The sequence below is a fragment of the Numenius arquata genome, chromosome 2, assembly GCF_964106895.1.
Source record: "Numenius arquata chromosome 2, bNumArq3.hap1.1, whole genome shotgun sequence".
Taxonomy (NCBI): domain Eukaryota; kingdom Metazoa; phylum Chordata; class Aves; order Charadriiformes; family Scolopacidae; genus Numenius; species Numenius arquata.
In genome coordinates, this window is record NC_133577.1 from 127494030 (window position 1) to 127729029 (window position 235000).

The following is a 235000-nucleotide window of genomic DNA, read 5'->3' on the forward strand; positions in this document are numbered from 1 at the left end:
GGAGGCAGCGTCCAGCTCCCTTCCCTCCTTCCTTCCCTCCTTCCTTCCCTCCTTCCTTCCCCTTTCCTCCCCTCCTTCCTTCTCTCTTCCCTTCCCTCGCAGCACAGCCCCGGTTTCAAGCTCAACTCGGTAAGTCCCTTTTCCTCCCTTCCCGCCCCCACCTTTCCTTTCTCAGACAGGGGAGGTTTGAAAAGGGCTTCTCCTTCTCTCCTTTATTTATTTTTTTTTTCCCTTTATTTTTACTTTATTTTTTCCCCCCTCTACAAGCTGAGCGGAGACGCTTCCCGACCCGCCGCGGCACCGGGCATCTCTCCCGGTCGGTCGGGCAGCGCTCCGGAAAGGTTTCTTCTACCCCATAAATTAACAAATAAGAGAAGAAAAAAGAAAGGGAAAAAAAAAAAAAAAATAACCCCTAGAAATCCCCCTGAACAGCCAGTCCAAATTAAGGTGAGGTTAAGGAAATGCGGATTAGCAAAAAAAAAAAAAAAAAAAAAAATAAAAGGAAAAAAGAAGGGAGGAGGGTCGTTTTATTTCGGGTTTCTCGGCTTTGCTTTATCGCCCAGGACCGTTTTGAGCGATGGATTTGAAAGCGGACGGAAGCGAAGGCAAAGCATCTCGCGGGCTTTAAACCCCAGCCGCGCCGTTTTCCTCGCACCCCGCGGAGAAGGGGAAGCTGCCGTCGGGTTTAGAGGCTTTCTAAATTTTATTTTACTTCTTTTCCTTTTCAAAAGCAGAAAATTACCCCGGGACTTGGATAAAGCAGAAAACGCAGCTCGCCAGGCGGTTGGCGTGAGAAGAGGCGGCAGAATTAACCCCCAGTTCCTTTGGCGGGACGCAGGGGCATATCCCGGCTTCCCGGGATTAAAACCGGAGAGATTTTTCTCCGGGAAGCCTCCGGCTGCCTCTAGTTTAGAGCTGTCCCTGTACCCCCAGCACCCCCCGAAATAAACCTCTCGTGTCCACAGCCTGCCGCCCCCCCCCCCCCCCCAACCACTACCACCTCCCCCGGTGTAACCCGGGACGACTCGGTTGCTTCGCACGGTGGCACACCCCGCTCTGTAAATAGAGGGGGGGGCGACACTCATATTTAATGTCCCAAGCACCCAACTTGAGATAGCACCGGGGGAGGGAGGAAGCTGCACGATTTATTTTTGCTCTAAGGGGGGGGGGACGGACTATCTCACCCCAAATTCCCCTGAGGTGCCCATATAGGCACGCCTGAGATGCTGTTTACCCCCCATCCCAAGCACCCCCGAGATGCTGCACGCATCCCGGGGCGGGGGGGGGGAAGCGGAGCCCCCCAGTCGTGTGTATGTGTGTCCCCCCCCCCCCCGCCGCACCTCGCTCCCTACCTGTCCCTGCGGGGAGGCACCTCCTCGTCTCCCCCCCCCCCCCCCCTCCTTGAAATTAAAACACCCCCTTGGCTCTGTAGAAAATAAAATAAAATAAATAAAATAAAACCACCAAAACCCAAAACATAACCAAACACCCCCGGGGGGGGAGAAGGAAGCGCTTTGCCCGAGCCCGGAGCAAAATGCCGGGGGGGGGGAAACCTTCCCTCTCCTACACACACACACACACACACACACACACACACACACACACGCTTCCTTCCCGAGAGCCTGTTTCTCCTTTCCCGTGGCCCCCAGCCTGCCGGGACCCTCTCCGCCCCCCCGCCTCCTGGCCCGGTGGCCGGGGATGCCAGCCCCGGTGCGCCCGGGGGAGGGGACACCGGTGTCCGCCCGGCCGGGGCAGCCGCCGCTACCGTCCTCGCCAGCGGCACCGCGGAGCTCCGGTTCCTCCGGCTCCGCACCCGCGGCCGGGTAAATAATGGCGAAAACAAGCAGGGCCGGTGGTTATTAATTATCCGGATGCATTAAAATCCGTCATCCGGAGCCCGCTGCCTGCGTACGGACACGTGAAGGTAAGAGGAGCTTGGATGGATGGATGGATGGATGGATGGATGGATGGATAGATAAATAGATAAACAGACAGACAGACAGACATCTATTCTCCCCTTTCTGTTCTGAAGACGTTCCATGCCAGCTACCGCGCGTTTCTGGACAGCCCCAACCATTTCCAGGCTCCCTCCCGAAATACCATCCTCCCAGCCTGGAAGGTGAAAAAATTCCTGCAAAGGTGGGAAGGAGGAGAGAGAGGTAAACGGGGGGGGGGGGGGGGGTGCCAGGGGAGAGGAAAAACTCTCCTCTCGTCCTCGGGGCACCGAGTCCTGCCAGAGCCCAGGAGGGCCCGGCCCGGCCCGCGGATCTCCCCGGGCGCTGCGGGGAAGCGCTTCCCGGCGGAGCCGGGAGTTGCGGGGGGAAGGTGCGGGGTCCGGACCCGGAGCGGAGCCATCTCCCTCCTCACCTCAGCCTGCCTTAACGGCACAGCTCTCCTCCGCGGCTGCGGTAGCTGTGGTTTGGGTTTACAAGATCTAAAAAGGAGGAATATCATGGGGATAAGGGGCAGATCATCTCCCTGCCTGGATTCGATTAGAAGCGTAGTGTGCTTGTTTAAGTATTATATACCAGATAATTTTAACATAAATATATACAGCGCTAAATGTACAGTGTATACTATGTACTATAGAGCACAGATAGCACCTAACATAATCAAATCAACATGGGTGAGTGTTATATAGGGGAAAAGCATAGAAACGCGGGCGTCCTGCTGCTCGCAGACACCGCCTGCGCGCACGGACAGCGCGGTATAGAGAAATACAAGTGATACGCGTGTGCGGATCTGTACATACAGAGGTATACGCGCATAGGTAGGACGCCAGGCACGGAAAGGCCCCGATCCCGCATACACGGAGAGATGGATTCCCGTCCTGACATTAATATTCCACATCCAGATATGACAGTGCCGTGTCCCGTCTCCCACCCCCGACCATCCCAACCTCACTCCTTCGCCCCGAACACCCAAGGGTAAAACAGCTTTTGCTCATCCCTCTTCCCAAATTCCCGGCCCGGGGGGGAGTGGGGAGGGGGGGGGGGATGGCTGGTGGAACCCTTTCCCCAAGGTCAAGGGGAAAACTCGACTCCCCCCCCCCCCCCCAAACCCCTCCAAGCGATGGGGGGGGGGGTGTCGGGTTGAGTTTCAAGCCGGCGGCTGCTGCCCTTTGAGCCGAGATCCCCATCCTAATTCCCTCCACGTGGAGAAGGAGTAAAAGGAGGAGGCGAAGGAATTAAAAAAAAAAAAAAAAAAAGGAAAAAAAAAAAAAGGAGAAGAAGAAGAGGAAGGTGTGAGGGGGACACACACACACACACACACACCCCCCACATACATCCAGACACACAAATCGGAGTGTTCACTGACCTGGGCAGATGCTTTTTGTTCTGTCCCGCTCCGCTGGAGCTCTCAGGGCAGGAGTGCGGGAGGAGCGGAGCCGCGGCGGCGGCTGCTGGCATGTCGCAAGCTGCCACCGAGGGGGAAAACCTGGGGGAGCCGCATCCTCCCGAACGCCCACCCTTGCCCTCCTCCTCCTCCCTCCTCCTCCTCCTCCTCCTCCTCCTCCTTCGGGCTGGGCTGAAGATCAGAGCTCTTCCGGGTTGGGAAAGGGCAGAGAAAGAGTGAGAGAAATATGATGGGCCATTTCTTTACACACCCATCCCGGGAATCACACGGGGCGGGGAGATGGAAAAGGAGATGGGGGGGGCGGGAGGGGAACGACAGGGGCAGGGCCGGGATTGGGGGGGGTTGGGGGGGGGGGGGGGGGGGGGGAGAGACGCGCCAGGTACTGGGGCTCACAGCGGTGTGTGCGTGATGTAACCCGTCCCGGGAGCGACTGTCACCGCCGTGAGCCTGCAACGCCTGGGAAGAGAGAGAGAGAGAGAGAGAGAGGAAGAGAGAGAAAATAATTAAGCGTATGATCATACAAATAAGGCCGGGGCTCACTGCGCTGGCATCGAAAGCTTTCGAGGAAAAGCGGTGACATGAGCTACCAGGGGCTCTTTCTTCTCCCCTGTCCCCCCCTTCCTCCGCGGGAGGGACTTTTCCTGACCCTTTATTTTATTTATTTTATTTATTATTATTCTTATTAATAATTTTTATTTTTTATTTTCTGTGAGTGTCTGTGTAAGGCTCCAAGAGCTGGACAGAAAAAAAATAATATAATCCACACGCATCCCCTGGCGCTCCGAGAACGGGGGGGGACATTGTCCCCCGTGTCCCCCCCCGCCCGCCTCTTCAGCGGGACGAGGAAGGCTCCCGGCCGCGGGCAGGAGCGCGTCAGCTCCGCAGGGACACCCCGACCCTGGGGGGTCGGTCCCAGCCCGGGGATGTGTCCGTCCCCCCACTGTCCGTCCCCCCAGAACCGGACGGGCTTGAACCCAGGGCCGATCTCCGCGCAGAGCGAACGGGACGGGCGGGGGAGGAGGAGCTGCAGCCCCATGCCCGCTCCCCAATCCCCCCTCCCCGTGAAGACCTGGGGGATTTCGAGGGAGGGGTGGGGGGGTGTGTGGAAATAAAAGCCCCCCTCCAAACTGCTGTAGGGCCGGAGGAGAAGCCTGGGAGCCGGGCTGTGGCCATGCCGCAGACTCCGGGAGATGACCCAAATTTTGCACCTATGAGGAGATGGAGGGGCCGCGGGGGTGGTGGGGTGGGGGGGCTGCTTTTCTACATTTAACCCCCGACTCGTGTCAGTCCCCAAAACCCAGCGTTGCAGCCCAACGTCCCTTCCCCCCCCCCTCCCCCCCCCCCGCCCCTTCCATTCCGCCCCCGCCTTGATCCACGGGCAGATTTTTCTCGCAAGGAAACTTCCCCGCAGTTCGGTGATGCATTTTTTTATTATTAAGGGTGGGTGCTCATTTCTGCAAAGCCCCCCCGGCGGGGAGTGTGGGAGGTCCTGCCAGCAAAGCCGGACAAGACACGGAGGACCAGCCTTGGCGGGGGGGGGTGGGGGTGGGGAGACACACATCGCCAGGGAAAACATCCTGGGGTGTCCACGTTGTTCTACCGGGATGGGAGAAGAAGTGGGGAGGGGGAAAAAGTGGGGAGAGGGAGGGAGAAACACCCCCCCTCCCTTCCCTATTTAACATCAAACCCCACATCCACCAGTGGCGTGAAATGCTCCCACGGGAATGAACCAGAAGTGCTTTATTCCCAGGGCTAAACCAGGTGGGAGCAGCGGTCCCTAGGCCCCACGAATGGGAGACCCACTCGTGTATTGTGTGTGTGGGGGGGACACGACACACGACAACACACGCGGATGCAGAGCAGCCCCCCTCCTCGGCCCTTCTCCGCGGTACCCGGCGGAGATCCCGCGCATCCCGGCGGCGCTGAATCCCGGAGTAACCGGCGCTTCAGAAACGGGGGCGAAAATTGATCACTTGAGGGCGGTGCGAAATAAATATATATATATTTATATATATACACTTTCTTCTCCTGGAGGGATATTGTGCTTTTTTTTCTGCTGACGTTGGGAGTTCGCTATCTCCGCTTCTAGAGTGACTCTCTGTAAGGTGAAAGGTAACGCGATCGCCTCCCAATTCTATCTTTAGAAAACACATTCAATTAAGATAATAAGTTAAAGCTCATTAGAGCTGCGAAGGGAGCCTTCCCGCCGCCAAACACCGATGGAAACAGCCCGGGCACCCCAGCAGCGGCGGGGGAGGCGGGTTGAGCCCATCTTCCCTCCCCAAGAAATGCGGCTTTTGCTGGGGAAAGGCTTCGAAAAATGAGTATTTTAAAGCCACGAGGCTTGTGTGGTTTGCGCTGAGGCGAGCGGAGGAGCCGGGGCTAAATCCTCGTAGGGAACTAAAAAAAATAAATAAGGAATACAGCTAAGATCAGGCGGGGTGTGTGTGTTCCCCATCACCGGGAAGGGAAAATCCCTGGGAAATCTGCTCGCCACGATTTCTGCTCCCTCAAAATAGTGCTGCGGGAGGGAGGCGAGGTGAACGTGGAAGAAGATGTTGCCGGATCCCTCCAAAACTGCCCAGAAAAAAAAAAAAAAAAGAAAAAAAAAAAAAAAAGAAAGAAAGAGGGAGGGTGAAGGAGCTGCATCTGGGATGTCTGAGCATATCGTGGAAGTGGGGAAACGAAAAATCAAGGATCCTCCTGCAAAAACCGTTTGGGAAGCCCATGGAGATGGAGTCCCTGAGCTATTGTCTCTATTCCCCCGGCTGGGGCTTGCTGGGGAAGGGGGGTGGAATTTGGGCAGAGGCGCAGGCGCATCCACACTCCCAGTCATACCTCCCTCCCCCCCCCCGCCCGCCTCGCCTCCCGCATCCACCCCGCATCGTGAAGTTCATTTCCAGCTATGATGGTTGGTGATTCAAAGGTTAAACATAACTAATGAGGCTTTAAATGGCACCCGGGGTTTATCATAAATATCACAGACCTTCCTGGATGCCTGCAGTTTGGGTCCGAATATACATTAAAAGCAACAGTCAGGTAGCCAGAGGTCATTTAAATAAATAAATACATGCACATATATATTTTTTCCTTTTTTGTGTGTATATATAAATATATGGAATATATATGTGGAATATATATATGGTGCCTGCAAATATATATGGAATATATATGCCATATATATGATATATATGGTGTATAAATATATGTGTGTGTATATATATATTCCTTGTGTTTTCCAACTAACTGGGGGAGCCTGTGATTCTCCGAGTGCGTGTGGCTAAACCCACCTCTCGCTCTCCCCCTGGCACACATTTAGACGAGTATACATCGAAATAAATACCTACACACACACACACACACACACACACAATCGATTTCGGTTCCGCCTGAGCCAAGATTTGCAGTCGGACCCTCCATAAATATAATCCATACGTTATTGTTAGCGATAACCGCTCCGCTGGTTGCAGAAAGGAGGTGAGGGATGTTTTATTCGCTATAATTAAACTGCCTTGTCTGCTCTGGAGAGAAATCCCACCCTCCTCTGCCCCCACCCAGGAGAAAAGTTGTCAATAATCAATAATTCCCCCCCTCCCCGGCTGTGAAACCAGCCGGTCTCACTCTCAGACAGGCTATTTTTTTTTAATATCATCGTGGCAATCATCATTTCCAAGGGGGGGGGGGGGGGGGAGGAAGAACCCTTCCTCTTGATGCCCCCAAATCAGCCCGGTTTGGCATTGATCCCCTGCTTTGTGTGCGCGGAGTATATTCGCTTTAAAACGATTTCCATTAAACGCAGCCTCCTACACGGGTAGGATCGACCTAATGACTTTGTGTGAACGGTGGGGAGGGGGGAGAAACCTCGGAAATTAAAATATTCCCCCCCCCTCCCTTCCCTCCCTCCCCCCGACACACACCCGCACCCTCCGTCCGCTTCTTCCAGTCACCCGGAGCAGGGACTTGGAAATCAAGTCAAATCCAGAGCCCAACAAACAGCCCCGGTTACACATTTCCTACCCCTTACAGCCAAGGTGCAAAATATATTTATAAAAATATATAAAGCACGTGGAAGTGGGGAATTTTAATTAAATCTTACTGCGGCTCTAACAACATGGAAGTGATATTTCATTCGGAGCCCGCCTCTTGCTTGTGTTTTATAGCGTTTTCTTGCCTCTGACTTTATTTAAAATATTAGACGAGGTACAGAATTATAAATGACTCTTTCCTTATCTGCGCTGCTCACATATCCAGGATCAGAGGAGCTGATTAAGAAAGAAGTCAGAGGCAACGTTGGATTCATAATGATTCGGAATAATGAATCCTTATCTCTGCTTTCCAGATTATCACCCTTTCAGCTCCCAATGTTTTGTTACACGGGATAATTTATTGCATCTAATACATCACAATGAATCTGATGGCGGAAAGCGATGGGCAACGTTGGGCGAAAAAAAAAAAAAGAAAACCCAAAAAAAACCCCCAACAAACGGGGGTCCTTATTTTAGTTTAGTTTTATCCTGAGGGCAGCGAAAGTGATTTTTTTTTTTTTAATTGGTAAAATATAAGGTAAATCTGATAATGATAATAATAATAAGAAGAAGTTGAGGAGGTGGGGGGGTGGTGGTGGTGAGGCTCTTTAATTAGTGTGTCACTTTCAGACTGAAATTAAGAAAATCGACCGGAGCCTCTCCTCTCGGTGGCTGCGAGATCCTAATTTTACATGATTTATTTTTTACTTAAGGGGGAGATAATGCATCATAAACATTGAATAAAGCACGGAGCCGGGTTAAGATAAAATACAATTTGCATCCCTTTTTTTTTTTTTTTTTAAAAAGGGAGGGCTGCCAATAATGTTCAATTTCTCTCCCCGCCCCGTTGCCAAATAAATACATGCATAGCAAAAAAAAAAAAAATCGATAAGATTTCTGGTAAGAGTCTCTCCCTGTGTCTCTGCCTCCTTTTCTTTTTTTTTTTTTTTCTTCTTCTTCCTTTTTTATTTTTTTCTTTATTTTTTTTTTTTTTAAAGGCATTTCTCATAAACTAGAGAAACTCCGCGGGTTGCTTTGTATGCAAATGAACGCTGCTCTGTGTTTCTGGCTGCAGAAATGAAAAGGGGCGGGGGGGGGGGGGGGGGGGCAAGGAAATTCACCTGAAATTATTGATATTCGTGTGCCTGAGGAGGGGAAGATCTGCTGATATTTTGCTGGATTTGAAATGTATTCGTTTGAATCCTTCAAGGGAAGCAGCAGCCGGTGTTTGCCTCCTCACCTGCGCAGGGAAAAGATGATTTTTCAAACATTTTCTGCGGCAAATAACCCCCTTTATTCCCCTCTAAGGGATGGGTTGGGGGGAGGATTCCCGTAGCAATAACAACTCAGCCCAAAAGTTCATTTCGGCTGAACAACCGCCTGGGTCAAACCCCATCACGGCTCCAGCCACCCCCCCCAAAAACCCTGCCGAAGGGCTGGGGAGGGGGATGCTCCCCACCCGCGTTAGAGCATCCCCGCCTCTTAATTTCTTGGACAACATCGGAGAGAAAATGGTGCCTAAAAATCCTCTTCGTGGTCAATTTGCAGCTTCTCGCTTTTTTTTTTTTTCTTTTTTTTTTTCCTCTTTTTTTTTTTTTTTTCTCTTCTCTTTTTTTTTTTTTTTTTTTCCCTCTTTGTGTACAATCCCTCCTGATGCTAAAATTTCTGGGGACAGGTGCTGGCAGCCCTGTTCTGCCTTGGTTTAAGTTTCCCTGGCTCCTTCTCATCCCTTCTTGGCTCTCACGGCACAGGGACGGTGTTTAATCATTAACCAGGTCTAGCACGGTCCTTTTTTTCCAGGAAGCGGGAGCCGCTTCTGAAACGAGGTTGAAAAATAACTTGTTTTTTCCCCTTTGCCTAAAGGGAAAGGCTCCCACCCCGGGTCTTGAGTTGGGGGGGGGGGGGACCTCTCCCCCCCCCCTCACCCCGCCCGTGTGTTGCGAATGTACCTCTCCCCGCTATAGGTTCATCATTTTGTATGCGGTGTTCCACAAATGCCATCCAAACGGGAATCTCTGCTTCCCTCCTCTTCCTCCACCGTATGTGCCGTGTAATATTTGTCAAGGAATTTCAAGTATCAATTATAACCGCAATTTTTGATCCCCCCCCCAATCTGAAGTGTAGATGATTTGATAGGAATATACATATATACAATACCGGTTCTCCCTCAGATGAATTTATTGGACCACGTCCCACCCTCAGCTGAACATTCAATATTCCAGCATTATCTCCGCACTTAAACTCGCTTTCTCCGTTTCTGTGCCAAGATAAATTTGCATAATATTTGCAGTTGTAATTAGCTGATGAACATCTCCCAGCCTTCCCCTTTGTTTTCCGTGCGTTTGGTCTTCAATTGATGCCACTTTTGATCTTTAATATTACAGTAGCCCGATAGAGTATTTTATATCTTATCTGCAGCGCAGGAAAGTCGCGCAGAAAGGGAGCGAGGGAAAAACAAAACAAAACAAAACAAAACGAAACAAAAAAACAAACACGCACCACCCCACCCCACCCCCCCCCAAAAAAAAAAAAAAAAAAAAAAGACCAAACTGGGGAGAAAGGAGAGGGAGGAAAAGGCTCTGAATGAAGCTGAACTAATCAGAGTTTCGAAAGGGTGCTTCAGATGCCTGAATCCGCAGTTACGGGGCAAATGCGATAAATGTTGAAATTAGAGCCATTTAAAAGAATATAGGGCTGGATCAGGTGAGGTACCGCCAGCATCTCCGCATCATCCCAGAAGGGCTGCGGGGGGGACACCGGGCGCCGGGAGGGACGGCGAGAGGGGGGAGGTGGGTGACAGCATGTGTGTGCCCCCCCCCTCCCCCACCTCCGGCCGGGTTTGGGGACCTCGGTGTGGGGGGATGCGCCCCCCAGGACTTTTAGGGACTGGAGCACTAAAGTTGGGCTTTGTTGTTTTTTTTTTTATTATTATTTTTTTAGAGGGGATGAAGGGAAGATGCTTTTCTTCACCCGGCAATTGCACCGGTACCCCTCAGCCCCCTCCTCCCCGGAGCATCTCGAGTGAGCAGCGCACCCCCCCCCCCCCCCCCCACTCCCCGGGTCACCTCCGCTCGCAGAGCCGGGAGTAAAGGATGTTATCACGTCGGGAGGGTTATTAAACCGCTAATGAATGAGTGTCTGTGAGACTCTGGACGGGCTGGAGAGACTGCGGGAGGGGGGCCAGGGGGGGAGAGGAGGCAGAAAGGCTCGATCTTCATGCCAATCTCTGGAACAAATAGCTAACATTTAACGTTTACACCCTGCTTGGCGACGAACTGGCGCTCCACGGACCCCTGATCCGGGCTAAAATGTCCAGAAAGCCTTTGGAGAGAACAAGTTCCTAGCTATCAGGTTCTTCTGATCTCTCTCCTCCTTTCATAGGGCTTTGGTTTCAGGCTGGACTTGTCCAATGTCTGCTTTACCGCTGCGCGCTCCTAAATGAGTGTCAAGGAGGCGAATATCAAATAGCAGAGAGGTCAAGGCGATTTGGTTAACCGTTGGCTGGGCTGATGGCTTTAAACTTGTGTGGGAGGTTGGGGACGTGGTGGGGGGACGTGGCGGCAGGGGGCGGGGGGGGGGGGGGGGGGGGAGGGAAGGAAAGAGGAGAGCCGAGGGGAAATAAACTCGAGAGAAAGGCAAGCACGGAGGGGGGAAGGAAGAGGATGGGGATGTGGGGAGAGATGCCGGGGCTCGCAGAGCCCCAAAAAGGGCAGGGCCAAGGGTTTCATGGTGGTGGAGGGCCATGGAAAGCCTTGGTGGAAGGTTTACTGGTGGCCCTGGCTAGGCTGGGGGGGTGTCCCTGTCCGCTGTGGGAGCATTTGCAGGATGTGTGTATTTTAATGGCACCCACTTTTGGGCTTGCGCGTGCTTGATGCGGGTGTTTGCTACGGGATGCTGCGGGGTGAGAGTGGGTGCCCCCCAGAGGAGCAGGTTTGAGGATGGGGGGAGGTTTGTAGTGTGTGGGTGGAGGAGCCACGCAGTGTTTGTATGTGGGGGGGGACCCCCAAAGCTGTACCCGAGAAGGTGGGTTTGCGCAAAGGGTGGGTGAGGGCAGGGCTGGCCGGGGGGGGGTCAGTAGCCGGGTGTGGGGCTGTGGTTCTGGGGGTGACACAGGGCACGTGTGTGTCGGCGTGAGGGCTGTACGGGTGGGCAGGGAGATGCCGTATGTGTCTGTGCATTCGGAGGAGAGAGGGATGTATGGAAGCGTTTTCCTGTGGCGATGGGGGGCATGGCAGGATGGGGGCAGGTGAAGAGGCTGTGCACGTATGGAACATATAGGGACGGCTGTAAAGCAACGGACTCTGCCTGTAGCTGAAGCACGAGGTGTGAATCGGCTGCGGGTGAAAGATGGGGCTGTACATAGGGCTCAGGCAGGGGTGCGAGGGGCTCGTGCTGTGCCGACGAGTGGGTGTGAGTGGGATGACCCCAGGGAGAACCTGGAGCCGAGTGATCCAGCAACGTTTTTTGGGGGCAAATCCTCTCCCTGAACGCTCTTCCACTTCCTGGCACGGGGGTGGCAAGAGCAGCTCAGCAGGCAGCGGAGAAACCAAAGAGAAATTTTACTTTCCCTGTAATAATCATCTGCTTAAAAAAAAAAAAAAAATTAAATAAATAAAAAAGAGAGAGAGAGAATTTCCTGGAAGAGAAAGTTTCCTATTACTGAAGTGGCCAATGAACAGAACAAATACTCGAGGCCTTTTCCAGCCACAGTCCTCAGCCACGAAGCCCTCCCTTCCCCGGCAATCACATTTCGCTCCCGACATTAACAGAAAAACTCGCTCCGGTCCCAGGTAATGTAAAGCTCGTCAGCTGGATCAAGGCAAACAATCGCCATAGGAAATGTGTGCACAGCTACACACGGCTGAGCAGCGCCGGGGCTTGTAACCACCGGCCAGTTTGCAGTAGCTAAAAACCAAGAGGGAGTTAATCGTGGGTTTAGTTCCCGTGCCCTTGACCTACGAGTCGCGGAGCTCGGGAGTGGGGCGCTGACGGGAGATACGCAGGTGAAGCCACCAAGGCCCTCAGTCTAAAGCTATAGCTTCCATATCGTCCCGGCTTTTGCATTTTGAGCGTGTTATAGGGGAACCAAATCCTCCTGCTCTGCCTTTTGGAGCTGCACGAAGGACTTCGGGGTGTTCAGCCCCTGGGCCGTCCTGCAAGAGCGAGGGATGCCATGGGGGACATTTAAAGGAAGCCTGGGGAGGACGGGAGAGAGGACCAGCGAATGTCAGGATCAAATATGCATTTTTGGGTTATTTAATGAATTAATTTATCATTCTAATGCTTTTCATTTGCTTGGCTGCTCGCGCAGCACGGAGCCCAGCGCGCACGGGGCCACACGTTGCGTGGGCACGGCAAAGGTGTGTCCCTATGGGAGAGATGCCTCATGTGTGTGCTTGGACACGAATGTACAGGTAGCGTGTGTGCAGGGGCCGCTTGTGCGTGTGCACACCGACGCTCGCAGTTCTCTTGCAATATATATATATATATATATAAAATATATATATATTCCATACGAGGCTCGGAGCTATACATCTCTCCATCATGCCTGCATACATCCACATACATACACCCACTAGCGTTGTGTTTCCGGAGACATTCTCAAATAGAGCAGTGTAATTTCTCCGCTGATTTTGATTGACATGCTGTCCCTGGGATCATGTGTTAATCCCTTCTTCACTCAAGCCTTTTCATAACTCATTTCTCTCTGCTAGATGGAGACTCTGATGGTTACCGAGGCAACGATGATAGCACTAAGCCATTTCCCTCTCTGCACGGAGACCATTATTCCGCATGCATAGGCCATTTGCAACAAAGGTCGCCACAAAGTCATCCACAACACAGCACACGTTTATTAAACTTTTATTCTTTTTTTTTTTTTTTTTTTTTTTTTTCCCGACAGAGAAACTAGCCGGCACGTGTGCAATCTCTCCCCCCTCCCCCTTTCTTTTTTTTTTTTTTTTTTTTTTTTTTTGAGATCTTTGTAATATAGGTAATAATAACTGTAGCAGATATTATTGTACCCAAACTATATATCACACAGATCAAGGGTTTAGAGTTCCTGGTCCAGAAAGATCACGCTTAGATGGCGAGGTTTTGCACCAATGATTCCTATTTGTCTTTTGTTCCCCTATCAAATAGTAACTTTAATAGCAGTTGGAGGAAAAAAAACCCAAAAAAACCCCAGCCAACAGCAACAATACGAGAGCGGTGTGAGGTGAATATCTGAATGTAAAACCCACATGGAGATTCGCCCTGCAAAAACCAAGCACCTCCCCAAACCAAATAACTAAATAACCATTGGCAATGACCACCCCCCCTCCGGAGTGATTTTCTTTTCAAGTCCAATTTCTCTCTGGCTCCTTACCTGGGCTTCCTGGGTAAGAGGAGTTCCTGGGAAGTTGTAGGGGGTCCTTCTCGTGGTGTTTAAAGCTGTTTTAAGGGTGTTAAAAGCCAGCACCGGCTGTAAGAGGACAACGGGTTAATGTGCTGCTGGAAAGGGCCCCCGCTAACCTGAGGTGCTCCCTCCCCACCAGCTTTGCCCATATGGGGCCAAGCTGCTGGATTTTATTTCAGCCCCATCCTTTGCCTCTGGAGACCGAATGCGATGCGTTGCTTTGGGCTGGCTTTTAGCGAGCAGCCCTTTCCCACCAGGAACGGCGCCGATAAAGGCACAAACGGGTTTTCATGGATTTGTGAAATTAGCATTGAGGCCAACAAACGTCCACACTCGGTGTCTGCTGGCCCCACCACCTCTCAGTGCCTGGGATCACAAGTCCTTGGCCTGAAGTTATTTATCACCTCTTTCTGCCTCTGTTTTAAGGCAGTTAAACATCTCTGGAGGTCTAAATGTCCAACCACACCAGGACAAGAGACCCCCACGCCACTGCAATGGGTCTTGCAGCCGCGGTGCCCGATGGCAGCAGGGACGGGCGAGGGCTGGGCGGCTGCTTGGACAGTCCTGCGGCATCAGGTCTGCCGCGGATGTGAAAGAGGAGGAGAAGATGGCCCACGATGATAAGCTCCCAGGAAATTTCTATGGTGCCTCCTACTCTTCTCCGTCCAGACAGCTGCAGCACCACTCCAGGATCTTATCTCTCCATATTGCTGCACCTCTCTGGCCTCCCTCCTACAGTGTCCTGCTCAGCTTCGTGCAAAACACACTCCTAATTGCACTGGCCTGGCCCAAAGCTCTGATCCCATCTGCCCTCTCTGGCTCCCGTCACTGGCTTCGCTGGTTTTATCACCTATTTCATATAAATTTTTGATGCTGCCTCTTTAAAGGCAGGCAGAGGTCAGCCCAGCCCCAGGTCCTCCACTGTTTCTCCTTTTATTTTTAGTTTGGGGATTTATACAAAAGTAATAAACAACCTTTAGAGATTCAGCTGCTTCTCTTGGATACATGGAGCCACTGAAATGACTGGGAAGTCCACATGAGGCCTGCCTCTGCAAGTGCATGAAGTCCTGAGCTTGGAGATCCACCTAGAGGAAAACATCTCCCAAAAGCAAACCATCACTTGGAGACACCCGCAGTGGTTTCCAAACCAGGCTTGTTTACAAAGTTTCTGTTTTGCAAGATATTCAAATAATCGGAGACAAACAGGAGTTGGGGTTAAACCTCCCAATCTGCTGTTTATCTGGAAAATCACTTTCCCACCATGATGCAACCACCATGGAGAAGGGTGAAACACCACCAGGTCCAGCTGACACAAGGGAGTGTGGTTTATGGCATGGGGTGAAGCGGCTCCTCTGCTGAGGTGGTGATTTAGCAGAGGTGTTTGGAGAAAGCAGCTGCCCTGGATCCTTGGTGGTCAGCGTCCAACACCTGCCACGTCCACCCCTTTGAGCTGACAGGGAGCAAGAGCGAGGCTTGCTCCGCTCATGCGACATTATGGTGGGGGGACCTGAGAGGGACTGATCCTGCAGACAAGGTCTTGCTGTAGGAGGATGCACTGTCTTATGGTTCTTTTTAAAGTATTCCCAAACCATGTCCACCCTTTCTGAATAAAAGCCCCTTCCCCATCCCACCATCCAGCACTCTGGCTGCTCTGGCACCACTCCTTCCATGGAAAAGTCTTCATCCTGCTTGGCTTGATATTAAAAAAAAGGGTGGAAAAAATACATTTATCATGATTTCTGCTCATAACGAGCTCTCCCAACTCATGCAGGGATGCTCGAGGCTGGAAAACGCAGAGGGATATTCGCTTGTGATGCTGCCCTGGGATGGTGCTGGGACTTTTGAGCGAAGCGTGGCGGGTATTTCCAAGCCCCCTGCACTAATTGATGGGCTCTCTATATATCATGCCAGATAAAGGGCTCTTGTGCAGTAAATGCTGATGTTTAGAACATCCTGATAGTGTTTTGTTAACAAGAAGATAACGGCAGAGCAAGATACGTTTGTTTAGCTGCCTATAGATAAACCCAATAGGGTCTTTGTTAAGTTTTCATGACTGATGGCAGGTACTAAATGCGATAAATAATACCCCAGGTCCTGATTGGAGCTACTGTAGCACAAATTATAACCCACGATGTCGACCTGTGAGGGTGGATGGAGGGGTTGAAGGCTATAGGAATGAAGACTTGGGGGTTTTTTTGGGTGGCGACCCCTTGTTTCTGAACCGACAGTGGTCTGCTAAGGCTTTTCCAGCACTCCTGTAAAGTGGTACCCACCAGAGAGGCGAGGGATGAAAAGGATGTTGGCAATAAGGTGTTTGTGGCAGCAGAGAGGCTGCAAAAATTCCCAGGGAGAGAGTGGCAGAGGACATCCCCAGCCTAAAACTGGTGGTGTCCTTTTCTCCAGGGCTCTTCCCCAGCTTATCCAGGATGGGATGCCCCAAGAGTCTTTGGAAATGGGCAGTGAGGAAGGGTATGTTGCAAAATCATGTCCAGCAGATCCCGAGCATCCTTCTCCCCCCCACCCCAGGAGGACGCTGAGTCAAGGCAGCATCCGCCTCCCTCCCTGGTTCGCCTTCTTCAGGGTGCTTATTAGCATTTCTCCCCAAACAACCTGCTAATTGCAAGGTGGGTCGCCGTCAGCCCTCTTACAAAAGACGGAATTGTTATTGAGAGGCGATGTGGTCGCCCTGGCCCTGAGTCACGGGAGAAGAAGAGGGGCCACAGGGTCTGCCCACGATGCTTCCCGGTGATGTCCCAAGGGTGTCCCCACCAACACACCAGCCTGCGAGGCCAAGGCTCTTGTTAAGCCGGTGATGAATTGCCAGCAGGGGGAGAGTTGCTCAGCAGAGGCTCTCCGAAGCCTACGGCTGCAAAACCTGTCAAGGTTTAGGAGTCAGGCCATGAAACAACCCAACTCCTCTCAGCTGTTGAAAGGGATTATAATTACACTATCTTCAGCATGATCTTCCCTGACAAGTCAGTAATTTGCTCCCTTTTTTTTTTTTTTTTGTTTTTGTTTTTGTTTTACTCTTCTTGTGTCATTTTTTGTTTCTTCTTCTCGTGTCTTTTTATGTCTTTTAAGAGAGGAGATTGCAGGAGCTGTGCTGGGGTGATGCTAAAAGCACCCACGACTCTCGGGTCGGTGCCTTCCTGCTGTGTCCCACCAAGCAAGGGGATGAGGAAGGCTCCAAGCTCAGTTCCCTGGCTGAAAACCTCTGGGATGCTCTCAGCTCCTTTTCTGATGGAGGTGAAACCAGAAAGCAGCCATGGCACCTCCAAGCTGGCACTGACTTTGCAGAAGAGCCTGCTGCCCATCTTGACGTCATGTTTTGGCTCCCAGGGAACTGGAAATAAGGAGCTCAGAGTCCTGGCTTCCAGATTCAGTGTTCACACAGCAGCTTACACCTGGTGGGTCCTCCTGAGCACCACGCACGGGGGCTCCCGCTCCAAGGGGAAACAGTGCTGACCCGATGCTGCTCTGGCTGAGCAATCCAGCTGGCAGGAGATGACCAGGCTGGAAACAACGCAGGGAGAAAGAAATGGGTGATTAAGCAAATTTTGGAGGTGCTTTTTTGTTTTGCTTTAGTTTTTTTTTTTTTCCTGGTCATCGATAGCAACGGCCAGAGTGTATCCACTCCCATCCTCTGACCAGCTCCATTTTTGCAAGGGCAGCTGAAGGACTTGGCTGTAGATAAACCCACTCCTGGCATATACGCTCTAAATCCGGATTAATTTCCAGATATGGGTTCTCCCCAAGCAGAATTTCACTGAATTTCACTGAATTTTCACTGAATTTTTAGAGTTGGAAGGGACCATAGAGATCATCTAGTCCAACTCCCCTGCTGAAGCAGGATTGTCCAGAGCATGTCAGAGCATGTTACTCAGGACTGCATCCAGGCGGGTCTTGAAAATCTCCAAAGAAGGGGACTTCACACTCTCCCTGGGCAGCCTGTTCCAGGGCTCTGGCACCCTCACCGTGAAGAAGTTTTTTCTCATATTTGAGTGGAACCTCCTATGTTCCAACTTGTGCCCGTTGCCCCTCGTCCTCTCACTGGCAACCACTGAAAAGAGTCTGGCTCCCTCCTCCTTCAACCCACCCTTCAGACACTTATAAGCATTGATAAGGTCTCCCCTCAGCCTTCGCTTCTCCAGGCTAAAGAGTCCCAGCTCTCTCAGCCTTTCTTCATAAGGGAGATGCTCCAATCCTTGAATCATCCTCGAAATATTGAAAAAGCAGGGAGACTTTGTACCCAAGGCTGGACTATACACATTTAAACCCTCAAAGCTCGAAAATTTATGGATGGGGTAGAAACCATGCCCCGTAACCAGTTTGGAGGATCCTAAATTTCCATTTCGCAATCATCTGCGATGTGGGACTCAGGCTGTGAGCGCTCGGCCCCGGCATCAGAGCTGGCCAAGAGCGATGGAGAGACGTAAACGAAAAACTAGTGGGTCTTCCTGAGAAAACTTTGAACAGGCATCCAAAAAATGAATGTGTTTTCTTCTAATTAGGAGCGTTCGTTATATCTCATGGTGATCTACAAAACAAGCCACATGCCAGTTATTGTTGGTACAAGCACAACAATTCTGACTGTGGGAAAAAAATATTTCCAGGCATGTAGGACACAAAACGTACTAAAGGCATTTTAATGACACTTTAATTAATCTCTAGGCATAGGTTAAACAGAGAATATCTAAAAAGGTGTGTATGCGTGTGGGGGGTAATAACGAAAGTTAGGACTCAAATCAAAAGGTGCTTTAGTACCTGCAAAAGCTATTAAATATAATTATATTCATTTAAAATATCCCCACGCACAAAAAATGGTAAACTGGAATGAAGGTTGCAAGCGAATCTCTGTAAATCAAGGCTTAAAAAAAAAAAAATGTATCAAAAGAATGTTGTGATTATCATACGAACAAAAACAAACCCGAATAAATTTAGAGTTAAGGTGAGACTTAAAAAAAGAAATCCAAAGAAGCTGGGTGTGGAAAATTACAGTGGAGGCAGCTGAACTGCTTCAACTTGGAGACGCCAGGCAGGAACAGAAAGAAAAAGCAAGTGTGGATTTAGAAACACAGTATCCTGACCTGGGACCACAGAAATGGAAATGCCTTTCTCAGATATCTGTTGGCTGATAGAGTTTATCGCAACCAACTGGGAGACTCTCATTTCCAGTTTGCTCACCAGCCCACAGTCCTCTTGAGGTGCACACCTGAGACAAAGCGACCAGGGTCTCTACAGAGACCTCTCTTTTGGTTCCGGAAGAAATCAACCTGATTTTATCCAAAATCACCACTTCCTGCCCAATTCTTGCAAGTGCTTTGCTGAGCTCATCTCACGTTGTCTGCCAGTTATGGTTGGGAGGTGCGTCAAGCAGCCTCAGGGGGAGCCCACGTACAGACATCTCCCCGTGCCTTTGGTTTGGAAGGACCTTGCAGAGGGATCCGGACTTCTGCATGTCTATTATACGGGGATCTTGGCAGCTGAGACCCACTTTTGGAATAAAAACTCAACATAAACTGGTGCCCGCAGTGATAGGTTCATATAAAGGTGCCTGGAAAAGTACCCAGAGAGGTACCCAAGGAGGAAGGAGGCTCAAAGGTGTATTTTGCAACAGATGTCACCGTTACAGCAAGGATTAGCTGCTAGAAGGGACCTCAAGCTTAGAAAGCAGAAGAAAGTTTCCCTTCTGGCATCATCTAGGCGACTCTTCTCTGCAGATATCGACCTTCTTGGCCTCAGACGGCTCCGGCACCAGCCCTGTCTGCTTGGAGGGGAGCCGGGAGCTCGGAGGTGCCCGTTCCCATCTCGGCTTTGCCCCTGACGTGCTCTGTGACCTGGCACAAATCACTTCACCGCCCTGCTTCGGTTTCGCTCTTCGTAACGCCAGCAGAAAACAAATCAGTCCTTGTTCCCAGAAAATGAGTGACGCTAGCCCGGCCCAATGACTTCTCCAAGCACATCTGATGGGAACTACCACAGCTTTTGAGTCCTTAAGCCATTAAACTAATACCCACGCTGAATAGTTACCTGTTTTTTTTACCTTCTCCCAGCCACTGCTGGGGACAGCCACTGCATGCGAGTACAGTGATGGCACGGTGGGACATGGTGCTCTGTGACGGCGAAATTTGACTCCATGTCTCAAGAGGTCCCCTTATGTCTTAAATTAATATAAATAGCGATCGACTCTGTTCCCCAGCTGCAGGGTGTGCTGCCAGCAGGGAAGATGCAGGTTGCGATCTGCAAAGGTCTGATCTCCAGCAGCTTCCATGCTCCTGGACACCAGAGGTGTGGAAGGTGTATCTCCAGAAGATGACAACAGGCACTTGCCTTGCACAGAGGAGAAACGTGCAGGGTCAGACAAGTAAAAGTGAGGGGCCCATCGCGGGCAGGAGGGCACTTCTGATTGAGTTAAGGACAACTCGAAATGGAGAAAAACAGCTAAATTACTAAGTCGTGGCAGAAAATTGGAGTACCTTGGGGGAGGCAATGCCAAGAGCGCACTCAGAGCTGAAACTATTTTGCAACGTGTGCATCCAAGGCTGGATTCATACCAGAAGTCTGAGTAATACTCTTTGGTAAGCGTTAACTCCATGACCAGTGCATGCGATCCAGAAGCCAGAAGAAAAACAAAGACGTGATGCAGCTCCGCAGCCGTTTAAGCAGGGCTTTGGTAAACAGAGCTGGTATAATACTCACCGGAGCCTCAGGCACCGGGACCTCCCTCCACCCACCTGCAGACTGGATGACTTGTATGAAATTTGGCCTAGTGGGAGCCCTGGCAAATTAATCTGGTGGCCCCCCTCCGCGTCTTCCCACCGCCCTCCTTCCCGGACACCAAACCAGCCCGCTTGGTTCTGCTTGTAAACACAACCGGACCATCAACCCAGGCCAACTGAAAATGAGGAGTCGGGCGGGCATCCCGAGATCTGTAGCCTGTTAAAAGCCCGGGGAACGTTTTCCAGCGAGTTGGTGGAGCGCAGCTTTGCCAACATGGGCACCTGGGTGTGGGAAGAATGCTGGCAGGGCGATGAACTCATTAAGGTGGAGCTCTGTCACCACCTCCCGAAGGAATCTGAGATGAGTCCATCGCGCTGCCGTACCCTTGTGCAAGTGAGCGGGGGAAGGATCCGTCACTGGAGCTCCGCGCTCCCCTGCTCCACACGCCGAAGTCAACGCCACCAGGAGAAACAGGAGCCCTTTCCATGTAAGCGAACTGAGCTGGCTGATATCAAGTGACTCATTAAGGACCTACAAAACTTAAGTAGACCATAGTGTCGCGCTCTGGTAGTGGGAACTTCTTGGCTTGAAAGGAGGATTTGATACCTGCCATAAGCTCACCTTGAGCCTCATCATCGTTAGCAATAGCACATCTGCCCTTGGACGTGCTTGCAAGAAATTGCACACTGTACTTATTTTAACTCTAAATAACTAAGTTTTCCAAAGATCCTGGGCACAAAGACAAGCTGGACCTGCACCAGGCAAATGATGAACTCCAAAGCCTGCAACGCAGGTGATGGTGGGTGAAGGTGGAATCCAGTTGTTCTTATGCTGGACAAATACATCAACTCAAACTCGTGTTTCCTCAGTGGTTTATGACATTTCACCCTCTGCCCGCCCCTTCATCATTTTCCCATCCAAGCCCCTCAAAAGAATGAAAATATCCCATGATGATTAGATTCATTAGAGACAAATGAATCTCAATTTCTATATTCGCAGAAGCCGGGCTAAGAAAAATAGCTCCATGCCTTGAGTGGTACAGAAGAATCTGTGTTTGGCCAGACGTGGAGAAAAGACTCAAACAGTTGGAAAGGTGACTGCCACGTTTACAGAGGACAGCTGAAACTTTGCCATCGACAATATGGATCATGGAAGAACTACCTGTTTCTCCTGCACTTTTGTTACCACAATAATACGGTTGGACTCGATGATCTTAAAGGTCTTTTCCAACCTAAATGATTCCATGATTCTATTCTAATAATAATGAGGGAAAAGACACCACAGGCTTCTGAGCACTGGTTTCATCACGTAGCCATGCTACCTCACGTGCTCTGGGTGGAAGATCGAATACACTTGAGATGTACTCCTTTAAAAGGCATATTCAGCAGCTGCTAATCTAGAGGCTACACAGAAAGGACAAGCCTGCCATCAGTTGCCTTCCGTGTGCTGCTCCTAAGTACATTTCTGTTGTCCACAGCTCAGATGCATGCTTTCTTGAAAGGGGAGGTATGCATGTTGTCTCCAAAATAGCTAAATAGTCATCATAAACACATCTGAATTGGAATCACTGTGGCTTGGGAGCACAGGGCAAAATGGGTCCATCCTTCTGGCCCCCACAGGTCACGTAGCCAAACCTGGCAGAGCACAGAAACACGAGATGTAGATAATCAAACGGAGCAGGATCAGCTTCCAAAAGGATTGTTAGGCAGGAGAAATTTTTCCCAACTCCAAGGGACACGAGGGTTTTGCAAAGTAGATCCCTTGTGGTCTGAGTAAAATGAGTAAATAGAGTCTGAATAAAGGTTAAGAAGATGCACTGTGATGGTTCCTTGAGCTCATGGCTTTGCCATGTTTGCTATGAAACCTCCAGGCAGACCTAAAAAACATCTCAGACAGGACACAGGCATGATACCTGAACTTTGGGTTCAGTGAATTTGGAAGACATTTCTCCATTGTAAGCTCTCCACCAAGCCAGAGCATCTCCAAGGGACTCTGTCGCTGGTTCAGCTCAAGGCTTTGTATAGGTCATGGTTATATTCCCTAAACGTCACCTCACGTTTTAGAGAGCTACGACACCTTCAGTGGGATCCTCAGCACAAAGTCCTTGCTTTGGGATATTTTTTTTTTGGTCAGGCCAAAGCAATCCTGAAAGCAAATAAGCACAGCGTTTAGCCATTTAGCAACTGGGAGGTTTGAAGGGCTTCCTCCTAAGATGTGGCACGGCAAACCCAGCCTTTCAGAAAGCAGGTGGCACTAAGAGTCGATGGTCGGGCTGCGTTATTAGATACTGAGGCCAAGGCCTGGATTTTGGGCTTGACTGAGCATCTGTCTTTGCAGAAAGCAGAGAGAACAACAGCATCGCTTCATTCTCAGCATCTCAATACGGGCCCACTCCAAGCACTAACTCCCACATTTCACAGCCCACAAAGCCCAGAGAAGGCAGCTATTGTATGACTTATGAGGGGTGTATTTTGATGTCCCAGAAGTAATTTTAAGCAAGAAGCTGCTTCTCAGATAAACCCCATCAGATATCCCTGGAAAGAAAAAGAACCAGTAGCAAAATAAGGTCGTGATGTGAGCCCAGCCAAGCTCCTTCCACAGCAAGGCTCAAACTCAGCCTTTCTCAACATCAGGGTTGGTTTCATGTTGGAAAACTTCTTATCATAGAATCACAGAATGGTTAGAGTTGGAAAGGACCTTAAAGATCATTGAGTTCCAACCCCCCTGCTATGGGCAGGGACACCTCCCACTAGACCAGGTTGCTCAAAGTCCCATCCGGCCTGGCCTTGGATGAGGGTCAACTAGAAGCTGCAAAGCCAAAGGATCTGTCTGGTTCAGGAGTGTAGTTGATGGTTTCCAGCTCCCAACCTCAATGCAAACACACATGCAGAGAAGGGCTCAGTTGAGGAGCGAGGTCAAGGACAGACCTGGCATTGGGGGAGCTCCTAACAGTTCCGCAGTTTTACCCGCCCCGTGTGATGGGTGTTACTCTTGTTATTTAACCCGTGGGAAGGTCTGGGCTGTCTTCACAAGCTCACCTGGGTCCAAGGCTGAAGCGGAGCTGCCAGAGCAGGAAACGTTATCCTCCTCCTGTGGATGGAAACTGGGACACGCACTGATCCTGCGCCCAAACGCACCAGTAAAGCCACGGCAGAGCTGAGAACTGTGTCCAGCTTTCCCAATAACAAGACGATGTTTCTCCCTTTGAGTATGTGCAAGGTCAACATGTGTGGACAACAAGACCTACAAGCAGATGGATACCCCTAAGATGACAATTCTTACAGCGTTTATTAGAAAAGTGCTGTAAATTACACCTAAATTAAAAATAAACAATTGCACCCTATTCCCTGCCCCTATTTCCTAATTTGTTTCTGTATAGGGAATTTTTAAATTTATTTTTGATTTGATTTTGGAAGCCAAATTTAAAAACTCCATAGCAAATAGTGCCTGGTTCCACACTTGGGGAGGGATCAGCTTGAAGGAAGACTGAAGGTCTCCTGCACGCTGCTGCCAGAGGCCCCGGGTGACACGGGGGTGGTGGGACGGTGACACCCCATCACGCTTGTCATTAGTCCCACAGTAAGCAAACGACAGGCACAGGGGAGGAATCGACAGGCTTAGGGAGGAATCGACAGGCAAGACTTTCTAATTTATAAACCAAATTCCTACCCGTGACAGGTGATGAAACCTAAAGTTTTGTAAATGTGTTTCAGGTCTCTTTCTCCCTCATCCCCTCGTTTAGGCAATAAAATCACCAAATTATTTTCTGTTTGGATTTATAAATCTGTTTCGAAGTCCCTACGGGAACGCTCAGATTGAGAACGCAACCAGGAGTTGCGCGTTCATTTGAAAGGACTTTCTCCTTGTGTTTTAAAAACTACACGGAGGATCTTCCACCTATCCTGGCTTTACTTGCCATTCTGCTTTTTGAAAAATTGGCTTCCTTGGCCAAAACTCGAGGCCAGTCTCCACCAAATCTCAACCGGCTTGGTGCCACCACACTGGAATGCAAGTCTCCCTCTGTCCAAGACACCCAAGAGCCACTGAGCTGCTGTGATTTCGGCACCAGCCACCAGAAACCTGAGTTAAGGGTCAGAGTCCCTGGAGCAAAGAAAGACTGGAAGGAAAATTATGGGGGGGACTCCCAAGGGGGAGTGCATGAAGGGGGCATGGTGGTCCTGTGGCTCCCAGCTCTCCTCCGCTCTCCCTCCATAGAGCATCGCAGGATTTAAAGTTCTGGTGAAGAGGTCACTCCGTACGCACAAAGAGCTGCATCCTGGAACCATGGAACGGTTTGGGTTGGAAGGGACATTTAAAGGCCACCTAGTCCAACCCCCCCTGCCATAAGCAGGGACATCCTTCAACTAGATCAGGTTGCTCAGAGCCCCATCCAACCTGGCCTTGAATGTTTCTAGGGATGGGGCATCTACCATCTCTCTGGGCAACCTGGGCCAGGGTTTCACCATCCTCATCGTAAAAAAATTCTTCCTTATATCTAGTCTAAATCTCTCCTCTTTCAGTTTGAAGCCATCATCCCTTGTTCTATCGCTATAGGCCCTACTAAAAAGTCTGTCCCCCACTTCACCCGGCATAAACCTCGAAGAGGCTGAACGAGCGCCTTCGAGGGGAAGCCCACCAGGATCGGCTGCCGCAGCTGATGTTCAGAGGCTTCCGCTCCCCTCCGCCAGGTAGGAGCCGTTTTGCCGGCCGTAAATCTCCCGTTACAGCCTCCTCTGCCGTACAGCACACAGGGATTAGCAGCAGCTTTCTACTTTTTAGGTTACAGCTGAGCCCAAAGTCCCCAGAAGAAAGGGAGAGTTTCCTAAGCAGCATGACTGACAAGACTGCGGAGAGGGGGTTTATTCAGAGCATTATCTAATTCATTCCCTGGCGAAGGAAACTCATCTACTTTCGAGACTTAAAACTTCTAAAGAAAACTGCTACGATCTAAAGAGATTGGCCATAAAACTATTTGTATTGAAAACTTAGCCCGCGTGCCTTTAGTGAACTTCATTCATTAACATTCTTCCTGGCAAGGTTTCCATATCTCAGCGTTCATTTTATACTTTAATTTGGTTAGTAGGTCTTTGTTTAATCGTCCTATTGAAAGGAGAACAAAGAAGGTTTAGGTGATACAGCGAAGTAATACACTATATTTTATCTCTGGAAAGCCCAGACAAAGTCAGCAGGCTCCGATACCCTCCGATTCAGGGCTTTTTTTTTTTTTTTTTCTTTTTTTATTCCTTTTCTCTTCCAGGACGTTTGGAATCCCAAATCAGTCGCGGAGCATAAAGATCCTGACTGTACTTAGCTGTGGACACCTTCAGAAAAAGAAACACCTTGTCAAGCAGAGCAACGATGCTTTGAGCACCACATAGAGCCCCGAAGGAAGATTATCCCAGGAAAAGTGCATCCCCAGTGCTCCGGGGAGGGATGTTCTCCACTGATATCTCTGCCTTCCCACTAAAAACCAGTAGTCAAGATAGCTTCTTCTATTTCCGAGCGTTGCGCTTGCCCTCTCGATATTAACGTCATGGATTTTTTCTGGGTGCAAAACTCATCAAGAAGCTGCGATTTTGCCCAATGAGTAACGGGCTTTGCAGTGAGCACCCGTTTCCCCCAGCACAGCCTGCCCCAAAGGAAGATTTAGGGGATAAAAAGGATGACACCCCCCCCTCCCCACTCCTCGTTTCACAATAACCGGAGCTTCTCCCCGGCCCCAGCGTCGGCCGCACGAGGGAGTGGGCAGCTCCTGGGCTGGTGTAAACCGACACAGCTCCGACTGACTCCAGATAATTATCTGGCCCCAGAGTCAAGGCAGGATTCAACAAGCTTTTCTCACGGAATAGCTTTTACGCTCTTCTCTTGAATATTCCCTACCAAAACTCGCCCTGCTGCATAAATCCACGACGTACGGTGCGTCAGGAAAATTCGGTGTCTTCTCTTTATACCGTGGGCAGATGGCGAGTTGTCTTCTCCTCACTGAAACCTCTGTAATTCTGTACTTTCTAAACTTTTAACCAGTTTTACTCCAACTACCTGTGGAAATGGATGTTTTCCAGAGGCAGTGCTCACACCTGACTTTCCTCATGGATGAAGCTGCACTCCCGAGGCAGGAAAACCATTCAGAGACATTGATGGTCTACCATGATGTGTTAGACACAAACCAACCTGCAACCCACCCGCAGTATCCTCTTCCCACGGACAGCAGTGTCCAAAACCCAAATCCTAAATGGATTCTATGAGGATTCTATAACGGATTTCACTCTGAGGGTGGTAAGGTACTGGAAGAGGTTGCCCAGAGAAGCTGTGGATGCCCCATCCCTGGAGGTGTTCAAGGCCAGGTTGGATGGGGCTTTGAGCAACCTGATCTAATAGGAGGTTGCTCAAACCTTCTATTGAGCAACCCATGGCAGGGGGTTGGAATTAAATGATCTTTAAGGTCCTTTCCAACCCAAACCATTCTACAATTCTACGTTTCAGAGGAACACAAATGCCCAACCATAAAATCGAGCAGCGAACCACGGGAGCAGCTCTAACTCTGGCGGAGTTTATGGAGAACAAACACAACGTGTGAAGTTACAGCAGCAAATACAAACATCTGGGGAAGCAGCTGGGCGTTGGGTGGTACCGGGGGCTGTAAAGAAGGTCCATGCCACATGGCTGGTCAGGGAGGAACTATTTTTGGAAGGTGATTATTCTTTTATAGCACCGATTTCTGATAGGCACCAGCGTAAGGGAAAGGGGAGGCAGGCTCTGCAGGGACCATGGCTGGCTTCAAACTGGTGACCCGGAGGTGAAGGGCCCCTTCTCCCGTTACTAATCCCGTCAGCCACACAAGCCTCCTGAAAATGATGCTTTGGTTTTATTGCCAGAGAGGTCATTTATTAAATCATAAAACCCAGGGTAGGAAACCAACCCGGCGGCAGCAACGCACAGAAATAGCTGAACGGCCGCCGGAACGGCAAAGTTCAGCCCTCCCACGGCACCCTGAATAATTTAGTTGATTAAATGTGAGAAGTTCTGATTAACGGGAGGGGAGGAGGAAATGGATAAACAACTTACCAAAAGCTAGTTCTTTATTATTGCAACCAGAAATGACCAAAGACGGTGGTTTTTTGTATTGTCTGCACATTACACGCGGAGAGAAACAAGAATCAGGTTTGCAACATTCAACAATTCAAAATAAAATTTTAAAAAAATATAATCAAACCCAAGAACTTTCTTGACTGGTAATTAGCAGGGACGGAATATAAACGAGGTGGCATTGAACAAAGAAAGTAACAGTGCACTTTTAATAAACCAATTTCATCCATATCTCCACTGATTTGCAATTTAACAGTTCTATCGGCAAAGCCTCATTTCCCTAACTAGACCTGCACTTTTAAAAACATGACTAATTCATGCTCATTAATATCAATTTGGATGCATTAAAAAAAATAACGCTTAATATCTGCGCAACAGGTTAAAGGGCCACAGTCTCAAACATCAGATGTTTCTCACTGTACGGTTTAAAGTAGAAATATCCCCAAATTAACCAATGAAGCCTGAATGTTCCCTACGGCTTCGTAAACAAAAGGTATATATATTTTTTCCGGATTCATTCTTATATTTTATTTAGCTCTGAGACCCATTGCACTACAATATCTAATACTGCCTTATTTTATTTATTTTTTTTTTTTTCTCTCTGCAATTTTCCCCCTCGTTTTCAACAGGGAATACAATTTGTATTCACTTTATCGGTCTTTCCAAGGGGATCCGCAAAGCAGAGTAACACACCTTCTGGCCTCAGCGCTCTCCTGCATCTCCTCCATCTAAACGGGAGCCCGGTGGTTTAGGCAAACTCGCTAAAAAAGAAAAAGAAAAAGAAAAAAAGGCTCAGCTACAGCTTAACACACTGTAGCTACCGTTAAAAGTGCGGAGCCCCCTGGCCTAAGCTGGCGATTCAGAAGGCATTTAAACACACGTATAACCAAGTGTGGGAACAGGCTCCTTGAAGGCAATAGGATTACTCACTTCTTAAGAAGTTACCACATGTTTAAGCATCTGAATCGAGGCCTAATTACGGCGCTGGCCGCCTCCCCGCGCTCCTCGCACCGCTGGGGCAGAGCTCGCCCAATCCCTTAAAGCCATAAGGGCAGGCGTTGCGTCGCACGGGCTTTTACTAGCTGCTAGGTTTGTATTCTCACCAAAAATAAAAATCCTCAAGCCCTAAAAAAGAATTTCGGAAAAAAAAAAAAAAAAAAAAAAAAAAAAGGACTTTATAAATATCAGGTATTCACACGTGTGAAAAATCTTTTTAATGGGAAGTGTTTTTACACACCGATGAAATGTACAAGCAATGAAAAGGTACATTGACAAAGACTAAAAAACAAACCAAAACAAAACCCCAAAGTATAAAATATATTACAGGTCCACCGAAATAAATTCACACGGGAGAAAAAAATCGACACAATAGAAACTTTCCTTTTTTTAAAAAATAGAAGATATATCACAAAAGCTTGAACGTGTTTATTTTATGTTAGTACTAAAAATCAAGGAAAAAAGCTTCATATATTCTCATCACAAAAATATTTACCAGCCACTTTTTATTTCCACGTTATGATTATCTGGCTCAGCAGGGGTAGAGGCTGAACTGCACCCAGACTACAGAAATCATTCCAGAAGGTCTCCTCAGTTTACAACTTACTGCAATTTACATTTTCTCCTCCTCTCGGCACCTCGCTGCAAAGGTTCGAGAGGGATTAATTGACAAATCGGGAAAGAATAGGACAGGTATCTGTATTTACAACATTCATCTTTGTTGCTGCCGAGCCACGGGAGCGGGAGCGGTACCATGAACTACCCAAGTCTTCGTAACGCTCTGTGCAAATTGCCCTCGGTAGGCGAAAGACAGCATCAGAATGTACCAAAATCCAACCCCTTGGGCTCGGCCGGGATGCGACAGGCACCGGCCGCTGCCGGAGAGCTTCTCCTCGTCTCCCCCCCTCCCACCCCCCCCCTGCCTTCCCCCCCTTCCCCGCCAAAACGATTCACTCCGGAGTCCCCAACCGGGAGACACGAGGGCGGCCGGCTCCTCCTCCCTGCGCTGCGGTGGGGTCAGCGAGAGCGGGACCTGAGTCCCCTGCGGGGTCCTCAGTGCGCCTTGTGCTTCCTCTTCTTGTGTTTTTTATCCTTCTTTTTGTTGGCACACTTGGAGCAGAACCACTGCATCTCTTCCGGGGGTGCAGTCGTGATCCCGACGCAAGGCCTGGGAAAGACAGGGAAAATACCGTCCGGTCTCAGCGGAATAACGTTGACTTTTTGTTTCTCACCCAAAGAAATGAAAATTTTCAGTGGGAGACAATTTTCTGGCCTTCAAACGAATACAGCAATTATATTATCGTTATCTTAATGAATATAATGATCGAACAGAAACCTAAAACCTACTTGCTTTGAGACAAAAAAAAATAATGTATCGAAAGGAAACTCCACTAAGAACTTAAACAGAAAATACGAGCCCACTTTCAGGTGTCACAGGCTACATTTAAAAGAATTTCGAACGCTTCTTTAACGCAGCTGCAAAAAAATCCTCCGATTTTACGTAGCCGTGTAAGAAAACGCCTAAAAAGTGATTAATTCCCTCCAACCCTTTTGCAGGAGCTGACATTTATATCACTGTTCATACAATGCTTCGTAATTTGAAATGTCTATCTGTACACGCTACGCTCATAATCCTGGAGTTCTCTCAAAATTACCGGAATCAGCAATATTTCCCAGCAGTTTCAAAAACAACTGTTATCACCGATGCCCATTAATTAAAAAGTAACTCTCCTTCATAGCTTAAAATCTGCTTTTTCAAATTCCAGAGAGAGGCAGAGATAAAAACATCTTCCAGATTATTAAACTGGACGCAGCAAAACCATTCAAATATTCCCGGCGTCACGAACCATAAAATAAAAAAAAGGAGTTTTTTGGATAATATAGCCCCCATCTGCCAGGGAACGGCAAACTAGGATGGAGAGGAGGAACTTACCAGTGATACCAATCGTCGCAGCCGTCACAACCTATCATTGGACTGCCATCATCTGGCTTGTTACAGCCAGGGCAGATCCAGATCTGGTTGCCCCACTCGTCTCGGATCTGGTGCAAAGGAAAAAAAGACAGTTAACCCGCTTTGCAGGGCTAAGGGTGGGGGGGGACACAGCAAAATCGGTACTTTTTTTGTTTAAAAAATAAGTTTCTTGCTTATCCCGCAAAGCTACTCAGTGGTCACCGTTGTTATTGATGAATTCTCCGATCCTAAGCGCTCAGCGTTATGTTTGAATTTATTTTCCTGCGCTGCAGCGTGTTGACAAAAGCCTGCGTTTTCCTGCATTGTCCTGTAAACCAGTAAAGCCAGTTGTACCACCCCCACCTCAGCCTTCAGGTATCATGGCCAGGGCTTCAGGACGCAATTCCTGCCCCCCTCTATCCTGATACTTTTTAAACTCTACCCCCGTTACCGGCAAGAAGCAGCAAGGGCAGCCCCTGCGTAAGGCAGCAGCCTTGGATGCATGTAAAATATACAGCGCCGTGCGTATACGTCGCCGTTATTACTTATTAGCCAAAGCCTTCAACTTCAACTGGCTGATAAGATCAGGGTATAAAAAAAGTTGTTACTGAGTAACTTTCCATTCCCCTTATGACATTTATGGCACAGCACAATTTACTAAAGGGTAAACGAAGCGAGGGAGGCAGATCATTTGCAGTATTAGGCAGCTGCTTACCAGATTTGTCATATTCGGGGCTTTATAATATATATTTTTTAATGTTTATATCCTGCCAGACCCATTGTTTGTATTTTTTAGATTTCAAGTGGTTTCTTTAACGGTTCCTCGGTAAAAACAGACACGCAAAATGTCCCCAAATCCACCCGGAGAAGTGCAGTTAACAATACGAAGTACAAAATGTCTGGGTTAGTTCCCTGATTTCATCCTTCCCTGACCGAGATTTGCACGTTATCCCTGAATCTCAAGAACACAAACCGTTTTGTTCTCGGCTTTTGTGCGTCGCTGCATTTACACACAGCTAAGGCAACAACTTTTGGGCTATCTGTACAGCCTACGAAACCAATATTAAAAAGTAGGAGACGAAACGCCCCAAATGCTCTTAGGGAAAAAAAAAAAAGAAAAAAAGAACCGCTACCCGGTGGTCTGCACATCTTATAGCACCTCCCGAAAAATCAACAGGCACGTACCGGAGCTGCAACCAACACTTCACTCTCCACTGACTCCTCTTAAAAGTCCTGAATTTTTATTTTATTTTTTTAATTTTTTTTTGTGATTTAAAAATAGAAAAGACAAACCCCAGGAATATTAAGCAGGGAACAATCCCCATTCCCGACAGCGAAATGTAGCAGGCAACGTCACACAACGAGCTTGATTTTAAAGCTTCGAGATTGCAAAAATCATTCCTATCGAGGCATCGAATCTCACATCTGCAAAGTCATTTTAAGTTGGTAGAGAAGCATCTGCTCTGCAGGTCCGTCCTCTAAAAAGGTCCTGCACTTGGAAGGCACCCACCCAGGGTGCTGCCTGGCTCAGGGACTGGTGGTGCCAGCTGTAGGCGACGCTGCTTGATGTCCACCCCATGAGGTGCTGGGTGCCAGCTGTAGGTGACGCTGCCTGATGTCACTCCATGAGGTGCTGGAGCGTGTCCAGAGAAGGGAAACGAAGCCGGTGAGGGGTCTGGAGCACAAGTCTTATGAGGAGAGGCTGAGGGAGCTGGGGTTGTTCAGCCTGGAGAAAAGAAGGCTGAGGGGAGACCTTCTCACTCTCCACAACTCCCAGGTAACAAGAGACAGGACAAGAGGAAATAGCCTCAAATTGTGCCAGGGGAGGTTTAAGATGGATATTAGGAAAAATATCTTCACCGAAAGTGTTGTCCAGCACTGAAACAGGCTGCCCAGTGGTAGAGTCACCATCCCTGGAGGTATTTAAAAGATGGGCAGATGCGGTGCTGAGGGACATGGTTTAGCAGTAACTCGGGCAGTGCTGGGTTAACGGCTGGACTCGATGATATTAAAGGTCTCTTCCAAACATAACAATTCTATGATTAGAAGACAGACACCCTAATTTACCCAAACTTAGCTTTTCAGGGGGGATGTCTGGCTGCAGAATTACCTGCCTCAAGTTTTCAGAGGCTGGAGAGGGGCAGGGTGGTCTATAACCATCGAAACCTCTGCCTGTTTGTTAAACGAGAACTTGGGGCTGCTGAATAAGGATGTTAAAAATATTGCCCAACTTCTCATTCCTTAATAAGCCAAGGGTCGTGGAAGGAGGGACAGTACGTGATCGAGGATGCTATTTTAGTACAAACCGCTGAGAGTTAATGATAAGAGCACGCTTACCGAGATGCTATCCTACAGGGAGATCCCACATCTTCCTTTTTTTTTAAACTCTTAAGATCATCCTCCTGTCCTCTCCTGCAGAAGGGAGCTGTGCACCTCTGTCACACTGGCTGCAATCTTATCTCTACAAGAGCTTTCCCGTGTGACATGGCAAAAGCCATTTCATCATTCTGTGCCCTGGATTCCCTTCATGCAAGGTCCTAATAGTTACTAATTATTCCCTTCTTCTCCAGACTCTCTCCCAGCTTTTTGACTTTTAAACGTCTCACATCAGGAGTCTCTCTGCCTCTGCACGTAGTTGGATCCTGATGGAGTAAAAGCCCTGGTTTCAACTATAATGTTGAAGAACGAAATAACCTGGAGCCTACATGTCCTCTAAATTCTCCATAAGGTGCTAAGAGTTTTACCACCCTTCTCGCTCTCTACAACTACCTGGAGGTTGTAGCGAGGTGGGGGACGGTCTCTTCTCCCAAGTAACAAGTGATAGGACAAGAGGAAATGGCCTCAAGTTGTGCCAGGGAAGGTTTAGATTGGATATTAGGAAAAATTTCTTCAGCGAGAGGGTTATCAAACATTGGAACAGGCTGCCCAAGGAAGTGGTGGAATGTCCATCCCTGGAGGTACTTAAAAGCCAGGCAGTCGTGGTGCTGAGGGACATGGTTTAGTGGTGGTGTTGTCGATGTTAGGTTGATGGTTGGACTCGGTGATCTGAATGGTCTCCTTCAACCAAGTCAATTCTATGATTCTAAGTACCTAGGAAAAGTTCTCGGTTTTCTTTCTTTAAACTAACATCATCTCTAAGTTACTTGCTTTAAACGCTCACTGAAGAAAATTGGATGTAGTGCAGTATTTTTGGAAATGTTTCTCTCTCAGAGTGAATTTCCAAGCTTCTGGGCGCTGCTGTAACAGGGAAGACTGACACCATAGGTACGGCTGTGATACAGGTGGTGAGGATGCGTGTCCTGCACCCTAAAGACAACGCACAGCCTCTGGTGCTGTAACCAACTCGGGAGTGAAGTGTAGCAGCTGTTTAAATAGAGACCAGTAACGTGATACAACTGTTTAAGTCCAGCAGGGAAGAGCACCTTTTCCATTAGAAACGGCAGGGTAGATTTACACTAGGAATCATCATAAAAACAAGAATTAAAGAAAAAAAAAGATAAAAATCACGCGTATGTTGCAATTAAAGCACAGGAATCACTTCCATCCTGGATGGGGCTTTGAGCAACCTTGTCTAGTGGGAGGTGTCCCTGGCCATGGCAGGGGGGTTGCAACTCAATGATCTTTAAGGTCCCTTCCAACTCTAACCTAATTCTATGATTCTATGAATCGTAATAAAAGCAAGTTTCAGGTGTTTTGAAGGTGAGGTTTTTAAACTGCTACCCACGACAGATAAGCAAGGTGTCCTCAACCAAGCTGGAATTCAGCCAGGAGAGGGAGGATAACTACACTGCTGCCATTGTTAATGGCACTTGCTGCTCTTCAAGGACCAAGAATGGTCAGGACTTCCATTTCACATGGCATCTAAAGCCGATGTTCTTTTAGAGAGTGCAGTTCCTACACCATGTGGGTTGGGAGACTTTTCTAAAGGAATGAAGAAGTCTTAATGTTACCAGACAGAGGCCAAGCTCAGAGCGTATGTCAAACAGACTAATGACCTGTAGAGTAATGAACTATCTACAGACTTTCTGAGATGCACAAACATTTGCAATTTCTCTATGTTGAAGAAACCAGAAAAGAGATTAGTGGACTCAGCACATTTCAAATGAGTCAAAATTCTTGATGTTGCATGAGGGTTTTGTACTTTACCTGACTGACAGAAAAATCTATGGCAAGCTTGACATTTGAGGTTTCAATTCAGCACTTATGAAAGCATCTATAAAAAACATCTCCACCTCCAAAAATAAATGCTCTCGCTCAGTTAGCAGAAAATACCAAGTGGGATATAACTGGACTTGTTTGAAGAAATTTAAACATTCAGCTGGGAACAGATTAAAAATCCAGTCCAAGTAGTAGTGTTTTAAATAAACCTGAAAACATGGGCATGGAAGAATGGGCCGGTTAAAGAGTATAGCTTATATAGAGGGCAACATCACAAGCCCAGGAACCATTAGTTTGAGCTGCTGAGTTCACCCAGAAGCTCAACAGTTCAATAGATGAATGTCACTGGCCCTGGGACACCGTGCGGTGCGTGTTACCTACCACGTAAGTACTGACGGTCTCGGTCACCACGCTCCTGACCGGAGCTTTGGAGCCTCCTGCTGCCGAGACGGCTGGAGAGGGCGGTGGGATGAGGACCGGCGAGACGGTAGCCTGGGGAGGAGGAGGAGCTGGGGCTGGAGGAGGGGTGACATGAACGGGAGCTGGTACAGGTGACGGCACGGGCGGAGGCGTTTTGGGCCGGCTGACAGGAGTAGGATTTTTGGCCTCTGGAGCTGGCACCACTTTGCTGATGACTCTGTAGGACCAAAAATGAGAATTGTTAGGAGCTAATAGGAAAGAAAGCAACGATCAATCGCCGATGAGACATAAAGAAAACACAGTGCTGCTAATTCACATCACCTTTGAGCCACCAAAGAGGCTGTTTCAACCCAACCCAAGGACTGTTGTCATTGCGACATCCATCCATGGGATGGGATAAAGCCATTACAAAGTGAACACCACGACAGCCTGAACCACTCTACAGCTCGCTGTCAGAGAAATATTCTCTGTGGCTTTACTAAACCTTGTTTCGTTAAGTTTTATTACATTAGCTCCATTTGTGGGAAATATTAGAAAGGAAAGTTAATCAGCTGTGAACAGCACTGATTTTAATCTTCAAACTGGGAGACGATATCATCCTCTTAAGATCCTACATTAGGGGGTTCTCCAAATATTTGCTAGTTTGGTATTTCTTTCCCCAAATGTTTATGAAACCAGCAGTGGATGTAGTCAGGACAAATAAATGACGCACACGATATACTCAGCAGTTAAAATATTGCTACTTACTCGAGTAGCTGAAGTAGACAGGATGTAGCTCTAGTAAATACACAGTATAGAATAAGCTTGCTCAGGAAGGGGGAATACATAGAGGACCCAACGTTTATTAATGAATGTTGATACACAGTGTTATTGATGTGCATGCGATTTAACGGACAAGACAGAAAAAGCCCTCACCATAAGGCTCTAGGTTAGAAACATAAAGAGAAGGAAAAGGATGCTTTAGAAAACAAAACATAAAAAACCCCCTCAAACAAAACACAGGATAGGTCTATTTGTTTTACCATATTTTGGTAAGTCATTTAACTAACTTATTTATGTTTGAATGGCAACTGTGGGAGTGCAATTGATTTGTGACGGGACTGAAGGAAGAAGGCGATTTAAAGAAAGGTTAGACATTCCAGAGAGGAGATCTTAAGAAGGCAAAAAGCGGAGACATCAGTAGGAAAACCATGACGAAAATCAAATTCCAACAACTCCTGAGAACCGGGAAAGTCCAGCTCCACCGTCAATGGGAATTTTACATTCAACTTTAGAGTTTACTGCAGCTCTCTCATGATATTCAAAAGGCAGTATCATTAGGAGCAGAGACATTGTCTGCATTTCAGGTCAATAATCCAAGCCATCATTTGAGAAAGGCGTGGAATTCTACAGCATTTAATGCTTGGCTGAGCTAATAAGTGGTTTTCTTCCAAGATGTGCCACTTGAACTACTAAATCAGAATGATGGCATGTTATAGTAAAACCAGACTTAGTACAGGGAAACGGAGCCACGGGTTTGTTATCCCTGCCTCGCCTGCCAACTGCAACATCACACCTACCTTCCAAAACCTACTATGAGTGACCAGGGGAAGAGAACCAAGACCAAGGAATTTTAGAAACTTGGAGTGGAGCAGAATCTAAAAGGTGTTAGATGATTTTCCATCAGCAACACTGAAGATATTTGCACTACTTCATGTCCCAGTGATTGCTTCAGGTACCTGATCTGGGAGCTTAGGCTCTTTTTATGTGTCAATAAGGTGCTAGACTGTGAGTCAAAGCACAGGACTCCTGATTTACGTTGTCTGTGACTTGCAGAAGGAAGTAAGTCCTGGGATCCGCGACATGGACCTGTTGGAACAGGTGCAGAGGAGGGCCATGAAGATGATCAGAGGGCTGGAGCACTTCTGCTGTGAGGACAGGCTGAGACAGTAGGGGTTGTTCAGCCTGGAGAAGAGAAGGCTCCAGGGAGACCTTAGAGCCTCTTCCAGTACCTGAAGGAGGCCCACAGCAGAGATGGGGAGGGACTCTTTATCAGGGAGTGGAGCAATAGGATGAGGGGTAACAGTTTTAAACTGAAAAAGCAGCGATTTAGATTTGATATTAGGAAGAAATTCTTTGCTGTGAGGGTGGTGAGACACTGGCCCAGGTTGCCCAGAGAAGCTGTGGATGCCCCATCCCTGGAGGTGTTCAAGGCCAGGCTGGATGGGGCTTTGAGCAACCTGGTCTAGTGGGAGGTGTCCCTGCCAAGGGCAGGGGGGTGGAACTCGATGATCTTTAGGTTCCCTTCCAACTTAAACCATTCTATAATTTTATGATTATTGTGCCATCCTGGAAGCATCCTACACACCAAATCCAGTTTCTTTCTCCTGTTAGTGGGGTACATCCAAAACCCCGCTGTTAACTCCCACCAAGAAAGCTTTGGCTCTTGAACGTCCATGATGTGTTTCTGGCTCAATGAAAGTCTTAGCGTGTGGCTCCCCGGAGCTCCTGCCTGACTGGCCACTCCAACCCAGATGCTTCTGCTGTGCCTTCCTCCTTCCACAGCTCCCACAGAGAGCCCTGGCTCCCAAAGCTGAATTCCTAAGACCTTAGTTGGTGGCAATTCTCCCACGGTTTGCAAAGTCACCCTCGCGACTTGAGAGCCACCTCTCAATAAAAAAAAAAATAAATAATTAGCAATAATAAAAGCAAGGAGAGGGACAGACAGCAAAATATTTGGCACCGCAGAAGTCATTTAGACTGTTCCAAACGTCATTACCCCTTCTTTCCCTGCCTCCCTCTTCTACCCCCCGCAAGTAAACAAAGTCCTGCTATGAGTTCTTCGGGGAGTCAACCCTCCTCGAGTCTAGACTAGGAAATGTATCAGCTAATAGGATTTTAAACACAACTTTGCGCCCAGTGTAAACAGTTTTAAAGAAGTATTAGCTAATACGATTTGAATAAGAGTGACCATGCCCAGCTAACATATGAAATTAAATGACATAGTTTCTTGGGCTAGATAAAGCCGGGTTCTCCTCCTGAACAGGGTCTTCGAAGCCAGTCTGTTAATAACTGCAGAAGGAACATCACATGTGAAATCTTCCAAAACTACAAATATTCATTAGCGGGCGACACAGACTCATTGATTGGCTGGTTTGCTTGAAGCGTGCAATTAGGACATGTTCAGTATATAGGGCAGGTTGTTTATCTTGATTTTAGAGCTCAGTTATCAAAACAGGAGATCGGCATTTCGGAGCACGCTTGGGCCTACCACTCCCTTGGGCTAATGAAGTTCAGAGACTTTAGACTCCGGAGTGGAGAAATGACTGGCTTTGTGCTACACCATCAGAGGTGATGGAGTAATCTCAGTGAGGGTGGTTTAGCCTGTCCTCCATCCTGAAGAAGGGGCTGCATACACGGCAATATGGAGGTGGGGAGAAATCAAAGGGAAATAGCGATCCCACAACTAATAATTAATGTTACTTCAGACTTGGAAAGAAACCTGATATCAAAACACTATGTAAATGATGGCAAGATTTATGAGCTCTGTTTTATAGACAGGAAAATTGAGGCACAGAGCACGCTGCAAGTAGGCGGTACTCACTGCAGCGAAGCTTCGATCCTCCTGGTACCCAGGTCCCTGGTTAGGATTTAAACTCTACATTTGGACATCACCATACATGTATCGTTACCTTCCTTCCCAAATATGCTTCTCACATGCTTCCAACATCAGCAGTTGTATATTAAAAACCTCTAAGTACAATACTAAATATGACAAAACTTCACCCCACCCTTCAAAGTCCAAGAAATCTAAAACTGAGGCTGGAATAATAATCAAACACAAATCAACATCAACCACCACCAACATACTCAGAGTCCCGAGAGAAGAATTACACTTCTCTCCAGGCTGCTTGCCTGGCAGCGTCTCACAAACACGTTCTACGCTGAAAGATAAAAAGTCAATTAAAAGTTGTTTTTGAATCAAAATAGTTCCTCCAGAATGAAGGGGTGTGAGAAAACCCTTGGAATAGATGTGGTAATAAGAGCTTCCATAAATCATCAGTAAAGGTTACCACTCCCTTTATAAAAACCCCAGAATTAATGTAAACATTGTGTATCTGGTTGTGTCCAACCTAAATTAATTTTGGAATTTTTTTTAAACGCCAGCAGGAACTGTATTTCTTACAGAACCTCAGTGCCTTTAGAATTGAACGCGTGGATTGATAGGACCTCTTCATAATGGTAAATGAAAACTCACGGTCATCATTACTCCGGGGCAATCGCCCCGTTCACGGTTAAACATCCAAACCCAAACAGGCTGAAACCCAAGTGTCGGTTTGCAGGAAAAAGTGCAAATTCTACCAAGATTTTAAGTGTCGCGAGGGGTCAGTTGATTTATAATTGGCTCTAAGTGGCCTGAGCTGTAACGCGCTACATCTGGAGCAAAGTAAGGCTCCAAGGTGTGAAATGGTTTCCTATCTTTGCAAGTAATTTATTTGATTTGATTCCGATCCTTCTGGCTGAAAGCCCCATTGACTGCTTCGCATAAACACAGGGAAAAAGACGTGCACCGAAAGGAAATGGCTTCTCAAAAAAAAAAGGATATGAGCCACAGGGCTGAATGATTGCTACGGGTGATGGGCTGCAAAAAAAAAATGCTGTATCAGTACTTGGAAAGGTCTAGTAAAAAATCACAGCGATCTTTGTTTCTTGGAGAAAGAAGCTGTTTCAGATAGGCTCTGCCTAAAGGAAAAACGACATTTGAAAAGTCCTAATTCTTTTCTGAACCCGTGACCCATTTTTAAGCAAGGAGCAGGAGCTAAAGGGGTCTTTGTGTGTAGGAAAATGACCCCATCAACTGCACTGACATAATTAAAACTAGTACAACTCACTGGGATTATTACAAATGATATTATTATCTATTAGTATTGATATTCCCATATCAATACAAGTTCCTTGATGCTAGAAAGTTAAACGGTGCAACTGTTTTATTCCTGAAAAATCTCACACCTGGAACTGAGATTGTTGCAGCAGGAAAAAAAAGAAAAAGAAATACTCTAAGAGCTATGGGTACGAGTGTGAAAACCACCTAGGGGAATCAGGAAGATTTCCATATGGTTTAGATTCTTCACAGATTAGAGGTGATTTTGAAAATTTTATTCCAACCCTGGAGGAGAATCAGTGTAATTTAAGCTCTGCCATGTAGACTAATTCCCATATTACTTTTAGAAAGGGAAATTCAGTTTTTATCTCTTATGCCCTGCTGAATATTTTCTTCTGTGCAAACAAGTCGTATTGGCAGACACAAGCTCCACAAACGCACGCTATGACCAGCTCGTGCGTTTGCAGGGTGCCAAGATGTACCAAACCTCCAGCGGAGCCCCTAGCAATTTTGCACGTGAAAAGACTTCAGTATTTAAATTTGAAATAAAAAAAAAATAAAAAATAAAAAACCATCGTGTGATAAATTGCCTGTAATATTCTTCTCTATCAAGGAAAATGAACTGTGAACGCTTCTTCCAAGATATCATCCGTTTTTGTGGATACTGCCTGGTCTCACACAAATGGCACGACTTCCCCGTAAGCACGATGATTTTCAGTGGTGCACATGGAGCTCACCAGCCCGTTCTCCATTTCTCCCCTACAGCAAAACCCCGCAAACACCCCTCCCTGGGCAAATGAGTCGAGTGATTTCGCAGGCCTCGTGTCACCTAATCCCATTCACAACCTCATTGAGTTTCATTTTAAAACCGGTTAATCTTTTTGTCTCCACCATTACCCTCTTCCAGGATCTCACTGTTCTGGTGGCACAGCAACCTCTTCCAATTTCCAGCCCACATTCATAGCTAATTAATTCCCATTTGTTTGTGTGCCAACATTGTTCTTTAGCTTAAATAGCTTTCTCCCTCCAAAATGTTTACTTGCCTGATGTATTTGTAGCCAGCAATCATATCCCCTCTTCACATGCTAGACTAAACACACAAAGTTGCTCTCCTATCCATGACACATGGATATGTGTCCTGGATATGTTGCTCTCCTATCCATGACACATGGAGCATCCCCTATGCTCCCCCCAACATTGCTCCGAGCCCTCCTCTGCACCTGCTCTTCCGAATTCATCCTCCCTGAACACAAGCTGCCTTCAAGAATTGAATATAATATTTCAGATGAAGTATCAACAGGTTCTTATATGATCGCCTGGACACTTAGAATCATAGAATGGTTTGGGTTGGAAGGGACCTCAAAGATCATCCAGTTCCAACCCCCTGCCATGGGCAGGGACACCTCCCACTAGACCAGGTTGCTCAAAGCCCCATCCAGCCTGGCCTTAAACACCTCCAGGGATGGGGCATCCACAGCTTCTCTGGGCAACCTGGGCCAGTGTCTCACCACCCTCACAGCAAAGAATTTCTTCCTAATATCTAATCTGAATCTCCCCTCGTTCAGTTTACAACCATTCTCTCTCATTCTATGGCTCCCCTCCCTGATCAAGAGTCCCTCCCCATCTCTCCTGTAGCCCCTTCAGGTACTGGAAGGGGCTCTAAGGTCTCCCTGGAGCTTTCTCTTCTCCAGGCTGAACACCCCCAACTCTCTCAGCCTGTCCTCACAGGAGAGGTGCTCCAGCCCTCTGATCATCTTCGTGGTCACTTCCACTGTCTCTGCTAAAATTACCTCTTGCAATGCATCCTACACTTGTATCATGTTGGCGACTCTATCATCCTGTGATCAACTAATGATCCCTCACCCACTTAAGGCACCTACTGTAGTGATACACCTACTGATTAGCTCTTCACTTCTGGCTGAAGTTTCTATTGTAGAAGTTATCTATTAAATACCATTTATTTCCCTTCTATTCAAGAGGTTCCAGTTCTTTCCGGACAATCATCAGACCCTTATTTGTACTGACATGGTCCTTCAACCTCACTGCCAACAAAAGGCACGGGTGTTCTACATCCTTTTGTGACAAAATTTTAAATGAAATTATTAAATTAAACTCATCCTGAAATACCTTCTTGAGCATGTTGACTAGTAACCTCCTCTCTGGTTATTTAAGCTCTCTTACAACTCTCAGTTGCTGCCTTCCTTTGAGCTAGTTCCTTACTACTGAGCAGTTCCTCTGCTAGTCCCATCTTTTCCGGCTTCACTATGCATATCCTGTGTGATGGTATTAAACGTTTTCCTGGAATCCAGCTTGGGTTTGCCATCTTCTCTTCATCCAGAAGAGAGCATTCCTTCTTCCAACGGTAAGACAGATGTCAATTTTATGCCACTGTCTCACCTCTTCTCCACCGCAGCTGAGACCTTCCCTTGGAGGGGAAGCTTCTTGATCCTCTGCACCCACCAACTCGTTCTCCAGTCCAGGAGAAACCACTCTGCAGTGGGAGGTGGAGACGGCTGCTCTCAGCACTGGTGGTGGAAACAAAATACCTGGGACACATGGCAAAAACTCAAGTCGCTGCCAGCCCCATCTCTCACCGGGACTGCCAACTAGACTAGGGTGACCTAGAAAATCAGTTGCTTTACCAAAGGTTGATATTAAGCCTGCTGGCATCGTTTACTTCCGTTTTGTGTTTTATTCCATTACTGCCAAGCCTTTAATCAGCTCTTCCTCCAAAATTTGTTTTATAATTCTGTGCACTGCTGTCACCGGGTGTCTAGAGCACTTTCCCTTTCTTCCCTTCTTCAGCACTTCCATGTATTATATTATTTATTAGAAATAGATTTAACAAACACTGCATTTTAAAATAAAAAAGAAACGTATTAAAAATCACTTGTCACCGAGTCTGCAAATTCACAACCCCCTTCTTCTAGAACTTGGGAGAAAGATCATCCCATTCCTTGACTTCGGTGCATATAGGCCCCTATGCTTTGCTTCCCAATTCATTATGGTAATTTCCACCACCGGCAACCTACTGCTGTTACCCATCTTGTCCTAGTTCTCAGTAAGGCAGAGAATGAACACAGGATCAGAAGGAAAGTACTCTTTCTGTTCTTGGATCATACATATATCATCCTTCGCCTTCTCCCTGTCTTCATTTCCATGGTCCTCGGAATTCACGGAATTCTCAGAGTTGGAAGGGACCTCTAGAGATCATCTAGTCCAACTCCCCTGCTGAAGCAGGATTGCCTGGAGCACATCACTCAGGACTGCATCCAGGTGGGTCTTGAAAATCTCCAGAGAAGGGGACTCCACGACCTCCCTGGGCAGCCTGTTCCAGGGCTCTGGCACCCTCACCGGAAAGAAGTTTCTCCTCATATTTAAATGGAACTTCCCATGTTCCAGCTTGTGCCTGTTGCCCCTCATCCTATCACTGGAAACCACTGAAAAGAGTCCAGCTCCATCATCCTTCAACCCACCCTTTAGGTACTTGTAAACATAGATAAGGTCTCCCCTCAGCCTTCTATTCTCCAGACTGAAGAGCCCCAGCTCTCTCAGCCTTTCCTCATAAAGGACATGCTCCAATCTCTTAATCATCTTAGTTGCCCTATGCTGGACTCTCTCCAGTAGTTCCCTGTCTCTCTCGAACTGGGGAGCCCAGAACTGGACACAATATTCCAGTTGTGGCCTCACCAGTGCAGAGTAGAGGGGGAGAATGGCCTCCCTCGACCTACTGGCCACACTCTTCCCTATGCAGCCCAGGATTCCATTGGCCCTCTTGGCAACAAGGGCACATTGCTCCTTCTTCCTTTCTTTTCCTATTTGCTCAATATCCTTCACAACATTTAATTCAGCTTGACTTCAAGCCTGACTTCACCGTCTTCTGCCTTGAAGACGTAACTTCTTTGCTAACCATCCTTTTCTCCTAGAGGTACGATGCTTCTTCCCAACATCCTTTTGGAAGGAGTTATTCACACAATTCCGTAGCCATTTCCTCCAAGTGCCCCCCTCCCACAGGCAGCAATCACCACTTTTGAATCCATTAGGTCTTCAGTCCAGCTGACATTTCTAGGTAACTCCTTTGGTTTATGGACATTTATGCTCTCAAAATTGACTTACAGGTTTTCTACTGTTTATTTTTGCATTACTTTAAGCGAAACAGAGTTCTGCCCCTGGCCTCCGCCCTCTGTATCTGTTACACCACGATATTTCTCCCGACAACCACAAACACCTTTCTGCCGATGATGAGTCCTAAATCTCTCTCCCATTCTTTCTCACCATTCCGACTTACATCTCCGGCTGGTTCATCGCTAGTCTGACAACACAGAACTGAGCTGGTAGAGTGGCGTCTTGGTATCTTTCATCTTTTCTCCCTCTTACCATCAATAACAAACTGCTCAGAGCTTCAACGTGAAAACCACCTGGCATTATCCCCTTCTGCTGAGCTCTCAACAGCAAAACCAGAAGCTGGTAAAACATGTTTATGCTCGCGAGCTCTTTGCAAACTTTCTCTTATGTCTTCCTTGCAAACTGCCCTGTATTGTCATTTGTTTTGGGAAATGTTACAGGATGCACGATCTAGAATCATAGAATGGTTAGAGTTGGAATGGACCTTAAACGGATCCTATGGATCATAGAGTTCCAATCCCCTCCCATGGGCAGGGACACCTCTCACTAGACCAGGTTGCTCAAAATCCCATCCAGCCTGGCCTTGAACACCTCCAAGGATGGGGCATCCACAACTTCTTGCTCATAAACCAGTCCTACATCTACCCTCTTTAAAGGGAACCAGTGTAGAATATGAATTTTATGAACTACCAGAAAATAACACCAGCATGGGTTTAGAAACCTCCAAAGCTGTAATTTCCAGCTTGTTGCTGAGAAATGTTTTTTTTTGTAAGAACCAAGAAAACCAGCCAGTCCAGAACTTGGAGGCTCTGTACAGCTACACACCAATTGCTTACAGGACAAGTTCACTAAATTCAGGTAGGACCATCTTTTTCTCTTCTGTCTATAGATGGCTACTTCTCTACGACCCTCTTGTCCACGTCCAGCTCCCAGGAACTATAACACAAATCCCTGGGTCTACACAGTTTCCCCACACTTTTTTTTTTTAAAAAAAAACTTCAATAAAAGAGTGAATAAAAAGAAGCATCTCTGTCAAAGACAAGAACAAGTCAGTACCTTTCTCTTGCAGCCATCTTCTATGGTGGCAAAGTCTATTTTTTAAAACAAATACCCATCTGCCTTTCTAATCTTTCACACATATTTGATTGGTTTCTGTTGTGCTTTATAAGGGCAGCTGCTCAAACCCATTTACACAAGCAATTCACTTATGTGTCTAAACCTGCCTGAAGTATTTTTTTTTTTTAATTGTGGTATACAGTATACAATTTTTTTACTCTTGAGCAATAAGCAGTAAAATCAAAGAATCTCCCGGTAAGTTGCTTTATTTTCTAATGACTCAAGCCTTTTAATGGATTCACTTTTGGAGTCATCACCCAATGTGGCCAGCAGCAAAATGAAAATAATTTGCCACAGCCTACCACCTACCATAAACAGGATGAATAATTAGTTGGGGTGGCTTCAGTAATTAAAAAAAAAAGAAAGGAGAAAAAACTAAGGACTACATCTGAAGTTGGAAATAACTCATGCTCAATGAAGAAAAAAACCTGTTCTAAATCACCTTTAGAAATATAAACAAAAATGATAATTTGCTTGTTTTGGTAAAATGGATATGGTATTTTTCAGGCGCTTTTTTGTTTGTTTTTATGTAAAAGCTGCAATCCTGCAGCAAGGGAGAGGCTGAGGAACCTACACCGAAGGGAACGAGACTTCTGGACGGATGCAAGACCACACATGGGGATTCTACTGCAGGATCGGGGCCAATATGTTACACTCAAAAAGAACAATCGGGAAAGGGATATGAATCACACTCGAGACAATATCTTCATTAAAATACATTCAGCATTTGAAAAAGGCATTGAAAATCAGTCCTCCCAGCTCTTAGAATTTAAAAGCCTACAGAAGAGAAAAATGCAGGTATGTAGTATATACACACACAAACGCACACGCGCAGAGATTTATGGGAGCTGTAAAGATCACTGGAATTCCTGACGCACACCTCTGCAGCCTCGGAGAGCAGCAAGATCATTTTTCATTGCTCTGCCTCCTCACTTAGGTGGTCTATTGATCATATCAAAAGTGATTTCACCGTTACATGCTCTTTTCTGTCTCCCAGCCAAAGCTGGATTGACACCCAGCGTGTTGATTCTGCTAATGAAGGGTTAACATGGTCTTTCTCTAAGTGCTGCACTGTAAAATAATTGGGATACCCATTAGTCCTGCAATAAACACAAACTTTCGCTGCCCGGGCCTCGATTGTTTAATTTTCCCAAACAGTGGTTTACCCTTCTGCATTTTTCTCCCCGAAGTATCACTTTTTCCCTCCTATTTAATTCCACAAGAAGTTCTCCTCCGGAGCTTTCTGTTGAATAAGCAATGTCTCGCAGGGTAACCAACACCGCCCACAGCTGTGTCCCACAACAGCCCCACGCCGCTTGCGTTACGTCTTTGGGAGGGTTTGGTCACGGTGCCTTAACTGCTCCAAACACTGCTCTTATTCATAAAAACGTGCGGGAGGAGGGGCTTCCAGCAGGATTCCTTTACCTGTTTCCCCACCACAAAGCAGTGAAATAAATGGAATGGGTCAGGAGCTACTTGGCCGGTAACGCAAAGCTACGGCTCGACAAGTCAATAAAAAAGCCAATCCTTTCCTCCCCGGCCACACGTAGGGAGCCAAGGCTGGAGGCAAACAATTTGGATGTGCCTACACAGGGAGGTTAATGAACCCCATTATTCAGGTATTGTGGGCAAACACTGTGAAGGCAGTAATCTAAATTATCAAAGTCTGAGTAGTTCTCCACTAAACAGCACCCAAAGTTCAAAAGTTTCTTCACACGGTCGGATTGATCCATATGAGAACAAACCCATTCAAACTTAAAGATCCTTGAATTGGGTCGGTCTCTTCTTCCAAGTAGCAGGCGACAGGACAAGAGGAAACGGCCTCAAGCTGCACCAGGGGAGGTTTAGATTGGATATTAGGAAAAATTCTTCATGGAAAGGGTTATTAAGCATCGGAAAAGGCTGCCCAGGGAAGTGGTTGAATCACCATCCCTGGCAGTATTTAAAAGACGGGCAGACATAGTGCTTAGAGATATGGTTTAGTGATGGTTCTTGTCAGTGTTGGGTTGATGGTTGGACTCAATGATCTGAAAGGTCCCTTCCAACCTAGACACCTCTATTAGTTTCTATGAATATCCACCAAAGATGATACCGTAAAAATAAGATGCATTACTGGAAACTACATAGGGCAGAATTCTAGTTAAATTGAAGCTAATAGCGAAGTCCTGTCTTAGAGATCTAGCTTTTTTTCCACAACTCCCAGAGAGTTTGAGCACTTTTCAAAAAAACACATATTCATGTTACAGCACCAACTACAGATCTTAGGGGAAGACCAACATGGTCCTTGCTTAATTTCCTGTCTTCAACCAGGTCAATAAAAAGCGTACCGATGGATTTGCTAATACCTCCTTCTTCTCTCCTCCCTTGGTGCCATTACCTTTTTAAAGTCTGATTGTGTATGTGTGTGTGTGTAGAAGAAAATTCAATCTCTGGAGAGTTTGCAGCTCAGCTCTTAGGTAAATTAAACTTGTTGCAGACAGAACATCCATCATTTAGGCATTTAGGCATCTGGTTTTTGGAGAACATCACCCTATAATAAACTTGGTGGTACTATGCATGCTGCAGGTTAGATATTAAAGTTTTACAGAATTTCAAAACGTGTAACTAAAGAACTGTTTTGCTGCAATTCTGTTGCCCAGCTGCGGTTGCACTTAAAATAATGAATTCTTGAGCAAGTAGCACTGATGACCCAAACCACGTAAATTTATGAAAAATAAACTCCTCCAACAGTCCAGCTGTATTTCAGATAGGGTTATAGATTCAATGAGATTTTTCTCAAGCTACGTCTCCTTTCAGGCTTCCACCTTTTCAGACACATGCTATTTTGCCAACTTCCAAAAATACGTGCTGTGAGCACCTTATTGCGGTAGGAGTTCTTAGATGGACAATCACAGAAACTCAGTGTAATAAAACAGAAAGCAAGAGGACAGGTTCCTCTGTACCCCTACTCCCCAAAGTACGCTTCTGGGTCACCAGTGTTACACAGAGAGGTCACATCTGCTGGTCACAAAATAATTTGGTCTATATATATGCCACCTGGCTTTGAGATTCCCTACCAAGGGTGTCAGCTAGCTCTGCTGGTGGCTTTTGTCCTGGGGATATCACACAGTCGAGTGCCTCCAAACGAACATAAACTAGGCCTTGGACTGATAATATCCTACACCAAGTGATAAAAAGCTTTAGTGGAGTCAATTAAATAACTGGATAACAAAACTTCTTCTATCCCTTAATCCTTTCAGGATTGTATTTTACAATCCACAGGTTATTTAATATATATTTTTTATAGACACACGCGTATACATATCTGAGCACGTATATGATTTTTTTTTTGAGAAAGTCACATATCTCACTCACTTTAAAAAATACTTAAGACAAGGGGCAACTTGATTAGAGTGGCAGGTCAGGTTTACAAGTTGAATACTGTTCAACCTGTCTTTCCCCTTCTCATGTCTGGTTTCCAGGTGCCAGAGCTATAATGCAGAACGACTCCGGAAAAAAAGCCCAACAGTTTAAGACAAATTTGGAGACCTAATTTCACAAAAAATGTATCTCCTGGTTCTAAGTCACAGAAGCACTTAAACAGCACCACTGAGTGGTACTCTGCTTCATGGTCTGGCATTAGTGTCAGAAACCATGTGTTTTGTCTTAAAAACTGTCCTTAAATGTAGAATAAATTTATCTGATGTATCAAAAATGACAGCACATACTTTTGCTGAAGTTTATGTCAACTGTGGTAGTAGCTGGAATGTCAACACCTTATCCATAGATAGGCTTTTTAAAAGCTTAGGTGTACGAAAAATGATTGTGCTCAGGAAAAAATAACTAGACAAAGAGAAACCATGATGCAATTGAATAAAAGTATTCAATGCTGCCCATCATTTGCAGTTGATTTAAAATTTAGAAGTCTATACGAGCTGTGTTTTTTTGTTTTCTTCTGTTTTGTTAAAAAAAGATAGCATCTCTAGTTCCTTCCTATACTAACTCAGTTAGCAATCTACCTTGATAACACTGGAGTGGAAAAAAAAAAAGCAGTGAAACCCCCTTCAAACATATCATTCAAATCATATCTAAAAAGTGGTCATAAATATTTTAGAACCCAAGCAAACTAATAAGAGCTAGGCCCATTAAGGATAAGATCTTTTACAACAAATTAAATAAAACAATTTATTGAAGCCTGGACTTGAGATAAACTAGATTTACTAGCTGACCTTTTATTCATTTAAAGAACAAAATTAGCTCTAATTGCATTAGAATGGAATCCAGTAAATTTCTTCTAATGTGGCATCCATGCAAGTATTGCTGTAATTGTTTACAACTAAGATGGAAATGCTTTGATTATAATCTACTTTCTTCTTGTTTTACTGTGCAGTTAAAACACTTGGAAAAAAAAACCCCTAAAGTAGAACAGTTTTTCCAATATTGGCTGCTCCATTCTTCAGCAGAAGTACATTTTCATGTCTATTAACCTAACGTTATTAACAGCTGTCTCTTTAGAACCGATGTGTGTTGTAAGAATATTTGCGCACGAGACAAGGTGGAATGTAGAGATCACTCTGAAACGAAGAGCAATACGCACTCGTATTCACAGGAACGAGAAAGAAGGAGACATCTCTGCCACTACCACCACTGCGTTCTACGTTGGCCCAAGCAGAGGAGCCAAGAAGCAAAATAATAGAGAATAAACTGTTTGCTACACTGCAAAGGCATTTTCCTGGCTACTGCTGCAGCATTGGAGTAAACTTGCGTTGCTGCTGTTGTGCTGTGTCTATGGTGTGATGTGAATCTCTCTATTTCGGTCACCATCAATCTGACACTTTTTCTTCAGACACCCCAAAGTCTCGGTGGCCTCACCAAGATCTGTAAGTACTTCCATTAAAGACTATGTTTTATATGAAGTTCCCTCAAATAAACCAACCTCCAGTTGAACGGGTACTTTAGTACTTCCAAAAGCCTCCACACAGCTCTTCTCTTTAAAAGAGGAAACCGAAATAACTCAGACTCTTTTCAGCAGTGCCCAGCGATGACACGACAAGGGGCAATGGACACAAACTGGAACACAGGAAATTCCGTCTCAACACGGGGAGGAACTTCTTTCCTGTGAGGGTGGCAGAGCCCTGGAACAGGCTGCTCAGAAAGGCTGTGGGGTCTCCTTGTCTTGGAAATACTCAAAACCCACGTGGATGCGTTCTGTCCAACCTGGTCTGGCTGACCCTGCTCTGGCAAGGGGGTTGGACGAGATGATCTCCAGAGGTCCCTTCCAACCCCTACCATTCTGTGATTCCATAATTAGTCCATCTAGTTTTTACTCACCAAATTCTATGAATCTCCAAAAACTTTTCCCATACCTTTCCATGGCCTTTCCATGGTATTTTCAAACAATCCCAGAGACATGAGGTTCAGGTTGGATATTAGGAAGAATTTTTACACTGAAAGGGTTATCAAGCATTGGAATGGGCTGCCCAGGGAAGTGGTTGAGGCACCATCCCTGGAGGTGTTCAAAAGACAGGTTGACATGGTGCTGGGGGACATGGTTTAGTGATTTTTTTTTTGTCAGAGTTAGGTTGATGGTTGGACTAGATGATCTTGAAGGTCCCTTCCAACCTAGATGATTCTATGATTCTATGATAATTGAAACACAACATTTCTACATGATAATTACCAGACATTCAGGACTTCATTATCAACACAGATGAAATGTAAGTTTAACTTTCCCTTAACATAACACAGCACAAAAGCACAGCTTTGGTTCCTGCCTGTTACGAGCTACTTAAAAGCTTGATGATCCTACTATGGTCTCTTCTACTAATAACTTCAAAGAGAGGTGGCAGAGACTTCTGGTATTCCTTCAGAGATCTGTAATGCTTTGCCATGGAGCCACACCAGTCCTTTTCGTAATGATCACAACACATGAAAATTAAAATACGCTCTGAGTTCAGCCTGAATATTAATTATTCAGGATGAAACCAGAAGTATTACTTGGAGCAGGACAGCTCTGCTGCGAGCCCTGCCGTGTCAGACACCAGATCGACACGCAGTTCCCGGAGCCACGGGCCACAAACTGCATTTACTTGTGTAACGGCAAATTCCTCCCTGGATTTTGCCTTGGAAAACTATGACAAATCCTAAAAGCTATTACAAAGCTCTGTAAGTTCTTGTTTGCCATCAGCCAGAAGGTGCAACCGGGCGATACAGCCGTTACACCGGGACAACTTTAGGGTGCCGTTATGGTGGGCAGCAAGGGGAGGTATTTAAGGTAGAAAAGGAAAACCAGTAAGCAACTGGAGATGGAATACTAATGACCCAAACCTCGTTTGGTCATGCAGTCTAAACCAATCTCAAGGACAAGTGTCATGTGGAGAAGATGAAGTTCCCCTTCTAGGTCCAGTATGGACGTTCTAGACAGCTGGAGCTCAACCACTTTCTAGCATTTCCTACCAGTTGCCTCCAGGACTCCCCTGCCCCTAAAGATCTCGGCCTTGGTGTTTAATTCTCCCCTATTTTGTCTAGAAACTTTGAGCTAAGTCAGCTTTGTCTAACTCCCATCCTGGAGTCGGGGTTTAAACTCTAGGCTCTGCCATGCTAAGGATCACAACACCTGAGGTCCTCAGATGGTAGCCAAGGTGCCACTAAAGATGCACAAAGGAAACTGGGATAGAAGCGCGTTTCCCAAAAGGCCATAAAGCAAGATGTCAGTGTCTCTGACCCAGCAAGGGCTGGCAGAGCTGACTATGATGTACCTGTATGATCTGTAGTGAACACAGGGAATCTGTACTCTCTCCTCAAAATGTGTGTGGGCATGAGAAAGACTGGGGTGAGATGAGATGGGAATCAAAGTCAACTCTTTGGTGCTAAAATATGGCTTCAGAACTTTAATTTAGAAGTTCTGCCTTGAAAATACGACTTAATATTAGGGCCATGAAGATGATCAGAGGGATGGAGCACCTCTCCTATGAAGACAGGCTGAGAGAGCTGGGGTTGTTCAGCCTGGAGAAGAGAAGGCTCCAGGGGGACCTTATACCAGCCTTCCAATATCTGAAGGGACCCTACAGGAGAGCCGGAGAGGGACTCTTTGTCAGGAAGTGTAGTGACAGGACAAGGGGTAATGGTTTTAAATTGGAAGAGGGGAGATTTAGATTAGATATTAGGAAGAAATTCTTTACTCTGAGGGTGGTGAGACACTGGAACAGATTGCCCAGGGAAGTTGTGGATGCCCCATCCCTGGAGGTGTTCAAGACCAGGCTGGATGGGGCTTTGAGCAACCTGCTCTAGTGGGAGGTGTCCCTGCCCATGGCAGGGGGGTTGGAACTCGATGATCTTTTAGGTCCCTTCCAACTCTAACCATTCTATGATTCTATGATTCTAATTTTCCCCATATAAGCACTTGAACAGTCCTTGAAAAAGAATTTAAAAGTATCTGTAGCTCCTCGAGGAGGAAAATGGATTTGTGGGCTTTAAAGGAGAGTCACTCAAATCGGCACAGCAGGACGGACAACTGTTCTGAGAAAGCAGGAGCTTTTGGGCAGCAATCTGAGGCACAGAAATTTTCAATCACACTCAACTATTGTAAAAAGAAGAGAGCAGAAATGGTTGAAGAGCAGGAAAAAGTCCTGATATTTGGGGTGGGGGCGTCCCATAGAAACCAAGAAGTCCTGTAGCAACTTCAAACCAGTAAAAGTCAGTCACCTACTGGGGAGGAGTAGGACAGCACAGAAAAAGAGAATAATCATCAAAGATGCCAATTAACTTACAATGCAGAAAAATTTAGCAATCAGGAGATTTAGTTCCTAATGGCTATAAAAGAGAACAAACTACATTAGCGGTTTTTAATGCGATGAATGGAAAGGAAAAAAATCTGTTTGGTGCTCATGTTTATTACCATCAGACATGAAAGCGTGCTCTGGGCCATTAAAAACAACGTGAAAAACCTGATTAAAAGAAACCCTTCACATACAACACGGGACCAGCCTAAAAAGCCCAGCGACGCCATGGTTTCCCCAGCCTCTCCAACCACCTGCTTATGCCGGATGATCTCAGGGTAGGGATCATCCTATTTATGCTCACACAGTATGAAGTAACTATTATTTGTACAAGAACACCCGATAATTAGGGAGCTAATGAACCAACATTTGAAATGCGTTAGGTACACTCATGAATAATCATCAACAGTCATAATAAAACAGATGCGTGTAAAGGAATTTCCACTGTTATGTTTTAAAGCATAAAACAACTGTTGGCTGAGGAGCGTGATGAAACTCAGCTGCAGGTTACAGTAGGGATAACCATCCATTACGGAAGCCTCACTAAATGTCACTGGAGGCAGCATCTGAGTCTAGATGGAGTCTTGTAACCCATAGCCTAGAAAGGCACGGAGTGGGAAATACAGTAGGATGGATGGAAGAGTACGGGTCCCACTTGGAGAGGGGAAGAAAAAGGGGAAAACATCCAAAAAAGGTTCTATTGGTAAGTGTTCTGCTTCATTTTTTATTAGAACAGTCAAAAGATGTCATAGCTGTATGAATATCATTTGCCACTAATTTTTAAGCGTTTCCAACTGAAAATAGAAGAGCTGCCACAAGTGAAAGAGGATGAACCGTGGTGAGCAAACATGGATTTATTTGTACTTACATTTTGTCTTGGCCTGCGCCCACTCTCAGTGTCAGCCGAGGAATAACCGGTGATGGAGCCGGAACAACTGGTTCCACCTTTATCTGTACGAGGGAACACAATCATCAATCAGAGACTGCAAGCAGAGTCCCAAAATATATTAATTACACGAAAGCACTGATGGAGTTGACCAAACGGAGTATATTGGCTTAATGAGACAGACCTATGACAGACTGATCACCGCTCTCTCACGCTTCGCGCCGTGGCACGTATGGTCAGAGTTTGCTGGGAGCTCCCAGCCACAGCAAATCACAAATACAAATTCTAGACTAAAAAATCAACTTGAAATTTCGTTCCATTTCTACCTGCTCATACACTTTGTTAACACATCTTCCTGATTTAGTATTTTTCTAGAGACACAAAAAAACCCCACTATGTTTCTAACCAATGACATGGAATGCGTTGATCCTAGCGCTCAAACTTGGCAGGTACCCATGGACATTTGCACTTTTTTCTGACATTTAAATTCAATTATTTCCCAGGTTCACCACATAAATGTACTGTGACCCTCTTGAATCAAAATTAGACACAGAGGAAGCAAATAAACCCCAAGCACCAACACCGAATACTTTATGAAAGTGCTTACCCACATAGGTATAACAGGACCACTGCTTTTTAATGCAATTAAGCTGAGATTTCTAATGGCGATTTTTCAAATGCCCTGGTTTCCCACCTCAGTGTCTGGTGGAGTTCAGATCGCTTGAGTACGTCCTTAAACTCTTTGATCCAGCATCTGCCAAAATCATCAACTCCCACTGAGCTACTACTTTGCAAAATCTGATGTACAGAATCATTTCAGATTTTACAGTTGACACTGAAATCATTCTCTGTACGTACATTGCTCAACTTATATCCATGTATACGAGAGGTGTATATACATTATATATGCATATATATATAAAGAGAGGGAGATTGATCTCATTTTGAGCATGTGTGCCATCGTATTTAATAAAATATCCACTTAGCTGAATCTGGCCCAGCAACTTAAAGAGACAAAAATAGTATGTGTACGCTAGATGGAAACCCCAGCAGCTCTCAGTGGGAGAAATCCGGTTGAAAAAGCTTTCCTAAAGAAAGGGAGGGCAAACACTCAATTCAAAGCACAGAAAGCAGAGCGGGAGACAGCAGCCCAGAGTGGGAGGGCTCAATCAGGACTTGGATTGAGGAACGGTGATGACAAAGTCCCGTGCCACACACCTCACCCAAAGAATCGGAACTGCTCGTTAGGAGATGTCTGCTCCAGAGAGAGAAGGGCTGCAGCCTGAGTCGTATTGCTGTTTTGACACATTTAACCACGCTTTTCAATAAAGCTCTCCATGGATATGTATGAGCTTACTTCACATTCTTTACTCTTTTGTTTATATAGCACAATTTTTTTGCTATGTCATTCCCCTGGAGTGTTGCAAGAGGTTTTTTCCTCTGGAGGTCTTCATGCATGGAATAATTTCACTGCCACTTTCCCAGTTAAGTCTCTAAACTGCTTTCCCGGCACCTTAACCTGTAGCATCATCCACTGGATAGAGACATGGAATTGAACCTTAGGTACAGAAGGATCAGGCACATGCCTTAGGTAAAATTATTTTACTTCCCTTCCTGCAGGTTTGTCCTCCTTCTGTTGTGCTTATTTCAAATGCAAAACCTTCTAGGACAAGCACTGCTACTTAGCTTCCAGCACACAGCACAGCACAGATGACCCACATCATCCATCCTTTCACAGAATCACAGAATGATATGGGGTTGGAACGGACTTCTGGAGATCATCTAGTCCAACCCCCTGCCAAAGCAGGTCCACCTACAGCAGGTTGCACAGGAACGTGTCCAGGCGGAATGTCTCCAGAGAAGGAGACTCCACCACCTCTCTGGGCAGCCTGTTCCAGTGTAAAGTAAAGAAGTTCCTCCTCATGTTTAGGTGGAACTTCTTATATTCAATTTTGTGCACACTTCCCCTTGTCCTGTCCCTGGGCACCACTGAAAAAAGACCAGCCCCATCCTCTTGACACCCTCCCTTTAAGTATTTATAGGTGTTGATCAGATCCCCCCTCAGTCTTCTCTTCTCCAGACTAAAAAGACTCAAGTCCCTCAGCCTCTCCTCCTAAGAGAGATGCTCCAGGCCCCTCATCATCTTTGTAGCCCTCTGCTGTACCCTCACCAGCAGTTCCCTGTCCTTCTTGAACTGGGGAGCCCAGAACTGGACTTAATCCTTTGTATTAAGGTCTTTTGTATTATTATTTGTATACCACCATTTGTTGTAAACAATGGTGGGGTGGGCTCACATGACAGAAGAAAAGCACATAAACCACTTTTTTATGCTCGGATACCAACATCGCAGCCTGCTGTGAGAGGAAAACTGGGCTCCACGACAATCCTAAGTCTTATCCCTTGATAGAGAGGAGAGGAAGCATCTTTCTGCAACGTGGGTTTGTGTGTAGTGTTTGCGTGCCTGGAGCAGAGACAAAATTAAGGAGTTATCCTGGTTTTTCCTTTACATCGATAACAGGATTTTGATTCGCAAGGGCACTTTACTTTGGGGCAGCCCTAACCCCATGCAAGGATGGCTCCGTTTCTCACGAAGCAGTTCCTCAACTGCTTTTAGTTTCCGGCTCGGTGTATTAAGGTTGGCTGAAACTGGGTCAGCAGCTGCTTCGCGAGCTGCTCAGTCATTCCTCCAGCCCGCCCCGTGATCTCCAGCCTACAAGCGGGGTCTAACTGCTTCCACCGTCTGCTTTTAACGCATGCGAGGCAGCTCCCCGGCTCCTTTTCTACCCCAAAACTTACTGTGGAGGACAAAGCTTCGGGCAATCCCTTTGCAAAAGCTCTTCTTCCTCAGTCCCAGCACCGAACCCTTCTAGCACGCAGCCTTCGGCTTCTGCTTTCTGCCATTTACGCAGAAAATCGGTCGCTGTTCTGTGTATTCCAGCAGCTCCAGGCAGAATTAGGGGGAAAACTTGATAAAAAGCTTCAATTCCCCCACCAGGATGGGATGCACATTTGGGTAATAACTCTTAACAGTACTCAAAAATGGAAACAGCACTGTTGATTCACTTTTTTGTTTAAGTATAGCAATATTAGAAAGAAAAATCTGGTATTTTCTACTGGCACCAAGAGCTGAAAGTGCAGTTATCCCCAGAACTCATCCCTCGGGTTGTACTCACACCTCCCAAGCGGCCGCGGAGGTGACGGGTCCCGGGCAGAGACTCGATCATTTGCTCTTCGAGCGCAACTGCCGGCTAAATAAGTCATTGTGTGATCTAAAAGCTAAATTAAGGAAACGTGTACTTTTAGGGGTTAAAAGGAAAGAGCAGCATTCGGGAGTAATACTGGGAATTGGGGCCAGCAGAAGAGCATTTACAGTGGATTACTAAGCTTCCCAAATCACCAAAGAGGTAAAGTCCAGCAATATAAGACTCCTTTGTAGCTAACTAAAAATACATTGTCAGTGGATTTGTCCAGTTTTATGTATAAGCAATACTTCTTTCACCTGAACTAATACTAGTAGTCATATAAGCCCCTTATTGCCATGTGCTGCATTTTTTTTGCTAATCTTCAAGGATTTAGCTTCTTTGCCACATACCTCAGGGCACCAACTGATAAAGCTCTAACTCTCCATTTTTCCAGGACACCAGCAGTGCGGCCTTGCAAAAAATGAAAATCGCTCAAGAGATTTAAAGGGGAAATTTATTTTTAAAATCCTGACTTGCAGCAAAGAGGTGGATTTAAAAAAAGCTTATCTATCAAGAATCAGTTTAAATTTTAATTCTATCTGGGGACTCTTTCATGCATTCTAGCTTTAAAGTTTATCTTTTGACAGGGACTTTTTGCCAAGGTAATGGGCAGCTTTGTCAATTTAATTTGTCCAAGTTTTTATTACTGCTGAACTCCTTTTCCTAATATATATATGTTCGGTCTATACCAAAGCGTTATCGGTGTGTATGTGTTCGTGTATCTGTTTTATTGCTCTAAAGCAAACTAGGTATCGAGATTTGCAGAAGAAATATGAAATTGGTTATGTGAAAAACAAGCAACTCATTGTCTCTATTTTATATATACGCTTTTAACTCAAAAAGAAAACCCCACAGAAATTCTCAAGGAAATACTGACAAAACACCTCAGGCGTGAGGGGAAGACAGACAAAATAGAGAATCCATGAAAGTGTTGCTGCAGCCTAAAACCGGACATTAAATTAACAAGGACAACTGGGCCACCAGCCTGTCAGTCACTGGTTCATCCGTTAGTTCTCCAGATCACCCAGATCCTGCACTGGAAAACCATTTGTCAACTTAAAAATATATGTCGAGTTTGGAAATGAGCAGTTTGTTTTACATCCAGCAGACAGCGCAACAGGGTACGGTGGCAAAAAGGGAATGTGAGGATGTCCCAAATCTGAGCTTGTACCAGTGGAGTATTACACTCAAAGCAGAATATAAAGAGCATCTTTGTAAGACCAGAACTTATATGGTTCTTCCTAATGTTAAGGACAGAGATTTAGGAAATCTTCTGTATCCAAGGTTATCACATATGAAGGCAACCTCTTTCTTTTCTTCTTTTTCCTTCTTTTTATATTAACAATTTAATGTGCATTATAAGGTGACGTGACAAAAAATGAGAGCAAACCCTGAATTAGGGGAGCCGTTTCTAATGGGATTTCCAATCTGATAACATGCAAAAATGCCCGTTTCATTTCTTAAACATACTCTCAAGATTAGCTGATATTGGAAAGAAGAAATTATCTTTGGCTGATGTAAATCAGTAGGAGTTACAGGAGCAGAAGGAGCTCAACCCACTTGAAAACTAGCTCTCGTCTCTCTCAAGCATAAGACTCAAAATGAAAGGTGACATTTGAACGTTTAGACCATATTTTGAAAACAAATTTCTTACTTCAAACAAATTGGAGCAATAAGGGGGTGGTCATGCTAAGAGAGGATTCAGTAGCTCTTCTGAACATCTGAGAAAACCAGTGGACTTGTTTGTTCGAAAGCAGGTTGCTCCTCGCTTCTGTCCACCTGGGAATTTACAGGCTTCTACAAGCTTTGACACAGTAGACTTTTAGAAACTAAATTTCAAGTTTATATGAAGGGTGTATGGCTGCTGGCCCTACTAGTGGAAATCTACAGAATAAAATTTGTGCATCGCGACGCTACATCCATTCGTTGTGTGTGTGTGCTGTTGTTGAGTCTGAGCCCCAGCTTTTCAAAGCGAAAAGTGATTTGAGGAAAACCAGAAAGACAATCTCACATTTCAGATTCACAAAATTGAACTTCCATTGTTTTGTCTTCCAAAGAGATGGGACAATCCCCCTGAAACTCCTGGAGGAAGTCTTCCTTGGAGCTGCCATTTTTAAAAAACATACCAAACCTGTAATCACACATCTCCTCAAAGCTCTTAAACAACACTCGGCAGCAAATACGGGAATCCATGTGCATTTTTCAAGCAAGTATTCCATCTCAACTCATCTAAGCAGCTTACCTTTTCATGTTTGTGTTTCTCTTTTTCTTTCTCTTTCTTTTCTCTTTCTTTCCTCTCCTTTTCCTTCTCCTTCTTTTCCTTTTCTTTGTCCTTCTCCCTTTCTTTCTTTTTCTTCTTCTCTTTTTTGTCTTTCTTCTTCTCTTTTGGTTTCTCTTTGTCCTCAAAGAGTTTTTCAGGAAGCATTGGCGACAAGGAAGGTAACATGCTGGGAAGCCTCATGGCAGCTGGTGTGCTGAACAAGGGCAAAGACATTTCTTTGGGAGGGATCACAAGAGGTGCTGATGGAGCCTTTATCTTATCTTCCTTACCCTTATCTTTAAGTTTCTCTTTGTCTTTCTTATCCTTGTCTTTTTTGCCTTTCTCTTTCTCTTTCTTTTTATCTTTATGTTTTTCTCTCTCTTTTTTGGTATTGCCATCTTTCAACTTTACTTTTGTGTCAGCATCCTCAAAGTCCTTTAGTTTGAATTTATAGGGATCGAGATCATCATCTTTGAGTAGTTCCTTCCACTGAAATTTCGCTTCCTTGTTTCCTTCCTTGTCTTTATCCTTCTCCTTGTTCTTTTCCTTCTCCTTGCTCTTCTCCTTATTTTTCTCTTTATCTTTTTCCTTTTGCTTTTCTTTCTTCTTCATTTTTGTCTTCAGCTCTTTTTTCAATTTCTTTTTCACTTCTACTGAGGAAGCCAACTTGGTTTTCTCCTCATAGACTTTGAGAAGAGGTTCTGGAGTTGGTGGTGAAGCAGAAGGAGAAGAGAAATAAGTGAAGCTGGTAGGTGGATTAGAAGGTGTCCCCATGTTTGCCTTTCGAATGACCTCATCGATCGAGTCATCCATTGTCCATGAAATGTCTGAACTTGAAGTCCCACCTGAGGGAGGTACTGGAGTTGCTCCTGCCTTATTCGCATTATTGGCAGAAACAGAAGGCTTAGGAGTTGGAGTCTCTGAAATAGAAAGTCTTTTAGGACTGGTAAAAATTTCCCCTTCTGATTCGGAACCGGAGGAAAACTCAAAGGGATCCGGTTCTCGCTCTGCACACGCACGAGCAATCACAGCATCGATTGAATCATCAATGGTCTTGTCCATTACTGGTAGTTTCTTAGCCTGGTTTTCAATATTTGGCTTGGGGGCAGGCTCAGGTGGCATCTGCCCTTGTTTTACTTGAATGTTTTCCTTTCCTATTTTGTCACTTAATGCAGCCAGAGGGGTTCTACTTGGTGTTTCAGGCTTGACAGGTGGTGGGGGAACATGAACAGGAACCTTTGGACTTTTAGGACTTTTTGGGCTCTTGGCGCGACCTGGTGACTTTTTTTCTTTGGATCCAGTTTTTGGTGAACGTATAGGACTTCCAGTTACCACTGGCGAGGGCGTAGTTTTAGGTGATTTTGTCTTCTGTCCTGGAGAACTTGTTTTGGACTTTGTTTTGGGTACGAACGGCTTTGACTCTAAAGTTTTGGGGGTTGGCACTTGCGATTTTGCTATGGGAGCCAACATTGGTGGTTCTGGTGAAGGAGGGGCTAAGTCTGTATTGTCCTGAACGTGAACTGGAGAAAGCATTGGTGGTACTTTTTGTGTATTTATTGAGCTAAGAGGCTCACGTGGTTCCAAAGCTCCATCCAAGGCATCCCCTTTGGAAACAGACAGTTTTGGCCGTTTCACGGGTGGAAATTCCTCAGCATCAGGACTTTCTAATGGTCTCTTGCTCAAGTAGTTCTCATCATTAATTGCCTCATCCTCTTCCATATCTCCCTCTTCTTCCAGTGGGACCTGCATGGCCTCCGCTGATGTACCGCCATCGGTAGGCACCTGTTCCTCTTCCTCTTCTGTAACAAAGAACATTTTTAAAAAGCATTAGGATAATTAAAAATGTGTTTTACAGAAACAAACAAGCATCAGAAGAAATGATCACATGCATCTCAGCCCACAATGGGCCACCTAACAGCTTCTTATTGCTCTACTTGGAAGGAAAGTGTGGCATCTCCTCTGTCTTGCATCAGCCACCATCACAACTGGCAGGTGCCCTCACCGTGTAACATCAAACCCGTGAGCAAAGGATATGAGGGTAGAGCTGACCAATGATGGTAGACCTTGTGGAGTGGGTCCAAAGTGTCAGTTCTATCTAAAAACGTCTTATTTCTTACAGCGGCTGTTTGGGTTACAGTAACGTGAACCTGCTTCATTCATTTCAAATGAAGGGAGAGAGGTTGAGGCATTTTTTGCTGTAACAAAGTGGATGGTGAAGCATACATCAAAGTAAAATTCACTGGAATTAGCTGTCTGGCCTACATATCACACAATTTTGACTGCAGATTAACTACTGGGGAAGCGTCTTCCTAAACCTTGTTTGTTTTTCCTGAAGCAGCACAGTCTGAAGGTTAAAAAGCAGAAGACTAAGCCCCATTCAACGTGCTGGGTTCTGTCCCTGATACCATCTCAAGAGCTTGCTGCACAGGGATGTTATCTGTTATGATTCCATGGGAACACCCCAGCATCGCGTGTGTGCCTGTCGGTTTGGATGAGGAGCACGCCTTTGAGATGCATCTCCCCACCGTCTCCACTTACTGTTGTTCTGTTTACATCATGGAGCAACCCTGGAGTCCACGTGCTGGCTTCCTGCTCTACTGAAACCAAAATGAAAGATGGGAGGAATAAACCTAACGTGCTCCAGTCCTAAGCGGGCATTCAGGCCCAAAAACCAGCTTTTGAAAAGAAGATGCACAGGGTGGATGGACATCAGGCACCAACTGTTTTAAGCCAGCGTGGACATCACCCGTGTGATTGCTCTGCTTTTTTTTGTTTAAGAGCAATTACCTTTTTTTCCCTACATATAACACCACCTTCAGCGCTACACATGTGACATTACGGTGCAGAGAAAGGGGAAAATTCACTTGAGATCTCCCAGCAAATCCACGGCAGGTTTGAGAAGAAGAGAACCTCTGATCTGCCCAACCACAGCCAAGCACTTTATCCTCTCGGATACACTTCCTCACTTTCCAAATGGAATTATCCAAGCAGGAAAAAGGATTCTTAGTCTGGAATAAGAACCAGCGCACCGGCGTTAACCTGACACATTTATATTTGCTGTAATTATGTCATTAACCGACCTATGCCGGTTAACATTCCTGTGTAGACAACCTCACTTCACTTCACCCCGTGTCTCTGTTTACCCACCTGCAAAAACGCATGACATTTTGTCTAGCAGGGTTTCCACGGAAAGATATCAAGTGCTCTAAGATCCTCATATGAAATACATAATAAAAAGCATTTATTATGACGGTGGATAAAACCCAACTTCTTAACGAGCAGGTGGTTTTAAAGAAGCAAACAGTGAGAAACTTGTAAGCTTACACCATTTAAAGCTTTGTAAGATGGCATCTTTCTGAAATACCTCTTTCCGAGGTGTTTATTTTCAGGTTTTCTCTGCTGGCGTTTCTCTACTGTAATGTGTCAATGCTCTGATTTAGGAGAGTTGAGTCAAGAGCCCTGGGCTGCAGCACAAATCTTGCCAGCATCACAAATTAAGTAAAATGAGCTAGCAACTCTGGCTTTTGCCAGGGCCCAAAGGATTTACAGCAGCCAGCCCGGAGAGGAGACTTTTGCCTGAGGATAAAGTCTTAGCCTTCCGTGAAAAACAGAAACGTTAGAGAGTTAGGTTTTGCCTGGCTGGGCACTGACATTAAATATTTTTTAAACTGCAAAGTTAGAGTATAACTGAGAAATCACCGTGGATCGAGCCTGCACCTGCTACTGGAGGGGAAAAAAAAAGCTGCTTCCAGATCATGGAAGTCATTTCAATCTCTGGTTAAGCTGTTGCAGAAATCAACCGCCTTCATCTGCTCCAAACTGTTTTGGGGATGAAGAACTAGCATTCATCAGATGTCAGACAGCACTGGCTGCTACCGAGCAATTCCCTCCCAACACCCTTCAGCCTGGTTCGCCACTGAGAGTTTGTTTTCGCTTAAAATTTGAAAGAGCGATAAAATTTAAAACAAACGCCCTCCTTTAACATCGGGATTTAGAGCCTTCTGCCTCAGCTACAAGATGAAAAGCGTAGCCAAATTCAAACATTAGGGGAGAAAAGGGTTGGATCACGCAGACGTTAGAGATAGCAACATAAACCATTTTCATATAAAAAACAGGGGGATAAAAAGAGACAATAAAGCGGAATAGAAACTAGTGCAACGAACCGTAAAAAAAATTACATTTGCTAGAAAAATCAGAACATTTATTTGCTAAAGATTTCTGCCCGGTGTCCGCTTAGACAGCCACTCTGTCGCACCGTGTCTCACGGGAGCGCGCTGCAATAATTCATATTTTTGTAACTCCTTCTCATCCCAAGGTGCTTCTCATGTTTTACCTACTCAGGATTGCAGAAAACCAGCAGCTGCTGGATCAAAGGCGAAAAAAAAAACAATTTCAGGGAGAGGTTTGGAGAAGAGGGACCGGAGTTATGCGCAATACAAAAAAAAAAATAAAATAAAAAGAGCAATGCTTATTTTTTTTTTAATAAGGGCAAGTAAAGTTTGCAGCGGGACCACGGAGCTTCTGTGATCTTGTGTGGAGGTGCCAGGGAAGGGCAGAAGAGGTTAAAGTGCAGTTTGTAGAGGTGAGGCTAGAAATTGGGGTGTCTTGGCTCCGGCTTTCATGCACATTCCTGCAAGCCACAAAGACAACTTAGTAAGGAAGCAGAAGCATTACCATCCCTTTTAGACGGACTTGGATTCCCCCAAAACATCTGGAAAAAATTGCCTGGGTCAGTCCTGAACAATCCAGGGACTAAGGAAGTTCACGAGCACTTAACTACCGACACACATTCACCGCTTTTCAGACGTGCTCAGATGACAATCTCGGAATCCTATCGTGGTCAAATGAAACCCAAATTTCTCTTGGAAGAAGGCCACGGCCTGATCCTGGGCGAGGACTGGTTTTCTGCCAGGCAGCGTCTTTCAAACCTGAGCCACCGCAGCTGCGGCCGTGGCAGAAAACAATAAAGTGCTTTTTATTTCGGGGGGGGGGGGGGGGGGGGGGCAGTTTTATTAAGAGAAAGCAAAATCTCTGTCTTAGATTCAAGAGCTACAGGCTGGTTTTCCTCCAGAAGGATTCACACCGGAGCAGGAGCCAAACAGGGGAAAACGTCAGCTTTTAAGCGTAATCTGCTTGCCTTGGCAACGAGCGTTTAAAACCGCGCAGCCACTTTGTCACCTTTGTCCATCTCAGTCGCCACCCGCCACCTCTCGACGCCCAGTTCTCTGCGCACGGGATTGCTTTTTAGCTCCTTTTACTGCCACCTTTCCCTATCTCCGGCCACCTTATTAATGATCCGACTCTTTGAGTTAGCATCTACAGGTCAAACGGATATCACCTCGGCCATCTGCCCTAATAACTCTTGCCTGTAATGAAAGGAGACTCGAGCTGTTTGGGAGGTTTCTCAAGATAACAGCGATATATATATATATATTTAATTTTTTTTTTTTTTTTTTTGGTTGTTGTTAGAGAAGTCAGTGCTGGATCAATATTAATGCTCACATTACTAAAGCTCTACGGAGCAATTGTTTATTATGTCAGCCGGCCCCATGCGCGGAGCCCAGGTTACAGGAGGGATGGGTTCCGCTGTCGCAGTCATGGAGAATTTGTCCACGGCTGAAATAAAACAAGCTGGCAGCCCTTAGCAGGCTGCTTCCAAGAAAACGGGTTGTTAAGACGGCATTTCTTCCTGGAGAAAATTAGAGGTGTGACATCTAATCGTGTCTACGTAATGAGGCAAGTTCTTCGCTTTCACGAAAGGATGATCTTGAAGTCGAGGGAGGAAGGAATCCACTCCTCTCCTGATCTCGGGCAGGTCGCGCTACCTACCATTGTCTTCCCATCTGACACGCCATGATAATTTCATCTCACAGAATCACAAGGGGTTGGAACGGACCTCTGGAGATCATCTAGTCCAACCCCCCTGCCAAAGCACGTCCACCTACAGCAGGTTGCACAGGAACGTGTCCAGGAGGGTTTGGAATGTCTCCAGAAAAGGACACTCCACCACCTCTCTGGGCAGCCTCCGCCAGTGCTCTGCCACCCTCAAAGTAAAGAAGCTCCTCCTCAGGTTTAGGTGGAATTTCTTACATTCAAGTTTGTGCCCATTTCTCCTTGTCCTATCCCTGGGCACCACTGAAAAAAGACCAGCCCCATCCTCCTGACACCCTCCCTTTAAGTATTTATAAGCATTGATCAGATCCCCCCCTCAGCCTTCTCTTCTCCAGACTAAAAAGACCCAAGTCCCTCAGCCTCTCCTCCTAAGAGAGATGCTCCAGGCCCCTCATCATCTTTGTAGCCCTCTGCTGTACCCTCTCCAGCAGTTCCCTGTCCTTCTTGAACTGGGGAGCCCAGAACTGGACACAGTACTCCAGATGGTGCCTCACCAGGGCAGAGTAGAGGGGGAGGATGACCTCTCTCGACCTGCTGGTCACACTCTTCCTGATGCACCCCAGGATGCCATCTCACTGAGGCGCTGGAAAAGCTGAACTTGATAAATACGGAGCTCCTGGGGATCGCTGGACAGAAAGCGTTAGAATCCCAAATGTCAGCTGTAGGGACCTGTCACTTCAAATGCTGGAAAATCTCTGAAGCTGAACAGTTCAGGCAAGAAACCGAAGCTCCTGCACCTTTTAAATGAAAAACCACTAAAAAAAGCACAAAATTTCTTTCTTTGTACATCATGTTCCTGTAGCACAGCAGGGACTCCAAAACCAAAGGCTTATTGAATATATACCTTCTTAATTTGGCCACGGCTCAGTTTCAGGACAGCAATACTCAACGCTTCAGTAATGAACGTCCAAGTTCACGATGATCGAGGGACTATTTGTCCCTAAAACTGACACAGGAACAGAAATTCTGTCTTTATTGCAGAAAAAGAAGTGCAACCACCTGTACCACGCTATCCCGCTCCCCCGGCTGCCTCGTTAAAGGACACGTTACTCTTTCAAGAACAGGTCAGATGAAAGCAAAGCCAGGGAAAAATAGATGCAAAACTCTTCTGATTGAAGAGAAAGGCGCCTGTGTACAGGCATTCTTCAAGCAAGAAAACCTATTTTTTAATATACACATATAGAATATCTTGAGTTGGAAGGGTCTCATGAGGATCATCAAGTCCAACTCCCTGCTCCTCGCAGGACTATCTAACAGTAATCAATAAGAGCATCATCTAGATGCTCCTTGAACCCTGACGGGATATAAAATTAAAATTGTTATAATATTGGTCATTAAAAGACTTTTTACTTGGTAGCTTCAGAGACAGCAGCATAAGCCCTTAGAGCTAGACAATGTCCTAAGGAACGTGGCACAGATTGGGACACAAAGCTCGGGCAGGTAACAGTTCCTAGGGAAGCCAGCTCTTGGTATCATCGTAACGCAAGATTTTGGCATTTGGAATTTGATGTTGACTTTAGTATGCGAGATAAACGGTATCAGCTGTCAGAGCAAACCTCCTAAGGATACAACCCTGAATGAGCAGATGTTTCCACGCAACTCATACCTGCTTATTTTCAACAATTAAACTTCTTCCATAACCCTTTTCTTTTTAAATGGAATTTGAACATTTTATTCTCCACCAGAATGCCAAATGGCCAAATAAAGATCTATCAGCAGATCATGCATTTCTTTCACGCGCATTTCTGCTCATTTTAGGTCTCCGGGCTCCTTTGCACTGTATGGTACCAAGTATCTAAGTATGGAATATGAAAGCGTCAGGGTTTTTAAGGAAAGTTAGGACTCGTGAAAGGCAATACTGTGGCAGTGCCTACCCCGAAATCTTCAACCCATCCTTCTTCCTTAGCATACGCTGAAGATTTTATACGCAAGCCAGCTCAGCCTCTCCAACGCAAGAAAGTCATCGTTCCCACCCAACACATGAAACTTTTTAGTGACAAAAAAAATACTCAAAAACTTCCTGCAGACTTCCAGAATGATTTTCCTATTGTCTATTTAAAGCATGAGATTAAGTCAAAGATAATCTTTTGGGAAATTTTCAGTCACTAAGTCAAGAGCATAATATCCCTATCATATCCTAATAAGTAGGGGTTTTTGACTTCTCTTAAAAGTGAAAAGATTTTTTTTTTCGCATGCCATGATAGGTTTTATCTCTTTAACTTGTAATAACAATGGCCCTTTCCCAAAACAAACAGAAAGTGTGCGTGTTGTCCATAAAGGAAATTAATGGAAGAGCGACAAAATTCAATCCTGATATCCCACAGGCCAATATCCTGCTACCCTAACACAAAATGAACACACTAAGATACCTGCAATACATGCTGAGCTTAAAATGCCAGATTTTATATAGATATATGTGTGTATATATATGTTTTATATATACTATTATTATATGTATCATTTCTCTGCCATATGAACACAATCGATCGCTGATGTGACTTGTTTACCAAACAGGCGATGCACCAACAGATTTCTCTTTTACTGTATAAAGGAGATCAATCGACCTATTACCAAGCCCTGACATTTTCCAGTTGCCACTTTCCACAGGAAGAGAGCTGGTAAGAGAGCACCATCGAGGAGCTCATCTTCCAGGTGTCTCAAATTTTTCCACTGACATTGCCAGCGAGTTCCTTCCAGCGCCTTCTCAGTACGTTCTGAATTGCAGAAACCACAAATACATCAAAAAAAAAAAAAAAAAAGAAAAAAAGAGAGCGCTTTCAGGAGCGGCCAGTGATTTTGCATACATAACCGAAACACTGAAGAGGATGTCAAAGATGCCTGAAGTTGAGCATCCAGACTCGTTAGTCACATCAGGAAATTTTGGCCCAAATGGCTGGGTGGTGCCTTCAACAACCGGTGTTAGCCAGGATTGTCCTTGGAGATGTTCAACAGGATTGAGAGATCTGGTATATACATTTATCAGTCACTCCAAAAGTAGTTATTAACCTGTCCAAGAAGCTGTAAGTGGTCAACAAGCCCTTCCTCCATCCCTAATGACAAAATACATCCATTCATCTTGAAATAGGGATGACAGCAATAATCTGGTTCAGGACTCAGTAATTTCCAGACCAATTTAGTTACTTCTCCACCCTACTGAACAACTGCATCGCACTCCAGATTAGGCATTTCTTGGTATGAAATCAATGAAGATGAGCTTTTGAACACCAGCATGAGAATAAGAAATCTCTAGGTCGCCAGAAACAAACCACAACTGCTAAAACCATAGTTCTACATCACGGGATTGCTTTAAAAAGAAACAGTCCCCTTGTTTCTTTTGTCCCAGTTCATATAGGAGACCAGGGAACTAATCGGGGCTAAAATATGAAAGATTATCTGTTAGTCTGAACTGAAATCACCAATGTGGTCTGTCATGATACTACTCAAACTTCTGGCCTAGAACAAGCCAGAGAAAAGTTCTGCGCCTCTGTTCTTCATCACCTTGCCCCTTCTCCATAGTGAAGTGACTTTACGGGCTAACTCAGATGTAGTTATATGTCTGGAGGTGGAAGGGAAAAAAATAATCATAGAATCATAGAATGGTTTGGGTTGGAAGGGACATTAAAGATCATCCAGTTCCAACCCCCCTGCCATGGGCAGGGACACCTCCCACTAGACCAGGTTGCTCAAAGCCCCATCCATCCTGGCCTTGAACACCTCCAGGGATGGGGCATCCACAGCTTCTCTGGGCAACCTACTGCAGTGTCCCACCACCCTCAAAGTAAAGAATTTTTTCCTAATATCTAATCTAAATCTCCCCACTTTCAGTTTAAAACCATTACCCCTCCTCCTTTCTCTGCACTCCCCCATAAGAAGTCCCTTCCCATCTGTCCTGTAGCCCCCTTTAGCTACTGGAAGGCTGCTATAAGGTCTCCCCAGAGCCTTCTCTTCTCCAGGCTGAACAACCCGAACTCTCTCAGCCTGTCCTCACAGGAGAGGTGCTCCAGCCCTCTGATCATCTTCACGGCCCTTGTCTGGACCCGTTTCAACAGTCCATGTTCTTCTCACATTGGGCGCTCCAAAGCTGGACACAGTACTATATAAAAAAACAAAGAATTTTTTCTGTTCGGTTGGCGAAGTCAAAAGCCCACCTCAGAATCACGCAAGCCTAAAGGTGTGCAAAGAAAAGGAGAGAGGTGCAGAGCATCAGAGAGATCTTTGAGATCTTTGATTTGAGCATCTTTGGGCATCAGACCTTGGATTAAGTTATAACGTGCAACTTGGGCTTCCAGGGCTGCTTTAGGGTATGGGATGCAATGAGAATAACACTTTTAAATACAAGTGGGGGTCCTCATTATAATACTTTTTAGAATATGCGGTGTTTGTGAAGCCAAACTACCCTGGATTTTTAAAATGACACACCCAGCTTCCTGCTGAAGAGAGAAAAACAGCGTTGGCAGATTGTTATCAGCCCCACTCACAATCTCTCTCCGACCCGACAAAATATCGGTCCTGCATTTGCGCTGCGCATAGCAAGCAAAAACATGCACTTTATTTTCACTTTAACTATTTAATAGCGGCTCAACAGCTTTTGTAGCTCACACATACGGACAGAAATAAATGCACGTGCATGGCAATGCTGTGCTCATAGGTCTGGAGCTGCTATACGGACTTTGGATGGAGATTTAAAACAACCATGGATGGAGATTTTAAAACAACCACAGAAGCATCTTTAGGAAGTGATGGAGCGAGGAGATGCGTGAGAACCAGCCAGTTCCCTCCCAGCAGGGCAGCCCCGGTTCAGTCACTTTGGTGCTGCTGGGAATTACCTGTGATTCGAGTCTCTCCCCTGAAATGTGGAGAACCGAGCGCGACGCGAAAACCACCGCCGTTCGATCAAAACCCACACGGAAAACCTCCACAACAAAATTCAGACAAATCTACAAGCTTTTTTTTACACTTTTCACTCCCTCTGGGGTGCATCATCCTTAACGGAATCGGGAACTCACCCCGAAGCGCGTGTGCAGGCGCAGAGGTTTTCTCTTTAAAGGAACATTCTGACTTCTAAAAAATGAAATTATTAGCAAAGACAAGGTAATTAGGCAATGACAATTCACAGAGTACAACCAATCAATAACAGAGTCCATTAGCCAGACTGACAGAGGGGTGAAGCCGATACGTTATAAATGGCTCTATACTGACCTGTAAAAATGCAGCGTTTCCCTAACATTCGGCACAATAAAAAACTAAAATGCTATATAAGCAAGCCAACCTGAAATGACACCTAGTATTATAAATGGCCTAATCTATATGTTAATACTGTTGTATCACATAACTGCAGCAAGACTAAGATAACAATATGACTTTGGGGTTTCTATGGCTACATCCTGGGCTAACGTGCCTGAAAGGGCTTGCTGCTGACACCACACAAGCTTTCCGAGTGCTTCTCTTTGGTTATTTATGATATGATTTATGATAACGACAACATCTCCTATTTTCTCCCCTCGTCAGATACAATAAATTGCCATCGTTAATCACCGTTCTTGCTTCAGCTATGATTACAATAGTATAATAGGGCCTAGCTATGGTAATGCTGTGTATTAAGGTGTTTTTTTTCCCCCCCTTTAAAGAAATACGCACGAGTAGATCTTTGTAGCTGATGTCACTACCTGTAGTATTTTAATAATCTTCCCGGGAGTATTTCTGGATGAGAATTTCTGTTACAACTAAGACTTGGCACCGCTCCTCTTGCAAAGATCGAATTTATCATCTAAAGACTCAAAATCCACGTTGTTATTATCTGTATCTAACAATTCTCAAACGTAATACGAGGGGTTTATCCGTATTTTTCTTGACAAAAGGGAAGCAGACAGACGGTCAGCCTTTTCACTTTGCACCTCCGTATCTAATCTTCCCGGCCGGGCTTTCCAAACCAGCTTTTCAAGTATCACAAATCTTACTGAAAACAAAAACGCTGAACCTATATAAACATTTGGAAGGATCTTACAGTGTTTTTCCTTTTATATATTATGGTCTTATATAAGAAAATATACCGTTCTACCTTCAATAAAATCCTGTGCTGAAACCCCCCAGACTTTTACAAATATTTTAGGAAGCAACTATTTATACCTTCTAGTGGAGGAACAAGCTAGGTATTTATTACTCTGGGCTACCTGTATTTCTGCCACACTAATAACTTTTTATCTGCCATTGCAGAATTTGTTTGAGTCCTTCACCTGTGTATACATTTGGGTACTTGGATTTGGAAGTGAGAAAATTCTGTGATTATTTAATATCTTATTTTGCAAAAGAACTGAAGAGCCCCCCGAAAAGGGTAAGGCATAATTGTCCCATAGACCTCACACGTTTCTTTCACCATCTCTTACCTCCGGCCTCACTTTTTCTTCCCCAAAGTTCAAAATTTAAACCCCAAAAGCTTTGTTTTCTGCGTAACGCCCCCCCTGACAGCAGAACTGTGGTTTAGGGCAGAGGTGCTGGAATTTAGGAGTAGCATTCCTTGTCCTTGGGATTGTCAGAGAGAGCAAGAGACAGACATGATGGCACGATGGGGTATTTTGGATGGCATTAATAAGCATATTTCTATTTATATTGCTGCTCTAAATAGGTAAAATGCCCTTCAGCCCAGCTATCATTAGTGACGTGACTCGTTCCTGCTTTTGTGGCAGAGGGGATGGGAGGGCAGAGGGTGGCAACACCCATCAGCAGCGGGACGATGCTTGACGTGTAAGGGGTAGCATGGAATAAATGGGAATATGAAGCCAGTGGTCACCCATGGAACGATTAAGCTCATCTCCGGGGATAAACACGGGCACCGCTGGGCTTAGGTGCGGCACAAAATCCACCTGGAGAGAGAAAACGCCTCTGCCAGAGGAGGTGTGCAATTAGCGACAATTACCTGCGCCTGCCTGCGACCTGGTTTACTCCCTCAAAAGCAAACCCGGGCTATTTTTGGGTATTAATTTGTTATATGCTCGCTCACGTGATGGAGCTTCTGCAAAAAAAATGCATTACCGGAAAGAAGCTTTGGCTCAACACAACTTAAAAGTCATCATCACTCTTGCTCGGCAGGACAAAGATGCAACTTCACCAGCATAAAAAGGCTGTGAGTGTTTATATCACCTTCAAATAACTTTTAAGTTCAAGAACTCATTTGGCCATTAATTGCCTTTCTGCTCCTCTCCCCGTTGCACATTCCTCGCAATTGCAAGGGCACGTTCAACAGCACATGATAAGCTGCTCAGGGCAAGAACCGTATCTGTATTTCTCAAAGTGCTTTGGTTACTTCTGGGCACTAAAAAAACCATAAAAATATGGAGCACGTATTTAGAGACTCGTCCATCCATTCGATTGTCTTCATTGGATAAGAAATTAGTATTTCCTCAGCACTAAAAAAAAATATTTTATAAAAATGAGGAAGCCTAGGGGAGGGAGGAGTTTATTTTCACTATATTAATTAAGATGTGTAAAAATGTCAACCAGATCCTACGCTCTGGAATGAACTGGAAAAGGTCTGTCTACACTGTTGGACAAAGCCCTGATCTGTGGTATCTATCCATAGAGGCGCAGATGAACATAACTCACTGAAATTTAATTAAAAAAAAAAAAAAAAAAAAAGACAAAAAGAAAAAAGCCCTGCCATTGACTGGAAACTCCCACTAACATTAATGCAAACAGAGTTACTACATCTTAAAAGTAAAAAAAAGGCGTACATTCGCGCTCTCTTTTAATATATACGTATGCACACCATACCCAGAAGTGTTCACCAAATATTCCAGCTGTTGGGAATGGATATATCAGCTCATTTCTTTAAGGATACCAGCAGCGATTAGGAACGTTTTTGCCACCCAGAGCAATGCGTTTATTCAAACAGTCGTTAAACTCAGAAACACAAAATGCAGTCCCCGCTTATGACTCCGAACAGCATCCAAAGTCCTCACAAATATGTGCTGACGAGGCACATCCCGGGACTCCAGCGCTCGGAATCGGCGGTGATGTGTCTTGGTTACACATGTGAAACCCCGCATGTGCTGGGAAGAATTCTGAGCTACGATACGAATCCCATAACAAATATAATCTTCTTGATCTAGCAGAGAAGGAAATCACTGACGATAAGGCTTTAATAAAGCTTGACAAGCCTCAAAATTAAATTTGCTGGGAAGGGTTCACCCCCGAAACAGATACTTTCAAGCAGTCTTCACGAAAGAAGCCAAGGAAAGACTTAAAGAGAGGAAAATGTTTACTTAAAAGAGTTTTTTTTCCTTACAGCTACAAATCCAATTAGTGACTCTCTTTGTCTTTCAGCCTCGGTGGGAGCCCGTGTGCGTCCCCGGCTTTCTCCCGTAACCCTGCCCTGCAAAAGGTGCCCACGGGCAGCGAGAAAAACTAATCAGGAGCGGCGTGATCACCTTCGCATCTAATGAGGGGCACTCACCAGCCACCCGAAACCGGCTGGGTTTCCCACCCGACGCTAAAGGAGGCTGCAAAACGCTGCCGTCGGCACCGCTGGGAAAAATAAAAAGTGCTAGGGGAGCACGGGGTGACGGTGCTGAGTAATAATTCTGCGGGCGTCTTCCCTCTCCAGCAAGGAGCCAAACTCAGGAGGCCGTAGGAAAATTTAAACCACATCCAATTTAAAACCTCTGCTTTTCTTTTTCTTTTTTTTTTTTTTTTTTTGTCTCCCCGGCGACCTTATAATTTTTCAGGGACAGCTGCTAAAATCTATTGCTTCTTTCCGTAGGACCTCGTGGATCACGGTAACATCTTCAAATAAATCTCACTTCCATGGGAGCTCAGAAGCTGAACACAGAGTGAAGGAGTCACAGAATCACATGGGGTTGGAAGGGACCTCTGGAGATCATCTAGTCCAACCCCACTGCCAAAGCACGTCCACCTACAGCAGGTTGCACAGGAACGTGTCCAGGAGGGTTTGGAACGTCTCCAGAGATGGAGACTCCACCACCTCTCTGGGCAGCCTCTGCCAGGGCTCTGCTACCCTCACAGGAAAGAAGTTCCTCCTCATGTTTAGGTGGAACTTCTTATGTACAAGTTTGTGCCCATTTCCTCTTGTCCTATCCCTGGGCACCACTGAAAAAAGACCAGCCCCATCCCCCTGACACCCTCCCTTTAAGTATTTATAGGCGTTGATCAGATCCCCCCTCAGTCTTCTCTTCTCCAGACTAAAAAGACTCAAGTCCCTCAGCCTCTCCTCCTAAGAGAGATGCTCCAGGCCCCCAATCATCTGTCAGTCATAATCAGTCTGTCAGCTGCCGACACCCTACAAGAGCCTTTTTGGGGGACGACTGGAAAGACCTCGTGGTCTTTCGCAAAGCCACAGCCACGAAACAATCCCACACTTCTGCAGTTGCTGCGAGCCTTTGTAGGACAATTAAGCTAAGCAAAACGTAGTGTAAAAAAAAAAACAAAACAAAACACCAAGAGAAAAAGAACAGAAGAGAGATTCAGAGATAACAGAGTCCTGCATCTACACCAGGGTGACAATCGCACGAAGGTGGAACGTTTCGTGATCCGCTCCCCTCGGCATCGCTCGCGACGGATGCAAAATAACAGAGGATGCTTCTGTGGAAACGTTAGGCAAGTTTCAAAATATTGTCTCCGCTTAGAAACATTCCAACCCGTATATATATATATTTTTTTTTTTTAAATAAGAAATTACAGCTCCTGTACCGACCTCAAAGCCGTGAGATGCTGCGTTTTATACTCGATTTGCTCTCAAGAAGGCAGCAGCCTCTTCCTTCTGATGCAAGGTCTGCCCCAGTGCTCCCATTGACCTTGGCAAAACTCTTAAAACAAAACAAAACCCAAACCAAACAACACACACAAAAAAACCTCCAGGACCTCGGGCTCTCGAGCTATTTCAGAATTAGCTTTGAATAATTGTCCCACAATAGGAGTTTTCTTGATTAATTGCTTAAGATAAGGCCTCCTTTTCCTTGCTGGCCTCCAGTGACTCCCTCTGCTTCCCGTAATCACTTTTGTCTCAGTCTCCTGTTCGCTGGGAGCTGCTACGGGAAAAATCAGAGATACACCAACTCCATTACCTGAGGATTAGCCACGAGATAACCCTATGTATTCCATTACTGACATATTATTTTGAGTAATTATTCAATCAAGTTTAGGCCACGTGAAAGATGCGCTAATTGTTTTGCGAAGCTCGTATCTGAAGGATGCAACACGTGTCCTTTAACAAAACCCAAATGGTGCGCTGATTGCAAAGGAAAATGAGAAGTGGTTTTGTATCGAACTCTGCTTTCTTTAAAAAAAAAAAAAAACAAACAAAAACACAAACCCACAACTAATTAGGCTTAACTAGAAGTTAAGGATCTATTTTTGATCAAGTCGGAGCACAAGCTGGGTCGTATACAGACCTGATTACAGAAACTTTGCCGGAGATTGCTTTTCCATCTGAATTATTTAAAAAAATGCTACTCGGCCATTAGTTTTCGAGCAGTTTATGAGATAAGCATCCTGAATATAGGGAAAGCAGGGAGAGTGGAGAAATAAACAAAGAGCCAGTAACCGGCAGGCTTAAATTAAACAAGAAACTTGTGCACACACATCAGCACTAGACTCAGAGGGCTTGATATCCTGATTTAAACTGAATTAATGTCTTTTAGCTAAGTAATATTTTTCTTGGACACAGGGGAGAAATGAAAAAACCCTATGAAAACAAATTTAGCAAAGGAATTGGCTTCAGTAGGCAGTTTTACGTAACATTAACTTTCCACTCAGACATTAGAAAAATAAAAGAAGTCCTTCACTTTAGAGCTGTTGGATTCCCATAGAATCTTCCCATTTCCCAGACCTGAGACTGGTACAGCACCAGGTGACTCCCTGCCAGGAGAGAACTGAAATTCCCAGGGACACCAGCTGATGCTCTACAAAGCCCCTCGAAGAAGCCACAAACTAAAGACAATTTCTTCATCTTGAGATATGAAACTCCCCATAGCTGTTAAATGCAGCAAAAGCATTTACAGCCGACGCAAAATTAATCTGTAATGATTTATTTGATCATCATCTTCTTCTTGCCACACTTGATGTGTGGGAGACTCTTTATGAGGGAGTGCGATAGGACAAGGGATAATGGTTTTAAACTGAAAGAGGGGAGATTCAGATTAGATATTAGGAAGAAAATCTTCTCTGTAAAGATGGTGAGACAGTGGAACAGGTTGCCCAGGGAAGCTGTGGATGCCCCATCCCTGGAGGTGTTCAAGGCCAGGCTGGATGGGGCTTTGAGCAACCTGGTCTGGTGGGACGTGTCCCTGCCCATGGCAGGGGGGTTGGAACTCGATGATCTTTAAGGTCCCTTCCAACCCAAACCATTCTATGATTCTATGATCCTGTGATTCTTTTTCTTGCCACACTTTCTAAACCCATGTTCTTAAAACCGCCACCATCAAAAAAGCACCCATCAACCTTCCAGCTCCAGCAGATCTCACATAATACCTCATGTAAGCTATTTTCTACACATAGTTTCCTCGTAATTTTAAATGTCATTCTGGTAGATGGGACATAACCAGCCCGTCTTAGCAGCCGGAGAGGTGTTTTGGCGATTTTTAACCTAAGTTGCTTGACTGTCTTCCAGCTCTTGGCTAACACAGACAAAGCTTCCACGCGGCTTCCATGAACTCAGACCTTTACCACCTCTGTCTCCATGAGTTTTTTGCGGGGTGGAAGGAAGATTTATCTACGGGAGTGAGCACGAGCTGTTGGTATTTTTGGGAGTCAGGCAGAACGAAGCGCGCTCAGCCGTGGCGAGGATGTTCCTTCCAAGCCAGGATTAAAGCCAGTGGTAGGGAAGCTTGGGTTTTAATGGATAAATTGCTGCAGAGAATGCTCAGCCAAACACCTTTGCTGATGAACGGGACTTGAAATTCGGTGGGGAGGGGATTATCCTCCTGCTGTGGCATGTAATTTTTAAGAACACCCCCCTATTAATCTAGTTACCTGCCAAATAGTAAGCAGCAGTTTGACCCAAATCCTATTAGCAACAACAATCTGTCGTCACCTCCTCTCCCCAAAATGAAACATGCTCTGGGACGCGTTACAGAGAAATAAATTGAAACGCAGGGAGTTTTCTGCATTAATTTCTCCCACCGCCCAATTCAAACTGCAAATTCACAGGGCAGGGACCTGATCTGTGTTTGTAAAGCACTGCCTTCACCTACGCTGCTACAGGAATAAATCATGAACATAAACAACACTGAAGATTTTCCTTCCCATTTCTTTGTTTTTTCTTTTTGTCCTGATTCTCTGCTTTCTCTCATCATTGTATTTTCCTCCTTTTCTTTGGTCTTCATGGCCTGCCCCTTCCAAAACTCAGAAAATATTAGTTTTTTTCTGTATTACAGTTTTTCTGTCTTTTCCTGTCCCTCATTCTAAGCCTTCTCTTTTACTAGCATTTAGCAGAAAGATAAAACCTAGGAAAGCAAACGTGTTTTTCTCTCTTTGTGTCATATGGGATGCTTGCATGAAGGAGACTGGTGGCCAAAGGCAAGATTGAAGCAAGGGGTAAAGGATAAAACATCCAGGAAGCCCATGAAAGACGGGACTGTAAGAAGACAGACAGGAGTTAAAGAGGAGTTACGCTAAACAAGTATTTCAGGGGCAAAATGAGGAAGATGGGACAAAAAAGGATGTGGAGATATGGTCAAAGCGACCGTGGAACAAGCCAGAATGTGAACGGAGAGCAATTGCTGCTGGTTTGGTTTCTCCATCACACGATGCTAAATCCTGTGAGCTTCGCTGCTTGAACACTCGTCTCTTCCATCTCACACCTGTCACTGCAGATACTGCGGCTTCATTTCTTATGCACATCCAGAAAAATAAAAAAAAATGCCTGAGGATGCTCTTAGATAAGAAGTTGTTCAGATCCGACGTATCTCAGCAGTTATTAAAAAGTAATTACACCTCATATTCTCATGAAGCATCCATTACTTTCAGAAGGGATTTAGATATGTAACTTTTAGATATATAACTCTTGCAGATCCTGCTTTATTATTCATGTGTCATAATAGAAACGAGGAATAGCTGAAAAATTCCAGTTTGATCACTAAGTTATAGATTGTCTTGCTTAAAATGGTGAATTCAGTGTCACAGTGCCAAACCACAAGAATATACACACCTACCGCATTACGGCCAAGATGAATTACCTTACAATCTCTTGGGTTTTTCTGGTTTCTAATAAAATGCTCAAGAGTATAAAGTTCCATCATGAGAAGGACACGGACCTGTTGGAACGGGTCCAGAGGAGACCACAAAGGTGATCAGAGGCTGGAGCACCTCTGCTGTGAGGACAGGCTGAGACAGTTGGGGCTGTTTAGCCTGGAGAAGAGAAGGCCTTCTCCTGGAGAAGGGAGACCTTATAGCCCCTCCCAATACCTAAAGGGGGCTAGAGGAGAGATGGGGAGGGACTCTTTATCAGGGAGTGGAACGATAGGAGAAGGAGTAACAGTTTTAAACTGAAAGAGGGGAGATTTAGATTAGATATTAGGAAGAAATTCTTTCCTGTGAGGGTGGTGAAACACTGGCACAAGGTTTTTGCCCGGAGAAGTTGTGGCTGCCCCATCCCTGGAGGTGTTCAAGGCCAGGCTGGATGGAGCTTTGAGCAACCTGGTCTAGTGGGAGGTGTCCCTGCCCATGGCAGGGGGTTTGGAACTGGATGATCTTTAAGGTCCCTTCCAACTCTAACCATTCTATGATTCTAAGTTGCTTGCAATGACCAGCAGCTTGGGACATGAGGTACTGACAGTGTCTAGCACAGACTACCTTAGAGCAATCCTCTTGTCAGCATCCCACAGCTACAGCAGATAAACCTTCCCCCAGCACATAGCACGTATGTCAGACACGGGGGTGTCCGTCCTCTGACTTAAAAGAACGGCACATGATGAAAACACAACGTTCAAGGTCAGTATACCACAGTGAACATGCATGATTTCTGTTGCTAAGGTTGCTTTTTATATTTTAGTAGACCTACAAGCCCTTTCAGATGAGATGGGACTTCCTTCATCTTCTCTTAAGGGCAGATGTGGACACTTGAGTACCATCCAGCCTCTTGCTGTGGATAGAGAAAGTTCAGGAGAAGACGTACTCAGAGAGAGGATTCTTTTTCCAACTGGGGCAGGAGATTTGGTTATTTTCCCGGAATGGTATCTTTGACTCAGCAAGGATCCCTCCCCAATTTACCTTCTAAATTTTGTTTTGTTTCCCCCTCTTTACACCACCTTATTCCCTAATAAAGTTGGAGAAGTAAAACCCTTTCCTCTCTCCCTCCCACCAAGAACTGTCACTGTTCCGAGTTGAAAGACAGAAAGCAGGAGAACAACTTCAGATAATGTCTAGAAATCTCTCTCAAAGATGAAATATCACTAAAACGTACAAAAAGGACCTTCCACCACTTCTTCTGCAGGGAGCTAAAGAGCCTTTAACAAAGAAATTCAGATTCCCAAATATTTAAGTTGAGTTTGTTTCAAGTGCTGGATAACACCATGGCAGACATCAGATTGTTTTATTTCTGAGCTTCTTCCCCCTCCTCCACCCTTTCTGGGCTAGAGAAACAAACACAAAACCTTGGTGGACTCTGTGTACACCCAGGAACTCATTAAGTTCAATCAAAGTGACCTCTAGAACTGTGGGATGAAGTAACAAGAAAAATAAAGCATTAGGGATTTTAATACAATAACTACTTGCTTCCTTGTGCCATAAATTCTTTACGGGTCTCTAAGATACATCTGCTACCGTGGGATAAATATCTTGTGCTCTGGCTATTAAAGGTTTACTACAAAAACCTAAGATTTACTCAGCTATCTGCACAGAAAGCTGTTTAAAAAATCTAGGTGTCTCACAGGGAGAAAGAAATCTAACCATAAAATTTGTGAGCAAGAACAAGGACACCTTTTTAATCCTCTAAGAAAGGTGTTGTCAGGACTTGCATCTCTGCCTTCTGTAAATTAGAAAAGAAAAAAATACAGTTATGGTCAAAAGTATAAGGAACTGGGAGGAGAAAAGACAGGTAGCAATATTAGTCAGGACATCTGAGAAACTGTAAATACATTATTTCCATTTTCAATATGCTACACCATCGCAAGAGAATATTATCCTTGACATACACCAGACATGCTGAACGACAGCCTGGGAAAAAATATCATTTATCATAAGCAATATGATTAATAAGCTCTATGACTGCTCAAGAATAGCAGGTATTTAGAGACACAAGATACCTGGTTCAGAATAAAAGTCTAAATTTATTCTTGCTCAGGAATAATATTTTTGCCAAGCCACCGTTTTGGGAATTTTCTATTACCAAGACCAGATGTTTCAGGACAACCTGCTCAGGGCACAGCCACATATTTTTACAGGCTCTTTATCCATCAATGGCAAAGAATTTGCACAGACAAACAGAATCAGTGCTCTCTGCTTAAAGAGGAAAAACCAAACAGGGCTCAGCAAGAACAAACTATTCATGTACGGTCACTGTCCCACTGGTGGGAGATACTGGTGGCAGAGCTGAAAATGAGAAGAACGAGTCTGGAAATCTAGTGCTGAACCTACCAGCTCAGCTTTTGATTAAGAGAAGGTGTAAACTGGCTCATCAGATCTTGTTTTACATAGTCAGAAGGAGAAAGAGCCCATCTCTCACGCCTTGGATTAGGGGAGATGTCTTAAAAAATAGGAAATACTGGTGTTTGCTCATCTGCAGTATGATCCTGCATCTTTCCTTAGATGCCACAGAAACAACCCACAAGTAGTTTCTTCTGGCAGAGATAGCAATTAATTCCTCACAATAGATTAGCTCCTTTGGTCACCGAGCTATGACCGATTTGGGAATGACCATCGCTTTATGGCTGACGCCCCATTCCGAAAAGGTAGTGTTTTAAATTTTCAAATAAGTGGCAAAAAGACCGGGAGATTGTAATATCCACTTTTTGTAGCACATCCTTCTCTTTGCCTCCGCCCCCGCCCAGTGCGGATTAGGATGGGGAGAGGGATGATTTATCTCTGGAGAACTAGAAAAGATAGAATTGATTTTTGGTAAGAACTCCAAGGAAGTTCTTAATACCGCCTTATCTTTGTGAGTAATACAGAAATGTTCCTCTGCTGAGTGAGCGCCTATCTTGGAAGTTATCCTTGCCAATGTTATCTCTACAGAAAAGCAGCTTTGAAGGATAGAAAATAATATATTGTTCCCCATTGGTGGAAAGGGAGTTGTGTCAAAACTTGTAATACCGAGTTTAGGTTCTACACGAGGTATTTCCATAACTTAGGGGAATTCAACAAGTTCGCTGCTGTGACGCCAGCGTGAGGCCAAGATAAGATTTGCCCATCTCACATAATGGAATGTAATAACTGCGATGCACTTGAGAGCTCCTGCACAAACCTAATGGTGTGACATCGCCCCAATTCACAGAGTCTTGCACGTTAATATTCTTCTTACAGTGCCAGTTTGTCAAGCTTCTTTAAATCTTAAAATAGATTTGAAACAATCCATCACCTTTAAGTGTTACGTGAAGAAAGGCAGCAAAGTCTAGGTTTAGAAGGGGAAGCAAATCTCCTATTTGTAAGAACAGATGGAAAAAAGATGTAGTTTTGGAGGCACAAGGTATTCGCCAGGACCTTGCGTGCTTGGAAGTTTCTTGTTTTGCTTTTTTCTTGACCACAACAGGAGGTCTAAGAGGAGCTACAACCTCCTCCTACAAAGGTTTATCTGATTCAAGCTGCAACGTTATCAAGACAAATATTGGACTGTCCCACTCCTAATAATTTTGGGTAATCCCCCTAACCCAGCTTCTGAGCATTTAGGTCAAATGGTTGGTTTTCTGACAAACAGAAGCCTTCGATTTAAAAGTTCCTGCTTCTACAACAGGCTCATTTAAATGTGCATGAATCTCTGAACGTCATCTTCTTGCCAGTCCAGGGTTATGCTTATATATAATACTTTCCTCTTTATTTTCAGCCCTTGACAACTAGCAAGGAAAATAAGTATAGAAAGCACCTCGCAGCTCCTCTAAAACCAAGCCTCTGCTGCAGCCAAGCAGTCTCTCCTGAGAAAAACAAGAACTTTTTGGTCATCTGCCGAAGCCAGTAATTCTGTTCTTCGGACTCCCAGGATTTCTGCTATCTGATGGAATATTTAAACGGAGACTTCATCCCCCCGGCGGAGCACCGACGGCTCGGCCGCTCCACTCCGGTGTTCAATGAGCTCTTGTGTTCTATTACAGAAGAAATGCGATTTTCTGCCCAGCTGGAAAATGATACTTCTTCCTAGTGCCGAGATTTGTGCCCCACTCTAACCCGTCTAAATAGGTCACAGTCCCATTTTCACAATACGACCAATATAGCCCTTCAGAAAATGCAAAAAGCCTACTGCACCCAGGGCAAAGACCATGTAACGCCGAATACAGCAGACTCCTCAGCGAAGAAAAATAAATAAATCAAACTAAGGTACACGTTACATCTCTCTATAAAAGCTCTTCCTCCCTCCCGTATCTCGCTCTCCCATCGACTTTCCCATTTCAAGCAGATTCGAAGGTCCCGCTCTGGCAGTGACCAGCTCGGTGGTGCTTGACATGACAAAGGTCCGTGCCTTCCTCCCACCCTCTATCAAATGGGGATTATTGGTATTTTTCCCTGAGTGCTTTGAGCTCTCTGAGCGTACCGGGAAGCCTTATTTATTCATTTGCCCCAAACGAAACAAGCTCTGTCGATCCTACGGGGCAGGATGCTATAGCGTTACTGTTCTACACGGTGCCAGTCTGCCAAAAAACCATGGAGACATCCAAAAATACTAGGAGTTTGAGATCTAGTGAGATGTCTTGGAGAAACTAAAAGCGTGATGTGTTGTTTAAGTTCAATTTCTCCTTCAGAAGTCTTCTGTGCATGCTTTTCTTATGCTGATTTACCAGTCAAACACAGTAATTAAGCACTGGTTAAGGTGCCCTTCAAAAGCACACGCTGTTCCCAGTTACCTTGGTGTAAATCTGGACTTAAGCTTCAAAAAGCCAAGAGAGTTAAACCCAGAGTGTGAGAGAACTGAAACTTTCCGTGTCAAAATACATTCGAGGTAAAATGCATCAAAACGTGGAGAAAGGGGATGCTCAGAATTGATTTTTCCAACAAGGCATTTACAGGCACTCAAAACACCATCTCCGTTTCAAACATAAAATAGTCATTGTGCTGATTTGTTACAGTACGACTTTGCGAACGTATTTGATTCCACATTATCTGAAACTCCCAGTTTATCCGAGGTCTCATCTTCTTAATGGAAGGGAATGTACAAAAGCGGAGCACTCACTTTAACACACAATATATTATCTATACAAATTGGTACTCATTCAACAGACAAACTTAAAAACCAAATTATGGTTGACTATCAATTTGATACTCTGCAGCAGAAAACACCGTTTAAAGCCTGGTAGCTTAGAAAGCCTTTTAATGACATTTCTTAGCATTATAAAATACCAAATCTATGTGCTAGAACTCGTCAGAAAGCTCCCACGAGAAGGAAATTTTTGCTGGTTGGTTGTTGCAGCTGAGACCTTACCAAATATTAAACAAATACTATACCGTGGGCTAAGGTATCAATATTATAAAAATATTTCTTGGCATAATATCCCACTGCTGTGTCGAAAGCAAAGACTCCTCCTGCAGCAACACGCGGGGTATGGCAAAGGAAATAATTTGGAAGCGAATTTCACGGGCAGCCCTGCACCTAAGACACCGATCTGGCCGCCAGCAAACTTCAACTTTTATCTTTGCTTGGCCACAGGTGCCTCGAAACTAAGTTGCCTGCAAAATAAATTCAGAGCCTTGCCTCAGTTTCCCCAGTTTTAGAGACTGCAGAACCTACTTGAGAATCACAGAATCACAAGGGGTTGGAAGGGACCTCTGGAGATCATCTAGTCCAACCCCCCTGCCAAAGCACGTCCACCTACAGCAGGTTGCACAAGAACGTGTCCAGGAGGGTTTGGAATGTCTCCAGAGAAGGAGACTCCACCACCTCTCTGGGCAGCCTCTTCCAGTGCTCTGCCACCCTCAAAGTAAAGAAGTTCCTCCTCAGGTTTAGATGGAACTTCTTACATTCAAGTTTGTGCCCATTTCCTCTTGTCCTATCCCTGGGCACCACTGAAAAAAACACTGGCCCCATCCTCTTGACACCCACCCTTTAAGTATTTATAAGCATTGATCAGATCCCCCCTCAGTCTTCTGTTCTCCAGACTAAAAAGACCCAAGTCCCTCAGCCTCTCCTCCTAAGAGAGATGCTCTGGGCTCCTCATCATCTTTGTAGCCCTCTGCTGTACCCTCTCCAGCAGTTCCCTGTCCTTCTTGAACTGGGGAGCCCAGAACTGGACACAGTACTCCAGATGGTGCCTCACCAGGGCAGAGTAGAGGGGGAGGATGACCTCTCTCGACCTGCTGGTCCCACTCTTCTTGATGCACCTCAGGATGCCACTGGCCTTCTTGGCCACAAGCCAGCACATTGCTGGCTCATGGACATCCTGTTGTCCACCAGGACTCCTAGGTCTTTCTCCTCAGAGCTGCTCTCCAGCAGGTCAGCCCCAACCTGTACTGGTGCATGGGGTTATTCCTCCCCAGGTGCAGCACCCTACACTTGCCTTTATTGAAGTACATCAGGTTCCTCTCTGCCCAACTCTCCAGCCTGAGAAGGGTGAATTAAAACTCAAACGTGGAAACATAATTTGCCAAACACACACCCATGCAGAAATGCAAATTGCATTTCCATTCCAACAGACTTTCTGCATTTAATAAAACCAGATGCTAGCGATATTTCTATTTATTTAGATATCTCTATGTGGTAGTACACAATACTTTCTAAAGCACATAGGGTTTTTGCCTTCAGCATAGATATTTTTGAACTCGGGGCCATATACACAACAACGCTTCAGTAATCTAGGAATAACAATCCCAGTAGCTTTCAGCAGAAACACTATTTTAAATTTCTTAGGCACTCAGAAGAACCTGCCTTAATTTGCCAGCTCCTTTGATTAAAACTTATTAGAAGTTTTAACTTGCCATCAAAATTCTGTAACAAAAACGGTAAAGCCCACATCTCATTCTACAGCTCCTCATCAGGATATAAGCCATGTCCTGGTCGTAAGGATCAGCCACGCTATTAACTACCCAGCACACTCAATACGCTTTACCAAATAAAAATTCAAGTCCATAGTACAGTGACAGATATTTGGATGCTACCGGGCAGTTCATGTTATAAAGAGAGGCATTTCTCTTGAAAGTTCAAGAAGTTGAAAGGCAAAACAGTGATATGGCATCGGGGATTTATCATCTAATAATAAAAGAGTGTTTGTTCCTCTGGAGCTGCTCCTCACAAGTGGCGGCTCGTGCTGAAAGAGCAGGTTCAGTAGTCGTGCGGCTCCTCAATTGCACTCCTTATTGTGTGCTTTATATTAAAGAAAGCAATTTAACTTTTGAAGACAAGAAAATTATCTTGAAACTGAAGTCCTGCCTTAGCTCAAGGCCAAGCTAGAAAAGAACATGTAAAATTATTAAAAGGTCTTCAATTATTCCTAGAGCTGGAACACTCGCAACAGCTATAACTCAGGGTGCCTACACATTTTAATTATAACCCCCATTTTCAGCAGGTTATAGCTTTCCCTATCATGCTAAAATTTATCAGGTCTGGTCTGTCATAATCTTTTAAAAAAAAAAAAAGTTTAGGTCATATTAGTTACTCCTGTTCAAGTCATGGGAAAGTAGAACAAACCCAAAAGTAACTGCAGTTGTGCTGCCCCACAGGTGACAGAGCAGAGGTGGAAACCACTCCAGCAACCTCTCTTAATGGGGCTTTGGAGGTTTTTGGTGAAAACCAATCATGTGAATGCATTAAAGTATAAAATAATGAAAGTGAGCATTCACATGGCTGTGAAAGCAACCTGAAACATGGGGACACCAACCTCTAAGAAGCTGCGTTGTTCCAGGCATGTACGTGAATTAATTGGTCTCCCACTTAAACAAGTCAGGGCTTTTAGGTCTTTACCCTCACTCCTTATCAAGTAAGAGTGAACAAAACTGGACTCGGCAGAAAGGATCTAGGGCAGCATCTTCTGGACCTCAACTTTCTACTCATGGACTTTCCTACAGTGGTAAACCCCCTGCCCCGCGCAGGCAAGCTTCGATGCCAGGTACAACTCCGGTCAGGTACAAAACAGACCAATCTGCTAGTGTGCAGCCAAAACTGATCTTATATCTCACACAATCATAGAATGGTTTGGGTTGGAAGGGATCTTAAAGATCATCCAGTTCTAACCCCCCTGCCATGGGCAGGGACAACTCCCACTAGACCAGGTTGCTCAGCGCCCCATCCAGCCTGGCCTTGAACACCTCCAGGGATGGGGCAGCCATGGCTTCTCTGGGCAACCTGTTCCAGTGTCTCAGCACCCTCAGAGTAAAGAATTTCTTCCTAATATCTAATCTAAATTTCCCCTCTTTCAGTTTAAAACTGTTACTCCCAGTCCAATCACTCCACTGCCTCATAAAGAGTCCCTCCCCATCTCTCCTGTAGCCCCTTTAGGTACTGAAAGGCTGCTATAAGGTCCTCCTGGAGCCTTCTCTTCTCCAGGCTGAGAATGTATTTTTTCTTTTAATCATTCAACAAATTTCACATAAAACCATCCTGAGATGCCTGCCAACTCTCAAAAGACTGGAAGTGCTTTGAGTCAAGTTACAGATCTTTGGCCATGCAGATGAGCCCAGGCGATGATCTGCTGGTCGTGTATGTCCTACCAGAACAGAGAAACCAGTCTGCTGCCCACTCTTCTGCAGCAGCACATCTGGGGAACACTGGGAAAGATCAGAGCAGGCTGAGTGACCTGCCCTGGCAAAGGCATCCCGTTCCTGTTGTTTTCTTTTCCTAGGTCTGCTCAGGAATGAGGAGGGATTTCCTATGCCCAGCGGCCGGGCTGCAAAGGCACAGTCAGCTCTCAACCGGGAAGTACTGGACAAACCGGGCATACAAAGATCGCTTGTACTGGGCTTCAGCAGTAGGTTCATTGACATGACACACACTGATTAAAATTTCGCTGCAACGCTCCCGTGGACTCTGAAATATTTAATTACGAGTGAACAAAGTTAAAGCAGAAAAGAATCCCATATATACACAGTGACGAGTACCGACAGAACTACACACCGATGACTAAATTAGATATTAGGTGCATAGATGTAAATAATAAACAAAACTACTAAATTATAGCTTTATAAATCCAGATTTGCCAAATCAAGCCCTAGAAAATCCCTGCTCTGCGTGCACATCATCACACTGCATCCTTTCCTGCTGACACGAGTCCCAATAAGTCAAATATTAATGATATCGTGCACTTGAGAAATAAGTCGTAATTGTAACACACTCGTGCAACGACACGTTAAGATTCTACGTCCAACCTCCCCATCGGTATTTCCTGACTATTTTTGAGCTTGACATACATCTCAATGTTTAAAAGAATGATGTAACATGGTAGTAGCATTGAATTTATGATTGCCTTTATTAAAGAAGCATCTTGGAGACCCCAGCTACCAACAGAACTCCGTCATGGGAGATGCTGTCCAGACTTCACCCGAAAAGCCCTCAGTCAGAACAGTTTACAAATCAAACATGGAAGACATACCTAGGATGAAGGAAAGGAAATAATGCTGTGATAATACTGATTTATGGTGGAAGTGACCTACCTAAGGTCGCAAAGCAAGTCTGACCCTGATCTTCCAAATCCCGGCCCGCTGCGCTAATTGCAAAACTGCTCTTCATCTTCCTCCCGAGATGAGGAATTGGCACAGCAAGGCTGATGCTGCACTTGGAGAGCTTGGGGCTCCAGTCGGATGAGGCAAAAAACCGTTTTACAGCTGCAAATTATGATAATTTTAAGGACGAGAAGACAAAAATCTTTATTTGCCTTCTCCCTTTGCCTTTTTTTCCTCACTTGTTTCTTTGGTTTGGAGAACAGAGCTCCAGCAGTCGGTGGGGGCTCTCAAAGGACTTTCTAAATGAAGTACAGGATGCTCCTTGGTGGACTAAGAAGTTTTTATTCTCACACAACACTCAAAAACCACAACTGAACTGTCCTTTCTACGTCCTCTGTGTCCAGAAAATGTAGTACATATATCACTGTCCCACCACGCAGCAGCAAGTTCTCTATACGTAATATCCTATTTATTTGCAGGATATACTGGTGTATTAAGCGCATTTTTTAAGCATTACATCACACCGAGCTGCTAAAACACCCGTTTCACACGTGAACAAACTGAGATGAAATGATACAAGGAGACTCCTTGCTGGATCAGCTGAAGGTTCGACACAAATTCAAAGGGCTCTTGAATTAAGACTCTTTATTGGCAATAAGGAACTTGCAAGATGTGCAGAGAAACCCGTTAAAAAATGCATTTAAGAGGATCCACTTCAAAGTCACTGCGACGATAAGTGGTCCAAGACCTTTGACTTACACTGGCTGAAGCTGATGTTGAAGAACAGTAAAATGGGTCACTCCTAGGTTCTTGAACTCTCCTGGATGCTGAGCCAGCATTTGTATTTAAAATACACAACACCAAGGTATTTTAGGTCAGTCCAAAGGAATTTAAGTAGAGGTTTAGTTAGAGGAAGTTCTATACATTCAAGCTGTTAAGGTAAATCATCATTATGATGATTGAACCATCAGGATGGCACCTCCCTTTCAGCAGAGACAGCCTGAAAACACCCAGAGCTTGGAAGCCAACAGGTATCCTTGTTGGGTTGTTTTTGTCTCCGTCTCCTTGAGAACAGGCAAAAAGCTCCCATTCTGGGGTCGTGCAGGATCAATTAAGAGCCTATTTTAATAATGGAAGCCAAGCTTTCCTTCAGAGCTATATGGGCTGTGCATTCCCCGATCAGACACATTTCTCCCTTATGTGACTCCTCGGGAAAGGTTCCTTGCGTGTACGTAGGAGCTGGAGAGACTCATCAAACCTTAATTACTGGCTCAAGTTTTTCTTACGGTTGATTTTTAGGTGCCTTTAAACTCTTAACGTAAAACACTAAAACCAAGTAAGAGGTCAACCCTTCAAACACAGTCCGTGTTAAACAAGAGCACTTATAGGGTTACAACTAAGGGAACGTGTGCGTTTATAGGGCTGCAAGAGAAAGGCAACTCGAGCTTCTGCTAGAAGTGAAAAGGGTGGGTGGGCAGGGAAGGGAATACAAAGAAAGTTTTGGGTGTTTTTTGCATGACCTGTGTATTTTGACTTCTGATCTTTCTGCCTGTCAAACGGTAACACGCACAAGTAAAGCTCATCAGGGACTGAAATCACCACAGAAAGAAAATCCCCAAAATACGGGCTTGTTATCTCCTGTTGGAGCTGCTCAATTAGAAGATGCTGAGGGAGAAGAAAGGACCATCGCGATTAGGAACCCAGAGCGAGAAATTCCACTCCTTTTAAAATGCAGCTGGTTTGCAAGCCCCGTACCTCGCTAAAACAGGAGAGCACCGGGATACCCTTCCCGTTACCTGGACTAAAACCCGTTTCATTACAGGACAAAACAAGATAAAAAGAAAGAAGTAGAAATCACACGCATCGTCCGCCCTGCAAAAACCCACGGAAAAGCCATTTCGCTCTGCTTTTGCCTCCCGCCCCTTTCCCTGCAGCCCGGCGCCAGGCTCGGCCCCGGGAACAAAACCCGGGTCCCAGGGCCGGCGGTTTTGCGAGGCGAGAGCCATTGAGGACCCGCAGCCCTGAATACCTTCTCCTCTTACCGCGGGGAACGCCGAGCGGTCGGGCGGCGTTATTGTTTTTTACCCGGTTACATCCTCCAGCCTGTCATCGGGTACAGAAGAAGCCTTTATGCAGCAGTTGTACCGTCCCATTTCCTGGCTTCTGTCAGGCTTAACAAAACCCAAGTACTAAACACATTTTTATGCCTTGGAGTATCAAATGTTCTTTGCTATCAGTCGAAATGGAGCTCTGTTCATTTTCATTATTGCTTCATATGAAAATGTTAGCTCTATTCATATTCCATATTCAAGATGTTTAACCTGGGTTCACTGTATGAAAAGTCAATCATGTGTGCATAAATTCAATATATTTTCCCCATTTATTGCAGTACAATGAATATCTTACAGAGAGCAATGTTTGTGTACCGATTCAAAAATATTATCTCTTTCTTTTGCTCAATTTATTTTGTATTTATTTGAGGTGAGGCAGGTATATTTGGGTTAAATAAGCTTTATCATTGCTCAGGGTTTATTACGTTTAGCACAAGAAAGGAAGGCGGTGTAAGAGAAGGAAATAAAAAATCCATCTTCGAAATCAAGCCAGCAAGTGGGAAGAAACACTTTTGCTGATAAACAGGAAATATTTTATTTCTAAAGTTAACATTCTTAAGTAAAAAAACAAACACTTCAGCTAAATTTGTGGGTTTTAAAACAAACCGTGGAAAACATTAAGGGAACTAAATAGAAACCATCTTTCAAGATGGTAAAACTAGGACAACTGCAAACACGAGGTATTAAACAAGCCGTGACAACGAACGTACACAACAGCCAATTTTAACACCAATTAAACATATCTGTGATCAAAACCTGAAAAAAAAAAAAAACCACTTTGAGAAACGTCAATCACATTCTTACACAATAACCTAAACCCTTTACATTATTATTTGTATTTCAGGAAGTCGCACATGCTCCAACTAGTGTCCAGCGTGTTCAAAGCACCCAAAAACCTACGAAAAGGATAAATGAAGAGAATCCTTGCTCCAGAAAATGTACGGCACGGTCAATGGCTAGAGAAAGCTGGGGCAGAAGGGCAGGAAAAGAAGGATTAATTGATGGAACTCAGCTCGGAAAACCAGCAAATATTGGTAACGTTCTGCAAAAGATTTGTGGGAGTTTCGATCAAGACGGCAACGGGACGCGCTGCAGAAATTAAAATAAATAAAAAAAAAAGTGGAAAACTTCAGGCTTCAGCTTTTTTTTCGCTGCCCCTCCTTCCTGCAAGCTTGCTTAATAATTTACATGAAAGATCTAAAGGGAGTTTGCCATCGCTGCGGCCCTGTGCTGAAAGGGAAAACTGGTTTTCAGACACTCCTCAATAGACGAATTGTAAGATTTCCTTCTGAATCGAAAAAGCAATTTTGCTGTTGTTGGTTTTTTTTTTCCACAGGAAAAAAAAAAAAAACCAAACCAGCTACACACAGGGTTTCTTTCCATCGATCTGTCTATTCTATCAGGTGGGTTTTTTAATCTAATGGGTCAAGAGATTGAGCCCAGTTTTTGGAGTACTGATTAACACGCACCACGCAGTGACAGCAACCAACTGCCCATCACAGGCACAGGTTTCTTACGGGTAAAGGTGCTTTTTTGTGCAAGTAAAATTAAGGGTTTTATAGTCAGCGTAATACAACGCAGAGGATGGGCTATGTTGTAATAAGCACAAGTGACTGACTCCTGGTTGGGCTCTTGCCCACCAGTGCACCCACTCCGGGCGGGCTGCAAGTACTGGGCAGACTGGGACCTTGGGGAGAGCAATTAAGGTGTGAAAAGTTTTTTGAAGTTGAAAAGCAAGAAATAAGTGCTAAGTATTATATCCCCTTTCAGCATTTCAACAGCTGCTCAAGCTTCTGATAAACACGACCAAAAAAAAAGCATGGAGGTAAGGAAAATTTAGAAATTCAGCCCCAAATTTCTACCTGCAAAATACTCGCTGTCATCAGCTCACGCTGTACAGAATGAGAAGATCCCGAAAGGGGTAACATGCACCCAAAGAAGCTTAAAACTTTCCTTTAAAATAAGGGGGTCGAGTCAGCAGCCGAGCATTTCGCTTAAGCGCGAGGCATTAAAAGGAACCTAATATTCTTGCAAAGAGGGGCGATCCGGAGGAAGCCCTGCTCTAATTTCTCTCTCCTGTTTAGATTCCTCTACCAACGCCAAAACGTCGACGGCTAAAGCAACACGATTATTAAGCTATCATATTATTTACCTACGGTGGGGGGAAGATAAAGAGTTTTAACGGAGCGAAAGCAAGTCAGAAAAACTCGACTTCAAAGCGAAAACTAATTATGTGTTTGACTAATTACATTTTAAAAAGATACACAGGGCATTCCCAACGAACCCTGCAAAACTGAAAACACAACTGTGTCTCGGACCGCCTCGGCCTGGAAAAGAGCTCCCGAGAATTACCAAGGGATTCCTGCTTCCCGCAAACACAGCGCCACTAATATTCTCCAGATTTGCTGGCCCGGCTACGAACCATCTCAAGAAAATGTTTACATTAAAGTCGGGTTCAGCTGGGAGGTCAGCTAACTTTAAGGCTTTAAGAAATCAGCAGCCGTCTTGTCTCCCCAGCAGTGGCAGGGGGATGGGGAAAGGTTCTTTTTATTATTTTTTTTTTTTTTAAAAAAAAAAAAAAAAAAAAAAAAGGAAAATCATTAACTTGCTGCATGGACAAAACCTCAGTTTTTCACTCCCTTTCGTTTGCTGTCAGTGATGTGAAGGTTTCCCTGGGTTTTTTTCCCCCCTCCCTGTCTTTAGGTGTCCCATCAATAAAGTGTCAGCACATCCCCAGAATTTCTGCCGTACTTCGAAGCTGCTTTTAGACCAAGCCACGGCATCTCACGTTTTAAACCCGTAATGAAAATAGTAGGCGCTATCTCACACAATTAGCTGCGATTTTTATCAGGCTTCTGACTTTCGAACTGCGCGCGTATATCAAGTAAACAAGATAAGGAATTTATATTGTACGTATTCGGCCTTTATTCTTTAAAAATCGCTTCGATGAACGCCGAGTGGATGTCGGATGATTTCCCGTTTCATTCTGTACCACACAAGAATCAATACAATCTGGTTTTATTTGAGCCAGGCTCCTAAGCTTACGTCTTATTTACATCTCGCAACTGATAAATGATAGCAATAAAAGTGTGGCATTCCACGGGAAGAAAGTGAGATTACACTTCATCTAATTGTTTAAAGTAGGAGAAACAGTATTCCCACTCTGAAATAAATGCCTTAAAGGCTTGCACTGGTATAATCGCATTGCAAAGGTCTAACGACCCTACGCTGAGCGAAAACGGCTGCAAATACAACGAGAAAAAGTCATTTTCATTTTTTTTTTTTATAGTTACGTATGTATGTAAACACGCCAGAAAAACCACAACCTCATTCAAGGTTCTTAGAAATAATCAAAAAACCTCTATGGCAGCGTCTGTGTGAGAGACTTCACATGCCCTGTTAAATGAAATCAGATGCACGTTCGCAAAGAGCACGAAGGCGACTGCCAGTATTTGCTTCTGACCCAAAATGCATTTAAGCAGAGCCAGGGTTATACCCAGAGCACAACTTACAGTAACCGTCCCACCAGACCCAGGCTTGCCTTGTGGCTGATGGCATTTTTATTATTTCTTTTTTTAAAAAAAAAAAAAAAATCCCAGAACCAGTTCCTAACGGCACACAAAGAGAAGGAAAGGAAATACCTGCACCGTGTTCTGGTTCTGTCTCATTAACTTTAATTTATCTCTGTTCTAAGTGCAACTATTTTACCAAGAAAAAAAAAAAAAAACCCACGAGCACGCATGTGCGAGCTACGCAGGTAAAAAGAGAGGTAGAAGCAGACACATAAAATCCAAATTAGAAATAAATTGTGTACGGAAATAATCTGAGTAAATTAAGATTTTGAGTTCGCACAAGGAATGGAGGCAAAAAACTTTCAGAAGTTTACTGCCCTTTTTTAACTTGCGCAGTAGCCTTTCTGACTCTTCCGAGTAACTCCTTTTCCTGCTCCATGAATCCCAAAATGATTTCCAAAGCTTTCACTCACTTTGACACAAAGGATACAGGAGACTGTTTAGACTCCTAATAAGCCAGGAGCCGCTGGAGCTGCTCAGGGCTGTGAAACACTGGATGGCGGCAGCCAAGAGAACAATTCCTTTGAGAGGAAAACAGCCAGCGTGTGCCCTCGTGTAGGAATCACATACCAGAGGAAAAGAGCTTTTTTTTTTTGGGGGGGGGCTGGAGTGTGACGTGACTGTAAGATGCTTATTGTGCACCGAGGGGCTCCGGGTCTCCGGCAAAGGGACGTTTATTTCAGCCACCCAACCTCGCCGTCACCTGCCCAAGAGCTGGGACCGCTGTCAACTGGAAATTACTGATAAATGTTAGCGACGTATTAACACTGAATCTTCCGAAATCCATGCAGAAAGATTTTTTGAATTCTACTGGAAATGCTCCTGTTCTTTTTCCTGCCCCACTCTACCAGGAAAAGTTGGACACCCCTTAAGAGCTCCTCAGAGGTGCGTATAAAATTGCTCTCATCTGAAGTCCAGGAATCTCCAACTACACCGTTTAACGAGGGAAAGAGCCCAGCGCAGTAATTAACACATCGCTACCATATTTCTTCCAATTCCGCAAATTTACAGCTGAAAACAATTCCGCGTAACCCAATTCAATTACATTAAAAAAATTATGCAACTTATTTGATTAAAAGGGGATTGATTGCTCTACAAAGAATTTAGGTCCCACAATGACCTTCTGTGCTACTGTAAAAAGGTGTTCAAAACCCAATGAACGTACGATGAAGGCTCTAAACCAGAAACTAATTAGCTCACACACAAAATATTAAATCTGTTTCACAAATTATGTAAATCATACAAAAAATGAGGTATAATACCAATGGCAAACTTTATAGTGCCAAAATGGAATAAGCTGTATGTATACCTGCCTTCAAATTAACTAAAGCAATTATACTGTAAAATCATTAGCCCAAGACATAGTTTAAAGTCAGGCTTTAATAACTTAATGCTACATGTATTTTCTAACCACAGAAAAAGCATTACATACGTTTACACTTCCCACTAAATTTAGAGGAGGTTATGCTGCATTAAACCAAGCAGGAAAAATAAAGTATTCAAAAAAAAAAAAGGAAAAAAAAAAAGAGGAATGCCAAAAATGTTTACTGCCGAAAATATGCACAAATTCAAACCATCATTTCCTCTGGAGCTCTGTTTCCCCATAAAAACAATGCATTATTATGCTTTTTGAAACACTAGCACGTTTATTCTAACTGCCACTGTCAAAAAAAAAAAAAAATCAAATAAACAACTCTCCTTAATGATGAGAAAATAAAACACGACTTTACACGATCCTGGCAATACTTGAAAATGCCAATTATTTGGTCTCATGCCTCTGCGTGTCCTATGGCCAGAATATCTTAATATTTTGCATCAATGTAGGGGGAAGAAACAGCAACTCACGGTACAAGCAGCGAGGAATAAGTGTTACCTCCGCAATCCTAAGGGATGGGCTGAAATGTTTAATTTTTTTTTGCAGATGTGGAGCGCTTAGAGACCCTTGTGCGGAATCCCAATGGGATTTCCAACCTGCTCTTCAACCTTTTAAAACAACTGCCCTGGAGCTTGATGCATCTCTGTAGGAGCGAAGGGGACTGCAAATAAGGCAAAAAATAAACAAGGTTTCTTTACTCTGCTCAGCTGTCAAATCCGTTACTGGGATTTTCCCAGCACAAGGGTGTGTAAGACAAAAGTTCTTTGTGCCATCGTGCAGAAGGACAAAGTTTAGGCAAAGGGCTGTGAAACATCTACCTGTTACCTTGTACAAGAGATGGCTCTTGTATCTTCACGTGGCCTTATGCAGGAAGTGACTTTTCGGATGCTTTGGGATTCCCTCAGCACAAACTCAAGACACTGCACGAGTGATTTATGGCTGAAAATGAGCACGTACCTACATAAATAAATACAAATTACAAATTTGTAAATACAAATTACTACAAAATACCTACATAAGAGTTTTCCTGACCTGATCTGAGATTAATGCATTTTTTGTGGGTAAAGCTAAAAGCGAAAGCAGAACTGTGATGTATATGTGTGTGTGTGTGTATTTAGAAATAAAGACTATAATTCAGCTTTAACAAATAATGACTCAGACGTTTAAAATTTTCTTCTGTCTGTTTATAGCCAAGATATTACTGTCAAAATTCTTCTAATTTTTTTTCTAAAAGAAACACTTTTGGGGATTGCTACAATTTTTTTTTTTTTTTTTTCACTTAAAATAAAAGAGCTTTCTTGTACATCGACATGAAGTCTGATATATTAGGAATTACACAAGCTAAAATTTGGTGCTCCATGCCCCTTCCTAACAGCTGGGGTAACGTATTGTCACGATACACAGAGCCTGAACGCTGCTCTAGGAATGGATGTGGCTTTGGTGTGTTCCACAGCAGGAACTGCAGAGGATCTTTCAAAATTTGAGTAAGAAAGGCGAGAACTTTTCCTCTGTTTCCAGAATGAATAAAAAAACAATTTTCTGAATTTGTTACGAACCTTTTAATACTAGAAATCCAATGGAGACCGATCAGCAGCGAGGTCAACTGGCCAAAGATGTCCCAATAACTATTTTTGTGTGTATACGTATCTACAATCACTAATCCTGTGTAATCAATGCACACAGACTCCACATTTACTAGGGGCTGCTATAATACTGGTTTAATATCACCTTCCTACAAAAAAAAGAGTATAAAAACGATGGACACATGCTGGGAAGAAGTACTTGGGATGAGGGAGAGAATGGAAAGAATTAGAAGAACGAAACTGGGAAAATCTGCATCGTATCTGGGCGAACCTGTAGTGAAAATTAATAACGTCCTGGCAGCCAAGCGAGGAAAGAGGACTGCAAGGCAGGATCGATGACTGAATCTTCTAATAAAACGCATTTGATTGGAAAAAAAGTATTTCCTCGCCTCAAAGTATTCTCCCAGCGATCACGCTACGATAGAAGTTGTCTCCTAAATATCAACTGCCTCTTGATGTTGCATGACCACCTCCCTCCATCTCTGCAAACGGAATATAAACATTATGGTAATTACAGTGACTGATGACATGTAAATATTTAATACAGTTTAGGTTTTGTCTTTAAAACGCGTTTTAGAAAGGAAAGTAAATTAGTTTCCGGAGCTGACTCCGGAACTTAGTTATGGAGAATAAGTATTGAAAAGAAGATCGTCAAGGCAAGTCGTTTTGCCTGCCTGGCACTCTAAATTTAAGGGGAAAATCCTTGCTGGTGTAAACTGCATTTCTAATTTGTCAAAATAATTCCAAATGAGATCTTTGTCATCAGAACAGAAGCTACAAAGCCAGTTCCCTGGCAATATTTTATCTGCGTCTTTTTGACTTACTGCTTGAATCCGCACACGTGCCAAATGCCACAGGACTTGCTCACCACTTCATCTCTTCCCTTTGAAACTCATCATCAAATGTTCGTTTCCGTACAGTTACCGGCAGGGTCTTTGTAAGGTGTTTTCTTTTTAAAATGTAAATCCAGTGTCTTGGGAAGGCTTTTTTTTTTTTTTTTTTTTTTTAAATACAAAAAAAACGAACCCAAACAACACAAACCTGTGAAGTCTCATTCCACGCTTTTCAACAGCAATGTTAAGTATAACATATTAAAGGAAAAAAGATGTCACTGATTTGAAAATTCCTCAGGTTCATACTTCCCCTTCTGTAAACTTCCAATGTATTATTAAATATTTTCTGAAAGAACAAAACGATAGCCTTTCCATCTGTTGTTTAAGCAGCCCTAAAACCCTCTTTATCTTTAGCTTTGAAAAATTTATATTTTTAAGGGAAAAAGGGGGAGAGAGAATGAACGAATGAACAGGTCATGAAATATCCTAAAAACAAACAGCAAGAAAAACGTCATTTAAACTGTATTACAGCTCCAATTACTACTTACACCCCATTTTCCTGGGTTAGGCTGTATCTTGATCAATGATATCCCAGCTGGTTTTAGTTGAAAAAGTTTCCATTTCTATCTCCACTAACGGTGCCACTGATAAAGAGGGAGAAACCCATCGCGTCTGCAGCAGAACTGAAACTCCATCGAGGGATATATATATATCTCTCTATTCATATACGCACGCATGAGCTGAAACCGTCAAGGAACATATATATTTATGAACCCTTGTCCGTACACATAGCATTTAAAAATATAGAAACCCGAATGGGGAAAATAGAGTGCAAGAAGCGTACCAGGATTTAAAAAATATGCCAGAAAAAGGACTGCAAATCTTCCATCTCTAAATGCTGAATAAAAGATCAGGGGGAAGCAGGACCTCTCTGCAAAGTTACACGAGAAACTCCCAGCGTTACCGTATCGTCCTGTAGCACAGTATTTTATTCCCACTTCTGATTTTTCTAACAGCACATTGTTTACGGATATATATGCAACAGTTAAGACAAAAAGAAAATAATATATGCAAGGTCGGGCACCCTCGGGAAGCGACTGCTACAGCTCAGCTGATCCTTCCACCGTCCCTTTCCCTTCTTTTATTGCTTTTCCGATTTACAGTGAAGCGCGGGTATAAAAGTGCCCCTGGAAAGGTGGCGGGAAGATATTCTTCCCTCCCTGCATCTGTACAACTCTGGCAGAGAAAGAAGGCACGACGGAAAGGCGGGCACAGCCTGTTTCAAAACGACCAATTTCTTCTTCTCCACAAGCTGAAGACGTGATCCCATCGGCACCGATCTCCGCTGTGCCCGGGGGACCGAAGGCACGGCCGGGGACCCCGCGGGTGGCAGCCGTGTCCTCCAGCATCCCCATCCCGACCCACCCGGCGCCTCGGCACATCTCCCGCTCCATCTATATCTACATTACCCACAACATCGGCCTGGGATGGGGGGGGGGTTAAGAATAAAACTCTAACCAAAACTCATCTGAAGTTTGGCTCGTTTTCCTTCACTTTTGTGGAGGTTTTGGGGTGCTTATTTCACAGAATCACAGAATATTTTTGGTTGGATGGGACCTTTGAGATATTTCCTTTTATTCTTCTTTTTGGGGAGCGGGCGGAGGGGAAGGAAAGCGTTTAGAAACGCTGCATAAACCATGAAAATATCTCACCGCGTGCACCCAGGCTCCAAACTTGTATTATTTTTTTTTCCTTAACCATTGCTACCGCAGGCTTAAAAGACAGAAGAGAGGAGCGTGAAGCAGAGATTTGGGTAACAGGAGCGAGCTGTAAAGCCCAATTACTTCGACAGGGTCCCTTTCCAAATCCACATTCATCTTCCAACCGAAGCCAGTCTGGCACGGAGGATTCAACAAGTTCTATCTTCACCGGTTACTTGTGCCTTCTTAAAATAAACATTTCTTCCCCTTTGCGTGGAAATGTCATCCCTTTCGATTTACATCTCGGGAAACAAAAGCACAGGGCAAAGTATACAGAAAAAGCTGGGAAAAGCCCATCCCAGTTTGCAAAACCTGCAGTAAGATATACAAAGGAAATGAACCTGTGATACTGTTGCTGTAACACAAACACTCACCGTCCACCCGCCGCATTTAATTCACATTACGGGCTTTTTTTTTTTTTTTAATCCCCCGCTCTTCAATTTACCCATGAAGAGCCACATTAAAAAAGAAAACTTAAAATAATTGCGTTTTTGTAGATTGTGTTGCGTTTAAGGCCAAAGCAATCTGCGAAACAAAGGAGGAAACCACCGTTGGTTTTTTTTTTTTCTAGTGGATTAATAGAAAACTCCGTTGGAAGAACAGGGCGGGGAGGAAAATAAGGGAGAATCAGAGATATTTGCTTAATTTTTTTTGGACATTTACTTTAGATATCCAACGTGTTGAATCATCTTCCCCGTCTCTCTGGTCAATGGCTTTATAGGAATCTTTGATTCCCATTTGTAATCACGTGTCAAACAACGTAAATTATCTATGTTAGCCTGTATTAGTCAGTGTGAATATTCCCATCCGTGGTTAAAGAGGATCCTGAACTAAATCCTTCAACAGGAGCAATTTTGATTATTTTTGTTAAAACATTTAAAATGTCAGAGCTCAAGTCTGCCACCGTATTCAATTAAAAGAAAAGTTAATGAGATTATAGTCAAGCAACCATATGAAGGCCTGAAAATACACTTTGTAGCTGAAAATATTGTTCTGGGCGTTGGGGTTATTTTTTAGTATATATTTCAACATACGAGCAGCACATCCCTGTCTTCCATCCCAAAATGTTTCGCTCTTCCACAGCCAAACCCAGCTTTCCCGTGCATGCAGAGCTCGGCAGACAAAAATCCATACCCATGTTACAACCAAAGCACATCATTTCATTTGTGGACGTTTTATGATATAGGTGTAGCCAAATTAAAACAGCTACCAAAAACCCAAGCCTGATTTCCTGCCTTTTCTGTCCTCCTATTTCTACCGCATTGTGTTAATAATCAATTTTTCCATTGAGTTTCCTCTGGTAGAGGGGAAGGGACCGACCTTTTGGGACTGTTTAGTATGAGGAAGAGGAGGCTGAGGGGAGACCTCATCACTCTCTACAACTACTTGAAAGGACACTGTAGAGAGGTTGGTGCTGGTCTCTTCGCACAGGTAACTAATGACAGAACAAGAGGGAATGGCTTCAAGCTCCAACAGGGTAGGTTTAGACTGAACATTAGGAAAGAATTTTTCACAGAAAGAGTGGTCGGGCATTGGAATAGGCTGCCCAGGGAGGTGGTTGAGTCACCATCCCTGGAAGTGTTTAAGAGCCGTTTAGATGTGGTGTTGGGGGATATGGTATAGGGGAGAACTTTGTAGTGTAGGGTAGATGGTTGGACTCGATGATCCCAATGGTCTCTTCCAACCTGGATGATTCTATGATTCTATGACCTGCTATCGATCAGCCGTTCAGACAGGGCACAGTTTATTTGCAGGAGTGAGGTGCGATTCGAAAGAAGGTACTGGCTGTGTCCGAATGTCCTCACGCGCGTACGAGATCACACATTGAAATAAACGTAGCTGGGTCGGATTTTGATGCGCTGAGCGCTCCAAAAACCACACTCCCATTAGGCTGGAGGTGAAGACCCCGAGGGCTACACCTTCCTACCTGAAAACCTGGGAAAAGCCACTGCTGAGAGCCAGAAAGAAGCAGCCACCCCAAGCCATCACAGAGTTGAGATTTTGGGGTTAAGAATAGGGAAATGTATTCCAAGTGTTCTGTTTCTGCCCCTTCAAATAAAGTTTTATGGTCTTTAAAATCCACTGCGAAATGGGATTCCTCCACCACAGTCACACAGTTGCGTTGCTTTGGCACCAGCCAGGCCAAGCCCAGGGATGCTGTAACAAAAAAAAAAAATCCTTCACTTGGGAGTTATCCCACTGGAGAAACTTCTGGGAATTGATTCACGCTTTGTACTGCTTCGGAAAAAAACCCCAAAAAACCCCGATGGACATATAACTTACCATTTTAAGTACCATGAAACCCCAATTTTATGGTGTATGTGTAGCTAAGATATTTTTATCACCTCCATGACCAGGGAGGATGCACCTCCAATCTGATGGATGTGGTGAGCAGCCACGTACCAGAGCCATTATCCGGGAATCTGTGGCAGCCTATTGCTATGGCAACTGCCAATAACCAAGAACATCAACAAAGTTGTTTATTCATCTATTATAACTCTGACTTTGCTTGTTTGGGCTGAGACCTCTGAAGACATGACTGCCAAAATGAAAAATATGCAAATATTATTCTTTTCGTTAAAAACCCTAACAAAAACACCGATTATTTCAAAATTATCATGCTCTTAAAGGTCAGGTAAGAGGCCAGGAATCAAGAAATCTCACGTGCTAATATGAGTCTGGCCACTGATTAGCTACACAAATTGACCGGTAAGAGCTGCTCCAGTAGAGACTGGGAACGAGACCTGGTATTACAGTGACAAACGTGATGAATGATACCTGGTATTGCAGCGAGATATATTTATAGAGTAATCCAAAGAGACTCATCATTATATTAACGAAGTGCCTTCTGACACTGTTTTGCTTTAACCCGAGTAAATCCTGACGTCGCAGATACGGTAAAGGAAGTTTAACGGGCAAGACAGCAATTTAGCAAACACTAAGTGCTACTAGAAAGTATTACCGGGACCACGACGTTGGGTTTTATCTAAAAGATAAAAACCCAACATACTCTCCTAGAGTCACCATCACGGTATCTCATGGGCACCGCAATTCCGTACCTGGCTTTTCCCCTTCCTTGCTGGCCTCTATACACGCAGTATTCCAACCAGACTGTTTTCTCTGGTTTACGGCACGGCTTAATGAAAGGACACAGTCATTGGGACGAAGAAACCAAAGTCCACCCAGGGAACCGGGAGGAAAACACACACGAGTTGACCCAGTGAGAAATTCCACGCAGTATTTCCAAATGGAAACCCCGGTTTCTCCCTTGAAAAGCTTTTGCTGTATCAACGTTTGGCAAAAATGTCACTTTTTCCAGGAAAAAGCCAATGTGACCTCCTCCTGCTTCCCCTCCTCTCATCCCACACATTTTAAAACGTTTTAGGCTGCTGCAAGTGGGACCAATAAGCACAATTTCAGAAGAGAAAAGACAGGAAAGCACCAAAGCAGCTAAAGCTCTCACTAACAACCTTGGGGGCAAAAATACCCTGGTATTTATGTTTTATTTTATTTTCTTCCTCTTCTGGGGTACAGGCAAAGGATAAAAAAGCAAGGACCTTTCCTGCTTTCACTAAACTTCACGTTTAACATCGACAGTTTAGCATTTAGTTTCCGTAGGAGTGATGAGAAAAACCTCTAAGTGGCCTTTGCTATCTCTCTATTTTAAAGCTGATCAGAAAATGGTTTCATGCGAAGAACTCTTCCCTACAAGAAAAAAAAAAAAAAAAAAAAGGTTTCTGGTTTACCACAAAAAGGCAGTTTTCTACAGAAAGCAAAATCGCTTTCAAGAAAAGTATTAGTGTAATCGAGAGCCTCATTTTCTGCTAAACAGCCTGCAAATTTTTTTTTCTTAACCAGCTGTTACAGTTAAAACTGTACAGAATTGGTCATCGTTTACTGCTTCCCGCATTATCAAATCCTACATCTGATGCCCCAAGACTGAGCTTTTCAAGGCAAAAACTGCCTCTTTGTGTCCATACGAAGCACCCAGCAATCACTGCTTGAGCGCTAAGTAAGTCAGGGAACTAATGAAGTTATGGAAATAAGAAGATAATGAACTCTTTCAAGTGCTATTCCAATTTTTTTTTTTTTTGCCATACAGAGCATCTATTTATATTCTAAAACGCTGCCATTTATAACTCTCAACCAAAATATTAAGTTGTTAACATTTTCTCTATAATGGAAGTAGTCTGCCCGAATTGAAAAATACACAGAACGGTCACATTTACACTCACGGCCTTTCAATCCTCACTGAAAGCTTAACCCTCTGACGAAACATCTTCTGAGATGCCAATATAGAATACTATAGTTTCCATTTTACTGACAGGCCACGAAAAATAACCACAGAGTTTAATCTGATGCATTATCACCTCAGAAGCTAAATGCGGTGTCAAATTTACTGAGCCAATTTAAACCTGTAGGAAACTGGAACTCTTTTATTATTATTACTAATAATACGGCTTCATTTTGGTGCAAGTTTCCAGCTCTGTGGTGTACTGGAGGCTCCTTGGTATTGGCCAACAGTAAATCCTTTGGAAGGGAGTCAACGGCAATCAGTGGCTCCAATTCCCAGGATCATAGAATCATAGAATGGTTTGAGTTGGAAGGGACCTAAAGATCATCGAGTTCCAACCCCCCTGCCATGGGCAGGGACACCTCCCACTAGACCACGTTGCTCAAAGCCCCATCCAGCCTGGCCTTGAACACCTCCAGGGATGGGGCATCCACAGCTTCTCTGGGCAACCTGTTCCAGTGTCTCAGCACCCTCACAATAAAGAATTTCTTCCTAATATCTAATCTAAATCTCCCCTCTTTCAGTTTAAAACCATTTCCCCTTGTTCTATCGCTCTACTCCCTGATAAAGAGTCCCTCCCCATTTCTCCTGTAGCCCCCTTCAGGTACTGGAAGGTCGTTATAAGGTCTCCTGGCATCTTCTCTTCTCCAGGCTGAACAACCCCAGCTCTCTCAGCCTGTCTTCATAGGAGAGGTGCTCCAGCCCTCTGATCATTTTCGTGGCCCTCTGCTGGACCCATTCCAACAGGTCCATGTCCTTCCTGTGTTGAGGACTCCAAAGCTGGACACAGTAGTCCAGGTGGGGGCTCACAAGAGCAGCGCAGAGGGGCAGAATCACCTCCCTTGATGTACTGGCCAAGCAGATAAGCAAAGAGAAATGGCTGAAACCCAACGGTGTGTTGATTTCTTTGATGAATCATCTCTGCTCCTCTCTCTCTCCACCTTCTCCCAGCCACGCGGGTCCATTTGGCTACTCCTGCTGTCACCTGGGCAATACAAGGGATGCCATCACGGAGTAGAAGACAATCCCATTGGTGGCAATGTTAACTTTTCACCTGGATATTGATATATGGATGAAGGTGGTCTACCAACCTACTGCCCAACCTTCTCTCCCCCAGCAAAGCCCCTGATCATCCCAGTGCCTTTGAAGGGAGTAGAGCAGAGGACCCCACGTCCAAACTTCGGTCACTGCTTCAAAGAAGCGTCTATAAAATAAACAGTTATCAAAGGCAACTCCAATACACCTCAAGCTGAGAAAATAATTAGTTCGTGCTACAATTGTTACAAAAATGAAGAGGGAATAAATGACCGAATATAGCTCTGCACATGCATTGCTCCAACAACTGTAATCAGGAAAAATATGCCTTACACTTCTCAGTCTACTATTAACCAGCAGCAAAAGAGGTAAAAAGCTGAATTCTTCACTAAAATATACACCTAGCAGCCTTCCAGTACCTAAAGGGGGCTACAGGAGAAATGGGGAGGGACTTTTTATGAGGGAGTGGAGCAATAGGATGAAGGGTAATGGTTTTAAATTGAAAGAGGGGAGATTTAGATTAGATACTAGAAGGAAATTCTTTCCTGTGAAGGTGGTGAGACACTGGAACAGGTTGCCCAGAGAAGCTGTGGATGCCCCATCCCTGGAGGTGTTCAAGGCCAGGCTGGATGGGGCTTTGAGCAACCTGCTCTAGTGGAGGTGTCCCTGCCCATGGCAGGGGGGTTGGAACTCGATGATCTTTAAGGTCCCTTCCAACTCAAACCAGTCTATGATTCTATGTGAGCAAACAGGGGACATTTAGAGCACCAAGAGGTTCTTACATGAATTTCAAAATGACTCTTTTTATTCAGAGTATGGAACTCTAGTCCTGTTGCCAGAGGATCATTTAAATATCAAACGCAAACAAAAAAGTCATGAGATAGCGTCTCCTCTCGGTAACACATGGATGTTACATGTGATTATACACGTGTGTGTCTCTTTCTGCGTGCACATGCACTTCGTTTTACCTTAAACAACTGGTTACACTGTCAGCCCATCCGGGGCAAAACCCATTTCAAGTCATTTGAACTCCGCATTTGAGGTATCACAGCTCCCTGCACACACAGGGGACCACAGCGGGGCCTCGGTTCTGCCTGCAGCCGCCGAGCATCGCTCTGCCCTTGTATTTTAGGAAAGAAAACCAACTGGAAAGGTGTGAATCTTCTTACAATTCATTGTTTGACACCCATGAGGCCAAAGGTGCCTAAAAAAGTAATGCAAAAGGCAAAAATATAAAAGAAAAGTCAACAGGAGTTTGATTCGGACTCCTCTGCATCAAGAAAACATCCCAAGAGCAGTTGACCCACAGAGGTGGGAAGCCCATGGTATCACAGCAGAGGTGGATCAGAGACTGCTCAGTGGCTTAGCTGGAAAGGAGATAGAGACTCGAATCCCAACAGCAGATGTGAAGAGCAGAGCTGTGGATGGAGCAGAGAGCAGCTCCAACCTGCACATCTTGGTCTCACTGAGGCAAGAAGGAAACATGGCACCATGTTCCACGCATCAGCTTTTTGAAGACCAAACCTAAAAGGCTGAATCTTGACCCAAAATGTGATTATCGGAGAACAGGGGAAGGAAGAACGCTGCGTATTGGTAAAGGGGAAGCGCAGGACCTGGTGTATTTGGGCAAACTCTCATGGTCCCAAGGAACGATGCTGGTAAGCGGTTTCAGAGGAGCTCCTGCTCTTCGAAGCAGCCCTGGTGGGGACCTCCAGGCTCAGAGCAGGGGACAAGGCAAGGGTGGAAGGGAACGGGAAAGGGAGAGGAGCCTCAAAAGCAGAGGAAAAAAACCCAAAACAGACATAAGGAGTAAGCGATGGAGTCACTGAAGTGGCTTCAGTGAAAGGTGATCACCACCTTCTCCCAGCAGCACCTTTAATCATCCTTGATGCAATTTCACTAAAGCAAATTCTATTTAATTTCATTGTGCCTGACCAAGCAATGCAATTCCTACGAGCTGGACACTTTCTAGCCTCCATCAGGCTTTTGCAATAGCACTCATTCCCTCGAATTTATCAGTGCATTTATCACAGCGGTTCCAAAAGCGCCAGCTCCGTGAGGCAGAACCTGGTGCTCAATACTTTATTTGTATTCAGCAGATCGACCTTTGCATTCGGTCCTGGTACGCTGATCATTTCCCCTGTTTCCAAGAGAACTCCTACTGCCCTGCCACGTAATCACTCCCTCGTTTGACGAGCAGAGCACTCTCCTTCGCCTAAGCCTTGCATATTTATACAGCTTTTAGCAGCCCAGCCAGCCTTAAGTTTAACCCATAGGTATTTAATTTTGTTCTGCTACAAAACCCGCATGACTTGGCTATTTAGATTACCGGATTTAACACCAAATTTAACAATTTTACCAATCCTTTACAGGAAAAAATATAAAAATAAATAATATATGACAATCAAAGATCAATTTGAGAATCTCTACATAGAGGACACACTTAAAAAAAACTCCAAACCTATCTTGTAATAATGAGATTTATACTGCCAAGCGAAAGGCCACGGGGCACTCAATAAACCCCCCCCAGAGAATCCTTCCCTTCCAATTGTTTCAGTCGCAATCCCTTGTTAGCAAAGTAGCAGGAGCTTCGTGGGGAAAGGAGATTATAAATGATATCGATGTGCGTAGAAATCGGTAAAAGTTCTACAAAGAAAACAGTTATTCAAGTTTTGCTCATGCGTTACCCTCCGAATACATCTCTTGTCACGTCAGCTCATCCCTTGGAAGTCAGTATTTCTTAAATTTTGGGGTTTACGCTTGCACCGTTCACCATTTTAACAGGAGAAAATGTGATCTACGTGGCATAATTCATCTTTAGCTTGGATTGGATCCAGGTCAAAGAGCTCCATATTTTCAGCCCATTAGTCATGGGAATTAGAAGTATTATACAGTTGCTTTTAATTGGTAGTTCATGCTCAACCACTGCAACCCAGTCTATGATTGCAAAACTACCTAAATTATACTCTCAATAAAACATCATCCAGCCTACAAAAAAAAACCCCAACAAACCTGTCCCAAAGCAAACTCCATCTCACATGCATAAGTAAAATATAACTAGCTCCACACTCAACGATCATGGGAAAAATGTTGATGACCAGCCCCAACTGGCCACCGGAGCAGAGCTCCAGCGTGAGGCCACGTTCCACCCCAGCTCCCTTTCAAAGCAAAGTCGTTCTCAACGCTCGACCGGTCAAACACAACATTAAGTAGCAAGCACTAAAAAGTTAATTGAATGTTTGCCAGGAGACGTATGCCCCATTTTTATCCTGGATAATTAATTTCTTTGTTTTTATAAGAATTTTAAAGAGTGACCAACATGCACCCTGAGGGTAATGATCTTCATTCAAGGGAGACTTCTGACTTTTTGTGACACGGGACTTATTCCTATTTGGAAACACTCCAAGATTGTTCTCCTGTAGCTGCTTGCTTTTAACATTATCCAGACTCTGGTATCTATTTTATCCTAAGTAGTTGGTACCTTCACACACCTCATCTCAAATAAGACTATTTCAGTTCAAGGATCCCAAACATAAATTTTTTACAAGCAGGATGAGAGAGGCAGGGGTGAAACACCTTGGGCTGGGGACACATGGAAGACGAGGGATGGATGAGGAGAAGGGGAAATTTCTGCTTCTCGGCGTATACTTTAAAATTACAAGACCTGTCCTTTCTCCCCATGATACCCTCTAAACCCAATGACACCCAGCAACGGGGCTTTGCTGTTGACAGTACAAGCTATTCATTAAGATAAACTGCAGTTCTGGGGTTTTAAAAAAAATAATTTCTTAGGTTACTATCAACCCTGTCAGGATTAATCCTTTTAAAATATACTTAAACTGTCAAAACGGTTCCATATTTAGAGCCAGAAAGGAAATATGGACTATTAGCATGTCACAACACGGGCCAAAGCTTCAACGTACCCACAGACTTCTGGTCTACTACTGTTTCGGAATAAAAATCCAGAATGATCTTTACCATGATTATGTCTTTGCTGCTGACAATGAACACTGATATAATTTAAAACCTTAGAATCACAGAATCTTAGAATGGTTAGAGTTGGAAGGGACCTTAAAGATCATCCAGTTCCAACCCCCCTGCCATGGGCAGGGACACCTCCCACTAGAGCAGGTTTCTCAAAGCCCCATCCAGCCTGGCCTTAAACACTTCCAGGGATGGGGCATCCACAGCTTCTCTGGGCAACCTGTTCCAGTGCTTCACCACCCTCATAATAAAGAATTTCCTCCTAATATCTAATCTAAATCTCCCTGCTTCCAATTTAAAACCGTTTCCCCTCATCCTGTCACTACACTTCCTGACAAAGAGCCCCTCTCTGGCTCTCCTGTAGGCTCCCTTCAGATATTGGAAGGCTGCTAAAAGATCTCCCTGGTGTCTTCTGAACAACCCCAGCTCTCTCAGCCTGTCTTCATAGGAGAGGTGCTCCAGCCCTCTGATCCTCTTCGTGGCCCTCCGCTGGACCCGTTCCAACACGTCCATGTCCTTCCTGTGTTGAGGGCTCCAAAGCTGGACACAGTGCTCCAGGTGGGGTCTCACGAGAGCAGAGTAGAGGAGTAGAATCACCTCCCACAACCTGCTGGCCACGCTTCTTTTGATGCAGCCCACGATGTGGTTGGCTTTCTGGGCTGCCAGTGTGCTCATGTTGAGCTTCTCATCCACAAGCACTCCCAAGTCCTTCTCCTCAGGGCTGCTCTCCAGTCATTCTCCGCCCAACCTGTATTTGTGCTTGATTGTCCTTAATCTTCCCTAGACTTAATCGTCCTTCCCTAGACCTGAATCGTCCCTAGACTCTTGCAATCTGTGAATAACTTTTATTGCTCCTGCAAATAAGTACTTCAAACAGTCAATCCCCTATACTAAACAAAACAGTGACAAGTAAACAAGCAGTATCATGCCTCTTTCTTCAAGCTCTCCTTGGGATGATTGTAGCAACTTCTGCTGATTATAGCTGTCCTGAAAATATACTATCTACGTACACGGCATTTCACTTCTTTAGGCTTTGCCGTTAAACATGACCAACAGAAACACCAAACTCGTGAACAAGTGAACTCTAAAATTTCTTGAAGTTTTCTTCTGTTTTATTTAAAAGTTTTCACAGTTTTTGGACTCAAATTTTAAATAGTCATCCCAAATGCTACATCATCAAAATTATCCCAGTTAACATCCCAGTGTTTAAGGCCAGGCTGGACGGGGCTTTGAGCAACTTGGTCTAGTGGGAGGCGTCCTTGCCCGTGGCACAGGGTTGGAACTGGATGATTTTTTAGGTCCCTTCCAACTCCAACCGTTCTATGATTCTATGATAATGAGATAGCTTTTCTAATCAATAAAAATAGAACCAGGACAGGAGACTGGAAGAGTAACAGGGCAATGACACGAGTTTAGCCGCTAACCTGTGCTTGCTCCTGCTGGTCTGTACACATCTCCACTCCAAAATAACCAACAGGCAATAGCCAACGGGCACCTCCAATCTTCTTACTGCCATCACTGCTAGAAGATCTTTAAAGAAGTTCTTCTTCACTGCCCGGACACATTCTGCCATCCACGACCCTTTGGTCTCCTCACTCTCTAGGTTACCTGCATGCTGGTTTGGGGTACAATAGCTGGGGTACAAGCATTCACACTGTCATGACACCTTCCAGTTTTATTACTCTTGGGATTGCAATTTTCCTGCCTGAATTAAATCACCCTCAGCTTTTATACCACAGCTCCAAGTGAGCCAGAAGATCTGAGCTGAAGAACACAGTGGTGTCTCCACTGGTGAGTCTCAGGTGCTGGGCACAAAGGCTATGGATATTCCCATAAGGAAGCCTCATCTTTTTGTCCTTGCTTGCATGTGGAAATGCAGCCTGGAGTTATTTATGTTGAGACAGTTTAGGGCTCTTTCCCAGTCAGTGAAGTCCACTAGAAGAGAACTTGCCTGTCCTCCCAGGAGACCAGCGGGGAGACACTGGGGCATCACCAGCATGTGTATTGCTGCCTGCAGCTCACAGACATGTCCACGTGTCCCAGCCCCAGTGAAGGCAGCACCTGACCCCAGCAGAGCCACCCGGTCACAGAATCATAGAATGATATGGGGTTGGAAGGGACCTCTGGAGATCATCTAGTCCAACCCCCAGGCCAGAGCAGGTCCACCTACAGCAGGTTGCACACGAACATGTCCAAGAAGGTTTTGAATCTCTCCAGAGACGGAGACGCCACCACCTCTCTGGGCAGCCTCTTCCAGGGCTCTGCCACCCTCAAAGTAAAGAAGTTCCTCCTCAGGTTTAGATGGAACTTCCTATGTTCAAGTTTGTGCCCATTACCTCTTGTCCTGTCACTGGGCACCACTGAAAAAAGACCGGCCCCATCCTCTTGACACCCACCCTTTAAGTATTTCTACGTGTTGATCAGATCCCCCCTCAGTCTTCTCTTCTCTAGACTAAAAAGACCCAAGTCTCTCAGCCTTTCCTCATCAGAGAGATGTTCTAGTCCCCTAATCATCTTCATAGCCCTTTGCTGTACCCTCTCCAGCAGCTCCCTGTCCTTCTTGAACTGGGGAGCCCAGAACTGGACACAGTACTCCAGACGTGGCCTCACCAGGGCAGAGTACAGGGGGAGGATGACCTCCCTCGACCTGCTGGCCACACTCTTCTTCATGCACCCCAGGATGCCATTGGCCTACTTGGCCACAAGGGCACATTGCTGGCTCACGGTCATCCTGTTGTCCACCAGGACTCTCAGGTCTACAAATCAGATCTGTGGGTCTTCTGCACGTCAATGGCAGCAGATTTCACTGCAAATCTAATTAAGGCCAAAAAAAAAAAAAGAAAATCTCTTCTCTTCCCACTAACCAAATGACAGAGAAGATGCAAACCTAGGAACCAGGTTTTTTGCAGAGCAAGAAAAACCTGTACTATGCCCTCTCCCACATCTTTGTTGACATGATGACAAAGGAAAGAGAAAATCTACTGTTTCTTCTGGAAGTGGAAATATTGTTAACAACGTGCGCACACACAAATATTTAGGAGCAAACAAAGCCATGGTGGCGCTGAGGGGCTCACAGTGTCCCACCAGCAGCCCACAGCCATAATTCACTTTATTGTAACACGCCAACTGGAAGAGCTGGAGAAGCCACTGGGCTGGTGGCAGCTCACATCCGAGGTTGGAGTAAGCTCTGGTTTATACGCTATCTTCTGTCCTAAAATAAAGCACGCGCATTTATTGATCAAATATGAATAACTTAAATGCAAACACTTTCAACAGCAGTAGCCTTTCCAGACACTGGACTGCCACGCTATAACGCTGCCACAGTCGACTTAAAGCCGATATTCCATGCACACTGGCAATTTTCCACTAACAACAAACCCAAGTCTAGTAGATGCAACATTTCAAAACGCATGTAAACTATTTAGATGAATTCTTTTTATTGACAATCCCAGGGGAACAGAGAGAAAATGATTTGTTTTACCCTCCGAGCTCAAAGCTCTCTTGGGAGGTAATTCAATTGAAATTTCACATTCAGACTAGCCAGGCAGTGATAAACAGATGCTTAAATTAGCTGCATTACACCATAATCAAATATCTTAAGAGGGGGGGAAAAGTTTCCAATAAACAATGGGGGTGGAGGGAGCTTCCCAGTATTTTTAGAAGGAATGTTTTTCATACCTCTCTAAAGCTCCTGCAGCAGCCAGGGCTCCTTCAGGGCACAGGAGTATCTGACAAAGCAGGGAATATCCACACAAACCCAATCCCAAACCCAATCCCAAACCCAACTGGCACATCACCAACATCTCTAACAGATCAGGGTACCTGGACCCCCAACAATTCCTTTATCTACTACGCTTAAAAGATGATTTATATTACAATGTCCTGCTACGCCGTGCTACCTCTTCAGCAATTCTACAAAAATATTTCTTTTCTTTTTGTTTAAACAAACTGTTGCATAAAACACCCTCACACAAGAACTGCCCAGATTGGTGCCGTCATTCACCATCTGCTTCTCGGATCCAAACACCTCTCCATGGCCCTAATGATTCTGTGGATCTCCATCCCCTGCTTCCACAGATACTCCCTCTCCCCTCCTTCTCGGTCCTTCCCCACCTTGCCAAGCAGAAAGGCCGTGTCTTGCAAAAAAAGCCCGTGTCTTGCTCCTGCTCCAGCTGTTGGGAATGAGAAATTTCTCCCAAAATAACTAAACGTTTTGTCCACGCTGGGGCGGGGGGTGTTCCCCTTGTTACTCCTGAGAAACCCCCGGATGGGGATGAATGGTCCAGGAGAATATTAAAAATACAAACCGTGTGTAGTTCTTCCAACTAAATTTGCTAACCCAAGAAGGTAAGGGAAAAATAACAGAGGAAGGAAAAAGCATACCAGAAATTTTCTAAAATTTTACCACTTTTTTTTTTTTAAAAAAAAGAGGTATTATATATTTCTCTCTGAACTTTATGTGCAGGTCCGTGAGACCGAGTGAGTGATCCTGGTTTTCACTGCAAACACTTTCCGATTCTCCTGGTTATGAACACAATGTGCTTAAAGCGCATCCAGAAGTTTCAGAATTCAGGAGGAAGAAAATAATCAAGACTATAATTAAGATATTCCAATAAACAAGACTTAATCACTGCGGAGTCTTCAGTTGTAGGGTTTGGTGCTCGGCTGCTGTGTCACTGCTGACCCCCAGCCATCCCTTCTCCATCCAACACAAATAAAATGCCCCCCCCCCCAAAAAAGAGGGTCGCGTTAGCAGAGGTCAGGCTTTCAAACACTGTCTTTTGGGGTTTTTTTTTTGGTTTTGTTTCTTCTGAAGTTTATTGTCACTTCTCCTTATCAGTAAGTGCTCCTCAGCCTGGCCCTGCCAGTGAGAGTATCTGCCTGCTGCAGGAGGTGCACACAGGCAGTATTAGAGGGGAAAATAAGATATAAAATTCCAAACATCCCGGACTCCACACAAAGCAAGCCCATGAGAAATCTACTGCCTGTTATACTGAAGCTTGAAATAAATGTTATAACGATTCCTCTGGCTTAAAAAAAAAAGAAACCCATGAGTACCTAAAACCGATTGGAAGTTCAGTCTGGTTCAATCACCTTGTGCATCACCACAACTGTAAAATCCAAAGTGTAAATGACTCCTTGGGTTTGTGATACTCAAAATCAGAAACTACTATTTCACAAAACTTTCATTGGTCGACTTGTCTAATTTGCAAAGTGCTACGTTTTAAGGAAGCCCGAATAGCAATACTGGGGGGAATTCTTGGAAAGGCGATTTGTCTCGCCTCCAGGTCAGCGACCACTTGGGTTTTTAAAACCTTTAGAGCCAAGCGTGTGTTTGGTGAATGAACCCTTATAACCGAGCCATTTCTGCAAAGCTTAAATCATACTTTAAAGCAGTACGGGGCGCCAAAATTTGAAAAATGAGGCTAAGAGCGAGAAGTTACTTATAGAAAGTTGGATTTCACTGTTACCGATTTGAACATGAAGTTCAAAACCAGCGGACGACAAGTTATTTCTCTCCTCTTCCCTCCCGATGGCACCGGGCAGGGGCTGCTTTGAAAACGGTGGCGGCGGCAGCGCAGGAAAAGCTCGATCGACGTTAATGACAGACCTAATGCCGTGATTCCAGTTCGCCTGACCCTCGGGTTACCCCCACACCGCAGGCGATGGCGGGGGCGTCTCGCTCCGAAAACCAAGGCATCAAAGTTGTTGATTTGGGGTTTGGTTTTGTTTTGTTTTGTTTTGTTTTGTTTTTTCCAAGGGATAGCTGAATTTCCAACTTCATTTACTTACAGGGTTAAGAAGATCCAGTAATCGCAGTAGATTAAAAAGCAGCAAGGAAAGGGTCTTGAATCCATCTCTCCTTCGTGCCTCGCATCTCTGCTTTCCTAAACTAGATGGGCTCCGAGTTACTCATCTCCTAAAGAAAATAGTAATAAAACCCCCCCAAACCCACAGCTTTCAGGCACCCAACGCTTTATAGTGCTAGTATTTCCAAATAGTACTCACGGCTTTAAAAGGCTCCATGAATTAGAATAACGCCATGAATTCAGTAATTTAAATAAAGTAATATTTTAATTGATTCTGACACTCGGAGACATTTCTTAGCGTTGCCACCTCTTTCTGACCTTTCACTCAAGTGTGTTTCGCTCCAGTGATGGGGACCAGCTATTTATCCCTAGCTTTGAAGTTATAAATGCCCATTAACAAAATCTGCCCCCAAAGAAATAAGGGGGACATTTCCCACTAATCTTATTGAGAACAAGATTTGGCCACGAGAAGCGTAATAAAAATTGCTCCAGAATACTAAAGCAACGCACACAAACACATCCAGCGAAAGGGCTACAAAATCAGAGCCCTTTCAATTATTGTGGTTTTCCTTTATAGGAGGGTCAGGGGAAAAAAAAAAAAGGCGGCTGTTACGTGCCAAACAACATAATATGGCAATAAAACAGGGCAGCTAATTAGACCCTCAAGGGCAGAACTCACTGGTCAAAGTTGTGACACAAGTATCTGGTCATCTTGCATGCTTACTTTACTAAAAGAAAAAATAAAAAGAAAAAAAAAAGAAAGAAAAAAGGCAAAAAAATCTGTATAGGTAGAGGTACAGAGAAGGTAAAGACAAATTAGGCACTTAATTCCCAAAGACAACAATATAAAAATTATTTTTTTTTTTGCCCAGCCCAGAAGTGTACCAATAATGCAGGAATAGTATTGCCAAAGCCCTCTAAAGTTCGTTAAAAATTTGGACGTAATAGGGCACATTTAATAAGACTAGCCAAAGCCCTCATAAAATAAAAGAAGTCCTTATGATTGAACACACAAACCTTACAGGGAGAGCTAAGGGAAAATACATTTTTTTGGGGGGTAGGACATTCTACAGTTGCCCTCCAAAGGACATGTCATATTTTTCTGTGATACACTTGGAATTTCCCTGTCACACCCAGGACAACAAACCAAATCCTCCATCAGGACACAGACCTGAAATTACACCATCTGGATTTCTACACTCTTAGAAGAAGTGAGAGATCTTTGTCACTCCAGCTCCTGCTGACTCCTATTTTCATTTCTGTTAATTAGCAAATTCTGAAGAACTTCGTCAGCTTCTGATTCATCCTTTACCTAGTCCTCCCCCTCCTCCAACCTGCATGTTACATACCTTCCTCAGTCCTCTCTCATAATTTATCATTTTTCTCATCATCAGCTCTCTGGAAAACACAGAACTATATATCTACATCCACACACAGCAGTAGGGACGGTTTAATTTAAGATTTTAGCAGCCTGTATATACAATATCCCAAGTGGTTCAGATACATAATACACTACCATCTTCAGTAGATTACTTCTTGAGCAAAACTACCTAACGGAGAAGTCATGTTTCCATGTTTTCCCAGGCTGAATATCTAAATATTTCTGGAGTGCAGTAAATCATCAGAAAATTGGGCAACGGGGGCAAGAATTCAAGCAACGTGTAGGAGAGCATGAAGTCTGCGAAGGTCTGTGTGACAAAAGCAGGAATTCAAATGCGTACATGAAATGTAAGAAGCTCCATGCAAGGCTTTACAATTCTCCTTTAGTTCTCCTTTAAAAATTAAGGTTATTTTGAAAACTTTTGGGTTGTTTGTAAAGCCAACTGTTTATTGAAGCAACACCAAGTTATAAGCCTAAATCTATTTATCTAAATAAGTTTATCTGCAGCCACAAGAGTAGCTTTCTAAACTTATTATTATTTACAGTTCTACTTGGTTTTCCTAAACTTCATTTTCCGAAGCTGTGCAGCTTACCTTTTAAATTAAGCATGCACAGTTTCATGTCGATTAAATATAAGTAGTCCTGAAATTAATAGCTGAGCGCACAAACCCCTTTACTCCTACTGTCCTACAGCTGACGTAACCCCTCGAACAGGAAAGTTTCTCTTCCACCATCACATTTCTACCTTGTTTTCTCCTCGGTTTTTTTTTTTTTAATTTTAGACTATCACAACTTGTCCTGTCTATTCCAGCAATATCAACACATCCGTTTTCACGAACCCAAACGGGCACTTGAACAATCCTACTTTATATTTCTTTTCCCTGCGACCGATACTAGCGCTCTTTTGAGACCCAAGATTAAAATCAACCGTAAAAAAGCAGAGAAAAATACAACGCAATTTATTTGTATGTACCGTCCAACATGACAACGTACCTCCTTTGTCTAATCGACTCCCGGGGAAAAAAAATAAAATAAAAAGGAGGTCAGGAGGTGAGATCTGAAGAGAGGATGGAGCTCAGTGGGATGGAGGAGAGCAGAGAGCTCCCCAGACTGGGGCCAACACAAGTGAGATACTGTGGAACCGCAGGAAGGGGAAAAGGAGAGACAAGAGGTCAGATCCTGGTGTTTTCGCACATCAAACTCCAGTTTGAGGCTGCGATCCCAGGCCAGCAGAGCGGAGGAAGGGATTTTACCAGGGCACGGTGCTGGGTCAGGGGAGCCCAGCATCTTTGGGGTCTGCCCCAGCCTTGCCCTACGGGGGTACGTGTGTTCTGCACCGAAAAAAAATAAATCAAAAAGAAAGCGAACACGGAGAAAAAAAACGGAGAAAATGAAACAGAAGAGCAGTTTGGCTTTTTCTGGCCAAATAAATCCTTACGAGCAGAAGAGAAGTGGGATGGAACAAAGCATAAATAAAGTACGAGGTGAGTTTTAAGCATTTTTCAGGGCAGGGAGAAGGAAAGCGAAGGAGGCTGCATCTCTCCGCCCTCATTGAGATGCAAACCACACAAAGGGGAAAAAACTCATCTTGATGCACTGGTAGTTACGCATGTAAATTCCAGTGCAGGGAGCAAGATAAGCCCAAAGAATGCAGTTTCTCTCACCAGAAAGATTCAGCTTTGTGTCTAACGCTGTAAGTCGAACTACTGTAACCATCAGGACGCCTCTGTTTAATATCAATAAAGTGAGCAATGTGTTCGCCTCCCGCTAAACAAGCAGAAAACCCAGAGCAACCGATTCCCACAACCTGGAAACACCCCGACGTGATACAGCATCCAACTTTGATTCAATACACACACACACACACACAAAAAAAAATAAATATAAAATACTAAAACAACCCAACTTCTTTCCACTTCAGGTTACTTCTTTCTTAAGCGGAGCGGCGGAGAGGAGCGTGAAATGAGAGCCCACCTGTGCAGCGCGACGTGAACCCGCAGTCTCCTCTCCTAGCGGAAAATCAAGTTTTTATTTTATTTATTTTAATAAGACAGGCCCGCGACATGCCCTTGCAGGAGCCCTGCTGGATGCTAACACTGACAGTACCACTCCGCAACCTCTTTCTCTTTCCTCTGCCTCATCTCTGGTTAATTTATTTATTTTATTTTTTTTTTTTTTCTTCCTTTAGTTATTTTGGCAGCCACAGAACATGCAAATCTGCACGCAGCAGAACACTGGTTATCTAGATACGATTTTTTTTTTTTTTTTTTTTTTTTTATTTTAACTATTAACAGCAATTATGAAGCGTTTCTTTTGAAAGGCCGTAATTAGGGATGACAGACAAACAGTGGATGTGGCAGGAAAAGATAGTACCAGTTCTTTGATAGTACAAAGCAACCCACCAAGGCAGCCTGATAGTACCAGTTTCATTCCTTTTGGAGTTCATCAGTTGTGAGCGATTGAATCCTGCCTCGTGACTGATAAATGCATATTTTGATTTGTTTCCCCTTGAAAGCCAAGTACTCTTTTATTGGCAGGCTGATTAAAGTGGAATTAAAATGTTCTCTGAGGAAAGAGGTGAAAACTTGTCACCTTTTCTGCAGTGCTCTTCCCCCCCCCCCCTAGTAGATAAGGGTTTTTCTGAGTCACAGACACCGGATACTTGGGGGTAAATTAACCAAACTAGTCATGTTTTAAAAGGACAATTGTTCTATTTTTAAAGCTGTCATTTTTTCTGAATATTTGATTAGGGCTGCGTTACAAAAGATAACTTTTGCAAACAGTCCGCTCTCTCTTCTCCCTCCCTCCCCTCCTCCTCCCCCCCCCCCCCCCCCTTACCCCCCCTTATTAATTTTACATTAGATTTCGACTCTGTTCCAGCAAAAACCCTGCGGTGACTCCCTGCTCCGGCGAGGTTTCCTCGCCGCGGAGATCTCGGCAGGATTTCAGCCCGGCAGAGTTCAGCTACGGCAGCAAAGAGGCAGCCAGAAAACCACCGAGACCCCCAGCCCAAGCGCAGCTCAGCTCGAAAGAAATACAAATATTTAAAAAGACGGCGCAGAGAACCAATAAAAAGCAGGGGGGAAAAAAAAATAAATAATAAATTTCAACCAACACGACATAAAGCTACTAGACTAAAATAAATGTGGCCCTCGTGAATTTGCTATACCAGAAGTTTACGCTTCCCTCAATTTAAAATTTTCAAATAAAGAGACTAAGTACAAAGCCCTGGAGAGAAAAATAGTAGAAAGTAATATAATTATGAGAGCAACATCAGCCATTGCGAGTGATATTGTTATTCTCCATCAAGGAAGCAATAACTTTGATGAATAATCCCCTTAATGAACACCAAGATGGGGTTCTGCCTCCCTAATTAAATTAAATTAAAATTGTCAGGTATCAAACCTCCGTGGTAAAGACGGAGAGAAGCTACACAGTAGTTTCCGAACACGGTATTATCAATCCCGATTTTGAATTTCAAAGTATTAAAAATACAAAGAAGCAATCTTTGGGTGCTCTGGAGCCAGGGGGGGTAGAAAACATCCCTACAAAAGACGCCAAAAGGGTACTACCAAAAAAAAAAAAACCTAAAAGATTGTGGCAGAGGTGGAAACTTTTTCCTTAACTTAGTCTTTATCCCACCAAGGCTGCGTCGCACCGTTTAAACCATCAACTACAGAAAACAGAGAAAGCAAAATGAGTCCGAGCGAGCCATGCAGCCTTATCAACAAATTATCTTTACCGGATATAAGTCAGATCTTCAGTATTACTTTAGTAGGATTTTTTTGTGGGTTAATTTTCTCGCTCTCTATCTGATGCAACAGAAAAATACAAAGCCTGAAGGAAAATAATCCCTATAATTTGCATTTTTAAATGCCCCTACATAAAATACATATTTAAGTCGATGCATCATAATGGCTGGAATTATTAAGTTACATAAGTATTTAGAGAGATTATGAAATACTTATTGATTTAACTGCATAAATATGTACCTAGGGAAATTTATATCACAAATGAAACTGGCCTAAGCCACTCCGTCGAAGCCGAAACAAAGACAATTATCTTGTCAATAAAAAAATGGAAGGTAAAATTCAAAAAAGCTATTAGTGAGCTAAAAATAGAGCGACTTTATAATCATAACAGGTAACTTGGGGATAAGCCTCATAAATCCCTATACAGACACCCAGGTGAATGGAAAGTAAACACTTATTTTGATTGTGTCCTAAGAATCTGTTGGGATTTGGGGGAGGAGAAGCAAAATGCTCCATCCCTGTTAAAAAAAATGTAAAGTTGTGCAGTTTTTTTTATTTTTAAAAAGTACCTAACTCTATAATTGCATAGGTCCCATTATAAACAACCATTTAGGGCATCCGCCCTCCACTGCCAGAGCCTCACAAGCTTTAAAAATTCATTAGGATCTTGGCAATAAATATTGCCAATGTATTTTACTGTAAGTGTATCGATCCTAATGCACTTGACTTATCTATAGAGATAAAACTTATCTTGACCTTGTCGAATACAAAACAACCTGGACTAAAAACCTGCGATAGCCTCTCACGGGGAAAACACACAACAGATAACAGCTACAGCGATGATACGGGAGCCGTACATCAGTATTAATGTTTCAGACGAACCACGAATTTGCTTGAATATTAGTCCTACACCAAGCAGGCGGAAGGAGACAGTAATAAAAAGGAAACGCTACGAGAGAAAGCTTTAAAGAGCAAAAACCCTACATTTAATTAAGAGTCGTCTTGGGCACGATGCTAGTCCCCTTCGAAAATATGCAACGGCAGATCGTTACAACCGGCTGCACAATCATATTACTGAGTATGTGGGTTGTTTTTTTGGTTGGTTTTTTTTTTTTTTGGGGAGGCGATCTCCTCTCTTTGTGAAAAAGCCGGTCGCGTTGCCCTGCATTGACCGAAAAGCAACGCAACCAACTTTTTTGCCTTTGTTCTTTCAAGTTGCCGTTCCCAGCTGCGATCCTAGTGGCGACTCCAGACAGCGGCGTTGGCCTTGAGACACCCGTCCGGGGAGGCTGCGAAAAGATCCCGCACCGTTCCCGCAGATCCCGAAGGAACCGGGTCCGCGGCAGGATCGGGCCCCAAGCCCAGGATTTCCCCTGGAAGCAAAGAGCCGGACGGATCCGTACCATCCGCTTTCATTTCAAACTCTTGGGTGCTCCTTTCCCGACCGCATTTAGCTGTCGATAACTTAATTAACATTTTCAACTATTAAAAAAAAATTTAAAGGAAACCCCAACCCTCGCTATTTCTAAGGCAACAGAGATTTTTAGAGATGATGTCTTTTGTGGTTGATTTTTAAATGAACGTAAGAGTATCCTGCCAGTCCGCGGCAGAGCGTATCCCTCGATCTTTAATGCAAACTTCTCCAGCTTCTTCGTGTAACTCAAGCAGTTACGGACAAAGAGCCACTTTCTGCAAGAAAACTAAAACACGGGGTTTTTTTTTTTTTTTTGTAATTAATTCTGTATGTATTCGCCAATTGCAGAGCCAAACACATCAGAATATTAATAGACTTTCCATCTTTCAAATATCTTTCCCTTTCCAAGCAGTAAGAATATTCTAACGTAATGTAAGCATTAAGATTTAAGATCTCTACTACCTCAGAAAACTATTTCCTTCTGACACAATGTGTCGTAGCTGCTCTTCATAAATTGTGAAAAAAATTAGGATGTTTACAGGTATTTGGACAAGCAAACTCTTTCTAGGTCACAGTAATTACTTTGCATTTGCAATTAATGAAAAATAACTATGCCTGATCACCCTGTAATTAATATTTCAATATGCCAACCAGCACCAATACGGTACAACTTGGTGCAAAGAGACAGAGGAAAACAAATTAAAGAGGGAAAAAAAAAAATCTGCCAAATGAAATCAATAGGTTTCCCACATAATTAAATATCACGGGTTTGTGTATATATTTTTAACAACCTGCAAGTACTAACAAATCCAACAATATTCTAATACACATTCGGATACAAAGGTAAAATTATTATGGTGCATTAACTCTGTTATTTCCTGAGCCACGAGCAGGAATTTTAAAGGTTTCCTATTTACTCCGAGCAACTAAACGAAAGTAACTACACCGTTTTAAATTTCCACCTTTAAATATTGCTCAGCTTTGAGAGATAGCGATAAAACTTTCTACGTTTTGATGGGCAACAGTATTTTGCATTGACTGAAGGCAAATAGAGACAAAAATAATACTATCCACAGCAGTGGCACAAAGAATAAGGCTCCATTGCTAATTATACAGGGAACTGAATTTAATTACATGGAGAACATTAAACACTTTCCAAAATAAAAAAAAAAAAAAAAAGAAGAAAAATCAAGAAAAGCTGGAGATGAGACTTTCAAGTGCTTTTAATGCTACAACAGTGCCCTCTGCTGAGGCATCCAAATAATGTCAAATTATTGCACGACACAAAACCGGGCGTCGGGATTTCGGGATCATTTCTGCTTAAAAATCAGGCACCCTCAAAAAAACCCGAATCAAGCCAACTTTCCGCAGGACGAATAGGCCGGCGCGGTGTTTTCCAATGAGATCGCAACTTATCTTTGGAAAAAGACAGTCGTAGAAAAAAAAAGGTAAAAAGCAGTGTTCGAGGTCTGAATTGTTTTGTGCTCGCTGGCAGGATCCATCTAGCGAGGATATTCCCAAAGACTAATCCATTTAGGATCCCGTACTAAATCACTGCTTTTCTTAGTTTTCTTATGCTTTCCACTGGATGTAACTACACGATACTAGAAACACCTTTGAAAGCAAACAGGCTACGAAATAATCTAAACCAAATCAAAAATGTTGCTGCATTATTCAATACATTTTAACAAGAAAACTGATTGTTTTTTTTCCCCCTTCGGATGGTAAATACCCCCAAAATACTGCTGTCGGGCTCCTGACAATAAAAGCTATCCCAGGCACCAGGGGGAAGCCGGCCGATGTTTTTCAAAATGCCATTTTCAAGTAGAAAAGGGAAAGGGGAAAGAGAAATAGGAGGCAAAGGATCTTGTCACGACCAAAAAGTGTAGCATAGAAATTTCTGACAGCTCCCTCACCATTCCTTCTTCCTTAAGGGAAAAAAGATCCCACCAAACGACCCTCCCCCATTACAACTGGGATTTTAAAAGGACCAAATAAACATAAACTCTTCCCGAGAGAGTGTTTTTTCACAATCTGGTTTTCAGTGCAATCATTCTAATTTTATGGTTTTGGGGGAACTATTTCAGCAGCACAATTTCATAACTATAAAAAGGGAGGTTCTCAGGACTGACCTCTTGCAGATATGAGGGTTCCTTTCCTTGGCTTTCCTGCCTTAATTTGGGATAATAAAAAGAGAGTAGAGGTATTTGCTTCCACTTTAATGTTGGTTGTTGTTTTTTTTTAGTTTGGCCAAAGTTTTAAAAATTTCAATTAATAAAAATGAACCACAGTTTTGAAAGTCGGAACATTCCCTTTTCCCCAAATTCGCAAGTTATTCAACACCCCTCTAACAATTCGCTCGCAAATAGGTTTTGTCACCCGCAAAAAAAATACAGCCACAAGCACCCAGATATTTTAGAGTAGACTGTAGCCATGAAATCCAGATAATTTTACGGCTGCAGGAAGCACACGAGGCCAAAAATGGCCATGAATTGTACAAGCTCGTTTCCTACCAGCAGCTCCCTGGAACTCGGTGCTCTCCGGGTAGGCAGAGGTGGACGGCACGAAGGGGCAAAACACAGACTAGGGCTAAAACATTTTTCCACCTTAAGCGACACCTTTTAAAAACCTGGGGGGGGAAACGGTGATCTTCCCATTTTCATTTTTAAAAGGAGGAATTCAAAAGACTACCCTATTCTCGAGAAATCCTGAATTTATGTGGTTTAAAATGACAGAAAATTCAATGCAAAAAGAAAATACAGGCTGGCAGCCCTGAAGCAAGTGGGGTTTTTGCCCATCCTGTAGATTACAGTAACTTTTCCAGCTCCTCGCAAGCTTGCCGAGTGGGGGGGCAATCTATCAGGAGCCCATCTAGCTGGGGATGCTGGTATGGGATGCTCGCTCAGGCTTTGATACGGACCCCATCTCCTGCGATCCTTATCCAGCACGACGGTTGGGAATCAGGATGCTAAAACCAAGCATAAACCTGCAGGGTTGGGAGTACCTACAGGTGCTGCTAATTTCAAAGAAATATATGAGTTCTTAACAATCCCGACAGCCTTTTTATTTACTCCACACTGTAACAAGCCCCGGGCCTTCTGCATCCAGATCTGCATCTCTTTTGCCTCTTCCAGCAAAGCTGGAACACTGAAAAATTAGTCGCTTAAACACAGTACCATAGGAAAGGCTGAGACTAAAAGTGTGTCTTTGAGGAGTCAGGCACCCCTTCTCACACAACGCTTATTCAAATTTCAAATATGTCCCGTGAGCCTAATTTTCACAAGTCTGTATTTTCTTCCCCCCCCCCCCCCCCCTCACGAGAGACCACTGCACAGATTGCGGCAGGTGAGCCTCCGCCGGACACGTATTTAAACTCACGCACGCCAAAGGTTAAATGGAGGTGATAAAATTCCTTCAAGCCACATCAGTGCAATATTAAAAAAAAAAAAAAAAAAAAAAAAAAAGAAAAAAAAAAGCAGCATATTAATAATGCAATATCAAGCATGTGTAATATCACCAGCCGTTGAAACCAGACAAAACCGTTTCACAACTTGTTTACTCAAGTTGTTAATGCAAATGCTGGAAGATTTACTGTTACTGTTGAATCCTAAAGGTCCGTTTGCCGTTTAAATCTGTAATCTTTGTGGAATATCTGCCTGCTTGTGGGTGGCTCGCTTTTCCCCTTTCTGACAGGAGTGTTAGTTCTGCAGGACAGTTGTGCAATCTAAAAATGTCAATCCATTGTCTTCCAGTTGTTTTAGACGGGTAGTGCCAGGGGTGATGAAGTTATTCCTTCTCATTCCCAAAAGGAAGACTTAAACTCAGTGGGTATTTCTAGGAAAACCCAACAGGCTGTGATTGACAAAACTTCTCCGGCATAAACTAATCTCCTCGTCAACAAAACTTAAGATGATTGCAGAGTCCTCTGAGTAATCACAGTAATGAAGAACCGTGAGAGGTTTGACAGTTGAGTGTGCAGAACGCTACAAAGGACCAGCAAGCAATAAAGGCAAAAAAGCATTTTCTTCCTCTAACTGTTAAATTGAGGCTTTTTAAAGAGACATGGAAGCTAAAAATGGGGAGATCAGGCCACCTTCTTTTCCTACAGAGAGTTTAAGCAGGTTAGAGTAATCAAAATAGCAAACAAATAATCAAAGAGGATATATAGCCCTAATTTACTGCAGACCTATCTGTTCTCTCATCTGAAAATCCAGATTTTCAGGAATTCTCCATTCAGGTGCCACAGAAGGATGCCACATCAGCCACCCAAATTAATTTGCCAGCTGGGGTTTAAGCACCGGTAACTTTATTTTTAGAGTTTCCCCTGATCTTTGAGATCCATCTCTCTCCCCCGTTCCAGTACCTGCTGCCAGTCACTGCACGGAGGAGAAAAGGAAGGTTGGAGCGAGCAGAGGGGAGGAAAGGTGAAGCAGAGCAATGCAGAAATCCCTGCCAGCTCCCCAACCGGTCAGTGCTGCTGGTAGAATTTTTAAGAGAATAAGGGAGCCCATTTCAGGGCACGTATTTTTATTTTTCTTTTCCCCCCGCAAAACCAAACAAACATTTTTATTATTTTTTTAACCAGGGCAAAAAAAAAACAACCCTGAAACCGTATTTTACTCGTGAGCAATCTGTCCACAGATTCACACGGACAGACAGAGTGGACGCGTGGATGTGCAGATGTCAAAGCAAGCTAAAAATGAGGAGTACAAACCCCCCTTCCCCTGCGTGCCCAGCACACTGAGTTCCACCTACGGCACAGATTTCACAGCCCACAACAGTAACTCCGCAAAGTAGCCTTCCTCTAATCATAAAAATCTTGGTTTCCGCCCTAAAAGCATTTCTTTAGCGTTTGGTCGGGATACATTTAGCTCTCTGCTTAATGAAAATGAGAAGGAATAACTTAATTTCTGCATGCTCAGCTATCACGATATACGGCGAGTTGCCAATAGCTGGGATGTGTGTTGCAGCTTTTGTCATCACTATTTATTATCGGGGTGGATTCAGGCTAAAACAGGTAAAGCAGATTTTTTTTCCAAGAGTAAAAACTTACAGTTTTACCCCAGATTCATGCATTGCCTCAAACTAATTTTTTTACGGTTACATTTTCCACGACGTGAAAATCAATGACAGCATGTTAGATCTAATCTTACAGACGCGCTTTTTTACATTAAATACAAATTTACAGTAAACAAATAGAAGAAACGTCTTCTGAAACAGGGTATCACTAACAAAGCACTAAATGGAGAACTCTTCTCACCATGGATGGCTGCTCTAAAAGTGAATGGAATTAGAGCATTTAAACTTCAGTCATAAGGGAAACAGAGCTTTTTGTGTGCATACAGTATTAGCCCAAAGGGATGTTTTAAGTTGGCTGATTTAAAAATTACTGGAACGGACCAAAAAATGATCTCTCCTCCCTCCACAAAACCCCAACCCAAACCAGGACACCAAATGAAAAGGAACAAGAGCAGCACATTATTTCCAAGCTAAATGGTTAGCCAAATTCAGGAAACAATATAAACCCTAAAATTCTCATTTCTGAGCATAAATAATTTGCATATATAGGTAGAAGACTCTTGCCAAACAGTGATGGCTGTCAAACAAGTCAAAATTTACCTCATTCTTATCGGAAAGATTTCTAACAGATTCAGAAAAAAATCTGAAAGCTGAGAAAACACAGAAGAATCATCACAAATGTAGAGAAGGAATTTGAAGAAAGGAAACTAAATGCGACTGTGAGAACTTTACTAAGAGACACCTAACAGGGAACATCCTGCCTTTGGTACCTTAAAATTATGTTTGTTCCTTTAGATTTCTATACCAGGGTGATAAATATTGTTAATGATATGATCTCCTCGTTAGACCGACCTACTCCCAGCTCTGTAAAAGCAGTGAGAACAGCAAGACAAGAAGATGCTCAGGAGGATCATGAGCACCCGTAGGGAAAGCAACCTCTGATGGCCACATCCAACATTTTGCATCAAACTTTCCTTCCCTTTTAGACATCTGCACAAAAGTTTGCTTATAAAAATTAAGCCAGCAGTTCATTAAAAAAAAAACCAACCCAAAACTATTTGTTGACTGAACAGACTAACGTCCTTCCAGTAAAAATGAAATTTAAGCGTTTTCACTTGTTACTTCTGTTCCTTGTACCCTCAATATTTCACACCAGGCTTTGACCATACGGAAATGAACTGAAAATCAGGATAAGGGGGATGTAAGCCAAGACAAGCACATTTTAAAGGGAAAAATAACTGGATACAATAGCAAATCTTCTATTTGATTAAAAAAATTGCAGTTAGCACTGATGGAACAGTGTCAAGACACTCGTCAAAACTTTTTTCATGTTAAGGAGACATAAAGATTCAAACCTCTAGGACCTGCTAAATCTGGACCGCAGCAGCCATGGAGTTTGGACATAACACCAGCCAGACAAATTAAGAGTCAAAGACTCCTGCACTGTCCAGCTACGCAAGGAAAAACCTTTTGCCTTTTCAGAGGAACACAAATTGGGGAAATAAAAGGAAACTCCAGTAAGAAAAAACTGAAAAATTATAAGTTTTTGCATAAAAAAAGAAAAATATTTGATGAAAATATTTGATAAAAGTAAAAATATTTATTTTTACCAAATATTTTCATCAAATATTTTTATGCAAAAATGAAAATATTTATTTTTATCCTTTAGCAAGAACTCTAGAGAAAAACATTTGCCTGTAAGGGTGGCCGTGGGCTACAGCCACATCTCTGTATCAGCTTCCACGTGCAGCTGGTCCCAAGTACGAACCCAGGGCAAGTTTCCAGGAAGGCGAACAGGGATGGAAACACAAACTGCAAACGCTTTCAGCCTCTCTCCTCTCTGCATTTTGTGCTGACTTTTTTTGAACTTCTTGGGCAGTTTCCATTTTCAGCTGTTTCTGCTCACTTAATATTATCTTCACATTTCTATAAGAAAACTTGAAGAAAAGCTTTTTCAGTGATGTAGAACCAATGTATTGTCATTTTTTTCTCTTTTTTTTTTTTTAAATTATTTTATTCTGAGTAGTCTCAGTCTGTCCCCATCACTACCAAATTCCAGAATTATAAACAGCCAGCTGGTACCAAATGGTGTGTGTATCCTGAACCCCAGAAACCTGTGCATCGCAAGCAACAATGTTTTAATACTAAACCGAAGAGCATCTGGATCATTTTCTCTTGCTGCTCAAGAAAATTCATGTCTTGAATTATTGTGCTGTAAGGAGCTCACTAATTACTAAAGCTGCTTGTTATTACATGTATCTAATTAATATTATCAGAAGTCCAGAATATACACACACTTCAAAAGAATGACCCTACCAACCACCACTTCAACCCATAACAGAATTAGGACATATTAAGAAAAAAAACCCACTACAAGATTAGACATAATAAAAAAAAAAAAAAAAAAAGAAGAAGAAAAAAGATAAGTTGATCAATTTTCAGATTCTTCTGAGAGAACTACAAAAATAATAGATAACTGGAAACTATAATAGAAGCTTTAAAGTTCGATATCTGACGGTATCACAAAATCTTACTTGAAAAGTCTTGGACAAAAAATTAAACATGCTGAAAGAATGCAGACAAGTGGTAATGAACAAGTGGAGAGAGCTATCTAGTAAGGAACCAAAAGACTATAATTTAGGCATGTTCTTATTGTGGCATATTCTAAAAACAAGGATGATCCCATTTCATGAAACTTGTCAGAGATTCCAGCATTGAAAGCGTGGCGCAAACATTCATGGAAAACAGCAGCAACGAGAAATATATGCATAAATAAATTATTATGCTTAGAACAATGCAGGCTGATCTCGGCATGCAGGAATAAAATTAATTGATGCATTTCAAGAAACCTGTTAATTAGGAAGAGAAGCACGGAATACTTCGGAGTGGTAACTCCCAGTAAGAGGAATGGGCTGGCAGAGAGAAAAGGCACAGGGAATCTGACCGCGGCATTTAGGTCAGTCTCAGTATTAGCAGACCCACAGCACTGCATGGAAACAGTACGGAACCATTTGGAAAAACCAGGTTCCATTTCCAGCTGGGAAAAGGGCACACAAATTAGAAGGGGCGTAGGAAAGTTAAAAATTCCAGAATGCTGGAAAGACTGAGCTTTGAGGGAGAAACAAAAAATAATTAATTCCTAAACGTGCCGGTTTAGCGAAATAATACGTGTGTAAAAGTTGGGATGGGGGAAAAGAGTATTCGAGGTTTGCAAAAACACCAGCAAACAGAGAAAAGCAAAATTCACTGAGCACCACCAGCACTCGGGCTCCTTCAGTAACATACACAGGCACATATATACGTGCTCTCTTTTGCATTAAGAGTGAAGCATATTTAAATAAAAAGACTGCGAGATACTATCTGATAGCTCTATTGAATCTATTTTATCTCCCCGAATGGTTTAACTATAGCAAATTAATAGTGACACGACGGTGAAGGCTATTTCCATTTTAAATCATGCCTCAGACATTTATAATTCTCAGGGAAAAAAAAAACAACCCAACCAACTGTATCTATTAGAAACACAACATCTTCCGCATGGATTCCGCTTAGGAGCTGAATTTCTGCGAGAAAGTTGCCGTAAGACTTCAGCTATTTTGAGTTCACCAAATATTTCCTTCCACATTCCTTTGCTATTAGCAAAATGCAGCTAAAATATCAAAAAAATGTTTTAAACCAAAGTTTACTGAATACCTCACTGCACAGAATAACCCGAGCTTTTGTTGCACGTGAAGAAGCGTTTAAAATTAGCCGAACTTGCAGCTGTGTGAAAAACTACATGTTCAATAGCCTTAAGTCATAACTTCTCTCAACTTGAGGCTTGGAACGATGCTATAAAATTTTTGCACGTGTGGTATCTGAAGGGAGAAGAGTGATACAGACCTTTCGGGCTTTTACACCTCGGGATTTTCTAGCTAATCTGAAGAGAGCTCACCGCGCTTTCAAGTTGGAAATTCCACTGAAAATAGCGTGCAACCTACGCGTTCCTGCAGTGATTTCTAAAATCTTACTGTGAGAAACACGGCGATGCAGCCAGCGTAGAAGTCTGACCCAATATGATTATCGAATTTGCATTAAGCAGCAAACGAGATAGGATAACTACGGTGAAAAAACCACAGCCGCGTTATTTGAAAACACCTGATTTAATCTGATTGAGTTTTAAGAGGGAAAAGGAAAATAGCTAATTTTTCAGAGTATCTAGAAGATTGATGAAGAAAAAAACGGTGGAACGTGGATTTTCTGTACCATTGGCTCATTAAAGGAATCCAAACCCTGACCGACAGTCAGTAGCCAACTTGATTTGCAGAGAGAAAGGACATCTAAAGGCCAGGCTGGATGGGGCTTTGAGCAACCTGGTCTAGTGGGAGGTGTCCCTGCCCAGGGCAGGGGGGCTGGAACTCGATAATCTTTAAGGTCCCTTCCAACCCAAACCATTCTATGATTCTATGAACCGGTCTGAACTTGAGCGTGGTGTACCCATATCCAAACCCCAGAGCGTGGCACTCCACCCAGACTGGTGTATTCTGCTTCTCAGCAGGGATTCCTGCTCTTCCTTAGATGGATCCATCAAGGACCATCAAACAAACAGATGTGGATGCAGTCTCTGAATAAAGAAGTCCTTCAGACAGATATTTCTACAATGCAGAAGGGTATTGTGCAAGCTCTAATCCAAAGCATCCTCCATGAAGTGCTCCCACTACCCACCTAGACAGAGGTTCAGCTTGCCAAGGAGAGATGGGCTCAGGTTCTTCTCAACACTATAAACTGACCTGACAAAGCATCCTGTTAACATAGTGCTGCTCTTTCTAATACTCAAGTTAATTTGTTTTCCACCATCATCATTATCTGTCACTGGAACAGACCTTAGGACGCGCTTCAAGTCCTGGTTTACACCTCTTTCCCATCACACACCAAAACCTCCCCTTACTGAGTTATACAATGGAACTACAGCACTGCAACAAATTTGCGGGAAGGGTATGGCTCCCTCCAAGTCACCATGACCATGTCCTCGGCACCTCAGACTGATGGGGGAGCACCTGGAGACAGGCTGTGGTCCTCTGCTTTTCCCAGAGCTGCAACAGGAACGGTGATGACAGCTTGGTGTGCCCTGATGGCTCTGGTTCAACTCAGAACGTGTTCTTCACTAATGTGGATAATGTTTTAGTTGTTTTTCCCTTTCCCCAAACTCTAGCAACTGGTAGAGACAGATCACTTTGGTGTCTCTTTGGTTTTTGTCTCCCAAGGACAGAGATTTGGACCTCGTGTTCCAAATTGTGTCTGGCGTATCACACACTAAGCTCTTCTTCTTTAGTAGAGATCACTGCACAGTAACTAGGAATACAGCCTCCAAGAAGACACACCACGACTGTAGTTATCTGACCTCCACTGCTCAGGTTGGCCTGAAAACATTCAATTTTCTTCGCATGTTCTCATCTGGCTCCTCTCAGCTTCCCCTGCTGAAGCTTCCATGCTGAAAGCCAGTGGGTGGTGTCCAAAGCAATCACCCTCTCTGGAGAGATGCTCCTTTGTTTTGTTTTCGAGCAGGAAAAGAGGTGGTGGTAGAAAGAGGTAATGAGGAATTTCAAGTAGACTTAGAAATTACCACATTTAATTAACTGCAATTAAAATGCAGTACACATTAATACTAGTCTTTTAGTGATGCTAAATTTTTGAAAACTGCAAATTTTAATGTAACACTTAAAATATTCCTCTTATGCAATGCATTTTATAGCCACATAACACATAGCAATATAAGATGCTATATGGATGCGATCAGAGAAAGCCTCAATCTTTCGTATTATTTCCTTTGCCATACGTAACCAGATTATGCTGTTATTATTTTAAGAACACATATTTTGCTACGAATGCTGTAAATGAGACATGCACATAAAAGGCAAAAATGAAATAAAGGCTCAAGAGAAATGACTTGGGTTTTGCAGAACAAAAGTTTCAGCCTTGATACTGCATCAGCGGAGCGAAGGTAGGTGTGATATGCCTCAATATAGATAGCTAACATTAAAGAAATGTAAATCCTTTAGGAGCACAGTATTAATATGCTCTCAAATAGAAGTGGGGGGAAAAAAAACCCTTGAAAATCTCCACTTACATTTTCAACTTTCCTTATATTAAATCAGGAGGTGCGACGACAGAGCAGTTAAGGTGCCTTCACTCCGCACCAAGAGGTGACGAGGCTGAGTATTGCTCTGGATTTTTGCCAAACGTCGCTCTCTGTCAACTCCCTTGTAATTAGGAATCCGGCTCTTTGCATGAGGAAGCAAGACTTTTCTTTGAGTTCCGTTTCTTACCGAAATTGAATTGTCTTAAATACGTTCGTGTACCAGGCTACCTGCGACCACGAGAGGCTCCTGGTTTAACAAAGCTTTGGCTCGTTAACGTGAAAAGGTTACAGCTGCTGTCTTAATAACAGAGAAAGAAATCAACAGGAAAACAACGGCACTAAATGCAGCTTTGGCTGTTCAAAAAAGTAACCCCAACCTTTGCGAGAGGCTGGGACACGAAATGCAGGAGAGGAAACAAAGTCACCTAATTCTGGGGAATAGTGTTTAGCGGGTTATCTGATCGCTCCCCTGTTCTCTCTCCATTAACGTGATACTAAGTGGACACGGCTTCTCGACGGGATCTCTCGCTCCGACGCTCGCTTGGCCCCTCATCTCACTGCCCTTTCATAAAAGATTATCTGGGAAAGCAAAAACTTACACCAGTTAAGGCAAAGAAAGTGCAAAACTGGACATAGAGAGTAACTCCCAGTAGTCTGGATTGCAGTCAACCCGGAGTCATCTTCGTGACAACCTTAAGAAAGCAAGTTTTTAAACCACATCTGAGCTTTTCCTCGTAAAACCAGCATCTCGAGTCTTTCCCTTAAGATACTACCAGTATATTTCTTCTCTTCTAAACAACATTAAAAGGTAATAACAGCTTAATGCCAAGATGCGCCGCACTGAGAAACAGATCTAAGACAATTAGACTGTAGCAGAAACCTCCTCTGCCGCTTAACAATACGGAATGGAAACACTTTCATTTATTTTCACTTAAAAAGGAAGTCGGAGCCCTGTGACTGCATTGATAGGAACGATGTACACACACTTCTGGGCGCCTTGCCTTGAACGAAGGAAAAAGGAGCTGGTTCTTTCAGATGGAGAGAGTGGCAGCGCACAGAAGTCTTGGGCTCCGACTCCCTTTGCTCTCGATAAAAGCTCGGAGCAACGAACTCTCAGGAGATTAGCGTACAGACAGGCGAGCTCCAAAAACTTTAGGCAGCATACATGTTCCTTTGAGCCTTGTACATGTGTTGTGCATAATGTGCTCTTTTTGATATTAAAAAGTTGCTGTTCTCAAGCTGGAAAAGGCTTTTCCATTTAGATAAGGCCAACAGCTTCTGCACAGAATAAGCACGTGTGTAACACTGGAGCCTGAAAGCAGCTCCAGTGGTTGCCGTTTCACCAGGGGCTGATAAGAACAATTCCATTTTACAAAAAAAAAAATAATAATAAAAAAATCCTACTCTATGTTATTTAACCCCCACACGCATCCTTCTGGTGGCACTGCTGCCAGCATCACCCTTCCCGTGACACACTCTCTCTTGTCACCGCAGATCGTAACCCCTTGTCCCTCTCCTTGGCTGTTTGCATCTACTCTGAACAGCCCACACACCTTCCCTGGGTGTGAAAAGGTATTTTTCTGTATTGACTTCTAAAAATACCACACAGAAATTAGTATCTGTATTATGCACAAAAACGTGAAAGAAGGAAAACTATTTAGATAAAAGGAATCAACTGGGACTCTATCAGGGGGTGGAGAGATAGGATGAGGGGTAATGGTTTTAAATTGAAAGAGGGGAGATTTAGATTAGATATTAGGAAGAAATTCTTTACTGTGAGGGTGGTGAGACACTGGAACAGGCTGCCCAGAAAAGCTGTGGATGGTCCATCCCTGGAGGTGTTCAAGACCAGGCTGGAGGGGGCTTTGGGCAACCTGGTGTAGCAGGAGGTGTCCCTGCCCATGGCAGGGCGGGTGGAACTCAATGATCTTTACAGTCCTTTCCAACCCAAACTATTCTATGATTTCTGTTTATTTGTCTCAGTATCTTCAGTACGTTCACGGCACCTGCAGATCACACACGGTTCTCTCCTTGGCAAACACAGATCTGATGCCACGATGGGCATCTACTCCCTGTCCTGCTCCAGAAGGAGTAAAACGACCTCGCATCATTTATCATCGTAGGTCTAATGCTAACCTGGAAAACACGCACGCACTGCTGGATTTACCCTTTAAAAAAAAAAAAAAAAAGAAATAAAAAACCACACTTGCTGCATGCATTCAGTGGATAGGGCCTGACCCGGTGGTGGGAGGACGCGGGGGCCGTTCGGCGGCACACGGCAGCGCCGAGCAGCTTCTCCCCCGTGAATTTGAAACTGCTCGGGGCATTTAGGTTGGCAGAACTCTATAACCCAACTGGAAGGGCGCCAGCCGGGTTAACACGCCGCTCTTGAAAAGTGAGCCACGGAGGCTTTAATCACCACAAGTGGCAAGGGCTTAATTTTTCATCTCATTTGAAATATGCCAGTCTCAACGGCAGACCAAGCTTCTTAGAAAACGCCATCTGTTAATCAACGCTATTTCCTGCTTCACTGGATGGCCTCGGATGTCTCCTGTTAGAAGTACCGCAGCATCCCTGCTCGGCTGAGCCTGTGACCTGGGAAAATCATAGCCTGCTGCGGCAGGGCACGGGACAGACATCCTGCACGGAGGGACCACCGATGCTGCAAAATTCAAGCTCAAATTCCTTCTAATGTTTTTCACTTCCCATATCAGGGGAAACATTTTGTCTTGGACCAGGCAGCAGGGTCGGGTTTTAAGACTGCAGCTTCGCACTGGGCTCTGTATGAAATGACATGTCTAGAAAATGTGTTGGGATGGACCAAAAATATAGGCGAGGAGCTCAGCTTGGTGAGCTCATGTGAGAAGGAAGGAGAAACTCCTTCAATAGATGGGCCATTTATAAAACTTGAGGTTTACACTGAGGTTTTTGAGAAATTCAGTGTTTCAGCCTGAATCACCTTAAATTTCAAAGAGATATTATGCATAAGCTGTGCTCTGGGAAAATCAGCTCATCTAAGAGAAGGTTGTTACCTGCAACATAAGCAGTAAGATACTTATCACTTTTTAATTCACAGAAAGTTTACTTTCCCCAGAAGTCCTTAAAAAAAGATATTGAATTGTGTCCATATACGCAATGTTGTGATAAACCCTTCATATGCTGCAGTTTGTAAGTGTAACTGAACTATACAGCAACAGCGCAACAATAAAATTCCATCTTGATTTTCCAGCTCATCACCAGCAATATGATTTTATATCATGTTTTTAAGGACTCTGGAAAAAAAAAGTTTAGGTATGATGCTAAAGGAGGATAAGTGGACGGCTAAATCTCACCAAAATCTAGATAGAATTTCACTTATAATTCCAAACATTCTTAAAAAAGTTCCCAAGTCAAGTTTTTTCGACGAGGACAGGTGATTTTAACTATAGTTTTTATCTTAAAAAAAAAAATGTGCATGTTTTGATCACATTGCAAATATGTGTCTGTAGAATATTTTATACACACCCGCTCCCCAAAAAAGGCAACTGAATTACAATAAACCTTGCTGATCTGAAGATGTAAAGACTGTATTACAGAAAATTAAACCTGTTGCACAAAAAAAAAAAATGGTAAAAATCCATCAATTCTCTTCAAAATAGCAAAGGAAACCAGTTATCTCTGAGAGATTACAAATGAGCTATCACCTTCAGGAATATTGTGATTTAAAATATTCAGAAGAGAAAGAAAGCCTCTTTAATGAATGTGTTAAAGTTTCTCATGCAAAACCAAACGCATCCTTGTTTCATATTTAATTTGCAATTGGACACCCGGCAGCCGAGCTCCGAGAGCTTTTCTGGTCGGTGACTAACGCCTGCTGAGACGGGCTCCACACGTCGGTGGCACATGAGTTGAAGACCAAACCCTCAGAGCTGCGTCTCGGCTCCCTTTAAAGTTAATCTGAACACACTGGACACGAAAGGAAATGAAAAGTGAGTTTCTCTCCCTTCCTATGGCACCAGGGCTTCCTGTGTTTTAGCGATTGGTCAAGAACTATTATTTCCTCCGTGCTATTCCCAGTTGTGACTGTCAGACATAATTAGAGTTGTCCGCACACAAGGGCAAAACATTTGTTTAAATCCACCTGGAAGAAAAGTCCCACATGCACAGAAACCTGGAGAAACGTGGAGAAACTTGGAGAATATTAAGATTCAAGTATGCCGTGCCTGAACGAACATGCTGCTCTCAACATTCAGAAATGCAAAGTTCATTTGCTGAGATGAATATCCACAAAAATCTATGCAAGATAAGGGGTATTAAAATTATTCACTCTCCAATTCAGGATGGATTATTTGGCCAATCTGTTAAGCCGTACCTCTCAGACGCACAGAATCAGTACCATCCTCCTCCCCTCAGGGAAAAGGAGCTCATAACGTTTGAAGAAAAGTATGCTTCATCCCAACCGTAAGAATACACATGAAACGCCGAGTCTTCCTTGAACACGACTCTTTGGAATGGGAAAGCAACAGACATCAACGGCGCGAAGGCAGAGGGCAAACAAGTTCACCTAAATTAAGGCGAATGCTGCAGATTGTAAAGTGGCCAGGATAAAGGCCATTTAAGTTGTTATCGGATTGTTTTAAACACACACACACACACAGAGGCAGAGTTGAACTTCAATTTATCTCTCCCTATAAAATACCACCTCTGGCAGCGTAGCGTCATCACTTAGAACCATGATTGAAACATTAATCTCAACCCAAGTCAGAGAAACCTGGGACTTGCTGCTGTTACCACCTGAAGCCCCTCTGTTTTCCAGCCTCGGGCTAAATACAAGCCAGATCCAGCCCCGCTCAAGTTTGACATTGCTTCTCGAAAACACAGGTATTTACGGCAGCTTTTGCTTAACCGATCCAAACAATATCCATTTATACACAACCTGCAAACAGAATTACATTTTACCTAGTCACGCAACACACAGCTGTTCAAAGAAACGAAATCCAAACTAAAGATACAAAAACACCCTCTTGTCAAGTCATCAGAAAGCCATTAATGTTCCTAATGAGTGCAATTACAAAAATGAAAGGTTCCAAAAAAACGCTCAGTTACAGACGAACTTTAATTATCCGAGTGTCTTGCTACACGAACCAGGGTCATGTCTCCAAATGCCTTCTCATTTGAACTCGCCCTGTTATCCATCCAACTTTACGTTTCTCAAGCTCTTGCAAAATGAAGTGGAACTGCCTACACACAAAAATGAATTTTCCCTTCCTAATGACTTACCCACTCACTAACATTCCCTTTGGTTGAGAGGTGGAGAAAACAGGAACCTGTACTCAAAGGTGAAGACTTGCAGAAGGCACTGGAGTTAAGAGCTGTACGGCGAAGTTATAGTGCTTATCTGTGTGTGTGGCAAAAGACAAATAATTCAAATGAGCTTTCTTAGTCATAATTTTAAAAATTAGAAGGCAGAGTTCCTTGGTCTTAACCTGGACTCGACCACATACTTGTCTGCAGAAGCTTGTAATGAGTCATTCACCTGATTAATGTGAGAGAGATAACGGGTCCCGTAATCCACCAGGGATCTTTTTGTCTAGACAACGGCGCGTTCTGATGCGAAGATCAAGGTTAGGCTCAGCTACGCCTGAAAACCTGCATGTAAACACCCTGCAACGTCTATTCCCGAATAGCTCCAAGCACGGACATTTTTCAGAGGAGGAGAGAAATGTTTCAGACACTTCAGAAGTGTTTAACTGAAAACAGTTACTCTGCAAGCAGGTCTTCTCTGGGCAGTAGCGTTATTCAGGATGACTACCTGGAAGGCCAACTCCTGAACTCCAGGCATGGACCCTTCCCCATCCCCATGTAAATGCCACAGCGTCAAATCACCGACAGGAGGATGCTGGAGTTGCTGGAGAAACCTAAGGCCACACATCTCAAAATCAGATACATGTAGGAGGTCTCAACCAACATGTTCCACTTCCACGTCCTTCCCAAACGATTCTCTCAAATACGGTACAAAATTAAGGCTTGTTTGGGTTACGAGCCATTTCTCAGAAAATTTGGCACAAATTCCTGTGCAAGGAGGGGAACAATCAAATTTGTGGGTTTCTTCCCAGTAGCTAAAATAATTTTTATTTGCTTTTTAAAGGCCAGGAGTTGTTAGCAACCACGGACGAACCTTTTCATTAAGTTAAAGCATCCTTGGTGGCAAAATCATAGAATGGTTTGGATTGGAAGGGACCTCAAAGATCATCGAGTTCCAACACTCCGGCCATGGGCAGGGACACCTCCCACTAGACCAGTTTGCTCAAAGCCCCATCCAGCCTGGCCTCTAGATGTCCTTTCTCCCTGCAAATCAAGTTGGCTACTGACTGTCGGGTCAGGGTTTAGATGCCGTTAATGAGCAAAAAGTCAAAGAGAAAAAAAACTAAAAGCATTCCACGAGAAGAAATCTAGGAAAGGCTCCTGCATGAAGCAAAAGCACTGGAAAATATTTAATAAAATTACATGGTCAGGCCTTAAAACAGGCCATTTGCACTTCTCTTTTATCCTGCTTTAAGCAGTGGCCAGATTTTCCATCTCCCACCTCCTCCCCTCTGTCACCAAAAATACGCGATGCAGTGAAGGGAAAAGTCTGAAAGGCTTGAGAACAGTAACACAGAGCTCTGGGACGACAAGCTAATGTGAAACTTCTGCTTTCGGAGGCGCAAAGGTGTCCGATGATCCAGATGAAATAAAACCCTGGAGTATAGGAGCCGCAGACAGCACAGGAAGCGACGCAGGCGCTAAACAAAGTCATACATTGTCAGAAAAGGGGAAAAAACGGACCTGACATGACGAGTCAAGACAAGTGACAAAAGTTTTGCTGAAAAAAGGATCAGTAGGAAATTAAAATCATGACAGCATTTCTGTTCGAAATACACAAGACAATAGGATCCTTTTATCATAAAGTCCCATTTTCTCCTCCGGTTTTATTATAGGCAAAATTGCAATTTGCACATCACAATGCAGAGAAAGAATCCATGACTTTCGTGCCAATTCAATGTAAATAATTTACTGCAAAAGGCTGGCTTTTATGAGTCAACTTCTGCATTGCGCAGTTTTTATTTTGAATCCTTAAGAATCACTACCAACTTGTAAGTTATCTAAAGGGGTCTGAAAACCAGAAAAATCTTTGTGGGATGGCTTTAAGAGGACGATATCCCCTTGAAGAAAAGTCACGTTAACTTCGTTTCATTTGCTATCCGCAGCGAATAAAACTAGATAGCTAAAGGAGCTAAAGAAATACATTTTCACAATGCTGGATTTTTATAGTTAGCATTACTAACTCCTCGTTATTACTTTTAAGAAAAACTGGAGTCAGCATCTTTATAAAAATGTATTTTCCGATTTGCTTATTCAGGTACAGCCAGGTGTCAGCTGGTTTATTTGTTTTGAAGGATGCAACACTTAAAAGACCCCAACAAACAAAACCATGAAAAGCCATCACAGGAACGAAACCATGGAAACCCATCACAAGCTCTCTCCCAAAACCAGTGCAAACCCTTTTAATCCGTTTCCTCCATTCCCCACTTCCAGCTGCCACTATGAGTCTTACAAAAATAGCAAGAGGGTTGGGTTTTTTTTCCTCCAAAGACGTGAATGATTCGGAAAAGTTAGGTACTAGCCTCCTATAGAATATAAAATAGTGTATGCCTCTGTCTGCACAGACTACGGATCCCAGTTACGTGATTTGGTTTCTGCCACAGATAAAGTTTTACTATAGCACTTATTACATTGATTTTTTTATTTTTTTTTTCCTCCCTGAGTGCTACAAATTAAATGAAGCTCTTCGGTGAAAGTCTATTTAGCTTCACGGTTTCTTTTTTTTTTTTTTTTTTTTTTAAAAAAAATCTTCCTCATTAAATCCTTTCTTGCAGTATTTCACTGGAAATTATGCTTTCGATTATGATACAAGTTCTGAAGAAAAGGTAAAGATACAGTTGTCTTCCCAATTACAGCTTTATCAGCACGCCTTCTATAAAGGAGTTATTTTTCTGTCTAATGGCAAGATTTAAACCGGGCACATTTTCTGTACACCTTTTTTTTTTTTGTTCCTGTCTCAGATTTTCCTTTTTCTTTGAAACCTGCCTCTCCTATTGGCTCTTGCCCAATGCTTTTCTTTTCTGTCTGCGTCTCAAGCTTGGCTGCCTTTCTCATTTTCTCTGTTTCTCCTGTTGCTTCTTCCTTGCGAGGCCGATGCATCCACCCGGGCTCACTCGCACAAAAGCAATCAGCGTCGAACACTCAGCGCGGACGGCTAAAGGATGCTCGCAGACACCCAGCCACGGTCAGCAGCCAGGAGCAAAGCGTTCAGAGTCTGGCCTGGCGGGGGTTTAACTCTTCAAACTGGTTGACCAGTACCTGTTTGTCGATGGATGGTGGGTTTCTAACCAAGTATAGCGGAAAAGCGCTGTTGAAAAGCTCGTTGTTGCTTAGAACAGCTGTTAGAACCAAGAAGAGTTAGTCTGTGAGGGTGGTGAGACACTGGAACAGGTTGCCCAGAGAAGCTGTGGATGCCCCATCCCTGGAGGTGTTTAAGGCCAGGCTGGATGGGGCTTGGAGCAACCTGCTCTAGTGGGAGGCGTCCCTGCCCACAGCAGGGGGATGGAACCAGATGATCTTTAAGATCCCTTCCAACCCAAACCATTCTGTGAGTCTGTGGGGTTAAACTAGATCTGGGGAAAGGCAGGAAGGCTCAAAACCCACAACAGCGAGACCTGTGTCATCAAAATGGCAAAGTCAATACCCCAGTATCGACTTTTAAAAGCCCATCACGTGTTGATTTAGAAAGAGGTATTGGCTTTGTTTAACCCTTGAGGAAACCAGAGACTGAAACGACACTTGGTCTGAGATCCAAGACTTGCTATGTTTAGCTCTGGACCACGGCCAAAGAAAGCCCTGCTGGACTGAGGGGCCAGGGACAATTTTAAAATTTTAAAATTTAGCTACTGGAGCTGGACATTAATGCTTTATACCACCATGATGCTTAATGCTCTCTACAATTACAATTCTAAAATCAGTAGACCCTAGAAGAGAGATGCAAAAATCATGTTATTTTGATTAGCATCTTCACACACCATCCCCCCATTCTCACCAATTCAAATGTGATTTTTAGCAACTAATGTAGGAAAAAAAACCCCAGAGATGTTCTGAGATGATGTATAATCTGACAGCTGGGTGTCCATGCTTTCAGGAGGCTGTAAGCATCACGTTTTGGTGGGTACCGGGTCCTAACATCCTGTCAACAGCAAAGAAGGTAAAAGGCAGGACTGTAAGATCATCAACAATTTTATGCTTTGATCTGGCAGGGAAATAAAATGCTCTGACAGAAAAGGCTACAAATAAATCTGAATTCGTACACCGTGCCAAGAACCGGTCCTGACTCAACGATCAGACATACAATGCTGGTGCTCGAACACACATTATCAGGAACGAAAGACCACACAACTTAATGCCTGGTAAAAATGGCATTTGTTTCCAGATCATCTTTAAGGAAGAGGAGCTGAACCTCCATGAAGTGGGAGCGAAGTGGCATGAAGCAGAAGATAGAAAAAAATGAAGCAAGAATGGAGGAGGAAGTTTGAACCCCTAAAAGTTACTCCCCTCTCCCCAAAACATCTCAACTACTGGGAAGAGACTCTCACGTCCTTCAGACGTACCCCAGCACAATTACAAGGTGAGAGAGGAACGAAGGTCTAATGCAAATATAAGACTATAACATTATTGCATGCACAAAAGCCACGTTTTCTTCAGTCTTCTGGTGAGAGAAACAGGGACTCGACTATCTGTGACTTCAGAAAGTCAGAAAAAGAAAGCAGTCGACATAAAGTGGTTATTTTTTCTTAAAAAAACCCCATTATTATTATTTAAATTGAGGTAATAACAAGAGGCAGCAAGCACAGGTAAAAATTAATTCCAGGAAGTTTAAAAATAAGATTACCATGGCACATGTAGGGTTCGCACTGCACTTTTCTTTGTTTAAATTATGAAGAATGATATATGTTCTTAAAGCACCAGGATCCAGAGCTCTCAACATTATCACACTGTAATAGTGACAATTATTAGCTGTGGGAAAGTATCCGGGCTTTCTCAACTGGCCTAGTTTCGGCACAGTCCTGTTTTGCTTCAAATGCAATCAACAAATTCTATGAAGTTGATGAATTATTGCAAAATTTATGTTCTTTTGCATTAAAGCGTAAGAAATAAAGCATGACCATCATGTTTTGCAACTAATTTATTTTTTTCTCTTTTTTTAATCTGTCTTACAAGTTTACCATGACATTTTAGTGACAACAGCGCTAAAATAACTCGAAAAACAAAAAGGAGACTAATTAAAAATAGGCAGAGAGCGAACATCATGATACATTGGCATAAAATTATCCCTTCAGTGTCCTTTGTAAAAATACTGCTAAAAACGCAACATTTGCCATGGCAATACTGAGTCAGATTGTTTTATAATATATATAATTATATATGCAGATCCTCGCAGCGCAAGCATTTGGTTAGTGCGTGTCACTGAAATGAGGCACTCCAGATTTAAGGGAAGAAAACAATTTCTGCTTTCTTGGAACAAAACTCATGTCACTGAACCGAGCTTCTGACCGACACAAATTACAGATCTTGAAAAACCAATTTGCCTTCCTCCCTTCCCCCCCCCCCCCCCCCCCAACAGCTTCAGAAATCACCGAGAGAGCTGTTTCAGCGTTTCTTACTACGGAGTACGTATGAAGGAAACGGCTCCTCTCGGGGTGGACGGGACTTTTTGCTCTTATTGAGCCTTTGGCAACGATCAGTGCGACATCACACAAGGTTGTACGCTCTGAACCCACCACCGCCAGTTCTAGAGCAAGGGGAAATAAGAAGTTAGTTCCACACACAGAACTAGAGGAGGTTTTAGAAGGAGGTTAGCAACACCTACTGGTCACGGTGCATACTGAACACTAGTTTGATTTTTAAAAATTAATAAAAAAGCACCTTTTCTTACTAAAGCATCGAGCTAAAACTACCTATGAAATCAGTTTGTCACCAGAGAGAATACCTGTAATTAGATCAACTGATAAAATTAAAAGATACTACCTCTCCCAATAAACCTTGATCTGCTCATACCCTTGGAAGGTCATGGCTACGATATTGCTGAAATGTATCAGCGCTAGTGATTTCTGAACCATATCAGAAAATAAATATTCATAACATGAGCTGAGCTCTAGGCTTCACTATAAAAATGGACATAACACGTCTTCCTGACAGTTCCTTGAAGTGACTGAAAAACATTATACATCGTAGCATGCATGAAGCCTTCCTTCATTACTAATTATCTTTATTGTCTGCTCAAAGCAACTCAAATGTTATGAACTGCATAATCTTAGCAGAAGGACTTCTTTTTTCTGCTCAATAAAGATCTTCAAACAGCTGCTCCAATTCCCCAGAATTTTTACGATGCATTCCTTCAATCTGCAAAAGTTTTTCTTCCAAATTTTACTTGGAGTAAAACACAACCAAACACATACAACACAGTTTCTCGATCCACCTCACCCCTTCCAAAAAAAAACCCACCAAAACACTGGGCACAAAACTACAAATAGCATTTTCAGAAAACACTTAATTGAAAATTAAAGTGTCTTCAACTATAAGTATTTTAAACCAACTCTAACAAACCTGCACTCAGCAGTTGTATTTCATGCTTGCTTTCAATTTCCATTAAAAACAAAATAACGTACACATTTTTTGAAGTTGTGTCTATAGGTCCTCTGATACTCTAGCCTCAGGCATTAGAAGTTTTCCTGGTTCTCATCCAACTTTGGAAATAATATCTTCTTGCTTCGGGTGTTAAAAGGACTCATACATTATTTATAAGGACTGCTAAAATCTACCTCCTGGATCTAACTTGCAAGAGAAAGAGTATAAAAAGTTACGTACAAAAAAAAAAAAAAGAAAAGCGCACACAACTGTCCCCATTTCAATTTTTAGCCTCTCTTTCTGTGTCACGTACCGCCGGCCTGAGCCTGGAACACTCTCATCTCTCACTCCCCAGGTTCAGATATTCGTCTGCAGCCGCTTTGTGCCCTGTTGGATTTGATCTTTCTTGCATATTTTTAAAGTACGATTTTCCAAGTTAGAGACAAAAAAAAAATAAAAAAAAAAGGCAGGCAAAAGTGCTGGGTAAGTTGTTACACTTCAAAGATGCTGGGTTTCTCTGGCAGAATGGTGTTTGTTTACCTCCTGAAAAATCAGGCTAAAGCGATTCAAGAAAGAAGAACGAAGCCAGAACAGGGTTGCTAAAATCCACGTTCACTTCTCGACATCCTCTTCCTCTATTCCTTCCCTTTTTAATGTTCCCTACGTAAATGATACTTACATTCTGTTTGTCTCCTCCTGGTTTAAGAGAGTTCGTTGTTAAGATTTTTAAAAACAACCCTTTTAAACTTCACAAGGTGGGGATTTTAGTACCTTCTTATCGATCCAAGAAAATATTTCTGCAGTTCCACCAAAACCCAGCAGTTTTACTTCCTGGGTTACATTAAGGCAAGAGGCATTAAAACGCTATTGATCCATAAAATAACTATGTATTCTATGCAATTAAAGCAAACGGAAAAGTCAGGTGTACAGAGCTTCAGAAATACTCTTCAGCATGAGTAAGTCCTCACGTTGTAACTGGAAATAGCGTATTTTTTCTACCGCACACACTAAACCCATTGCACCTGACAATCTTTTACGCTTCAGGTGCCTGTTCCTGACTATAATTTCCCTTAGTCCCACTGGAGCACACGGTAACCGCATCTCTCCAGCTGAACGTGATGTATGAAAAGCTGAACGTACGCTTACAACAGCTTAGGAAATCACTGAAAAACTGCTTCATGCGATGCCTGCCGCAGCCCAGCAATGAATTTCATTCACTCAATAAGGTGAGGTCGTTTATGTTCACCTTTACACTGGGCAGAATTTTTATACTTATTTCAGTGTTCAGACTTTGAGACGTTAGTTCTTAAAAATAATATGCATAATAGAGCATGATATTCACTCTGTCCCCATGGAAATTATAAGAATTTTATCTGTTCGTTACACTCTTTTGGAAAAATGAAGTTTTTGGAAAATGAAGTTCTGTCTGGGATTTTTGTACCTGGTTCACAAGCATACAAAAGTTTATTTCCCCACAAAATATAGTTGTGATGTTCACTGTTAAAAGTTAAGACTAGGTTGTGTTTTTTAAAAGGTTTATCTTATTAGCAATCAAGTCTCATGTAGCTGAAAACCAGAAAAAAGTATTTTGCTGTTGAAATTCCCTGGCAAACTGAAGCTCGGAGCATTTCTGTAGTTGGTTTCACTGTCACAGGGCTCCCTAAGCCCTGCCCCTACCGGACTTTTACACAAGAAAGGGAAGGAGTGCAGTTGGAAGAGTGATGAGGAAACCCTAATCAACATTAGCAAAGAGAAGGAAAATCAGGCACTGTGCCTCTGAGCGACTCTTACTTCTTTATTTTAAATCTGACTTGATTTTAACTGGAGGAGGGTTTGGGTTTTTTTGCGTTAAATTTGTTCAAAGGCAGAAGAAAACAGCTGTCAGGAGCTGGGAATTCTGTGCCAGTTTGGGCAGCTTTCCTTCTTTTACCTTTGCCAAACGATGTAAGTTCTTACAATATATATAAGAGGGAGGTGAATAGATAAATGGTAATAAAAAGCATTCATTTCTGCTGTCATCCGAAAACTTAACACTTAAACGCATTATAGAAAAAATGTATATTAACACTGTGTATTTTGTCATCAGTTAATCTTGGAGGAAAGTGCAAGAGTGGGAAAGAAGCTTGACACAGCACCGGTACCTGCTTTGAAACCGCTTTTGTGTAACACCCAGAGGGGTCCTTTCCGAGCAACCCCTACGGGCAGCACCACTCGATCCGCTCCAGGATGCGAACAAATACGCGAACATACAAGGACCAAAACTTAAAGCAAAGGATTAATTTCCCACCTTCTTGAGAAGAGACAATGGGTGGCATATAATCGGGGATGTACTCCTTCCTCTCTTCCGCATCTTTACTTCCCGGCTGGGGAAACTGCAGGACATTGTTCTTGCTGACGGGAAACGAAGGGATTTGATGTGCGAAGGTGACAGGTTCGATATTGTGTATATAATCTTCCAGCTCATGCAGGTTAACCCCCATGAGCTTGAAGGCATCACCTACATCATCCAAAATCGGATCTGTGCGGCCATCTGCAACAAAAAAGAAAACAAAACACACAAGAGAACAACATTTTTGCAAAAAAGCCAGTTTAAAAAAAAATAAAATTTGACCTGCAGGTCTACAGTTAAGAGGTTACAACCCGCTTCGGCTCACCACCAGTATCACCAGTAAGGGAGATTACAGCCCCACAGTTCTGCCGGGTTTAATGTTCGTTTCACACACCGTTTCAGGCTAAGAACACACTCTCATTTAAAAGTGTTTTGTACCACTTTGTTTCAATTCATACCATATAAAAACTGCCCCCCCGAGAAGCAAACCGTGCAAAACCGAGGGAGCAGCAACAGGCGGCTTTACCTGGCAACAGTCAATTAACACCGTGCAACAGCACTTAAAATAGTTATCAGTTTCAGAATGTACATTCAGATGAAGGAAACAAGCCCAAGAAAGTGCCCCTTTACCAGCATGTAACAAGACTACGCGTTATTTTTCCAATCTAGAAAATGAACAATTTCATTTTGTTGAACCAATTGTAGTTTACGGGTAGTAAAAAAAAGAAAAAAAAAAAAAAAAGAAAAAAAAAGAAGGTATCTCATGTATCTCTTGATAACAAAAATATTTCACCTAGTATCTTTCCACCAGATGAAATCTACAGGCTTCATAAACTATGAGTCACTTTTACCTACCGGTTAGATATACCTCCCAGATGAAATAAAGAATATTAAGTAGTGGTTTGATAAGGAGGGAATATTTTATACTAAACTTCAGGGGTTGATTTCCTCAGCTGCAATTTAAGTTTGACTCTACAGCAAAAATCTTTATGAAAAGCATAGTGAAACCTTACTGGCTGAGCAGTCAGGGTCTACATTGAATAGGACCTCCAAGAAAACAGTCCAGGAAAGGATGCAGTTTGTTCTACACATGTAATTTGGCTCAAAGATTTGAACTCTCTTTGAAAATAGTTCAAAATCCTCTTAAGTGCCTCAGCTTCCCTGACCCAACAGAGGGAAATCCCTCTGACAGCCTCTGGAGGGAGAACTGGGCACCCGGCTTCGGTGGCCAAGGCACCACTTTGAGACTCATCCTGACTTTTCATAATAACAATAACGCGACAAAAGATGCCCTTAAACCCTAACAACCATTTCTGCTTTTAATTCAATAAAATTATACTGAATTATTAAAATTCCGTATAGTTGGCTTATGAAGATATTACATCCCTACATGATGATAAGCCGTGATTTACTTTAAAAAAAAAAAAGCAATTATGGAAAACCAGCCCGTGCTCATTGAAGAAACACAATCGCTATTGTGAAGCCTCAGCTTCGGAGAACGCGGGGGGGGGGGATGCTCTTTTGTTTGTCCTTTAACCTAATCTCTTCTTGGTTTATCTCGAAGCCGAAGCAGTCGGAGCAGGCTGGTTCTCACATCACTGCATGAACTCAAACCCCCGGCCAACTCCCGCCTGCAGGTACATTTAGAAAATAAGAATTTTGTTCTAGAATTTCCCTTCTTGGTCTTGCGGTGAAGATAAGGGTAATGCTCAGATTATAGCTTTGATTCTCGGCTCTGTAACACTGGCTTCTTGTGTGACTCTGGGCAAGTCGCTTGTGTTTTAATTCTCTCCACAGCTAAAAGGGAGATCAGACCAAGTTATCACTTCTTTTGTCCATCTCTATTTAGAACACGAACTCCCTCCGAAACGAACCATCTTGGATTTTGTGTTTGAATAATATCTAGTACAAGTGCAATACTAGTTTCCCCTGCAGACTCTAAGGACGGAGAAATGTGGAGACTTACAAAAACATAATTAAAGGAGGATATCACCACTCTGGAGTAGTTAGAACATCCCTATAGTTACTGGGGAGACAGAAGAGTGTTTTATCCTTGAAAAATTAAATTTAGATAATTGACACAGCTAAGAAATTTTGTGTTGACATTTTTAGTTGCTCTTCAGACTACGGAGGTACCTTTGAATTTAATGAACCAGTTTCTATGGTGTCAAGATTTAACAGGTACAAGTTGGACAGCCCGTTAAAATGAAAAACTTGGGGAAAATTTCTCAAAACTTTTCAACAAGCCCAGAAGTAGAGCCTACTTATCCCCTGGATGCTCCTGTAATCACTGCCTGTGCTGTTTACAGGATGGGAGGATTAACGGTGAGCCTCACGGCACTCATTCCCAGGTGGGAAATTTCTCAGACCTGGCAAGCGCTACCCGCTGGCAGGGACACACACCGCGCTTGGGTCCAGTTTCCCTGGGAAGCAAAACCAAGTGCCCAGGCAGGGCAAATGCTGCAATAGGTTTCCCAGCTGGACAACGTGCGGCACGGGACTGTGAGATGCACCACACCACCTACCCCGTTACTAGGGTTTCAGCACCTTGCTCATTGTGCGCCTCTTTGCACCTGCACCAGCATCTACTCAGGGCAAAAGTCTAGTCCAGTTCATCCCTCCAATAGGAAAAGGTCTTTTCCTAGAGCTGGGGGTTTCCTAGGATGGGGCTTTGAGCAACCTGGTCTAGTGAGAGGTGTCCTTACCCATGACAGGGGGGTTGGAACTAGATGGTCTTTAAGGTCCTTTCCAACCCAAACCGTTCCATGATTCTGTGGTTGGACTAGATGATCTTAAAGGTCCCTTCCAACCTAGACAATTTTATGACTCTATGATCTGCACAGGATCTTTTTAACCTCCAAAAAAGTGTACTGACATGATTAGCAAGTTAGAAATGCTAAAAAGGACTTCTTCCTACAAGTGCTTATTAAAAACACGTGGCAGAGAAGCAACTACTAAGTGTAACTGAAGCATGGAAATATTTAAGCAACCATATCAAAAAACCATTATGCGTGTTAGAAAGCAGGTTCAAAAAAAAAACCTGGAGAAGAATCAATTTTCCCATATCTTTGACATTTGCCTCCAAAGAGACAATGCCAAGTCATAAGGTTGACTAAAAGCTAAAAGAGATTTTTAAAACTGCAGCTGTCACAGGGATGAAGAGACTGATCAGAAAGTGTCCTCAGCTGTACAAGTGTACTAAAAAAAGTTTCAGGCCTGTATTCATATCTGTGTTTAAATCAAAAGACTTATCAATTGGAAATACAAACAGCACAAAAGTGCATTAAATGTAATTTCAGGTGATTTATCAAATAAAAACTTGTGCCTTTATACTTATATTTGAAAGCTTAGCATTTCTTTTTTCTCCCTCCTTTAATAAAAATTCACTAAAATAGCAGAAGCCAGACACATGAAAGAGAATGCTGACAAACATGTAACATACTCTCCCGGCCTTTCATTTAGTTCTAGGCTTTTCTCTGTAAGCAAATGATGCCAAAAAAAGTTTAATTTGTACATACTGAACCTGTCTCAATATTCTCCAGATATTTGTGCTATCCTCAGTTTAAAAATTCAGACGCTGAAGCCTCCCAGTGAAATAATTAATGCAATGTCACACAGCAAGTCAGCGCCAGGTCACAAACAGCTTTGGTTTCCAGCCTCTTGGCATTCCCTATACAACAGCGACTCAAATAATATCTGTTGTCCAAATTCAGACCATTCGGTCCCAAACCAGCTCATCAGAAACCTGTGGGAACAGCTGGGCAGTTACGATACTTTCAGCTTCCCCATGAATGAGAATCAACCCCGGGTGAGGAGGGACCTGCACACAGAAATGGACCCCCCCCAAAAAAGTACAGCACCGAAACTAGGGGCAAACAGAATCCACGCAGAGCCGAATATCCGGGTGGGAAGTTATCCAGCCCTCTGCCCTGCTGATAAACCCAGCTGTCCACAAGGAAAACCAAACCAAATAGAACGGGGACGATGCACTAACTCCCCTTCAAGCAATAAAAGCTCGCTTTCGGGTAGTGGGGAAAAGGAATTTTTTAGAAGCTACTAAAGCCTGGTTATCTTTGCAAAAGTCACAAGAATTCCCTCAGCAAACAAGGTGACCAATGCTCGTGTCACCCCAAGAAACTGGGAGGGGGTGGATGACGGTTAGGGAAAAACTATCTTGTTTTCCTTAAATTCTGACATTCTTGAAGTCTCAAATTCTCGAAGTCTCAATTCTCGAATTCTTAAAGTCTCAGGAACAGCTGATTTACTTTTGTCAAATTCACCCCCAGCACCTCCTCCTTCCTGGCTCAAAGGTCACATGAATCAGTGACAATTTAACAAGCGTATAGAAAAGAGAGCTTTTAGTTTCACATCACGTTGTTCAAAGGGAGCTGTAGTTGGAAAACTAATAATAATTAATAATAACTAATAATAAATATATTGAGAAAAATTAATGAGCCACTACCCGTGCAACACGTACAGTCTCTTATAAATAGCTCAGTGTTCACCCTCATGTCTGCTATAAAATAGATTTTTTTTTAAATTTTAATTTTAACCAGCAAATTATTAGGTGTAGCTCCTCAGTATTTTTATTACAGGCTCTGTTCCAGATTCCTTGCACTCCAGCACATTACACAATTAAATACCTCTGTATCTACACTAAATAGTTACTCCAGGATAACTCTTTCAAAAAAGCAACACATTGTTTCCACCCAGCATCCAGAAGAACAGACAGAAGCACACAGAGTATATTTATTAAATAGGTATATATGCCTTGTTTGAGGGCACTTCGGGGGCGGGGGGAAAGGTCCTATTAATGTAGTTACCAAGCAGGCAAAAGCATCTTCTTGCTATTGCTCAGAGTCTGCTCATTCTTCTGGTAACCTCATAAATGTCAAGCCAAAAAAAAAAAAAATTGACCTTTATTGGTAGCCAGAAGTTAATTAGCTTCAAAACAGCAACATGTAATGTTAGCAGGGCATAAAGAGGTTCACTGCTTATAGAATCATAGAATCGTCTAGGTTGGAAGAGATCCTTGGGATCATCGAGTCCAACCATCTACCCTACACTACTAAGTTCTCCCCTATACCATATCCCCCAACACCACATCTAAACGGCTCTTAAACACATCCAGGGATGGTGACTCAACCACCTCCCTGGGCAGCCTATTCCAATGCCCGACCACTCCTTCTGTGAAAAATTCTCTCCTAATGTTCAGTCTAAACCTACCCTGTTGGAGCTTGAAGCCATTCCCTCTCGTTCTGTCATTAATTACCTGTGCGAAGAGACCAGCACTAACCTCTCTACAGTGTCCTTTCAAGTAGTTGTAGAGAGTGATGAGGTCTCCCCTCAGCCTCCTCTTCCTCATACTAAACAGTCCCAGCTCCTTCAACCGCTCTTCATGATTTGTTTTCCAGGCCCTTCACCAGCTTCGTTGCCATCCTCTGCACTCGCTCCAGCACCTCGATATCTCTCTTGGATTGAGGTGCCCAAAACTGGACACAATACTCGAGGTGTGACCTCACCAGTGCTGAGTACAGGGGGACAACCACCTCCCTACTTCTATATAACAAGTGTTATGGGCCCTGGGTAGATACTTGTTACATGAGTCCTTCAGCATCAGCGCAGGGAATCAGCTCATCTAAAGTGAGCGTCGAAATCCAAGGCTTTGATAGAGATTATTATTAGATACTGAGGAGTGAACTAAAAAAAAAAAAAAAAAATATGAAAAAACGTACAATGTAAATTTGACATTTAGGTAGAAAGAAATAAAAACTTGGTTGATGCCAGGTCTATTCTCTCCACTGTGGTGACTCCCAATTAAAATATTGGTCTGTTTCTTGTGTTCTCCCAAGCAGAGATTTGCTGTAATGAAGGTAAGTTTTCCTTTACTGGAGATTGTGCAGGGACATTGGAGCAGGTTTTGAGTCAGCTCTATCTTGGTAGAACATTTTGCAAGATCTGTCATTTTTCCTTCCAGTTAAAATGTTGTGCTCACCACATCAGAGCCTGCCTTTTTAATATAAATGCAGTTGCATTATTAATATCGCTTTTAATATTATTTTTATATACATACATATAAAATTAGTTTTAGGTAGTCCTGCAAGGAGCAGAGAGTTGAACTTGATCCTTATGGTTCCTTTCCAACTTGAGATGTTCTATGATCCTACATTGACACAAAAATAATCTTCAAAAAAAGTAGTTACACAAAATGAGATTAAAGAGCAACTTTTAAACTTCATTTCCTCACTGTAAGCAACTTTCAGCAGAAAAAATAAAAATTAAAAAAAAAAATAAAAATCACAGCATATGCTCAAGACTGAAAATCAAGAAAAGAGTAACAAAACCCCCACTCCTAGATTCAACAAACCTCGAAGTCCATTATTTAGTTTATTACTCTTCTAGTTTTAACAGCAGAGAATCTAAATTTGTCCTGCTGAAATACACCCAGGTGCCCTCAGTGATTAAATTTAAGTAGCTTCTACCTGGTTGCTTTTTAAAGCAATGGAGTAGAAAAACCAGGCTTCTGGGGGGAATAAACCACGACTCCCCTCCTCATCCCTCCCATGAAATCACCACCCACATAAATGTACTGGAAATTGAACTACCTTACTGGAAACGTGGTAAATTAAGAGGTAAAACATGACGTATTCTGCATGTCTATAACCAACCATCCCACTGCCAAGCTAAATTCATAGCAAATGAAGCAGATACCGTCTGTCTTCACTGGATAGTTCCCCAATATAAAAAAAAAAAAAACAAACCACAACCCAAAATATACTAGAAAATCCACAGCAGTTCACCCAAAGCACCAGCTGCGCCGCCACCTCCATCAAACCGCATGAAACGTGAGCGCAAAACGGAGCGGCACGTAACACAGAACTTTTCCCTTTTCACCTCTGCTTAAAACAAACAACAATTAAAAAAAAAAAAAAAAAAAAGTAGAACTCTGCTCTCAGAAACCACACGATGTCAGTTTGCTTTGTAGTTCAATACCTTAATTACATACTCCAGCGCTGTTTTTCAAATATTTTATTTAAATTTTAGGATAAAAACACGTGTGAGATGTACAGCATATTGAATAGGCTTCCTCTTACAAGCTTTTCACAAATTCGAACAGCGTAACGTGGTTTATTTTACCAGGAAAAAGCCTTATTTTCTCTAAGTTCCTTCTCTCCTCCACCCCCCAACACACTATTCAGAAGCATTTCACGGCATCAAACACATCTCAAGCCCGTTTGGCAAATCCTTTTGCAGCCACAGATGCTCCCCATCAACTCCAGCCACCGCAAATGCAAAGAAACAACAGCAGAAAAGTAATGAAAATCTTGAACGGAGGTCTCCTAATGGGATGTAACAGCTGGAACAAAGATCTAACACAGCTGGGAAAGCCATAATTTTCTTTTACATCGGAGAAAATAGGCGAACAGCGATGACATGCTTTTCAGAGCAAAACCACACGGTCTCAATTACGTCAGAGTAAATCCATTCAGCTCCGAATACAAAGATGATGTCCCTCCAGCTGACAGCGCTACTAACTCGAACCCCACTGGTTTGACTCCCAGATAACACACCGACAATAAAAGATGCTACAATCGGAATTTAATTAATTCTACTTATGCAAAACCGTGGCAAAATTCAGCTCATTCATCCCGGGCTGGGTTTCTACTGTAACTTATTTTAGGAGCGAAACTGTTCTGAAAAAACAGGGAGACATCAGCTGAGCGTTAAGATGTCTTTTTACATACCTTTTAAATAAATAAATACAGAAATTATTTTAAGAGAGGTAATACAAGAAAAACTGCATCACTGGCAGGAAAACAGCATATTCCCTTTCTCCACAAAAAAAACCCCAAAAACCAGATTGTAATATTCCTTCTCCATTCATAGAGGTGGGGAAAAAACCTCCTTTCCCTGCTTTCAGTGAGCACACCCAAAGCAACAGACATTCCTTTATTTCTAAGTACTACCAATTTCTCAAGCACCACAAGGAAAAAAGCTGTATTTTCACCAACTCTGCTGCTTTTCCTCCCAGTCTTACAAACACGGCAGCACCAGTGGCAGACGCAGCTGAGCTTGGGGAGGGGGGCAACGCTGCTGGAAAACTCCTCTCCGGCACAAGCAGTGATCCAGTAAAAACAGCATCTCCTCAAAATTTGTACTAACCATGTCGAAGGACAGCTCTGACCCAGGGAAGCTCCTTTTTCATCCCATAACCCAGTTCTCCCAAACTCTCTCTGTTGTCCCCTTTAATCTCTTTACAGATAACTTCTGTTCGGGTTGAGATACGGACTTCACAGGTGCAGCAGCTGCACTGGTGCTACTGGTTTAACAGTGCACAGTCCCATTTCCGGACTGACCATACACAGCTTTACATCCAACCAGCTCTGAGATTTGCTGAAAGCTCGTACAAGGAAACCTACTCAACCTAGAACTCCAAGAGTTTGCACCAGTATCACTAAGCCCTTCCTAAATTCAGTTAAACTGGCAGCGCCAGACTCCATCTCTATTCCTGAAATCACAAAGCAGAGGTAGGACCAAGTATGTTCAGATCATCACTTTGCTTCCAGGAGACCTTCCGAATCAAACAGAATCACAGAATGATATGGGGTTGGAAGGGACCTCTGGAGATCATCTAGTCCAACCCCCTTGCCAAAGTAAGGTCACCTACAGCAGGTTGCACAGGAACGTGTCCAGGTGGGTTTTGAATGTCTCCAGAGAAGGGGACTCCACCACCTCTCTGGGCAGCCTGTTCCAGTGCTCTGCCACCCTCACAGGAAAGAAGTTCTTCCTCATGCTTAGGTGGAACTTCTTATATTCAAGTTTGTGCCTGTTTCCCCTTGTCCTGTCCCTGGGCACCACTGAAAAAAGACCAGCCCCATCCTCTTGACACACTCCCTTCACCTGCAGATTAACAGCTAGCAGCCATGCTGGACACCCTACAGCACTAGACACCCGTTTAGGCAATGGAATCACATCTGAAATCTCCATTCGTTGTAGCAAAGAGCTTAAATTTGTAGGGCAAGCTTTGGCTGTGGATGCCCCATCCCTGGAAATGTTCAAGGCCAGGCTGGATAGAGCTTTGAGCAACCTGGTCTAGTGGGAGGTGTCCCTGCCCACGGCAGGGCAGTTGGAACTCGATGATCTTGAAGGTCCCATCCAACTCTTAACTATTCTATGATTCTATCATACTCATCCGCAGTTGTGACACCCTCATTAGCACAGCTCCCACGACTCGGACAGGACTTCCATTTGTGCAGTTCAGGGCTGCTGTCCCTTTTACCTCTCCCATAACCTCCCGCAAACCCCAGTACATTCTCTGAACTGGTGGCGGCTACAGTAGCTCCAAATCCACCACCAGTGAGTCACCTTCTCCTCACCCAGCACTTCAGGCAGGCAATCACATTATCCACCCCAGCTCCAAACCCTGCTTGGAATGCCTTCCCCACTGCCAGACCCAACTGCAGCAGCTCTGAGCTATGCCCCAGGGGCTCTCCAGGACTTTTTACCCTCCACATACACACAGAGCAGCAGTGTGCTCCCCAGCTCGCCCAAGGAAGGGGAAACACGTCCCTCTCGACACAGGAGGCACAAGCAGCCCTGTTTCTCCATGCACACACAGCCTATACCCACCCCTTCAGGGCACCCCTGCTACCCCCAGCTTCTCCACGCTGTGCATCCCCCCCTTCATCTCCCTCCCAGTACTTACAGATCCAGCAGCAGCACCGGCAGCCCCATCTCTGCACACATGTCACTGCTGCCCTCCCCACCACATTACACCCTCCCTGCCCCTCACGTAGGGCAGCAAAGGGCCTCCCCCCCCACAGACTCGTGACCCTCCAACCCCACCGACAGCCTGAGCCTTGCTCCATGTCCCCTCAATTCTCCCTGTATTCAGACCCCGCAGTGACCCTGACAGCCTCCCTCTCCTCACGTATCACCACCTTCCCACACCCTCCCAACAGGACACTGACACCCCCTTCTGGGACATCCCCACACCCAACAGACTCCTACCACCCTCTCATCCCCCCAGGACTGACCCAGCAACTGGACATCCTGTCCTCTCACACCGTGTACTCTGCAGGTACCAGCAGGTCATCTGCCCTGCTCAGTCCCTCCACTGCAGGCTCTGCAAGGACAACCTTGAGGGACACACAGCTTCACCCTCTGTCGCACTGCCAGCCCCAGCAGTGATACTTGTCACCTCTTCCCCATCCCATCCACACACACACACTCCGTACTCCTCTGTGACCCAGCCAAAGTCCTCACTCTGACTCACAGACCTTCTTTCTTTCTCTTCTCCCACTTGGTGTAAACTTACCCCTTCCATAGTCCCACCCCAGCACCACCTCACCCCAAATCCAGTGAGGCCCTGGGCATCCTGCCCCCCACCATCACTCCCAGCTCCATCTGCACATGTCATCTCAACGGCAGCGTTGGCCACCTCCAGTCCCACACGTATCCAGCCAAACCTCTTCCACTGCATCCACATGAGGACACTCAGACCTCGTGCACTAAATTTATCCCCAGCCCCATCCCTCCCATTCTCCATACACATACTCCACACCTCCCACATGCAGCCCCATGACTTTCCCACGTCCTGTGCACTAAAGCTCAGTCTCCCCCCAAAAAACACTCTACTGCAGCCCCACACACCCTCCTCCCCGCCACGTTCCCAGCCGTACAGTACCATCACTTCCCCCTGTACAGACACATCCCCAACCTCACGTATATGACCCCATGCTGCCCCGGTTCCTGACAATCCCTGCCCACAGCCCCCTGCCCACCCCCATACAGTGCTGGAATGGGTCCAGAGGAGGCCACAAAGATGATACCAGAGCTGTGGAGCACCTCTGCTATGAGGACAAGCTGAGAGAGTTGCGGTTGTTCAGCCTGGAGAAGAGAAGGCTCTGGGGAGACCTTAGAGCCCGTGCCAGTACCTGAAGGGGGCTACAGGAGGGACTCTTGATCAGGGAGTGAAGCAATAGGATGAGGGGTAACGGTTTTAAATTGAGACAGGGAAGATTCAGATTACATACTGGGAAGAAATTCTTTACTCTGAGGGTGCTGAGGCACTGGAACAGGTTGCCCAGAGAAGTTGTGGATGCCCCATCCCTGGAGATGTTCAAGGCTCCAAAGCTGGAGGGGGCTTTGAGCAACCTGGTCTAGTGGGAGGTGTCCCTGTCCATGGCAGGGGGATTGGAACTAGATGGTCTTTAAGGTCCCTTCCAACCCAAACCATTCTATGATTCTCTCCTCCCAGTACATCCCATCCAGATCCAGCAGACTCCAGCCCCAGCAGCAGCAACACTCCCACTTCCCCCTCCCATACATATACCCTGCTACACTGCAGTCTGAGAAAATGGGGCAGCACCTACATCTCCCCACACCCCAGACCCACTGCCTCAGAGCTACGTTTTCGCCAGATTCACGGCCTCAGCTCCTCACCCATGCCAACATCCCAGACCCACTGCCCCACAGCCCACTATCTCCCTCACACTAGGGCCCCTGCGCACCAGGACTGCCCCACAGCTTCCTCTCTCATCCTCTCACAGCCCAGCTCCCCTTGATCTTCCCCCAGTTGGAGCAGCCCACAGCCCACCTCCCCACAGCCTGATCTCCCACCCTGGTCCCTGTGCTGTCTCACAGCCTGATCTCCCCCCATGCCCTCACCTTCCTCCACAGACCCCTTCCCCGTGCTCTCTCCCCACAGAACCGCCCCATAGTCCACTTCCCCAAGCCATCACAACACTGCCCCACAGCCTGGTCTCCCTCACGCATTCACCTCACACCCGCTGTGCCACAGACCCCAGCGCTGCCCAAAGCCCACCTCCTCATGCCCTTCTGCTACATTTCCATGACCCTCCCCTTGCAAAGCACCCCCCAGCACTGCCCTACAGTAGCCTCCCGCCCCACAGCTGCCCTCCCCATGCCTCCATAGTGCTACCCCACAGCCTCCCTCTCCACAGCTTCCCCTCCCCACGGCCCACAGCTCTGCTCCGCAGCCTCCCTTCACAGAACGGCCGAGGCTGGCAGGAACTTATGGAGGTCCCTTGGTCCAGACACCCCTGCTCAAGCAGGGCCACCCGCAGCCGGCTTCCCAGGACCGCGTTCAGCCGTCAACGACTGCGTCCTTCGCCGCAGCCCCTCGCCCCCCCAGCACAGCCCCGCAGACCCCCGGCCCGACCCGTACTCACAGAGCTCGCAGTAGCGGTGGCAGCCCCGGCCCAGCCCCTGCAGGTACCGCTGCAGCACGTCGGTGAGGAGGTCGCAGGCCGAAACTTGCACCGAGTCCCAACCCAGCGCCTGGCAAATCTGCGCCACCGACACCCGCAGCAGCCACCGCGAGTAGGTCTCGCACATGCCGGCTGGGCTCGGCGCGGTGCCGCCCAGGGCCCGCCGCCCGCCCTGGGCCGGGAGGGCCGAGGGAGGCTCACGCACAGCCCGCCGCCGCCGCCATCTTGGCGCCGCGCCTCCTCGCCGCCAGCGCCAGGCCGCGCCGTTCCAGCGCCGAGCGCATCGAGCGGGGCGCAGCGCGGCGCAACGAGGCGCATCGAGCGCTCGGCCATCGGCAGGGCGGGCGGGACAGAGGGGCCGTGGCGGCGGCGGGCCGGGCTTCACAGCACGGAACGGGTCGAGTTCGCTCCCCAAAAATCCCCGACATCGGGGTTCTCTACAGCGCTGTGAGGAGAAGTTGGTGTCAGGCGGCCTTTCGGAGCGCTGGACGGGCCTGGGCTGGGCTTCACCAGCAGCGAGGGACCGCGGCTCCTCCGCAGGCCCAAAGCGGCCGAGCCGGGGCCGTTCCCGTGAGGCGCTGGAGCAGAAACCAGGCGCATCATTTAAACAGCAGCAACGCCGGCTGGTACCGGAAAGCTGAAAATTCTTGATCAGAATTTTTGATCAAAATGATTAGGGATGGATCTTCTGGAAAGCACTGCTGAGGAGAAGGATCTAGGAGTCCTGGTGGATAGCAAACTTTCCATGAGCCAGCAACGTGCCCTTGTCGCCAAGAGGGCCAATGGGATCCTGGGCTGCATAGGGAAGAGTGTGGCCAGTAGGTCGAGGGAGGCCATTCTCCCCCTCTACTCTGCACTGGTGAGGCCACAACTGGAATACTGCGTCCAGTTCTGGGCTCCCCAGTTCAAGAGGGACAGGGAACTACTGGAGAGAGTCCAAAGTAGGGCAACTAAGATGATTGAGGGACTGGAGCATGTCCCTTATGAGGAAAGGCTGAGAGAGCTGGGACTCTTTAGTCTGGAGAAGAGAAGGCTGAGGGGAGGCCTTATCAGTGCTTACAAGTACCTAAAGGGTGGGTTGAAGGATGATGGAGCCGGACTCTTTTCAGTGGTTTCCAGTGACAGGACGAGGGGCAACAGGCACAAGCTGGAACATGGGAAGTTCCATTTAAATATGAGGAGAAACTTCTTTCCAGTGAGGGTGCCAGAGCCCTGGAACAGGCTGCCCAGGGAGGTTGTGGAGTCCCCTTCTCTGGGGATTTTCAAGACCCGCCTGGATGCAGTCCTGAGTGATGTGCTCTGGGCAATCCTGCTTTAGCAGGGGAGTTGGACTAGATGATCTCTAGAGGTCCCTTCCAACTCTGACAATTCCGTGATTCCGTGAAAACCGTTTATGTGAAGCCCCGCTTGATTATTTTTTTTTTTTTTTTTTTTTTTCTTTTCGGCTGGACGAACAGACGGCCGTCTGCCCTCACCATCGCTGGGTTTCCCCCTCTGCTGGGGGACCCAGTGCATCCTCGTAGTCACAGACAGCAAACGTTTGCTGCCAAGGCCTTGCCATTAAATCGTTTGGTTGAAGCCCATTAATCTACACACTAATTGGATGGTTGCATCCAGAGGGTAGTGGTCAATGGCTGAACGTCCAGGTGGAGATCGGTGACAAGTGGTGTCCTTCAGGGACCCGTATTGGGACCAGCTCTGGGGCCCTCAGCACAGGAGAGACATGGACCTGTCGGAGCAGGTCCAGAGGACGTCACGAAGATGATCAGAGGCTGGAGCACCTCTGCTGTGAGGACAGGCTGAGAGAGTTGGGGTTGTTCAGCCACAAGAAGGCTCTGGGGAGACGTTAGAGCCCCTTCCAGTACCTAAAGGGGGCCTACAGAAAAGATGGTGACAGACTTTTTAGCAGGGCCTGTTGCAGTAGGACAAGGGGTAATGGCTTTAAACTAAAAGCAGGGAGATTCAGACTAGATATAAGGAAGAATTTTTTTTACGCTGAGGGTGGTGAAACCCTGGCCCAGGTTGCCCAGAGAGGTGGTAGATGCCCCATCCCTGGAAACATTCAAGGCCAGGTTGGATGGGACTGTGAGCAACCTGATTTAGTTGAAAATGTCCCTGCTTGTGGCAGGGGGGGGCTGGACTAGATGGCCTTTAAAGGTCCCTTCCAACCCAAACTATTCTATGATTCTATGACCATGGGATTCAAGGACCAGGAAAGAACTTCCCTGTGTGGATGTGCTGCTCCTTAGGTACATGGACCTGACCGGGGCTGCACACGAGATACTCCTGTGTGTCTTGAAAGGGGGAAGAAGGGAAGGCTGGAGGTTGCAGAAAGGATTTCCTCGCCTGTCTGAGAGGAAGACCAGGACGTGTTGTGTGGGGGGCGAGAAAGGGAACAGCAGGAGGGTCCTTGATGGACCCTTGGCAGGTCCTGCCTGGTGCCCACACGGCACTTTCCACTTTGCCAACAGAAAAGAAAGCCAGCCGTAGCCTTAAATTCTTCCTTAATGGGGATGTAATTTCACATGGAAGAGAATAGAGAGAATGGATAAATTTACAGAGGAAAAGGGGAACATAAACCATCAGGATTACCTCAAAAAAAACCCACAGAAATTGTTTAAATGATGGGGCTAGTTCTCGACCAGACTAAATCACAATCTACTCTCTTTTTTGGGCTTGCACTTTCAAAGCGGCGCCTCCCACACTTGGGTAGAAAAGGAAACAAAGACCGAAAGTGATTTAAAAGGGGTTCTAAATAAAATTATGCTTAAAGAATTGCAGGCTCCAGATTATGAGAACAGGGAATTGCTTTCTACTTCTATGGTTACGCTGCACCAGGACCATTTCTTTCTTCCGCTTCTATTGTACTCTTTATTTTGCACATTTTATCATTTATAAAATCCTGTCATGCCCAGCGAGGGCCGAGAACTGCGGCGTTACTGTATTTTATAGCATGCAAATCACAGAACCGCAGAATGATATGGGGTTGGAAGGGACCTCTGGAGATCATCTAGTCCAACCCCCCTGCCAAAGCAGGTCCACCTACAGCAGGTTGCACAGGAACGTGTCCAGGCGGGTTTTGAATGTCTCCAGAGAAGGGGACTCCACCACCTCCCTGGGCAGCCTGTTCCAGGGCTCTGCCACCCTCAAAGGAAAGAAGTTCCTAATCATGGTTCCAGTTTGTGCCTGTTTCCTCTTGTCCTGTCCCTGGGCACCACTGAAAAAAGACTGGCCCCATCCTCCTGACACCCACCCTTGAAGTATTGATAAGCATTGATCAGATCCCCCCTCAGTCTTCTCCAGACTAAAAAGACTCAAGACCCTGAGGCTTTCCTCATAAGAGAGATGCTCCAGGCCCCTCATCATCTTTGTAGCCCTCCGCTGTACCCTCTCCAGCAGTTCCCTGTCCTTCTTGAACTGGGGAGCCCAGAACTGACTGGACCCAGTGCCCCAGATGGGGCCTCACCAGGGCAGAGCAGAGGGGAAGGATAACCTCCCGGTCACACTCTTCTTGATGCCCCCCAGGATGCCATTGGCCTACTTGGCCACAAGGGCACATTGCTGGCTCATGGTCATCCTATTGTCCACCAGGACTCTCAGGTCTTTCTCCTCAGACCAGCAGGTCAGCCCCAACCTGTACTGGTGCAGGGGGTTAATCCTCCCCAGGTGCAGCATCCTACACTTGCCTTTGTCGAAGTTCATTAGGTTCTTCTGTGCCCAACTCTCCAGCCCGTCCAGGTCTCGCTGTATGGTGGCACAGCCTTCTGGTGTGTCAGCCACCCCTCCCAGTTTTGTATCATCAGCAAACTTGCTGAGGGTACACTCTGTCTCCTCACCCAGGTCATTGATTAATATATTGAAGAGGACTGGACCCAGTACTGACCCCTGGGGACCACCACTCATTACGGACCTCCAACTAGATTCTGTGCCCCTAATCATGACCCTCTGAGCTCTGTCTTTCAGCTGGTTTTCAATCCACCTCGCTGCCCGTTCCTCTAATCCACACTTCCTAAGCTTACCTACGAGGATGCTGTGGGAGACTGTGTCAAAAGCCTTGCTGAAGTCAAGGTAGACACCATCCACCGCCCTCCCCTCATCTATCCATCCAATATATATACGCACACACAAAATGAAAAAAAAAAAAAAAAAAAAATTGTTTCAAGGAGTAACCAAGTCAAACCCAGATATTCAGACACCAGGGACGTTTGTTTCATGTAGGTGGTTTATTTTAAGAATTTACAGGTTTCTGGGGCTTTACCCCTTTTTCACAAAATAACAGAGCAGTCTTGTTAACACAGACACAGGCAGGTTAAACCATGTGCTCAGGTGAGCTCTTCTTCACCTGGAAGGAGAATTGAAACTAATTAAACCCCTTTTAATTATTTTTTTTTTTTTAATTTATTTAAAACTTTTGTCTCTTCCAAACTTGACTACTTCAACTCACTAATATTCCTTACCCCCGCTCCCAAACTCTTTATCAAGTCTATTTTTCCTTGGAAGTTTGAAATTTTTTAATCTACTTATTTTGCTACGGGAACCTCTTTAGCTACAACCTCGTATTAGAGATATTTTTAATTCATTGCGTAAAGTCAAGATACTACGAAAAAATTAAAACAGTAATTGCAAACTAATCCAATAATCCAGAAAAAAACAACCCAAAAGCACAGAAAATTATGGGAAATGTGGATGTACGCTCTCATGGACTTCTTTTGCTTAAAATTATTGACACTTAAGAACTTTTTGTTCAGACTCAAACTAGCAACGGGCAGTTTCCCCTCTTAGGGAAAAGACATTTGTCTGACCAACACCACTGAATTCCCATTTCCTCATTTGACTTCCAAGATTGGCTGTGTTAATTCCTTTTAAAACACAATCTAGTTTCTAGTTCATAACTTTACCTCTTGGATTTGGCTGAAGCGCTTTTTTCCGATTAATCCCTGGTTACGGTATTACGAGAAAAAAAACAGAACAAGCAGGTTAAGAAGCAACTCATGCAAATTCAGGCAAAATTAGGCATGTATTTATAACCGCAAATGTATTGTGAGGAGCACAATACAGCACGTTAACAGCAGTATGGTTTGTATTCCAGGCAGTTTGTAAACACACGCGATATTAAAACATGTATTTGCATCCCAGTATAGCACCGGTTTTTAGCCGCTAGATGTCATACACATCAGCTACACGGTTACAAGACAGGTTTGTAACCTGCAGTGCACACCTTCACACACCTTCTTTCTCAGGGAAATAAGCAAAATACTGAACTTCAAAGTAAAATACACGTTCAGACCCTGGAAATTCCCTCCTCCTTCCAAGCCCAGCCCCAAGCTCTCGGCTTCTGAGCACCACCACGGGCTCATTTCTCCCAACGCTTTTCACTCACCCGAGTTGCTCTCCCCCACCAGCTCTCTCAGGCTCTTTGAGCAGAGCAGGAGAAGCCCAGGTAGAAGGGAGGAAGGGGGAAACCCACTCAAAGCCAAAAAAAAAAAAAAAACCCAAAAATCCCTTGAGGCTAAAGATCTATTTTACCAGCTTTTTAACGCCAGACTTCACACCTGTTAGTAGAACTGCGCAAGCTGAAGAACTTGGAAGTCACCCCGTGGAGTGCCTTCCCTTCGATGTTAGGGCCTACACGCCGTAACCTTCCCCTCTAACCAGACTGGACCAGGACGTACAAGCACGACATGACTCCGCAACAACTCCTATTTCACTGTTGGTTTTTGTTTTTTTTTTTTTTTAATACAGGTACTCACAGAGCAGCAGCACCAGAGATGATCTCAATGAGCTCCTTGGTAATGACGGCTTGACGGGTACGGTTGAACGTCAAGGTCAATTTGTCAATCATCTCAGCTAGAAAGAATTCAGGTTGGAATTTAAACACATGATAACTACTTAAATATAGATAAAGAGAAGCTGTACGGAGAGATTATCAAATAATCTTGTTAATCCACTGAAACGATCAAGAGACTTACTGCACTTTTCATTCTTTTCCCCTACAGATAACACTACTAGGAGACAATCTAGAAACTTGAGGATTTGGCTTAAGGCACCGGAGTCAGACATCTGAAGAACAGCTGATAGAAGAGTAAATACCACGGTATGACATCACTTATTTTAACATAACGCAAGCACACATTATTTGCTTTCAAATCAGATTTTACCGTTAATTAACTACATTGGTATTTCCTTCAAGTTACTGTCGTTCTGGCAAAGGGAGCACCGGCTTCACCCAGTCACCCTTTGCGCAACGCCACCCTCTCAGGACTGAAGTCTCACCACCACGCCACACTCAGACCTATCAGCTGTCTCCCGCTAACGCCAACGGCACGCTCCGTCACTTTGGACACCTTCCAAGGAATACTTGTATATTCTCAACTCGTCGCGTGACAGGCGGTAAAGTATTTAATCGTTGTTTCAGCTTCCTCACCTTTTAAATCGGAGCAGTGGTAATTATATTTGGCTCACAAGTAGGTACAGGCTTATAAAATTTTTGGAAGTCCTCAGACCAGCCACACGAGAAGAACGTAAAGAATATTCGGCCATTACAAGATCAGTTTAGTATTTCATATTCTTATTAAAGAATCTGTTATTTCACTTCCAGTTATCTAGTCTTGCTTTTCATACACTTGACAGTGACCCCTCCTTATAGAGACTAAATAAAGCTCAGATGTTCAGAGAAGAATACCGGTTGAATGGGCTCAAAAAAAAACATTCAAAATGGAATTAAGAGAGAAACCAGCTCATTTCTTATCATTTTGGGAATTACACAAAGGGAGGTCAGTACTTTCACGCTAAACTACCGATGTTCTGGAAAACCCAGAGCAGACTTACAAGCATTCTTGCTAGCGTTGTCCATAGCGGTCATCCTAGCACTCTGCTCGCTGGTGGTGGATTCCTTCAGGGAGTAGTAGAGAATATTTGCTAGTGTAAATTCCTGGTAGTTTCTCAGCACATCAGCATCAATATCATCATAGATACTCAGGCTTTCTGTAAAATAGGAAAGAGCAGACTTACGAGACATCCAAGATATACTATTTCTAGTAGAACAGTACAATGCCATGTGAAAGACTACTAGGGTAACTGGTTTCTCTACTTAAGGCAAAGTCCAGGAAGCTGTGGATGCCCCATGGAGGTGTTCAAGGCCAGGCTGAATGGGGCTTTGAGCAACCTGGTCTGGTGGGAGGTGTCTCTGCCCGTGGCAGGGGGGTTGGAACTAGATGGTCTTTAAGGTCCCTTCCAACCAAACCATTCTATGATTCTATTCTATGATTCTAGGATTTTCTCCTACATACTACATGTACTTTCATAATCCATCTGCTATTTAAAATTTTGCTAAGTATTTTATGTGTTGTAATTCAATTTAATTCAAAGTCAAGTCAGATTCTGACCAAGACCAAATACTTTACTGGTGTATTATGTCTAATCTTCCCATACAACGCTGCAGAAACATTCTACAGTATTTTTACCGAGTAGTGCAAAGTCATTCAATGCCCAGGCCACTCAGTGCTGAAAACACTGGAACTGACAGAGTTTTGCCCATGCACAATTCTTGCTCGAGAGAGAATGTAAAAAAATCAGTACGAGCTTTCTTTTTAACCTTCCTGCCCCACAGCACCTTGGTAGGTCAGCCTTGGACTGCCAAAATAAAACAACTTCGTAAACTTATGATACACAACACCATAATAAGATCTTTTAATACCATATTCCCATGTTTAGAGTACTTTTTTCTGTTATTTGTTACTTCACATAACTGGTGGTTCCTAGTTCACTACTTACCGGAACCAGCAACTGTTTCAAAAGAGAAGATTGGTTTTTCATCGGTCTTGTAGGAGATGACAGACCTGTATAAAAATAGTGTAATAGGGTTAGTTGAAATGAAGAGCCTAAATTGAGTGTTTAAAATCAAACTAGAATAGAAGACTCCTGGCTTTCCAATCCCACAAGGTTTTGCGATCTCTTCTTCCTGATGAAGAGATCTCAGATGGGGCAACGAAGCTGGTGAGGGGTCTGGAGAACAAGTCTTATGAGGAGCGGCTGAGGGAGCTGGAGTTGTTCAGCCTGGAGAAAAGAAGGCTGAGGGGAAACCTTCTCGCTCTCTACAACTACCCGAAAGGAGGGTGCAGAGAGGCGGGGGCCGGTCTCTTCTCCCAAGTCACAGGCAACAGGACAAGAGGAAATGGCCTCAAGCTGCACCAGGAGAGGTTTAGATTGGATATTAGGAAAAATTTTTTACACTGAAAAGGTTATTAAGCATTGGAATGGGCTGCCCAGGGAAGTGGCTGAGGCACCATCCCTGGAGGTATTTAAAAGACGGGCTGACATAGGGCTTAGTGACACGGTTTAGTGATGGGTTTTTAATCAGAGTTAGGTTGATGGTTGGGCTAGATGATCTTAAAGGTCCCTCCAACCTAGACGATTCTATGATAACTCATGGATGTAATAATGTGCTGACTGTAAATAAAACAGCACCTACTGTACAAGTAATAAGAGAATTCCAACCATGGCTATTAAAAAAAACCCAAAACAACATTTCTTCACACACAACAAAATGCACTCATTCCTCAAGAAATAAAGTGACAATTCACAGTCAGTTTTCATATTACTTCAACAAGCCAACATGCCGTTTGGAGCCTTCTACCCACTATTTTTCCAGTGCAGCTTCAGTTTACTCTTACCTGAACCGATTGTAAATGACAGAGCCTTCATCGAACTCATACCCAGAGTTTAACAGCTCTAAGGCAATGATTGAAGCATCTCCAAAGCTTGGAGGTCTCCGTCCCACCTCTTTGAATGTCAGCAGGAAGTAGTTGCCATGTGTCCTGCAGGAACATCAAACCTGTGTTAGAACAAGCGGATGCTCTTGTGGCAGCAAGACTTACTTACGAGTGTAACTTACTAGCGTTCAGAACTAAGCATTTTATTCAATTAGGGTCCGAGAGAAATTTTGCTTTTTTTTAGTTACATTATGATAGCTTCAGGATAAACACACCCTTGTAACAGCGCCAGAATTGCCAGCTTTCAGACTTTCATTTCAAAAATATAATAGCGCTGTGCAGCAGTTTCACAAATATCCAGGTGAACAAAACCCCTTTTAGCATATTTGCAGATTTTATTTTTTTTTTTAAGGAACTTGAATTTAGCACAGTTCCATTAAATGCAATTTCCTGTGAATGCCACACAGCTTTCTGAGAAGCCTTGAAATTTCTACCACAGAAAACAAACAAAACCACCAAACCAAACCCTTCGGGGGTTTGAGTTCTGGGACCCATCTTTTTTACCTCTGAAGCAGGCCTCTGATCTTGTCACCTACTCCAACCACCATTACTTCTTTCCCCGCGTTTGAGAGGTTGGTAATCTCGTTCTTCAAGGTTTTAGCAATAGACGTGTGGATAGCACCACACAGACCTCGATCAGAGGACACACCAATAAGGAGGTGCTTCTTCTTGTCCTCAGGTGCCTTTATTTCTGCTTTCTCGTAAAGAGCTAGGAAAAAAAACATGGATAAGTTATTCAAGGGTGCCAGGAAGCAAATAGGTCATATCAAAATACCTTTGACTTATTCTAACTAAAATAATTTCTAGAGGGGTTCCAAATCTCAGCCAGATAAATTTTAACCAGAAGGTCTGGCAGTAGCTGTAGGTGCTACAGAGAAACAACACAATTCCATTAACATGCAGAAGCAGGCCAGAAACTCTGAGCTGTGGTGCTTTTATGACTAACAAAACCAACCATGCAACCGCACAAAGTTAACAATGTAGTCAGAAATCATAATGAACGCCACATTAGAACTCTTAAAAATCAGTTTTCATAAACTACTTGTAAGGAACATTCAAGGTGGCCTAGAGATGCAAATTCTTTTGGAAAAAAAGAACTGGAACATAGGAGGTTCCACTCAAATACGAGAAAAAACTTCTTCACAGTGAGGGTGACGGAGCCCTGGAACAGGCTGCCCAGGGAGAGTGTGGAGTCCCCTTCTTTGGAGATTTTCAAGACCCGCCTTGATGCAGTCCTGAGTAACATGCTCTAACATGCTCTAGGCAATCCTGCTTCAGCAGGGGAGTTGGACTAGATGATCTTTATGGTCCCTTCTAACTCTAAAAATTCAGTGAAATTCAGTGAAAACTACTGAAAGGTTAAAAAAGTTTAGGCATTTTATCACCACTGTGAAAGTCTTCCTCTTCTGTTCCCACATCACACAGCGCAAGAGTCTTCTCTCACCCAGTGCTCCTGTTCCATAGACTCTAGCAGGCTTCAGCTCCCTCTCAGCTCTTGCGTATTTTGCTGCAGAAACCATCTTCATGGACTTTGTAATTTTCTGAATGTTCTTGATGGACTTCAAGCGCCTGGTAACTACAAGGTTAACAGTTGAAGGTCATGGGCTGTACTGGGCATAATGATCAAAACCAAGCAATAAAATGCTAGTAACAGCCATCCAAAAATATCTTGCCAAGTTCCTCAAAGAACAATAAATAAATAAACAAATAAACCTCGTAGAAGACCTCAGTATTCGCAGTGAGAAAGTATTAAGAGTAGGAACCTGGCTAACACAAATGCATCTTTACAATAGGCATGTTTTTTTCCTCCAGACATAACATATATTTATTATTTAGCCCAACAGAGGATCTATTTACTGTTCTCTTTTCTTCCACTTCTATCTGCTTCACAAATACATCATTTAAGGTATATTGTTGTCTTTTCCCAGATGACGAGGAGAGGAAACAAACAAAAAAGACCTCATAGTATCAAGACACAAAATATACTTCCTCCTCTATTTAGACCATGGCAAAAGGAGATTCATAAAAATACTGACCTAAAAAGAAAACAAAACAGGTGTCCTATATACAAGCACAATTCCAAAGCAATATCCCTCTATAAGAACTTATGAGGAATGACTTAAACAAGCATTACCAAAGTGAAACCACTCAAGTCAACCTTTTCCCTGCTCAATACTGAATAAACACACAGGGAAATAAAGATAACAGAAAATAAATGAATTCTTAAAGGTGAACAAAAATATGGTTTAGCACATTTGATAAAGTTATTTTAAAAATATGTTTGAGCAAAACTATATTGGTTTGCTGAAATGACATCCAAATTAGTGCTGAGACCATTTTAAGCAATGCCTTTTCTGAAGGACTCTTGTTTAAGATAAGAAGTGCTGGAAGCTCACGTATCGACATTACAGTGTATCACAATTGATTCATCCAACACGGGCTAACCAAAAGTATATTTTAACATGTGATTTTCCTGCAACACTTTTCCTCTCTCAAAAGCAAACAAGACCAGTACTTACTGTCTTTTAGGGTTGCCATATTCCTGACTTGGCCCCTGAAAACGAATGCAGGAGAAATTAGAGTGGTTCACTAATTCTCCAGCAAACCTACACTGTCAAGGGCAGGTCCCTTTCAGAGGGATGGGGATTTAATAATTGCTGTTTCTTAAAAAGTATCTGTAGTATCTTGTCCCAGGCTACTCTAAACCATGCCTTGTATCCAGGCCTTCCTCCTTTCTCCTTATCTCCTGTGACACTATAGATCACTTAATACATTATCCTCTGCCTTAGATAATGGCACAATGTAAAGGAAGGCCGGACATCAGAAGGGTTCAACTTTCAAAAAAAGGTAACTGGTTTTTAAAAAAGCTGCTAAAACGAAGCAGAGGAGGCAACACCAATTCCTGATAAGAGCAGGGTCTCCTTGCACCGCCTGCCATCTATGAAGCTGTCCTTTTCACTCCTCCTGCCTCGCCCATTTCACCCGTGTTCCCCCAGACAAGCGCCCTTTCCCTGCCAGCTCCCGTCTCTCCCTCGCCCCCACCCAAGGGCAAGAGAAAACGGCCTCAAGTTGCACCAAGGGAGGTCTAGGATGGATATTAGGAAAAATTTCTACAATGAAAGGGTTATTAAGCCTTGGAACAGGCTGCCCAGGGAAGTGGTTGAATCACCATCCCTGGAGGTATTTAAAAGGCGGGCAGACGTGGTGCCGAGGGACATGGTTTAGTGGTGTTTTTGTCAGTGTTGGGTTGATGGTTGGACTCGGTGATCTGAAAGGTTCCTTCTAACCTAGAGAATTCCATCACTCACAGCCGCCGCTGACAGGACAGAGCCTCTGTCCCCGGCAGGTCACCGCCATGCCCCCGACAGGCCGCTTCCCCTCAGCCTCACGGTCACCGCTCCCCCAACCCGCACCGGAGCCCACAACACCTCAGGGGCTTCCCGGGCGGCGGCCCCGCCACCCTTGGGCACCGCACGGCTGAAGGGGGGACGGTCGCCCCCTCAGACCCCCGGCGCCGGTCCGAGCCGCCCCGCCGCTGGCTCCTACCACCGGGACGCCTCCCCCCGCTCCCCACAGGACACTTCCCGGTCCGCGCCCCCTTTCCTATTACCATTGCGGCTGGTAAAGCGCGACGGCGGCGCCCCGGGCGAACATGGCGGCGCCTCCACCACAGCCCCGCTGAAGGTCAGCGCGCCCGCACCGCGCATGCGCGCAGCCGGGCCCGGCGCGAGGGGGGCGGGAAGTGCTTCCGGGGCGGCGGCCGCCGCTTCCGGCGGAGGGGTCAGGAACCGGGATCGGGGTGGCGGAGGGTCAGCGCCGCCTTCACCGCCGCCGCCATGGGGAAGTCGGATTTCCTCAGCCCCAAGGCCATCGCCAACCGCATCAAGTCCAAGGGGCTGCAGAAGCTGCGCTGGTACTGTCAGATGTGCCAGAAGCAGTGCCGCGATGAGGTAAGGCCGTCCCGGCGGTGGCCGGGCCTGTGGCCGGCGAGCGCGGTGGGCCTCGGTCTCTCGGGGAGGGAGGGTGATCCTCCGTGAGGGGCTATGAAGGGTTCCGACTTCGTTGTAGGGAACCCCAGCCCCCTTGAAGGGGGCCGTTCTCCTGAGGTACACAGGAAGGTAAGGTCCTCGCTGTTGGGGTCCTCAGTCCTCTTGTGGGGGTTCCGGTCCCCCTTGTAAGCGTCCCCAGTGCCATTGAGGGGGACACGGAGGGGCTCTGGTTGCCCTTGTTGGGTTTCCCAATCCCGTTGGTGGGGGCTGCGGTTGCCTGACAGGGGGTATGTGGCATCATAAGCGTGTAGGATTTCCTAGGTCTCTTGTGCAGGGTACAAGCCTGGTCCAGATTCCCTTTGTAAGTGTCCTCTGTCTCTTTGTGGAGCCTCTGATCCCACCTATGGGGTAGAATCCATCTAGGGAGCACACTGGCCTCACTTGCTGGGACCATGGGGAGCTCCGACTCTCTTTAGGGGAGCATTGAAGAGGACCCTTATTCTCCTTTCTGGGTCCCCAGTCCCTCTTGGATGGACCATGGTCCTCTTGGGGGTAGATTGGTGGGACTTGGAGGGTTCTCAGTTGCTAGGGGTGGGGGGATCCCGAAGGGCTCACCCATGGAAGAAGTCCTCATCCACTTTGAAGGAAGCATGTTGGACCTGATCCATCTTTGGGGTCATTCAATCCCCAGCAGAGTGATTGATCAACCCAGGGTGAGAGGGAGCACAGGGTGGGCCCAAACCCCCTGGAAGGGTGATTCCCTCACAGACACCTCGAGAGGTCAATGGGGCTAAGAATTTGGTGGCTCCCGTCTGGCTCAGAAGGAAATTGAGGGCAGCCATGATTTCCCTTGGGGACATGGTGAGTCAGTGACATGCCCAAGGGGATGCTCATCTGGAGCACTGTGATGTCTGTTTTTATAGAATCATAGAATCTTAGAACGGTTTGGGTTGGAAGGGACCTTAAAAATCATCTAGTCCACCCCCCCTGCTATGAGCAGGGACATCTTCAACTAGATCAGGTTGCTCAAAGCCCCGTCCAACCTGACGTGAAATGTTTCCAGGGATGGGGCATCTACCACCTCTCTGGGCAACCTGGGCCAGGGTTTCACCACCCTCGTTGTAAAAAATTTCTTCCTTATATCTAGTCTAAATCTCCCCTCTTTTAGTTTAAAACCATTACCCCTTGTCCTATCGCAACAGGCCCTGCTAAAAAGTTTATCCCCATCTTTCCTGCATGCCCCTTTTAGGTATTGGAAGGCTGCTATAATGTCTCCCTGGAGCCTTCTCTTCTCCAGGATGAACAACCCCAACTTTTTCAGCCTGTCCTGACAGCAGAGGTGCTCCATCCTCTGATCATTTTTGTGTCCCTCCTCTGGACTCGCTCCAACACATCCATGTCTTTCCTGTACTGAAGGCTCCTTCCTTCTGATTCTGGCTCGGTTTCTTCCCTTCTTCTCCTGTTATGAAAAGATGCTTTTTCTCTGAAGCTTTACCCTCTTCTTTTCAGTTGTCTATTTACTTGGATCCAGATGCCAGTGGGATGTGAGTGTCCTGTTCTTCCTGATATCCACTAGAGCTGTGCTCCAAAAGTACCTCCACTTGGGCTTACTGTGCTTTCAGTTTTCCATTCTCCATGAATAGCCTCTCTAATGTGTCTTAGCATCTTGTGGACGTTTAATCGTCTTGTTCTTCAGCCGTTTCTGTCCCCCTCTCCCTTTCACCGAAGAAACTCAAGTCTTACTCTCTTCCCAGTGACTAGAAGCAAAAAACCTTCACTGCGATAGAAACAGATCTATTTGTGAGGGGGGATGGGGCTCCCATGGAATGAAATTTGCTGTAGATGTAATCATACAAACGTCCTATGTCTCGGTGCTTTTTGGGGAGCTCTGATGACTTCAGCCCTGTGCCAGAGGTGGCCAAATTATCACAGTCTATATCACCATTCCCTCCTTACCCACATTTGGCATCAGTGTTGGGTCAGGCAGGAGCCAGCAAATATTTTCAGTGCTCTCGCACAAGCACCTGGATGGGTCCTGCGTGTACCTGGGTGGTACCACGACTGTCCCGTTCCACAAGGAGCAAAGAGGACTGCTGGAATGTCCTGTCTCAAAAGCCCTTTCAATTTGTCTTGGCCTCAGGAAGAGTTTTGTTCCTGGATTGCCTGGTCAGGAGCAACAAGCACCCTGTGTAGGCTATGGCTGAGCTAAGGTGTTTTCTGTGGAGCCTTCAAGAAATTTCACTTATAAAACATTATTTTTCATACTTTTCTCCTGTGCGAGTGTTGCAAATTGAGACAAAGTATTTGTTTTTATTTTATAGAATGGCTTCAAATGTCATTGCATGTCTGAGTCCCACCAGAGACAATTGCTGCTGGCTTCTGAAAACCCTCAGCAATTCATGGATTACTTTTCTGAGTAAGTTGGCTATATTTTATATTTGCTGTATTGAAGAGCCAGGTCTTCATTCCTGCATCACACCTGCACAGCTGTACCTCTCGGGGCTAGTTGTGTCCCACTGAAAACACTTTATTCTGATAGATTTTAGTTTTAGCTCTTTTTTTAATGGCAATTTGAAAATGTAGGCAATGTCGCTTTTGAACGCTTGTAAGAAGTTTCAGGGAGTCATGATGTTTAAACAAATTTGACAGTTTTATCCCGTGTCTGTGTCTCATTTTAAGTTGCTCAGTGTTACAAAGTATGTCACCGATGCCCAGGCAGAGTGACTGCCACTCGCAGAGTTACAAAGAGCTAAAAGAACCATTACAGAGAGATAACAATTCAGGGTTGTGACTCACATCCCACAGTGTCCCCCAGTCCTTTGTCCAGCTGTCCCGTGTGACAGCTGGGGTGACTGGAGCCGTCTTCAGCACGAGCCTGACGCCGGGCTTTATACTGGAGCCCCTGAATTAGTGGTGAGATGGGTGAGATGAGTGATCAGTCGTTCCCATCTCCCACCCCTCCTTTGTCCTGCCCTGTGTGTTGTGTCAGGCAACCTGGGAAGATACTTGGTAATGAAATACCAGCAATTAGTGGGAAGTGTTTAGATTTCATTCTTTCCGTTTGAAAGGGTATTATCCCTTTGAAGATTTCACTTGTGATAAATTGTGTTTCTTTGTGGATATGTACTGCATTTAATGCTACTTTACTGCAAAAAGGAAATGGGTGTGTCTGAATTTCACTGAATTTTTTTAGAGTTGGAAGGGACCATAAAGATCATCTAGTCCAACTCCCCTGCCGAAGCAGGATTGCCCAGAGCATGCCCAGAGCAATTTCATTAGGCTCAATTCAAAAGAACACTCGTTTTTATACTGCAGATATTTCATTGTTAATGACAATAGAAAATTGCATTGTAATCATTAAAGTTTTACTAAAACACTTTATTTTTATCCCCCGAGGGAATTCCGAAATGATTTCCTAGAACTGCTCAGGAGGCGATTTGGTAAGTATTTTACTGTTTGTTTGCTTGTTTGTTTTTAATGTCTTTTATTAGTTCAGTGCAAGAAGTTTTCATAGAATCATAGATTTGTCTAGGTTGGAAGGAACCTTTAAGATCATCTAGCCCAACCATCAACCTAACTCTGATAAAACCCATCACTAAACCATGTCACTAAGCACTAAGTCAAATCATCTTTTAAATACCTCCAGGGAGGTATTTAACCTCAACCACTTCCCTGGGCAGCCCATTCCAATGCTTAATAACCCTTTCAGTGCAAAAATTTTTCCTAATATCCAATCTGAACCTCCCCTGGCACAACTTGAGGCCATTTCCTCTTGTCCTGTCGCCTGTGACTTGGGAGAAGAGGCCGATCCCCACCAGGCTACACCCACCTTTCAGGGAGTTGTAGAGAGCGAGAAGGTCTCCCCTCAGCCTCCTTTTCTCCAGGCTGAACAACCCCAGCTCCCTCAGCCTTTCCTCATAAGACTTATTCTCCAGACCCCTCACCAGCTTTGTTGCCCTTCTCTGGACCCACTCTGGCACCTCCATGTCTTTTTTGTGGTAAGGGGCCTGAAACTGGACACAGCACTCGAGGTGGGGCCTCACCAGTGCTGAGCACAGTGGGACGATCCACCTCCAAGATGCTGTTGGCCACCTTAGCCACACTGCTGGCTCATGTTCAGCCCACAGTTGACCAACACCCCCAGGTCCTTTTCTGTCAGGCAGCTCTCCAGCCACTCTTCCCCAAGCCTGTAGTGCTGCATGGGGTTGTTTTCATTGCTTTCTCCTAGATGCCATATTTATATTTAATAACTCTGTATTTCAGGAACAAAGAGAGTCCACAATAATATCGTGTACAATGAATATATCAGTCATCGAGAACACATCCACATGAACGCCACACAGTGGGAGACGCTGACGGATTTTACTAAATGGCTGGGGAGAGAAGGTAAATGGAGTGCTTCAGGGTTGGGAAGTTTTAAAATTATTGGGTAGTTGCGTTGCTGATAAGTGATCAGTAAACATTTATGTTAATTCTCCCATTTCCTTTTTTTTCCTTCCCCTCCCCTCCTGTGTATATATTAACAGATATCCAAACATATTTCTGTGCTGTTAGGAATTTGCTTATGAAAAAACAAAAGTCTGAGATAAATGCGTCAGTCATGAACCTTTGTTTAATCTGTTGGTCTATATTTACGGGAGGTGTTGCTAAATTCTAAATCAACTTCCAATGATTGCCATTTTAAAAATTAAGAACTATGATGGAACATTTCTTACGACGACAGAATCCTTCCATATTTAAGGTGACAAGAAGCGAGCAGTCGTTTTCATCCCTGGCAGTTTTGTGTTCAGTGGGAGGAAGAGAGATTAAATGGCACCGTGGTGTGGCAGAAAGTTTCCTTTGGCTGTGATTGCCTGCGTCCCACAGGATACGTTCATGAGACGTACGGTGTTTGGAAGGTCACTCTAGTGAGAGTTGGTAACAATAGCGTAGCGCAGTAAAGTTTCCTTTAGTATGATTCTGATCTATTGTTTGTGTATGTGTTGGATTTCTTTTTTCCTCCTTGTTCAAACAGGGGGAAGGAAACATTTTCTTCAATAAGGAAAATATAAACCAGTCTACTTTATTATGTGCTCTGGCCTGTTTCCAAATGGAACTGGCTAACTGAAGGGCAGAAACACATACTAAAGATAATTCCAAGTCAATTTTACTGGGCCAGTGAGGGGTAAATTGTCTTTGGTAAAGTATCTGCATTGTTATAGTGAACATGGACTGTGAAAATGCTCTTGGTACCTTCTTTGTTCCTTGCTTGCTTTTGTGAGTATGAATCTTACTTTATCTTGCCTTGACTTTTTAGGTCTTTGCAAGGTTGATGAGACTCCAAAAGGCTGGTATATCCAATATATCGATAGGGACCCAGAGACTATTCGCAGGCAACAGGAACAAGAGAGGAAGAAGAAACAGGACCTGGATGATGAAGAAAAAACTGCTAAATTCATTGAACAGCAAGTTAGAAGAGGTTTGGAGGGGAAAGAACTGGTAAGGAGAATTACACTGTATGTCAACCTTCAGCTCAAAACTCCTCTTGGTTAAGTTCATGGTTAATTGGATGCTGCTGGGATCCTTGCACTGGTATTTTCTTTGCAGCCAATTAGAAGGTGATGAGTAAGCTTCATGCTCCAGGTTACAAGCTCATCACCAGTTCAAACTGGGGAGCGGTGAGCATGTTTGGCTGCATTGCTGCTCTTTTCCAAGTCACAAGGAGTAGTCTTCTCCCGGAAACTTCTGATAATAGCCTTGACTAAGTTGCTTCTGTTACATTTCCTTGACTAACCAACTTGCTGGTGATTTTTACAGCTGATGAACATCAAGGTCCTCTATGAAATCACAGTTTCAAAAAATAAAGAAAGATTTGATATGATTTCAAAATCTACTAGTATTGTGTCCTGTGGCCTTAGTGTCTGATCTTAGGGTCTGGCCATTTCAGACTTGGATATAGATTGTCTTCTTCCATAATTGAATCACCACCTCTGTTCACTTATATTCTGAATTTTCTGCTATACGGTTATCTTAGATTATAACGGGCTCCGGAGGAAAACTTGGCGTTACTTTGTATCTGGCTTGCTTTAGTAATAGAGGAGTAATAACTAATACTCTTCAAGTGATTAGTGATTTAAAAATCACTCTTGAATTTAGGAAGGGAGAGTAAACGATACAGTAACCAGCATGACTTGTCCTCATTTATGGTATTTCACAACTTTCAGGGTTGCAAATAACAAGTACATTGTACGGTGGGGAGGCTGAGATAAATTACCGGGGGGGAGATGTAATCAAATCCACGTAGTGAAAAGTTTGATTTTGATAGTGCTGGTGTGGTATTTGGGATCTGTTTATTTGGCATCATTCCATGATTTCCATACACGTTGTTGCCTGGGACTGGAACCTCCCATTTGATCCTGGCTATTGATAGGTACACTTAAATGCTGTTGTAAACAGTTATCTTTTTCTTAATTTAAAACTAATTGAAATTTAAATGGTCTGAGCCTTCGGTGCTAAAAATTTGGAAAGATTTCAGAATTTCCTTCTTTGAGTTATCAGTCTGTCCAGAAACCAGTCTAATCACGCTGGCTCAAATAGAGGAAACTGCTACGGTAAGGCCACTTTCCTTTTGTGCTGGGCTCAAGCAAGTTCAGACAGCATCTCTGGAGAGAGTTGTTAATTAGAGAATTTTGCACGGGAGGCTGTAATGAGATCATGTTTTCAATTTATAATCTTCTTACGAATCAAGCCAGGTTGAATATTACAGTTACTTGTAATACTCTTGCTGTCTGTAAAACTGAGCTAATCAGTGATCACCAAAAAATGGTATCTTGGCTCAGTTTTCTGTTTGACTCTTGAAATGTGTTTTGTGGGGTTTTTTTTTGGCAGGAACAGCCGGTCTATACTGAACTGAACAGAGAAAATGAAGAAGAAAAAGGTAACCAGATTTTGATATATGCAATTTTCCAGAACCTACTGAAGCTGATGTGATTAAAACAAGATGAGCGCTGAGGACTCCTCGGTGCTTCATAAAGTGCTTTGAGATCAATTATATGTTTAAAGTAAATTATTTTAAAAGATGAACCAAAGCATAGATTAATAAATGTGTTCAAATTTGTGATCTATTCCATTTACAGATTTTTAAAATTGTAACATCCTCCAATGCAGTTATATTTAAAGATAGAAATAGAGTAATGTCTTTTTATTTTTTAGTTGCATTTAATTTAAACAAAGGAGCAAGTACTTCAATAGCAGCGTCTTCCAAAACAAGGTGAGAAAAGAATTTAAGGGCAACCCTTACTGTTGCGATGACAATGACGATGATATTTGTGTGGGCAGGAAGATGCATCTTGTCCTGAAATATTTGGAGTGTTAATATCTCGTCCTGTCGTGTTATTCAGGAGGGGATACTGGGTGACTTCATGGTTCCTTTTGTGTTTAAAGTGGATGAATGAATATATCTTGAATGTGTGCTGTGAGGGGCCTTCTTGAGTTCACTGAGGTTCGCAGCGGATGCCCATAAAGCAGTGGGCATTACAGGTTCCTCTGAGAAGATACCCTTATGTGAAAGAGTGGCTGAGGGATCCAGTCAGCATCTGAAGTGAATGCCATCTTGTCCCACTGCCTGCTGTGAATGGATACTTGTGACTTGTTAATCTTGGTTCCTAAAAGCCTTGATTGTCTTGTCTAATTGGAGGCAATACTTCCTCTGATCGTCATTTAAGCAGCTGAATATACCTGACGTAAATCTTTCTGAAGCTCATGCTTTTAATTGTCATCATATAACCACGAGCAACGCAGGACAAAAGGGATCAATAATGCAAATGATACTGACTCATAGCAGTCTGTGAAACCATTTGATGAGCAGTACATCTTTTCCTGGGAGGCAATATTGTAATTAAACATATTGCAGGTAAAACAAAAGCTGTCCTCTCATCACAAGCTCAGCTCTTAGATAAGGTATCTGATGGGAGATACGCCAGGCAGAAAATGAAACAATAAAATAGTTCTTTGCAATAATAGATACAGATTTCAGGCTTTGAGGAAAACTTGTAAATTATCCCAAAGCATTGATTTGTGCTTAAGAGGAGCCTGAAACTTAATTCAGGCACCCACTTGAATAATTTCAGTGGGGAATACTTAAGGTCCTTGCTAAAATTTGGCTGAATGTGAAATCATACATCAAGTAGTTTAATTTTTTCATAGCATATGAGAGATACTTGTTTGTGAACCTTGTAATGGTGGTGTAGAAGCAAAATTGGGATGCCCGTTTCATGGTAGAGTGATGAGGTGAGGGTTTATATGTCACTGGTGTGACTGGTGTGTCGTATATGGCAACCGCTGCCCTGTGTCAGCGTAAAGGTGTGTTCTGCAGCTGTTGGCTGTTACTGAGGACCAGTTGAGTTCAACCTGATGCCCGGTAGCCCAGCGCAGCTACAGTAGGACTTCCTGGCTTCCCACCTTCTGTAGCACAAGCTACAGAAACCTGGCACTTGTATTTCCTGAGCGGCGTGCAGAAATAGGACCAGGAGATCGTAGGTAGTGGATCGTAGAGTTGGAGGGCCTGGGGTTACTGGTAGTTGGGTGCAGAGGTGGAATTGGAGCCTTGCTGAGAAGGGGAGTGAGAAGGGAGGTGTGCCTTGCCTTGAAGGTCTGTGGGGCTGACACGAAGCTAGAAGTCACTACTGCCACTGCGGGCATGGCTACTGGTGTTCAGGATTCATCTAAGACAAATGCTCAGGACAGGAGGAACTGCCCTTGAGCAAACTGGGAGCCCAAGGCTTACTTTTCCTGCCTCAAGAATTTACATCCTCAAATCCCTGCTTAACTCAGTGGACAAGTAAGATTAGCATTACTTCTAATTAAGTAATGAGCAGAAGCTCTTACCAAGGTCACTGACTCCTGCCCACAGTATTGCAAGTGTACCAGTATACAGTCTTGTCCGTGCACTGGTCAGCCCTCACTGTTCACAGTCAAGGTCTCCTCACCCCTATAATCTCAAGAGAGGTTCCTTCAAAACCTGTTTGCTCTAATGGTTAGGACTTTGTCTGGGATTTCCTGGGTAAATGTTGTCACGGCCAGTTTATACCAGTTGCTCTAATGTTGGTATGGGCATTTAACAGAAATAGCTGTTTTTCTGCCTGGTGTTTGATTTCTCAGACAATGTATTTGTAGAGAACAGTTTCAGCCTCTCAGCCTTCGCTGTGCTGCACAAGCAGGCTTAGATGGTGGTGACCTCATATCCCCGTTCCCCTGATGCACTGAACATCCCTTCCTTGTCCTTGTTCCAGTTTCAGCTAATCTTGAGCAGGGGAGCTGATGGAATTTGTGCTTCCTGCAAACGAAACGTCACCGTGGCTGATGCAAGGCACTAAGGCTTGTCTATCTCGATACCTCCTAGGATTGCATTTGACTCTTTCATGGCTGGTCCCCACCAGTGGCTGTCACCTGTGATTATAGCCAGGTCCCTTTCTGCTTTTGTTGTTCTTAAACAGCTCCCAGTAGGTAGAAGGTAATCAGAGGAAATTTCTCCAAAGTGTGTGAGCTTACATAAAGCGCTGTTGAATTTTGTCTTTTTTAAAACACATTTTTCAAGGTAAGCCAGTCCCTTCTGGCGTCCAGTTCTTTCTTGTGATCTCCACATTGAATGGCACGTCTGAACAGCGTTGGTGGCCTCTCACTCTTTGTCTCAGGGCCCTTAAGGAATATGTTAAATAAGATTTGGTTTAGTATTGACACCCAGGAATCCCCTAGTAACCTCACAGGTAGATGTGTTTTCCTTCTTCAGTGCAAGCCCTGCAGTTGTGTTTTAATTGTATGAGATTGTATTTTCAAGTACTTGCTATTGGATTTGTGATTTAATGTGCTTTTTCTTCTAGAACTCTGCTGCGGAGATTATCCAGTCTTCCTCTGAAATACAATTATTTTTCTCTCAATTTTGTTACTATTGCCATTTCTGTATCTTCATTCCCATTATGTATCTTCCCTTTGCTGGTATTTTGAACTTCCTTGCCACAGGCAGAACATGCGATTTGTTGTAAGGCCACACTAATATCACCTCACTGTCCCACCTCACAGCAGCCTTCATCTTCCTGGATGAGAGAACACCTACATTTTTTTACTACATTCAAATGTCCTTTATAAAAATGACTTAACTCAAGCTGCCTTTAGGTAGTTCTCACTTTACCTCGGTGTTCCCTGATCTCTGAGATGTAGCTTTTTGTGCTGATTGCTCTTTTCTTTCATAACTCTTAGGATGTTGGCCTATTTTGCATATGATTATGAAAATGTTATATATTTGCTGGATGTGGAGCCCTTTTCTGCAGATTCCCGTGTATTTTCTCCCTCTGATGGATAGGTTAAGTATCTCTGGAAGGAGTTCTAGACGTCTGCCATGTTTGAGGGTTGCTCTGTCCAGATGGCTTCTCTAAAGCCACAAGTTTGTCCCTTCAAATTTGAAAACCTCATTTGCAGACCTGCTTTTGTCTTCTCCACTGAACTCCATGATGAACTCTGCTTTTGCACTGGTGAACCCATCATTAGGTTGTTCTCCTTCTGCTGGACTTCTAGCAGCCAACCTCAGTGGACATGGAGTTTACACCTCGAGGAGATCAGTTCTAGCTGCCAAATGCAATCCTAGAGAAGGAGGTTATGCTGGGTCTGGAAGGTGATTTGCACAACTGAAATTAAATAGTCCTTTTTTGCACAACCAACTCTTCAAATGCGTCTTGGTAGAGGAGACAATTTAAGGTCTGCTGTGAAAACACCATCTTACTCTTCCAGCAGTGTCCTTGGACCGAGTGCACTGAAGATGGTGGAAGGGGCAGTTAAAAGAAAAGAATCAGCTCATAGCTCTGGTCAGTCCAAAGAGAAAAAGAAGAAATCTGCACTGGATGAGATCATGGAGGTAATAATCATGCAGGATCTGTGTCTTTATAACCCCAATGCCTATGGCTATGTCCACTTTACCAGGGCATCCCTTTGAAGTGACGTCAGACCTTCAGTTCATGTGGAATTCAGACTTCTGTATCTTATCAGGCAAAATGATTCCACTTCCCCTTTAAAACTGGTTTCTGCTGCTCATCTGTGCCTATTCCTCAGACGAATGAGATGTTGGAACTAAAAGAATACAGATTTTGGAAGAGAAGAAAATATTTAGAAACACTTGACAAAATCAAATATAAATCTCCATCATTTTATCATGGATTCCTGGATCTCATCGGTTTGATTTTTATGCACCAAGCACACACTGACTTACCCTTATTTAGGGTTTTTTTTATTTTATTCCTCACTTGATGTGGGCCTGGAGAATTGGTTCGGCTTTTCAAAGGCGTGGGAAAGCTGCAGGGAGAGGAGGAAGTAAATGGTGATTGTTTGTTGTTGTTCTGTAGCTTGAAGAGGAGAAGAAAAGAACATCTCGAAGAGACTACTGGTTGCAGCCTGTAAGTGTCTTAAAAATTATTATTATACCAAATACAACCAATTCTACATCTCTAAAGCCGCTATTGATTTGTGTAAAGATCCAAAACTAGATTCCCAACTAAATTCACTCTGATTTTCCAAGCTGCCAATATTACAGTAATATTACAATATCTGGGAGGAATTATTCTTCTGGTTGAGCATCATCTGCGGTCTGACGCGTCGTGTGCCTGATCTCGAATGGGGTGGAATTCTCTAATTAAAGAGTTGGTACTGCCAGTCCCTACAGATCATGTTTAAATCATGATGCTATTTACAGCCCTTTCTTTTTTCAACGTAGTAGTTGATTTGCACAGAGCTGTAGAAGTCAGCGTCAGCCTTTGAGCTGAGAGACCTCGTCTCAGCATCTACTTATTGCCTGGACTTCTAGATCAAGAAGTCCTGCCCTTGACCCTTTGTGCACTGTCACATCGTATCCTGAATTCAAGTGTATTTGTTTTTTAAAAAAAAAAAAAAAAAAAGGTCTTGGGAGATACTAGTTACAGGCAATAATTCAGGAAGTTCAATAATTCAGGAAAAAGTCAAGTTCTTGAGTGCTGAGTCTTTACTATTGTTGCTTCCTGCGCTGTGCTCTACAGTCTGTGGTTGGAGTCGGCGTGAGTGACCTGAATGTGGGATTAGTTTAGATTGTGTAGTTGTTTGTATATTTTGGCATCTTATTTTTCCTTTTCTCCTTTCATATCTTCCAGGAAATCGTTGTAAAAATTGTAACAAAAAAGCTTGGAGAAAAGTATTACAAGAAGAAGGCAGTCGTGAAGGTAAAGCGTGCAAATGCCGGGGCTTCTCTGGTATCGGGTAACTTCTGAAGTTTTGTTTCATTGTGCAACTTGTTCAGCCTTAAATCGACGCTGGTGGGGGCTGAAGCGTCACCTTAACTTTACTGGGATTTATTCTGGGCAGGAAGTGAATCTCTGAATTGGTTCGATGTTATTTACTCAGTGATTCTTTCTTAAGCACTGTTTTGTCCTGCGTGGTTTGTCCCTCTTAACACATCCAGCGTGGAGAATAGCCACTTCATCAGTGTGAGATGACCAAGAGCAGTGTAGTTGTGTTTTAATCTTATGTATGTAGGGTCCTGCACCTGGGGAGGGAGAATGCCAGGCACCAGTATAGAATCATAGAATCATAGAATCATCCAGGTTGGAAGAGACCCTTGGGATCATCAAGTCCAACCATCTACCCTACACTACAAAGTTCTCCCCTACACCATATCCCCCAACACCACATCTAAACGGCTCTTAAACACATCCAGGGATGGTGACTCAACCATCTCCCTGGGCAGCCTATTCCAATGCCCGACCGCTCTTTCTGTGAAAAATTCTTTCCTAATGTTCAGTCTAAACCTACCCTGTTGGAGCTTGAAGCCATTCCCTCTCGTTCTGTCATTAATTACCTGTGCGAAGAGACCAGCACCAACCTCTCTACAGTGTCCTTTCAAGTAGTTGTAGAGAGTGATGAGGTCTCCCCTCAGCCTCCTCTTCCTCATACTAAACAGTCCCAGCTCCTTCAACCGCTCTTCATAGGATTTGTTTTCCTCCTATAGGTTAGGGGTGGACCTGCTGGAAAGCAGTTCTGAGGAGGAGGATCTGGGGGTCCTGGTAGATAGTAAAATATCCATGAGCCAGCAATGTGCCCTTGTCGCCAAGAGGGCCAATGGGATCCTGGGCTGCATAGGGAAGAGTGTGGCCAGTAGGTCGAGGGAGGCCATTCTCCCCCTCTACTCTGCACTGGTGAGGCCACAACTGGAATACTGCGTCCAGTTCTGGGCTCCCCAGTTCAAGAGAGACAGGGAACTACTGGAGAGAGTCCAGCGTAGGGCAACAAAGATGATTGAGGGACTGGAGCATGTCCCTTATGAGGAAAGGCTGAGAGAGCTGGGGCTCTTTAGCCTGGAGAAGAGAAGGCTGAGGGGAGACCTTATTAATTCTTACAAGTATCTAAGGGGTGGGTTGAAGGATGATGGAGCCAGACTCTTTTCAGTGGTTCCCAGTGACAGGACGAGAGGCAATGGGCACAAGCTGGAACATAGGAAGTTCCATTTAAATATGAGGAGAAAATTCTTTCCGGTGAGGGTGCCAGAGCCCTGGAACAGGCTGCTCAGGGAGGTCGTGGAGTCCCCTTCTCTGGAGATCTTCAAGACCCGCCTGGATGCAGTCCTGAGTGATGTGCTCTGAGCAATCCTGCTTTAGCAGGGGAGTTGGACTAGATGATCTCTAGAGGTCCCTTCCAACTCCGACAATTCTGTGATTCTGTGATGTAAGCTGCAGGCTGCCTTCGAACAAGATCCTATTTGCTTACAAAATCTTCAGGCTGTGAGCCTTGCTCTGTTGTTCAGAAGTGCTTTTAGCCACTGATAGGTAGTCCAAAGCTCAACAGTCTCTGGGTGTGTGACACCTGGGTGTGTTTCAAGTGACCAACAAGAGTGTATAGAGCTCAGAATCACAGCTTTTTTGATAGACATCTGGGAGATACTGAGTCCCAGTGACCGTCTTCCATTGAGCTCTGAATATGAGAGGTGGAACATGGGTCGTGGTGGGCGCAAAGATGATCATTAACGTTTCGGCTCACTGAGAGGTGGCATCCCCATTGTCACTGTGTGGCTTTCAGCCCTTAGTGGGAAAAAAGCCTCTAATTTACTATTCATCTTTGAGAGAATGGCTAAGGTAGAATCATAGAATGGTTTGGGTTGGAAGGGACCTTAAAGACCATTTACTTCCAACCCCCCTGCCATGGGCAGAGACATCTCCCACTAGACCAGCTTGCTCAAAGCCCCATCCAGCCTGGCCTTGAACACCTCCATGGATGAGGCATCCACAACTTCCCTGGGCAACCTGTTCCAGTGTCTCACCACCCTCACAGGAAAGAATTTCTTTCTAATATTTAATCTGAATCTCCCCTCTTTCAGTTAAAACCATTACCCCTCGTCCTATCGCTCCACTCCCTGATAAAAAGTCCCTCCCCATCTCTCCTGTAGCCCCTTTAGGGACTGGAAGGCTGCTCTAAGGTCTCCCTGGAGCCTTCTCTTCTCCAGGCTGAGCACCCCAAACTCTCTCAGCCTGTCCTATAGCAGAGGTGCTCCATCCCTCGGATCATCTTCGTGGCCCTCTGCTGGACTCGTTTCAACAGGTCCATGTCCTTCCTGTGCTGAGGGCCCCAGAGCTGGACACAGTACTTCAGGTGGGGTCTCACCAGAGCAGAGCAGAGGGGCAGAATCACCTCTCCTCACCCTGCTGGCCACACTGCTTTTGTTGCAACCCGGGATGCGGTTGGCTTTCTGGGCTGCCAGCACACATTGCCGGTCAGGATAGCTGACCCAAAGGTTGACAAAACCTTCAGACAAGGCTGACAAAATTCATGGTCATTTAGGCCAGTCATTGGTGTTCAAGAAGAAACCCTTTTAACCTGGCCTTAACTTCAGAGTGGGGCCAGGCAGCAGCTTGTGAAAGCCGGATGCCTTTAGGAGAGCTCAGAAATCCTCGCTGCTTTTGAAAATGCTGAAGCGCAGACCCATGGTCCTGAGTTTGTTAATTCTGAAATGTAAATTTAGAGAATTTCTATTTTTTTTTTTTTTCCAATTTTTCTGATTGGCCTCTGCCTATCACAACAGGAAGTGATTGACAAATATACAGCAGTTGTGAAGATGATTGATTCTGGAGACAAACTGAAGCTTGATCAGACGCATCTAGAAACTGTGATACCAGCACCAGGTACAGCCATTTTGTGTTTTTTTTAGCTTAGGTGTCACTGCAAAACTTACATTTCAGTTATTTTGAACTATAATTTATCCACTTGAAAATGCCGTAACAAGAGCCATCTTGCTTTTGGGACAGTATTTTCTAAGCTATCCCGATCATTTACCAAATACCCTCTCGGTACTTTCTGGGGAATTATTACATCACTTCTGCTTTGAGTCTTCACAGGCCCTTCTTGTAAGAATTAGATTCTTTTCTGAGAAGACAGAAATGCTTTAGGAGTCGGTTCGTTTGACGAGATGAAAGCATCTCTCTTCGGCTGCCAGGAAGCATCTCTGGGAGCCCTACAGAGTCCTCAGTGATATTTATCCTGTATCTTCCCTCCAAAGTCGTCCCTCAAATTGCTGTGGGCACTTGGCAAAAGCTTAACCTCATCTCCTCTTTGGTTCACTGGCGTTTCTCTGGCTGGCACACACCAGTGTTTGTGTGTAGCATCTGACTGGTATTTCAGGGAAGGGTCAGGGTAGCATGAAGAAGAACGATGTCAGTGTAAGGGGAAACAGGATGTGGGATTTTGGGATTCACAGATTCTTCGGCAGACCCACCACATTCTGCGTCTCTGCAGCTGGTGCAGAGCTGGTCGATGGTGTCCATGAGCGCTCTTGTCGGTGAGCTCTGCCCACCCTTCCACTACAACTGGTGTCCAGGGAACAGGACATGGGAGAAACAGCTTTGGCTTCTTTCCCTGATGTATTTTTAATGGTTTCTGCCCAGTATGAGTGTACCCTGGAGCACTGAACGTGGGTGCGCTTTGGAAAGGGGCAGGAGCTGCCAGGAGAAACCGCCTCTCCCTCAGCTGTCGGTGGAGTCGAACACAACCCCATCAAAAGAAGCTGGGAGCCCCGTTGTGTAACTGGTTTCCTATTTCTCATTTCAGGCAAGAAAGTGATGGTGTTAAATGGTGGTTACAGGGGAAACGAAGGCATCTTGGAATCGATCAACGAAAAGAGGTTTTCAGCGACGATAATCATCGACTCTGTAAGTAACAAACCCTGCAAGATCTCGTTTGCGTAAAACGCTTTTCATCTGTGCACTGGAGAGCTTTCAGGAGGAAAGATGGTATTGTTAATCCTGTCGTACAGGTGGGATTTAAGGTGTGCAAAATGCTGTGGTCATCTCCCGCCTATTCCCAACCCAGAGGAAAAAAGCCACGTATTTCCCATTGCAGACTAATGCTCTGCTGTTTGCCTTTAGAAAGACGCCAGGATGCTGTATTTAGCAAATTTTGAACTTGAAAGAGCCTTGCAAAATGTTTTGTGTGTTTATTTTGAACGTGGCTGTTGTTGTACTGTTTTGTGGGGAGGTAAAAAATGTGAGATATGCAGAGAGGTGAATTTTCTTCCACCTCTTCCAGCCTGACCATGGGGCTTTATGTGCTTATTTGTTGTCTCATTCATGGTTAATAATTATGGTTGGTTTTTTGTTTTGGTTTTTTTTTGTGTTTTTTTTTCAATACCACCTTCCTCTGGGCTAAAATTAGGCCCTTTCATCATGTCTGTGTGGCTTCTTCTTTGTTCTCCTCTGCAAAACCAATCTTTAAACCCATCGATACATCAGAGAAGATATTGGCTTGAAGTCAGATTTTTTTAAACACAGCTGGGAGGACAGAGACCCTGTTAAGATCCCATGCAAAGAAGGGCTGCAGAAACTCTAGACCAGGCTGGATGGGGCTTGGAGCAACCTGGTCTAGTGGGAGGTGTCCCTGCCCATGACAAGGGGGTTGGAACTGGATGATCTTTGAGGTCCCTTCCAACCTAAACCATTCTATGATTCTGTGAACTCAACCCATATTAGATTCTGGAGAGTTATCTTGAGAAGTGACAGTGCAGGTGTCCTAACTACAGCAGGAGCTTTGTTTGGACCTAAGCATCATGATAACATTGGTCTTGGAAAGCAAATGTAGTTTTTCTCCAGTTCCTATGCTTGTAGGTGTTAAGATTTCCCCTTCCTGTGTGAGCTCTGAGTCTATAAATTAGAAATGGGTGAAGCTACTCCTGGGAAACAGAGAAGTCTGTGAGAATTTTCATATTGATTTTAGGGTGACCAGGACATGGACCCGGTGGAACAGGTCCAGCGGAGGCCACAAGGATGCTCCGAGGGCTGGAGTAGCTCTGCTGTGAGGACAGGCTGAGAGAGTTGGGCCTGTTCAGCCTGAAGAGAAGGCTCCGGGGAGACCTTAGAGCCCCTTCCAGTACCTGAAGGGGGCTACAGGAGAGATGGGGAGGGACTCTTGATCAGGGAGTGGAGTGATAGAACGAGGGGTAATGGTTTTAAATTGAAAGAGGGGAGGTGGGAGATTTAGATTAGATACTAGAAAGAAATTCTTTCCTGTGAGGGTGGTGAGACACTGGAACAGGTTGCCCAGAGAAGCTGTGGCTGCCCCATCCCTGGAGGTGTTCAGGGCCGGGATGGATGGGGCTTTGAGCAACCTGGTCTGGTGGTAGGTGTCCCTGCCCATGGCAGGGGGTTGGAACTAGGTGATCTTTAAGGTCCCTTCCAATGCAAACCATTCTATGAATCTCTTCTATGATTTTTACATATAAGAAGTTTGTATTCAAAATTAAATCTTTTACTACTTACAAGTTCACGGTGAATTAATGCAAAACAGCTGCTTACATTTGCCCCAAAATTGTGAGGACTTTAACCAACACAAAAAGTATCCTGAAAGTTCTGGGACAGTGTTGAGGCCCTGTCACATTCTCTGGTCAGGTTGAAAATAATGAAAGAGAAAACATTGTGTCGTGAGCAGATCCCAAACCTGCAGTTTTTGGGATGTGTTCCACTGTGTGTCCCCTGTACAGCCTCTGGCGTGCAGTTACACGTGGCTTTTGGAGAGAGCAACAGAAAAGTGGTCGTCAGGCTTTTATTGTCTATAGCACTGAGTAAAACCACTAATGGCTGTGATTTCCAGTGCTGGTCACTTCGGTTGTGCTTCTTGAATCACAGAATCATAGAATTGTCTAGGTTGGAAGGGACCTTTAAGATCATCTAGCCCAACCATCAACCTAACCCTGATTAAAAACCCATCACTAAACCACGTCACTAAGCTCTATGTCAGCCCGTCTTTTAAATACCTCCAGGGATGGTGCCTCAACCACTTCCCTGGGCAGCCCATTCCAATGCTTAATAACCCTTTCAGTGTAAAAAATTTTTCCTAATATCCAATCTGAACCTCCCCTGGCACAACTTGAGGCCATTTCCTCTTGTCCTGTTGCCTGTGACTTGGGAGAAGAGACCGACCCCCACCTCTCTACACCCTCCTCTCAGGGAGTTGTAGAGAGCGAGAAGGTCTCTCCTCAGCCTCCTTTTCTCCAGGCCAAACACCCTCGGCTCCCTCAGCCTCTCCTCACAAGACTTATTCTCCAGACCCCTCACCAGCTTTGTTGCCCTTCTCTGGACCCACTCTAGCACCTCCATGTCTCTTTTGTGGGAAGGGGCCCGAAACTGGACACAGCACTCGAGGTGGGGTCTCACCAGTGCCCAGTACAGGGGGACGATCACCTCCCAAGTCCTACTCACCACGCTGTTCCTGACACAGGCCAGGATGCTGTTGGCCTTCTTGGCCACCTGGGCACACTGCTGGCTCATGTTCAGCCAACAGCCAACCAACACCCCCAGGTCCTTTTCCGCCAGGCATCTCCAGCCACTCTTCCCCGGGCCCGTAGCGCTGCATGGGGTTGGTGTGACCCCAGTGCAGGACCCGGCACTCGGCCTTGTTGAAAAATGTCTAAACGGGGCGAGATTTCATACAGGCCCTTTTAAACTCCCTCTTGGGAATTCAACAAATGAACAAGTTTGTATTTTTATCTTACTTCTTCTACTGTGTTACTCTCCAGGGGCCTCTAAAAGGACGCCGAGTTGAAGATATCCAGTACGAAGACATTTCCAAACTCGCCTGAGGCACTAATCGCGGATCAGAGGCGATTTTCGTTCCCAAAACCATCTTTATGGCATCTTGCAGGCAGACACAAGACTCTACCATGTCAGGGTTTTAACTGTGTGTGTGTATGTATATATAATGTATATAGAAATTAACCACGAGCAAACTGGGTTTATTTAAAGATCACTATGGATTTGTTACATGAAGCGTGTTTGTGGAAACCTTATCGGTGGAAATATTTCATCTGATTCTGTATCAAAGTTATGGGATGATATTTGGTTTGATTTCTTTTTGTAAGATACAGCAGATAACTGAAAGCTGGAGTATTTTATTTTCTGAAGAACGTTAGGAGTTCCGTAAGAGACAGAATTACCTACAAAGAGCTGCTTGAGGCAGCAGCGTGTGTTGGAGCCAGTGGAGTTTAAACAACCCACTTCTCAATCTGCAGCCAAAACTGAGTTGTGGCTGCAGGAACAAGGAAGGGATTAAGAGAATGGTGGGAAGGTAACGGTGCTGCAAGGGATTATTTCCATGGATTTTCTGAGAATGGTCTGGTTTATTTATTTGGGACTGTTTAGTATGAGGAAGAGGAGGCTGAGGGGAGACCTCATCACTCTCTACAACTACTTGAAAGGACACTGTAGAGAGGTTGGTGCTGGTCTCTTCGCACAGGTAATTAATGACAGAACGAGAGGGAATGGCTTCAAGCTCCAGCAGGGTAGGTTTAGACTGAACATTAGGAAAGAATTTTTCACAGAAGGAGTGGTCGGGCATTGGAATAGGCTGCCCAGGGAGGTGGTTGAGTCACCATCCCTGGGTGTGTTTAAGAGCCGTTTAGATGTGGTGTTGGGGGATATGGTGTAGGGGAGAACTTTGTAGAGTAGGGTAGATGGTTGGACTCGATGATCCCAAGGGTCTCTTCCAACCTGGATGATTCTATGATTCTATTCAGTGCTGTCACCAACGTGTTTTTGGTTGGCGCTTCAACCCGTCATCGCTCCTCCATTGTCTCGTTTTTCAGGGTTCCTAATAATGATATTATGCAAATTATCTTCCTGCGGACTCCAGGATGGATGTTGCTGCTGGGGTTTCAGCGCAGCTGAAGCGTGCGCAGATACGAATTGGTGATTGCTGGTTGGGTTTTCCGGAGCTTTTTCCTTCCTTTGTGCTTCCATTGTTGCCGTGTACATGAGTCAGATTACTCCTCCTAAATGATGTAACGTTACTTTTTTATTTTTTATTTTTAAAATGGCACATTTTATACAACATTTAATTTCTAAGGCGGTTTAGGAATAAACATAAACCTTTCTTAGGTCAGTGCGTTTCTTATCAGCCTTTAAACCAACAGGCGTCTGGTGGTGAATGTCCACCAAAGAGCCCAGTGAAGTGCCCGGCTGGTTCACTGCCTGGTTTGTGTAAAAAGAAAGATGCAGGTTGTCCCAGGCTAAACACAAACCGTCCTCTGATGGTCCTGTCTGGCCCCGGTGAAGCTGTGTGTCTCTGGGACCTATAGCCCCATACCCTTCAGAGGAGACATCAACTGAGGAGGGCGGGATGCTCTAATTTATTTCGCAGTTTAGAAGTTCCAGGTCTCTATAGAGGCCAAAGTCACCGTTCCTTGTCCCTTTCCTTGCCTCAAAGGTTCACTCTCTGGTTGAGTTGTGGTTTCCAGGGGACCCCTGCAGGAAAACGGGAAGACTGCAGAGGTTCCGTGTCTGGCGTAAACTGAAATATCCCCAAGCAGGACATCGGGTGGCTTTCCAGAGATCCCGGCCGTAAGCGCGAGGCAGAGGACGCGGTGTCTGAGGAATGGAGAGGTATGAGGAAGGGAACTGGAGAGAGAAGACAACTCGTTTCTGTAAATTCAGGCTTTTTGTGCAACCTGGATGGTGTAAACAGCTCTGCCCTTTCGCGAAGAACAGGCACTGAGAGAGCGGAGGGATGGCGGAGAGAAACGAGGATAAACAAGGATGGTAACAGCTTCTGTATCGCTGAAAATAATTACACTTAACATTCTGGACCCTGAAAAAAAAACCTAGAGTGAATATAATAGATGTATGAAGCTACAAACTGAGTAGAGAAGAGCAGAGAAGGATTATTGACTGCTTGTATTCACATCCAAGCTGGGAAGCTGACTGCGGAATTACGGATTTGGGGATGTAAAAACACACTCTGCAGGTTTTTCCCCCCAACCAAGAGCCAGGTTCAACGGGGGAACTCGCTGCTGCAGGACGTGGTGGAGGCCAAAGCCAATCAATGAGTTCGAAGAAACAGTGAATGGTTTGTAGAGATGTTTCCGCTTCTGAGAGTTATTTTGAAGAGACACTTAAAACACATTGATCATCTTACTCTTGGCACTGGGGCTGCAGGAACGATCAGGTGCCAGCCTTTAGTTCCTGAGAGAAGGCAACTAAAGTTCATAGAATCATAGAATGGTTAGAGTTGGAAGGGACCTTAAAGATCATCGAGTTCCAACCCCCCTGCCATGGGCAGGGACACCTCCACTAGAGCAGGTTGCTCAAAGCCCCATCCAGCCTGGTCTTGAACACTTCCAGGGATGGGGCATCCACAGCTTCTCTGGGCAACCTGTTCCAGTGTCTCACCACCCTCACAGGAAACAATTTCTTCCTAATATCTAATCTAAATCTCCCCTCTTCCAATTTAAGACCATTGACCCTTTTCCTGTCACTACACTTCCTGACAAAGAGTCCCTCTCCGGCTCTCCTGTAGGCTCCCTTCAGATATCGGAAGGCTGCTATGAGGTCTCCCCGGAGCCTTCTCTTCTCCAGGCTGAACAACCCCAGCTCTCTCAGCCTGTCTTCATAGGGGAGGTGCTCCATCCCTCTGATCATCTTCATGGCCCTCCGCTGGACCCATTCCAACAGGTCCATGTCCTTCCTGTGTTGAGGGCTCCAAAGCTGGACACAGTACTCCAGGTGCGGTCTCACGAGCGCAGAGTAGAGGGGTAGAATCACCTCCCACAACCTGCTGGCCACACTTCTCTTGATGCAGCCCAGGATGGGGTTGGCTTTCTGGGCTGCCAGTGCACATTGCCGGTTCATGTTGAGCTTCTCATCCACCAACACCCCCAAGTCCTTCTCCTCAGGGCTGCTCTCCAGCCATTCTCCACCCAACCTGTATTTGTGCCTGGGATTGCCATGTCCCAGGTGCAGGACCCTGCACTTGGCCTGGTTGAACTTCATGCGATTTGCACGAGCCCACCTCTCCAGCCTGTCCAGGTCCCTCTGGATGGCATCCCTTCCCTCCAGCGTGTTGACCGCGCCACCAAGCTTGGTGTCGTTGGCAAACTTGCTGAGGGTGCACTCTATCCCACTGTCCATGTCTCCGACAAAGATGTTGAACAGCACTGGTCCCAGTACTGACCCCTGAGGAACACCACTCGCCACTGGCCGCCACTTAGACATTGAACCATTGAGTGCGGCCATCCAGCCAGTTCCTTATCCACCGAGTGGTCCATCCATTGAACCCATGACTTTCCAATTTTGAGACCAGTTCCAAATGGCAAGTAGATTTCTGGAGTCCCCTTCCTAGATTAGTGCTGCTGAGAAGAATCTGGCCAATATTTTTTCTAAGGTTGCTGGAAAGTAGAGTTTTAAATGACAATGAGCAAGCAGTATGTTCTTGTGGCCAGGAAGGCCAACGGAATCCTGGGCTGCAAGTAGGTCGAGGGAGGTCATTCTCCCCCTCTACTCTGCACTGGTGAGGCCACAACTGGAATACTGCGTCCAGTTCTGGGCTCCCCAATTCAAGAGGGACAGGGAACTACTGGAAAGAGTCCAGCGAAGGGCAACGAGGATGATTCAAGGATTGGAGCATCTCCCTTATGAAGAAAGGCTGAGAGAGCTGGGACTCTTTAGCCTGGAGAAGAGAAGGCTGAGGGGAGACCTTATCAATGCTTATAAGTATCTGAAGGGTGGGTTGAAGGATGATGGAGCCAGACTCTTTTCAGTGGTTCCCAGCGACAGGACGAGGGGCAACGGGCACAAGCTGGAACATAGGAAGTTCCACTCAAATATGAGAAGAAACTTCTTTCCGGTGAGGGTGCCAGAGCCCTGGAACAGGCTGCCCAGGGAGGTCGTGGAGTCCCCTTCTCTGGAGATCTTCAAGACCCGCCTGGATGCCGTCCTGAGTGATGTGCTCTGGGCAACCCTGCTTCAGCAGGGGAGTTGGACTAGATGATCTCTATGGTCCCTTCCAACTCTAAAAAATTCAGTGAAATTCAGTGAAATTTGGCTCCAGGTCCGTGCAGATTTGTTTCACTACTGCTCTTCATTGCTGAATCCTCTTGAATAAGGCATCTTATGGGAGCTAATCCCCCTGGAAGGGAAGCTTTTAGCACTGACGGCGATTTCTATATAGTCTGAACGTTCCCCGCTTTCCCAGATTTGTATCTGTGTGCGAACTCCGCTGTGATATTGAAATTTTCACCAAAAAAAAGTAGGCTGGATGTTGTCTCAGACTCATGCAATTCATGTCCCTGCCATAAGGCAGCATCGGTTATTTCAAGGACGTTCCTCACCACTCATTAACCCACCCTTAAGGACTGAAGATTGCTCATTGCAGAGCTGTCCTGGTTTGGGGTAAAACAGAACCAATTTTCTGTTTTGTAACTTTACTTTTTTAGCTGGGCCTCTTCTAACGAACTTAACTCTGCAATTAACGGCATATTGTTCCGAAACTGCTCGCTCTCGTAGTGATAAGACCTGATTATACCAAGGGATGGTGTGCAGAGAGGCCCTTGCGTATCCTCATTGCTGGAACAACCAAGGACAGGCAACTTCGTTATTTGCTCCGTTGGAGGGTTGGAAGCGGAAAAGCGTAGAGGGGTCACACCTGCGGGGAGGAGCGGACAGGACAGGTGACCCAAACCTGACCAACGGGGTATTCCATCCCATCTGCATCATGCTCAGCATAAAAGCTGAGGGATCAAAGGGTCAGCTCTCTTCAATGGCCGATGTCTGAGGAGGACCCTGCCTGTTCCTCTGCCTTTGATCCCGATCCGAGCGTTCCTGACTCCAGAGCTGGAATCCAGCTCCTGTCCGTCACCGAGTCCAGCCTGGGACTTTTCCCTCTGCCTGCTGGTGACGTGATCGTCATCCTGGGAGCTTGATACAGTTTTGTATATACTCTATACTTTTTTCCTTTTTTTTTTTTTTTTTATTTTCTTCTTATTATTTATTATTTCATTATTTATTAATATTTTCATTAAAGTAGTCTAGGTTTTTTCTAAACTCATAAATCTCTCTATCTCTCCCTCTCCTCTCTTTTTCTTAAGAGGGGGGAGAGAGGGGCCATCTGTCGTTCTCATTGGTCAATCCGGCCAAAACCACCACGAGAGCCCACGTTCCTTTTCTGTTTTATTTCCTTTACGTCCTCCTTTTCTCCCCTCTCCAGCAGCGTGCGAACGTAACGTTTTCCCGGCAGTTTGAATAAAGCAAAGGGGTAAGTATTAAATCTGGTCGCGCGTGTTACCGCCGGAGCCGCAGTGCCGTTACGAGTCTACTGTGAAACGCGTGTGACAAAACAGTTGACCTTTTTAAGGGAGCTTACTGTCCCATAAATCGGAGGTGGCAAGAGGAAGATACCTACTACAACCCGGCACGTCAATTTATTCCAGACTGCATTTTTTTTTTAACAGAAAAAGGGAGTTACATTCCTTCCAAACACTGATCATTTATCAAGGAAACGGTGGTGAAGTCACCTTTGGTTGACCTGGCTCGGCAGGCCGACGGCTCCTGTTTGGAAGAGTTGTTTGGGCATGAAGGAGAGAGAAGAAATTTTGGTTATGAACTGGTTTTGTGTTGGAGCACTCAGGGTTTCTTCAGGAAGCTGTAGAGGTGGGGGACGAGGTAATCTTTGTAGTGGCCGTCTATGAAACCTTTCCCGCTGTTGTGCACAAACCAGCATGGCACGTCGGTCCCGAGCACGCGGTCCGTCCTGTAGTCCTTCTGCAAGCCCCTGTGAAGAAGAGGCCACCCACAATGAAGCAGACAAGACAGACGTCACACCACACGACAAGCAGACAAGAAGACGTCAATGCGCCCTCGTGGCCAAGAAGGCCAATGGGTCTCCCGGGGTGCACTAAAAAGAGTGTGGCCAGCAGGTTGAGGGAGGTCATCCTCCCCCTCTACTCTGCCCTGGTGAGGCCACATCTGGAGTACTGTGTCCAGTTCTGGGTCCCCCAGTTCAAGAAGGACAGGGAACTGCTGGAGATGAGTCCAGTGGAGGGCTACAAAGATGATCAGGGGACTGGAGCACCTCTCTTAGGAGGAAAGGCTGAGACCTGGGTCCATTTAGCCTGGAGAAGAGAAGACTGAGTGGGGATCTCATCAATGCTTATCAATATCTAAAGGACTGGTGGCAAGAGGATGGGGTCAGGCTCTTCTCAGTGGTGCCCAGTGACAGGACAAGGGGCAACAGGCACAAACTGGAACACAGGAAGTTCCATCTCAAGATGAGGAAGAACTTCTTTACTTTGAGGGTGGCAGAGCCCTGGAACAGGCTGCCCAGAGAGGGTGTGGAGTCTCTTCTGGAGATATCCAAACCCCATCTGGATGTGTTCCTGTCCAACCTGCTCTGGGTGACCCTTCTTTGGCAGGGGGATAGGACTGGATGATCTCTGAAGGTCCCTTCCAACCCCTACCATTCTCTGATTCTGTAATAACCCTGCTCGTTCACGGTGCTGCCAAAGTAGTGAGATGTGTGTCTTCCACCAGCAAAGCGTGGAAACAAGCACAAAATGCAATGAATTTTACAAGTCTATGACCTCATGGACCCTTTTGTGGAGGTCCCAGGCACTTCTACACGGCCTGTCCAAGCTCAGGTGCTGGGCAGCTCTAAGGACAAAACAGTTCATGCACAAATATGAAAGAACTCAACTTGTCCCAAGTTTTGCCAACTGCTGAAATCAGATTCAGATTTTTTTTTCCTCCAAGATCCTTGGGAGTTAATAACCCTGCGGTCATTGAAGTCATTAACAAGAAGCCAGATTTAGAAAGAGAGTGATAAAGCGCATTATTCCTACCTGGTAACAGTGAACTTGTTGCCTTTCACTTCCATGGTGGCTTGTGGTTTCTCTGGAGCTTGCCCAGGTCTTTGGTGGTGGATATACACTTCTGGTTCAGACGCAAACTGACCTGATCAAAGAGAGGTTTAAAACTCTTTGGGTGTCCTCACCTTCGAGGCTTCCATCTAAGCTGCTGCCGGGCGCTCTTTTGGAAAATCAAACTAGCTGCAGCAGGCAAACCGCTCCTGCGTGGATCATAGGGCACCGTGTCTCCCGCGCTACTGGATCACCCGTGCTGGGAGAGTGAAAAGTTCTGCTTTGGAGCAGGCCAACTTCTTCTAAGCAAACTGCAAAGAGTTTTTGGGAAAACAACCTCTGCTGCTCAGGATTCCCACGTCTTAAAAGGAGCCGTGGGTGGGTCCAGGGAGTGGAGGGATGATTTTCCCCAGGGACTGAGCCCTGGCTTTCGTTTCGTACTGTTGCCAGAAACGGGCTGTCCTTCGGGGGAGGGCTGAGTTAGAAACGTTTGCACAGAAGCCTTCTCAGAAAGAAGGTTCGAGGGGTTTGCTTCAGCCTTTTGATTTTCGACCCATGGCAGATTAGCCAGGACAGGAAAGCCCTGTCACAGTGTCACCAAGTCCTGTGACCTGTTCTGAAAACACCCTCCCCAGCTGGGAGAAAGAATAATCTCCTGGTCCCTGATGTTCTACAATGTCCTTGAGGCTTCCAGGACATTACAGGAATCTCCCCCACTTAAATAATTTTCCCACCTTCCCCATCAGGACACAGACACCAACAAATTCACTCAAAGATCTAGCAAAACGCCTCCCTACTGCCCCACCATTCCCACCGCCCGATCCACAGCCCTTACCTATCAGCCCATGGGCTTCAGGAGAGAGCTGGTTTTCAGGGGGAATGTAGATTCCCAGGAAGTCAACATTGACCGGGTGATTCTTCCACACACGGTGCAGCAAAACCATGAAGGACATCTCCTCACCCACGGTGATCGTAACGTTGCTTTCTTTCTTCACAGATATGAGAAGCCTAGCAGAGATGAACCAAAGGAAGGGCTCAGTCCAACTGCCCACACATAATCTCTCAGACCCCTTGAGATGCTCTCAGGCATCCAGAACTGCACGGGGCTAGCAGATATGACAGAGGATCCATCAGAAACCCACAGCCTTGAGAATTGTACCCAGAGGTCTGGTAGGACAGACAATTCATACTGATGTTCAGGCAACCACAGAATCATGGAATGGTTTGGGTTGGAAGGGACCTTAAAGATCATCTTATTCCAACCCCCTGCCATGGGCAGGGACACCTCCCACTAGACCAGGTTGCTCAAAGCCCTGTCCAAACTGGCCTTGAACACCTCCAGGGATGGGGCAGCCACAGCTTCTCTGGGCAACCTGTTCCCGTGTCTCACCACCCTCAGAGTGCATCCCTCCCATAGCTGGGTCAGTCCAATGCTGTGTTGCAAATGGTGTCCACAGGAACTCACTGTTTCCGAATGATGTGCCCCGTGTCAGACCAGCTCAGGGTGATGCTGTAAGATCCATCTTTCAGTGTTATCGTTTCCGTGGTGATCTCCACTTTCAGGCCTTTGTTTTTGAAATAAAAACCAATTTTGCCAAAGTACGTGTTGAGTTTCTTATTCTCTGTTTTCTTGGCCCCAACGAGCTGCCCATTGACCACAACTCCTGTGAAGAGCAGAGAAGCAGATGTTGCCTAAATCTTGGAGCACCACCTCGAGACTTGGAGTTCTGATCTCAGCAGGGAGTACCATGGGACTAGCAGAAACGCGTGGCCATCACAGAATCATAGAAGCATAGAATCATTCTCACCGTGAAAAGTTTTTCTCAATAGCTGACTCCTACTCTGAATTTCACCTGTGGCAACTTGTTTCTGCTGCCTCTTGTCCTTTAGCTATCCATCTTGGAGATGTGTTAGGCTCCATCTTTACCTTCTGATGAGGTGGTTGTAGACAGCAACAAGATTCACTCGGGTCTTTTCTTAACATTGACCAAACCCAGCTGTCTCAGCCTCACCCTCTATGTCCTGTGCTCCAGCCCTATAATCGTCTTGGTGGCCACCACTGAATTTGATCCCATTTGTCACCATCTTTCTTGTACTGATGAGCCTCAAACTGGGCCAAGTACTCCAGATGTGGAGGGAAATAAGCACTTCCCTCAACCTGCTGGCCACATGCCTGTTAGCACACACTCCTCCCTGCAGGCACTTCCCCTGAACACCCTCCGGAGCTAAGAGAAGAAAAGTGAACCATGTTTTATCCCCTTACCAGTACCAGGATCAGAAACTAAATTTAGGATCTTCCCAGGCTCTGAGTTGATATTGAAGCAGATGTTCCTCTGGCTCTTGGGCAGGTGGATGATGAAATGTGGGTCATTGTCAACTGAAACATAGAAAAGAAACAGGCGTGAGAAGCAGGCTGGTACCTGCCCTAGAGGTAAGGGACACAAAAACTGAGACACTTTCCTTCAAGGATTTTGAAGCACTTTTTGGGACTCCTCAGAGTAAGACGAGGGCCCTTTTCACCCCTCCAGTAGCTAAGGAAGTTCTCAGATGTTCCTCACAAAAGCCCCTTGGACAATTTTTCCTCGTATACTTCCCCTGTTTAAGGAAAGGACGTGATATTACTGGCTTGAGGAGCACTGCCAAGTGCAGTGAACTACTGGTTGAACTGGTCAGCTGCACATTGGGGTGCCATAGGCTGAACTTGGAGTTCTAAAACATGAGCTTTATTTTTTCATGATGGAAGTCAAGAACCCATCTGGGCACCAGACAGACAGGGACATATCTTTGAGGCCTAGATCCAGGAAAGGACCTAAGGCTCAGAAAGCAGGACTTGGGTGACACCTCTGGCCCAGCTGTTGCCTATTTCTAGAAGTGACAGAATCCTGGGACATCACTCCCTCAAACTAAGAAGCTCTCAGGCATGTTACAAGTCCATACCACCATAATGATGTTGGGTCAAGATACATCCTGCCTACCAACTCCCCCAAGGAAGACAATCCAGGGCTTGTTCTTACAGTATATTTAACACCCTGGCAGGATTGGGCCCCTCTGAAAGTCATATGTTCTTTAAAATTTGCCTCAAATGAGACAAACACCTGCACCAGTCACTAAAGGCAGCTGCCTTCGGTCTCGTCTTGAAGCACAAAGCACTGCCCAGCTCTCACTGGTTTGGTGGTGGTTGGTATCTCCCTGTCAGCATTCAGAGAGACTGTATTAGTGTTGCCTGTGGGGACAGCCAGGCCAGCTTCCAATCATTCTCTGGTGTTCCTCAACTTTTGGGAGTATTTAACTCTTCCTGTGTGCTAGAAAAATCCTAAACCCTTGACCAGGAATGTCTTCACGGGAGATGGTGGGGTAGGTACCCTCCAAGGAGTGAAGTAGCTTTTGAATGTCTTTGAATCTTTTGAATATATTGAATCTCTTGCATACAGACCTGAATAATTTTTCCTTATTCTCACCAACTGCTTGATCTTCCTCAACTTGATACCAAGGCCTGTTCTGATCAACATTTCCAGGCACAAAAAGAATTTCCAGTGAAAAATACATGTATGACATGGGCAGGTGACTTTTCCTTGCTCACCTTCTCCTCCAAGCACTTTCTTGACTATCCAAAGTCTCAGATTAACCCTTGAGCGATGCTGAGGAGGAGTTTGATTGCTCTTTGTTTGAGAGATACAGACACACGCATCTGCACGCAGGCACTCCCAGAGTTATTGCAGTTTTACTGCTTTTACAGGCACCGATTCTCACAGCTGGTTTGTTTAAGCAGGCACTGAACTGTGGCAAAGGCCCAAGCATTAACAGGATCCGTCAGTCGTCAGCAACTTCAGAGATTTTTATCTACCACAGAGCACTCATCTGTCATCTACAGCAGCAGTAACTTCACATTAGCTTCGCTACTGCTGAGAAGCCGAACGTAAGCTCAGTGAGCAGCCTCCGCCTCGGGGAAGGACACAGGGGAAGATGGGATCACTGGGATGTTGTTAGGATCTAAACTAGTCTCATAGATTCATAGATTGGTCCAGGCCGGAAGGGACCTCCAAAGGTCATCTAGTCCGACCTCCCCGCAGTCAGCAGGGACACCCCCAACTAGACCAGGTTGCCCAGGGCCTCGTTGAGCTTCACCTTGAATATCTCAAGGTTCATCTTCATGCTTGTAACGTACAGTGTATTTTTACAGGTTCACCTACTCAAAGTCAAAATGGCTCATTATTTTATAAAGAAAAGCTTAATCCTCCGGCAAAACTTGGACTGAGGTGGCTGGGATTTGGGATGTGGATGATTGTGCCCTGCTCAGACCTTCAGCAGGGGCTGTATCGAGGACTTTTCACACTGACGTCCCCGGCTACTCACAGCAGTTCATTTGTTCTCTTGTGGATTAGCTCCTAAATGAAGATAAAGCTTTTACAACAGTTCAGAAAACTCAACAAGAAAAATTAGGACAAGCAATCAACTCCATCATTATGGAGCTTAGCATCTTGTCATGGAAGCTAAAATTCCCAAAGTGCCCAGTAACTTTGGTTCTATGGCCTTTATTTGTTTACTGGGCGATGGGTGGTGTTGTCTGGTGTTTCTTTGCAGAGAAATACTGTAGCTCTTACCTCTGTTTATGCTCAGAGAGGATACAGGAGGACTCCTTTGCTCAGGCATGAAGCTGACTGGTACAGCTGTGACATTGGCCCAGGCTGGGATACCTTTGTTATTATTAGGTGCATTTGGAGTTAATCCTAGAGTACCTGTTAAATGACAGTCATAATTAATTTTTTTGTTAGTGCTGCCATATTTAATAGTCTCATTTTTAAAGTAAAGCAGACAGAGTCTGATGTCATTGTACCGATGTAAAGCATGATGCTCTTTACAAAAAGACAGATTTGTATAGTGAATTTAGGATGGATTTACTCCAGCGTCTCCACCAGAGGAATATGAGTTACCAGGGCAGTTGAGCTAACCATAAGCTATCGGTGAAAAATGAAGCCTGGCTTTTTATTCATGTGAATAGGCCCCACTTTAGCAAAGCTCCCAGTGCAAGGGCTTAAGTGTTTTGCCAAATAGCAAGCTGAATTTTAAAAATGTAGCTTGTGGTAACAGTTTTGCTGACTCAGGTCCTGTGTCTCACCTGTGAGAAAAGGTGGGACTCTTTCTGCACGCCCTAGGGTGACCCACAGGCATAAAGGTTGCAAATAAGTGGAAGCACTTAAAATGTGATCCCCTCACATGTCCCCTTCTGCTAGAAGGGGACTCTCTGCCTTTGCCATGACAGAGGCAGGAGAAAGTAACGTGCACTCTCTCTCCCACTTAGTTCGTAAAGCAATATGGTCTTAAATGAATCATGAAACTTGGTTTTTTTTTGTTTCATGTGTTGGGCTGAGAATGTCAAGAGCTGAAGCAGGGCACATATTCTCATCTGCTGGCTCTGCTCTGAAGAGCAGTAAGGGGAAAAAGGAGCTGGGGGACGACAGCAGGGCAGAAGATTGCACAGCTGGATCTTCAAAAACTCCATCAATTGGTTTTACTCGGGCGGCGGAACTAAAATCTGCACAGAGACTCCTAAGTTTCCAAGTCACATTAATTTCACAGTGTTATGCGCGAAGAAGCTCTCCCATGCGCAGTCCAGTTTTGCAATAAGTCTGTCATGATAAAAGAACAATTAGTCAACCCTTTGAAAAGGGATTGATTTCAGTGGAAGACCCAGTCTCTGTCTACACAGACAGACAGTGCATCTCTGGTGAGGGCTGTGTAAGGACAGACAGAAAAATCTACTTCAGATTACCCATTCCATGCCATAGACTCTTTGGTACAGCCCAAGTGTTGCACAATCCTAAACTTAATCCTAATCCTTAACTTGGATATTATTTTTACAAGCTCTGTCCTCTGCTCTGTTCAAGAGCCATGTCCCACTGTCCCTGAGATCCGCAGATGCCTTGACCCCCATTTCAGTGCCGTTAAGTTTTGAGTATTCGATCAAACACGAAGAACCTATATTAAAATCACTTAAATCCTCTGCGTCTTCTAAATCAAGACAATTATGGTCTGAATTAGTCAGCTGGTGCCTGCGTAATGAATCCATTGCACACGAATGCAATACATGTTAAACTTCACTAAACTGGTGGTTGTGAGTTCATAGAATCATAGAATCGTCTAGATTGGAAGAGACCCTTGGGATCATCGAGTCCAACCATCTACCCTACACTACAAAGTTCTCCCCTATACCATATCCCCCAACACCACATCTAAACGGCTCTTAAACACATCCAGGGATGGTGACTCAACCACCTCCCTGGGCAGCCTGTTCCAATGCCCGACCACTCTTTCTGTGAAAAATTCTTTCCTAATGTTCAGTCTAAACCTACCCTGCTGGAGCTTGAAGCCATTCCCTCTCGTTCTGTCATTAATTACCTGTGCGAAGAGACCAGCACCAACCTCTCTACAGTGTCCTTTCAAGTAGTTGTAGAGAGTGATGAGGTCTCCCCTCAGCCTCCTCTTCCTCATACTAAACAGTCCCAGCTCCTTCAACCGCTCTTCATATGATTTGTTTTCCAGGCCCTTCACCAGCTTCGTTGCCCTCCTCTGCACTCGCTCCAGCACCTCCATATCTCTCTTGGATTGAGGTGCCCAAAAGTGGACACAATACTCGAGGTGTGGCCTCACCAGTGCTGAGTACAGGGGCACAATCACCTCCCTACTTCTGCTGGTCACGCTATTTCTAATACAAGCCAGGATGGCGTTGGCTTTCTTGGCCACCTGGGCACACTGCCGGCTCATATTCAGCCGCTTGTCAATTAGAACCCCCAGGTCTCTTTCTTCCAGGCAGCTTTCCAGCCACACTTCCCCAAGCCTGTAGCGCTGCTTGGGGTTATTGTGGCCCAAGTGCAGAACCCGGCACTTGCCCTTGTTGAAACTCATACCAGAATCATAGAATATCTTGAGTTGGAAGGGACCCATAAGGATCATTGAGTTCAGCTTGCTGCTCCTCATGGGAATACCCAAAACTAAACCATATGACTAGAAGTGTCGTCCAGATCCTCCTTGAACTTGAGTTGTAGTACGCAGTATAAATAAGAACTATTTGATTTCTCTTTGCATCTCAGCTGCAGGCTTTAAAACCAAAAAGAAGAATAAATGAACCAAAAAATAACATTTGACAGACACAAAACCCCCATTTTGTTGAGCCAGTATCAGGACATTTTTGTAGTTACCCAGGAGTACGAGAACTGAACACGCGCTTGGGGTTTCAGCAAAGTCACAATCACTTCCAGCGTGAAATGCCAGACGGATGACGTCGTCTGTTGCTGCAACGTAGGTTATTTCTTTCCTTCACAACCAATTGTAAACTCTCCCATTTATTAATAGGTTTTAAATCACCAGACTCAGTTGTTCAACGAGTTGATCTTTTACTTTCAGCGCTTCCACTGCAACGCACCCCTAGTGTTTTACCCATAGCGACAGTTGTGCTTTTTCAGGTCTCTGACTGGGAAAGGCGCAAAATATCTGCTGTGAAATTTCACTGGAAGCACAAGGCTGCGCGGGGATGACTTTGGATCTGGCTGGACACCCACAGATGTCCACAGCTGCCACTTTGAGACCTACTCTACCATGTACTGCCAGAACAAGCCAACCCCGCCTCGTTCAGCCAGGCATAATGGTGCTGTAACAAGGACCTTGCAACGCATATTGAAGTGATGGATTTAAAGGAGAAATCCAAAAGTTTAATTAATAAGGGACTTTCTGTTATTAGGACAACTCAGATTCCATGTAGGCATGTGGCTCTTTGATAATTAGCTTAGGAAGCTTCCAAGGCTTAAAAGTGGTGCTAAGATACCGTTCTACAGCTTCAGTGAAGAGAACTAGACATATCTACCACAGTAAGATGATGTTCAATGTGTGACATTGTAGGCTTATTGGAAACCTCGTCATTGCAATGTTAGCACACTTTAGTCCTCACTGAAGCCAACGGCTCCAAGGAGCACTTGTGTAACAGGGTGCTTTCAAACTGGCTGAAGATTTGGTCAGCTGTCACTGAAAATACAGGCTATCCTAACAAGCTCAAACACCCGGAGTGAACAATGAACACAGCTGTTCTTCCAACACAAGAAGAACAAAACCATAATGAGAGGTAGAATAAGACAGACCGAGACACTGACCTGGGCAGCAGCCCCTTCTGGGGTCTTTGGGCTGGTCTGCCAGCATTATCTCATCCTTTTCAGCGTTCTCTATCAGCATGGCTGTGAAGGGGGTAACAATATGGTGGTCAAGAGACATCTGGAGGATGGATTTGGTGATGTTCCTCTTCAAAGCTGCAGTGGGGGCTGTGTTTCTGGGCGGAAAACAAAACAGAAGGCATGGTTAGCAGCTCTACAGGGCAGCCGCCGTGACAATGCCTCCACAGAGCAGTCTTAGAGACAAACTGGTAGGTGTTACAAGAAGGAAAGGCCGAGGGCCTGCGTGAATGCACTCTCCATAAGAAGACTATTCTGGGCTTCTTTGGGCTTTGGCCTGGACTCAGAGAAGCCCAGACCTTCTCCTAGCCTCAGCAGGAGACATCTTTTTGCTTCAGGGGCGATTCATCCTGAACCGCTCCATAGATTTTACTCAGGCTCTGTAAGGCAAATCTCCCATTCATTTCATTCACTCAGGCCCACAACCAGGTCTGTTTGACCCTTAGTCCTCTAATTAACTACTCCCAAACTCTATTCCCTGGTGTCTGTGAGTGCTCAAAATAGGAGGAATGTGGCTGAAGGTATCACCTACCTTTACTTTTGTTTACCTTACCCACTTGAAATCCTGTGAGCAGCCTCGGGGCTGTGGTCTCAGAGAGGACCAGATTGCCCTCAGGCTTCACTTCCCTCCCATCACAAACCACATTTCTCCTCACCTCTCTGCCAGCATCTGGTTGACTGTCAGATAGGCCCACAACTTCTTAGTGAATTCGGGGTCTGCGTATTTGTCTTTCTTCATGAAGCCGTCCAGTTCTTCAACATCTCGCAGGGTTTCCATGACGAGCTCTGCATTTGCCTATGCAATCCATGAGGGATAAAGGCAAAGGAGGGTTAGCCAGGAGAATGCGGTGTCTTTGAGTTCCCCTCTTGGCACGGCTGGCATTAAGGACCCACTCTGGCTCTGCCCATGGTCACTTCTAGATCAGGAAGTCCCACCGCTGTTGGCCTGACTGCCTTGGGAAGGAGAGCTGTAGCAAGAGGGTCTTCTGTTAAAGACTCTTAATGACAGTGGATTAAAATAGGTAAAGGAGCTGTCAGCAATAGCCTCATGAGAAAAGAAGAGGCTCTTAACAGAGCTCTGCTGTCCTCCCTTCAGGCTTTCTCACATCCAATTCCTACTGAGCAACAGGGACCAAATTCTACTTTCTTCCACAGACCCTTGGACTGCATTGTGTTTTGGCAGGAAAGAGTATTGAATGTGTTTGATTTTCCCAGCAAATAACAAATGGCAACTCCTGAGCCCTGTAAGAGTGTGGATAATTTTGGTTCCTTCCCAGAAAGAAGGATCTGGATGTAGTACTCCCACCCCATCCCACTCCATTTGGAAGAGCAGCCCTGAAACATGGGGAAATTGTACATGCCACAAGGCAGAGCATAAAATGACAGTGCTAGGACTTGACCTGCTTTAGACCCAGCAGCTTGAACTCCCCGACAGTGGGAGGCTCAGCCATGAAAGGAGCTACCTTAGGGGATGTCCCCTACACCTTCATAAAGCATGAAAGAGGACTTCATGGTCTTAGTCTGGTTTGCAATTGAATTTTGCATGGTAGATAGATTGATTAGAAGGAAGTTCCTCTGGCAAGCCACGGGATGCAGGCAGTGACTATTTGTGGCTGTACTTGAAGCTATTGTGAAACATTGTTGGACAACCCCTCCATGAGGTTCCCCATGCTCCCACCCAGAACCCAAGCAGACTCTGCTGGCAGTGACCTCCAGCAGGGAGACTGTGCAGACGAGTGAATGAACCAGCCCAGACCCCAGGAGCAGGTATCCCAAGGAGACTCTCACTCACTGCTGTCGCTGTGACGATGCTTTCCAAGTGCTGCAGGTTTTCTGTGTCAACCTTCCCAGCCACTACTATCTCCGAGCCACCAAAGTAGTTGTGGAAGCTGCTCTGGGTGACGTCTGACACTGACTCCTGGGGGTAGTTGAACTGAATCTTCTTCAAGAGCGGGGTGGAGACCTGGTTGTAGAAATTCTGAGGTGGAAGGAGACAGAGAAGTGAGTCTGTTGTACCTGAAGCAACCCACCGACATGCGCCACTCTTACTGAAAGGACAGCAGATATCAAAACCTGGACCCTTACTGGGCAAGTGGGACTTCCCTTGTCCCAGACCCTTTCCTGACCCTTGGCTGATGTGAACTGAGATGTGTGCAGAGCTGGGTTTAGTACATGGGACCAGAGAGGGAAAGCAGGTACCCATCCAGTGCTATGGATGGAGGCTGTCTCATACCGAGGGGTTGCTCTCTCAGAGCTGCTCTGTTTGGCAGAACACCATGTAGAGTGTCCTATCACACCTGTGTTGGGAAAGAAGTATGAGAAGCCTGCACTGGTGATGAAACCAGTGAATAGAAACAGAGTAAGGATGTAAGAGTTTGTTCATCAGCAACTGCTGCTCACGGATTTGGAGCCAGAGCCTCCTAGAATTGAACTTTTTCTTACACTGGCAAAGTTTGGATTATAATTTAGCATTTATATCCAGGCCTTTTGTTAGTGCTGAAGTGGCCTCAGGTAACATCCGGGACTTAATTTGAATTCAGAAAATCTTTTTTTATGGTTAGGACTGTTTTATCAAATATTAATCCTATACAGAGCAGTAAAGAATGTGTTATAGATACTACAAAAATTGTAACTAGAAGCACTTAAGCTAATACATGATTGTCATCTTGCAGGACTCTCCAGAAGAAACGATGCGTTTTGTGACCCCCCTCCCCCAAGAACCTACAGTAACTTTGCTCTTGGTAGTGGAGTTACCCAGCTCCACAGCTGTGAACAGAACTGGAGAGTTTCGGGCGCAACGGGCCAGAAACGCACCTTCATTTGGGCAGAAGTCTCCTGATTTCCAAAAATCCTCTGGGCCATGCCACGGTTGTCAGTTGCGATTCTCTGCAGGAAATCGTAATCCACATCAAACCCAATCCCGAGGCAGAAGAGAGAGAATTCGTCCTTTATGCTCTGCTTCACATTCTTCTGGATCGTTGTCAGCTTTAGCTCACCTTTGAGACACAGAAAGCGTGACACCCATCTGAGCAACAGAGGAAGCCTCCATCAAGGTCAGAGCATTCATACTCTTCCAGTGTCTCTAGTTCTCTCCTAACATAAGGGAAATCAAGACAACTCAACTAGACAGCTCAGATGCCCAATCTCCATTCTGCAGTACCTACAGTGACATTTGAGCATCTCCTGGATGGAGACTAACAAATTATTTCCACTGAGGATGATTCCCTTGAACTCTTTTTTTGGTATCATCTGATGCATATTCTTTGTATACCCAGGGCTCTCATTAACTTCCTGGGGAGTTTGTAATTGTAACACATCTAGACTTCTCCCAAGTCTCAAGCTCTCTGCAGACATCTCCATAAAGGTTTTACTTTGTTTCTTGTACTTAAGATGTCCTCTGCCGCCATTGGGACTGACTTCTTTTTTTCAAACTTATTTTTAATGGCAGCCTTTTCTGGGCTGGCATCTTGCAGTAAGTGATTGCTTTTGACCTGTACGAAATCCAGCCCAAATTAAATTGCTTTCTGCTTAATTTTCCTGATTTTGCTGTTAGACTTGGGACTGCACAGGTCTCTGCGGGCTAAGGTCATTGGAAGAGGAAATTTTTTTCTAAGGTTGTTGTGATTACCTCTCCTACAGGGCTTGTGCATCTCTGTAATTGCAAGAAGTACGTAACTTGCATAAGATAATCTGCTCATCTTTTGAAAGCTTCTGTCCAAAGCCCCAGGGCACCTATAGCACTTGGCAAAAGAGCAGAATAGGCATCGGAAGAAAGGAGAACAGGATGTTTTTTTAACTTACTATCAAAGTGTCTATATGATGCATGCTTTTCTCAGGCTAATCCCAACTGGCCTTTCTTCTCACCTAAAGCAGGATCCTTACCTACTGTCGGGTCTCCATCGGACACCAATACGATCATGGAGACTGAGTTAGGGTCCAACATGCCTAAGTTCTGGGCTTCGTTCAGGATGAATGTGGCTCGCAGAAGAGCTTCGTTGATGTTTGTGCCTGTCAAAGACAATGAAGAAAACAAGTTTGATTCTTGTTGAGTCTCTTGTTGAATCCGGATGAGTTCTGAGATTCTAGGGGAATTAATCAGCATGAACAAGACCCGAGATCAAGGCAGCAAAAACCCTCCTCTGTGATGCTTACAGTACATCTGCTTGCACTCTGCTTCCTTCTTTCAACACAGGCTGTCTTCTTCACCTGGACCCTCCGTCCCCCTCACTAATTCCAGTGGGACCATTTGTGGTGTTGGGAACTATTTGGTGTGGGGAGAAGTAGTGGGTTTACAGGCAGGTGACTGAATGAGAGCATGAAGAAACTTTATTTTCTGGCATCAGCCTGGTCCTTGGACATCTTGATTGGAAAAGAAGATGTGTGTGTTTATTGAGCCTATCTAAAGGTTTGGCTTGTGGCACAGAAGGGTCAGAGTAAGAATTAGTATGAGAGAAACAGGAGTAGGAAGACTGAGCACTCAGAAAATAGGTATTTTCTTTGTCAAGAAAGAAAAAAAATAGCAGCTCCAGAGACAGGATTATAAAATGCTCCCATTGGCTTTGCTGGATGGGAGCAGGTCTCTTGGCTTATCTCTCAATTCTTTTGGGGTAACAAAGTCAGGCTTATGAGGCACTCGTATATCCAACATCATAGTTTCTTATTCCCAGCACTGATCAACTTGGACAAGTCTATAACTTCATGTTGATTCTGCTTCACCTGTTGCCAGTGAAAGCTTCTGGAAATGAAGGTGCCACAGCACCAGAAGGCTCTGAGCTGGGAGAGAGCCTCTACATGCTATCTGCATACAAATGACTGAACAACTAAACCAGAACTACACTTCAGAGCGATAGATTAAAATAATTGTGATCTCCTTCTGTACAAGTAGCTCAAACTAACAAATGAAGCATCCGAAGTGCTGTAAGGCTGAAAAAGGCAACTGTGCTTATCAGACAGGGAATGAAGGCATGAAAAGGATGAACAGGTTGCTCAGGGTGGTATTTAGTAGACCATGGTGTATTCTACAATTTATGGCCAGTTGAGACCCTGGAGTTGGGCTGCTCATGATCTGCTTTACAAAGGCATGAGGCAACCTTGGTCTCTCAAGGATATTCAGGACCTGTGAGGCTGGAGGTAGGACCTATAGATTAATGGCCGCTGTTCTATGGTCTGTGATCTATCTGTCGTAGCTTATTCAGTAAGCCATCCCCTAACACAATGAAGTAGAATCCTTGCTCTCCTTTAGCCCCAGGGCCTGCCTTTCGCATCTTGGGAATCAGAGGTTTTGTTAGGAATACTCTACCAATCTGAAGGTTGTCTGAGGTACCCGTTCCTGGGATATCTAACTTCCATGAGGACCTTGCAATCAAAACCTCGTACCCCCATTGGGATGGATTGTCTGGATGTATTTCTTGGCATCTTCAACCTGCGCTGGGGTGGCTGAGACTAGATTATCTCTCCAGCATCGGACATTGTGGTTGAAGTCGATAAGGGAGAACTGATCAGCAGCACGGAGCTCACTCAGTATTGCCTTCATGGCCTCGATGGTCTGAGAACAAGAAAATTAAGAGAAGACGAGTTTATGCTTCCTTTTGGTGAAAGCATCTTCCTTACTTGTGTCTACAAGCACACGGATGCCTGTGATGAATAAGAAAATGAGTGCTGGAATCCGAAATAGCACCTGCTACCCAAATCTCTCTTTTTTTGCACTTCTTGCATGAAGTTGAACTTTTCTCCAAAGAAACACAGAAAAAATGCAATTAGCAAGAACAAACCCATGTGACTCAACTCATCCTCGTTTAACTCCTGCTAACACAGAGTGAGGTGAGAGAGAGCAGCAGTTTGTGAGAAGTTGTGGTTCAGGAGAGAGGAATCGCTCCTACCAGCTCAGAAGCCTTAGCTCTGTCTGCAATGCTGTCATTTCGGGCTGGGTAACATCCGACTGAAGATGTGTGATTTAAACAAGTGACAATTAGCCTGTATCCCAGTTTTGCAGCACTGATTTCCCCAAGGAAGCAATCTGCCAAGCTTTAGCATTGTGCTCTGAAGCAAACTCAAATATACCTAGATCATCGCCGAGTAATGTTTGTCTAGTCAGTTCTTAAAACCCTGAGTGACACATGATATACAATCTCCTGAGCTCCCCTCTCGGCGCTTTTCCTGATATCTAATACAAATCTCTCCTGCTGTAAATCCATCCGATTCCATCTTATTCTATCCTGGGGGGTAAATGAATGTGAGCTGATGACTTTCCCTTTTAGAACATTTGTTCGCATATTTGGAGGCTGATTATGTCTCTCCAAGTCTTTGCTTTTGCAGAATAAAACATCTTATTTTTGCATTCCTCCCCTCCGCCCCTGCCTCCCATGGTTTATTTTGTCTAAACAATTCTCACTGCTCTTCAGGGGACTGTCAATAATTTGTCTACAACTTTTTGAAAGCAGGGAGGTAGTATCCCCACTGAGACTTTCCCAGGATTCAGTAGAGGAGATTAGAGAAAGAGCCTTTGCAAAATGTTTTGTGATCTGTCAATTAACATTTTAATTTAACGCTAAAATAAATATTCTGATGGCATCACCTCTTCCTTACAACATGGAAGGAGCATTACAAATAGAGGGTAAAACCCTGAAGACTTTGATGCATCAAATATTCTCCAAATTCAGTGAGACTTTTGATGGAGTAAAGCGACATAGCTGGCAACTTTGAGTTCCAGTCTGCTACAGAATTGTACAGGAAGGCACATGGGAAAAGTTGGCAGGAGGTTCATTTTGCAATAGAGGTCAAACACTTACTTGTTTCATTTTCAGTCCCCACATCGAGCCACTGACGTCTATAACAAATAAAATGTTTTTGGGCAGAGGATCAAGATTTTCCGGAGCAAAGAAGTGAATAAAATAGCCATTAAAAATCTGCAAAATGAAATAAAAAAATTCACAGGGAATTGAGCTATAGTGAAGGTGTCGGAATACTCAAGACAGTAACAGAGCAGAAAATATTATTCTTTATGGGCCAAATCTGACTTTCAGCTCTACACATCTCTCTATTGTAGCCTTACACCATTTATACTCTGTAGTCTTTTTATTAAGGAAAGCAGAGCCTGGTTCTCAGACAACTGCCACGCACTAGCACAGGGAGGAATGAAAAACATTTTAAAAAAGACCGTTATGTCTGTAATAATTCAAGCCCGTAACTCTGCTTCATAATAACATTAAAATAGTGATGTTCTGGTTGTCTCCTTGTGATATATTGATACAACTTCCAATGACTCTGTCCTCTGATTCAACGTTAAATCACCAGCGTGTGGCTAGGTATAAAAGACATTGGCTCGTGGAGTCTGCTCCTGACTATATGTGGGACTATGTCTTAGTCATAAATTAAGTAAATCCATTCTGCCCACTTAAAATCTCTCTGTTCTTTCAATTGGATACAGAGCTCTTTCTCATGCTTATTCTCCTGAAGGATGAAGTTTAGCACAGTTTGCTTAATGGCAGCAATTCTTGTAGTTACGGATCTCTCGTCCCAGTTAAACAGCAACACTTACTTCCAATTCTCCACCTGTGGTTTCTCTGTTCACATCATATTGCACCACAAAATTTCCATCTACTGCTGTGGATGAGCACGTGGGGCATTTTCGTTGTTGAGCCATCGTTGGCTTGAAAGAAACGTGAGCCTTGAAATGAGAAGCGATCACCGGTCAATCAGATGTTGCGTGAAAGGTGGATCATCGAAACAAAAAGAGTTCATCTACTCATGGAATATTTTATTTCACTGAACACCTTTCTTCTTTCTCTATTTGTACTCTTAGTTTAAGTGGAAAATGGACTTTGTCACTTCAAAAGAAAAACAGCGCTAAGGTTTGCCTGGATGTGCTGATTCAGTAGTAGCGACTGCAACACAAATAAGATAGAACAGAAAGAAGAGAGCAGAGTGGAACGGAACGGGATAGGATAGAATAGAATAGAATAGAATAGAATAGAATAGAATAGAATAGAACAGGACTAGACTATTTCTGTTGGAAGGGACCTACAACAGTCATCTAGTTCAACTGCCTGACCAATTCACAGCTGACCAAAAGTTAAAGCATGTTGTTAAGGGCATTGTCCAACTGCCTTTTAAACACCGACAGGCTTGGTGTATTGTCCACCTTTCTAGGAAGCCTGTTCCAGCGTTTGACCACCTCTCAGTAAAGAAATGCTTCCTAACCTCCCCTGGTGCAGCTTTGATCCATTGCCACTGGACACCAGGGAGAAGAGCTCAGCACCTCTCTCACCATGTCCCCTCCTCAGGAAGCTGTAGAGAGCAATAAGGTTGCCCCTCAGCCTCCTTTTCTCCGAACTAGACAAACCCAAAGTCCTTACCCACTTCTCACAGGGCGTTCCTTCCAGCTCTTTCACCAACTTTGTTGCCCTCCTCTGGAACATTCAAGGACCTTCACATCCTTCTTAAATTGTGGCCAAGAACTGCACACAAATTTCAAGGTGAGGCCACACCAACACTGAATACAGCAGGGTAATCCCCTCTTTTGACCGGCTGGTTAATGCTCTGTTTGATGCACCCCAGGATGTGGCTTGCCCTTCTTGGCTTATACAGAGCCTGCTGCCAACCAGCTCCCCCAGGTCCCTTTCTGCAGGGATGCTCTCCAGCCACTCCTCTCTCAATTTATACTTGTTCTCAATGTTACTCCACCCTAGGTGCAGAATCCTGCATTTCGACTTGTTAAATTTCATCCCATTAATTGTAGCCCAACGCTTCACTCTCTCTAGATCCCTCTGCAAGGCCTCTTGTCTCTCAAGAGAGTCAGCAGCACCCCCCAGTTTGGTATCATCGATGGTGCCTTCAACTCCTGCAGCCAGATCATTGATAACTATATTGAACAGGACTGGCCCTAGAATTGAGCCCTGAGGAACACCACTGGTGACCGGTCACCAGCCAGATGTAGCCCCATTCACTGCCACCCTCTGAGCCCCCTCCCCTTCAGCCAGTTCTTCACCCAGCGCACTGTGAACCTGCTCATCCCACAGCTGGACAACTTGTCCATCAGGATGCTGTGAGGGACAGTATCAAAAGCCTTGCTAAAATCCAGAAAAACTACTTCCACCACCTTCCCTTCATCCACGAGGTGGGTGACCTTAGCACAGAAGGACATCAAATTAGTTAAACAGGACTTTCCCTTGGTGAACCTCTATTGACTGTGCTTGATGACTGCTTTGCTCATTAAAAGCTTTTCTAAGTACCCGGTATAATCTTCTCCATAATTTTTCCAGGAACTGAGGTCAGACTAACAGGTCTATAGTTCTCTGGATCTTCCCTCACACCCTTTTTGTAAATTGGAATGACACTGGCTGCTTCCAGTCAGCAGGGACCTCCCCAGACTCCCAAGACCTTTGGTAGATGATCAAGAGAGGTCCTGCCATAACATCTGCTAGTTCCTTCAGTACTCTGGGATGAATCCCATCAGGCCCTATCTACAGCATGAAATATTTTAATTAGAGCTGTGCAAACTGTTTCTTGTAAGTAATATGTTGGCTTATTTAACATTTTCCTAGTTGAAACTATCAATAATTTTATCAACTATTTTAAAATAGCTTTTTAATTGATTTTTTTTCCTGAACAAACGAGAGCTTGTAATTTGTCTGTAAATTGAGTACTAGGAATGATTTTCATTAGTCACATGATTGGTTATGCAGACTTTATGGCATTATTTCTCTGCTTTGAATAGATAACTGGACATTTCCTGAGAAGATAAGACATAATATATACAGCCACACACTATCTCTGAAATAATTTGCTTAACTAGGAATGTGGGTGAATGAGACAAAGTTGAGCCTGGATATCAATAATCAGTACTGCCCAGTATAATATTATAGTAGCATAGACAGACTTTTGGGGCCTGATTCACATATCCTGTATTAGATGTCTGTGTAAGAGTAAGAAGAGTTGTATCCTCTCAGAGTTTCTTTAGAAAACCTTCTCTACTGTTGGAGGGTTTAAGTAAACATAAGAGCTATGCTGGAGAAACCCAGGCTAAGAATGTCAAAGAAAAGAGCTGTCCTAAAATAGATCCCTATGGAGATGTTCTCAGCTGAAACTGTGACTGTGGAGTTATTCCAGAATGGTTATTCCACTTGATATTCATCACCTACCTTTTACACAACCAGCAATCCCCGTGCATTGCTCTTCCAGAATTACAAATGAAAAGCTTGGCACAAAGATGGATGGACGACACACTGTTTCTATTCTGCTGTCACTGTAGTATTTGAGCATCCTGTACATACGTTCAGGTATCACTAATGAAGACACTATATTTTTTTCCATATTTATGCATGTTTCCATCAGATATGAAAAATGCCATGACTGAGTAGGAACAAGTGGGAAAACAGAAGTTTTCATGCTATTTCCAGTCTGTGACTTTTACCTTTTTTTCTCCCTTGGAGATGGTGGTGATTCCATCAAAATGATCTCCGAGTGAATTAGGAACATGCACATAGCGAAGTCCCTGTGGCTCAATAATGCGGACATCCACCTAAGGTGGGAAGGGAGGACATTAGTATGAAGCACTGCCGATATTGCACCAGCATCTCATGGACTCTCCATAGACAAACTCCAGCTGGGGATTGGGATGCTCTTGAGAGTGCTCCTGTAGGGCTAGTCTCATTCATGGTGGTGGTCTGTGCAACGCTGAAAGTCGAACATGATGGAAAGACAAAAAAATGTGTCCAAAAAAAAAAAAAAAAAGTTTGGCGGAAATGCTCATTCTTCCTCTCTCTCCCACCTTGTGGGGCAAAAGGTGAGACAGGAGTCAAAGGTGATACCATTTTTAATGCTGAAAGCACAAATGCAGCATGAAGTGACTCTGCCTGAGTGTTGCTTTGGGTTAGGAGGCCAGAAGGATGATGAGTTCTCACACTCAACGATGAGTTCTCTTCCTCTCTACTCACACTATTGACAGGACAGATAGTATTTTCCCTTTCGGTTGGATGGCCAAGGTGATTTGGAAAATAAAGTTTTTATCCTGTCAGCCTGAGACAAGGCCTTTTTCTGGTTGTATTTCTGAATAGTTAGCAAAACTACTAGGAGACAGGACATGGTGCCCTTTTCAGTAAGACTAATTCAGGGCTTTGGACAGCTTGAAGCAGATCACAGTCTGCACCAAGGAAATGTGAGCAACAAACTTTCATATAAAACTTGTGCTGGAACCATGGAAAACTGAAGATATTTATGCTACAGGAATAGGAGAATGGTGAAATGGAAATGTCCAGCCAGCCCTGTATCCTCTGTCTGTTGATGGATGACAGAGGATACCTTTGGATGAGTGTAAAAAAGAGGGTAAGAGTAAGACAAATCATCTTGTGGCAGCCAGTTGTGGAGGGGCCGTCATTCAGAGAACATCCGTTCTCATAGGACACTATTTCATGAAATTGGGATTATTGTGAAAAGCAATGTTCTAAATAAATACCAAATATTGTTTATTTTCCTTCAGCTGAGGCAAGTTTACACAAGGGTATATATAGGCCAAAGCTTGTTTGCCCAAGTGGTTCTGACGTGAGTCAGTCACGATTCAGGAGGTGCCCAACTGTGCTAGTATGAGAGGAGGCAAAACATATTTGCTTCTCAGTCATGTAGCTACATAGCTCCTGGTTTGAAGTGTCTCATTCTGTGGTCACACAGTGACCTTGAGGCTGTTTGTACTGAGCCCCATGTAAAAGGAAGGAGCTGTAGATGAAGTGTCCTGCTGCGGAGCTCACAGGAACCTGAGCCGCTTTCTCAGTGAGGACCTGTGGGGTGCTGCCTACACACATCAGCTCTACTTTACCTCCATGTGCTTTGCCAAGCGTCCTGGCTTCACAGAGATGACGTGCTCATAGGAGCTCAGTTTCCGTCGAATCATCTCATGGTAGTGAAGTTCAAACTGGATCCTTGTCCCTGGAGGCACATTCACTTCGGTTTTGAAGTTTTCCATATCCAAGGCATTGCTCCTGAAAAGTCAACTGTGGGGTTATTTTGAGAAAATACAAGGAGAAAGAGAGCTGCTTTGCATTTTGGTTTAGTTATGCATTTGCTGGGTTTGATTCTAACTGTGGCCTATACCAGGGAACTGCAGTAGTCTGTTAGCACAATAGTTCTATCAAGCTGAAAGTAGAAACCCAAGTTAAGTCCTTGACAATTAAATATCAGAGTTCTGTAAGCAAGAAATCCATTTTCCTTCCCAAGGTTCCCCCCTTTGTTTATGTCCCTGTGGAGTGGGCCACCTCAGTTCTCCTATGAATAAGTTCAGTACAATATCCATACGCCAAAGTCTTTATACCTCACTATTCCAGCAGCTTTGCCTTTGGCTTTTGCTTGAGAGTACATTTTTCTGGCTTCGGATTTTTCCCGAATTTTGCTGGTAAATGTTATACCATTGACATCCCTAGGAGAGAGAAGCACAGTCAGTTTGCAAAAGAAGCAACTTTACAATCAATGACTGTTTCCTCACTTTAGAAAAACACCAGTGAAATCTAATCTGGTAGGAAATGAAATAATAAGGCTCTTGTTTAACCCCAAAGTAATGAACTCTGGTTTCCAGTAGCTCTGTATCATTTTCCCTACCAGCTTTTTTATTTCAAGTAGCTGTCACTCTCGTACTCTGAGGAGGACCTGCTCTCCGTGACCGCTTTCACACTTTCCCCATCATTCGGGCAGGGCAGGCAGTCACTCATGTCACGGCTGGTTTGGAACACGGATCAGGACCATGTCTCCTGACCAGCAAGTTGGCTGCTACCTCTCTGAATGGATACTGAACCAGGCTTGTTCCTTTCTGTTCAATGAGGGCTCCGATTTGGGTCTCTCTGTATCCTCTTTGATCTGGTGCCAACTTGCACAAGACAGGTAGGAGCTTAGTCTATTTGAGACTTCTGTCCTTTTGTCAGATTTTGTTGATGTTGGCCAATGGCCCAATAATTACTGGAGAGGAAGAGATGGATGGACAGACAGACAGTATGATGACGTGAGCCTTTTTTCTTTGAGAAAGGCTGCTAAAATTACGCTGAAGCTGGAAAATAATGAGGTGTTTTGCTGTTACCAACACTTCCTTCCCACCACATTGAACCCCGTCAGAGCGCAAGGCTGATGCCTGCCCAATACTTACATAGTGAAGTTGTCAATAAAAGCTCCTTTGGGGACTTGTACATCAAACACTATGTGCTGGGACCTTTTTGCGTTGTTCACCATTTTGGCTTGGATCATTGTGTTGGCCAAGCGTGACGTTATAGTGGATTGAACTTTGTAGCTGTAAAGACCTATCTTGTCATCATCCTCCACCTGTAATTGAGAAAAGTACTGTATAAATTTGGGATATAGCTAGAAAATTTGCCCTAGAGGGCAATATCATCCCCTTTTATAGTCTCAGTGCCTTTTTTTCTACTGCTGTCCATTACAATATGGAAGCTGGATGGGACATGAACTCAAGTTCAAGACACCTCCATATTTTACCTGGCAATCGTGTCAGGATACTCATGTGAATATAGTTCATTATAACATTACAGCTGAAAGGGGAAATTTATTAAGCTGGAATGTTTTCCTTGCTTTTGACCGTGCAACCAGTCCTTGGAATGACTCTCTTGGTGCAATCCAGCATAGAAGGGTACACAGTAATCCTCAATATTATATTGAGGATTGTGTGCTGATCGAGCACTGTGTCCAGTTTTGGGTCCCTTACCACAAAAAAGACATTGAGGGGCTGGAGCGGGTCCAGAGAAGGGCAACGAAGGTGGTGAGGGGTCTGGAGCACAAGTCTTATGAGGAGAGGTGGAGGGAGCTGGGGTTGTTCAGCCTGGAGAAAAGAAGGCTGAGGGGGGACCTTATTGCTCTCTACAACTCCCTGAAAGGAGGTTGTAGAGAGGTGGGGGTCGGTCTCTTCTCCCAAGTCACAGGTGACAGGACTAGAGGAAACGGCCTCAAGTTGCACCAGGGGAGGTTCAGATTGGTTATTAGGAAGAATTTTTACACTGAAAGGGTTATTAAGCCTTGGAATGGGCTGCCCAGGGAAGTGGTTGAGGCACCATCCCTGGAGGTGTTCAAAAGACAGGTTGACATAGTGCTGAGGGACATGGTTTAGTGATGTTTTTTTTCATCAGAGTTAGACTGATGGTTGGACTAGATGATCTTGAAGGTCCCTTCCAACCTAGATGATTCTATGATATTGAGGATGAGAGCTCTTATACTTTCAGTAAAGCTCCTAAATAAAAGAGACCTGAAGCACTGGTTACTGACTTAATCTTGCAAATAGTTAAACCACAGCAATGGTAGAACAGTATTAAAATGGTATATTAAGATATTGCTTTTGTCTAATCACTTTTGTTGCTTATTTCTTCATATTTACCATACCCTTCTCTCTCTAAGAGCAGTTGTATGAACAGTATTGTGCAAACAGTGCTCTGTTTAAAGAAAAGAGGTTAATATTCAATCAGCAGTAAAAACAAGGAACTGGACAAACAAAAGGATTGATTTCCAAAAAATGGTTAACTAGAAGATCACTTTGTTCAGTACTATTTTCCGTAGAGGAAGAAAAAAACTCACCAGATCTCCAACATACCCCCAGTCGGATGTGCTTCGCTGGAAAAGAGAAATATGGAGAATGTATTTCAGCAAAGCTAAGACCATAGGTTGTAAATGTTTCAAGACAGGGATCAGACAGTGGTAACATCTAAAAGCTGCTTTCCAAGATGATTGGAGTAGGTTTGAGATCTCAGGCTGACTGTGCATATTCCTTTTCTCTTATTTTATGTATTTATACAAGGGATATTGGAGCACGTGATATCCCAGCTGTGACAGAGGCTATGAAAAACAGGAGGACAGCTTGCTTCCTTTGTCTTTATTTTTTATAGAAAGCATTCTCTTCTAGAACAAAAAACATTATTCCTGAAAGCAAAACATGCTGGCAAAAAGTCATACTCAGAAACCCTAACTTTTAACACAAAAATTCCATGGCTTTTTTTTTTCTAGGAAAAGTGGAAAAACCTCACAATTGAGACCTTTTTATCTCATTTTGTTTTCATTTACATTATAGAATATATATATTATTGCATTATATACAATATGTATGTATACAAAAACCTTTTGCATAGTTGATATTATGTTTATATACTTATATATATATATGTAAAGTTAATTATGTATGCACTACTTGGAACTGAACTGTTCATTAATGGTGGGGTTTTTTTTTCCTGCCGTATGAATATTTCCATTTGGAAATTTCTGTGAAGAGGTGGTGACATCTTGTGGCCATTTGAATCATTCTGTTTAATTCCCTAAAACTTAAAAAACTCGCATGAAGAACGCTGGGGTGGGATTTGGCTCACCCAGTTCTAGGGGGAGATGCGATCATTTAATGAAGCTATCTGCTTTGGTGTTATCATCACAACTAGGCAAACTTTGCCCTTTTCAGTCAATGGAGTGACCCCTTTCACCTGAAAATAGATACTCCCCTTTTATTGAATGAGTCCTGCCCTAATCCATGCTGACCATACTGATTAGAGGAGTAGGTACCCAGTGCAGCTGGTGGTGCCCAAGAGTATCATCTCAGCCTTCAGCTGGGGCTCCAGGAGGTCATGAGGCTCCTGTAGGTCCTGCATGACATCTGACAGCTGGGCAACTTCAACTCCACTGATGATGATCAAGAACTTAGGGAGACTAGTTCAGATACTGGTGGATAAATTATAAAAATGAACCAAAACACATCAATCTCATCTCAGGTTTCAGTAGCACTTGAATCCAAGAGGACCCAAAATCACCGAAGGTGCTTACAATAACAGGTTTAGTCACATAGTGCTTACAAGACTTGCTATACAGTTACTAAGTTTATTTAAAATTAATTAACATACTGCTACTAGGAAAATCTTGGGCTGCTTAAGAGATGATACATCTCATAGAAAGGTCATTTTAATGAGATAATTTTACAGATTCTCTAAAGACAGATAGAGAGACTGCAGGATTTCTGCTTGCCTGAGGAAAAACAGGCAGGTTTTTATTTCCTAGTTACACAGTCTCCACCTGAAACATTCCGAGTAGGATTTCAGGATCTGGAGGTTTATGGCTTTCTATAGACCCTCTGCAAATCCTGATGGACTGACCCTTGCTCAGTCCATCCTGACACCTCACAAACATCCCTGTACAGTGAACTGGACCCTTCACACCTGATGAAAAACCAGAACGTGAGGAATGACTGTTGTCCCTGCATGAATCCTTGGGGTAGGAAACATCACCAGAATGAATACAAAATAAGACTAAACTAACCTTAACTGAAGCAAATTTAGTTTTGAAAAGATGAAGGCCAAGACCTTAGGACAGAGGGGATTTGTTTTATTGTGGTACTTTTCTGGTTCTCAGAACAGCTTAGAGTTCCCAACTCACTTTACAAATGGTGCTTAAAGCATTCAAGATGCCCACGTTTCCTTCCTGCTTGTTTTCGTGAGGGTGGAGGAGAAGGGGGAGGAACTGATGGAGAGGAGACCTTATTGCTTGCACGTGTAATGACTCCCAGGGCTGCTGTTAGAGATCGTCCATGGGGTGGGCCAACCATCCCCCTAGGATCTCAAAGGTTGCAGTGGGCAGCCACTCCAACAGGTCAGCAGGACAGAGCTGTAGATAACCATGCTCCAGGTTTGAGCGCTGGCATGGTTACAGAGAACATGGGCCTTGTAGGGACTTCTGTGGCGCATTAAATATGCTATTTCTGGATTCTTGCCTTTAAACCGCATCCAGACCTGCTGATGACTGCACTGCATAGAAACAGTGCCTTGTGCAATAGCTAACGTGTAGCAAATCACTAGTCAGGGTGAAGACAATAGCTAACTCAGTAACCGATTTAAGGTTCTGATCTTGACAGATGCTGGGCCCTATCTTCGGGTATCGAGACCTGTTTTCTCCTTACATCTGTCTGTGCAGGCTATGGATACATAGCCCTCCATAATCACAGAGTCACAGAATGATAGGGGTCAGAAGGGACCTTCGGAGATCATGCAGTCCAACCCCCCTGCCAAAGCAGGTCCACCCAGAGCAGGTTGGACAGGAACACATCCAGGTGGATTTTGAATGTCTCCAGAGAAGGAGACTCCACCACCTCTCTGGGCAGCCTGTTCCAGTGTTCTGCCACCCTCAAAGTAAAGAAGTTCTTTGTCATGTTGAGATGGAATTTCCTGTGTTCCTGTTTGTGCCTGTTACCTCTTGTCCTGTCACTGGGCACCACTGAAAAAAGGCTGGCCCCATCCTCCTGACACCTACCCTTTAAGTATTTATAAGCACTGATAAGATCCCCCCATCAGTCATCTCTCCTCCTAAAAGACTAAAAAGACCCAAGTCCCTCAGCCTTTTCTCGTAAGAGAGATGTTCAAGTCCGCTAATCATCATAAAGATCTTTGTTCAAATCACTGTGCATGAATGTTGCAATTACTGTGCAGTCTACCATCAAGAAATTATTGAATGCTTCAAGCTATTATCTGGGGCTGCTGGCCCTGATGCCTCCTGTCCTGTCTGCGGAGGAAGAAGCTGTGGTGTCTAAAGGAGGAACACATTACAAGAGGTAATGCATTACGAGAGACTGCAGTTTTTAACACCGCCTGTGAGATGCCTAGCTTGCCATTGCTTTCAGTTGCAGTTCACAGGCTGTTTCTGAGGTGTGACTTAGTAAAACAAGGAAAGCAGATTCAGAGACGTTATACTGCACTTGAAGGAAATTAATTTTCTACTGGGGCATGAAAATTCCTATGGAAAATCATAAGAAGCTGTAAATTAAGGAAAAGATTGAAAAGCAGATGCCCAGCATGATGTCTTCTCACAAATTTACTTGTTTTCATGTGAGTCATTTCCTAAGCAGTTCTTAACACACTGCAATTTCATTGCAGCTTCCTTAGACTTCTTCTGGGGATCACGACCCTTACTGTGAGGTGCAAGAAGAGCTATTTCAAACCCCAGTCTTCACAGAGTTTGTCTTCACAGTGCTGAAGATGAATCCTGGTCTTTATGGCTGCATTTATACACTGGGAGCTTGGAAGCTCTCCAGCCAGCTCATTCCTTCCTCTCTATCTCCTTCCATATTTCCTTCCTGCGCTGGTTCTTATGGAGAGGAAACCAGACATAGAAAGAGGTTTGATCTCATCCGGCTCTGAACAGCCAGAGATCAGGAACCAGGTCTGGGAGACGTGCTGCAGAACATCCTACTGCACAATCTAGACACAAACTCCGTTATCTGTCTCCAAAACAGAGATAACGGCAGTGCTCCATCACACGGAGTTCACAAGGTTACCTGCATTCCAGCCCATGGGGCGCTCTGTTTCTACGGTCACGAGGACTGTTCACATACCTGAGACACAATATTTTTGGAGTTACTCAGGAGCAAATATTTTTTCACCAGAATACCTGATCTGGACATAGAAAACAATTCTTTCTATTTAGAGCTAATCATTAGGGTCTGCAGAGGAGTTCTGACGTCTTGTTGCCAATGGGCTAGTGAGCTCATTGTAGAAAAACATAGTGCTAAACCAATAATTTGGAAGACAGTCTTCCTCTAGTGATTAACAGCAAGTAACTGTAGGTCTTTTGTTGGCCAAGAGCTACTGTCTCAAGATGTTTCACGTAGTTCAGTTTAATCTCATTTAATAATCTTTTATTGTGACAGAACTAACGTGAGGGTAGCTCATCCTATAGCTGAGATCTTAGTTCTACTGGTTGCAAAGGTTCTTTTGATAGAATAACAGGTATAACAAAACCACTGATAGAATTGCAAATTACTGCATGTATATATCTCTACCACTACGTATCCAAAAAACCTGGGGAACAGAGGCAGCATACCATACACGTATGGCGCCAATGCAGACATGTTGGAAAGAAATGATGCCCCGAAGAAGAGAAGTTTTCTGCTTAGACCATGATTAAAGTATTTAAATATTGGTCTGGCAAATGTGAGCTGGCTTGATTCATACTTGTGCTAAAATCTTCGGTTTTTCTGGCAGGGTAATGGGGGCTTTAGGTGTCAAAAAGTTACATTTACACTCTGTGTGAGGCCCCTTTCAAAAAGCCTCAGGATAAAGAGGAATCACATTCACCTGTGCTTAACTTCAAAGATGCTGTGAACCCCAGCTTTACTCAAGAGGATCTTGTGTTTTCACTATACTGAACAAGGTCAAGAAAGGCAGCTTTGGTGGAGGACAAGGTCCACCCTGATCATCCTTTTTTTCATTGTGTAATGAAAGTTAATACCTTCAAACAACAAATTTCATGATTATTATCCTTAATTACTACTGTGTAAAACACAAGAAAACTGCAATGCTGTTTTACATATTTCTGTTCCAGAAGCCGACAGAAGACAATAATCTGCAACCCATCAGCATGCTGGAAATGAGTGTTCTTCCCTGGTCTCAGACTCCACCAGTTCATGACCCATGTGACACAGTGCTGCACTCTTTTGACCTGAGTTAAATGGGAATGAATGGACTTCCTGCAGGACTGAAGGGTTCCAGCCTGCGTTGCCAGTGTCTGAAGTCCTTTCCCATTTTCTCATGCAAAAGACCCACTAGTATCAATGGGATTTTTCCCCACACATGAAGTTAGACAGACAAGGATCTCCATTGCTCAGCATCTCTGTTATGGTCCTTGGGAGCTCAGATATGGAACAAAACCTTGTTGCGCTAGGTACTGTATGAAGGATAGTAGCAGTTCTTATCCCAACAAGAGATACAGAGGTCTCAGTGCATATAAGGACCTGCTGGTCCCACCTGGTTGCACACTCACAACCCCTGGCATGGACCAGACTGCCTGGAGAGAGTTCCCAGGCATTTTCTTGCTTCACTTTCTTTGAAGCATTTCTGGGTACTGTACCTGGTACCTGCCATTTCTCGTCTTGGAGCTTGAAGGAAATCCATCGATTTCTAGGTCAATCAGATTTTCCACTTCCTAGAGGAGAAAGAGGAAGAAAGAAAGAGGTGTTGCTGCTGGCTTACTGTTTATCACTTGAGTTACTATTGATTAAGGCTCTAATAGAGTTCCAAAGGGAATTTAGCTCCCCTTGGTGCAAATGGGGAGCAAAGGTGCAAACCATTTGAGACCAAAATCCTGCATCTTCACACATTCAGTTACCATCTGTGGCCAATTAGCTCTATATACTCTTATAAGACCATGACCTTTACTATCATTTTACAACCTTGCCTTCTGAAACAAGGAGTAATATTTAACACACTGAAAAGCCCATAAAGAGCAAGAGGCAGATTATCACCAGGATGGGGCCAGCCGTGGTAAATACAGCATTTCAGGTACTGATCTCACTTAAACCAGCAAGGTCAGAGAATTTCTGTTCAAGCCAGTAGAAATTATCTCTGGTTTTATACTAATATACCTGAGAATTAAATTTGTCCCATTGACAGCAGAGGAACATCAGGTCTTTTCCCAGTGCAAAGCTGCACTGATTCAATTAGAAACATGGTTCTTACACCACAGCAGTACTCTAAAGTTTGTTAGGAGTTTAATCTATGGCAATAAAGAATTTTAAGTTCATTACTCTCCAACCTATATGAGAGCATAGACACACAGATTTGCACAAAATTAACTGAAATTGCTTAAGCACATTGATGTTAAGTTGATATGGCATCTGTGGTTAGAAAGAACCACAGGTCTGGAATATTTTTCCTGGGAATTACAAACTCAGGATAAAAATCTCACTGTGTCATGAAAAGTGCTGTGAGAAGACAGAAAAAGAGGATCTCCCTGCTCACTGATTCTTTTTGTTAATTTTGCAAAAGAAAAGAAAGCCTCAGACCATCCCTGCTGATTTCACAGAAATATTGCAGTACGGCAACGTGGAAACGGGTGTAGGCACCCGAATCTAAGTTCACCAGAGTCCAGGGGTTTAAATTCGGACTCAGCCTCAGAGTCAAAGCTATAACTGTACTTCTTTTCATCATTTTATTATCCTAAGCAATTACAAGCTCTTCTATAAAATATCTCATCCCTCTGCTGACGGTCAGTAGGATCTTAACTCCATATCTGAATTCCTGTTAACAAAAGCCTGAGTCCATATGAAGCTTTGGTGAAGTTCATAGAGGTTCATACAGGAGATCCCATCCACAGAGATATCTAGGTGTTCTGTTTCTGCTTATTCCAGGGAAACGGGATATAAAATACACAGAAGGTCTGAACATAGAAGCTCACTTGAATGTTTAAAGGTTAAAACCACCAGAAAAGGCAAATTTGAGATAAAAATATGAATCCTGCTTGAAAAGAAACTGGGAATTACACCCATACGATCCCAACTTTAATAATATTAAAAAGGCAACGCTACAAATGGCAGGTAAAACCCAACTATCGGAACAATCCCATTTACAGCTAAAAGTAGAAGAGAATTCATGAGATACAAGCAGAGCTGTGAAGCAATGACCCAATTCTGCTCCCACTGAAGCCAGCTGCAGCTGTGATGAAACCTAGGCCCTGGCCTGGAAATACTCACATCTGGGATTTCGTCGATGACAAGATCAAAGCTTCCTACTCCAGAAATGAGGAAGAAAAGCAGGAAGCAGAGCAGATGCTTCATTTTCTTCCTGCTTGTCTCCCGAGAACAGCCCGCATAGGTACTAGCCGCAAGATCTTTCCTTCTCTGAGACAAGTTCAAGGAAACGGCTCAGGGTTATGCGGTATTTTGAAAAAAGTTTTGAAACGCTGACTTTGTTTAGGCCATAGGTAAATATTTGCCTTGCAACGTAAGTCTGAGCTGTGGTGCCTGAGCAAGGGTTATCCAAATAGTGTCTTCACTCGCCTCAGCCTTCGATAACAGCTCAGGCTTGGATAGGCTCACTTCTTGCTTTTCTAGCTTCCCATGATGTTTGACTAATTTCCTGCTGGGCGCAGACCTTGGAGTACCCATAACTTCAGAAGATCAAAGCAAGAACTCACTCCTAGCTTGTTTGTTTATAGTAAATGAGGTGAAGACTGGTTCTCAGAGCGATGGTGGCAGCAACATGGTGCTTCTCCAAGGGCCCTCCCACCCACCCATCTCACAGGGGTTGGCAGAGACCTTTGGGCTGGATCCTGACCCACACAAATACCCTTTTTGCACTCTGGCTGGGAAAGGATCAGAGCTGCTGGTGGGGTAGCTCTAGTTTTTCAAAGCTATTCACGGGAAAATATCTGATGATGTTTTCAGAAGCATGTTGTACAGCTCCTGGATGCTTTCAAAACTCTTTTGGCCTCCCTGCCTCATTGGGTACCTCAAGAGATTGGATAAAGTAAGGCAGCGAAGCAACAGGGAGGAAGGTTTCTGGCAAAAGGAGCTGGGGTACCCCTTCCACTCCTCCGGGGAGGAAGGAACTTTGTAGACGTCTGAGCAATCTCAGTGGAAAAGACTGAATTACTATGTGAACCCAGTGACAAAACAGCAGACAAGATTATACTATATTCATTATATTCTGTTATCTTATCATATGTTATGTTACACTTCTATGTTTCAGTAAAAGATTCCTGCAGTCTGCTGTTAGACATCTTTTCAAGAGATTTTTTCTCAGGCTGAGACCTGAAACTACACTCAGAGGCCGAGTGTAAGAGTAAGAGTAAGCCGAGTAAGAGCTGCCAAAGGTGCTTAGGACAGAACATAAGAACTGGTGCAAGCACTTAAGGTATTTTCCAAAGACCCTCCTAGTCTCCAACTACTTGTAGTTATGGTACATCCTGATCAGGAGATGGTTTCCAGTTATTTAGCAGTTAATTTATTTTCCAAAAATCTATCATCTCCTCTGAAGAGAGTGGATAAAAATTTAGCATTCATAGCATCCTGTGAGAAGTTCCACACCTTAACCATACACAGAATGAGCCTTTTGAACCTGTCACATGAGAGCTCCCAGAGTGAGCTGCTCTGCAGTTATCACCATCCTAGGCTTTTTGAGCAGAGGGGGATCTCACCATTAAGCAGAAGGCACTCTGCTTCAAGCAGGAGTTTGGCTTACGGCTCTGTGGTGCGTAAAACATCCAGCTTGGATTTAAATCATGTATTCAAGGGACTGGCAATCTAACCACATATCTTGGACTCAGTGTTTACTCAGCCTCTTCAGTGGATTTTGCTCAGTGCCATGTGCCTGTAGTCCCAGCAGTATTTAAGTTAGTTCCCCTAAAGTTAGCTTAGGAATCAGAATCACAGAATCATAGAATTATACGAATGAGGTAGGAAGGGACCTCTGGAGATCATCTAGTCCAACCCCCCTGCCAAAGCACGTCCACCTAGAGCAAGTTGCACAGGAACTTGTCCAGGCGGGTTTTGAATGTCTCCAGAGAAGGAGACTCTACCACCTCTCTGGGCAGCCTCTTCCAGTGCTCTTCCTCCCTCAAAGTAAAGAAGTTCTTCCTCAGGTTTAGATGGAACTTCTTATGTTCAAGTTTGTGCCCGTTACCTCTTGTCCTGTCAGTGGGCACCACTGAAAAAAGACTGGCCCCTTCCTCTTGACACCCACCCTTCAAGTATTTCTAGGCATTGATCAGATCCCCCCTCAGCCTTCTCTTCTCCAGACTAAAAAGACCCAAGTCCCTCAGCCTTTCCACATAAGAGAGATGGTCCAGGGCCCTAATCTTTGTGGTCCTCTACCGGAGAAACACCTCCATGAGTGCGGTTGGAGCTATAGAATCACAGAACCATAGAATTGTCTAGGTTGGAAGGGACCTTTAAGGTCATCTAGTCCAACATCAACATGACAAGGCTTATCCCGGACTGCAAGAGCAGCACACATGGGGCACCCAGTCTTTGCTGTGTTGATGGTGTCTACTACAGCTTGAAATTTCTGTCCAAGCTGATTTCTGTTCGCACATGTCGCCCCAGCTCGGTGTGATCAGTTCTTTCTCATCAGAAACATCAGGCTTAAGATAGCTGTTCTGGAGGTATTTGGGACCCTGGACTGGGAAGCTAATTGCTACTGCTCCGAAGAGATGAAAAAGTCACTTTAGAACAGAATTTAATTTAAACATTAATTTTGTAACCCCTTATTTCAGTCGTGTCATAACTACCAAATGAGGCTTAATTTTTTCGGTAGAAATAACAAGATTGGGAAATCAGTGTGACCACTAGATGGCACGAACTGCTCAAGTATATTGCCCAAAAGAGTCCAAAATGCTGAAATTTCTCAAGGAGAAAGTACAGAAAATATACGTGAGGAACAAGTGCTGAGGATGCTCAGAGCCCTACCATTTGCCACCAGGTTTGGTGAACTTCCCCAGAATTTCATGAGGACAGGATCTCAGTAAGGTGTTTTGTGGTATGTGTCCGTTGGGCTGTTTCATGATGAGTCCTCTCTCTGTGGTTGGGATTCCTCTGGAAGGAAGTTTTCATGCACTTTCTTCACTGAAGCACCTGGAGTTACTGCTGGGCAGAGTCTTGTTCCTCGGAATAATTAAATTGTGTTCTTTTGGCTTGCACCTAGGGAGAAATGCTCACAATTTCTGTCTCTCATGAAATAACCAGTTTCCCCTTCCCAAACTGAACTTTTTATCTGAAAATTTCCAGCAATCCAGGTAAGAACAGGGTGACACACTTGCACGGGGTGTCTACTACCCTGACATTCACCCCACTACACGCCAGTCATTCTGGAAAAGTATATGTGGACATACCAAACAGGGTTTCTTGTTGCTTCAACTTTAATCTCTTTGTACTGTCACTCAACAGAGCCATTTGAGATACCCGGCGACCTGCCTGTCTGACCAGATGACCTCTTCAAAGCATGCTTCACAGAAGCCCCCCCAGAAAGACTCAGACATCCCCAGCACTGAGTCCCTTTGGCAGAGAATTCAAGCATATTTAAAATTTTCATCCTGAATCAGAACAATACCAGATTTTGAAGTTCTGAAATGCTCTGCTGGGCCATGGTGCACACAGCGAATGGCAATGGGGAGATCAGCAGTGATGGGGACCCCAGAAAAGACCTTTCAGGAACACAGGCACCTCCCAAATAGTGTCAGAATTGGGGACCACCAGGTCCTATCCAGATGTTTCAGAAGAGATTGATCAGATTAAGACCTGAAAGAAAATATTCAATGTAATTCCCTGAAGTTACACCGTAATTAATTTTACCTCTCGACATTTATCTGCGTCTATGCCTGTGTAACCCTTTAGGACTCTTGCCAATTTCTTGATCAAATTGCTGGCTTTCAATGCCACTAAATCCTAGAGTTTGTTAGTGCTTTGGGTAGATTTAGTTCCTGGTTCAGACACTTCTAGTTGGGCATTTAATGTAGGTGCCTCTGCATGAAGCGGGTGTCTGGTGTCCCATTCTTCTACCAAGAAGAACGGAGAACCATAAATCTTTAATTTCTGCATCCATGCAGCCATGGCACTTAAGTTTTGACTAAATGCAGCTCTGATCTCGTTCCCTCAGCTTCAGTCTGGAAAATCCCTGCTCTTGAGCTAAAAGGTGCCAACATTTTCTTTAGCTTCAACATTCCCTACGGGGTTTATTTAACTCATACGGTGCAAATGAGGAAGACTAGTCCTACCCATGAGCCTTGCATGGAAGAACAGGGGGCTGCAGATGTGTGAAGGCAGAGCCTCACCAAAGTGCATGTGTTTGTATGTCAACACAGAGAGATTCCTTGACATAATGTGATCCGTTCCAGGTGAGATGTGTGTGGAAGCTCAGCTGTTAGATCATGCCCCTCTTCCACGTCTCTGCTCCTGCTGGCTGTGGGCCTGCCAGGCAATTTAATTTGCTGAGCTCCCACCCAAAGAACAGCTGCTCATCTTGCTAAGTCGGCAAAAGTCAGCATCAAACATGTCTAATGTGAACACACCTGAGTAATTGCTTATCTCAGACTCCAACAGCATCCTCAGAACAGCACCTGCCACGTTCCCCTCACAATCAAGAGACCTTATTCCAGGGAAGGGGAGGAGGGGATAATGTGAGCAATCAAGACCCCAGGCTTAATGTTCATTCAGCAAACCGCATTCAACCATGTTAAAACACACCTTGGTCTTATTTAGCTACGTGCTGTGTCCTTATGTGCCCTTGCTGAGGAGAGCACGAGCAGAATTGGCTGCTGCTAATCACTTTGGGAAGAGCAGTGATTTTCCCAGCTCACCCTCTCATGCCCGTTGGCTATCCCGTACCTGCTCTAGGGTCCTGTTTTGGTCTGAATCTCCTCCTTTCACCAGCTTTATTGCAATTTCTTTGCACTGTCCCACTGTTTTGGTTTACTCTGGCCCTCAGCTCCTCACCTGTGCAATGGGAGAAGCAGAGGCTGTAGAAACAAACTGAATACTGATCAGGAGGAAAAAGAGTGACAGCCGGTGAGATGTGGACGTTTCTCCAAATGCCTCCTGATTGTCCAATGGTTATTTCAAATGAGCAAACATCTCCCCATCCTGTCCAGGCAGTACTGACACTTCTAGGGTTAGCTGTGTAGTTTTGTCTTTCTTTTACAGGTGCCTTGGTTTCCCTGAGGTTTTCCAAAACAGTAGGAAAATCATCCCATGTGTATTGTTTAAATTGCCAGTTTCCAGCATTTCTAAGCATATACTGGAGAGCTGCAAGACTTCTATTCAGATGTGGCCCTTAGTTAGTGAAACATGCACAGAGAAGGTTGAAGAGTAGCCCATCCCAATGCCAGTAGTGGAGCACAGGAGGCTACAGCCCCACCTCATCTGGAGCTCAGGAGTGTGCTCGTTCGTCTCTGTCGGAGCTGAACAAGACATGCAGAAGCTGGAATAAACTGGACCCAGCTGAAAAACACTTCAAACCACTTTTTTTTTGTGTCCTTAAAACAGGTCTCAGCCTGAACAATTGCTTTGCAGTCTTTCTTGAACACCAACTGGACTGTGGATTCCATCTCCCTTTGAAATGGTGAGGAGATGAGAGTAAGGCCTTGACCATCTTTTGGCAGGGACCAGATCAGCACTGACAACATTTGGGGTGCCTCTGGGGGCCTGAAACATCTCACCCCAGCCTCCCTCCAGCTCTTTCCCACCATCTTGTCCTCTCCAGCCACATAAGTCTTTTGTCATTCCCTGCAGCGCTCCCATCGGGGATGTGGCCACTCCAGAGGTTCTTGTACCTGCCAGTGGTGGAGTGGTCCCAGTGGGAAAGGGGCTGGCCAGGCTTTTGATTCCTTCCCTCCTGCTGGCAATGCCATACGTGGTATGGCCACAGCCCAATCCTGGGCCACCGATTTGCTAAAGGGGAGTTCCAAAGGCGTTGACCTTGCTGTCCCTTCTCTTTACCCTGTCTCCAGCTCCCCTCATCCCTTCTCTATGGGGAGCAAGCATCTTTCTGCTCCTCCATTACACGTGCCAGATCTGGAGGCCATAATGCTCCCAGGACATATGCTTTTAGTGGCCACATGCTTTCAGGAAGGGACCCTTGTGTCCTTCCAGAAGGAGAAAATCCAGTGGTTCAAGAGTGGGTTTATACATCCCAGAAAGGCTGGGGAGACATTGAGCTACTCTCTGGACTGTCACTGCCATGGGCTGGAGCTGAAGCCAAACAGCTTCTGTCCCTGGTGACTCAGAGCTGGAAAGGAAAAGGAAAATACAGTTGTTTATATCCTGACAGGTTTGTGCGTGCACCACCTAGGCCCTGAAAAAAAAAAAAAACCAACCCCAACCAAACAAACCAAAAAAGAACAAAAAGAGAGGAAATGTGGGTCTGCTGGATTTAAGAAGATACTGCCAAGGTGAGGGTGTGGAGGGAGCCCTGCCCTGCTCTGGGATGGCGGGCCCTGGGGCAGCTTTCACAGGGCTCTCCAGACCAGGGAGTAGGAGAAGGTGTCCCTTCAGAGAGGGTGAAACCGGTGGGTTTTACCCCTCCTGGGTAAAGCCCCAGCCTTGAAGCGTGCCCCAAAGGGGTGGGTGGGAGTGCGCTTTTTCATACAGGCTGTGGCATAAGCCATGGCTGTCCCCGTGAGGAGACACCCTGGCAGCCCAGCGTCTCCTTCCGTCTCCCACTGGCACTGGGCACCAGCCCCTCAGGTGGGCACCGTGTGCCAGCGGCCATCTTAGGCCTTGCCTCAGCGCCCAGAGAGGTGAAGGAAATGTCTCCTCAGCTCCTGCCGGGGGCCACCACGGGGCTGGGGTGCTGCTGGTGCCAGAACGACACATGGCAGCACTTCAGGGACTCCCTGCCACACGAGGCGAGGTGGGGGCTGAGGGCAGCGCTGAGAGGAGCATGGTGGTGGTTTATGCCCGGCAGCCCACGGGACCCCCGGCTGAGGTGAGCAGCTGCAAGATGGAAACCCTGCGAGGGATCCCCTGGCAGCTTGGGAAGCCGCCCTGTGTGGAAAAGGGGCCGGTCCCGAGCTGGGGAGGAGGAGGAGGAGGAGAAGAGGGTGGGGTCGTCTCGCCTCCTGTCAGCCTCCTCGCAGCCCGTCCGGCAGCGCAGGCAGCAGCCGCCGGCAGCCGGGCTTTCCTCTCACCTGCCGGGCAGGGAGACCCGGCCGGTGCTCCATCCTCCACCATGATCCTTTGGCTGTGGCTCTGCTGGGGCTTCTCCACCTCAGCAGGGCAGCCCGACTCGGAGCTGATGGCGAGGTACCTGGAAGAGAAGCTGATGGCAGACTACAGCATCATGGAGCAAGTAGGTTTTAAGGCGGCCGTTGTTTGGGAGCATCTGGTGGCCCGGGATGGCTTGTCCCCTCTTAACCATCAGTAGCGACACGCAGGGGCAGTCTGCTAAAACTGTATTTATTGCACCCATCCCTGCGGCATGCCCACGGCTGTGGTGGCAGCTCATCCCTGTGGGAGGCTGCTGCTAAGGAGCAAGGCGGTTGTCGGAGGTGCTAAGCCAGGAGAGCACGGGCACCCTCCCGAGATGGGTGCCACTGCCAGGGGATGGGTCCAAAGATGACATCCCCATAGCTGTGCTAACGAGGCGTTTCTCAGGGACAAGGGAGTTAACGCAGTGCGCCCTGGCCCCGTGCCAGGCTGAGTAATTCAGAGTATTTCGGGCTCGGAGGAAAGTTTTTCTGCCTATGGTCTCCGTCTTGGCTTTTTAACTCATGCTGGATGAAAGGAACCACATGAATTTCAGCTTGTAAAATGACGGGGGGAGGAAAAAGAATATATTCTGCAAGTGAGGGCTGTTTTGTTGTGTCATTGTGTGGCTTTAAATTTTATAGGGAAATAGGGCTGAAAGGGCAATGAACTTTTTGCAAGTTAGCATCAGAGTTTGGGTGATGATTTGGGAGGCTGTGATGTAAAAGGCTGAGCTTCGGGTCTGTGCTCACATCCTTCTGGTCCATAACAGATACCGTGTGTGACTTTGGGTCACTTAGGGCATGAATCAGTTATCTAAATTTGATCAGATCTGCAAGGCTCTGTAGTATCTGAGATACCCTTATGGGACTGGCAGATACAATGCAGGACTTAACGGAAGACCTGTGCCTTGCTGGAGGCCAGGTGGGATACCCTAGTGTGTTTAAAATAGTGTATGCCTGTATTTGGCATCTTCTGCCATACAGCAAGTGGAAGAGACTCTTCACATGTACCTATACCTTCACAGAGTTGGTCATTCAGTCTCTCATCCCACCTAGAATGAGAAGAATCTCTCTCCAGAAGTGCCCATGTCTCTCCGCTATGAGGACCTCAGCAACTTTGTTGTC

General features: G+C 44.7%; 5 protein-coding genes across 9 annotated transcripts in view; 2 read left to right on the top strand and 3 right to left on the bottom strand.

The window, feature by feature from the left end:
• Window positions 1-28785: 28785 nt before the first annotated feature.
• TAF3 (TATA-box binding protein associated factor 3) lies at window positions 28786-158532 on the bottom strand. Its single transcript, XM_074144584.1, has 7 exons — window positions 158251-158532; window positions 146015-146257; window positions 59340-61156; window positions 53838-53920; window positions 35072-35327; window positions 30515-30621; window positions 28786-29749 (listed from the first exon to the last, which is right to left on the bottom strand). The coding sequence occupies exons 1-7, from the start codon at window positions 158414-158416 to the stop codon at window positions 29635-29637; spliced, it is 2787 nt and encodes a 928-aa protein (XP_074000685.1). The 5' UTR covers window positions 158417-158532; the 3' UTR covers window positions 28786-29634.
• Window positions 158533-162478: 3946 nt separating this feature from the next.
• ATP5F1C (ATP synthase F1 subunit gamma) lies at window positions 162479-170777 on the bottom strand. Of its 3 annotated transcripts, XM_074144498.1 has the most exons (10): window positions 170671-170777; window positions 169580-169614; window positions 168505-168636; window positions 167565-167769; window positions 166962-167105; window positions 166063-166127; window positions 165118-165273; window positions 164040-164136; window positions 163188-163226; window positions 162479-162631 (listed from the first exon to the last, which is right to left on the bottom strand). In XM_074144498.1, exons 1-9 carry the CDS (start codon window positions 170712-170714, stop codon window positions 163220-163222), a joined length of 885 nt encoding a protein of 294 aa, XP_074000599.1. In that variant the 5' UTR covers window positions 170715-170777; the 3' UTR covers window positions 162479-162631; window positions 163188-163219. The 3 variants fall into 3 exon arrangements, with proteins under 3 accessions (XP_074000599.1, XP_074000600.1, XP_074000601.1); XM_074144499.1 differs by lacking the exon at window positions 163188-163226 and having other exon boundaries at window positions 162480-162631; XM_074144500.1 differs by lacking the exons at window positions 162479-162631; window positions 163188-163226 and having other exon boundaries at window positions 164036-164136.
• Window positions 170778-170828: 51 nt separating this feature from the next.
• KIN (Kin17 DNA and RNA binding protein) lies at window positions 170829-191454 on the top strand. 2 transcript variants are annotated; one of them, XM_074168107.1, is made up of 13 exons: window positions 170829-171010; window positions 173371-173465; window positions 174446-174489; window positions 175313-175435; window positions 176346-176527; window positions 177917-177965; window positions 178241-178298; window positions 181811-181934; window positions 182419-182469; window positions 183196-183264; window positions 186114-186213; window positions 187136-187236; window positions 190095-191454. In XM_074168107.1, the coding sequence occupies exons 1-13, from the start codon at window positions 170897-170899 to the stop codon at window positions 190155-190157; spliced, it is 1173 nt and encodes a 390-aa protein (XP_074024208.1). In that variant the 5' UTR covers window positions 170829-170896; the 3' UTR covers window positions 190158-191454. The 2 variants fall into 2 exon arrangements, with proteins under 2 accessions (XP_074024208.1, XP_074024210.1); XM_074168109.1 differs by having other exon boundaries at window positions 170836-171010; window positions 181814-181934.
• Window positions 191455-195742: 4288 nt separating this feature from the next.
• On the bottom strand, window positions 195743-226970 carry ITIH2 (inter-alpha-trypsin inhibitor heavy chain 2). Its single transcript, XM_074167920.1, has 21 exons — window positions 226887-226970; window positions 225266-225340; window positions 219971-220006; window positions 218541-218713; window positions 217719-217823; window positions 217227-217389; window positions 215829-215936; window positions 212955-213083; window positions 212206-212322; window positions 210794-210962; window positions 209300-209425; window positions 208232-208413; window positions 207210-207395; window positions 206074-206213; window positions 205343-205515; window positions 201803-201937; window positions 199465-199578; window positions 198667-198865; window positions 198037-198209; window positions 197184-197295; window positions 195743-196117 (listed from the first exon to the last, which is right to left on the bottom strand). Exons 1-21 carry the CDS (start codon window positions 226968-226970, stop codon window positions 195970-195972), a joined length of 2847 nt encoding a protein of 948 aa, XP_074024021.1. The 3' UTR covers window positions 195743-195969.
• Window positions 226971-233674: 6704 nt separating this feature from the next.
• The window catches only part of ITIH5 (inter-alpha-trypsin inhibitor heavy chain 5), a 53880-nt gene continuing 52554 nt past the window's right edge, over window positions 233675-235000 (top strand). The window contains exon 1 of one of the 2 annotated variants that reach the window (XM_074168174.1): window positions 233675-233976. In XM_074168174.1, the coding sequence (XP_074024275.1) occupies window positions 233857-233976 (120 nt within the window). In that variant the 5' untranslated portion in view covers window positions 233675-233856. The remainder of the gene's footprint in view (window positions 233977-235000) is intronic. The other variant, XM_074168173.1, reaches the window with a different exon arrangement.

What these genes read in the sequence shown, in the direction of transcription:
- TAF3 (XM_074144584.1), bottom strand. Translation starts at nt 158,416, where the DNA reads ATGTGCGAGACCTACTCGCGGTGGCTGCTGCGGGTGTCGGTGGCGCAG. An exon ending in GGCGCAGGCCAAGACAAAAT is followed by an intron (nt 35,328 to 53,837) that starts GTAAGTACAAAT and finishes TTGGTCCTACAG; the next exon opens with AGTCATCAGCAAAGTGGTGC. An exon ending in TGCGACGATTGGTATCACTG is followed by an intron (nt 29,750 to 30,514) that starts GTAAGTTCCTCC and finishes TGTCTTTCCCAG; the next exon opens with GCCTTGCGTCGGGATCACGA.
- ATP5F1C (XM_074144498.1), bottom strand. Translation starts at nt 170,714, where the DNA reads ATGTTCGCCCGGGGCGCCGCCGTCGCGCTTTACCAGCCGCAATG. An exon ending in ATCAGAGGCCTGCTTCAGAG is followed by an intron (nt 167,106 to 167,564) that starts GTAAAAAAGATG and finishes ATGTTCCTGCAG; the next exon opens with GACACATGGCAACTACTTCC. An exon ending in GTCATTTACAATCGGTTCAG is followed by an intron (nt 166,128 to 166,961) that starts GTAAGAGTAAAC and finishes ATTTTTATACAG; the next exon opens with GTCTGTCATCTCCTACAAGA.
- KIN (XM_074168107.1), top strand. Translation starts at nt 170,897, where the DNA reads ATGGGGAAGTCGGATTTCCTCAGCCCCAAGGCCATCGCCAACCGCATC. An exon ending in AGAAAATGAAGAAGAAAAAG is followed by an intron (nt 177,966 to 178,240) that starts GTAACCAGATTT and finishes TTTATTTTTTAG; the next exon opens with TTGCATTTAATTTAAACAAA. An exon ending in GCAGCGTCTTCCAAAACAAG is followed by an intron (nt 178,299 to 181,810) that starts GTGAGAAAAGAA and finishes TTACTCTTCCAG; the next exon opens with CAGTGTCCTTGGACCGAGTG.
- ITIH2 (XM_074167920.1), bottom strand. Translation starts at nt 226,970, where the DNA reads ATGAAGCATCTGCTCTGCTTCCTGCTTTTCTTCCTCATTTCTGGAGTA. An exon ending in AAAGCTGCTGGAATAGTGAG is followed by an intron (nt 217,390 to 217,718) that starts GTATAAAGACTT and finishes TTGACTTTTCAG; the next exon opens with GAGCAATGCCTTGGATATGG. An exon ending in GACAATCCATCCCAATGGGG is followed by an intron (nt 209,426 to 210,793) that starts GTACGAGGTTTT and finishes TGTCTTTGACAG; the next exon opens with GCACAAACATCAACGAAGCT.